A 288,358-nucleotide genomic window follows, 5' to 3' on the forward strand; every position below is an offset into this window, starting at 1 on the left:
CTCAGTCTCCTCTTCTCCAAGCTAAAGAGACTCAGGTCCCTCAGCCTTTCCTCATAAGGGAGATGAAATTACTTTGTTGTTACATTTTCTAGAGAAGAATACCATGATCCCCCTTTCCTCCTCACCGTACATTACACCACTGACAAGGGCCACTTGCCGTATCTTGCCCACTGGCCCTAGTAGCACCATCATCTCTGTAACGTGGGTGCGTGCCTGGTCTGTGCTGGGACAGCGGAATGGGGTGCTGGGTGTCAGTACACATGAACAGGGTCCCTACTCTGTCCTTCCCTTTAAATACTGTGGGAAATCCTAGAAACAGCGAGGAGGAATATTAAATTATGGTGTGATTGGGTTTTGCCTTTTTTTTTGGTGGTGGGTTTGGTTTTGTGTTTGTTTCAGTTACGTCAATCTCTATCTGTACACAAGCTGATACAGGTGGTAACAATTAATAAGCTTCAGACAAATATGTTTGTTTGTTTGTTTTTAAGTTCCAGACCAGCTGTTCATCTGCCGGCTGAATTGTATCCTAAAACACAGTTAACTTGTTGCTTAGGGGAGAATCACGGTTTGGCCCGCACAGCGCCCATAGAGAAGGGAAAGAAAACCTCTGAGGACATGAGAACGCTGGGTCCAGCACACCCTGAGAAAAGGGCTCTGCGGGTCATCCCGCACCCTCACACCAGCTTCGCTCTGTTTCCCCAGCTCTCTGGAGCTGCACGGAGACAGACCCTGGAACTGCGCTGGGACCCAGGGAGCGCTGCCTTCTCCCCTCCGCGGCCGCAGCCCCGCGGGCACCCGGGGCTCCGGACGCCCCGTATTCCGCAGCGCAGCCGAAGCGCCGCCGGGCCCGGCCCGCAGCGACTGCCCCCCCTACCCCGGCACTGCCCAGGCCCGGCGGGCCGCCCCGCGGGGCGGGGAGCGGGCGGCGGCTGCCTCGGGGAGCGGGCGGGGGCCGCGCAGGCCCGGAGGAGGCCCCGGCCCCCCGCTCCGAGCGGGCGCGGCCAGCGGGGCCCGGCGGCGGGGCCATGGGGAGCCGCGGGCTGCTGCCGCTGCTGCTGGGCGCCGCGTTGCCGCTGCTGCGGCCGGCGGAGGCGGCGGAGCCCGTCAGCGCCGAGCGGAGCCTGGTGTGGGGCCCCGGGCTGGACGCGGGGCTCACGCTGCCCGTGCGGTACTTCTACATCCAGGCGGTCAGCCCGGACGGACGGAACTTCTCCCGCTCCCCGCCAGGTACGTGCGTGTGCCCGCGGGATGGAGACTGCCCGCGGCTGCCGCTTCCCCGGAGGTGCTGGTCGGAGCTGCCCAGCCCTTCCCCGCCCTTCCCTTTTCCCTCTTCCCTTTCCATCTTCCTTTCTCCTTCCTTCTTCCCCTTCCTCTCTTCCTCTTTCCCTCTTCCTCTCCTTCACCCGTCCCGAGCGCTTCCCTGTGCCGCTTCGGCCACTGGCTGCCCCCCGGCCCCGCTCAGCATCCCGCCCGCTCCCGCATGGCCCGGGACACGCAGGTCCGGCGGTGAGCGGCGCACATGGTCAGACCCGCCTGCGCCGGGAGCCTCCTTCCGTACAGCTCTGCCCCTCACCCACCGCCTCCTCTAAACACTGTGTGCTTTACAGCAACAACCAACAAGCTCAAAACAAGCCAGTGCTGGCCAGAGCTAGTGGATGGAAATAAATCCCAGCACCCTGCTCACAAGCGCTAACATGGTTATCTTTAATGTTGCACACACACCGGTTGCTTTATGTTTTTGTCTCGGTAAGCACGGCACTCTGGGCTCCGTTATCCTACTGTTGCTCCGCTAGGAAGGAGTGATTTTCATCTCTGGTTTGCCCAGCACAAGCACAAAATCTCCCATGACACTTCTGAGGGGGGAGCTGGGGTTTGGTCCTGCAGTCCAGCAGTTATGTGCCAGTCGGCTGTTTTTAACTGCAAGTTAATTCCACATGTTCTCTCTATATTAATGGTTTTAATTTAGACTAAAAAGAACTTTTGCATCGTGGATTCCATAATGAAGATAACCCTGACGTCAATGCCCAGTGGAAATCCGGTGTTGCTAGTTTATACAGGGTAGAGTTGGGTATTTTGCTCTGGATTATTTACTATTCACATAGATGGTGCTGAGAAGATATCTACCAAGTATGCACAGCTTCTGTGTGCTGTGATGAGAAGACTGCTGCTTGTGAAATGAAAGAATAGACATGTATTACACAGGTTCTATCTTCAGGTCTGAACTTTCTGCAGCTGCCGTTGCAACTTGGTGCTGGGCTGCAGCGCAGCTTTGTCATTGCACTGGAGAATGCGACTACATGCTCACTGATTTCAGCCGTGCAGGGAGAGCCTTGCGTTCAAACAGCAGGTTGCTGAAGATAGAAAGGTGTGAAACTCAATTCAGTCCTGACACTAGTTTAAGTCTTACAAGCTACACTGATAGGATGCAGGTACTGAGAACCTAGTTCTGACCTCAGTGTGTTTATATATGTCTGTATTTATATTAATAAATTCAATGTCTTTGGGAGTGTTTCCAGGTCCTCCTGCCTTCTGGCACAGAGCAGTCTCCATTCATACCGTGATGTTCTGTAGCCTCCAAACCGAGGCCTTTCATAGGTGCTGCTGACAGGGAAGAGCTGTTGGCTTGGCCCGTGTCAGCTGCTGAGCCGTGCCCAGAGTTATTCAGGAGAGTGCCAAAGGTGCTTTAAGAATTTAGCAGTACAGTTGATCATATTCCAGTGTATGAGCCCGTTTAATGTACTCATAGAGACACGGGCTATAGATGTCAGTTTTCAAATTATTCTAAATGTTCAAATTCTGTTGGTAAAATGTCAGTAAGAATTACTGTTAATAATATTTATTAAGGCACTACTTTTGATATAAGCTAAATACATCTCAGAATATCCCTGCTGGGATAGCTAAATAAATCCACCTTGTCACCTCCATTGCACAAACAAGAATACTACGATCAGAGCAGTTAAGGCTTCCCATTTGTAAAACTTGTCCTAATCTATTAATAAATTCTGGTGTGTGTGGATTAGAATTTCAGCCAAGTAGGACAGTACTTATTGATATCCAGCATGAAACTTATATAGGATAGTTGGTAGATTTTCAATACAGATGAGTTTTCTGAGTGTCAAGTCTAATCACCAGAATTAATGTACACCATTGTATACCACTCTACACTTCAGACCTCCAGGCTGTAACTCTTTGACTCATCTTTTTAGGAAGAAGTCAAATGATGTAGAGTTCAGTCTCACTAGAATAAGTATTCCAAAGGTTAAAAAAATCACTGCTGAAAATGCAGAACTTACTTTTAATATAAAACTTCATGATGTTTTCTTTGGATGCTTGCATCCCTTTATCCTTCATTTCTGATAAGTTTTCCCCCATGTTTAACCACTGCCCACCATGTCTCTATGTACAATTGACCATGACAATGTCATCTGTTAAGTGTTTTTCAGATCATCTACATACTTTGCTGACAAATATTTTCAAGGCCTCCCAGGTATTCCAGCAGGCTTTACCAGATACTTCCCAGGAGAAGTGTCACACTCCTCCCAGCACTCCGTTCAGTGTAGCTAAGCCGAGCGTATCTCAGCCATGCTCACCTTGCTGCCAGCAGCACTGCAGGACCTCCTTTTAGGTCTTCTCTGGACCATGATGCCTGGGCTTTTCTGATGGTTACAGACAACATCCCACCACAACCCTGTCCCTTTGTCCCCTCACGTCTGACTCTGTTACAGCAGATGCTGCTCAAAGGAGCCCGTTTTGCTGAGTAAATCTCTTTTGTTCAACTGCCTCTTTAGTGACTATCACACCAGTTTCTGTCTGCAAAAGGAACCAGCAATGATTTCGAGAAACAGTTGAGGAAAAAAACTTGTTTTCTGATCTTTTCGTTTCTCTTTGCAATGTTAGAAATGGGGTGACCAGGTGTTTTGTTCTTCTCTAGCAGTTTGCATGAATCAATACCTTGTTGCCTTTTCTCCCTTTCCATCCCTGCATTTCTTCACTTTTTCGTCCATGCATGGAATACCTCTTTTGCAAACCATACAAGAGAAAAAAAATCCCTGCATAAAGCAAGTTTCATCATCTCGGTTTCTTAAAATTATCCTCTTTTGACTGTGTCTGTATTTTAGTCTCTCTTCAGGATTGGAATATTATTTTTTACTTAAAATGCTGTCCCAGAGAGGTTTTCAGGTAGAACAAAAGTACTAGTGGTGACAGTTCAACAAGGACACATTTTTCTTTTACAATTTCTTTGGATTGAGAGAAACAGAAAAACATGAGTGAAAGTACCATGCTCACCTTCCTCCAATTTGAAAAAAAGAAGTCAGCAAAGAGCTGTTAAATACTGCGGTAGTACTTAGAGACCTTGGCCCCATTATGCAATGAACGTTGAAAATCATAAACAAAAATCCTGTTGCCTCCAGTGAATGATTTGTACTTGCAGTAAATATTCGGTCTCCCTTTTCTTCCCTTCCCTTTCAGTGGAGTTTACTTTTTCTCAGAAAGTTTTGTTACCAGGTCACTCTTCCCTCATCAGATGCTTCCTGCATCCAAACTGCCACCAACTAAAACATCTTTGAGTAAATCTGGAGCTCCTCATGTCTCTAGAGGGGTAACTACACAACCAGCGTGGAACAGAGACCCACTTAGTTATTTCCTGCAGCTGAGGACAAGGAGAACAAATTCAGTAGTATTTAACTTGTGGTTTCTCAGTATTCACTCATTTTTATGATAACTGAAAAAATTTTTCTCTGGTAGGAAAGCTCTAGAGCCAGTTACATTGTTTTGTAAAATGGATAGAAAGAGACAAATACATAATATCAACAGGAAACTATTTTCTCTGCGGTCCTACCTCATGACATGCTCTGGATTCCAAGGCTGCTTCATCCAAATACTGCTCTGTGATAGTCATAGGGAGAGGACAGTTGGCTTTGTCGGCTGCTTTTAAGCCAATTGGAAGAGTTGGTTGTGACCGGCAGTAACATTTTGAGACAGAGATGTTCATTCCTCCGGGAGAGTCATTCATGGAATCCATTGCCAAATTCAAAAGGAGGGGTCTCACTCCCGCATTAAGACATCTGGCAGGATTTAGCTGAATGAGGAACAGAAATTGTTACTCACCTTTGGAGAAATGTGTCTTTCCTCATATTTGGACTACAGCTCCACACTGTGTTCATGCAAAAGACCATTTATGAGGAAACCAACTGCCTGACATTTTCTTCTCAAGCCTTTCCAAAGACTTACCACAGTCTTAGTGTTTGTGCTGGTACTAGATTCAGACTCTCTGAAGTCTCTTCCCTCTGGTAGAGTGAAAAGCAGATACTTTGGCCATAAAAGTATGGATCATAAAACCAAAAATTAATAAAATGCTGTCCCAACGGTCTTAGACCTGAGTATGTTGTCCTTCTCATTTAATAGAAGTGTTCCCAAATCTTAACCACAGGGCTGAAGCTTTTGCAGTGCCATCCTAGTTGTCATTTGCTCATTTTCTCTGTAATCCAAATCCAGGAGAAGTCTAATTCCATCAGAGTCATTGTGAAGAATGAAAATCTCAATAGTCTTTTTCTTCTGAAGAAGTTCTTTCCCATTGCTTTCCTAGCTTCCTGGATAGTCAAGGCTCGCCTCTCCTTGCTCAAGAATGGTCCACCCCTACCAGCAGGAAATCAAATAAAGATGTCAGGAGGCCTGTAGGGATGAAGAAGGGTCTTCTGACTAAATGGAGGGAGAAGGAAGTGCACAAGAGGTAGAAGCAGGGGAAGGTGACTAAGGAGAAATACAGAGATGCTGTCTGATCAGGCAGGGGTGAGGTTAGGATAGCCAAAGCTCTGCTGGAGTTCAATCTGGTGAGGGCTGTGAAAGGCAACAAGAAAGGATTCTACAAGTACATCAACAGCAAAAGAGATCTAGAGAAAATGTGAGCTTGCTGCTGAATCGGCCAGGGCACCTAGTGACAAATGACACAGAAAAAGGTACTGAAATACCTTCCTTGCCTGAGTTGTTACTGGTAAGACCAGCCTTCAGGAATCCCAGGCCCTTGTGACCAGAGGGGAAGTCTGGCACAAGAAAGACCTACCCTTGGTGGAGGAGAATCAGGTTAGGGAACACTTAAAAATCTGGACATACTTAAGTCTGTGAGGCCTGATGGCATGCACCCACGAGTGCCCAGGGAGCTGCTTAATGTTACTGCGAGATCACTTCTGATTATTTTGGGAAGATTACAATGAATGAGAGAGGTTCCTAAAGACTGGAAGAAGTAATGTGAAATTCAATCTGAGAGTGGTCAAACACTGGAGCAGATTACCCAGAGAGATTGTGGAGTCTCCATTTGTGGAGATACTCAAAACTCAACAGGGCACGGTCCTGGAGATCCTGCTTAGGCTGACTCTTTTGAGTAGGGGCATTGGACTAGATGATCTCAAGAGGTCCCTTCCAAACTCAAAAGTACTACGATTCTCATTACTCTGTGTTTTTCCATCATGTTTCCGTTATCAAGTGTTGCATGGTACAACATGATCTTGCACAGGGTGAAGAAGAGCTGAAGGATATATTTAGAAATAACCCGACTACTCTGAATAGTTCTGGATATCTGACTCATGGACAGTTTTAAAATGGGCTACAGGATTCAGGATGATTCCAGGAGGAGAAAACAAATGGGGAACTATAATTCCTTGTTTCCCATAACTTCCTTTGATGCCTATAATTCTTGTGTTATCAGACAGAAGTTTTCAAACAAGTATCTTCTCTGTAATACATAATAACATATTGGAAAAATAACTTAGGATGTTTTTGATACAAGTACCAGAATGTGCAAATGGGGGATTAAGCAGTCATGGAACACTGAATGCCATTAAAATTATGTGTACACAAATTGTGATTTTTCAAGTCCTTTGCTTGCAGATTTCTAGAAGGGCGAGGCAGTAAGTTCAAAAGTATTCCTCTGTCTTTTCTTTGTTCTTACTATCTTGCAGTTCTCTGCTAGTGACAGTGTGATGCAAGATACCGATTTGGTTTAAAGGTCAATTTATTGTCTGTGATCATACGGCCATTCCTACATTATCAATGTAGTTCTACTTTATGTCATCTTGAAACGTCATCAGTATCTACATGGAAAAAAATATATGAAGGGGGCAAAGCCGTACTTTTCTGCCTCTTCTCTGATAATGACTGCTTGCAGATATACAAAAACAAGTCAAAGAGCTCCCAAATAGGGAGCCAGTCTGAGTCAGTTCTACTCACATAGACCCAAGCTGTAGAGATCCAAAGATGTGATGGTCTTAGATCTAAACCAATATACCCCTCACAGAAATTCTTCTGGAGTTTAAGTCTATTAGCAGTCCTTGAGCTGTCCTTGGACTTGCCCAAGGAAATGTTACACTACATAACAACTGCTATTGTGTCTTCAGCCCACCCCCTAGGCAAGCAGGGAGGTGTCCACTCATCACTCCTCTGAAAAGGAAGTACCGAGTCTCTGGAGCAACCTTAACATTCCTTTACCTCTTGGAAGTCAGAAGTGCACTTTTGGAAACCATTCTAGATGGATACTTAGTCAAACTAGGGCTTCTCATGATAGGTCTGCTGGCTGCCAAAGACAATTTTCTGCATCCCTTAGTCGGTGTGAGTGCTGCTTGCCACACTGGCACTCCAAGAAAGAATGAATGCTTATTTTATTTCCTCAGTATGTTGTCAAACGAGCATATTGTGACTGGCTTCTTGGTATCTTTAGCTGGCATGGCCTTAGAATAGTAAGAAAATGGAGGGCTGATTACAAATAATCTACATTTTATAGTCTTACATTGGAAAACAAAGCAGAAGAGAGGGTGTGTTCAGCCTTGAGAGATTCGTCTGCTCACAACCATTGACCATGTGTTCATTTATAGAGGGATCCACTCTGACAACAGTATCTGGAAGAATCTGATTTACTCAGGGTGACAGTTCTGTCTTTGAATAGATATGACATCTGTTGTCAGGAAATACGCTTCTGAAATCATATGGATTCTGCCTAGTTTAGTCTGGAGACTCATGCACAGTAGTTCACTTGAATCCAATTTCAAGATGCAGTGCTCTAAGAATGACATGATTGATCATTAAATGACTCTTGTAATTATATACCACACTGGTGGCTTATCACTGTCCTATTCATGGATGTAAAGTATGTTAAGATATGGACTGTATAGAGATAACTGTAATATCTCAGTCTTTTAGTGCTGCTGGAACACATCCAGACTGGATTTTTTCAGTTTCATTTCTTTCTGAATATTATAATATCTAGTGGTAACATTAGTTACATTTGTTTGGTTTGCAGTGGTTGGACTATAACATTTTGTGAATAATCTGTCCCCCTCCTTTTTGAAGAATAAAGTTGATGATCACCATTTGTGACAGGAATAAGGGAATATAGCAGATTTATGTTCATGCATATTCATGTTGTCCACAAAATTTTCCATGGCCAGTTAAAAAGTCAGAGTGCATTAACAATGAAATGCTGGTGATCTCTTTAAGCACAGGTCAGACGGATGTCCAGGAAACATTTCTATTACCATTCTCTTATCCCTGCTTTTCCGTAGCTGGGGCTTTAAATGTGCAAGACAGTCAGCTGCAGCCCAAAGGTGAACAGTTTGTATCTGACCCCTGCATGCCTTTCCACCAGCTGGCAAGTATTCTTTTCTCCTGTTATTTTAACTCTACTTTCCTCCCTCTTACTCTAGAGGAAACGATTGTTCCTCAGAGCGGTGACTTGAAAACTTAATATTAAACTAATCTTTGCTTCAAAATACTGTTAGCCTTATCATTTATCATATTTATCACTGATCATACTTAACTTTTAATCTCCATCTACAGGTTTTCCATTTATTAGGTATGTGATGATCAAGAAAATTTGGTAGGATGATCTTCCATCACTGGAAATCAATTTTACCAACTTGGTGTAATAAAAAAATTTCCAGTGCAAAGTTAAATTCAATCCCATGGACATAATCCAATAGAGTTTGCTGTCACCTTTGTTTCATATATGTGATTCTAATAGACTAAAGTGCTTTTATCTGTTTTTATTTTCCTCTTGTCAGGAAAAGCGCAGTTTAAAGTGGCAATTAAAGCACTTTCTCCAAAAGAAGGCACCAGAATTTACACTCCTCGCCCTTTGGATAGAAATGATGGCACATTTCTTATGCGGTATCGGATGTATGGGAGTGTCAGAAAAGGGTTAAAAATTGAGATACTTTATGGTGATCAGCATGTAGCTCAGTCTCCTTATATTCTGAAAGGTAAGGGAAGTTTTTGATTTAATGTAATGTATGATGGTGGCTACAGAAATGCTATGGACTGATTTACAGTTAGAGGAAGAGGTGGGAGATTAGAGGTTGGTTTGCCCTTGTTCATGTGGTCTCCTCACAAACATTCTCCTCATACAGAGAAGTAAGCAGAGACAGTCTCTATACATTGCTAAGCTACAGGACCTAGATGTGTAAGCATGTAGACTATGGCCTCTGACGTTAAGGTGACGTGTCTGGACATCTCTTCCCTCTTGCATAAGCATCTGTATCTCTTCAGATTTGGTAGGAAATAAGAGAGCAAGGGTTGTATTTTTATTGTTTTCAAGCAAGTTTTCACTTTAACATTGTGTTATTTTTATCTAAAGTAGAAAATACTACCTGCAAAAGCAAGGAGTTTGTGCTGTTCCCAACACTTTATGACTCAAGTGTCTGTGATTTCTAAAAATTGTGATCCTTCATAACAACAAATACAGTATTTCTTTATCCAGGCAATATTTAGCTTTCTTTCCATTAGCAAGGTTTAATTCAGTGCAAGTCTATAGTATGGAAGAACTATATAAAAGCAGGGAACACAAGGCAGATTATTCTCTCATTCCAGATCTGCTGCTTTAGGTTCCTTCTCTTGCTCTCAAATGGACAACTCTGTAGCAAGGCAGAAGAAAATATAAATTACTTCTTTGGAGAGTCTTATTTCAGCTCACCACTACTCCTTCTAACCAGAATCTGGTCATGTTGTTGGTGGTGGTTTTCTTGTTGTTGTTGTTTGTTTGTTTTAGTAAAATTTCCTAAACACAAACTTAGAAATGTCTTCAAACTGAAATAAAACTACCCTGAGCCCTCAAGGTAGTGATATGCTTTCTTGTTGCTGGGGCACATTTACCAGCAGCCATGATACTATGACATGACGGAACCTGTTTTGATTAGAAGTCCATGAAGTAAGGGCTTTTTTTTACGCTCTCTAAGACTCTTGTTTATACCTAAGCTCTCTGCATCAAAAGGATAGAAAGAATAGTTGTTTATACGTTAAAGAAAATACCTTATGCAAGAGGTAACGACTACTTTATCCAAGTTCTGGATTAGGCTAAAATTGGAACTCTAATACCAGAGATTTGGTAGCTGTGGGCAATTAGAACAATTCTGAATATTCTGTGTGGTTGACAGGTAGCACAATGATGTAGCTTCATTTTGCAGATTAATTTTACCCTGATAACAAAACCCCTATTATACTGATTTCTGAAAAGAGAATAATGTTGCTGTTTTCTCAATGACACTGCTAAATCCCAGAAATGTTACATGGAGGATGATTTCTGAGGAAAACGGTAGAAAACTGGGAATAAAAAATGCTAGGCCACAGTAAAGTCTACATTTATTTGCCCATGTGCTTGGGGGATTATGATTGATGTAGAATCACAAATATGAACTCTCAATGCCTTGTTTTCTGTAGGACCAGTTTATCATGAATATTGTGACTGTCCTGAAGAAGACCCTGAGATCTGGCAGAACTTTATGTCTTGTCCATCCCAAGAACCTCAGATTACAAAGGACTTCATTTCTTTTCCCACCATTGACCTTCAGCGAATGCTTAAGGAAATCCCAGCAAAGTTCAGTCAAAACAGAGGTGCTATCGTTCATTACACTATTCTCAATAATCATATATACCGTCGTTCCTTAGGGAAGTATACAGACTTCAAAATGTTCTCTGATGAAATGCTCCTGTCACTGGCAAGAAAGGTATTGGTTTTGATCACTTAAGACTGGCAATACTGCATTTGTTGTTGTATCTTCAGATTCATAATTCCTGAAGTAAGATTTGACTTGTTTTTTCATGAAGGTGACAGTGTATCTTTAAGGATGAGGCGATACCCAACGTGTGGGGCTTGAACAGCAATGAAATTGCTAAGAAGGCTGCGCTCCTTTCCCTGCCCTTTGTGAATGTCCCTTTCATATCTGCTTGCAGGGCAGAAACTTGAAATTCGTTCATACCTTAAGCTCAGCTTATATTGTCTTGTAGGTTTATTGATTCTACATGACATAAGAGAACTGAGGAATATAAGTAGGAGTGACAAACAGCTTTTGTCTTTGTCTTATTATCTTCCTTGGGTATACATTTAGGTTCGTCTTCCTGATATGGAGTTTTATCTTAATGTTGGAGATTGGCCAGTTGAGTATCGGAAAGCTAATGATACACCTGGTCCCATACCTGTCATTTCATGGTGTGGCTCGGTGGATTCAAGAGATATCATCCTTCCAACGTATGATGTAACCCACTCAACTCTTGAGACCCTACGTGGTGTTACAAATGATCTCCTTTCTATTCAAGGAAATACAGGTAAATTGGTGATCGTGGATTTCAAAAGAGAATTTGTAAATTCCATCAAAGCAAGTTGCATTCAAATAATGTGTTAAAGTCTCCAGTTCACAACTGCCTTAGGAGGTCTCTTAATACAAGCAGGTTAGTCTTTATGGATTGTGAACACTTCCAACTCTGCTACTAAGCAGGTGTTTAATATGGATTTAGAGCCAAAATTTAAGAAGTTCGGTTTACAATAATGGTGAATTTTAACTTGGAGGTATCCAGAAGATAGCTACTGTGACCTGTCCAAAGAAACGTAAATGTAACTAAAAGGCCTTTCTCCTCAGTGAGGGACTTTAATATGTTTCTTCTAATCAAACAGGAATTGTTTGATTAGAAGTGATTGATGGTGTGATCCAGTGTTCTGTTTACATAAGTATGACGTTGAATCCTGAAAGCAGTAAACTAGTACTACGCTGCAGCCTCTTTCAAACAAGAAAATATTGTCTGTATGAAAAAGTAGCCCAGAGTGGGATCTTCTGAATTGTTTTTCCAGCTTTGAAGGAAGAGTCAGCTTTACCGACAGGTGTCTTCCCCCCACACTAGCATACTCATGAATACTTAGGGATCAGATAAATGGCGTGACCAATACCTAAGGAGTAAAACTTGAGTGAGGAGGTATTGTTATTTGATTAGTTCACAGTTTCTCTTTTCTTTATTAGTATTTAATTAAATTATCAGTTTGAAGCAAGGCATGTTTACTGATTTAGTACAGCTGCTTTTCCCATTAGGACACGATAAGAGCTTACTCCACTTTAGTGGGTCCTTTAATAAAATTTCCAGCAGAAGGTTAAAGAAGGACATATTTGATGCTTTTAAAAGCAGGCAGTAAGCAGAGATGAATACTTTCAGGCTCTTGCTGCGTATCTTCAGGACACATTAGCCATAGCCACTTTTTCCTTTTTAAGTCACCATTAAGTGATTCCTCAAAGACCTACCCAAATTGCTGGGTAACAGAAGTGAATTTTACTAAAGAAATGTTGGTTATTGTGGTAGGCTTTATAGATGGAGCTCTACTTTAATTATTAGTATTTTACTTACATAATTTGATTATAATCCCTTATGTAGCTTTCAAGAGAGTTCAGGTTATTTAAATATAAAATTGTTGAGTGGAAAGGCAATTCTTTGCTTTTCCTTTAATAAGTGACTCAGTTTCTCATCCCAAAATTCAAGCCAGAACTGGGAATTAAACGCCTATGACTAATAAGTGATTATGGACTCAGGTAAAATCATGCCTGTTTTACCATGTCTCTGAGTGTAATGCCACTGTCAAAGCAAGTTCCTTATTTGCACTAAACATATCATGAACATTTCATTACTGTTTGCCTTTATCTTATTACTCAATGCTCATAGGCCCACCGTGGGAAAACAAAACTGAGCAAGCCTTATTTAGAGGTCGAGACAGCCGAGAAGAACGTCTCCATCTTGTCAAGTTATCCAAGGAAAATCCAGAACTACTAGATGCTGGAATAACAGGATATTTCTTCTTCAGAGAAAAAGAAAAAGAGCTGGGAAAGGTTCCACTGATGGGCTTCTTTGACTTCTTTAAGGTAGCAAGCAAATTACAATCTTGGATTAATTTTGCTGTCATGTTCTTACCAACTGAAAATACAAGGCTTAGTTTTGCTCATTCCATTCAACAAACAAAACAATTATGCTACACTGGGAACACTGGTCCATGCGGGGTGGATAGAGCACCTGTCATCAAAGTCATTGTGTGACACAGTTCTGAAGAAAGTCACTGTACTTTTTTCATGGAGTCACTTAGACAGAATTCTTGTTGTATTTTGCTTTGTGTTTTGTTGTTGTTGTGTTTGTTTGGTTTTGTTTGTTTGTATTTTTGGTTGGTTGGTTGGTTTTAATAGATTGAGAAATTCCATTTCTCACCATCTAGTTTTCTTTTATTTGGGGTAAATATAAGATCAATGGACACAGCTTGTGTCTATTGCAAGTACCTTATGGATGTCACAAAGCTGTTGCAGTAACAAGTTAGGAAAATAGACAGGTGTTTTTGTTGCACTTTAACATTCAAATTCCACTGCAACAGAGGTATAAAAAGTAAAGGGGACAGAATCCTGTGAAAAGCAATTATAATTTACAGCAATGCAAATCCTGTTCCAGAGGTTAATATATGAGAAACACTCTTAACAGCCAAGAGCATCTGCCAGAGTGCTACATTCATGGTTACTTCGAGTATAATGTCTCAGATTATTTTATATTTATTTTATATGTTTCAGATTATTCTACATAATAATACAACTTCAAGTTAGAGTAAATGTGCTCTTTTTGAATTTAAGTATAGGTTAGTTTTATTTCCTTCCCAGCTCTACCCCTTGCTCTATCCCAGGGCACTTTAATGGAATACCCACTAGGCAGTTAATGGGATGCGCAGGTTCCCGATTGTCAGTCTTGCCTTGAAAACAGATCCTTTTGCCATTTTGTTAGCCAGAACACCATGAAGCTACACCCGCTTAACACTAAAACAGGTTTGAAGATGAGAATTAATAAACACAGTTATGTCTTGTCTGTGAAAATAATATTTTATACAGTCAGTGTTCTGATTCCAAGTGTTTCACCTTTTTTTTCCTCTATTTTCATATTGTAGTACAAATACCAAGTGAATGTAGACGGGACTGTAGCAGCTTACAGGTTTCCTTACCTCTTGCTGGGGGACAGCCTAGTATTGAAGCAAGATTCCCAGTACTATGAACACTTTTATATTGGATTAAAACCATGGAAACATTATGTTCCAGTTAAGAGAAACTTAGAGGACTTGCTAGAGAAAATAAAATGGGCTAAGGTATGTTCCATTACTAATTCAAGTTCAAAGTGATAAAAGAACATGTAGACAACTTAATACTCTCTTGTCTTTGTATTTCCACACATATATTTTGCATGAGCTCTATGGAGATCCTGGGATAAAGGAAGTACATTTTGTTGTTAGTATAAGACGGGAAGGCCTTCATTCAAGTAACCATCTCTGTTCAGGGAAATACTTAAGAATTCATTTTAGGTGTGTGCAGAAGTGTTCCATGAGTCAGAGCCTTAGCATACTGCCTAATGAAGGTAATTTTCAAAGAAACACCCAGAATCCTAAATGCTACTTAAATTAATTCTACCGCTTTTTTTTAGGTCCTGACTACAACAGAAGTCATTGCATGTTCTGTTTGAATGTACAAAAAATCGCTGCTCTCTTAACATGCTCAGAATAAGAGGCTGGAATTCTGTAGCCAAACAAACTGATACAATTGTGTGATTGAAAACACCATTTGTGCTTTGAGTTTAGCTATTCGGTGAAAAAACATAGAAGTTTCTGTTCTGAGAGTACTGTAGTTCTTTATAAAGAATCAGATGAGAATATGAAAAGCTTTGAAATGTAGACCTAAACCACTTGAAACTAAGTACATGAATTCAAGCAGAGTTGTTTTTAAAAGGAAGACATTTAATTGTGTTGCATAGGAGAGGACAATAGCTGCAGCTTTGTCTTCTGTAAAACTAAGTATGTGTGGGAGATGTCAGACATTATTTTGAAGAGGCTTGTGGACTGGACAAAACACTAGAGCAGTAATAAACTGAGTTTTCAAAATTGTACGATTATCCCTGAAAGTTGTTACTGATAGCCCTAAGGTACCAGTTGTGACCATAAAAGCAATCCAGTATTTTTAAAAAATTTGCAATTTAAAGTGTGCCATTGCAGTCTACCAGTAATTGCACATAAAGTTGCAGATTTGAATGGCTCCTTTAATAAAACTTCTAATGCCAGCCAGGCTTTGAGTAACTTGCCGATTACTCTATTGGTCATTTGTTTTGTCTCAATTTTCCAGGAAAATAATGAAGAAGCAAGAAAAATTGCTAAAGAAGGACAACTAGTGGCAAGAGAATTACTTCAGCCTCACAGGCTTTACTGCTACTATTATAAAGTGCTCCAGGTTAGTACAATAGATCACTTTATTTCTTTACCTCGGTTGCTACCAATGCTACAAATTTCATATTCAGTCCTTACTTAACAGCAATAGCAGACAGGGTTCGTATTATTCACAGGACATCAGTGTGAGGAGCTTTGCTAAAACTTGCTTCATTGTTGAAGAGGCAACCTCACAAAATAGTTGTTTTACAGATCAGATATAATTTTTTTTGCCCCCATCACCATGGTCAGACCTGTTTTCAGTGTCACTTGGTGTGTGGTTTCTAATAGATAATCTGTCCACAACCTTATTCCTTTTTCCTTTCGTACTTATCCCCTCATGTGCCACTCTGCTGCATTACAAAACAATGAATACATGGTAAAGAAATTCCAGAAATATGGCCGGTAGGGTGGTAAGGGATGAAGCACGCTAGATAGTCATTGCTTCCCTAGGAGATGCAAATCTCTAGTGAAAGAAGTTTCTGTTCTCTGAAAGTACTAGATTATTTTTCCTGGTTTGCTGTGCAGAGTTAGACCTCGGCTTCAGCAGCTTGATATGACATTTGGTACCAAAATGACAGCATTATCTGCATGAAGTGGTTAGGGGCACAAATAATGACAACATTCAAATCACCATTAGTAGTAGGGCAGGGGAAGACATTAAAGGAGGTTTTCAGAGGCAGTGTAGCCTATTAGCTGGTTTGTTACAAAGACACCTTGTAAACAGGTTGTAAACAATGACATAAGGAGCCTGGATAAAGGCAAGTTTGTGAGTGGAAGGGAGGAGGAAAATTCTGTTTCATGAATTACACGTTGGTGCTTATAGCTTTCTTAAATGTTGTTTACATATTTCAGAAATATGCCAAACGCCAAGCCAGCAAACCTGAAATACGGGATGGAATGGAACTCGTACCTCAGCCTGATGACAGAGACTCAGTCTGCAGTTGCCACAGGAAAAAGCCTTTAAGGGAAGATCTATAACTGTACCAGATGGAGAAAATCACCCACTTGCAATGCAAGAATTTAAATAGGAATTAAGCTGTGAAATCTAAGACATTTATGCACTAGCAAACATTTTTAGTTATGTATTCTTCTTGTATTTACATAGCCTTTTTCACACTGACTCTGAGCTACAACGTTGGTTCCCACAATGTTGTCTCCATGACCACCACCAGACAGATCCCGAGCCCGCACTGGGGAGCATCCGGGGGATCTGTTTGATGATCTGCGCCAGCAGCAAGAACAGCACGGTGCTGCTCGTGTTCCAGCTGGGACCTGCTTACCAACGTTTTATGAGGAACGAGTCATCCACAGAAGATCTTCCATGAGTCAGTGCAAGTTATTCTAAAGGAGCATTTGCAACGTACTAAAACAGTGTTACAATTTCTTCATAAAGTTTACCTCAGTGTTAATTGTTTCTTGTATACAAAACAATTTTATAACTAGACAAAGAAAATGAATATTTGAGATTTATAGATATAAAATCTGGTGTTACTTTGAAATTATTTTGTGGTCTGTGACAGATAAATATTATATCATGTTCTTTATTCTGTTATCAATTTCAGAGGAAAATGGAGAGAAGGGGAAGAGATCAGAATAATATTTTTATAAGCACCATGGCTGTGAATCACCAAAATTAAATGCTGCTTTAAAGCAGACTGTGTAGCTATCACAGTCACACTGCTTTGAGTGCCAAGACACCACCCTGAAGACCTGTTCCCTGCCACTGGCTGTGTCTGTAAATGTAGGCCCAGATCCACAGAAGGGCTTAGGAACATCACGTGAGGCCAGGTGACACACCTGGTGTCTTGGTTCAGCAACACAGTCTACAATATTCTGGGCTACTTGAGTATTCACATATCTGAGATTTGTTAGTAGATTTTTAAACCACTTAGAACTCCCATGTAGAGCTAAGCATGGCACCATCTTTTTCACTTGGGTTCATGAACTACTTTTTCCTGTGCCTAAGTCCCCAGAGGGATCTTATCCATTTTCTGGATTTAGATCACACCTTACTCTATACTGAAGTCAGAGAGCAGATCAGACTTCATTGTTTTGGTTCAAACATATGACAGAAAAACCTCTGCTGTGCTTTCTGTTTAACAATCTCAGGATTAGTAGACCGCATTAAGCACTTGGGAAACCAGTTGTCCTCCTTGGTTTGATTCAAAGCTGTATTTCCAGAGAGTGCCTAAGCTCCAAACTGGAGAGGACATCTTCAGGTCTTCCACTAAAGGTGTGCAGCCATGAAGGTGACAATACAAAATCCACAGGACCAGAAGGAGGAGGTCATACCACTGCAATAAAATGTGCCTTTGGTTGGGACGGAGTAAAAATCCCATTCCTGGATGTGGCTCCCAATACCTCTGCTGATTTTTACCCAAGTTTGTCCACTTTGAAGTGCATAACCAGCCCTGGAAGGAAACACCAATGCCAATACTAAGACCAATGCCCATAAGCACCGTTTTCTGTCCTCTGCATTTTCGTCCTGGTTAATGTTGCCTGCTCAAGCAGCTTCCTGCTCAGCTACACTCAGACAATGTCTTCATGGATACCAAATTCTCCTTGTGCAAAAAGGAATGGAAATGTCTGAAGATTGTGGACTTGTCTGATTGCTTAGGTGCTCGAAGTTTAGTGCTCTACACTTTGTGCAGTCTTCATTCTTTGTTCTGCAGTGCAAGTTACTCTCATAAAAAACATAACCCAAAATTTTTGCACTAGAACGGGAAGAAAGACTAGATTTTTTCATTATGCTAAATGTGGAAAGAACTTCAGGTTTCTAAAGAGGGTAATGCAACTGTCCATTAGTCATTTATTACATTATGCCAGTTGAGAAGAAACCTGCAGCATGTTGCTCTACCCATCATCTTCTTTATTCTGGTTTGAACATTAATATATGCAGTGGTTGTATATTTATTTAGCATGACAATCAGTCCTAGGGCTTCAGGCTACAAATACATGTTCAGCTTCTCCAACATAAAATTTTCTACATCAAAATTCAGGAACAGGGCTCCATTGCAGAAGCTGACACTTAAAACTGAGTATGTGCTCCTCTCTCCTTTTCTGCATACAGTCATTTTTACTGTATGATATGGTCTTATTTGGTGATATTTTCCATTAGACCATATGCGTTTTATATTCACTAGTATTTATGGAAATGGTGTGCTCAGTAAAGACAATTAGCATTACCAGATGGTTGAAGCAATGAAGTTTTCCACCTCTCACACATATATTTCAAACCAAAAGTCCAAAAATTATGTGTTTATATTTAAAAAAATAGGAGGGAATGAGGAGTCATGACGCACACGTTAGGTTTCTTTGGAAATACCTGTGTAGGAAAACTTGCCTGGCTTGAAACAGAAGTCTTTCAAACTGGAAGAAGAATCAGATAAAATGCAAATGGTCATGAATAGAAATAAATGTCATCCCTCCTTTCTTCCCTCATAAAAAGGAAAAAAAAAAATGCCTCGTCTCAGTTCTCTGCAAAAAAAAACCCCTTCTTGGTTTTGTAATAAGCGTCCCTTCAAAGTGAAGAATAGTTTGTCACAGAATGCCTTACAGATGCTTTTATAGCTTAGAGGCAAGGAATATCCTGAAAAATATGAATACGTTCATCTTCCTGCCAAAATTTAAAAAAGCTAGACACAGTAGAACTTTCATTAAAAGCGCTTAGTCATTTCAGAAAATCTGGTTCAATTTATAACTACAGATCTTCCAAAGATAAAACAAGGTAAGGCAAAGCCTCTCTTCTTTCCCTTGGTGGTACTATATGCAATTTAGACTGTAATGAAGAGCAATCGTAACAGTTGCCCCTGCAGGGCAGAAAACATGTCAGATCTATTTTAATTTGATGACAGGATGATACTCATTGGTCTGGTGTGTTACAGGAATTGCTAAATATTTGGTAAAACCTGTTTGTACAAGTAAAGTGTAATACACACATTGCACAGTATTTTAAAGCAACATACATAAACCTGAGTTTCTATTATTCTAGAGGAGTTCTTGAACAGCAACTGAATAAATCTCTTCTACACCTAATAGTTGGTGGTAATAGTTACCATACCACAGTACTGAATTTTGCTACAGTAATTTCAACTTTTAATGTGCAACATAGGATTTAATATAGAGAGTAAAAGCTGTCCTGTTTTCATCACTGGTAGTCATTTTTAATACACTGTAGAACTTATCACTGATGGCTGAGACAGGTTTATTTGTTTGAAATAAGATGCCTTAAAGTCCAGTGCCAGTGTTTTCAAGCATAGTCATAAGTGGTCTGACTTTGAAAAATGTTGGTTGTGCATACCCTCTATTTGAGATTCCTTATTTTCAGATCTCTTTAACCTTAACGACAGTTTCATACAGTGAACACTCCAGAAAATGAGTCATTTAATGTCATATATATGTCCTAACGTATTTGGGCACCCACATTTGAAAATGCTCACCCAACCTCAAGTTCATCTTGAAATGAGAGACTAGTAAATCATGAGCTGTTGAACATAAAGGAGATATAAATTTAGTGCCTTTTTAGACTATATTTTTTTGAGATTTACCTCAAGATAACTAGCATACTAATTTCATGACAGTATTGTGCCAGGTCCGCCTTGTAGATTCATAATTAAAAAAACCCTATAATCAAAGCTTACCTGATGGAATGTTAGATTCAAGCATCCATCCTGGGAAGCATACGCCCGACATTTATTACATTAGAAATTAAATTATTTAGTTAAAGAGCTGACAGGGAAAACATACATCACCTGTTTGAGCACGTTTGAGAAGCTTGCAAAGAAATGATAATAAGGAAAAGACGCATTACATAAACCTAGGATACTATCAGCTCCTTTACCACTTCGGTTTTTCAAAAGCGTTCTCTGTAAGAGCAGTGATGAATGCAAGATTGTTCACAGGATTTAACCACCAGAATCTTCTTGTCTGTGAATACTTTTATAGCATTTTAATGAGGCTATATGAGTACTAATGCTTGGCTTTTGAGTTGTTAATAATGTAAGAAAATCTATACCACAGAGAGTTATGGCACTAATTTTGTATTTTACTGTAAGAATAAGGGAAAAAGGATTATTTTGCATGTCTGTTTGAAGACATTTGAGACACCTGTAGCACATATCTTAATCGAGTCCCATCAGGTGAGTGGTGATAAGCAAGAGGTGTATTAGCAAGAGTGTGGCCAGCAGGTCAAGGGAGATGTTTCTTCACTTCTTTTTGGCAGTTGTGAGAGTGCAATGGGAGAACTGTATTCAATTTTGGACTCCCCCATACAAGCAATACATTGACATAGTGGAAAAGATCCAGCCAAGGAACACTGAGGTGATAAAGGGCTTGGGGCACGTGAAGTATGAGAAGCTGAGTGAGCAGGGTTACGTCAGCCTTGAAAGGGTGTAGAAAAGATGAAGCCGGACTTCTCCAAGGTACACAGCAGAAGGCCTACAAACCATAGACACAAGCTGCAGAATGGGAAATTCCAATTAGATAGGGGAAAAAAAAATCTTCACACTGATATCCCCAAGGAGATGAAGTTTGGCCTACATGACCTCCAAATGTTTATTATTCTATGAACTACATTTCAGTCACACAATCAGCATTTATCTAGTCACACAGCAGGAGGGTAAAAACAGCCAGCTCTTGAGTGTCTCCAAGAGACAATGTAGCCTTTCTAGGCTGATGCTTTTGACACTATTTATGTTTATGTTTCCCTTGATAATATTGACTAAGGTTTGCAGGTATTTTAATGTTGGCTTACAAGGCCATAAAATTATATATGATATATTATTACTATGTATTATCATAATATACCATAGTCATGCAGTGCACAGAGGATTTGACAAAAACAGATACATTGATTTAGTATTATGTGCTTGGACTGACTGAAAGTGCAAGACCTGCTCTTTCAAGAAACTGAATATATGCTTTACATGTGTGAGACAATTACAAAATATTTTGAGTTATAAACAGTGAAAATAATTAATTTTAAGCAGCCAGTGAGAATATTAATGTATTTTATAAGTTATATTTCAACACCAGCATACTCTGTAGGCCACTAGTGAGTGAGCACGACTTATTCCCACCCCACTCCCAACACTAAAAGAATCAGTTGGGATCTATCTGTATCACAGATTTGCAGTGTAGCATTGAGACACCCAAGACAGCTCAGCAGAACACTAGAGGAGCCCACCTGAAATAGGACAGAGCTTCACATGGTTACCTTCTTGCTGAGAACCCATGCAATACATTACTCTGGATGGAACCCATCTAAAAGCCTATCAATTCAAACTATAGCTTACGTGACACAGAGAAGTTGTTTAGGAGTAGCAGATGTTGTTGTTTACTTTTGGATCAACAGAAACCACACATCAGCTACTCTTCTTCTTCCAAAATATCCAGCCAAGCTGTTACAGCACTCCAACTGCAGATACGCCACCTTCTGCCTGACAGCCAGCTTAAACCAAAATGGTTGCTCCCAAGGTCGCATCCTACAGCTCCAACACCTGATTTCATCTTGTGTGTTACTCTTACCAAACTTTTCACTGTCTCAAAAGAAAGGGATTTTAGTATTTTATTAGTTGTAACGTGGAAATCTGCAGAGTGAAAATGGTTTAGAGTGAAAATATGTTTCGCCTCCAAGTGATTATACTTTTGCTCCAATGCTCAAAACCATCAGCTGTTACCTCAGAAGAAATTAATTTTGTCAGTACAGTTCATTTCATTTAATTGATTTTTTACAGGTGCAAAAAATAATATCCCAAACTAAACAAAAAACCACTCTGCTTGTAAAAAATGTTACTCTTTAAAGGAAAGACGGCTGTTACAGACACTTTGGTATATCCTTTGTAGTGAAGGCAAAGCATGAAGTGGACTTTATAAGCAAAATAAGTTTAAAGGGATAGTTTAGGAATAATCTATGTGGTATTACTATACACTAACAGTGAAGTCCGAGATCAGATCATTCACAACAGTGAAATTAAGAGTCAGGGTTATACAATAAGATTTTATACAATAAGATTTTATCCAATAAGATACAGAAAAATCAGGGAAACATCAAATCTCTGACCTACCCACTGAAGCAGAATCCTATACAGAGATTGAACTCACTCTGACAGATGTCCTTAAGATAGTTTACTTCACTGTTTGGAAAGGTGAGTTATGTAGAAAATGTCAGGAACGTATGTTGCTGACAGAAGCTGCACCTCTGCCAACAATCTCTGCTTTCTTCTGCCCTATGAACAAAGCTACTTCAATGTGGACTAATCCCCGCTGACCAACCTCATTCCATCTTATTGATAGACTTTGGCATTTCCGCTACTCCCTGAAAGATTCACTTGTGTCTGTAACGTAATCACCAGTCACACTGATCCAAAACTTCCTGTAACTGACCTGACAAGTAGGTGTAAATTTGAAATACCTGATTAATGATAATTATATTTTCACTCTTAAAAAAAAAAAAGGGCATTTAAAGGTGATACAGATCATATAGATAAGACTTCATATCATAAGTATTTGGCAATACTTAAATGCAAGTAGTACATATATAAGATGCAGAATAATTCTGAGCACTTCTTGTGAAATAGTTCCTAAATTCTGATTACTTGCAGGAAAATACATTTTCTTGTGATAAAGTGTTGTGTCAAATACAAAATACAACTTTTTCCTGACTATTAATAATACTATTTGTGTAGTGAATCATTCACTGGAATTAAGACCATGGCTGTTGCTATTTACTCTTTTGCAAGACAATATGTTTCACTCATCACAGTTCCATTCCAGCCACAGAAACACATGCTAGCAATTGGATCTTTTATTTCAAAAGGAACAGAGAGACAGGAAAATGGGCTTTTCCCTGTAAAACTCAAAACAGGCCACCTGTGCGCTGGAATGTGAATGAGGTCTCCTCTAGGGACAGTTACTGTCATACACCTGCTCACAAACCAAATGAAATGAAATCTTGAGGAATTCCTTCATGAACACACAGCGCTAAGTACCATTAGCAAATAAATCCAAGCATTTACTTCAATCTGATGACTGAACTGCCCTCATAAGCAATAGCTAATTTCTCCATTCCAGTTGCAAGACAGGATCACTCCAAAGCGAAAAAATTCCTCTGCTCCTAAGTTATCACTTTCAACCTTCTCAAGCAACCATGGTCCACTATCAAATGTGTTTGCTATATTAATTTAAGTTACACCCTGCTTTGATGACACGCACTAATGTGTAATAGTTGTCAAACTGGATCTGCTAAGTAGGTTACTAGGTGCAGTTGTCATCAGTTCCTTGATGCATTATCTTGTTAAGGAACCCATCTTAAAATCACTTCTGATGAGGAATACAAATGATATTCACATAGAAAGGCCAAATTCTGGTCCCATTAGAGTAAATAGCACAGGATTTTTGCTGAGTGCATTTATGTTTGTAACAAAAAAACAAGGTCTAGAAGGTTACCTGCAATGAAAAAAATAAGTGAAGGAAAAACACCTACTGTTCATAGGCAAATGAAAAATCAGCTTGAATATCTTTGGGCTTGAGACACAGGACAACTTTTAAGACTACCAAAGCAATTTGATATTTCTAGGGACTTGATAAATTGACAAGTTGTCCTCTAAATAATTTTCCTTGAGTCACTCCACCATTGGTCAAGACTAGGCAAAAACCTACAGCAAGTAAGGAATGATATGCAAAATTGGCAGAGTTATGGAGAACAAACCTTTATTGCTTGCCGGTTATGTTTATTTCTTATTTTTATGCCATCAAGTGCAACTTTAACAATCTATGCCCAAATACAAAGAGCCCAATGAACCTGGCTGATAAACAATGTCATTTTCAGGGCAACAGGAGCAACATAAACTCTCACTGAGCTCATAAAATTGGCGCTTGAAAATTACACTACATAAGATTGTAGTCTCCTATACGTTTCCAAGAAAAAATGGTCTATTCCTAAGGAATTCTCAATTCTATAGAAAAAAAGGAAACATGTAATGATACTCATCACTTAAGTAACTCAACATAGCTCCGTGGGCCCGTGATGCTTCAGGTCATCAAGGAAGAGATGCAACATATAAATGGGCTTGTGATCAAGGGGTGGACTTGAGTGTGGACATTATTGCGCAGGTTGTTGGTCAATTCTGGTCATCTGTTCTGTCCACCCTTCCCTGCAGCACATCCCTCTCACTTATGGAACGTACAAAATGGATCAGCAACGTTGGATGCCACAGCAGTAAGTTTAAACCTGGGCCTGAGTACCATTGCTGCCATTATCAGCTTCAGCAAACAGCGTCTGGAAAACATGCAGCCAACTTCAGAAAAGTGCAGTTACTTAGAAGAACTTAGTTGAAAGGAAAATTCACTACAAGAGAATTTGTCTTGTTTTAACAAAAACCAGGACATTAAGTGGATAAATACAGATGTTTTTCTGGGTCTTCTCACTTGAAATGGTTTGGCTTTTACTGCAAAACTCTGTTACTTAGCCATTTTATTATTGGCGAGGGTTTAGATTGCGGGGTGACAATAAAACCCTGGCAGATGTATTGTTAACCTCCTCTCCCCCCCCATTTCCCCCTTTTGCCCCTCCCTCTCCCCCCTTCCCACTCAGGAGAGGCGATCGGGAGGGAAAGGAGGACAGAGAGAAGAGAGTTGGAAAAATTCAAAATGTTTTACTAATGCTACTAATAAGAATAGAGAAAATAATACAAAATATACAAAACCAATCTTGAAAGTCTCAGCAACTGCAGAGCCGGCACCCGAAGTCCTGGACTGGACTCTGCAGCCAACCGGAGCTGGATTCAGTCTGTCACTAGGCCTCAGTTCGCAGGGACGACTAGCAAGGTCCTCTCCTAATGTCGGCCATAAGCAGAAGGGAAAAGGCAAAAAAAGGGAAAAAGGGATGAGATCCTCATGATCTCCCACTTTTATATGACGTATTCACGTGAATGCAATGTTATACACAGTTGGTCAGTTTCTTGGTCACCGGTTTCTCGTTGCCCCTCTCGCGAGATGTCCATCCATGCTTATCAATAAGTTTGCATTCCATTGCTATGTTTACCAAAATGTGTGTCTGGTTCTCCAGGAAAATGCAGCCAGTATGAAGCTTTAGCTGACAGGCAAATTCACCAAAAGAGAAACTTGTTTTTAATAAAACCAGGACAATAAATTTTCTGCTTTTTGAAGTGGATTGATATGCTATGTTATCCCAAGTTAATAAATGGTTAAAATATCTTTCCTGTAGCTCAGCAAATTAATGGGAAATAAATATTTTCTGAATAAATAAATATATTCTGATACTGCCCAAAGATTCAAAGTGGGTTGCCTGCAAAACAGGAAGAACTAAGCTAAGGCTCTCTTCTACACAAGAAATATTGTATATTGGATTGAATCAAAACCCATAAAATTTCTCTGTTTTCCCTTTCTGAAAACCCATAAATTCATGACGAATCAATTGTTCATTGACTGCTGAGACAGACTTTTCTTTGGGAAAGGTAACAAGCAAAGAGAACAAATCTCGAGTGGCAAAATTAGTGCTCCAAGTCCACAGGAACACTCGCTGCTGGCAGGGAGCTGGCAGATGCTCCTCAGTGAGCGTCTTGGGGTCGGAGCCCCACGACACCTCTCCTGGTCTCCCTGTGACCAAGCAGAATTCGCTCACAGGGCAGAAACCAGCCCCTCTGTTTTCAGTTAGCTTAGCACTTACTGTAGGGTCCTCTCCGTTCTTCCAATGAGCAATGTCATGTATAGCTACCTATTTGTATAATAATGTATTTGTATTCTTCCTATATTGTCAAACTAATACTTGTCTGGATTTAGCTTTTTATTTTAATTTAATATGAAATTACATGCCATTACTTTCTGTAATAAAGTTTAATTCAGAGTACTGATGAAGACTAAGGCCTCTGGCTCTTAAAACTGGCCTAAGCACTCTTCTAAAGCTGTCCTGTGAGTTGGCACAGTTGGGCGTACTTTCTGACAGAATTCATGTTACTTACACAGCTTTCTGGTCACTGTTTAAAAGTCTTTTCGAAACCAAGTTGGAATGGCATCAGTAAATCTAGAGTGGGGTTCTTCTCGTGCTTTATGTCCTGTGCTTCATTCAAAGATTTTGAATCTCGTTGTTACATAAAAGGCAAAAGCTTTGGTGGAATAGTATCTCCTGGCTTAATCAGTACACACATTCTTTCCTTCTCTTTTATCTATCTGATTTTATCTATCTGGCTGATAGTATTAACCATATTTTAAATATTTATTTTAACATGTTCTGGGAGGTTTTTTGCTCTTGATAAAATAAATGATACAGGATTTTAACAATTTTTAACACTTTCAAAATAATGATAAGGAGCCTTTTTGATGACATTTCAATATCAGAATACGTGGAGGGTGACAGGCAATGCCTTTAGCCAGGAGGCAACAAGAAATACTGACTCAGTATGCAGGCCATCTCATTAGCATTTTGGATGATTTTCTGCATTTAATTTTCTGATGGTTTGTTGTGGAGGTGTTTACACATAGGAAAAAATCTTGTGTCTTTCCTCACGTAAACTCTTTTTCTGCCTCTGATATGAGGTTTGTATAGGTATCATCACTGACAGGGCTGTTCTCCGCTGGCTGAAAATCTGTAATCTCATTAGCAATAACAGAAATTGAGTTTATGTAACAAAAGGAGAAAAGATCATTAGTAATTTAATCACTGCCTGTGATAAATCCTGCTGAAGTAGAAACATTGGTAGCTTTTTCTTTTAACCAGAGGGTGTATCTTTTATGGTGCTTCAGAGATAATAGACAGTATGTTCTGTTTTATGAGGCTCAGAATCATAGTAATTAGACATCTGAAAGTCCCTTATGCACTTTGTGCCTCTGATAATTTTTTATTACTAGATAGTCTTCCCAGTATAGTGCTTAAGTCTTCCAGGAACTGTTATTGATTTTCAATTTAAGCATATTTTTTCTTGCTTCTTAGCTTTATTGCTGGTTTTAGCAATAGTTTTTATTTGACTTGAGCAGTTCTTTTCCCTCCTCCACTAAGAAATGTATACCCCATTTGTCTTCTCAAGAAATCAAGATTTTATTCTGCAGATCTTTCTATCAATTGGAATCCTTAAAACACTTAAAAGCCCAAGTTATATGCACAGCCCAACTAGTTTAATTGTACATGTAGCCATGGTGAGTGACTGTGGGAACGACCTGCTTGCAGTTACAAATAACCTTTAAAAATGAGGTCTTTTACCTCACCTTCTATCACCTGCTAACAGTTACAAGTATAGGAGGCATTAGAACAACATAGATATATTTATACTTTTATAGATGGCAAAGGATTTCACATGGAAATTAAAACAAAGGGTTGTAATATGGAATTGAAGACCATGTCATTATATACAGGATAAAATAGGTTGAATTAACACTGAGTAAGACATCATGTGTATCCCAGTCTTAAGGATGATCACAGAATGATTCCCAACTCTTGCTGGTATATTCTTCAGCCTCAGGTCCACCACTCATCTCCTTTCTGCTGTCTAGTGATGCCTGAGTCTATTTTCTGGGTCAGCTTTAGTGAAAGGCTGCTCACAGACCTGCTCCCTCCCACTTTGTCTTCTGTTATCCCTGCTTGTTTCCTTCCATGCACTTCTGTTTATAAACTTTTTTTGTTTGGTTGGTTTTTTTTTTCCTTCAGAGTCATGTACTTACAGAGGTCATTCTTCTACAAATAAGGACCTGTCCCACCTGCTTGCTCATCCAACAGATAACTGTAATGCATCAATTATACAAGCATCCTCTGTTATTACTCAGAAATTTGCATTCTTTGCTTGCAGTGTCAGCCTAACCTCACTGTCTTTGGATTATTGGTCATCGTGAGACAGAATACATGGAGCAAATGTCTTATTGAAAACTGCCTAGAATCACCTATTCTACCTTTTACTTAGTATCTTTGAGTTTAACGTCAGTTTTTAAGCTACTTTCGCTCCCATGGCAGATCTCAAGGTCCTTGCAGAATTACAAACTACCATTGGTTTTGGCATTATCCATTGCTAAAACCTCATTGACAAGCATTAAGGAGGAGACGAAAATAACCTGGAAGCTCAGGTCAGGTACCTTAATGTGCTGCACTGCAGTGTTTCAGAATATTGCTGCTCTTCTACCAGTAGACACAGATCAGCCCATGGAGCAGTGGGGTTTATGGTGTTACATACCCTCCTTTTTGTCACAGCGCATAGTGTGTGGTGAAGGACCCAACACAGGGACTTCAGGTCCAGAGGGACAGCCCTCATCAGGAGGACAGCGCTGCATGGCTGGAAGAAAGGGTTCTTCAAGAGTCATAAGAAGTTACTGATGGCTAGAAAATAGTTCAAGGAAGGAACTGGATATGAAAATCTGATTTTATTAAAAAAAAAAAAAGGGGTGGGATTAAAACATTATTTTTAGGAGTAGCTCTGTAAATCTGAAGTGGAGAAGAAGAGCTGAGTTTTACTCAGGACAAATAAACCAAGGGATATAGATGCTCTATTGCAACATCCTTTCTAAGTAATGAATGTGGGACTGAACTTTCTACCAATATGTATTTCTCTCTTGAAGCTCATTCACTATTAGCTTATTCTAATATTGAAATAAAATATTTCTTCTAACAATGTGTTCAGTTTCTCGTATATGAATATAATTTATTAGACGATTTCAAAGACTTTGATTCTTAAATTCTCTAAGACTGGACATGGGAAAATCTGTTTGCAGGATTTTTCCAAAACTGTAAAATACTACAGCTTTTTGGTGTATTTGTACTTCTCTACAGGATGTGCATCAGCTTCAATACAACATGGAACAGACAAGTTTGAGAGGACCAGACCCTCCTCTTCTGGTGAAATGTGTTTACCCTCAGGAGATCAGGACTGTGCAAGTAACACAGTACAGTGCAAAGTCAGATACTTACGTTCTACTAGTGGTTTGTCTCGCTGTTTCGTATTTGTGGCATGGTGGTGTAAAACAAGGCTCTTTACAGTAACACAAATCAAACAGTATTCTTGATTGCCCCCAGTCTTTGCTGGGTCCCACAGTTAAGGATGTGCTGTGAACTTGAAAACAACTGAAACTATGATCCAAGAGAAAACAAAGCTGAACATCAAAGAAGAGACAAACAAAACAGTGAAGAAAGAAAGGAAGAGACCAAGCACACTGAAGTCAGCTTTCAGAAGTAATTATAATGGACTGGAACTCACTTCTTATAAGCCACTTGAAAGCTGTTTGCTAATTATAAAACTATTTACAGGCCAGGTTGACTTCCTTTGCTTATTCCTGGGAGAATACAGATGGTTTATTCTTTAAGTAGCTGTGTCTGTTTGCTAGAAACCTCATTATGGTTTGCATGTTTTCTCCTTTCTCTGGTAAAGGATTTTAAACTTATCAAGAGCCTGTTTCTGCAAGTACTACCAAGTGAGCGAAACAGAGTATTCATGGTAATATACTATTTCTGACTTGATTTCTCAGTAGAATGGGAGTATTTTAGATTGTTATATTTCTACTTGCAGGCAGAGTTGCCCGGTGTTGCAGCAAGTGCTTGCATCAAATTCAGACTAGGTGCTGGAACTATTATTTTATAGTACTGATCCTCACGGTGATATTCCTCCTGGATGCACAAAATTGCCACTGCATGAAAGCATGGGGTACATTTGCATACATTAAGTGTATTCAGCTAAGCAAGTCAAGGTGGATAAAACTAGATTCCTAAATGCACGATCTCTGCAGTTCTAAGCACTTGTCAGTCTTACTGACTCGGAGATTTGTGGGTGGTTTGCTCTTACTAAGAGCACAACTGTTTTAATCATCTTAATCTTGATCTTAATCTTATTTTTCCTTCTGTTGTTTCAGTGGAACCTGTTCTTTATGGCAGAATTTTACTGGCCAGATGTATTCCACCTGTCTTTGGTGACTTAACAGAGACACATCAACAAGGAGCTTAGTTGTTGCAGGTCCCTGTGTAGCGAACAGGAAGAAGTGGTTATCTCTGTCTGCCAATTAATATTCTAGGTGTTGTAACATTGCTCTGGGGAAGTATCTTTCTAGCTCTGGCAGCTCCAGAGCGAGCCCGTGGTGCGTAGGCTTCTGACTTAGATACTACAGTGAGATTTGAAAAGTGGTATGGAATGCTTATACATTCTTTTGCTTGAAATGTCTTGGCCCATGTGCCTGCTTAGATTTAGGCATAAAATACTTGCCTCGTGATATCTGATATTTTAATAACTTGAAATAACATAGTGCCTATGTAAAGGTATTTAAAGAAGAATTAAGAATTATGGCTACAACACCTATAATTCCTGGAAGGAAGATATTTGGTTGCCAAAATTATTGTCCATCTGTCTTGCATTTTTACTAAATTTCTGCTTCTGTAATTATTTGGTTTCTGTTCCAGAACTTATCCTCCTTATTTAATATTGTGTTATGAACAAGGCATCATTAGCATACCTCACATCAATTATACATGAGGCTAAGGAAGCATTAGACACTGCTTAGACTTCTGTTCAAGTTGTACTGTAGATGCCAGGGTGAAAAGTTATTATTTACAAGATGATCCCCTTTAGTAGGAGTTAGCATGAAGTAAGGAAAGAGCATGTAGGTAGGAATTACAGAACCATTTTGTAATGTTCTAGATAAAATACTCATGTACCATCTGTGCCATGGGTTAGAACTCCAGATGAAAGTAGATATGTGAAAGGCAAATAGATGTGTTGGACTCCTCATTGTCGATCATGACTCACATGTCGTTCATCTTTGAGAAAAAAAGCCAATACTTGTCATTCGTATCATGCAGGTTGACACTATCTAAGGAAACCTTCTTTCCACAGTGAAGTATTGCATCAAATGCAATTACTGCTGTGAACCCTTCTCTGCCGCAATATGCTGGCAACCAGTCAACTGAATCCCAAAGCCGTCACAGCCCATTACAGCACGCTCCAAAATAGGCGGCTGCTGCAGTCGTCAGGGTTTCTCTGTACTTAATCTATACTTCTGAATTACTCCAAGGAAACTAGTTTTAAGCTATAACATTTTATCAGCTCTTGGGATGATGTAATGAGGTTTTAGTTTATTGTTGTCCCTTACTGTTGGTGTGTGGTTTTGTTAAGCAAAGCTGAAACACAACTGCATGTTTATTTAATGTATCTTAGAGTTAAGTTTATTTTATTTTTTGACTGTACTTTTTGGAAGAACCAGAGACAAACTCATAAAGGCAAGTGTGACTCTTTGCAGCACTTCTGTCTGTATTTAGTACTTCCAGTATTAGGAAATGTCTGTCTTCTTGCACAGAGCAAAAAAAAATAGTCATAAAGGCCAGAGATCAGTATGTAGGAGTAAGCTCACGAACCTTTCAGAAAAGTGCCTGGTTCACATTCATATTCATCCACAAGGATGAATCTCCCTCAGATCCTAAAAAAACAGAGCACCCTACAAAAGGAAGCCCTGATTTTCTTCCTAGTGGACGAAGAAGTGTTTTTACACTAAATTCAAATTAGTTCATAGAGAGACTTGGAATATTAATATCAAAATAATGAGTTATTAATAAATGGGAAGTGTTAAATGCACTGTGGCAGCCAGCATTTTAAGTAAACGACTTATTTTACATATAGAACATGTTGTAAGAGCCTCCTTCTGTAGCTAAGGAATCCATTAAGTTCCTCAGTGTACACTCAATTGAACCACTTGCTTACTGACACATATTTCTAATGAAGAATAATTGGACAATATAATAGGATAAAGATGTAAAAATCATTTTTTCTTTTTATATCCTCAATTTATAACAAATATTTTACAGACAAGTAATTACCTAGAGGATTATTTAACTTTAAAAGCATCAAACATGCCTATAATTAAGTGATGAGTTGTTCTTTCACAGTAGCAAACTATAAGAAGCCCCCTCAGCCACATCTGTAATGCAGATGCTGTGATGAAAACAGGAAACGATGGGCGAAGTACTGAAGACCCGGGCTCAAAGCCGCATCCAGAAGGGCTTTTGAAATTAAAAAAAGGATACATCAAAGTCCTTAGAACTAAGACTCAAAAAATACTGTAGGAGTGAGAAAGAAAGTGGTTGAGAAGGCCAGTGGGAACCATGCACATGGGGAGCCCACAAGCTTTCTCTGTGTTTTACATAAAGATGGTAATTTGGAACTGAATGATGATCGAACACTTTTGCTTTGTGTAATCGCCGTATATCCCAAGGAGAACCACAGTCACAAAGGTCTGTGATTATCTTTCTGTAAGTAACGTCTACCTTAAAACAATAACTCTCGTATCGTCGCTGCTTTAAACGACCTTGAGTGCAAATGACAGAAATAAGATAAACAGATGAGAGGCAGTTATCAACAGATCTGTGTCACATGGCAGTTTGCATTCACAGTGGTTTTCACAGACCTCAATAAATTGATTTAGAACTGGTTTTAATTACGCCAGTAGGACTGCTGTGCGCTGACAAGGCATCAGTTAGGCCTCAGTTTCTGTGTTTTGACATAGCCAAGGGGCTTTTAGTGTGTATGATCTCCCTGCGTATTATGCAATGTATAGGTGTGTTAACATACATTAGCAACTGATTAAGGTAGTGAGGCAAGTAAAAAAAAAAAAGCCTTATATACTGAGCCAGATTCTCTTCTCATTTATACTTACACAACTGAAATGGTTTGGTGTAATTGAGGAGTTACCCTGCCATCTGGAAAAAAAATGGCCAACAAACTGATTTTGTGAGAAATTGTATTTTTTTAACAATAGAGCAATATTAAGTAGAAATTTTTAAGAAAAAAAAACCCCAGGGCATTGATTTCAGATAATGTTTCATGATTACAGAAACGAGCTTGTTAGATGTGCAGTCTTAGGGAAAGTTAATCGTCTTTTGTCTCCCTTTCTGTAACACAAGTAGAACTGTCTCTAGCTCTTAATTTTTTTTAAGTTTTAAATTAGTGTCACATAGATCTGTGGCAGGTATAGGCAAAGAGCGTGTAATTTTAAAGATCTAAGTTGTATCTCTAATTGCATTTCCACTGCGTTGTTTAGACTTCTAAAGTCACAGCACGATCCATATGAATGAATGGTCTCAGATTCCACACCGTAACTTAGGAGCAGAAAACTCTACTCGCTTCCATGTGAGAGAAGCAGACTCCACATCAGGCCGAGATGTGGCACCAGCGAGGTCACCTTTCCTCTGAGGGAGACACTTTTTGAATGGGTACAAATCCTAGATGGTAATTTTGCTAGTATTTATTTAGATTTTACTCTACTCCATTGTGGAGTTGTAATTTCAGCAACAGAAGCTGACTGAAAAGGCCAACATGCGCTGCTTTATGGTAGACTCTGCTGTTTACAAATACAAATGGCAATGGAATCCAGTTCTCTTAAAGCACATTTGCAATAATTTCCCTTTTCAGAATGCACAGCATGAGTCGTCTGGACAGTAGATTGCTGAATTAATGCACAAGCTTTATACTGAAAGCTGAAAAAGTTATTACAAAGTGATGCTTATTTTTAGCACTTATCACCAGGCATTTTTATCTTTAACCTGTTTTGAAAACATTTACTTCGATACCTTTTGCAGCTCATGTGTAAACTGTGATTATTCCATCTTAGTTTGAGGCAATTTGCTTCACTTCTGGCAGCTGACTGAACACAGCAGCACTAGCTCTAAGCCCTAAAAACCCATATAATTCATCTTGGATTTTGCTTAACTGAAGTCTCTGTCTATCCTGCTAAATAAGAAAGGGGGCAGAGAGCATGTTCCAGGGCATGGGTCAAACAAGAACAATAACTCTTCCCCATCACACTAGATCACAGGCTCACTTTTCTTAGAAATTGTATTTTCTAAATGTGAATGTTTTACTAAGATGCATTCCAAGAAAAAAAAAACTAAAGAGGCAACTTGACTTGCCTTCACATATTTTTAGCTTACTAATATAGTAAATATATATGAGGCTCTCAAATAGTAATCCAACCTTACCATCGGTAGTAGCATCTGTGACAAAACCATTTTTCAGAATTAAACAGCATTTCCACGCAGATTTTCTTTTCCTATTCTTACACAAGGGAAGTGTGTATCTGTAGATGTTACATTTTTGCAAACTGCTCACTTCCCAATTTTGACTTCTAAAATTTAAAGCATTAATGGAACAAAAAGCAATCACGGGCTCTGACAGTTACTACTTGGATACATGAGGCTTTGAATAGATGAGAATTATCTCAAGAATGTTAGATTAAATCTCACGGTAACAGGATTGTGTCACCTTGGTTTTGACAGTGTTTTGGAGACTTTAAGGTTTGTCAACAATTCAAACTGTTTTCATATGTTTGTCAGCTAAATGGAGCTTTCAAATAATGTAAGCAGGTTCCAATTACATCTACAATATTTACGTGCAATTTCATTTCCATTTCATTCAGCTGGAACAATGAAAATGTGTGGACATTCACAATATAGGTATGAGACACCAAGTTACCAGCATTGCAGAGGAATAATTAAATTCTTTCCTCTGAAGTCAGACTTCCCTGAGACAATGGTATTAATATTAATGGTATCACTGCTTGCTGTAAGTAAAAACCAATCTAAATTGCAGCCCAGCAAGATGAAAGTATTCTAGTGGAGCATCAGGAACTCATCAACGAAGGCCAGATCTGCCAAGCTTCTATGCAATATTCGTTTATAGGATTAGGTAGAGTTCTAGTATTCAATAACCCAAAAAATGCCTAAAGAATTTCCTCTGTAGGAAGCACGAGAAAAAATCCAGAAATACTACTCGATTTTTTCAATCAGTGCTTAAAAATAACAACTTGTAAGTGCTTCTTGTTTAGTTCTTTCCCACCTGACATTCTGTAATTGTTTGGTAGGACTTTTCTCCCTTTCTTAAGTGTCATTCACAACCCACATCCCCAGTGCGCGCTCTGTCAGGTAAGTTTCCTTTTCAGAGAACAAATCACTGTGTTCTTGGATTAAGTTCTTCCCCACAGAAAAAACAGGATGCGTTTTTGGTTCCAACATTCAACAGAAATTTATGTCAGCTTCATGAAAACATAATACAAAAGACCCATCTTGCTATGTTGACATTACCTTATAAAACAAAGATACAGCATAAAAATTATGAGAACATTGTACAAATAAAGATCAGTGAAATGCTAATTAGAACAGAAATGTTTCATTTATATTGCTGTAAAAATGCATAAAGTGTAATCTACAACAATGTGAGGATATGCCAAATTTTATTCGTATTTTAAATATACAGATGATTCGCGAAGATTTATTAAATACAGCAGTGAGACTGTTATTTGAGTGGATTCTCCTATTATCCGTATTCATTGACTACCCAATTACAGTAGGTCTTTTTATTTCAGAAGGAGCAATGACTTCTGTAAAACTGTGTGCAACCTGAATGAGAGATTTGTGCTCAAAATACAACTTCAATGTTTCTGACGGGTGTTTAGTCCAGATACAGAATGACTGCTTGCTTTAGAGGTGTCTCTTGTATGCTAAGTTTCATGGTATAGTCAAGTCTATTTTATCAAAGAAGTCTGAGCTACAAAAGCTAAATATTTTTTATTGCTTTATACTATTAAAGTAATGTTATAAAAATAAAATACCAACATAATTTTCTTTACAAGAGGAAAAAAGCAGCTATATTATACTTTCCTCAAAGTCCACATCTATATAAAGTGTCCATTTAACTGAGGTAAAAAAACCCACTTCAAGAACCCTCATGTTCATGAAACATGAGGTCCTCTTGTTTTCTTTTACATTCACTGTAGCATTATCTTGAACGTATAACCCTCCTTTTGAAATGCACTTTAGCTACTTACTTGATGACTCCTGGTTTTTAGATCATCCATTCTACACGGTCATGTTACCATATGAATTATTCTATACAAGACACCAGCTATGTATCATACAAACAAAAGCGATGAATCTCAAGCTTTAGGAATACAATGCACCCAGTCTGCATAAGCACAGCCCTTGCAGGGCACAAGGAATACCTAAGCACTGGTTGGTGTTTTATACTCTGTGATCATAAGCAGATAAGAAATGTTTTCTCAGTAACAAGTTATGGAAAAAAAAACCCCAAACATCCACCACATACATATAAGCCTTCACAGTTGCTCCTGGTACAAGTTTTAGTTGTGAAATGCCCATGTGAAATGTTAAGACACTTCCTGCATAAAAAGAGGTTTCTTGTAAAACCATCCTGGATCCTTCCAAGTCACACCCAGGGTTTCCATCCATAAAAGAGTCGGCACAGGTTTTTCGGGTCCATGGCCTGCTGAATGAGGAGGTTCACCTGCCCCCCCACACTGAGCACTGTTCCCTCCTCAACACCCTTCAGCTTCTCCTGGAGTCTCATCAGAACACGCTCAGCCACTTTGTTAAAACTCTGGTCGTCACTGCTGGCAGAATAAGAGAAGAAAAACAAGAGCATCAGGACAGGGATCCTGAGCAATGGTCAGGAAGCAAGAGTATGGCAAGGCAACAGTGGAGTGGGCAGACGCCAAGACAAAAATCTCGCACCTAGCTTTTCTTTTACATTCTTGTGGATCAGTACTGAGCGTAGAGCTCATGTCAGCCTCATCCTCCGGTCTCTGCTGCAAATACAAGGCTTTCAGTGGGTTCATGGTCCAGTCGAAAAGAGGATCGTAGAGCAGCACCTACACAGTAAATAAACCACTGCTTAACTTAAACTGCTCATCACAGCTAGTCCAGTGCCCTAGCAGGAGAAGAAACAGCCGGCAACGCTCAAACTAACCACAGTATTAGGAGGTTGCTTGTGGGTTTTGTTATTGTTCTTTTTTTTTGTTTTAAATCAAATAGAATTGGACTAAAGTTGCCTCTTAGACAAGCGAACGATAAAACTGCATCTGATCATTTGCAGGTGTTTGTGTTGTTCATGCTTGACTCACTTTTGCACCCAGTCCCATCTCAGCAATGAAGACGCCATTTTTTTATACACTTCCAGGCACTAAATATCATCAGCTTTAATGCATAGTATAAGCTGCTTTTAAAAATTATTAATTACCCTCTTTGTGACTTATGCAAAGAAGATTTAATTCAATCAGCACTACTCACGCTAGGATTGTTGCACCATGGCTAGAAACATTTAGATACTGAAGAGGGAAAACTGCATATGCCTGAAATGGCCAGTGCCCACAGAAAATACAAATTGATCTTGATTTTATTGAAGACTACATCAGTTAACAAACCCGGCCAACACTTCTACACTCAAATTGAACAAAACCCCCCTACATGAACATTCAATATAGTAATGCATACAAAGACAAGAAACCGAAGATTTTCTGGCAGGTTACTATCAGAAGGAATGAAAAAATGCTCACCTCTACTATAGTCAGCAAAGCTTCTTGAGAATTTCTCATAACAGCCATTGTTTTCTCACAGCATCTAGAAAATATTTTACTGTATATTTAGGTTCTTTTTGGAAAAATTGAATGATTTTTCATCATTTAAATAATGGATATTTTCATGCTTCTTAGAGGTTAATTTTTAACATATGACTAACCTCTCTGCTATTTCAATTTTGGAAAAAAAAAGAACTGAGAAATTTAGAAATGTAAGACCAGAGGGAGACTGGATAGTTCATTGGTGGGAAAGAGATGACCTGTTTCACTGTCTGAAACAGTTCTATACAGAGTTACCCACCAGGTTAACACTGATGGTTGAGGTACACCCACGATGGCAGAACTGCTTGGCAGGATGGAACCGTGTGTGCCAGAGGTGCTGTGCAACACACCGGGGAATCCTGGCAGCATCCCTTAGCGTGAAGGGAGCAGATCCGGTACCAGACATGAAGCGATTCCTGAAGTCTCTCCCATGACTTCAGATATAGAAGCGGTTACCTACATTTGCTCCCAAGTAAACTAAGCTCGTGGAAGGAATACGGAGCTTTCCTTATGGGGCAGGTACTCCAGCGGAGGAGGGATGAGGCTCCTGTCTGCTTCAGGATGAGAACACATATGGCAACGTTAACTGACTGTGTTCACATCCAGTCCTGAGAGGGCTTACTTATGCACTTACTGTTCACTACAATTCAGTCTGGCTGAGGCAGAAATGGCATCTGCACCAGAGCCTTTTATACTGTATTTGCTTCAGCTGGAGCCAAACAATTAATGTATGGGATAAAATTTTCAGAAGCAACACAAAAGTGTGAATTTGACAACATCATGTTTAGAGCAGAAGTGGCAGTGACTGTTCATTCACAGGACAAAGGTATATTAGGAACAACTTGTTAATTGCTGCCTTACTAAGACAACACACTAGGTACTTTTCTAAAGACATGAAATTTGGGCTTTGCAAGCACCATGGTCATGAACATCACTAACGTCTTGAATGGCAGAAAAGTCCTGCATTTTAGGGCTCTCGGGTCATTCACAGGAGATATGACGAAAGTTGACAGAAACTCAGTCACAGTATCACAGTATCACAGTATGTTTGGGATTGGAAGTGACCTCAAAAGATCATCTAGTCCAATCCCCCTGCTGGAGCAGGAACGCCTAGGTGAGGTCGCACAGGAACATGTCCAGGTGGGTTTTGAATGTCTCCAGAGGCAGCCTGTTCCAGTGTCTGTCACCCTCACTGAGAAGAAGTTTCTTCTCAAATTTAAGTGGAACCTCTTGTGTTCCAGCTTGATCCCATTACCCCTTGTCCTATCATTGTTTGCCACCGAGAAGAGCCTGGCTCCATCCTCATGGCACTCACCCTTTATATAATTATAAACATTAATAAGGTCACCCCTCAGTCTACTCTTCTCCAAACTAAAGAGCCCCAGCTCCCTCAGCCTTTCCTCATAAGGGAGATGCTCCACTCCCTTAATCATCTTTGTTGCCCTATGCTGGACCCTCTCCAGCAGTTCCCTGTCCTTCTTGAACTGAGGGGCCCAGAACTGGACACAATATTCCAGGTGTGGTCTCACCAGGGCGGAGTAGAGGGGAAGGAGAACCTCTCTCAATCTACTAACCACCCTCCTTCTAATACACCCCAGGATGCCATTGGCCTTCCTGGCCACAAAGGCACAGTGCTGGCTCATGGTCATCCTGTTGTTCACCAGGACCCCCAGGTCTCTTTCCCCTACACTGCTCTCTAATATGTAATTTCCCAACCTATACTGGAACCTGGGGTTGTTCCTGCCCAGATGCAGGACTCTACACTTTCCCTTGTTACATTTCATTAGGGATCCTTTTGGGATTTTTCTGGTTTGCAGCTCAAATATACTGTGCGATTTATATTTTGCACTTTCAAAGTGATATAAAATATAAGATTCAAAAGAGGAAAAAGACTGCAAATTACTTACATAAAACTAAAAAGAAATAAGAGACAGAACAAAATGGTTCAAAGAAACTCCATCGCTCTGAATATATAGTACAACTCTGAAAGAAACACATAGTTCTGAAGGAAAAAAAATCAGCAGTCTTATCAAAGGATGGAATTCAGCCGTGGAGCCTTTGCAAGCACTGAGCCATTCCTGAATTCCACAAGAGGGTGACAATAACCCATTGGTTAGTGGAAAGCAGAACAATAATTAACTTGTAATTGGTCATATAATAAGCAACAGCATATGAGTTAGAGGACAGCACTTATGTTTGGATATTATCGGCAGAAATCTGAGTGTCCTCTCAAGCATCAGAACAATTAACATGTAAAAATCAGAATGCCTCAAGTAAAATTACTTCGCTGCCTCCTTACCCTACGCAATTTAGGACCACTCACCTTCTAAAGACTCCTTCCACGCCAGTAATACCCATTCCATCCACAATGTCCCTGGTTAATCTAAATGGAACCGTCTCTGGTGTGGGAAGGATTTTACCTTGCTCAAAAGCAACCCCTAAATAAAAAGATAAATGTTTAAAAAAATGTTGAAGTAGAGAAAATATAAGATTCTCTTGCCTGTCCCACTTACCCAGATCTATATGCACTAGTTCTGCCGTTTGTTCATCTATCAAGATATTCTGCACATGTCTGTCTCCAAGTCCAAGAATGTAGCCAACTAAAATAAAAAGGTATATTTACATGCCATAAAAAACATGGAAAATTTAACAAAGAGAAGATTACTAGAATCAGTGTAAGACGTGCAAACAAATTAAAAATGAGAATACTTCTTCCCATATGTATTCATCTTACTCCTGTAAAGAGTAAATGCCATTCTACAAATCCAAACAGAAAATGTTTAACAAATGCAACTGCAAAAAGGTTGTTCTCATATAGATGTGTATTGTTTCACAGCATTCTTGCCCCTTTCTCTCTGTAGATGGGTTAACCAAACAATTTCACAGCTTTAAAAAAAAATATATATAAAAAGCTAGTGCACAATAAAATTAGGTTTGTTACTAGATTAAGGTTTTCAACTCTGTTAAAACATTTGAGGCTACGGGTGAAATGAATACATGTTAAATCAGAACAACAGAAATAGTCCGGTAGAAACTAAAAAACACCTACCAGAACCTAAAAATACCAACCACTACAAGAAACAAAGCAATACAGAATTTCATTCTGGTTTTCTGTCACGGAAAGGGCAGGGGGATTAATCAGGAATCTTAATTATAAGAATAAATGTTAGTGTTCTTGCTGGCATTTTTTGCCCCCTACTCCCCCTTTTCTGACGTGTGACAAAAGCAGAACAGCCATTACCTCTGAAATGGTGGGAACTCTTTGTTTACAAAAATCTAAAAAGCCAATGTTCATAATCCAATACAATACCTATAGAAGAAGTAGCCACACTGCGAGTGTACGCCAAGCGTTTTTCAAACCACACAGCTGGATCCAGGAATTTTTCCATGCAGAAATAACGAAACACAGGCTGAAAGTTCTCACAGACTTCCATGAAGATGTTGTATTTCTCTTCAGAATGTTTCCTTTGTGCATCCTTTAAACAAATAAGAAATGTTTTCCCCAGGACTGCCTACTTTGAAAGGAAATTACCTCTTCATTTGAAAGAAACACATTCTTGCTTTCTACCCCTCTCCCCTCCATGAAATGCTGTTCTCACTCTTTCCCTCTCTCAGCTAGGAATTAGTGTCTCTTTTACAGCAATCATTAATGCACCTACCTGTTTTACTATAGAATTATGTTTTCATACACAACTCATGGGCTACATGTAAAAAACACACTCCCGTTTCTCTGGCTCAGCAAGTGTATCTATTCTGTATGTCTGTACAGATAAATGCATCTCGCTGGGAGATGGTTCCGCTGCACTTTCTACCTTTGCTTATCCGACGGCTCCTGTCACTGTGAGAAAGTCATTCTCACTCATTCACATGCAAAAGCTGCTCAAAGCCTAAAATAAATATACTTCCGTCGTGGTAGTACTACAGAGATTTAAAAGGAAATACCTTGCACAATCATGGTGACACAAAGTACAAGTAATTATTTTCTAAACGTATGGTGAGGTGGTTTGTGGAACTGAACTAAATCAGCTGAATCCACCCAGCAGCCACCTGTTATCAGAAGAAGGAACCCTCCCCTGCTTGCATCTACTGATACAGATATTTTTCCACCAGTTTAATGTAAAATTACTCTTATTTTGGCTGAGCTCTGTGAACTGACTCACTGTGGGGGGCAGAGGGTTCACAGCTGTCCCAGTGGAGAAGCCAGACTCCTTCCCCCTGCCTGATGGCAATTAAGACATTACAATAATCTCAGCTGCCTTCTAAAACCAAATTCTTATTTTTAACAACTAGTATTCAGAATTTTGGTTTAGTCATGAAAATAAAATGATTTTTCAATGCAATGAGAAGCATGACCAATATAAAGTAAATCTGTAAGATAACTTCATACTGAACTCTGTTGGGTCTCTGTAATGATAATTTTGGAATTCCAATAGATTTATATTCTAGAAAACAGTTCATGGATTCTTGGAGATTCAGCTGTTTTCAAATCCTTTCTGCATTTAGCAATTTTTGATTTTGTAAAAACTCTTCTCAGGCTGCATTTAGATTAGTCTGAAGGTCTATTAATTCCATGCCACTAGTCATATTCATTATTATACACTAAAAGCATACTACATAATTCTCTGTTAATACATTAAAAAAAAACCCCTAACCCTCTGTGTAAGAGAATATGAGCCAGATATTTTTCTTAATTTAATTATTTTGACTCACCATCATTATTTTCTGACACTGATAACTGGAGTAATCTTTTGGCCTATATCTCTTGTGAGCTCCCTCTTCCATGTTCACCAGAAACTCGCCGATGGGGGTTGTTCCTGAGCACCACTCCAGAACCCCACTTCTCTGAGAGAGGGGAACCACCTGCAAAACAAAACCGCTGCTGCATGGGGGAGAGGGATACACATACGGCTATGAATACACACACTGCAAAGCGTTGTTTAAAAAGGACCAAGCCATACAGCTGACCACAATATACGTTCTAAAGACACATGTATGCATTTATAAAATACGCTCAATGTTTTTCTATCAAATACTTGCAAATTTCTTCCCATCCCAGAGAATCTTCCTCTAAGGACTTCAGTACAAGTTATGATTATACTCAGTTTGCATGTTTGTGCCAGTATTCTGGGTGACCTGTGATTGCCAACAGCTTCTTCTGCCGGAATGGGAATTTATGTGCAAACCGCACATAAAAAGTAAAACCAAGAACAAACACGTGGTAGCTGCACGAATGTATTTGGCTTGTTTCAGTCTGCTTCCCACCCAAGGGAACAGCTTCTCACTTCTTAACTGGCTGCATTAGTCACCTCTGTTGCTCTAGCAGATGGAACTGGCTGGAATGAACAATCTCCTGCCCTCAGAAAAACAGCTACTGCCTGTTTTCTTCCATGTTCTTTTCTTATGAAAGTCTCTTCATCCCATAGTGCAACCCTCATTCACTTTTATCCTGCCCTCATTCATTTTCACACACATAAAAATCTGAGTCTTCACTGAAAATGGTTCAAAAAGTGTAAGTCTAACTCCACCTGTGAACTCTTAGAACTACGCTGGCAGGTGAGACAACCTCCTTTAGAGATTCTGGAGTGCACACTCCTCATTTGGCAAAGACAAGAACTTTTACTTAGGGAGCACTTATTCAGATGTCACCTTCATAGCTATTAGTATAAAGTCAAGCACATAAAATGGAAGGAGGAAGGGAAAGTTCCTGTTCAAATACATTTTCTGCATTCACAATACGAATTTATTCCTATATCCCCAATTCCAACAAAAACAGTTCTGCAATTCAAATTCTGCATGAACAAACCCTAGACGGGACTTCTGGGTTCAACTGTAAGGAATACTGAAAGATTAAAATTAATTATTAATTAACTAAGGAATATCAAAAGGCTTTAAAAAAAAGAGATTTAATAAAGAAACTTGTATGCTCAAGTTTAATGACTAGCAACTTAGAGTTCAAGGGCAGTGTATGACTTAATTTATTTTCAATTATAAGTTCATCCTTTTTTTAAGGATTTGGAAAAAATCCGATTGTAATAATTGTAATTATGACATTGCATTAATTGTTTATTCCATATCTTAAGGAGCAGTCACTATTTCAATAAAACATAAATAAACACACTTTTATATTGTCTTTAGGTTAAAAAGAGGAGAATGGGGAAATAGGCTTTATCTGTAGCATTTATTGCTCTGCTGCAGCAGCTGTTCAGGATTACCTTGTATCTTCGGATTGTTAATTTTCTCTTTCGTGTTTCAGTGTTTTGCTGGAGCAATGTATTGCACATCTGGAAAACCTGCTGCATAACAGCATCTTGTCTCAGGTCATCACGCCCCTTTAGCATAAACAGGAAAAGCAGTTAAAAAACACTTTTCAGCATCCAACTTTTTATTCAGCATCTTAAAAAAATTACTTTAAAAAACTGTGGAAAACACAAGTTACTTTTCCACAATAATCATAACAAAATGTAATTCACAATTGTTTTTTCTCTATGCTTGGTTTTCTAATAGTGCTCAGCTGATTAAGCAGAACCACCATTAACTTAAAACATCACCTTTTTCTTCCTTTTTTTGACAAATGCTACTTGACTGAGGTTTCAATCAACCTAAATGTCTTATGGTACCCTTTATAAAAATTCACCACATTTAGCAATGCAGCACTCAGCTGAAGCAGCATCAGTTGGTGCTGCAGTTCTGACTACTGGATGCAGATCTAGTGACCCACGTTTCTCTTTAAAACTTTCAAACCTGCCCCATACTTAACAGCAAAACAGAGCTCTTCCCGCAGCTGCTGAATGTTACATTCAAAGACAGACAGAATGAAATCAACTGAGTTTAAAAAGAAATACATGGTTTTTACATGTTTGTGTTTCTATGTGCATGTTTTTAATTGTCTCTGAATAGTAACTTTTTATAAAGGAAAGAAAGGAAGAAAAAAGGAGGTATTTAACACAAAATGTTTATGGCTTTTATGAGCCGTACACTCCAGGTCACTAGTTGAGACATGACCATGCAAGGTGCAGGCCTGGTACTTGTCAGGTAAGCTACCATATATTACATGCATCATTGAAAAATAATTTAAAAATATTTAATATGATGACTTATTATTGTATTTACATACTATTATTTATTACTTATTATTACTTTGTAATTTCCTTTATTAAAGCATTCCTGAACTGAGAAAACTGGCACTGAACTGTGAAAAGCATGCTTATGGTACAGAAGTGATACATGATATATGATACATGAGAACTTAAAAAACTCCAGCATGCCAAATCTGAGATGTCATTACAACTGACAGAACCTACCTTAACCAGCTGCCTCCTTTCTTTACCATCTGATCCTACACAATCGATTATTTTAGGCAGATTCATGCCTCCTGCTAACCGAAATTCTGGCTTAAAAGACATAATTGTCACCAAATTCTCATATCGTCCTGTAGGATCCACCTGAAAATATAAATTAGTTTAAAACTAACACAAATATTACCTCAATTTGACTCAGAAAAAGTAGTAACAAGTTGTTTGCAAACCTCATTAGCAGACTATAGGCTAAATATTAATATGAGCATTCTATCATCTACAAGGATAACACTCAGAAAGGGTACAGAAACATGCTGAACAAAGGAGTGAGTTGGATTCCTCTGTGTTCCCCTCCCTGGGAGAGGGGACCGGGTGCTGCAGGCTTCACCAAACAAGCTCTGACACAATTCCAGCCCATCCCAACCAGCATTCTCTCAAGAAAATGTTCATGTATAGTTGGGGGACACTAGGTTTACATTAGGCTGCAAAAGGACCCAATCTACAATCTTAAAACTGTTGCAAGCTACAGGATCTGTATCCTCAGCCATCCTCCAGATGCTCAGGCCACAAAGCAGCCCTGCTCAGGCAGCTGTAAGGAAATACCACTCAGGTATTCACACCACACACCTCCAACTATTTCAGATAGTTTGCATTGGAGAAGAAAAGCAAAGCAAAGGACAGTCGCGTCGTACAAAACGGCAACACGTGGGGCCAACGGGAGCCCTGCAAACAACTGCTCTTTAGCATGAGTGGCAATTTCTGGCCTCTGAAGTCAAATAGTGCGATGTCCCTTAGCTTGTTTTATTTAGCTTTACAGACATAGCCTGAGGCACTTCAACATAGGGAAGTCTGGCTTCGTAACACGTACATTTTAGGTGGCTGGTGCAAAAGGCAACCCTATGCTACTGAAATGGATATGTTTGCTAGGAAGAGCATGTGGCATCCAAGTGCCCATGCACCCATCGAATCCACCGCTTATGCTAATGGGAACGGATTATTCCCCATTACTGAATGGTAAAAAAATATGAGGTGGCTGTTCAGGAACAGCAAGAGGTGTATCTTAATTCTCACAACTTTCTGGATGTAAGCGCCTCCCTGAAGCTCTGAGCTAGCACCTACAAAACAAGATCCTCCCTGTGATTCAGGTAGCTGATAATGAAAGACTGGTCAGCGGTAAGAGCGGCAAAACCACCTTTATACGATAAGCCACTATCCAGCAAATTTAAGATTTGGGGTCAAGGTCTTCCAAAGCCTAAGGAAAGCATCTCACACTGCATCTCCCTCCTGACAGGAAAGTAGCCCTGGCAGGCTGTCCTGTAAAGAACGTGGGTATCTGATCAAGAGATAAATGCCCTGACTGCCCTTATAAAAGTTTGAAGTTGATTCTAAGACGCGATATTATAAAGTATATTTGTTTCAACGTCAGTCACCTTAATTTCCATGGTAGGAACAACAACATCCTTCAAGTTCTTCAGTTTAGTAATTGGCTGGTCAGTTGGAATCCTTATTCCTTCTGTAATTAAAAGGAATTCATATTTTAAAATTCAGAACTATAAACATACATCGAAGATCACAAAAAGCACCTTCAATTGCTTTTGCAATCCCAAACCTCACTGCATGCTTCTGTTGAGCTGATGAAGATGACTGCAGGACAACCGGAGTTTTCTGGTGTTTCATACTCAGAAAGTCTGAACCTTACAATGCAAGTAATTCCTATGACTTTAAATCTAGACTAAGTTCTACATTTATCAAAAACTGGGCACAGTGCTAGCACAGTATCTCCTTTGACTAAATATCTAGAAATCTGCATTTTAATCCAAGAAAACAAAATATATCTTCACTATTAAATAGAGAAATAATTTTCCCAAGACTTACTTCTTTGAGTTTTCCACGGGGTAGCATCCAGATTCGCTAAAGTGATGTAAGCATCACAAAGTGCTTCAACGTCTCGAACCATATGAGCTCTCTTTTTTCTTACGATACTGATTATATTGCGAGCAGCCTCCATTCTGTCCTAAAAAATGCCAATGGAACACAAATATCAGATCTTGCAAACGAATGATGTATCATAACATGCAGTCAGATAAGTACAAAAGAGATACATCCTACGAAAACAGAGAAAATGGTAATAATGGACAGCCCTTTGTGATATGAACAGAAGTAATGTGAAGAAAAGTTCTGTGTTGTCCAATCTGAGATAATGAATACAGTAAAATATTACTGGGGATGGAGAGGGAGCAAATCTGTCCAGGCAATGTGCAAAAAACCTGCAAAAATTCTCCAGAAAACCGGTCAGGCAGTTCTGGATGTTCTTCCACCACCTTCCTGCTTCCATCATTTCCTCCCAAATGAAGAAAATGCCTGTGTGCAAAAGGCAAATCTCTGACCATGCGGCCCGTCTGTGCCTAACTCTGAGACTTAGCTGAGTCCAGCATAATCCTATTCCTACGAGTGGGACCACAAAAGAACTACGAATCTCAGAAAAAGGCGAAAAAAAGCCAAATAAAAAACAAAAATGTGGTGAAAAACACATCGGGGGCAGAGAATGGAGGGTGGGAAAGAGGGTAATGAGAAACAACCGTGTCAGGCCTATAGTGATGGGGGAAAGAGGAGGCATTAATCTAGATATGAGATGATTCCAAAACAGATGGTATCATTCAAAGCAGAAAAAATAATTCGGTATGTACTTTTAACAATGAACCCACTCAAGTCTTTGTTGCATCTAAAATGCCTTTTACAGAACCACATGTCAAGGACACCTATCACAAAACTCTTTGCAATAGCTGAGACTATTTGTTGCAGGAAACAATCATGTTTTGTTCAACCTCATAATTACTTCTTCCAGTAATAATTACCAAAGTGTGCACAAAAGGAAGCGTTTTTTTATATTAAAAGTACTTTTTTACTCCAACTCTTTCTTAACAAAAATCAGCTGATGACCTGTACACTAAAATACGCTTATATATATATACACATATATATATATTTATAACAAAATGAAATTAATGAAGACTGAATGTGATTAATAAAATAGAAATTTTTGTAGTCACCACATCAAGCTGTGAGATTTCTTTCGGGGCATTTTTAATTAAATTATTTCTTCTTTTTGCATCTGGTTTTGTGAGGAGTTCATCTTTGTTAGCATTTGCCAAAGCTAATATTATAAACAAAGCATGATGCGGATGATCCAGTGAAATTCTAGACATTAGCTGTCAAGGAAAATGAAAAGATCCCATTATTAAAATCTGTACAGAAGAAAATAAATATTTAATTAACATTATTAATTCTCTTGAACTTCTAAGGTTTCAAATAAGAAATAAAAAGTAATACTTAGATGGTATTTCCACAACTAAAATATGCTCAAAGTATATTCCTATACCTGCATACGACTATTCTGATACAACAAGAAAATCAACTAAGTAAAAAGGTAAAAAGTCCCAAATCCTTTCCCATCACTACACTTATTTTGCATAATTCATTTTTAATACGCCTTTATCACCTACATAACTCTTTTAACTATAACTGCACAATGAAAGATAGATATCGTTTAGAAGCATGTACTACTAAGCAAAAAAAATGCTATCTTTAGATACAAAAAGCATACATTACTTTATTCAGAACTTCGTGAAATCCGAAACCACCCATCATCTTGGTTCCCATCCGAGCAGCCAGCTGGTACATCAGAGGCAAAAACTTGTATGAAGGGATCTTCTCTGCATTTTCCTGTAATAGGGAAAATTCAGTTAGAAAGCTGTCCTAAACGCCAAAATAAAACTGTAATCATAAAATACCAGGTAAGGGCTAGAATTTTGGTTTTGTATGTTTTTTTTAAACTGAGAGTAATCGTTGCGGTGTGATCAAATGACAAGCCAGCGAGTGTCACATCATCTGGCTCCATGTCTCCTGAATGCTACAAGTCCATCACAAGAAAACCACTATTTTCTATTCTAATATAACTGAGCTTAGATATATTGATTTAGAATCCATTTCTAGACTCTGTGTTGAGAGACAATTCTAATAACAAAGAAATACAATCTAGTTTCAGACAAGAAACAATTGTGTGTTAAAAGTATAAGTAAAGGAGCACTTAGTGTTTTTCAAAGTTAATTATAACACAAATAATTAAACTAAACAGATCTCCATTATAAAAAGATCATTTAGGTAACAATCAACAGATTTCCTGCATGATCCCAGAAATGACAGAACCAGCCTGAGAATGAGAACTCTGCTGGTGCTTGGTTACTATGTTATAGAGACAATCTAAAACCATATCCTGTCACTTAAGTAAATATAATATAAACTAGAACAATGCACTAAAGGATGTTGAAGATGGGTACTATCCAAGGCACATAAAGAACAAGGTGACAACAGTGAAAGATCATGAGACATGCTTAATCATACAGACCTGTCAAATTAAAATGCTAAATTCAATTAAGTTAAATTAAAATGCATTGAGAATGACAACTCTCACTGATGAAAGCTAACAGATGATCAATGACGACTGAAAAAAGCAAGTTTTGATGGAAAAGTTAAGGAGATACATAGGAAAACATACTGCACAGCACTGTAACACATCTTCTAGAAACACAGGAAGAGAAAGAGAAGATGGATATTTTAATGTCAAAACATAATAAGGAAAAGCCACAGCAGATATTTACCTTCATCATTTCATTGACTCTATCAACTCCAGAATTTTCAAGCCACAGCGAACAGAGTCGGAAGATCCACATATTATGTTCTTCTCCACTCAGTAAACAGCTGATGTAGTTCTCCACAGCTTTACACAAGAAACGTTTACGATCCTCAGTGAGGGCTTGGATGGCACACTCATCCAGTTCAAGTTCTCGCTGGACCTTCACTGTATATCTGTGTGAACAGACATTTTTAACCAATTGTCTCTTAATGAACTTACAACCCTCCCTACGTCTCTTGCTTACTAATCTAACTTTTTGTTAAACTTTCTTTGTATGTACAAGTACATAAAATAAACAACTGAGAAACCAAACTGTGGGAGCTACCACTCTACATTCCCTGTGGGACCCACCACTCCAAGTAAATTTTCAGTCAATGTCTTCTTTCTTTTTTTCATTATTTGATCTCAATACTGGTCTAAATGCGAATATCCAGTACAGATCATTGTGTAAAGACTTCAACTTCCAACTTTGGTGAAGTTCAATTTTTTTCTGCTCACTGCTCTTCTGAAATCTTTAAGAGTTCTGTATTAAGATGAATTCTACACTTTCACCAAATGCGTAAGGGAGAAAAATCTCAAATATTTATTTTTTACCTTGTAACATTATCTCTGTCAAATAAACGAATCAGATAAAGGGAATAAATGTGAATTTGGCCCGTGACCATGCATGCTGTTTAACTGTTGTAACACTCTGGCTTAGTTTTGGCCCACACTACCTTGCGCTCTCCTAGACCATGTTCAGGCACAGTTCAGAAACTATTCGAAACAAGCACTAGAATTTTGGCCACTATTTTGTGAAAAGAAGGGAAAATGCAGCTGAAGAGATGTAAGCCATGCTGTACCACTTGCCCAGAGGGACAGAGGGACAGAGAACTAGTAAAGATGGAGCCTTGGATGGCTCCATAGCAACCACGTCTTCATGGGAAGTCCCACCTATTCGTCTGAACTCTGCGCTCCCTTATGAGGCCGATCTCCTCCTTGGCCTTCTTCAGTAACGCTTGCTTATTTTCAAACTCCGAGGATTTCATGTAATTTTCAATTCGCTGGTACTGATTATCCGAGAAACGAGCCAAAGACAGGAAAGCCTTCATCTTTCCTTTCTTCAGCTCGTCGCTGCTGTCTCCACTGTGGCTTGTGGCAATTTCCACAGCCTAAAAGGGAAGTTACAATAATGGTAAGATGGATAATTGGATTAATAGTGCTGCAAAATAATTGATTAAACTCTGTTAAAATGGAAACACAGAATGTTTGAGGTTGGAAGAGATCTCTGGAGGTCATCTCGTCCAACTCCCCTGCTCAAGCAGGTCCATCTGCTCAAACAGGTTATTTAACGTTGCCTATGATGGGATATATATGCATACAAAATAAAATCTACCAGGCTGAATATTTTTCTCCTAAGTGAATGTAATCTTTGAGGAGTGTTTCAGTGCAAACAGTCAAAAAGATCATCCTGTTTGAAAGAGCAGTAATAACCAGACAGGAGTCTCCTACAGCTAACTATCTTTTAGAGTAACCAAGCATGAATTTTTACAATAGTTTTACACCCTTAAGAGATAGTGAGAAAAAAATAAAAGCTAAACCAAAAAGTGACAAAAAGAGAAGAAATTAGAGGTGAAAGTTTAATCATCAGTGTGACGAAACCATGAAGAGAGTAATAGAGAAGAGTAACTTTGTAGAGTTTCAGAAATTAGCATGAAATAAACAAACACAGGCAAATACTAATAAAAATGTTCCTATTACTAAGAGTTAAAAAAAAAATACAGTACTTGGAAATGCAAGTACAAGACTTTCCAGTTCCTGGAAAGAGACTGTTGCAAACACAACTCCCATACTGAAAAAACGTTAAGTGAATGATCTGTTCCCAAGAAGGAGAGAATGTGGATGGGATGGAATGGGAAAGGGAAACAGGACTAGCAGTCATTACTTCTGTCCTTTTAAGCCAATATTACACAAAATTTCACTGTGAACTATGTAAAGCCATATTCTAAATATTTTGAATATTCTGAAGATAACAATGTTATACAAGACTAGGTGAAACTATAATATTTTTATAAGAAACCATATTTTCAATACAGAAAAATAAAGAAAATTGTAAGAAGAAAAAAAAAAAGTAAAATTTACTCGACATTTTAAGGACATATTTTAGCACAGCATTATGTCAAAGACTGCATATTTCAAAGACTGGATGCACCTTTTCTAAGTATTTCTGCATGATGACTGTAGGGTTTTCCAAGCATGTTTCTGCCAACCAGGTTCCACATAGCCTCAGACACTCTGTATACATCAATTTCAGATGAGGATCATTCTCGACCTTTACGAAAGCAAGTTTTAAGACAACAAAAAAAAAAAAAAGAAAAAGAGGAAAGTATCAAATTAAAATACTTTTTACATATGAAGTAGGCAATTTATACATCTTTTAAACCTTGAATATAATTCAACCATTCAGGACTATTACACTTAATGTATCTACAGAGTCATTTACCATCCATATCTACAGTAGTCAATAACCTTAAATGACATTGATATTATATGCTAGACTAAAGGAGAGCACATATTTTTAAATGCCTGACAGTTTGAACAATGAAAAGCAGAAAAAACCAGCAACATGTAATAAAAATCAAATAAATTCACAGCATGTTTTCAGAATCGTATTTTCTCATATTCCCATGTAGTCTGCTGTACCATAGCATACTCTGTGGGAAACATTCAGGAATTGCGATAACTATGTGTGACCATTAAATTTTTCGGACCTCTACATGGAAACCCGCTTAAAAGTGTTCTGAGAAGATAATGGAACGGGTTTCCAAAGGACTTGTCTCCAGATTGGAAGCTCAGCTTTAACTGTATAGCAGGACAAGTTTCCAAAATACTTTTAGTATAGGGTACATATTAAAGACATCTGATCAAGATGCCAACACTGACTGTGAAATACTGAAGGATGTCATAGGCTGTGAAAACACAAAACCTCTTTATGTGGACAGGGTGAACATAACACTGGAAGGTGAGAGAAGAACTAAATTTTTGGATGCCCTCAACAATTGATTCATGGAACAATCATGGAAATCAGAAGAGGAACAACAACAACAGACTCGCTTTCAAAACCCCTGGAAAGATTTGCTAATACAGATTTTTTTGCTTTCAGACATTTTGAGAGTACCAAATAGATTTCAGGCTTTTAATTTTCTTCCAAGAGTAAACTTCAGAAAGTGGAAACAGGATCTTAAATAATTTAATTCCCATAGGTTTATACATGATATAACACATACCTGAAACAAATCTGCATCTAATGTTTTTATCATTCTTTTAAGAATATTCAGTGCAAGACTCTCTTCCTTTTTAGCCCAGAAAACCTGAGCTTCTTCTAGTTGCCACTCAGAAACTCCATATGCTGTTGGATTGTATTGTTTAATCTGAAACATAGCTCTTTCTGGAATCTGAGATTGAAAAAAATTATAAACAATTCTTTAAGTCACATACATGTATCTCACAGTAAGTTTTGTTTTTAAAGTCCATCTTCATTACCTCTAGCCGTGCAGCATATTTTGCCTACTCAATGCTAAGAATTTATTTGCAGCAAAGAGACGAAGTTATTTTTCTATATACTTGCAGAAAATCCTGATTTGCAACAAAAATATCATGGAATTAAACCTCACAAATCTGAAAATAAAGTATCAATGTTTACTATTTCAAATTACTTGAAGGTATAAGGTATAGAAATTCTACAATCAGTATCTACTGAAAGAATGGATTTATAATTTAACTTAGTGATTATTATTACATCCTAAGAGATTGCAGAAAAATAGTGAGAAAAACAGCACCACCATACACTAATTCTGCTGCGTGCCTACCTCGTCACTTGTATCACCAGTGAAGTAACATCCTCATTATTTAGTAATCCAATATCACTATGATAGTAGAAAGAGCAAACTATCTTTTTAACAATGTCAAAGATCGAGACTAAAGTGTATTTTCAAAACTTATCTAACCAATAACCGAATCAATAAAACTTTTAAATAGGGAAGGTAAACAATTAAAATATAAGAATGCTTGTAAATGACAATGTAAGTTTGGGTACTTCCATCAGTGGTCAGCGTGATGATTCTGTACATCCCTCTCTTCCTTCTCCTGATAGATGGTAGTGGCACCAAAGAGGAAGAAAAGCTATTAGCTGCAAAGAGTGTTGCCTCAAAAACTTTCCTACATGCAGACATGCAGTATTGTCAATTACTAGTGTGCCAAAAGCAAAGGGTTATGATCCCATGGTTTGAAAGCCTGATAAAGCCCAGAAGAACAGTCCAGAGGTTTCACATGACCTACAACACTGAAGAGGCTGAAACAACTGTGTTTTCAGGAACACACTGGGCTCAATCTTTCAGAACCTTCTAATCCTCCTCAAAGGTAGTGGCCCACTTTTAATCTTCTGTAACTAAAAACCAAAGTGAAACAAATTAACTTCTGTTGAGGCTCTTAGACACTCATCACCAGTGTTAGTGGCTGGGCAGGTATAAGATAAAAAAAATCTGAAGAATTTTCCCAAACAGTTCTAGAGGCACTGAGTAAACTCTACAAATTTATGAAATCAAAGATAGCTGTTCAACTGATTTCATCATTACTCACAAAGGGAATTAGAATCTCCCTGAAATCCAAATTTAATGTAGTTTCACATATGTGAAGTGTCAAACATCTTTGAAGGTTACACATTTAGCTAGAACTATCATCTGCAGTGGTTCCTGGAGGATACTCCATAAATTCTGGTTGTTACTCCTCCAGATGCACTACCCAGAACAGGCCAAGGCTGACTCTGGACCTTAAAAGGCATTAACAGCTGCAGAAAGCACTGATGCTGCAAATCCCATTAAGTCATTCAGAGAGGGAGATTTACCACAGGGCAATGGTGCCTTGAGGGTATAAAAACCTTGAAGACAACGGTAAATATACAGATGCAAGGGAGTTCTTTTGGCAGCTTTACTCTGGAACACTGCAACAGTGTGATGTGAGTGACGGCTGGATACATAAAACTGCACCAAAATAAAGTAATAGAACTATAAGGGCATTCTTCACTGAAAATTTCATTTTCATGCTACCTCATAGAGTAGCTTAATTATGAAAAAACATCAGAAAACATGCCCATAAGTACAATTTATGAATAAGTTCTACATAGTTTAAGTCTCAAACTAATTGATTAATTGAATAAACATAGAACACAGCTTATCTTTAGTACTGTTAAAAAATGAAGTTATTTTATAAACTTAGAAAACTAAACATCTGTCACTGATCTTCACTGATCTTCTCTGGAATTTGTTACCTGTGTATTTTTAGCAGTTCTTGCAAGCCTAGAGAGCTCCACTAGATGTTTGGTCAGGATGTCTTTAATACACTCTCTTTTGGTGTTTTCGTTCTCCTTTTCAAGCAAGATCTCCAAAATTACAGTGCGCAAGGCCATTACAGGTTCCTGGAAACAGAAGTCACTGTCCTTGAGAAGCTGGGACTGTCTCTGCCATTTCAAATAAATATCATTCAGCTGTTGAGGAGTAACAGATCTGCAGTTGTTATTAAAAAAAAAAAGACGACCTGTTAGTAATTCTCACTAAATATTAGTGAAATGCAAGATGAGTAACAAAAGTAAACTACTGAGGAAGTTCACAATCTACAGGTGAAAACCAAGAAACAGTCCATAGAACCCTACAATGATTAATATGCAGAATAAACCAGCAGGCTTCCAGTTTTAACACAGATGAAGATCAAGGGATCAGCATTAGTAAGGTGAACAACTCTGCTGCAAACATTCCTGATTACGCACCAGAAACTGTTGTGTTAAGGTCAGCAAAGGAAATTGCATTCAAAATAGGGCTACTTAAAAGATTAGAGACCAAAATTCCTATTTTATTATATAAGAATAATAGTACTACAGGATATAAAGGATTATGGATTAATATAAGGATAAATACCAAACTGCAACATTGCAGCTGTGTAGGTTGGCATTATTTGTATTATTTTCTTAGGTGATTCATTAACTACAACTAGCAACAGTCCATAAGGTCCTGGACATGCTAAATGACTGTAGGATGACTCTAAGCTACCAAACCAATACAAATACAGCAGAAAAAATTCAATGTTAATAGCACTACAGAGAGAAATATCTTCCTGTGATTAAAACCCAATGTTAAGAATTCAGGTAGAATACTGATGGTAATAGTGGTCCATGAAGAAAGTGATTCAAACTGAATCAACCTTCAACAGATCTATGGGTACGATTCAATTGAAAACATTTTTAGAAAGGAAACTAGGAGAGGATTAATCAGTTACTTTAGTAAATCAAAGGCTAGGACATATGACTGCTACCTCGGAGATGTCAAGGATCGCAAAACAAAGCAAAGAAAACAGTTATTTAAAACACAATTTTAGCATAATATCAAATAATTAAAATGAGACCATGAATAAATCCAGTCTGGATATAAAGAGAATCTAGATATGTCTTCACATAGTAAAGCTAAAATCCATATAATTTTCAAGATTAAGTTTGAGATGTTAATGAATAACATTTGTTGAGGTAATTTTATTTTTGTGCTAGATTGATTACCAAAAATCCTGAAAGCTGAGAAAGGATATGAAACAAGCTTAAACGAATACCTGGAGAACAGCTGACCTATATTTTCCAGCTCTCCAATTAGCTGTAGTCTGCAAAGAGTTGGATATAATGAATAAACAGACTCAAGACTGCCTTTGCAGAGCTCTTCTACTTCATTCACTCTGTGGATTTAACAGAGAAATAGTAAATTATTTTTTTTAATATCCAGAAGCAATTCCAAACATCCATAACATAATTTCTATACAGTGAAAAGAATTTAAACTGCAAAACTATTCATTTCAGAATTATTTTGTATTGCCATTGAAGTTCAAAAAATTAAGTTTGTCAAGAAACAAAACCATGGTAAGCATATATAAACTCCAAAGCCTTTGCGATAGCTCAGCAAAAGGAGAGCAGTCAGCATTCAAATCCACTGAAAAGGACAGTAAAGCAAGGGGTGTATACCACAGAGAATGTACATTAAATTAGCACACAAATTGTATATGTGCAAAAGAAAAATTCAAGTTAAAAAACTTGGAAATTAAGTTGCAGTCCAGAATAATTAATTTTACTATATGCAAGAGTCTATATTTAAGCACATAGAACCCCATAACAGTCTTTTATACATAACCTGCTACTACAAACACCCAGAATATTTGCACACAGTTACCTGGCATCTTTCAGACTGTCATAAAAAGTAGAGAATTCCTTATCTCGTAAAGACTGAAGAGCATCATACAATGATTCATGGTACCCTGGTCTTCCTGTCTCATCTCTTAAAAATAAAGCAAAAGTAACATAAAATAAAAGGAAAATTATATTTCTCTACAAGGAAGTCAATGTTATCTTTTTAACAAATATTTTTAGTAGTACATTTTCTGCAGTTGGATGGGCTGCTGTTTTGCATGATAAAAAATAATAATGCAACACTTTAAATTTTAAGTTAAATTAGTATTTTATAAATTCAAGCTGTTCTTTGAAAACAAAGAAAAAACAGTAACTGTCAAAATGTTTGGAATGCAAAGAATATGTTCATGGTTGTTAATGCAGAAGGAGTTACTGAAGACCTCACCATGTAACTTCTGCTTTTGCCAAAATGTAATGAATCTTTTCTGTCTTCCTCCTAAGATGTGTGATGATGCAGCTGTATTAGGAAGGGGCAGAGTTCATACTGTATCCTGGCCAGCCGTATGAAATAACCACTGCCAGGCACCCAACATGACACAAATGAGGAGATTACTCCTTACGAGGCACCAGCAAGACTGGTGTTTGCTTATCCCGGTCTTCATAACCTCTTGTTGTGTACTGAGTAATATTTCCCCCATTTGGTTATAAATTAAACATTAAAAACTATATATTCCTCATATATACTTAGGACATATCCATTATCTGAGTCAAAAATGGAAAAATTTAAGTTTGTAGTTACGAACAATCAAAAGAAGAATCGACTACATACAGTTTCCCAGGAAAATGAAAAGTCATGTGCCCACAAAACACACAGGTATAAGTGTAAACGACTGCTTTTCAATGCAGTGATTAAGATCAATCAGGTGACCTGCTTCATAGAAATGATATTCTAATGTAATATTTTTTTGCCTGGAACTGAAATCACTGTCTTTCAGTTAAAGAACTAGCAAGAAAGTATGTCACTTCACTTGACAGAAGAGAGGTGGCCCCACTGCATATTCCTCCACGCTGCCTGGTAGCGCATTTCTTGTAGTTCCGCACACCATTCCGTGTTTTCATGTTCCAGTCCTTTCAAATACATGGAAAGAGTGTGGCAAAGCCCAAAATTCTGCAAGGCCTGGAACAAACAAAATTACTGAAAGTTTGTTTTCTTCCTTTAATAAACCAAACTGGGGTTTTTTTGTTTGGTTGGTTTGGTTTGTTTTGTTTTTTAAAGGCTTTTATATTTGGAAACAAAGAAGCCTCTGCAGCAAGGCACAACCCTAAGTATTTATAAACTCAGCACTATATAAGATGAAGACTTTTTCATAAGACTGCTAATCATGCTATTGATACCTGTAACCCCGGAAAAATGGTTTTACTTCTTATTGAACTGTTTTTCCTGGAGGAGATTTGACAAACTCCTATCTGTTTGAAGACCATAATGACTTTATAATTGTGACCACTTATCTCATGTTACGTGTGCAGCCATTATGAATGAGAAACACAATGAAATTTTAACAATGATACTAAAGAATTTGGGGTAGGAAAAATATCACAGGAAAATGAAATGAGAGCAAACAGAGATATACCTGTGCTATGTTATTACAGAACTAGTGCAAACATTTTTAGACTAAAAACACAACACAATTTTAAGGGATCAAAATAAGACAACATCAATCCTATTTATTTTATCAGGAATACAACAGTTTCAGTAAGATAGCTGCCAAAATTGAGAGGTTTAAAGAAGGAGATGGCAAAGATAACCAATCACATTCCTTTTACAATCTGTCATTTTAGGAGCCAGCCAAATTTTGTATAAAATTAAATATATTTATTTTGAAATATTTCAGAAAATTCATTACCCAAGATAGGGATTACAGGTGAGTAACAAGAGGACTAGAAGCCTTGATGTTTTCATTATACAGTCTGGACGCTTATGAGTGTGGGCTGGACTTGATGACCAAAGAGATTTCTTATAGTCCTAAAACAATTTTGTATTTACTACAAATGACTCTCAGTACAATAGATATAAATTCCTACATTCGTTTCTTCTTATAAAAAAACCTTACCTCTATTATTCCTGCCTGGCGTGTAGATGGAGAGAGGCTTGCCTCAAGATCATACGTTACAAGGGCTTTCTCCCATACTGCTTCATGCTCATATGTTCTTATCCTGTTGTAAGTTAACAAGTTTTCAATTGAAGTTCCTTACTACCAAATGAAAGCAATGACTTTAAAGAACATAAGAACATTAATAAATTATACCGTGCTAATGGCTGTAACATTCTTCCTCCACCACAGCCATAGAGACTGTCAGGTTCTCCAATGCTTCTGTATATGTCCATGAGAAGGTCCTAGAACATGTGCCATAAAACAAAGAATTATCTCTTTTGGAATCAGTTCAAGTGAGTTTTATACATATCATTTAAGTTCATAAACACAAGTCCTTCCATGTGACATTGTTTCCTTTATGCAGTATCTGAGCCTACTATCATCACAGGAACAAAAGGTTTGTAGTCTAGCAAAAGTCTTCAGGACTACCTAACTTTACTGCTAAGTTATAAAAACCAGTGCTGGGCCTTATGTGGACTGGTTGAAAAGCAAAATGAAGTAGTACTCAATGAGCATCAGACATACCAGCTAAGCAATGCATTTTAAAGATATGCAGGTGCAGTTCTGGAATAAAGAACTATGGAAAGAAGTAACTTAGACAAGGCTACTGAATCAGATTCTATGTTTCAAATAAGCTTGTAGGAGATAATACTACTTTGGTTTTGATTATTATAACTTGCTACACCACTTGCTGATTTTTAATGAACATATATCTCCGACAGACACTGAAAAATACTTGGCTTGTCATCACCATGAGGTCAGTTATTTGGGGAACAAAGTCTGCTTTGTTATAATTTAAAATTTGCCAGTTAATTAGTGTTTCAGGTGAATGAATACTCATTTAACTTGTCCGGCAAAGCCACTGAGTTCACTTTGAAGCAGAGCATGAGGAGAACCTTCAAATACAGTTTTTGAAGTTCAACTAGATCTGCCTTCAGCTCAGATGAAACCTACTGTTAATTGTAATTATACAAGAAGGTTTGCTTTCAGATTTAAACACACACATGTACCTGTAGACTTATGCCAGTTTCTTCTTTACTTTTTTCATTCAAAATAGTAATAGTTGTTCTTTGACTTTCTTCTTCAAATGTCAAACACTTAGCTGCTTTGAAAGATGACCTAAGTGAAAAGTTTCAACCAGTATAGCTAAATGAAATTTCACACAAAGAACTAACAAAATTCTGAAACAACACTTAAGAAGTAAGAGGCAAAGCTCCAAATGCAGGATCAGGCTTATCATATCCCCAGGTTATTCAAAATGTCACCAGAATGACAAAGTGATCAGCTGAACTGATAATATCAACATAAAGGGATTTCAACATCAAGTTGATTTTTCAGAGGAAAAAAACAAAAAAGCTTTGTACTGTCTAATCTGTTATTAAATCAAATTGTTTTTGTGAATGCCTGAAGCACAAATGCTCTCTTCTAGGAAAGAATAAAAGCAACTACATAATATATATGCTTACGACCATACTTTTGTTACACATTGACTGCTTTAAGAGTTATTTGTTGCCAAAAGGAAGCTAGGAAACTAGTTCCACATCTTGATCTTGCTAGACCAGAAGACTAAGATAATTGTCCATTATAGAAGACTTCTACAAGGATCATTCAGCTCTACTCACACAGTTCTTGTCATTATTCTGCAACTTCTTTCTCCCCTTGGTTAACTTCTGGCTGTAATTTAACCACTAGCACGCTATTAATTTTGAGAAATAGAATCTGAAAATTGTTAAATTCGGAAAGTGAGACTCAATATATTTTAGTATTCAGAAGCATTAGCTTTAGTGAAGCTTCTCCAGAACACACACTACTAAGAAAACTTTCTAGTTAGATGTCAAAATGACACTATTTTAAGTGTGTCACACCTCGCAAACCAGCAAGGTTGGGATCACATTCACGGACTGGCAGAAATACTTTCCAGGTCAATACACACACCTAAGGATTTTTTTTGAAGTCTCCTTGACTTTGCACGTAACAAAACACTATTGGCACACACAAAACATCACCCCTTTTACCAGAAATGGCAAGAAACGGCATTCCTCAAGCTTGTACCTTTTTTGCTGCTTGTCTCTATTTATCTTGTCTGCGTAGATTTCTGTGTAGAGCAAGGCCGTGAAGTGAGCAGCACAAGACTGTGCTGCTATCGCAACCTCCAGGTAATTCAGATCCAGCCAGAAGCTGTCATCAAAAACTGTACCTGAGACAGATCTGATTAAATAAAGAGTTTAATATTGCTCTAACAGACTTTCTAACATTAAACAAAATAAATCCCATCTAACTATAAAGTCTTCCAAATACTAATTTTATCTTAGCCCCCTCAAAACCATACCACAAAAAGTTTATCAGACAAAAAGTTTTTAAAAGACTCCTTCAGCATTGTTAGAACTCTTTAAGGCTAGCCATAGCACTTCTGCAGCAAATGCAAGGTCGCTACAGCATCTTCATTCTTTTAACTGACATGTTCTCTACCACATTCTTCTTCCTTAATCTACAGCATCAAGAGGTCTTAGTGCAGTCATAATTAAATTAAAGCAACATTTTGGAAAGCTGTAATTCACCTCTTTTGTCTTCTTAAGTAATCAACAACAGCAAGCATGGCTCGTCGAGATACTTTATCCAAACTTCTAAAATTATGTGTTTCTTGCTCTGAAACGTATATTTCAAACCAAAGAATATAATGAACTTTTGTCATAACATATTCATTTACAAAATAATAAGGTGTATTTTTCTATTCAAGAGAATAACTAAAACCTTCCTTGCACGGCATTTCCAAAATTAAATTAATAGTTTATAACAAAATGTATCACCCCTCCTTATATGATATTGGTGAGATGACAGTAGTTTATACTACGATTTTCTTTATCAAATTATCTTTGTATTAATAATTTGGGATTCTGTTTCTTCTCACTGAATTCAGAGATGATCCAACATCATTACCCAGAGCTCCATAACAGACCTCTTCCCTTAGGCCTGGGTCATATGGAGTTATTCCATTAGTAGCTTTATTGTAGGTTTTACAGAGTGTCTATGCTTATACAAAAAACACAATCTCCCACACACAGACATATGATTCTATGACTCTTGTCAAGCAGTTGGCAATTTACGATTAGGTTTTGTTTCTCAGCTAGAGCAGTGATTGGTATGATGTTTACACTATTTATGCTTTAAATTGCCGAGATTTACAGACAATTCCTAGAACTTGCATGTCAAAATGGATCAACAGGAAGACTCTTGTTCAGAAGCACTTTACTCTCTCACGTTTAACTGCTTAGTCTGTGCCACAGTTTGGATTCTGATGGAGTGGAATGAAATTCATCCAGGTTTTCTAGGAAGATTTTTCTCCTTGTTTTGATAGAGTTATTGAAGAAACTGGTACTCACCAGATGTTTAAAATTTTTGCTTTGAATACTGCTGCTGTTCTATCATTCCAACTTTGGAGTTAACAGATCTTTGCTCTGTTGGCCAGCACACCTTCATTTTATCTGTAAACACCTAAACAATGAGCTGTGTGCTACTTCATGTAGGGTTTTCTGGTACCAAGACAGTTTTCCATCTGAAGAACTCCATTTAAAGCTTTTGAATGTCCTCAATTTGCTCTTATTGCCTCAGTAAGATCCCCTGCATAGAATCACGTTTGAAGAGGCCTCTATCATTTGCTCATTGGAGTCACTGAACTAACTGCAAGATTATAAAATTTAGAAAAATCCCTTCATATTTTTCACATTTTGGGTTAATTTGTACATTTGAGCATAAATTCGTGCAGTAGTTTCCCTGGTTGCTTACAGGAAGGAAACAAGAAATTGTTAAACATTTTGTATCTTACCAAGTGGGACAATAAAAAGTCTGGATTGTGGGAACAGCTTGTCACCTGACTTAAAAATGTGAAAGAATACTGCTCTAGTCTTTCTGGCCAGGCTCTTCAGCATCTATAAAAAGTACCTTACAACACACCTAGTATCATTGGGCATATTTACAGCACTCTTAGTACAAACTGCAGTACTAAGGGTTCCTTGACCTCTCTGCCAACATCAAGCTTGCATGACTTGCCTGTAAAGAGACTGCAAGACATTGTACAGACTCATTCCTTTGTGATTTGTCACTGAAGAAGAGAGCTAGAAGATATAGCAGAGTAGCTACTGCACAAAAAAAAACGAACCTGAAGTTACTGTATTTGTGTTAAGTAAGGGACATGCACAAATAAAATAAATTATTTCAGCTCCTGAAAATACGTGCATGTTCTGTTCCCATAGTCTAATAACAAAGATCTAACCACAGTCTAATTAGAAAGGACACCAGCCAGCTTGATTAGAAGGTGTTTTGTTTGCATTGCTCATACTCAGCTGCAGTTCTTTTGTTCCCTTCATTCTGCTGGAATGTAACAGGTCTTCTGAATGTATGGGGAGACCATTATCAACATTAGGCAGAAGCTATAGCAAAGGTTAGTCTTTATTCCAAGAGGAAAATCCAGGGGAAAACTGCCTTTAATCGCTCTTGAGCAAGAGAGAAATTTAATTGACGGTTAGTAATTTTAAGAGACAGTCCAAGACTCACTCTTGCAGCACACAACAATGGATCACATCTAAATTCAGCAAGTAATAAACATTATCCAGTTGTAAATAAGGAAAGAAGCTCTACAGAAGAAACTACTTGGGTGCTGCCAATGAACAGCTTCAAAATTACTGGTATCTCCACTGAAAAAGATCAAATAATTGAACAGAAGCTTCTAAAATTCTGTATGACTACAGGAGTGCATCATGTGTTTGATGTCAGAAGATAATTTTTTCACAACAGAATTGTTTTTCAGTTGAAACAAAAATATTATGACATTACCTGAATCAGAATTTGGAGGTGTAGATGATCTACTAGATGAGGCAAATTTGCAACAGGCTGTAAAAAACTTCTGAATATGAACTGACAAAAGATTTCTCCAAGATTCATCTGAGTCATGAAGAAGGATGTCATGAATCAGGTATGGAAGCAAAGTTTGACACAAGTCAGTTTTCACCTACAAAACAACGATGCAGAGCAGCTGCTAAGAAAAACAATCCAAAGCCTTCTTTCTTAGGTTATAACCAAACTGACAACTGCTAAAACAAACATGTAATGCTTGAGAAAGAACATGTAATATTTAAAATGTAAACCATTGTACAGGGCTATGCAGGCATTCAGTTAAAGTAGTCATATAAAGTTCATCTATGTTTACAATTATCTCTCAAATCTTGTATTTCAAGAGTGTATTTTATGGGTGTCTGAAATATATCTGACTACGAAGGATCTAAATTACTGTTCGGAAAAAGTAGTAACTTACTAGCAGAAATTACTGTTTGCTAGGAAGATGAATAATAATATCTTTTTGTGCATCACCACACAAATATATATACATATGTATAATTTAGCTCACCTCACATAGTGGCTTCATTAACTGGAGAACTTCACTTTGCACACCTCCACTGTCCAATACTGAACTAGTCAGGCGCTTGATCCAGGTCTCATGACTTTCCCCCAGAGGAATCCACAGGTTTGTGTCATTCAACGTTTCTAAAGGAGCCTCCACATCATTAGCAGGTACTACTAAAAACTAGAAGAAAAAATATATATATACCAAATATAAACATTAAAAAAAAACCCCATACTGCAATCAGCACAGATTAAAACATTAAATATTAACTGTGCTTTAAATGATTGACAGTATCCATTTTTTTCATGTAAGTTTTCCAAGGAAATCTGAAAGTAATTAAAAAAATACCGATAACATCAACAAGGCCACATTACATATAGCTTAAAAATAAAAAATTTTAAAGTTAGGAAAAAATCTGATCTTGGTCAATTATGCACCATTTTTTTCTGCCCTATTTTCTACTAGGCTTTTGCATCAAATGAGACTGGAATCCTAAGAATATATTAGATTAGTGAGTAGGTAATAATAATGAAAGTACATTGCATTCTAATATCAAATTGGTTATTTCCTATGTGAAGAAGCTGCAAATGCTGAAACAGAAAGGAGAAACAGATGCACAACAGCAATTGTATTCACAATCAGACTGATGAAAAGCCCAAATTTTGCATTCATCCAGGTCTATCCCAAAAATATTTTCAAATTTACTCTTTTAAAAAAAACAGTATTTTTTAATGTGTTCTCTACCCCGTATGCCATATAAAGAAGGTATAGCAGAAGAAATACCTTTTTCCTTGACATCCTGAAAGGCTGGAGATAGATTAACATGGGATCAGTTTTAGTTTTATAAACTTCCCAAAATTCACTGCCAGATTTGGTAGCTAGTATGTTTTTCAAACAGGAAACAGCAGCAGCCCTAACATCAATGCTGAAAGAATGCCAAACACAACATTGTTATTATTATTATTAGTTTAATTCACATATTCTATTTTCAAAATCACCTTTACAAACATACAAGACAATTCCACAGTCTAACAACACGTGCATCAAATCTGAATATTTTGGACTAGGCTATGCCATTGCATATTTTGTTATAAAGCAAAGCCTCAGTATGTACTCCACACCACAGCTATCCTCTACAGCACACAAGAGACTTTACGGCTCAAGTCCAACTACAGAATTTCTAGGGAATATGTAAGCTTAACTGGGTAAGTATATGAGCCTTGAAGAAGCACATGGTCAGACATTAACAGGTGTTAATAACACTTTCAGAGCATTACTCTGAGGTGATTTGAACAATGTACAACTTAATGGTGCCTATTAAGCTTTGAATTAAATAAGTTAAGTAAATAAGCACACTCACCAATTATCTGTTAGAGCAATATTTATTTGTGTTAACATTATGAAGACCCACTGAAGTTTTCTGTCTTCAAGCAAGTCTGCTGCTTTAGAATCCAGCGCATTCTCAGCATGCTGAAGAGCTATGGTGGAGAAATCCATGGGACCGATTTCTCCCAAGCAACTTCCAACTGCCTCTGCAAACACAAGTAATTTTATAGTCTTATGCACACTAAAACAAGGTCTTATCCTAAGAAGTTGCATAAACTACTTTCAGAATTGAGATTATTATAGGGTTAAAAACTGGAAACATTTATAAATAATCACTCAAGGGGCTTTATGGTTAAAATTACATGTATACACATTTTGCAACCTAAGACTCATAGATACAGTTATGCTTTCTAAGCCAATTTTCTAGGTGTGCCTATGGCTTTGGATTTTGCAGTTTAAATTAGCCTGTAAACTCATTAACCTACATTTTATGTAAAAGCATGTATCAATGTGTTCCTAATTTGCTTTCAGACAAAATATTTTATAAGGACACATGACTACATAGAAGAAAAAAACCAAAATTGATCTTGAAAATAGTTCGGAAAAAAAGGGATGTTCATGTCCATCAGAAGGACATCAAAATCTACTTCCCTGCTCTTTCCTTCATACTGAGTATGTATCTTGAAAACGTTTCTGTTGTGTACAACATTGTTTTGTTTTAATCACCAGAGCAAAGAAAGAACAGGCTGAAGATATGCAGATTGTGTTTTGAACTAAATAAATCATGTAAGGAAACAAAATGCAGCAGAGGCTGAGACTCACAGCTTGCAGAGATCCTGGAGAATGTATCATACTGAAGCCAATGTGAGCTTCAGTTGCTCAGCATTTATAAGTTATTAGTCCTTTAGACAAAAGTATATTAAGGCAAATGTTCTCATTACTTGTGTTTCTGTCCAGTTTAGATATCTAATTTCAGTAAACATCTTCTACAGAGAAGTACTCCCCACTTGGAGAAGAGGGGATTTTGTTCTTAGCTGTGGATTGAACATTAATTAGGTGCTCAACGTAAACAGTGAGAATAATTTTAATAATACAGGAGACGCATTACAATGGAGAACAACTATTTTAATTTCAATCAAGACATGTCCTTCAAATTTCAGTTAAGTTCTCTTATATTTTTCTTACTGTTTTTGAACCTAATAAAGTGACCCATATTACAACAGACGACTCTTTACTGAGTATAGAAGAGAACAGAGTCTAAACTGATGACAAATATTAGTCAAATTATTAGTCAAAGCTGTAAAATACAGTGACTGAAAAGAAGACATAACACCCATTTTAACACTCCTGATGGCCACCTCTGGCCGAAAATGCAAAACAGCAGTGGGAAGAACATTGAGAATGGCCACAGCTTCAACCTGGCGTTTGCAATGAGGATGGTTGTGGGACTCAGTAACTCACCGAGCACCGCTGTCCCACCGGGATGGTTAACAGCCGCCTTGGAGAGCTGCAGCAAACTCACCACCAGCTTCACTACTACGGAATCTTCTGGCTTTTCTATTGATCAGAAAGAAAAATAAAGCCGCCCAAAGTAATTGCATATTTGTAATGTGAACTTGTTAGAAGAAAACGCTACTTTAGTATTGTTTATCTACAAGTATCAAAATGTATTATTAATGTTCAAGCAAGCTGGTGTTAAATAGCACATGAAAAAATTACTCATGTTTCTTGTTCATCATGTCTTGAAAAACTTTCTACATATTTCACTGTGTTAAAGAATCCCCAAAACTAGAATATAAAAATGCTATTATTTTCAGTGCTTTGATGTAGAAATGAAAACTAAATATAAGAAATATTAGCATAAGTCAGTGCAAGAATACTGTTTGAAAGAGTGAAGTCATACTATGTGACTCCACTGAGAGCACTTAAGCTAATATTATAATTCTGTTCTAAATATGAATCCAAGGAATATCCCCCAATAAGGTTTTCTGCAAGGAATTTCACAGAATTTGACTAGCTTTCAGTTGTCTAATTAACTTTGCCAAATCCTAAACTCTCGAGATGGATATTTCCTTACATAATTTTAGCATAAGGCAAAATCAAGGCAACAGGCGCATCAACCCTGCTAAGTCTCCCTCCAATAGAGCAAGAGTATTTTTTCTCAGGTTTTGCCAGCCAGCAGATTGGGCATTTCTGAGCAGATCTTTGTACCTAATAATCTCAGTTATATACATCTAACTCCTTTTAACTTCCATGATGCTTCTGATCTCTGCAATAAGTGGCAGTGAGTTCCACACTGTATATATTTTGTTAGGAAACAATGTATGGCTTCTTTTGTATAACTGCTGTAGATAATTTAATTTGTTCTTGTACTGTGATAGAAGAGAGAACTGCTCTCCACTCAGCTTCATCATACCATTCACTGGTTCATATACCTCTCTGTATTCCTATTCCATCTCTTTTCCAAGCTCACAAGGCTCTCCTCTGATGGAAGCTGTTCCACACAAGCTTGCTACCCTTTTACTAAATCTCTTTTCAAGCAGTATTTCAAGAATAAAATTGTAAATTATATTAAAGATGTGGGGACATAATTCAGCCACACCATGGCCTTGTGACAGATGACTATTCTTCCCCAAATTTTACTTATTTACAATTCATTACATCAGCTCTTTCTATCTCCCTGTCACGCACACAAGCTGATGAAGATGAGATGCAGAGGACAAAAGTGGAATCGTCTGGTCTGAGCATCTGAAAACAAAAATAGGAAGGAACTGGGCCTGAGGGCTGAAACAGAATGCTGGGATGTGGCAAGGTTAAACTAAACTAAATCTCACAATCTTAAAACTTCCGTAAGCTTTACTTTCTAACATACTATGCCTTTAATAAAATCTAGCTTCCTTACATTTAAAAAAGTAGGGAGATTCACACAAGAAAACTAATTAAGCAGCCATAAAGCAATATACTCATATTATACATTATCCTGGTCATTCACCATCACAAGTGCCCCACACCAAGAGCTAGAAGGGCATTTTATCCTCTCTGTCATATAACACCTCACATAATGTTTGTGATACACTCTGCTAAAGATACTACTTCAGATTTTACATGAATAATAAATGGCATTCTACTCTGCATGTGAAATTATAATAAGGTTACACTGTTAAACATATAAAAACCAAGACACAAAATAAAACATTCAATGTCAAATTAGAATAGGGTTACATCTCCACACACTTAAAACCAGATACAGAAGAAATAAAATACATAATCAAATGTCAGTACCCTGGAAATTTTTCAGGAGCTCCTTCATCTGATCTTTATATTGTTCTAACTGTTTGCGTAAATCATACAGTCCTTCAAGTCGCGTTAAGGGTAGTGAATCACAAACACCAACTGACAGAAAGTGATCAATCTCCTGGAAAACAACATTTTGTATTAAGCACCTTACAGCATACAAATAAAGGCTGAAGTTAAGAAGTGGCTCTCACCAGTCCATAATGTGGATATTAATAGATGCAAATAAGAATGGAGACCTACAAATATCTCAGAGTCTGAAACTGGCAATAAAAGGAATCCACATGTCTCATTTACATATTTCTCAACTGTACCTATAGTCAGAGAGTTGTTTGTCTTTTGAAAGTTTGCATGACAAAACACACTATGTCATGAGATATTTTTAAATGTAATTACCTCCAAAAGAGAATATGGTCCTTTACTGTATTTTATTTTCTGTTGAGTTGCTCGCAACTCTTTAAAAGCAGGATATTCAGGAAAAGGATCTAAGCATTTGATTGCTTGGTACAGATTTTCATTATCCTTATTATCTATCACCAGGTACTTCAACAAGCCTAGGACCTGAACAGGAAAAGTAAATGAAAACCAAAAAAAGATAGAGAAACATTTTTGAGCCATATTTCTTATTCACATTATAAAGTTTATACTTCTCCAAGTTCCACTAAACTGAGAACTCTATTAAAAAAATAGTTACACACTGTTAAAAAGTTACACTGTTAAAAATAATAAAATGCTTAAAGACTTGGGAAATCACAAATGTATTCTAAAACGGTGAGGTGTTTTTGCTACTTACCCTGACAAATAGACATCAAAGCTTTTATTTCCACAGCCTGAAGTTTTATCCCGTCTTTTCATAAAGCTGATTTCAAATACTGAGCAATACAATCATTACACTATTGGCAATGATTTAGCAATGAACTGCACCCAAGTAGACCTTCTGATGTAATTAGGACTTTATTATTCTTACTAACTGAAGTGCCGGTAATTTGAAATCCTGACAAATGCCTGAATATCATAATTTACTGCCTGAATCACTGAACTCTGGTAGAATTCATTCTACAACAGATCTACAAGTTGAATAAAAACTGGCCAAAAGGGCACCATATTTTCTTTGCAAAAACGCTGCTTGTATGCTTTACTTACTAATTAATGCAATTGGATATTCAATCCAGAACTGGACTCTCTACAATCTAGACAATGAGGCTCTTATTTGGAAACCTGTATTTAACTGAAGATGATTAACTAGCCTCCACTCGATACTAGAAGAAAAACAACGAGAAGAAACTAAAAAGCGATCACTAGGGGAAGGACTTCCCTGCAGGAGTGTGAGGTGAGAAGGTTTTATATTTGCTATCACTTCCAATTCAGAGAAACATCTGTCCAGGGGTGCCCCGGCATGTTGCCTTTGCAGTTGTGCATGTACAACTGTTTGCACAGACATATGATAAATCTGATCATTAAGCTGGGAAAAAGATTGCCAGGTTATTTTCAGCTGGAGCAGCACAGCACTCCAGCTGAACTGGAAGTAGAAGGAGGAGGACAATGTAAAGCTACACTGCAACCACAAAGGTGCATATGGGACCATGGGATCAGACTAAGCCAGAAGGCAACCATGAGGCAACAGGCCCCCTCTTCTCACCTTCAGCTACTGATTATAAGTCTCTGAATCTATGAAGGGCTAGAAAGATGATCAGGAACCTAGAGCACCTTTCTTATGAGGAAAGGCTGAGAGAGCTGGGTCTGTTCAGCCTGGATAAGAGAAGGTTGAGAGGGGATCTCATCAATGTTTATAAATATCTCAAGGGTGGATGTCAAGAGGATGGACCAGACTCCTTTCAGTGGTGCCCAATGATAAGAAGAGGGGTGACAGGCGCCGACTGAAGCACAGGAGGTTCCACCTGAATGTGAGGAGAAACGTCTTTACCTTGAGGGTATTAGAGCACTGGAACAGACTGCCCAGAGAGGTTGTGGAGTCTCCTTCTCTGGAGACATTCAAACCCACCTGGACACATTCCTGTGTGATCTGCTCTGGTGAACCTGCTTCAGCAGGTGGGTTGGACTAGATGATCTCCAGAGGTCCCTTCCAACCCCAACCATTCTGTGATTCTGTGTGATTTTAAGTACATTTCCAGCCCCAGCAGAATGCACATACAAATCATCACCAGATGGAAAACAAGGCTTGTCACACAACAGAACCTGCTTCATTTCCCTTTCAAGGTCTAAGTGCTACATTTATTTTTAATGATAATTTGTTAAATAAATAAGTGAACTACTGAAATCTGTTCTTTGCACATATTTCCTCTTTGTCGTGTAGACACCCTTCCCTTCCAAAGGTCTTCATTGTATTTCCTGTGCAATCATCCATCTTTGGTAGGCAACTGCTTGGCTACTTGATGTCCCTATACTGATCAGTTTGCCATCAGCGGGAGTTCAGCACTGCCTGTGTCCTATCTCTCTTATCCTTAGTGGTATCACTGATTTGCTGTCTCTGCTCAACTAGGGTAACAATTTTCTGAAACCTATCCTGATGGTTTTAAACCTCAGAATTAGAAAGCAAGTGATACAGTAATCTCAGCAATGATGATACAGACATCTCAATCACCGTTCAAAGCTGTAGGAATTAAATATAGGACACAGTATTTGTTAAAAAAAAAGGTACCAAATGTAACGACACCTTTTAATTTGAAAAATTAAAGGTATAGTGTTACACTCCAAATATTTTTTAAATCGAAATCTACAAAGCATAGAAAAAGGGAATTAAAAATGAACATGAGCTTTAAGGACAGTGAACATGAAGTAAAAAGTCAACAGATAAGGAATAAGCAGCAACTCGAAACTACCTGTTCCTGAATCTCTGGTTGGTCCATGGCAAGAGGTATCAGGGTTCCCACAATAACACGAAGGTGGCTCTCTAGAGCATCATTGCAACACGTAACCGCTGTGTGGCAAACATCATGAAGGAGATCACAACAGACTGAAAAGCTGCACATGGATACATCTCTGATAATAACAGGTCTGTCACAAGAAACAATAAAGTGAAATTAAAGAACTACAAATTGTCATTATCTCAAGTATCAACCTACAACAGGGAAGAATAGGGGAAAAAGGGAAATATAAATAAATTTTACAGATGGGAACCAATTCTAAACTTTAAAGTTTATTTACTCAAACAGCTCTAAGGATTTAGCTCAGGAGACATGGGAGAAATAAAACACACAGAATTTGACTGATCACTTTAAAAAATGGAGTAAAAAACTTAAAAATATATTCCAAAAGGCAAAACAAACAGACAAAGAAAACACATATACACAAACAAACAACAAAAATCCAAAAACAAACCCCAACAAATAAAACAACAATCCCCCCCCGCAACCCTAGAAGGCTTTCAGATTAATATTTGCCAGAACAACATTGACAGAAACAGAACAAAGTGGAAAATAATGCCCTCTGAACCCTCCTGTGTCTCCCATAACCATCAGGTTGTTGGTTTTTTAAAAAACATTTTAGTAAGAATTATAAATTTGAATTCCAAAATTATCAAAGAGGCAATTTTTTTATCAGCAAATCTGAATTATTTCTACAAGTGAATTAACATCTATTAGAAGTAGTGAAATCCAATGTTACAAGAACAAGGGAGCATAGACCAGAAGGACAAGATATAATTACTGTATTTACCTGCTATTGATGTGGTGAATCAGGGTGTAAATCACATCTCGGAGGACAAAAGCCCATGCTCCTCCTAAACCATCTTTTATCTCTTTAAGTAACAGACTAACAAACAAGTGATAAATCACAAGAACTCTGTGTTTCTTGTAAATATTGTTTGTATCAGATGCGTGCTTACAAAGGGCTAGAAGGATTTTCTGGAATGAATCCTAAAAATGAACAAATTAAGAGTAAAAAAATAATTTATAATGCCAATACAGATACACTTTATATCAAGAAAAAAATGTAAGTGATAGAGATTTGTTTGTTTTGTTTTGAAGGACATGGACAAAAAGGCTTTATTATTTTAACTGCTTTAAACAAACAAAAGACCTACATAGATATCAATTCTCCAAGCAGGGTGACAAGCTCCATACCTCCTCCTCATTTTCTCTTTTTTGTTTTCCCCACCTGAGAAAGGTTATGCATATTTTTCCAGAAGCCAAGCAGTTACGGCAGCTTTCAACAACAGGAGAAACATCAAATAAAATGCTTTAAAACAATGGGTAGTGTTTCAATGTGTATTATTTAAAAAATAATATTTGTACGTACAAAATGCATTATTTCATAGAACATATAAATTCAGATTGCAAATGTTAAAACTGTATACTTTAAAAAAAGTACCTAGGCAGGTTTTTTATTCCACTGGCTGGCAATATTAACTTTTCCATTCAAAAGATTTAAACAAACATGGTCCAGAAGGAGGTCTTTTTCTTAATTTTAGACTGTTTATGGATAGGCAAAGTAAGTTGTTGACAATATATGCAATAAAATAGCATAAACTTTGAAAAGATATGTTTCTAAGGCATAATGTCACAAGACAGTAATACGTTTATGATTTATTGCAAGGGATGCATAATTTTTATGCCTTTGTATTTGCCTTTAACAACCGAAAAACAAATGTCTAAGAATATCACAGACTATAAAATTTCATATGGTCAGTAAGGGAAGCAAACTTTAATATCTTAATTGTAGATAGTATTTAGATAAAATTGTCTAAATGTAATTATTTTGGAATGTTTCTTCAGACATATGCCAAATAAATAAATTGGATCTAAATTGTGTCTGGTACACACAGATTTCCACAACTTGAAAATAACCTTCTCTATTTATGCATGATTATTTATGTATTATGTAATGCATATAACAGTTCAGGCATTTAAGTTCTATAAGGTTCCTGTGTTTCTGAACTTAGGTCTTCTTCCATTGTAAAAGGAAAAGAAAAGAACAGGAAAGTTTCTAAGGTTGTATTTTTTCCTCATATATATATGACAAAAATGTCTAACTAAACAAAAACATATCTGTAAAAGAAATTTTATATTCTACAGAAAAATAAAATCATTATTACATACTTACCGGGCTCTTAGAAAGAACTGCTACAAGACTTGTTAATTTGCTTTTATGACATTTGTTAATATAATCCAAGGTTGTCTGAATCACATAAGATGAAAAATGAGGTGGATTAGGAGCAGGATCCAGTTCCCTAAATGAATGAAAATGAGATGTTTTTTCTTCTCAAAATCAAAACGCATGTATTAAATAAAATAAGTCTAATTGAATAAACATGTGAGTCCTAGGAAATCTTTTCTGCTTTCAGTCAGAAGGACCAAAAGCATCCATCAGTGACACACACCTTATTTTCAGCTGTCTGTTGTCCCTCTATAGCAGCTAAGTTGGACTTTCTCGACATTATTTTACTATTTTTTGAAAGATCATGTTGCTAAAAACCCATATGTTCGTGCAATCTAAGGTACTTTGTCGGAAAATCTAATTGCAAGTCATGGATAAAGCTTCTGTATTTTGTAATTACGGGAACAATTTGGGTGAGAAAAAAGTAATAATCATGACTACATTACAAAAATAGGGCAGTCAGGTTTTCATGAACCTCAGGAATAAAAGAAATGTATCATGATAGTAAGAAACCAGCAACATCTAAGTTTCATCACTCTTATTCTTGCCTTTTCCTTTTTAGAAAGAAAAACTTTGGTTACTAGTGGACAACACGGTCTGTTAATAAACTCACTGAAACAAATTTATTTTATAAAGTTGTGAAATCCTCAGGCTTTTAACTTCTGGCAGATTTTCCCAGAAATGCTTTAGTCTCTTTCAGGTTTATGTTTCTAAAATAAAAATATCTTCTTCAATAACTTCAGAAAGCGTAATGCTTTTCCAAATAGTTTGTACCTAAACACAAAAATCTGGAAAACTATTTCCAGGCATAATTATGCAAATAGTGATATTTTTAGGACAATAAAGACTGAAAAGCTCATAAAAATGAAGATAATTTTGGCACTAGAATATCTATTATTATTAGGAATTTGTTTATTTTGCATTGTTTAAGCAATCTCCTTACCAAAGGCAAGCACTGCTACTAGAAGAACTGTTAAAAACAGGTCACTTTTCAAAGACTTCTTATTATTTAAAGACCTTTAAAAGAATTGCTTTAATTTAGACATTAAAACCTGATCAATTTTACAGAAAGGGCAGTCCATCCAAATTTGAGCTAATTTAACGTGGCAATGCCATAGTCCAGCTTACCAACTCACAATGGCATCGTCCTGCCCACCATTCATTCTTTCCATTAACTGAGTATTCCTGAGGTTCTCCTTAGTGAGACTGGGGAATAACTGTGTGAGGAAGCACATCTATGGTACATCATTACTAATTACAATAAAAACCTTTAATTCTCAGCTTCAAGGCTACCTCTTCTTATGCTTGAAGAGCACATTTTAATGTACAATGTTATACAAATACAGTCAGCATTTCAAAAATCTACGAACATGTACCTTACGTATTTACTTAGAGGAGCTCCTTCGCCTACCGTGGTATCAGGTGGTTCATGTAAGGTCATCAACAGTTCAACCACAATCTCTGGTAAGTTATTATGAGATAAATTGTCAATTTGCTAGAAGAAGAAAAATAGTTTAGCTAAAGTAATTTCACATTTCTTTTCCTTCTGAGAAAACTCATTTTTTTCTGTCTGGATTCACTATTTGTTCAATTAACTATGACATAAAATTCATTCAGAAATTAAGCCTGGTTAAGACTATCTATGGCAGTCACAGGTAAAACAATTTACTTTCCTACAGTATCTGGAGAAACCTTCAACTTTAATTTTCCTACCAGTTCTGAATACAGACTCTGCCTCTGGGGACAATGGCTCCTCATAAAGCATTAACAAAATATTTTAAGAGGAAAACATGACTTACTTAAACACATATATGGCAGGGAAATTCAGGGGTTTACAATTAATGGTATTTTTTTTTTTAATTACATTCTCAAAAAAGTAATATTTCAAGTCAACTGTCTGCCTGAAAGTTTCTATTGAATAGCTACTTGAAAACCTTGGGATAAAAATATGGCTAGTTCGGCTTTATAAAAATTATAACAATTTTGTATCTATAATCTTGAACTATTTCCATTTTTACAGAAGCTGCTTTCAGGTCTTTTCAATGCCACAGAACTCAATCTACACATTTAAAAGAAATACCTGTTTTCCTAAGCAGTTTTCATCCTGAAGCATGTCGTAGACTTTAGAAGCTGTATCTCTCTGCTCTGCTACTTCACTCTTCTCAAGGCTTTCACAGGCAAAATACGGGAGGATATACACAAGTATCCTTGGAAAACAGTCTGCTAGAACCTGCCTCCAGTCTTTTTCAATTTGGTCGGCAAGTGATTTTATGTCTTCAAATTGACTCCTAATCACCAGGTGTGGAACCAAAACTTTGTAACAAGACCTAGATGTAGTAGATACATTTGCAGAACATCATTGAATTGCATTTTTTAAAAAATCTCAAGCATAATATAGCAAATATCATTCCTCTACTGTATAAGCTTGTAATTATTGTTTAGCTACTGCTGTACAAATCTTACCAGCATAAATATAATGCACAAAATACTTGGAATAAATTTTAAAAGCTCTCAATGTTATTTCACAACAAAATCCTGATGCACTTAGAAATTTGAAACCCTGTGTCATAATTGTAAATAACTCTAAATAAACTGCTTTCATATAACAAACTTACCTATAGAATTCCTCAAGGCTAGTATAGTTCAGAAGAACATAAGGAAAAGCAGACAGGCTATATCCACTGTCATTTATTTTCAGCCACTCCATCACCAAATAGTCTAAATGTGATGTCATGAAGTCTTCTACACTTTTATAGCCAAAAATGTCGGATATTTTTTTCAAAACCTGTGCATGAAGCAAGAGTGCAGAAATAGCATGCAGAGTACATGATACTATGGCAAACTGACAGACCTACACCTCCATGTCCCACTGCTCAGCCTCTTAATGAATATTTGTATGACTCAGCTCTTATTTAGCATAAACAATTTTAAAAATGATTTGTACTGCCGTATCTCAAGAGTGCAATCAAGGAACTACAACTACCCCATATGAGGTGGCAGGCAAATAAATGACAGCCAGCACACATTTTGTGAGGTATAGACTGTGTGTAAAAATAAGAGGCAACAAACACAAAGACAGGATAAAAAGGACAGAACAAACACACTAAAAAAATGACTCGCATGAAAGGCTGCATTAGAAACAGTAATTATTTCACTATGCCCTTGTGAACTTCACAATTCAAGTCCACAAGACACATACCATCTTCCAATACTTAGCATTTATTTTACATGTTTTCCACATTAGGAAACTCGCTTTACTTCCACTGTGTACAAAGATTTTTTAAATGAGATCTGCAATCTTCAATGTATACTTTTATATAAGTAATATACTTTTATACTAATAACACACTTTTATATTAATAATATACTTGCATATAAATAATAAATGTATTTATATAAATAATAAATGCATAGTTTTTGTATTTTTTTATTTGAGATCTGTGCTTTTAATAGACAATATTTGCCATTAAAATTGCCTTTTATGATGTCATTATTTCTATGTAGATCATTAAATATAATTACACATTCAGGTATTTATGCCCCACATTAGTCACACTTTTATAAAATTTAATAACTTTCAAAACTGACAAAAGCATTTTGTCCTGTTCCAGTTTTAAACTAAACTTAATTCACAGCCTAAATATAAAATGGAATTTTATACTTGCCTTTTTCACAAGGTGAGTTTCTAATTCATTCTCTTTCACAGACTGGCACACAGCAAACAAAGCTTGCTTTTCACAGACTGGACTGCAGCACAAAATCATGGCTACGAGCATCAGCAAAACCGCTTTTCCATTACACTGTTTGTCCAAAAGATCTTCAGGACTTGCATCACCCCTGACCTTCAATAAGAAATAATGCAGAACTTTTTGTACAAATAGCCTGTTGAAGCAATCTCCTCATTAATAAATTAGTATAAATAATTTAAAATTGAGCGCACTGACATAAATACTGCTGGAAATCTTGCTTCAGTTGCTTAACAATTTCTTCCCCCAGCTGCCTGCTCCACTCCTCAACCAGAAGTTCCTAGCCCCCACATGCCAGTAGCTCACACACTCCAGTTCATGTTGAAATATGAGCAGTTTAAACAAAGGCAGTGCACTTAACAGAGAAATTATGGAGGCACTGAGAAGACAAATCTCCGTTTTGCTCTTCCCTGATGCATACAGGAAAGAACTGCCTTGTGATTCAAATGTAGTTGTTCCTCTATTAAGGCACGTTGTTGACAAGTGGTGAATACTGAATAAAAGTTATACAAGAAACCCCAGTGGAAGGGCAGAAGCTAATAGACAACAGCAAGCTGAGGTGACAGAACAGCGAGAGAAGGCAACAAAGAAATGAGATGACTAAGAGCTGGAGCTGAAAGTACAGAGAGAGGAAATAAGATGACAGAGATGAAGCCTCTGCAGTGAGGCTATGACACAGCAGGCAAGGGGAACAGAGAAAATGCAGCAGAAGTGACTTGCAGATAGATGATAGCATCACAGAAAAAAACAGGAAATGTAGATGATGAAGATGACTTAGCATGGTAGTAAGGAAGGAGGAAAAGTGAAAGATACTAATAGAAAAATGAATAAAGAAATTCCACAGTAATATAAACCATTGCAAGGAAAACTTTTTCTTCACTTGAAGTTTCTTCTGAACAGTTGAATTTGTAAAGCAAATTTTGGTTTTTTGAAAAGCACTGCTCTAATACGACTGGAAACATGATCTTACTGAATCTCACAGATCTGTTTTTACACTACGTAAACACATAACTTGAATTTACATTGCCTCTTATTCACTATTTATATGTTGTCTGGATTACTGAGGCTCCATTTTTCTTTGATTCTTAAGTGTTACAGTACTGAAACCCGCAACAACAAATAGTATGATACAGAAAACCAATCTGGAACATCCAGTGAAAAGTTTTACAAACTTCTAATGTGGGTGAAAAAGTGACTGACTGGATATGTAAGGAATTTCCTGAACACAACCTTGTTTGACCACCTCAGATTAACAGAAGTCCAGAAGAATTAATATTCTAGGAAATTAAATGTGATCATTTAAATAAATCATCTTATTCATAAAATGAAATCTAGACAAAATTAATTACTAGATGTTGGTACCAGATTTCTCATTCCTTCCTGAACTCTGAGATAGGCGTTCTCAAAAGCCTTCTGCTGGAGCTTTGAGGGAAGGGGTTTTGACATTCCAGAAGAATCTCTCTGTTTCATATCTTGAAATAAACTTCAAAAGAAGAACAATAATTATTAGCATAACATTTAGTCTAAAGAATTACTGCATATTGTGTGTATTTATCTGATTTTATGAATGTTATTCTTTTCTTCTTAACTTTTTGTACAGCAGTCTTTCCTTCTTCTCCCTCAAACATTATCAAGAACACTACAAATATCTGTTGGGGATAAATGGTGGAGAATGGCCTGAAAACACACACAAGTTTCCCAATCTTTGCCAGTGCCGGAAGCCAAACTTCAGTTGTCCACCACAATGGAACACTTCATGTCATAAAGTTCTTTGGGAATATATTTATTGAACAGATGTACATGTAAAAAAAGTTTCTCAAATCATTTATTTTTGGTAGGTAAAAGCCCAACCCACTCTTTGTAACAAAAATGGGAACATCACAGTGGATTGAAGCAAATGTTACTCTAGCTATTTCTGAGTGATTATTAGCAGATATTTCAGAAAGATCACCACATTTGGTTTGTATGCATAATAGTTCTTTGAATATAACATTTGATCACAGATGACCTAGATAGATTATGAGTTAGAAGCAGCGATCGTATTTAGTATCCTTTAATGATTTCCTCTTCCGTGAATTTGTTGCTTTCTGAACCCCTGTAAACATCCAGACACTTGAAGGTAGTAGCATAACACTCAAGATATGTTGTACAAAGAAGTAAACCATATTTTCTTATAATTTTGAACTTGTTAGCTTCACTTAATGTCCCCATGTCTTTAAACTGGAAAGGGCTGTCAATCTTCACTTTGTTCTGCTCCAGTTTTTGCAGAGTTATGCTATACTGCCTGCGATTCAACTCCTTTTGTGCTGAAGGGCTCCATCTTATGCCATCAACACCTCTGCATAAAGTGTTTCATACTTTTGAATGCCCCTCCTCTACTCTTATTCCAGGTCAATTAAACACTTTCTGATGTGTAGAGAAAGAACTATATAGCTTATTCATAACACAAGACTATTTGAAAAGTTTTCATGCTACATAATGTACGTCAACTATTTCTAGACAACAAACCACTATTTCCTATTCAAGTCTTGCATAATAAATTTAGTGCAAAATTTGCTATCATATATAGCTTTATATGTATATAATATTTATACCTCTTTGTATTTATGTCTCTCACACCACAGAATACTTGAAATGCAGACAAAGTTTGAACACCTTAACCAAAGTAACTTGGTAGGCTTTTATATTCCATCAACATTAAAGCCTCAGAAGTACTGAAAAGAGGAGCTATACAGTAGCAGAAGTAACATCCAGTTAAGTGAAATTAAGTGTTATTCTCATAAACAGAAAAAAGATCTACATTATCACCTGGAAATCGACTTTGCAGCAAGAATGCGAACTTGATGGTGACTATCTGCGAGAAAATGTGGGAAAGCATCACTCACGGGCAGATCTTCACTTCCCACATTAAGCATCACCCACTTGCAATGAGGATCAGCCTGAAGAAAAATGAATGTTGTTATTTAAAATACAGAAGAATATACACTGATGTATGCAAAAGATCTTTGGATACTGGTTTTAAGTACACCTTAGGTATATACATAACGTGCTAATGAACATGAGAAAATCTGGGATTACCTCAAGCACGGCTTTCATGCAGTTTAAAAGGGCCACTCTCACTGATGCTGTGCATTTCCCTTCTTGAGCTAAATACCTAAAATAAGGAAGATCTGAATAAAGGAAAAAGTTGCCAACCATTTTGAGAAAAAGTCTAACAGGTTAGTTTCTGCTGCTCATACTTCATTATTTGTGCTCAACAGGCATGTTTGGGAGAATTTTAATTAGTAATCTACAATTGTAAATGATATTCATTTTTGTTTGCTGAAGTTATCACTTGTTATAATTACTGATGCAATTCAGAGAACAATTATTAATACACAAGAGTAGCATTTATTTTTCTAATATTATCTTAAGGACGACATAATTCTTTGCTACAAATATAACACAACACAGAAAATCTGGAAAGTTAAATGATATCATAGGATACCAATGTCAAGACACAAAACAGCACTACAGTCTTCACACTGACAGCAGAGTTAAAAATTTCAAGCCGAACGGACTTCTGCATTAAATAGATAAAACCTACCAAAAGGCTCTAACAACTGTCAAAAATTGTCCTTGGGCATCCCCTGTCTCTTCAGCATGTGCGTGGGTCTGGGCCAACCCTACTGCTACAGGGAGCAAATTACTTAGAATTACTTTACAAACTTCTTGATCTCGACGGTACAAAGAACACACAGCTCTGTGAAAGAAAGAAAAAAATATCTTGAAACACGAAACAGCCCCCAAATCCTCTAGCTGTTGAATTAAAATAGCTATAATATATGCTGAATAGTTCCTATCTTACGAAAGAGGCCTAAGAAGCATAAGAACTTCGTCTTCAGGCAAGATGTGTTCTTCACTAGGGAGCTCCTTCAAAAGGACCAAGTACTGAGGAATGAAAAAGAAAAAAAAAAGGAACCAAAATGGAAAATAATACTTAAGAAAACATGTAGACAAAAAGAAAAAATATAAAACACTTTCAGTAACTCTTACATGAAATCACACAGCAAGGATACCTATTGTCAGCTCTTACATGTTCGACTCTGACCAACTTTTCACGCAAAGACTGTCACACAGAAACACGGTTCATGAAATTTTCAGTATTGGCAGTCGAAATTATTTATTTTGTAAATTAAAACAGAAATCCTAATCTACTACAGAGAACATTTCTAGCTATTCAACAAAAAATGATAAAGGTAAGATGTTTATACTCCTCAATTCTTTATTTTCTGGCTTACAAATTCTAAACTGCTCATTCCTCAGCCACCATACATTTCAAAACACTAAAGTAACCATTTGAATGTCTTCTCAGGAAACTGACAAGAATTTACCAATTTAAAACCAGCACAAATATAGAGGTGGGTCTGCTGTAAAAAAAGCTCACACTCACCATGTGCAGATGCAAGGGCTTAGTAATATCAAAGATGCTGCCATCAGTAAGTGTCAACAGTTTCCTGCGTATATCAGAGGCTCGGAAGCTCACGGGCTGAATTTGGACTGTAGTTACACAAATACACAAGCACCTCAGAATTTCAAGGAGAAGTAAATCCTGCTTTGTCAACTGTTCTTCAGCTAATGGGCTCAAAGGACCTGAAAACAAGACTTTCATGTAAGAAATGCTTCTTCAAGGACAATAAAAAAATGGGTAACATCTCAGGTCTTTACAAAAATTATTTAAGTTCTCAGAACAGATAGAGCACTATCAGTCTTCAAGTTTATTTGTTACTGAGCAGTTCTGCATCAGTAACAGCTTCTGGAGTGTTTCCTACTTCTACAAAGACCTTCTCTAAACCAGAAGCTTTAATTTTTATGTGCCCATACATATGGCTGATTTCTCCATCAAGGTTAAAATGAACTCAGTGGAACCATCTGCAGCTGTGCTCTTTTGGGTTGTTAACTATAATTTAGGATACATGGATTCAAAGCTGAATTTGAAATAATGACAAAATCACTACTATGATAATATCCTCATTGAAACGTCAATTATAACCTAAGCAAAATAATTACAAATGCAATTTTCCTGTCACATTTAGAACTCTTGTAACTTTCTGTAATCATAGACTTTATTTATTAGAATTATTTATCGGATGGTTGGAGAACATTCTTCTAAGACACTTATTCAACACGATGGGGAAAACAGACCAGCTGCTCTTTGTAGAATTAATATAACACACTGATTTCCTTCTCATTCAATAAGAAACAGAAGACATAGTCCTGATTAAAAGCTAAGATACACACTATTTTTATAAAGAATCTAAACTGAAAGAGAACATCAGCACTTGTAGCTCCTAACAGGAATAAACCGACAGATTCATGCTCCTGTCCCTCTGCAGGCCCAGAGATATAAGAAAGCTGACCTTTTCCAGAATTAGCGATCAGGAAAAGGACAAAAGTTAAATAGGACTACTTTTAAGAAAATGAATCACAGTCTAATGACAGAGACAGAATTCCTACAGACACGTTTTCTAGTTTCTTATTTCTGCCTGACTTTGAACAAGTCAGCTAGCTGCTCTGCTTGCATTTTACCATTTATAAAATAAAAAGTAAACTTATCTTTTCCAAGTGAGCAAGAACACTTCATTAACATATTTAAAACACTAATGAAGCACAAAAGAATTATTGTTTATAAAGTACCTGGTTCTACCGTTAGCGAAGCAGCACAATTTTAGATCTCACTCATCCAAGCAAAGAGCAATCTGTAAAAACAAGCTTTTGCAAATAGTGTTGAACACAGACAAGACTTACCTGTTACATTTTGCATCTCACCATATTCATTTGTATCACTGACGTCAGTCACTGTATGATCATCAAACAGATCATCAGATAGCTGGTTATCTACTTCTATTATACTCTCTTCAGGATCATTCCCCGTTAGATCCACTTCTCCCAGTTCACTTGGTTTACCAGTAAACACCATCTGACAAAAACACCACATTCTTTTAAAGTTGGCTTTTAAGGACATAGGAAACATCACAGGTGTAAGGCAAGGAAAGACACTGGCAGCTTCCCAGTGAACTAGAATGGGTGAAGACAATAAGAGCTACACTGAACTGATGAATTTAATCCTTTGTGATAAACCTGTCTTCTACACACGAGTTGTCTGATTTGAACTATTCTCTTTAGGACACAAGCTTCCTAAGACAGATATTAGCCTCTGTGTTTTACATGGTGCCAAGGACATTGTCAGCATTTGAAATACAATTATCTCTACAAGGCTCACAGACTTCTCACTTCAGAAGTACAAAGAATTGAAAGGAAGGCATATGACCTTTCTGAGGGCACAGTAACCACTACTTTCCCTACCAGATGACAAATTGACAGACGGTAACACTCTCAGCTTCTTCTCACCTGAAAAAAACAAAGGATTTTGCCCACCTAGGCCTGACTACAGGACAATCTGCCAAAAAGAGAAGTTTTAGGAGCTGTGCTAAACAGTCATCTACATCGATTACTTCTTCCCAGTGAAAAAGGAGAGTAATTTACAGTTAGAAGATTTAATATCTATGTAATAAACATCTTTAAACTGTTTCAAGTCAGGTAAGTCCATCAAACTACAAAAAAAAAGAAGCTTTTAAAACTTTACAAGTGCACTATAGCTCAATATAATGTGTTATGGACATTCTTGCTATGGCAGAAAACCTGTGTATACTTTTACTCTAATACAGTATTAAAAATTTTCCCAAAATAACATATTTTATTTTAATGTGAGCTGGCCTGCTGACTTTGGTCAAGTGTTATCCATCTGCTTTCATTTTCCCCCTATGCCTCTGTCCAAATGCTAAACAGAAATGTTTCCAGTTTCGAATTCTCTATAAAACTCAATGTATTTTGATTTTTTTTTTTTTGTAAGAAGTATCTCATTTGCTTTGCCTCCAAATTATTATACTGTAAAAACAATCCTCTCATAGATGAGCACTGCATTTAAAACCAGACAGAAGGTACTTACCAGATTTTTGCAAATATCTACGAGATCATCCATAAATTTTGACGTCAACAAACGCAGGAATATATTAGACTGCATCTTATTAGCACTGTTCTGTAAGAAGGCAAGATGTACAGATAGGTTAATTTTTTTCAGGTACTATATATACAGCATTCAACTTTGTGATCTCTTTAATGAATAAAGAAATATAAATTCGTTTATAAACTTTACCTTGGTACAATTGCATAAACATTTTGTACACTGAGTTATCAAAGTCCTTAATGAGTTGACCTGGGCATCTTCATTTAGTTTGCTTTTAGACTGAGAAATGCTTTCTCCAGCATAATGAAGAAGAGACTAAAAAAAAATACAACACAAAATACCTCTGTTAAATTCCTTTATATATTGGCACATACACAGCATACATACAGAGGCAAAGGGACATGATTCTCATTTATACTCATTCAGACATTCTCATTCATAAAGCTTTGATATTTATAGCGTACATCAATGACTATGGACTTTTTTTTTTCTTTCATTTTTGTTTCACTCATTCTGCTCCAGAAATGATAAAAAAGATGGACTAGACCTGCCTAAAACATTAGTATTTTCATTGCAAAAGGAAAACATAGCATCTCTCCATAATGTGTAAGTTCTGGGCTTCTATATTTAAGAAAGAAATCATCTCAAATAGTAGTAGTGGTAATAACAATAGTAGCTGCCTTCATACTGGTTTAAAACATCAAATGACCTTAACAAATTCCTACATAAAAGATGTATAAATGAAAGGACTTGTTATCCTCTAAGTAGCTGTTTGTCCACCTGTCCATGATTATACTACTTTTGTAGAAGGAGTGACTCAGAAATGAATAAATATTTAGAATATTCTCCACTGCGAAACATGCATTGATGTGCTGACAGAATTTCACAGTGACTCCTCTCTTCCAGCAGCAGCATTAACATACTTAAATCACACTCAACTGCCTTTTTTTAAGCAGAATCCAATGGAAAATTCATGCTCAGAAAATACATCAATATGAACAAATTTTCAGAAATTATTTTAGATTTAATGGTTTATTTCATTTTTAACAGCTCCCAAACACACTGCTGCTTACCTTAGCTTTCTGGAACAACTCTGATTTACAGGCACCCTCTTCTTTGAATATGCCAGTGTAGCAATAGCAACCAAGAACACCAATCAAGAGACTGACACATCGGACAAGATGTTCTGCAGCAACAAGCTTAGACTAAATCAAACACACACTATAAATACCAGTGGTTTATCATTAAACTTTTCCACTACAATATAGAATACAGAACAGAGTCTTTTAAAAACACTTTTATAGACAGATTTCACCAAAATTAGAAAATATTTGCATCCTAGTGTTTTGCATTGCACTTGCCTCACATGTCCTTTTTTGGCTTTCTCTGTTAGAATATTATCTGCATGTCCCATGGCCCTTATGCTTCCTTCCTTTACAAGACTTCAAATTCTCCCTCTCCTTACATTCCATCGCAGCAATAGTTCCAGCTCTTCCCAAGTGCTCTGTTTTATCTATTTTACCCCATGCCAAGACAAGAGACAGCATGAGCAGGTCAGGAACTACATCACATTCCTACTGCTGTCTCTTCTGATCTTAGTAAATTTGTAAGTTGCTTCTCAGTAGCAACTGTGTCAACAAACAAACAGCACACATGGTTGTTAATGTGTGCAAACTTAGTGCAGGAGCACTCTAGAGATCCCTTTTCATGTCTAAATTATTTGGATCAAAGGAGGCAAAAGAGCAGACAATTGTTTCTTATTTTCCCAGAGACACCAAAAAGGATTGCTATCACATTCTTGAAAAGCAGTTGTCTATAAAAACAATGGGAAAACTTATGCATACGTGTCATTGTCACACACGCAAAAACAGGGTTAAGTTTTACAGCTCCCAGTCGCCAGCACCTTGTTACTTTTGGCTCCCCAAATATTACAGGACCTCAGCAGTGAATTGCAAGGAAGGCACACCACTACATTAACACCAAAGCTTGCCTCTCAAAGGAACTGGAAGTTTGAAAAGCCTGCTGCTGTTGTTTTCACAAACTTCTAACCATTGTGTGGTGTCTCTTCCTCTACAAGTCAAGATCTCTACAAGGAGAGATTCTGTGGTGTTCCAACAAGTGGAAGATACAAATGGGATCACAGGATGATTCAGGCTGGAAGGGACCTCAGCGAGTCTCTGGTCCAACCTGCTCACAGCAGGTCAGCTCTGAGGTCAGACCAGGTTACTCAGGTCTTGAAAACCTCCAAGTGTGAAGACTGTACAACCTCTCAGGCAGGGCAACCTGTGCCGCTGCCGCACTGTCCCCACGGAGATGAAATTCTCCTTGGATCTAGTGTGAACTTCTCTTGACTCTGCCTCTTGTCTCTCATCTTCCTGCAATGCACCCCTGTGAACAGTCTGGCTCTGTCTTGTAGGCAATCTCACAGGCACTGGTAGGCTCCCCAAATCCTGTCAGGGCACCCAAAGCCACCTCTGCTGCAGACTGAACAAGCCCCTGCAACCCCAGGCGCCTCCACCAGATGCACTGAACGTCTGTCCCATACTGGGAGGCCCAGAACCGGATGCAGCATTTCATGTGTCTCTGAGTAGAGGGGGATAATCGGTTCCTTTGAGCATGGGCTGTGCTCTTTTTAAATATAGTCTGTATATGCAGCTTATTTTACCATTGCTCCTTTACACAGCTGTCTCTGTTTACAAAACCTAACAATCTGAGACTTCTATGACTTAGGCTAACTTGGCTGAAAACTGGCAAGAGCTTAAGGCATTATAGGTCCAGAGAAATTGAAACCAATATAACAAAAAGCAGCATAACAGCAATTTATGTGGCAACTTGGCACACACTTCCACTTCTATACAGCCTCTACATATTCCCACATAATTATGAAAACTGGATATTTTGCTAATAATGTAAATAGAGACTTCTCTATTTCATATTATTGGATATAGTTTTTCAACTGCTTGCAGCTCATTTTTATCAGCAAATGGAATGAAAAATCTGTATACTTTGCCCTGACAATATATGGTTGGGAGCATAAATATAAGGATGTAACAGTAATTTCTAACTTACCTTGGGAGCATAGCTGCTTAAAAGCTTTTCTGACATTGCTAAAAGACAGTGCTCCAAAGTTTCTCTAAGATTTTGGTTGATGGCAAGTCTTGAACGAGTCACATTTTTATCTGTAACATTTACTGCAAATTTAGTGAAAACATCCATTTCATCAAACGTAGTCTGCAGATACAGCTCTTCAATATCAGAAAAATGGTTGTCTTCTTTCCCTTGCAAGTGTTGCACGCTTGAAGAAGAGACATCGTTTTTACTTTAGCAGTCAGTATATGACTTACAAGTCTTTAAAACTATTATTTAAATGCAAGAAATAAACAAAAGCACAATAAACATTTTATCCTTTCGTGCTTCTAAACTCTGTTTGATCTTTAATTTCTAAGGTGAATTTCGCTGTGAAATGGATACTCTTACTTTAGCTCTGAAGAAACTGCAAAGAAGAACGAAGCCTGCACACACTTAGAATCATAGAAGCATTCACTTGCAAGAGACCTTCTGGATCATTGAGTCCAACCATAACCTAACCTAACTCTAACGCTAATTCATGTTCCTAAGAACCTCATCTAAACACCTTTTAAACACCTCCAGGGATGGTCACTCCACTACTTCCCTGGGCAGCCTGTTCCATTGCTTGACAACTTCATACATTCTACTGTAGCTCATATAGAAGCATCTGTTTTGTGTTAAGATGGCTGAGTTCAACTTACTTTACACAACTGGAGTAGAAATTCACAAAACCCCTGAAACTAGTACTTTTAACTTCTAAAGTCTTATCTTCCATCAGAACAAGTTATACATGTTTTAGTTTCAGTAAGAGAAAAATGGATATAGTACAAGAGCTTGAACACATGCATCAGTGAAAGAATGAACAGCATTCAGAGAGTGACTCCTACAGACTCAAGCAACATACGGCTGGGGTCACAAATGTAGATGGAGTGGCATGAGGACACATGGACAGCAAGGATCTAGCCAACTTTCTACTTACTATCTGTCTTCAAGAAAATTCTTAAGATATATGCTTCCCTTAGAATGGAAGGTAATGTTAAAAGGCATGAATAAATATTTGTATAAAATTACAACTTATTTGAAAACTTTAATGACTTAATAATATCTAACCTACTTATGGATAAAAAGCCAAATATTTAGCTGTTTTGCTGAGGTGAGATGATACACATATGACTCATAAGGTATTTTGTTCAGTACCTGAAGCTGTGACTCTGTCAGCAAGACTATTTTAACATCTGCTTAAAGCACCTTAACAAATTGCAGAAGTGCTGTTATTTTATGGGTTCTGAAAGATGTTCCACAAGAGGATGTGAAAGAGCTTGAGGAATTAAGCATTTCATTATCTCTGCTCGCTAAAATGACAAATACAAGAAGCTTAAGTATCTATAATGATTAATGTAAAAACATACCATTTAGCATCATTTTGGAAAAAAATCATGGCAGCTCTACAGTTCTTCATTGTAAGGCTCACAAGTATTTTTTGTAACATAAGATGAGGAAAATCACTGTAAAAAAAGAAAATTGTTTTGTATTTTCTTGCAATCAGACAAGCTATAGGGATTCCTGAAGCACACCCAAAAATTAAACAGATAACGGTTTATCTTCAAAGAAGCCTAAGTTTTCACTTTAGGTTTCTAACGCATAGTTCACGTATCTGCTGTGCTATGGACAGATAACTAAATTACATCCCCACAATGACATTCTACAGTAAGCTTAAAAACTCTATAAACTCTACCAAAGCATTAACATAATACAATTCTGCAAATGCACTTTTCCCTGTGCAATTATTCTGTGTTATATAGGGTGAGCTTACATACAAAGTTATGCCACAAAGACTTTACCTGCAGAGCACAGGAGGCAACTCTGCACATTCTTCCATTTCTTCCTCCAAATAGCAGGACAGTACCCATTTCATTATCGCCTCCTTTAACATAGAACCTAGATTTCTTTCACCATTATTCTGTTCCATCCCTACATCCAAAGTTTCTGGCACTGAGTAGGTAGACATCACATATGACAAACAACGTATAGCAGAACTGTAACAAAAATGGAACACAGGGCATTTTTGAGAAACAACGTGATGTTTGTTGATCAGCACTCTAAAGCAAAGTCAGTATTTCTGCATGCTCAGGGAGCATCAAGTTCATAAGCAAGTTAATAAGCACACATACTGGAAAACTCCTTTATTAGGATCTTTGCATTTCCAAAAGCTACACTTTGGCTATTACAGACATTTCCTGTCTGTTTTAAAGACTGTTTCCGAATCAGAATATATTTATAGAGGAAAACATACTTTTTAACTTCACAAAATCAACGTCTCTTTCACACAGATCTTAAAATTTTAGCCCATTTTACATTTTTAGTCAATTTTAAATTTGACGATGCCTGCCTCTCCTCTTCTGCCTCTGCTTTCAGACTTATGTATGTATTTATGCCCATTTCAAATGCTTAAAACGCACATGTAGGCCATTCTTAATTAGAAACACAGCCACAACAACCATATTATTTTGAATAATACAGTGGTTCTGGTTGCACAGTTAAGAGCAATGTAAATCAGACACAAAGTATTCTTGCTTCCCATTTTACCTTGAAGGCTTGCATGCAGGTCCTGAAAATATCTTCCAGAGTTCTTTATCCGTCACAACAAGGTTTCCTTGAACCATAGCTTCAAGTAGCCCAAAGCTTTCCACTTCAATCTGCTGGAAACTTACGCTACGAATGGTAAGAGACCAAATCTTTGCCCAGGTTCTCTGGAGCTCCAACCTGTGGGTGCTTTTCAAATCATTTTTCTGGTTTTGACACAAAGCCACCTCTGTAAGACACTTCAGCACGTATGGGGTTCTTTCTCCTCGGCGCTGATGAGGCAGTAACTGGTGAAGTACATTGAGTAAGGGAGGTAGCTCACTGTTAGGAAGACTCACGGGATACTTCGATATTAATTGAGCTGTAATCTGTAACCTTGAAAACACAAAGTGAAGCAATTAATATCAAACATACCTGAATCTGCATCTTCAAAAGAAAACGAACAAAGAATTCTCTGATTGTCATTTCACATTTATGCTTTCCAGTATTGAGCTCATCTGTTTACTACCAAAGGTTAAAGATTCAGTATTTCTACTGTTTTACTTGTAAGTCTGCTTGTCTAGTCTCACTACCACTAATAATTCCTTACAGGCTGACTTCACCGATTTCTAATTCCTTATAAGCTGACTTCACTGATTCCTGACCACAAAGGAAGAAAATTTCATGCAAAAAACCAATTTCTGTCCTTCTTCTGGACTAGTCTGCTACACACTCGGACCCAGGGAGTGACCTCAAGGGTGAACTTATATAAACAGGAAACATTACAAGAACATCTCTACAGATAAGAAAAATAAAATCTATCAAATGAACAAAATGTTAAGCTGGAGATGGTAAGTTGTAAGGGTTTTGCTCATAGCAATGGTCACAACTCTACTCTAATTAGTAAATTACAGTACTCGCAGGATTTCTTGGAGATTGCTATCTCCACACAGAACGGCAAGTTAACTTCTCAACTGGATCCTAAATAGCCACTTTGCCTCAATACTGTGAACAAGAAACACACACACACAAACCTGCCACCCCAGCTCAGGACCCAGTTTTCAAGCAGCTACACTGTTTTGGTGTCTTGTACAGGAGTTTCCAAGAAAAGGACAAAAGAGAGGAAGAGTAACAATAGCCTGTGTAATTTATTTTAGCTAAAAAATGAACATTTTGGGGCTTAGGACTACAGCTGGTAAGTTCTGGAAAAGTCTTCCTGTGGTCTTTCAACAACAACTTGACTCCCTGCTACGCAGTCCTTCTCTGGCAGTCAGTTGAAGACATGTAGCTACATCTCCAGTTCAGAAGTCCCTTATGTCAAACAAAATGCCTCTCAATCAAGGTCCTGCCTAAGGTGCCAGGCCTTGCACTTGAACAGTTTTCAGGCTAGGTATTACAGCACTGTGTGAACTAGTCCAAAACGGCCAAACTGTTAATGGATGCTTGTCCTGTGACCCACCCAGCTTAAGAAAGCAGTAAATCTCACATTAATTACCTAATACTCATAAGTTGGATCAGACTCACAATACTGACATAAAGACTGGTAATATCTAGCACGAAAGACAGGTAGAAAATCGGAGGCAGTAATATCTTACACACCACAACACAGTTTACCAGACCTCGTTATTTCTTCAGAAAATAAATATATAAAGTTTTTAAAGCAAGAGTGCCAAGAACACTACCCACTACTTTCCAAATGCTGTGAGAATCTACGTTTAGTGCTTAGATAATATAATTACAGCCTGCGTAGACACCTAATTCCAAAGCACAACATACTCAGGAGAACATTTAACTGTAAAAATATGTCTGTAGTGATATTTGTTTCATGTAAAGATGTTATTACCAAGGTATGACATCAAAATCCTCCTGGGATCTTTGCAGGTTGCCTCGAATTACCTCCCAGCCCAGTTCAATCCTCCTGCGTTTGCTTGGTGCTGTTTCACCACTGGACTCTCTTTGTGTAACCACATACGACTGGGTGATTTCCAGAACTCTGGTATCCTCTGTAAAAACCTTTTATAAAGAGAAATTTAAAAGTATACAAATAAAAAAGTAGTATTTACAGGAAAACTGAAATATCATACTAAGCTGGTCCATTTTTTACTGCGTATAAAGCCCACTAAGAGGCAAGCAGAATTGTTATTTGTTATTCTTTATTATAACAGAACCTCCACTTATAGTCTCGTAAGTAACACCAGTGAAACCCAGTATTCTTTCAGAATCCACACATCTCTAAACTGCAAAAAAAATATGAGCTAAACACATCAGATCACAGATACAAGATACTAACACTTCAGTAAATGATTTTGAGGAAAGGCTAAAGCCATATTACCTTAAAAAGCAAAGCAAACAACACAGTAAGTATATAGTTGACTTTATATTTAAATAAAAGAGTTACCTGATGACAAATATCAGCCATTAACTCAATCAAATTTTCCTTTATAGCAATATTACGTGAGACTGAAGAATACTTTCCTCTACTACTGATGAGATTTATTTCGTTCACCAGCAGATCATATAGGTTTTGTAAGATACTTTGCCATTTTGGTGAGTCATATACACCTGTACATGCAAAAACAATTAAAAGATAACATGTACTACCCCCTTGATACAATATGTAAACCTACCCACACAACACAATATACAACCAAAATCAGAGTAAAGCATACAAAGCTTAACAAATGCAGGCCTGCAAAACAAGTCTTAAAATGAAGAAAATGAAGTATAAAAGTAAAAAAAGTTAAAAGAGAATTCAATCAGCATATATAAGTGATCAGGGTAGGAAAGAAATTTCTAATAAACAATTATTTATGTAATTGGAAAAACTACAATGAAATGCAATGGATAAATTTGGACTAATTATAAACTCTCTGCCATTTGTTGACAAAGAGAAAAAAAAAAAAAGATGGTAGAACTGAAATAGGCCACGACAGACAAACACAATTAATGAGTGATGTTCTCTGACCAGTTTTATACAGTAAGTCAGACTTAGACCATAGCAGTAACTTCTGGGCTTAAATAAACTTGGTAAGATATGAATACATGTGGCAATCTAAACTATTATTTCCCTCCCCCAAGTGTTTTGATTTAGTAATTAAAAGTCACCTTTTGATAAAAAGCAATCAAACTTTACAGGACTTAATACAATTAATATTCTCTTAGTGCATTAGTGCATACCATTTGAAAACTTATTTCCACTTTCACTCAATATTAATATTAATAGTATCATGAAACTATTGACAAGTAATCACCACTCCCATTAATTTTTCTAAGACTCAGTATCAAAATTGAGAAAGTTGGCACAATAATTCAAACAATCATATACTGTGACCAAAAAAAAAAAAAAAAAGAAAAAAACAAAAAACAACAGGGAGGCTTTTTATTATACCTTTTCCTTGAGTTTTTGCACCCTTTGGATGATGAATATGAACTTGGAGACGAAATAACTCAATTATTGATTCCTTCAGGGAATCCTTTGGTCTATACTGAGTCCACATATAAAGCACTGCAGGCAAAATTTCTTCCCCTACTTTACAAATCCGTATGCGACAATCAACAGCAAACTTATTGAAGAAGATATTCATTGCTCCAACAATATGTTCCAGCCCAGCAGTATTCTTCTCCTTCCTGCAACATAAACCAAACAATCAAAATTCCAGAAGAAATAATCTTATTTCACATGAATTGTTTAAATGTGGATACTAGCAAGTAAATATATTCAGAATATTATTTGCCTAACAAATGCAGAAGTTATTAATACTTTAAAGAATTTATTAAACTGGTGTTCAAAGACAGAACAAAATTATGTCTACAGAAGCATACCTGCTATTACTAAAGTCTAATCCAAAATAATTAAAATGAGTTATTCTCTAAAAGTAGGTATTAGCATACAAAAGGAGCACTTGCAACATACCTCGCACACTGCATTGCTTTTGAAAAGAAGATGAACATATCAGAACTCAATCCATCAGTCTGGAAGCAGTACCCCCTCATAAGTGTGTGAATTATCCTGGCCACCAAGACTCTATTAATCTTTCCAGAAGGTCTGAGGTATAATTGGCCATACAGTATCAGCAACTCTGCAAATGTATTGAAAAAAAAAGTATATATGATATAGTGTTTATATATGTTGTAAATAAACAAATATATGTATATAAACATACATAACACAGAGGATCACATTAAAATGCTTGAAGCAAAACGTTGCATCAAATATACAGAAACCATCATTCTTAATTCAGCTGCAAGTCATTATTCACAAAAGCTAAGTGGGAAAAAAAAAAAGAAATAAAACAAGTGGTCTTGTCTACACTGGAAGTAAAGTTATGTTCATTCTGAGCTGGTATACAATCTGCCTTGTGTTACACTGAGCAAAGTAGCTACAGCCACACAATCAACTTTCACAACTACTTCCACACTCAACTTCTGCTCTACATTAACTGCTCAGCACAGTGGGCTCCATTTGTTGCAGAATACACAATAAAAGTACTCAGAAACAATTTACAGCCACACATGCGTTAACAAAGAACTTGGTGCAGCAGGAACAAATAAAGAGATCAGAACAGTTGATACTGAGACTCTCTATATTTCTACCACCTGCAGTTGAGTTAGTTCACTCCAGTCCAGAGACCAACACATCCACGCTTCATGCTCATTTACAAATGCTCTGAAGAAAAGGCCACTTCCTCAGATTTCTACTTTCTTATCTCATCATGCTGTCTCTTCATCAGCCTCACACAAATCACAGTAGCAAGGGACTGATCCAATCATCAACATCAGTTTAACACAACACAAACAGAAGCTTTGCGGATGTTTCATCTAAGCCACCTATGAGTGACATGATACTGTCCCTCAATTCCTCCAACAGACAACACCCACTGCAAAGAATGGCAGCGGGAAGAAATACTGATTCAGTCCTAGGACCTCAGCAGCTACTCTGCGACAACACTTTGAAGGAACGGACATCCACCCCTCAGGCCTCCTTTTTTCTAAGGGAAAATATAGGTAGAATGACCTTTGGGAATCCCAGCCACTGTAACTACTTTGTTCAGGCAACCAGCCATGAGCTCAGAGCAGCTGTATCATATACTTCTCCGGATGCAGAATGATCAGTTACTGTACTTCTGCTCTGTAGTGACTAGGACCTAGAAGAGCCTGACAACCCTCAACTCTGTTGGTCAGTAGGTCTTCATCAATTTGGGGTGAGCTCTCCACAGACTGCTTGGATTAAGGTCTCCGAAGCACTCTCAGAGTCTTTTCCTTTGATACTCTGCATGAGTGACACTGATGGCATTACACAGGGCCTTGAGTTCTACACTCCTGCATTGTGGAAGAGCCAGGTTGGGACAACTATAAATAAATCAAGCAATCACAACGCTGCTGCTTCATTGTTGTGCAGGCCTTCACAGATTTATGGACATCTTGGACTCCAGCAAGACTCATAATGCCACCTTCACCAAGCCTTTCATAACTCTGGCCTCAGATTCTGGAGCATGAGGTAATACCTTGGGTGACACCCAAAAGTCACAATTTTTGGATCAGTCTGTCACCTCCTTTGGTAGGCTGGAGCATCCCTGTTTCCTCCTACGAGTCCATTTATTCCCGGTCATGTTTGTCATGTGGAAAGTCAAAGGCATTTCTCCTTTCAGCAAACAGTGAATTATCATCATGTGAGGAGCAACCAGCATTTCTGATTCCATTGCCACTACAGCTCCATGACTGCTGTCCTGCTCCAACCTGCACGCTGACAGCGTTTGGTCTTCTACTGCCCTTACGTGGCTCCTGGTCTCAGGCAGCTTTCCCATAAAGTTCCAGCTTCACCTTCAATCTTCAACTCACAGTTCCACCTCAATGGCCAAATGGTACCAAGTTCTTCAACTTCTGAGATCTCACCCGCAGGCTCTCTAATGACCCAACCACATCTCCCATCCTGAATGGTTCCATTTTAGTTGCTCTGCTTTGCCAGCCTTCAGCAGATTTTTCTGCCTCCTCTTTCACTCCCAGTATCATCAGATGCCTCTTCTGAGTCTCTGTAGGTTTATTTCCATTGTGTAGTTAAACAACGATCTTCAGGCTACAGAGAAAGAGTATTTTCTCATAAAATGCTTTTCAGAAATGCAAGCTTTGACTTCAAAGCTCTACACCATGCTAATAAAGATAGTATTTCCACACTTTCTCCAGAATTGCGCATTCAGCAAACTAGACTGTAAAACTTCTATTACTTTTTCCAAATCACTCTCCTATTGTATCAACAAATGAAAACAGATGAGTTGAGAGCTTAGTACAGTGGGTTGCAGTGACCACGAGATGGTGGAGTTCAGCATCTTGTGTGGCAGGAATAGAATAGCAAGTAGAATTGCAACCCTGGACTTTAGCAGGGCTAACTTTGGCCTTTTCAAGCAATTGCTGGGGGAAATCCCATGGGCAAGACTGCTTGAAGGAAAAGGGGCCCAAGATAGCTGGATTGCATTCAGAGATTGCTTCTTCCACGCTCGAGATCAGAGCATCCCCACACGTAGGAAGTCAAGGAAGGGAGCCAGGAGGCCTGCGTGGTTGAATAGGAATCTGTTGGGTATGCTCAAGCAGAAGAGGAGAGTTTGCCAGTCATGGAAGCAGAGGCTGGCCACTTGGGAGGAATATAAGGCTGCTGTTAGAGGATGTAGGAAGGCAGCTAGGATAGCCAAGGCCTCCTTAGAATTACAGCTGGCGAGAGGGGTCAAGGACAGCAAAAAGAACTTTTTCAAATACATAGCGGATAAAACGAATACCAGAGGCAATGTAGGCCCACTGATGAATGGGGTGGGTGCCCTGGTGGCAGAAGATACAGAGAAGGCAGAATTACTGAATGCCGCCTTTGTCTCTGTGTACTCTGCCGGAGGCTGTCCTGGGGAGCCCTGTACCCCTGAGACCCCAGATGAAGCCAGGTCAATGGAGGAGTTTGCTTTAGTCAATGAGGACTGGGTTAGGGAGCAATTAAATAGTCTGGACATCCATAAATCCATGGGTCCAGATGGGATGCATCCACGGGTGCTGAGGGAGCTGGCTGAAGTCATTGCTGGACCGCTCTCCATCATCTTTGCCAAGTCTTGGGAAATGGGAGAGGTGCCCGAGGATTGGAGGAAAGCAAATGTCACTCCAGTCTTCAAAAAGGGCAAGAAGGAGGACCTGGGTAATTATAGACCGGTCAGCCTCACCTCTGTCCCTGGGAAAGTAATGGAACAGCTTATCCTTGGTGCCATCTCAAGGCACATCAAGGATAAGAGGGTTATTAGGGGCGGTCAGCATGGTTTTACCAAGAGTAAGTCATGCTTGACCAACCTCATAGCCTTTTATGAGAATGTTACAAGGTGGATGGATGATGGCAGAGCGGTGGATGTGGTCTACCTTGACTTCAGTAAAGCCTTTGACACAGTCTCCCACAGCATCCTCACAGCTAAGTTGAGGAGGTGTGGTCTTGACAATAGAGTAGTGAGGTGGGTTGCAAACTGGCTTAAGGAGAGAAGCCAGAGAGTGGTAGTCAATGGTGCGGAGTCTAGTTGGAGGCCATTATCTAGTGGAGTGCCTCAGGGGTCAGTACTGGGGCCAGTATTATTCAATATATTCATTAATGATTTAGACGAGGGAATAGAGTGTACTATCAGCAAGTTTGCTGATGACACTAAGCTCGGAGGAGTGGCTGACACGCCAGAAGGCTGTGCTGCCATTCAGCGGGACCTGGACAGACTGAAGAGGTGGGCGGGGAATAACCTAATGAAATTTAACAAGGAAAAGTGTAGAGTCCTGCATCTGGGCAGGAACAACCCCAGGTTCCAGTATAGGTTGGGAAATTATATATTAGAGAGCAGTGTAGGGGAAAGGGACCTGGGGGTCCTGGTGGACAACAGGATGACCATGAGCCAGCACTGTGCCCTTGTGGTCAGGAAGGCAAATGGCATCCTGGGGTGTATTACAAGGGGGGTGGTTAGTAGATCGAGAGAGGTTCTCCTTCCCCTCTACTCTGCCCTGATGAGACCACATCTGGAATATTGTGTCCAGTTCTGGGCCCCTCAGTTCCAGAAGGACAGGGAACTGCTGGAGAGGGTCCAGCGTAGGGCAACAAAGATGATTAAGGGAGTGGAGCACCTCCCTTATGAGGAAAGGCTGAGGGAGCTGGGTCTTTTTAGTTTGGAGAAGAGGAGACTGAAGGGTGACCTTATTAATGCTTATAAATATATAAAGGGTGAGTGCCACAAGGATGGAGCCAGGCTCTTCTCGGTGGCAAACAATGATAGGACAAGGGGTAATGGGATCAAGCTGGAACACAAGAGGTTCCACTTAAATGTGAGAAAAAACTTCTTCTCAGTAAGGGTGACAGACACTGGAACAGGCTGCCCAGGGGGGTTGTGGAGTCTCCTTCTCTGGAGGCATTCAAAAGCCGCCTGGACATGTTCCTGTGTGACCTCACCTAGGCGTTCCTGCTCCAGCAGGGGGATAGGACTAGATGATCTTTTGAGGTCCCTTCCAATCCCAAACATACTGTGATACTGTGATACATGTCAGATGATTCAAAATACATAAGCATTCTTCTCCATGCTAAGTTAGTTAACTGTCTTGGAGTCAAATCCAATCCTTTGAAAAGTGAAAAATTATGTTTGTATCTCCACTCAGTTCAGGTTGCATGCTGTATCACTACACAATTTTTTAATCTATTCTTCTCTATTTAAATCTTAAGCTTTCTAGTTTTTTCTTTATATGCAATACGAGAACATAACAATGACTCAGTGTTTTTAGGATCTTCGTAAGCCAATAAAACCCAGATAATAAAATTTAATAGTAATACATAAACTATATAAAAATTATACCAGCCAATACCTAATAACTTGCCAACACCTGCACACCAACACCAGTTCTACTGAGGCTATTTCCAGCACTCTCATTCCACAGACCTATTACACATGTTAAGACCTGGGGAGACCTGGCATACATACAAGTACACGTTTCAGCAAGCAATAGACAAACTGTCTGTAGAAAGAAAAAGCAACTCCTTATCTTTGCTGCTTTGTTTATTTCAACTGTAAGCCTTCAAGGCTGACACTATTTTATTCCACGTTTTGCGTAGTACCTCACACAAAAGGGCAACAAACAAATTAAAATGCACCTAAACATGCTTCTATAATAGGAAAATACATTTGTAAGTACACTGAAAAATATTACCTGACCACTGCTGCTGGGATATTTCACACCAATATTTCCTTACTGAGAGGATATCTTTTAGGAGCATATTACTACAGTCAGATCCATAAGCAGCACAACTTGTTGGATCTCTTATAATTTCCATGACGTAAATCAGAAGTTCCTGACATTTCAGTCTGGGTCCTCCTACATGAAGAAACAACATGAGACTGTAATTAACCCAAAGTGTGGCAAATAAATCTGGAATTCATTGTTTGTAAAATATTTACTTAAAAATATTTTTTAAAACCCACTACAGTTCAGAAACAGTTCTGTTAGTAATCATCACCTTTAACAAACTCTTTCTAAGAAAGAAGTTACTTATGAGAGAATACATCAGTTATATAAACATTGAATAATTAGAAAAAGGCACTGTGAACATTAACAGGGTCAGAGAATAAGCACAAAGGATTCACTCACATGAAGATATTTAAATTTTAAACACCTGGAAGCGAGCAAGATGAATTCTACTCTGCCAGCTTCAGAATAGAAAATTCAAGTTGAAAGCAAAGCAACAAAACAAAAAAGTAATTCTATATGAAGATATATTACTGACTTTTGTTAGCACATCTGATGAAATATTTTAACAAACTTCCAACTTCTTGCATCTTTTTTTGTCTGGTAGTTTGGGTTGAAGCAGATGCATTTGGTTTTGTCAGTAGTAGGTTTTTCATCTCTTTATGGAAATATTTCTGCAAGAGACTTCAAAAAGAGAAGAGATATTAATCAAGGATCTGCACATTTATGATTAAAGTAAAACAGGTAAATGTTTTAGCCTAGAATGTTAGTTCTTGTTCTTTTTACAATTCTGCTTATAAAAGACCAAAACCAAATGAAATATTTCACAGTCTAAGCATGACAAAAAACAATCTATAAAAGGAGCTGTAAGTTTTAAAGATAATCCAGAATTAACTTTAATAGGAACCAAACTTTCCTTTAAACTTTGCATAATGCTACATACGAAATTTATAGTCAGGAAAAAAAGCAATGCTAAGTCTTTTTCTTCTTCAGCAACATTATACAACAAAATAAGTACTCTTCATTGTTTTTATTGGGGAAAACATCAAGTCCTATTTCTCAATCACTTAAAATTAACATATGGATCAAATTTTATATCTAAGAGTAGATTGCACTGTCTTTGTCACTGGCAATTAATGCAGATTTTCTAGCCTACTATTTGTATTCAGCTTAACATCTCTATTTTTGTATTCCTCCTATGTATTTCTAATACGTTATTGACCATGTTTTTGTATTCCTCTTACATATTTCTAATACATTACTGACCATCTCAAAAGCAACATGTAAAATTTATCAAGCTGACCACACACCAGCCTATGAAAACTAATTCCTCAGATGCCCTTTCAACATGAATTTTAACACTGGTCCCTACTGCTCTCAGAACTTATCACAGTCCAATCTTGTAGGACACCTAAAGCAGATTATATCAAAGATGAGCCTCTACAAACCTCAGCACATCTTCTTTAATTCACAAGTCACAGTCATTCTATTGTGTCTTGAAGAACCCAGTAACTCAAAAAATTCAAATGAGCTATCTATAATCTACATAAAAAGGATGCAGAAGATAATTTTCAATAAAAGAAAATAACTATTATTTTCAGAAGGAAAAACAACCACCCAATTAATGATCAGCTTCCTAGCAGTTTTCTGTATGTGACACGTGTTGCACTTTTGCTATTCTAAATTTACATTTCCATTTAGACTTCTCATCAGCTTGTAAACAAGACACTAACTTATTTCTTGTTTACAAGCTGATGAGAAGTCTAAATGGATCTGCTGAAAGATAAGCATTAAAATAAGCCTGATAAACAAAATAATCATGTTCCATGTAAGAAAAATGCAACTATTCACAAATGAAAAAAAAACAACGACAAACCCACCTAAATACAGCATCCCAGTTAAGCTGCTTTCCTTGTTTAGAATCCGAATTCCGGTCCAGCTGGAGAACTGTTTCAGAATCACGGAGAAGTCGCTTGAAATTGTCAATTTCCTTCTGAAAATGTATTTCAAGAAAAAGTATTATCAATTATTCCCTTCATTGCTAACTGAGGCACACACACCAAAAGAAAACTTGTTACCCTTCGCTCCACAGCTTTCTCATTTTCGAGGCGACGACAACAAACAAGCAGCTCATTTAATGCAAGACTCATGGTTCAGTTTAACAGAAGAGTTATTCGTATCTGCAAATAGAAGAAAAGGGTAAAACAGTTCTTATTTTATTTAACATAGAGCCAAGTCAATCAGTAAAAAAACTGGGAATGCAATATATTGAAAACCCAATATCAAACACAACCACGGCGTTATTTCACTGAAAAGCTCATTTGTGTCTGGGTTAGTCTTTTTGGTCACAAAACTGAAGCAAAGTTTCACATCAAGAATACAATCAATTCCTACAGGCAACAGTCATCAAGAATAACAGGAGAGAACCCCCTTCACATGACTCTGACTTCCTCCCTTTTTATGAGTGATAACACAGTATAGTTGGTAAAGCAATATGAAACAAAATTGTAGTAAGATTAAAATGACACCAAGCTGAATACACTCAGGCAAACTGCACTACAGCATTTTCAGTAGCTGTCTGTTATCAGTAGCTAGCTGTTGTCAGTAGCTGTCTTAGCCTGATGCTGTCAGGTGAAGGTACCACTTTGAAAACTCTCTTTCTCTCTCACATCCTACGTTTTCATAGGCATGCACTATCATATCAGCAAATCCCTCTGGACTCAACATGTCAAAGGATGCTCACATATCAATTGTAACAGAAAACAACTTTTTCTTTCTGTGGCCACTTAAAATTATGCCTCATCTCCTTCAACAGAGGTTGGCATTAGCTAGACCTTGCATTTCTAATTTACATGAGGTTATGCTGATGCAGATCACAATGACATTGCATACAACTTCCATTATTCTCTTTTTACACCTTCAAATCAGACCCAAGAGAAGCTCTGTCTGTAAGACAAGCTGGAAGTAACTCCAAGCATCTGCCACTGAGACTGCAATAAGCAACTGAGAACAGGCATTGATGATGGATAACACTGCATCTTGAGCACAAGTGAGGATATAAAAATATCCATTCAGACAAGTAAAGCTTTTAAATATCTACTGTCTTAGAGTATATTTCTTTTCTTTGTCTTGAATCAAGATCATGCAGGGACTAAGTGTGATAGGAGAGATGGTGACTGACAGGTGTGTATGAGAACGCTGTAAGCGCAGAGGCTGGCTCTAGCGTACCACCAGGTGTTCCTTTAGTGACCTCCTGCTTTTGCTGGAAACGAAGAGAAAGCAATGAGCAATTTTTGTTCACTAATGGCGTGTAAAATGCTGATGGGCTCAAAAACGGCTAATGGAGAACTGTGGCAACACGGGTTGTATATGGTAGGGCCTGGGTATCCAGGGGGAAGTGTCAGTCCTGTCTGTGATTAAGGGCATTTCAGTAACAGTGAAAAACTCCCAAGACTGAATTGATCTGTTTTCCTTACAATTTACATAGTTCTCCAACTACGATATTATGACCACGTTCATCCCCCATAAAAAATACACAGGGCAAGGAAGGAACACATAAAAAGCAGCCCGGGAGCGGCCAACCTGTAGGGTGCTCGGGCACGGGTGCACCGGGCAATCCTAACTAACGGTGCCATCCCAGACACGACGAGGTCCGGCGCTCCGACACCCTCGAGGCCGCCCCGCCCCACAGCCGCCTGGAGCCCTTCGGGGGCCGCTGTCCCCCGCCCGCCCCGCCGAGACCGGGTCCCTCACCTCAGCCGCCCCGGCAAGGGACAGGAAGGGACGGGCCACGGAGGCTCGGGCGGGGGGCCGGCAGGGGCGGGCGCGGCAGCGGCCGCAGCACCGAGACGGCGCCCGTCCCGCCTCCCTCCTCCTGGCGGAGCGGAGACGCGCGCACGTGCAGCCGCGGGCGGCCCTGGAAGCGGATGCGCGGGCGCGGCGGGTTCCGGCGGAAGGGGCGGGCGCGGCGCTGGCCGGAGGAGTTTCCGCGCCTTCGCCTGGGTGGCGGGGCTGCCGCGCTGCGCCGCCCGGAGCCGCGTCCCGCCGCCCCCCGCCCCCCGCTCCGCTCGGGCCATGCTGCTGCCGTCCGACGTGGCCCGGCTGGTGCTGGGTGAGTGAGCCCGTGAAGGCGCGGCGGGGTCTCCGGGAAGGGGTGGCGGCAGCCGCGCCCGAGGGGCTCTGCCGGGGATTGTCAGCCGCCGGCAGCGCCCTGGGCGCCGCGGGAGAGCCGGGCGGCTGCGCCCTTGACCCTCGACCGCGTCGCGCCCGTTCCCCCAGGCCGGGTTGTCACCGCCGAGGCGAATCCCGGGCCCCGTGGGCTCCGGGCCGTCTGCTCGCCTCCTGCGGGCCTGTCTCTAGCGGGGAGCGAACGCAGCTCGATCTTGAGGGACTCTGGGGCCTCTGAAGCCGCCGCGGGCGCAGTGGAGCCCGGCGGGCCGGGCTGTGCCGCTCCCCGGCCGGTCTGGAACACGAGTTCTCCGGGAGCTCACGGGAGCGCGGCGGTGTCCGCTGTGCACCTGCGGACAGGCCTGGTGAAGGGGCTTCATAAAGTGCTTGATCGCAGGCGGGATAGACTGAGGGGTGACCTCACTCATGTTTATAAATATATAAAGGGTGAGTGTCATGAGGATGGAGCCAGGCTCTTCTCGGTGACAGCCAATGACAGGACAAAGGGCAATGGGTACAAACTGGAACACAGGAGGTTCCATTTAAATTTGAGAAGAAACTTCTTCTCAGTGAGGGTGACAGACACTGGAGGGGGGTTGTTGAGTCTCCTTCTCTGGAGACATTCAGAACCCGCCTGGACACATTTCTGTGTAACCTCATCCAGGTGTTCTTCCTCCAGCGGGGGGTTTGGACTAGATGATCTTTTGAGGTCCCTTCCAATCCCTGACATTCTGTGATTCTGTGATTCCGTTAATACAAGGGTGATCCACAACACCAGAGGCAGCTGGGTTGAGGTTCAGCTGATCTTTCTTTTCCTCCTGGTTTCTGTCACCTGTGAGTCTGGGTTTGCTCAGTGTCTGTGGAAGGCACAGAGTGAGTGTGTTCAGGACATCGACAGCAGGCAGTGATTTTTATTTTTTTTTACTTACTTCATTCTTTGGATTATTTGGATACTGCCAAAGATAAGAACAAATGGATGGTAATCAAAAATATGACCCATATATTCATGTCCCACACATAAGCGTCTGTTGGCACAGGTGCCAGGATTCTCTGGGAGGCTGCATGGTGAGATTCTGTTTGCAGTTTTCCACAAGTTTTTTAATCCAAAGCCTTTAAGTTTGAATCTTTTCTTCAGTGTTCCTTCAGCACAATTTATTTTTAAATGGTACCTGCAATGTTTCTTGCTACTGTCTTGAGTAACACGCCTAGTAAGAGATGAATGTTTTTATTGTTGTGAAGTAATAGAGGATTTTTAGGAACTTCATGCATTATAAAAGATTTAAAATCATTCAAGGGAGATCTCTCACTGTACTTTTCTATAAAAAAATGAATTAAGTTACAAGTTGATGGGTAGAAAGCTTATCTCACATGCTTACCAGTGACTTGCAGATGTTCTATACAATCTTGGTAATACTAAGCGTGATCCGTTCTGTCTCGTGTCTGTTGTGGCCCAATGTGTGCAGCGTGTCTAGAAGACTTCTCAGCAACCTAAGGTTGCAGAACCGGATATTCCTTGTTGCTATTTCTGCCTATAATAGGGATTCCTCTTCCATGAGGCATCTCTGAATTTGAGTGGATAAACAGGCTTCCCAGTGCTGCTCCTCTTCCATCTCTCTGTTTGGTTGTTGTTTTGGTTTTATTTTTGTGTGTGTGTGCGTATGTTTGGGGTTTTTTTGTTTTGGTTTTGTTTTGTTTTGTTTTCTTCTCTAGATAAGTCTTTCTGGTGCTGTGAAGGTTTATGTTTATTGGTTCAAGAAACAAAACTGAAATTATAAGATGAGCTCACCTATAGAAAAGTACATAAGAAGAAAGTTTATCTTTTTTTAATTAATGTAAGAGTGATTGTGTACTATGAGTTGGACTTGTATCTCTACATTTCTTAAGACAGAACAAAATAGGAAAACATTCCTATTTCAGAAGGTCCTGTGCCTTTAAGTTGTTTTTGACGATGTTAAAGATTGTGTCATTATACAGTATGTGCACAAGCAGTTCAGTTCAGTTGCATGGATTATCTTAATTCAGGCATTTTAGAACTTTGGAATGCCTTATTTTGCAGGAAATTGGTGTATGTGCCAAATGTGCCAGTAGGCAAGCATTTGTTCATCCCTTGCAATACTGTAGTAGTAGGTTCAAGAAAGAAAAGTTGAAATTTTTTTACATAAATGTCCGGATGAGTTTGATTGTAAGAACAGCCATAGCAGCACAGATGAAAGCTCCACCTGCCCTAGTACCCCATCTCCCATCCTGGCCAACAGTGGATGGTACAGCAGATAGGAATAAGACTGGTGTATAATTGCATTTCCCCAAAATACACTTTCAGCTTTCAGCAATTTGTGGCTTGAGAGTTTTCTAGCAAAACGTATTGGAAAAAATAACTAGGATAGCCCTTTCCTTTCTAAGGTGCCACTAATGTTTTCTGTCGGATAGGCCAGCTCGTACATCATGATTAAACTCATGGTGGTTATTCCAACTTTGCTTATTTTTCAAGACCTGAACGAGGACTTATATGTCTGAAGTATTATCTGTTTTTTCCAGTTATACTCAGATCTGCTGAAGTGCATTTGTCTTCATGCAAACTCAAAGGCTCTGTTTTTCTATAGGTATTCCTGAACTGAGGTGGACCATTTTGGGGGTCCGTTGAAACAGACATGCTAATGTGTGTGTGTATATCTATATATCTATATATCTATATATCTATATATCTCCTGCATTGCATACTTGGGTGTGTTTTATCCTTTCTTTGAAATACTGTATGTACAGTTCTGCTACAGTCAAGAAAGACATTTTCTTTTGTGGTTCTTTGTTCTAGAATCCTTCATTCAGATTGGTCTAATTCTGTCTTTTAATGTTTAGAGTATTTGAAGATTAAAGCAGGGCTTAAAATATTTGCTGGGAAACGGAATTTTAGAAAACGAATAGAATTTTAGAAAAGTGAACTTTTTCAGTATATTTCCTGTTAAGGAAAGGTCAGTCCTGAGGGGGTGTGCAGAGTACAAGTTGCAGCCTGTACATCTATTAGAAATAGAAATTACAGTGAGTGGGCGGGAGCCTTTTTCTGTTACTGATTTTTACTAAAAAAATTGGTATTGTACAATTTTATACACATAGTAACAGCTGCACAGGTTTTACCTGGTTTGAAATGGGAGGATGTGTGGAGAGTTATTGTTACATAGCCGTGCATTTTGTTAAGGAAGTGTTGTAGAATTCCATTTAATTATCAAACTAGGCTGTTCAGCCCATGTGAGAGTTAGTTTACCTCCTGAGCCAAGACTTTTGTGTTCTTGTCTGTACAATACTGTCTGTACTGAAGATCTATCAGGAGTTTTTCATATTGCCTCACTTTCAGCCTTGAATAGTTTGTAAATACAATGTAATATCAATAATATTTCATGCTCTTTCTGGTTTTAACTATTAAATATTTTGCAAAATACGTGTTCTTTCAAAATAACTTTGCTTTCTTTGTCTAACATACGAATCTTTACGTGATTATTTCAATACTATATGCAGCTAGTTATGTTAATGCTTTGATAACTATTGAGCAGAAGTAATGAATGAAATAGTAAAATTTTCCATCTGATGTATTGCAGGGTATTTACAACAGGAAAAGCTCCTAGCTACCTGCCGTGAATTTATTTTGGAAAGCTCAGATTTGAAAGAATATGCAGAGCACTGTACAGAGGATGGGTTTATTCCAGCCTGCTTGCTGGTGAGTTTATATTTGCAAAACAGAAAGTTAAATTGTCTTTCAATCATGGAAAAGCAAATTGAAATTTCTCGGTGTAACAGTTACTTCTCAGATGCTGCTTAAAATGTTTAGTTAGATCGTCCGCTCTGGTTTGGGCTTGTTTTTCTTTGTTTTGGTTTGGCTTTTTTTGCATCCTGTTGTATTAGCAGTTATTTGGTTTCTAGTATTTAATTTTAGTAAGAAACATTTAAGTGTAAAATATGCAAATTTGTTTCAACATATTAGGTTTAGTCTTTTTAGCTTTGAGGTTGATTTGTAGAAGGGTGTTGCAAGGGTTTTAATCATTTTAGGGCTGCTCTTGTAATATATTGGAGATTGCTTTCCTATCCTAGGCATGACAGCAGTTAGTAGTGTTCCATTTTGAGTACATATTAAATATTTAGGTAAGGCACCTCAGCTTTATCTAAGGCTACTAAATTTTGTTGACAAAAACTGTTTCAGTTCAGCTTCCTCTTTGATCGGTGACATCTGCTTTGTCCCAGGTGAAATGTAGAACTTTTGGTGTGCAGTGTGTAGCTACATATGTAGACACTTGCACGTAGCTACCAGGTAATTAGATGCTTTTAATTTTTAACATATACAAAATGGAATTTTTAAAGTAGTATACAAATTACAGAGTTTAGATATTGCTGTGTATCAACATTTTAATATTGATATGTGCATCTTCTTCCTTTTTTTCCATTTCATTCTTCCCATCTGTACTTTGGGGGTAAGGAATTTAGAACCAAGCTGTGGCCAGCAAAAGTTAGAAAAGCCAAATGTACATAGATTATTCAGATTCTTAAAGCTATTAATTATCGTCCTTTTCTCAGTAGAAGAGTTTTTCCATTTTTATGGAAAAATTGTGATACAATAGTGTCTTCAGAAAAAATTCACACTGCGGCTCAAAATACTTGCAATAAAGGGCTGTATTTGTCATACCTTGTAGAGTTTCCACTAGCAAACCAGACAAGAAGGTAAAACAAATGGTAGTGGTCACCTTAAAATCTTGATTCTCTTCATTTCACCTAAAATACGGAACAAGTAAATATGGTGTGAAAGTTAATTCTGTGTGACTGTTAAGAATTTTACTTTAGACAGAAGTTCTCTTCATATTTGCATCTTACAGCACGATGCCTTCCATGATGATACATACTCATTACTGTTACAGATATTCATCTTTTTTTTAATGTTTTTATTCCATAATAACAAAGGCGAGTGAAGGTCATGCAGCTCTAACAGCTACACGAGTGTTGTGCAGTGAGATCAAGCATTTCAGATCTTGTGTTCATAATGACATTTTGTTCCATAGATTGCTCTCTACCTAGTTTGGGACAACTCAGCACCAGCAGCATAAAGTCCAGTTCCTGTTGAGGGTCAGCATGGTGTAGTCTTCTAAAGAACTGTTTAAATATAATATGGTATAGCAGACAAAGTGTAACTTATTAGTGAAGATGCTAAGATCATTATTTTTTTTTCCAGTCTCTATGTGGAAAAAACTTGACAACTATCCTTAATGAATATGTAGCCATGAAAACAAAAGGTAAGCCTTCAGAATGAGATTTTCTTTTATTTTTCTTATTTATTTGTTGTGAGCTCCTTGAGGAAGAGGTAATATATCCATGTGTATATAGACTTAGAACAATCTACAATCTGTGCTAGGAGTTGAAGGTTTCCATACTATGCAGACAACAGTCAATTAGATCAGTCTCTTGTGAGCAAAATTAATTGATGATCTTAGTTTGGATTTGCCAGCATATATTTTCACTTAAAATTTGGGCAGAACCCCTAATGTAGTAAAACACAAAGATATGATAAAGTGTGCAAAATGTCTGGGTTTATGCTTGTAAAATTACACTGTTTATGGTTTACACTATAAATAGGAGGGAGTGGTGCTGATCTCTGCTCTCTGGTGAGGAGCGATAAGACACATGGAAATGGAATGAAGCTGCATCAGGGGGAGTTCAGATTGGACATCAGGAAAAAGTTCTTCACAACAAGGGTGGTTGGTCACTGGAACAGGCTCTCCAGGTCCCGGCACCAACCCTGTCTGAGTACAAGGAGCGTCTGGACGACGCTCTGTCGTGTGGTTTAGTTTTAGGTAGTCCTGTGAGCAGTAGGGAGTTCGACTCGATAATCCTTATGAATCCCTTCCAACTTGAGATATTCTGCGATTCTATGAAGTAACCAGGAAGAATCCTATCGTGTGAAATGTTTTTTGTCTTTTTTAAAAAAACTAATTACAATCATTTCAGAATAACTTTTCTTTTTTGTATGAGTATTAGAGACAGGGAGCATTTCCTGGGTTTAACAACAGTTACTGATTTTAGCAGTGCTTGGTTCTAAGATTTGCAATTTAAGACATATCATGTTTGGAACACTTCTGAATGTTTTATTCCTTTCACACTAGGTTTAATGGAAATGGTAAATAAGATGCAAACACAGTTTCTTCAAAATACTTCGTACTCGACACCTTGAAAAACTTCAAAACTTCAAAAACAAATGTTTCCATTTGTACTTTAATGTCCTGTGCTTCAAAAATACCAGGTGTTCTCACCTGTTTGGGTGACATATTAAGGCCCGTCTGCCAGGTTATGATTTTCAAAAGCACACAAGTGACTTGGCAATATGAATACCGCTTCCAGAGAGGTTAGCATGTATTTGACCACGAGTCAAGACAATGTGCAGATTCCACTAAGAATTATCATCGTGAATGTCTTTGCCTCAATTTCATTTAGGTTTCTAAAACTGAGAACTGCATCCATGATGAGTGTGTGTTCATATCAGTCAAAATTCTTAAATTAGGAGTTAGGGCTCTCTAATTAACAGAATACTAAGAAGGTGACTGCACACTTAAAGTTATATGATGTCTGAAACACCCCATAATAATTATTTTTGCTTGTGATTTTACTTTTTCTCATCATATACCTGTTTTGGGCATCTAAAATGTTGGTTTGTTTGTTTTTAATGATTTATTTTAGAAACAACAAATGAAGTTCCAGCAATGATGTCATCTCTGTGGAAAAAACTAGACTATACGCTTTCTCAGATCAGGTAATATAGTTTTGAAATCAATAAAGTAAAATTTCACTCTTAAGAGTTGGTCTCTATGTTGAGCAACTCCCCTTATCATTGTGTGAGAATGGTTTTGCACTCTCTTGCCTCTGAGAGATGGTGAAAAAGAGGTATGTGGGAGTTGATAGATGAGTAAACATTTCAAGATTTTAAAGCAGGACTAGGCGATAAGGAGGGCATCAGTGTATGTGGCCTTCGTGTAATAAAACAATATAGTATGACTCATTTAGAATCTGATACCATTGTGGTTACTTGGTCAAAAATGTAACAAGCATCATTTGGAGGATCTGTGACTGTTGTTTGAAAAAATAACAATCAGTAGGTGGAAGCTTTCTGAAGTCATGTGTGGTTGGGACCACACCAACATTAACCACATAACAGATACTGTCACACTGTGTAGCTGAGTGTTTCCCTTATGCTCCTTTTATTTATGTCGCCTGCTTTATTTTTTAGGAGCATGCAGAATTCCACAGGATTTTCTGCTAATCAAAGGAGTAAGTAACTGAGCCAATTCCATGGGCTTTATGTTCAAATTACCTGTTTTGGCAAAAAATGGGGGGATGCTGCAGCGATCAGTAAAGCATCCTTTACTCTCAAAGTGTTGTCAAGTCTCTTGTGCAGTGTTTTTTTTCAGCATGTCTGTTGTCTTCAGTGGGGTCTGTGGATTACTGTAATGATCAGGAAAGGAAAATAAGAAAAGCTGAGCTTATTGCAAGGGGCTTAAATTCTCTATATAGTACTTTCTTCTCTATTGAAAACTTTTTAGAAGTTTACACAGTTAAAATATTTAAAAGCTGGTGCTTCAGTCCTGAAGCTATTGATTTAATATAAAAATTTATCACCATCTCGGAACAATTATTTTGTATGCATACAAACATATATTTAAGCCAAATATGAAAGGATACTTGTTCTATCTAGAATTGTTTCTTTCATTACAGAAACTGCCAAATGAACTCTCAAAAAAGAAAACTTATTTTACTTAAAAATAAATTTTTCTCTCTGTAGGACTTCCAAGTAAAGTGTGTGAGAAGAGAGAATGTGAAATATAGGTAGTGATTGTTCTTGGAACTGAGATTCACTGTATCGGGTGGTGGTCTGTTATTTAAATTTCAGATTTAGTCTGATAAATAAATTTGTATTCTTACATTGGCTTAGCTATTTCAGTTAAAGTCAATTATATGAGGGGTATATTACATAATTAAATATATTTATTATTATTATTTATTCCTTTAAATATTGATGCAGTGATACAGGCATGGTTACAATGTCCATCTAAGTTGTCTATACATCTTGAATTATTTTGGCTCAAACCTGTAACACAGAAGACTTAACTTTTTGAGTTTCACTAATTAGTTCTTGAAGAACAAAAAAGTTTCAATGGCGCATCTTTAATTAGATCTTGGAAAACCAGCAACCTTTTAACATTCCTTTATCATATATTTTCATTGTGTCTTTATTATCTCCAGCACGTACAAGGAGTGGAATTGTAGAAATGAAAAGACAGAGAATGCTTCAGCAGTCAGCTCCTGCAAACTCGGGGTTGTTGTCAGTAGCCCATCAGTCAGGGCCACAGAATTCCTCTCCTGTTGTTTCCTCTCAAGTTATTCACAGACCAGCGGTAAATCCAAGCGTGTCACAGACAAGACTGAATACGTTGTTTGTGCACCCATCACAAACCCAAGAAAGCAAGATCACCAGTAAGTTGCGCACATTTTAAACCTTTTTTAAGACAAAAAAAGCTATGGATATAGATGGAAGTTTTCTAAGAACAAGGCTAATCATCTTCCACCAAAAAAGTTCCAGAAAATTCATGCTCTGCTGCCATAGCTCTCCAGAAATGGCTCTTCCATACTTGCTTGCTAATGTGAGTTCAGAGATCAGAAGTGCATTATTTTGTCATTGTTCTGTCCTGGGTTCTCACCTAAAACACTTGTTTTAGCAAATAGGGATGATCCACATCAAGTGGATGTTTTTCTCAGGGTGTATTTAAAAGGAATGGTTCTCATTTTCATGATAATACCAAAGTATTTTGTATGAATTTCCAGGAATTGATTGGAACATTATAAGTGGTATATAGATTTCTGTAGTGCTTTAACGATGTCACTGGAAAAGCTACTGGCATCATGATCTGTTTTTTCTTTATAAAGCAGGAGATTTCATACACATTCAAGTTCCAGCATCACAAGAACGAAAGCTTCATTCAAACTTGCTTTCTCCAGGAAGACGAAAAAGGTAAACAGTTTTCTGTTTGGTTTTGGTTGGTTTGGTTTTGGTTGTTTTTAAGATTGTTTAGCGGTTGTGCAGTGTTCTAACCTCTAGTGTAAATTTTCTTAGATGGCAGAGTGTTTCAACACATTTAAGATCCACTGAGAGTGGCCGGTGCGTGATGTTTCACAAAGAAAGGGAAAGTCAGAGAACATCACATTAGACTGATAAAGTCTAGTTGTGCTTCTTTATTCCATGTAGCTGGTCTTCACATTATTCCAGTGTTAGACATAATTTTAGAGCCTGAGATTTAGTATTCCTGCTAAAATATCCTTATCAATTATGAAAATTCTCGATATTGATTAGTGTGTCTTGCCTGTTTTTAACTTAGAAAAAACTATTGGCTTCAGTCAATTTTATCAGCAAAAAATTTCATATTGTACTAAAAGTGGTGTGAAAAACTCTTCTTTTACTAGTTTTGCATTTTTTATTCTTCTTTTCTAACATCCTTTTGTTTTCAGTGAGTTGACTGGTCTCTGTGTTCCGTTTGTTGTCTTTATCCCTGAACTAAATCCCAGTCAGTGGTTTTGTTTATCATTTTTCCAGATCCTTACTCATTCACACCTTTCCCAAGTCCTCTACTCCTGCATGACTTTTTTGTATATAACTGATTTTATTGCCACTACTGACTGATGGTTTCAGAAGAGCCTACACTGTGATATCATATAAAAACTTTCCATTTTCTATGCAGCATCTAAGTTCTTATGCAACCCAATGTTTGTTTGCTTCTTTGGCAACAGCTGCTCCTTGCGAGATATTTATTTTCAGTGGGGATGCTCAAATCTTTTTCTTGAGTGGCAGTTAATGCGAACCTGTACCACCAGTTAAAGTAACATGTACTGGGCAGGGGAAAATATTGAATAGTCAGCATGGAATTCAGTTTACCATTGTGCTGTTTACCCACAGTCTGTACATTTGTTTGTAACCTCTATGAATTGAGACACAATATATGCATATGACATAATGTAACAGGTATTAATATCAGATTTTATTGTATTTCCAGTATGTAGTTAATTTTCTGTTGATTAAAATCTTTCATTTGTTAAGAAGGAAGAGAAACACTTGATTTACTGACCATTAAGTGCATTGTTTGCTATGTTCTCACAAAATACATCATAAATTTCCTGCAATGTTTCAGTGAATCTCAGAAGAGGAAAAGCATCGCAACCTCTGGACCTCTTTCAGCAACTAGAAGTTCTCAAGACCCTGAGGAAGTAATAATAGAAAAAGAAAGTGAGCCGCTTGAAGAATTCATAGATGGTAACTTCCCAGTGAGTATATATTTATGCATGGTATTTACATTGAAGAAACACATTCAGACTATGGAGAACTAGTCGTTTATGTCTTGTTTGTCTTGGGTATTACAGAAATTGACTTTAGAAGATAAATGTATTGTTTTGTATTTGAAGTAGCTCTTGTGTGTACTGAACTAGTTAGGATGGCATGGCTATGTAGAGGGTTTTTTTCCTTGATTTATTGGCTTTGCTAAGATGCCTGAAAACTGTCAGAATACAGTAATTTTTTAGATAATAGAAATCAGAAAGCACAATAAACCTTGCAATATTTTAGGAGGAGTACAGGACTGTTTTGGGATGATTTTCTTAGGAGTGTCATCCAGTCACAAATCAGCTGTCTCTCTTTTATAAAGCGTGTTCTCTGTGTTTAATTGACTTTTTTTTTTTTAGCAGTAAGTTGGAAATTCATGCTTTTTTTCTAGTGATGATGAAGATAGAAACCTGACCACTTTAATACTGTGTTTTGCAGCAATTGGTTATTGAAAATGCCAGAGAAAAAATCTTGAGCAACAAATCTCTTCAGGAGAAGCTTGCTGAGAACATTAACAAAATCCTGGGCAGGTAATAAAAGGAACCTCTAAACTTGATACGTATTCTTATTTCATTTATTTTTGAGTTCTGAACTAATGACTAATGTGTTCCAGTGATGGCAATGTCACTCAGGCCCCTAAACAGACAGACAGTGGTCCCACGGAACAGGAGACTTCGATTGATGAAATCCTTGGACTTCAGGTAGGTGTGGGTTGTCCTGTTTGTGTTTTTGGAAGACCAGGCATGTGAGAATGATGATATTTTTGAGATTACTCTCTTCTTTGTCTTCTTTCTTTTTATTTGTTTGTTTTACCATACAGCTAAGTCTGTCTAACAGTAGCTGCTGCCCAGAGGTGGTTCCACAGCTTCCCTTGCACAGGCATTAACTCTGATCTTGTGTGGTGCTGGGCAGGCTGGAGAAGATCAATTGACAGGATATTGGTATTTTGCTGGGGTTAATTTTGAGCCAGCTTGGCACTCTGAATTCATTTCCTCTGCCTGTACAAGATGGCATAAGCATGTGGCAGGGTCAGAAGCCAAGGGACTAGGATGGTCTCTAGCAGTGCTCAGCTGTTACCCACAGTCACCAGCTGCCTGCTTATTGCTGCATCTTCAGTACCAGTGATCAGGTACCATCTTCTGACTGGGGAGCTGATCGTTAGCCTTGTAAAAGAAAAAGGAATTTAAAATACTTTGTGGTCTCCAAACATGTTTAGTCTGATCTGATTTTCTGATTTGCTGTAAGATAAACTTGGATTGTCTAGTATAGCTAGAGAAATTGTCTTTGGAGCCTAAATAAGGATGCTTTTTCTTAAAATTTAATATTGTCTTGTGCGGGGAGGAAATGTATATTCTGCTTCTACAACCCAAACTTTGAGTGTACTCCCTTCATTCTCATACAACTCTTGAGCTGGCAATCACAGAGTTATAAAGGGGACTTAATGAGGGAATGATAATCTTCATGGCCCTTATAAAAAGGGTAGGAGAGTAGAGGCAGTTACCTGTTTATGAAGTGGAGGTGTCTATTTCTTAAAAGCTGTTATTCTGTCATTTGGTAATTTTTTTTTTGAGTCAGTTTTTGTCAAAATACAGGGTGAAAAAGCTGTGTTCTACATTTCTGAGCAGAACAAAATCAAAGCACTTTCTTGGTTTAGTCAGAGTAGCTGAGACAAAATAATCAAGCATCTCAGGTGTGATATCCACCCTTACAACCACGGTATCAAAAGTCATAGAGTGCTTAGGGGATCTCCAGGAAGTCAGGAGAAACTTTACATTTGAACACTTGAATATGTTCTGAATGTCCTCCTAATTTTCTTCCTGGGCTGCTACCAAACAAGTCAGCTTGAATAAGGAACCTTAGAGCAGTGTCCTCTGTAGCTGTGCCTTCCAACTTCCTTCCACAGAAAAGTAGTTGGAAGTTATATTATAGAACATGTAATGGATAAATGAAATAAACTTCCCTTGGCTTATCATTGTCTTCTGGATATATGCAAAACCAGGAAATAAGGGTTAATTTGTGGATTTTTTTTGCCAGTGGTTGGCTAGTGGAGGCTCACAGCATTTATACCATCTGCATGAGCCACGAGTGTAGCCTGAGATTTAGACCTTCTAAACAAGGCTGGTTGTCGTGTAGAGAATAGTCCAATATGCATGTGCAGGGTGTAATGTCTGACAAAGATGTTTGGGGTTTGGGGGACTTTATTTCATAAATTGCAATCACTCATATTTTTTTAACAGCCATTAAATTTGTGGCAGAAATGTTTCCAGCATTAGTCTTTATGTTTCTATGCTGAGCAGAAGTAATAGAACTAAAACCAATCTGAAGATAAAACTACTCATGTCTTTGTTTGAAGTTGTCGAAGTAACTGTCTAACAGTTCTGTATGTCTTGTCTTTTCTCAGGGTGAAATTCATATGTCAGAAGAGGCCATACAGGACATTCTACAACAGACAGAATCGGATCCAGCTTTTCAGGCACTCTTCGACTTGTTTGATTATGGTAGGGTGTATTATTCTCAGTTGTGCCATTACTGTAAAGCATCAGTTTTCTTAAGTATTGCTTGAAGAGGCAAAGGTAGTTCAGCTGGCCTCTTTCGCAAGAGACATGGACTGTATGGCATCTGTGTCCCTCCGTTCAGAACGAGATTTTTATATACAATTATACATGACTATAAAGCACGAGATTTTCTTGTGGCTGAAATTCGGGTTTTGTGCTGCATCAGCGATCGTTTTATTGCTGTCATTTTAGACTCTTCTGGTCTAAAGGATGATAGTCCATGCTTGTTTTTTTTTACTGTTGTAAAATTTTTCTCTTTATCTGATCAGGGATATCCTCACATAAAATATAAGGACATTTTTATGCTATTTTTGGATTTGAAATGAATATAGAAAAACAGTTATTTTAGTTTAGGATGGCATTTGTTGAATTTGAAATCTCCATGCTTCATTTAAAATGTAATAATGGCTTTTGTGTGTAAAATAACATATCTAATCATTCTTTATTTTGAAAATAGGAAAGAGCAAGGTAAACAAGAACTTACCTGCTGGTATTTCTGGTCAGAATGGAGTAGAAAATGCAATCCTGGTGGAGGAGGATAACCTAGAAACTCTTGGAAGTTCTTTAGGAACAGAAGAAACTAGTAGGTGTATGTATTGCTTTTTGTGTTTGTTTTCTTTACGACCTCTTCTCCTCTCTTCACTTTTCCGTATGAAAATATTTTCAGACAATTTGTACATTTCAAAATCTTTCTATTTTCAATGGTAAAATCGAATCTGACACTTACATTGCATGAATATGTGGATACACCTAGTCTTTTAGAAAGTTTCGGTCTATAAATTTAACAGTAGCCCGTCAGCGTACTTACAAGGTATACCTTATAAGCTCCTAAATGAAACCAGGATATCTGCAAAACTGTTTTCTCTTTCAAAACAGAGATGCTTTGCAGTATTCATTGTGGAACACATCAAGAAAGATAATATCTTGTATCTAACAGTTAAATCTTTTCTCTCTGTTGTGTAATGTATTGGTTAATTAATACATAAAGAGTCTTATGCTGGACAAAAGGTACGTTTAGTCTGTCTACCCTGTACTTGACAGTAGTGAAAGTATACGAGAAATAGAGCCAAGAGGTCTTTATCCTGAGATGTTTTTTGTGCTTCTGGAAGTCTGGTGTAGTGACTTGAGCCACTATCATATTAACACTTATTATTTATGTACAACTGATTTGCCAGATTGCCTAATGTATATAATCTAGCCATGTGTTTCATATACTTTCCACTCAGCTTGAAAGTAAGGCTGAGTAGCATTATCCCCACTTAGTTTCATGTGAAACAGTTTTCCACTGAACTGATAAGTCACTTCCAAAATGCTGTGTCTGTTCTAATAATTATGGAGCCAATTCTCTGATTTACAGGTGATAATTCTAGAGAATCGCTGTCCTGTAAGGGTTTCCTGTTAGGAGAAGCATCGGGTGCCTTGAAGACCAGCATTACTGATGACATGGCTAAGAAAAATGCAACCAGCGAACAGTTGGATGGACATAGTAGACCAAGGAAGCAGACTGAAGTACTTGAAACCGTTACCCCTGAACAGATGGGAGAGCTTGAAATCGCTTTTGACTCTGTGCCTGGTTTGACGGCACCGAACCAGAGACAGAGCCCTGGTGGTGAATGTAACGAGCGCTGCGGAGATTCTTACAATAAAAAAGAGGCGTCTGTGTTAGTGGCTGACACAGAAAGAGCTGTGGAAATTGCACAAGACTCACTAAATCAGAGTGCTCAAAGTACTCCTAATCTAGAATATGTTCCTTCTGGTAGTCAGCAGATTTCTTTGATTCCATTGGCAGAAGGTTCTAAAGCCAGTGAAAACAAAACGCATTCTGGAAATAAATGCCAGTTATCACCGAATACATCATTATCTGAAAACACACTCACTAAAAGCCCTTCTCATGGGAGCCCTGGCCACAGTGTACTGCTGAGAAAAAACAATTCTTCGCTTTCTAGCCCATCAGCAGATGCAGGAAAAGAACAGGCTGTAACAACTGGTACAGCTGCCGTAGCTCGTGTTTTACCAGGGAGCTGCAGCCCCCGCTCTCCCCATCAGGAACAGGGAGCACAATCGGACTGTGCTGCCAGGCCTGCAGGGAAGGTTTCAGATCTGGTCAAAACAGAGCTGCAGCTTCAAGTTGTTGATACTTCTAACAAACCTTATTCAAATGATCAGCATACACTTGATAAGCCTTCTAAGAAAGATTTTAACCTCCCTTCAGCATTGTCAAACTCAGAGGGAACACAAGGGGAAATGCAAGAGCCTTCATCTTCTACAAAAGTCGATGCTGATAATATGTATTTCTCTTCTGGTGATGGTGCGTGTACAGAAATTTCTGTAGTATCCACTGAAAATAATCTTACTACATCTGAAATATGCCACTCTCCTCCCCCACAAACTGCATCCCCAACAGAGGAGTCAGGTCCTGAGGCCAAGAGCATCAGCGGTGTATCTTCTAGTAGTCAACCGATGGATGTTGATCCTTCCAATATAATGTCCCTCAAGATCATCATCAGCGATGATCCATTCATTTCATCAGACACAGAGTTAAATAATGCTGTTTCCAGTATCACAGGAGAAAATTTGCCAACTATAATATTGTCTTCTCCAGCCAAATCCCCAGCCAAAAGTGCAGGCCTGTCCAAATGCCTGATGTCAGAAGACGTGGAAAAAAATGTGGATGCGGCTTTGGCGGAGCAGAATCTTCTTGTGCTTAGACCTAAGGATCCTGTGGTCGCCACAGTTACCGCTCAGAATGAAGACTGTGCTGCTTTTGCAGTTGCTGATAAAACTAATCTCTCCAAGGAAGGGGGATTTATACAGTTGATGCCAGCCACCAGCACAGCTTTTGGCAGTTCCAACAACCTTTATATAGCCACATGTGTGACTGACCCAGCCGCCTTGGGCACAGCTGTGACACCGTCAAATGTGGTTGTATTGCCTGGCAATTCTATGCCGCTTGCTGCCCAGGCTCCAGCTGTGCAGCAGTTACGGACTCCTCCTAGATCCAGCAATGCATTTGCAGCAAACCAGACTGTCTCCCCGAATTTCCCACAAGGTAATCTCATTATTTGAAAATGTGTTGTTTATATAGCTGCTTTTTTTATTTTTTGGTAAGTACATTAAAAGTAAACTGATTTTTTTAAACACTGCCCTATCTGCCCCTTGAAACCAGCCAGAAGTTTTGTATTTTTTGAGTATGTTAGTTGCTACTGAAAATGGAATAAAAATCATCAAGAGTCATTGAGCAGACTGCTTTGGAAAACATAGTCTCGTATGTCAGAAGCCTAAATATATGGTTTTAGCAGTGCTAAATTCAGGAAGCATATTTTGGCTTATAATACAAAAGATCTGTTGTTTCAGCTAAATTAAGCAATTAGTTTGTTTTAATAATATTCCTGTTATAAATAGAATGCTTTGTGTTATAGGAACCTATATGTAGTTTAAATAACTGGCTGGATGTAGATAGCCCTTCCAAAATTACTTCCTTGGTTTGTTTTGGTACTAGTCTACGCTAGAAGTACATTTAGACAAATACAAAAGTGTAGCATTATTTCTTTTCCATGATACAGAATCTCTGCTGGTGCAAGCATTTTTATTACTACAGTGATAAAATTTTAAGTGCTTTTTGAAATGTTAAGCCTGACTATAAGCTGGTTATAATCAACACTTTTGGGTTTCTTTCCAAAACTAAAAACTTGTCACAGTTATCCTTGAATTTGTGCGTGTAGTCGTTTCACCGTGGTCAGACACAGGTTGGCACAGCAGAACATGCGGGATCTTGGTGTCCTGGCCTTTTCTGTCCGGGTGATTTCTTTATGCAACTGTTGTCTTGGGCTTTTTTCACAGGGAAAAAAACAGAAGTTTGCCCGTTCTTCTGCATTTGATATATTTTCTGGTGGTGCTCATGTAACTGAAGAACTGCCTGCAATCAGTTTTTCTTTCACTTTTTGATATTTTTTTTCACTTTTCAATTAATGTTCTATAGTAGTTTCCTTTCTTTGCTATTTCTGTATATCTCGCAGCCACTCTTACACCCCGTTAGCATAACTAATGTAAAACAACTATTTTAACAATGATTTAGATAGTTAAGTAGGAAACTGGCTTAAATTAGTCTCTTTATGTTTTGTTTTAACAGCTGATCTCAAAACCACGAATTAACTAAAGTCTTTGTGTTCTACATGTAAACCTCCTACAAGCCAGGAATGTACATTAGATACCTACACACAGACAAAACCAACCTTTCCCGATTTGTTGTGTGCTTATAAGGGGAAAGGGCTATGGGTGCAATGGAAGAAAAAAATTCCACTAACAGCTTTTGAGTGTGCTAATTGTAGGGAATAGGATGCAAATAGTAGTTAATACTTGTTAAGCAGCAAAGTGAGCTATTTAATGTTACTTTTTCTGGGTTTTTTATAAATTAATTTAAAGTTCAAGCCTTAACATAGGTATGTTATACTTCAAGCTTAATTGTGAACCATTTCTTAACAAGGAAAACAGACTTTAACTAAAGAATCCAAGTTAAACTAAAAATAATAGCTACTTACCCAGTTTTCTAGTAGTGACATATAGTTAGGATGATGTTTTTTATAAAAAAAAAAAAACAACAGAGCTTTTCTTGCCATAGGTTTAACCAGCCATAATTTTAAGAAATCCTGACTTCAAGCTTTTCTTTCACTGCAGTGTTTTGGTTTCAACACTTTGTTTTTTAGGTTCTGCCATTATAATCGCATCTCCAGTGCAACCAGTTTTGCAAGGAATGGTGGGAATGATCCCTCTCTCGGTAGTAGGACAAAATGGAAATACTTTCTCAGCACCTGCCCGCCAGGTAGCGCATCCGAATAAACCTTATCAAAATTAAAGCTGAAGCGATAAGGGGTCTTTTGGTAAATTGTAACGGAATATTGCAATTCTTCCAAGGTTCTCCATATGCCGGTGGCTAATCCAGTGTGCAACAGAAGTGTCCCGAAGCTTCCCATCCCTCCCAAATCACAAAAGATTCCTGGAGCAAGAAACAAGACTAATACAGGTACCCACCTGGCATTCTGGAGAAGGGCAGAAGGAAAGTGAGGGTTCTAAATGCATGTTGGTTCTGAGTGATAAAGTCTTATAGATACTAGTGCTCCTCTGCAGGTAGCTGCTGGGACGGCTTTGAGAGAGGCCTGTAGCCAATTAGTAACTATATTTGCTCAATTTACAAAGAAGACTCCCAGCGTATTAAATAATTCCAGATTTGGGGTCAAGCTTATTTTGGAAATTTAATGTTTCAAGGCTCTAATGCAGTTAAGGTACCTTTCTTTTTATTTCTTGTTATTTGTTATCTTATTGGTTGTAACTACAGTTTACTGCTGCCGTCAAATGAAGCCACATGGAAATACAGAAGTTATTAGAAGAGTCAGCATTTCTAAAAATTTATCAAGGAAAATATAGAATAGAAGTATTGCATGTTTATACAAAGAATGCTCTCTTTCTGTTTCTTATTTCAGGTATATACTTCTGTATGTTTATTTTAGACTTTGCTTCTTTAAATAGTAAATTGAAACAAGACTGGAATTACATTAATTTCTCAGTATTGGGAGGGAGTAAAGAAAAAATAATTGAACATATCAATTGAGTTATAAGGGTAATTTGTGCATTAGTCTGTCTAGCTCTTTTAAAAAAGAGTAGTCTAACACATAAAAATGAAAGCAGAATGAAGTTGCAAATTAAGAAAAAAGCTGGGATGGTGTAGGTAGTCTGCATGCTGCTTTGCTGACTGATAACTTGAGAGTTCCCTGTGGTTATTTTGCTTCTATTAATACTTGGAAATCCCTGCGTGCGTTTGCAAGTCCAGCTTAATTGGTTTTGTCTTGCCAGGCCTATGTATTATCTAAGTGTAGACAGCAAAAAAGCTTCAGTTGTACTTCGTTGGTGACCTTTGCTAATCTATTAATCTGTAAATCTGAAAATTATGGCAAAGTTTTGTTGCTGGGTTTTTCTGTGATTCTCTGTCAGGTGAAATGTCGTAGAATCATTTAGGTTGGAAAAAAGCCTTAAGATCATCAAGTCCAACCATAAACTTAGTGCTGCCAAGTCCACCTCTAAACCATCTCCCGAAGTGCCACACCTACAGATAACATCGTACTAACGGTGAGATGATTTACTCGGAATGCATTTGTTTATTAATGCTTCATCTGTTGTTTCAGGAAAACTGGTACCAAGTGTAGCTGAGCCTTTGAACCACACAAATTCTCGAACACAAAGGTCAGTAGTGCTCAGTATCCAAACTTATTCCTGCCGTGCATTTCTTCGTCCTGTGTTGACTGGGAGTGGGACAGATTTTTTTGAATGGTGACATAAGCAATACATGTTTTTTTGCGCCCCCCCCGACTGTCTGCTCGGAGGATTGATGCAGATGTGCGTTAGTGCTGGTACCACGACGTTATTAACGACAAGCCTGTGCTAGAATTCTGCTGTTACTGCTCCTCTGTGAATTTGGTGTGGCTTTGTGTTTATTTACACCCATCTCAATCATCAAATAAATATTGTGTGAGTGGAGTCCAAGCTACCGGAGATTACGTGTTACATTTAGTGAAAGATTTTGATGACTAGCCCCTTTTGGATATCATTTAATTTCTAATCAGGACAGGTAGTAGTCTTCTGTTAGGCAAGGGAGAGAGAAGGAAGCAGGGCTTCGGTGGTAACTCTTTATCATTCATGGACTTGGGAAACAAAAGGATGTTGGAATGAGCAAGAGCGTAGAAAGAGATAAGATGTTCTGTTTAAATATTAGAGGTGAAACATTCTTTTATTGTAAAAGTACACTTTAAAAAAAACCTACCTATCCAGAACTCAGGTAGAATATTGGAAAAGTGGAGGAAAACAGGAACAATAAAGTCAACTTATTAAAAAAATAACCCAATGTATACCAAGGTATACAGCATACATGCATGTAAAAATGTGTGATTCTTAAAAAGCCACAGAAGCAAGATTTGGGATAATGTCATCTTGAAAATTCAGCTTTGTGTTAATTTTAGTCAATCTCTAGGCATATGTTTTGAATAGCAAAGAGAGCAAAATGTAATTTCTCATTCCTACCCTCTGTCTCATCTCAAACTGCTACAGCCCACACCAGCTTTACCACCCAGAATGTTCTGGCATCTGTGTAGCCAATTCAGCTCCCAGGGCTGCCAGAGCCAGAACCAGATTTCAGGATGGACTGTGCTGTCATGAACGTGCTCAGTTCTTTTTGAACTCAGACAAACTACCAGCGTCCACAAATATCCCAGGGTAAAAAGTTCCCAAGCTCAATTACATGCGGTGTCCAAACCTCCTGGTTTTGTTTTGAACCTGGTAATAGTTTACTTGATGCCCCTAGATACAGGGAATAGTTTCCTTTTGGTTGTTGTTTATTTGTTTGGTTTTGGTTTGTTTTTCCCCAGAGCTCTGTTGCATTTCCCTCAGTCATCTCTCTTGCCAGGCTGAAAAGCCCCAGTCTGCCTCATTGTTCTTTGTACAGACCCTGTTTCATACCTTTTTGTCATTCTTTTTGGCCATCTCTGAAGCTTTCTGCAGTTGTCATCCCTTGCTCTTGATCTTTGCGCATTGATAACATACTTACATATAGAGAATGGAGAGAGCCTTAAAGGGGTGTTTTGAGGGGTGGGTGAGGACTTCGAGCCAGCCAAAATAAACTTGTGCAATAAGAACAAGTATTTTGCTGAAGTATTTTCATCTCATTTTCAGGACTGGAAATTCGGACAAGCTTATCACTGCAGAAGCAGCAAGGAAGGTAGAGGAGAACTTACCTGTAGCACCAGTAGAGAGCACCAGCTCAAATTCAAGACAAAGTGAAAGTCACAGGAGAGTCCTATGCTTTGATAACGTCCTACCTGCTGCAGGGGGAAACGCCCAAATTCAAACGACTAAGAGTTCATCCCAAAAAGAAAGAAATGAAAATGCTTCATTTGCTGCTGACTCTGCATCATCCTCTAAGGCTCAGTCAGCAAAGAGAGAGAAGGATAAAACGTTGCCCAGAATTCTGTGTAAGCCAGAAGTTGGCAGCAACAGAAGCGCATCTGCAAAGGAGCTGCAGCCCGAGCGGAAGGTGGCGGCTGCGGGGCTTCCCCCGGATCCCTTCCACAAGACCACCGCAAATAAAGAAAATGAGTTACGGAGAGATAGTGAGGAAAAGCAGAAGAGCCAGGACACGGCCAAACTCTCAAATGGCCAGCAAAGCGTTAGCTTGTGGAATGAGAAGACAGTTGCTTCGGTGCCAGAGCTGAACAAAAAGCAAGGGGCGCTGTCAAACGGGACTAGCAAATCTTCCGTGTCCGCTGCTTTGTCTTCAAAGGAGCCAAAGCGAGAACCAGCTAAAGGTTCCAACCAAGGCCTTTGCCTGTCAAGTCCGTTCACTAAACAGTGTGTGGAAATGCTGCAAGACATTCAGTGGCACAGCCCGACTAGTAAAACAGTTGAAAACGGAGAATTGCCAGTACCCCGTACGCCATCCGGAGTCGGGGACAGGCACACGGATGATACTGCAGACAGCGTACGGACACCGACCTGTCGGCGCTTCAGCGAGGACAGCGCGACCCCCAGAGTGATGGTGCCCCCTGCCACGCCAGACCTGCCCGCCTGCAGCCCGGCCAGCGAGACGGGCAGCGAGAACAGCGTCAGCATGGCTGCGCACACCCTCATGATCCTGTCACGAGCGGCCATCGCCAGGACTAGCGCCGCAACTCCCCTCAAGGACAACATGCAACAGCTCAGATCTTTACGGAGCACGGTAAAGAAAAGGAAACTGGAGGACTTGAATGAGAGCGAGAGAAATTCTCGTTCTGCAAATAGGAAAGACCTTCAAAGCTCTCCAACACAATCAAAAAAGAAGAAAATAAAGGCAAGTCAAGCATTAACTTTTAATTTAAAATTCTAAATATGTATCACATGTGTATATGTTATTTATAAGGGGATAGTTCAGAGCTGCTAATCCAAATTCCTGACATCCTGTTCATATTTGTCAGTTTTACTAACCTTGCCTCTTGAGCCTACTGTGAGCTGTTGGTGGTGTTAAGATTAGCACAGTCTTCGGACACACACAAGTAACTCCTGCTGACTCTGCACATATCTATGAAAACCAAATTACTTCTCGAAACATGAATAAGTTTCTAAATGCGAACTTCAGTATACATTTCTAGATTGAATGTAAGAATTAGGCCAAACTCAAACTAGGTCTTAGTAAAATTCAGCCTGTTCTTGCCTCCTCATTTCCCAGCGGACAAGGAATTCACATTTTGTGCATTCCCAGTCTCTCATACAGCACCAGGCCTTTGAGGTGGGAATTTGATTTAATGGCAAATAGCGAAGGTGTGAGATGTGGAAAGGTGATGTATGTAAATAATCAAAAAGGAGACACAGTGCAACTGTCATTCAGCACACCTAGGGGTTTTTGTAACTAAAAGTAATTTATGAGTGAAATATCATAGCTGAAGAATGCTCAGTTACTCGTACTGCACACGTGAGAAGGGCTGCGGGGGCTGAACTCCGGCTGTGACGCTGCTATGGGTGAGCGCTCAGCTGCTCCTGTCCCCCAGCCCCACTGTTCATACCCTGGGGGTACATGCAGCACCTCGGTGTCTGGTTTTTGGGTGAGCTTTGTGCAGTTTGTCTGTAAGGGAGATGGGAGGATGAGGACAAAAGGAATGTGTACAGACTCTGCGGTACTTAACACAGCTCTTCTTTTCCTCTCCCACAGAAAAAGAAGCTGCCAAATTCTTTTCCAGCAGGAATGGATGTGGACAAGTTCCTGTTGTCTTTGCATTATGATGAATGAAAAAGTTGTTGAACGGTGACTGTCTGAAGCTGAGTACTGTTGTGCTGAGGTTTTGCATGGGAAGAGAAGTTAATTCTGAGGAGTGAGTTGCACTTTCAGTGCACTGAATTTTCACTTTATAGCAAAATCATGCTGTTTCTGAAGCAGGTTGCTAAGTGTAAATATCATTAAGTTGGTATATGTTTATTTTTTAAAAAGCACTTGCGTAATATAGAGCCTTTTAATTTGCAAAATTGTAAATTTGTATAAATGTAATGTAAGAAAAGTTGTATGTTTCCTGTTAGACCACGTTGTCTGTGTTCTGCTGCGTTCTCTACTTCCCCCCAAACCGCTGTAGCCGATCGCTGCCACGGGCTGAGTCTGACGGCGTTTGAAGTTCAGTGCTGTGAGACGGGGCAGCCAGCCCAGCCGCTTGCCTTGTCTTGTTGAATCCCAGAGGGACTCAGTCTTTGGCTGTAATGGGCTCATACTAACGCGCTCTCCTCTCATTGCCGTCAAACCCACGATGTGAGGCTTTGAAAGAGGTAACTACGCGTGAGGCCAGTAAAACCTCCAGTGGTATTTCTCATCCGATGAAGCTTTTCCCAACCAGTCATGCAGATAAGAACTTGAACTTGTCTCCATCTCATCTCTTTACTGGATTTGCTACAGAGGATGTAATTTATGTCATTTGAATGCAAAAGCTGCTTTCAAGCCATGTACTTGGCTGCGGGTTCCCCCCCTGTCCATACCCTGGTACGAATACTGACACTGTAGCAAAAGCCAGACCAGAATTTCAGCATGTTCTGTTGCAAGCATCAGGTCTTTCACTGTCATTTGTACTGTTGAGAAAGCATTTGTTAATGTCACTCACGCTTTTAGTCAGACATGGAAAAATTTGCATCTCATCTTTCTGTTTAATGTTGAATTTTCATAGCTGCTGTGGAAAATCTCTTCAAAACAGATACAGGAAAAGTTCAGCCTCTATCTGCGTAAAAATGAGCATGGGTGAAAATTACCACAGCAAGCCTTGCTCCAGTGCTGCAGAACCTTCTCTACTGGTCTTTCCTCTGTTTTCAAATTGTTGAGGTCTTAAAAATGCAAGGGTTTTTTAAGAGATCTGTACAGCAACAGGGCAATGTTTCAGATAGTTTATGAGGATTCCTAAGGAACAAATATTATGCAGTAGATGTTTATATTAAACCCATCCAATAACTAAATACTGCATAGCATTTACAGCTTGAATAAATATTTTTGGTTTAATAAGAAGTTGTGTGTCTTGCTTAATATTTTGTAAGTCCACTAAGCAGCCTTGCGGACATTGTATATTAAAGTCATGTTGATCAGTCATTTTTTGATGAAAGTTCAGTATCAAACACTGTTCCAATAGCAGCAATTGTCAGAATGGCAAAAACAATTGTTTCTGCTACATGGTGGTATTTCATGCTTAACAGCATTCTGTCTGTTGATACATGGTATTTTTATATGTGCTATTGTTAAATAGATGATTTGCTATTTATTTGAGACACGGTGTAGCTCTTCCATGGGACAGCCGAAATCCACCATTGTCTTTCAGTTCAGGTGATGTGGTACTACTAAAGATGCAAATTATCAGTTCACTTACTTAGGCTTTCAAAGGAAAAAGCATCTTCAGTTCCAGGCTGCTGGCACATGGTAAATAATTTTTAGAAGAACAGGTATGAGAGTATGAGGGGAGGGTTTTCATAGTGTTTTCCCCCACTGTTCCTTTGCTACCTCTACAAGTACGGTCCTGCCCAGGAGAAGCTGATCCCACCACATCCCAGTCAAAAGTATTTATGCCCCTTACTTTATGGAGGAAAATGGAAGGACAACAACTCGTGGGGAAAGATGACTTTCTGTTGAAATTCACATCAAAGTAAGAAAGCAGTTGTCTTAAGTCCCAGCTAAGAAATTTAAAAGTGTTTGATGTTTTTCCCTTGTGAACAGGGTGAGATTGGGAATAGGTTTTTTTTTACTGGTGAAATAGCCAATTTTTGCCTGCTGAAGAAACTGCATTAACTTCTCCTGGAATGAATCTTGTTCGAGGCTTTGGTGAGAGTATTTTCCTGCCTCCCCTCTTCTAGTTTACTTGGGTACTACACCCCAAGGCAGGGGCTCCTTTCTGCATCTGACCAGGCTTAGAGGTGCACAACAGCAGAAAAAACAGCCTCTGAGTCAAGTTATTTTTTCTGTGAAAATCACTTCGTAATTAGGAAAATTAAGCCACAAAACTACCTCCTTCTACTAGCAAGTGAGTTACCAAAATAATTAATTTCATCATCAGTGACAGAGGAAGCACAGTTGACAAACATTCTTTATTGTCAGGTATCAAGACCTTACCATAATTTGACATTTTTTATTTGTACTGTACAAAAATTCGCACCAAGTCAACCTATTGTCTGTAGTAATAATCAATGATGTGTTGAGAAATTTTAGAATACAGTTAAGGAATTCATCCACTTATTTGATAAATAAGATGTAACAGGTACCACTCCCTTTGGATCAGAGGGTGTTTAAGGCTGTTTCCAACACCCTTTGGACCTACAACTTCTCTATCAATATTGCGGAAGCACCTCCTCCTCCATTGCAAATTCCTGCAAGACCATATTGTCCTTGTTTCAATGCATGAGCCATGTGAGCAACGATTCTTGCTCCAGACATTCTAAATAAAAGAAAAAAAAATGGATATAGTTTAGTTTAAGGAAATTCATAATTTGACCCACACAGGATAGTTGGCAGAATATTGTACTGATTCACTGGAGGGGGAAAAAACACCAACAAACAAAAAGACCAAACCCATCCTTTAATCTACATTTAATTTTTAGTGTTTATTCTGTGATTTGGTTTTAATATTTCATAAATCCATATTGCTATGGTAGCAAGCAAGCTCTTTATAAAAATAGGTGGTAACTGTGAAGAAAAAAAATGGGATCATGCTCTTTTCAAGGTACCCAAAATTTAACACCTGAATTAAGTCGCTATGTACTTGATAGCAAGTTTCTATTACCCTTCCTACTTCCAGTTAATTTGAGAATACAGGTAAATGTGTCAGCAGTATGTCTGGAAAGCAACACCTCTGTGCAGAATGAAAACCAGGGCTGATATTACTCACCCTATGGGATGTCCAAGAGAGACGGCGCCTCCGTGAATGTTCACCTTTTGTGGGTCGATACCCAGCATTTTAATATTGGCCAGCACCACAACGCTGAACGCTTCGTTGATCTCCCACATTGCAATATCTTCTTTTTTAATGCCTGCCTCACTTAGAATCTAGAAACAATAGTAAAAATACTACCATGTAAAATCAGGTCTAGTTTGAAGTCGGTGACTCAGGCTGCCCGTAGTCTGACTCAAGTTCACATTTCGGAACCTTTTTGTCAGATGGAAAAAAGCCAAACTGAGGGACTGAAGCACAAACTTGAATTTTCACGAACGAAGAACTGGACAGAACCCTATGGCAGGAACACATTTCCATCACACTTACTTATACTAAGGTCGCTGCTACAGTCAGTACATTTGAATTGATACAGCACTGACCTACGCCATGCGCTTGTGTTCAATTCCTTCCTGAACTAGTCTATAGGTGTATAACCGTAGTTATCTTGCCTTTTAGCCATACTGGCTGCAAAGTTTCAAAAGTGTAAACAAGCCTAAATTTGGCGAAAGCAGGATAAAACAATATTCTCCTTCAAAATAGGTGAGAAAAATTTGCTACTCTGAAAAATCTGCATTCTAGTCTTGATCATCTGAAAAACGTTTCTTTGTATTTATGATGTAATTGCAATTTTCATCCTAATTACAGGAAGATCAGCTGAGGGATGAACCAAGAATCCAGTCCTAGTCAAAAAAGTTTAATTCCTACCTTGGGAACAGCATGTGCAGGTGCAATTGGGAAGTCAATGGGATCAACAGCAGCATCTGCAAAAGCTGCAAGAATCACAAAAGCTCTTTAAAGACCTTTTGTTTTTACATGATTTTTTTTTTGTGCAAGCAGCAAACCCAGCCAAGATAGAAAAACTCTGAATATAATGGTCCATGAGATACATACATCTAAAGTTTAGTGCCTTAAGTGAGGCACATAATAACATTTTTTGATTTTTAATGTTACTCCATATAGAAAACCCTTTATGATGAAAAGCCAGCTGGAACAACACTTGAACTTTCAAGGACTGTGTTGAGAAGATGCAGCCACCGTTTCTGTCCCACAAATGTCAGGTAACCAGCCCAACAGGATCCCAGTCTGAGAGCACCCAGCAGGAGTATATGCCAGGACCGCGCTCAAACATAAGAAAATAAAACTCTTACCTACTATCCGTGCCAATGGTTTGACTTTCAGCCTCTTGGCGGCCTCTGTCGTCATCAGCACCAAAGCAGCTGCTCCATCGTTCAGAGTACTGGCATTAGCAGCTGTCACTGTTCCTAGAAAAAGCAAAGCCTTGTGTAAACAGAGGGGAAAGTGCGATACAGCTCCAGTATAGGCCAGTTATAATTTATTTTTGTTTACCTTAGGCCCGTGTCTCAACAACACGGTGATACCTGTTGCACTGACTTAACTACACATCAGTCTTTTGCTTTGCTTTTTTTTTAATCTGCTTGATCAAACAAGTGCAATCACATGAACTCGTAACTTTATCTAAGTGGCCGTTTAGATCACACTTTCCACACCAGCCGCGTTGTTGGCATCAACACAGAATTCCCACTCAAATGCTGCAAATGAGCAGCAACTTCCATTTAGCCAGAAAGATTCATCAATTACAGACTCATTTCACTCCGGCTCCCACTGAAACAAGAGCGTATGCTTACTGGAGACCAAGGCAATAGCTAAACTGAAACCAACCCATTTCAGTCTGTTTAAAGTAAAGATCCACAACAGAGGTTTCCACTGGTTGAAGTTCTTGGCCCACCTTTTAATCCCAGCCTGTTCACACTGTGCTGAAGCATGTTTCTTTATCTTGGCAGACACCTAAACCTCAATGGGCGGCTGTTGGGAATTCAGGCTCTTGTGAACAGTATAACAAAGGAACCCTGCGCTTGGTAGGAAATTAAGCAGATCATTTAACAGTACTTACCATTTTCTTTCTGGAAGACAGTTTTCAGCTTTGGAACTTTACTAAAATCAACACGTTTGTATTCTTCATCTTCTTTCACTTCTACATCTGGCTTTCCTGAAATTCAGATTTCATTTAGTATTTTATAGAACAGTACGTCCTTAAGACATTCTAACACAGTCCTTAGACTAAATGCTGCCTTATTTAAACAACTTAATTCAGTAAAAAATGTAAACATTGAAAAACGCATGTCAAGAAACGTGCTTATGAAAACGTAAAAAAATTAGTTCTTCATCCAATTTATTCACAACAAATCCATTTATACTTCGTGGTGGCTGAAGGGACAAAGAACATTTCTGTACGGTAATTAATAGGAAAAGTAAAATACCAACATCTTTGAGAGACACTAGCTAAATTCAACGGTCTTTCACTTACATAAAAAGAAGAGATGGTGTGTATCATTAAATAAAAATAAAAATTAATTAAAAATAAACACCCACACAGACCACAGGTCAGTGCCTATAGCAGAAAATTCTTAGCTAATCTAAAATGAGTGTCCCTGAGATTTGCATGTTTCAACAAAACTGCACTAACCACAGACAACGTTACAGCTGTCAATGAGAAGCACAACTCATTTTATCCCACCTTTCCGTAATACCTTTTTTTGAAATAGTGACAGGAACTATTTCATTTGTCAATATTCCTGCCTCCCAGGCTGTTTTGCTCTTCGTGTAAGAGCCTATGGCGTAAGTGTCTTGTTCCTCTCGTGAAATAGTGAACTTCTTCGCAGTATTCTCAGCACAGTTGCCCTTGGAGAAAACCAGGCACGTTAGGTTTGGTATCTCTGGAAATGTGAACTAGAAATGTAACTGAAAAAACTCATCCAGCAGATTTCCAGAATTGCATGTGAATAATATTTGGTGTCCATTTCTAACTTACACAGCGATGATCAAACAGTAACTTACAGTTTTGGAATATGAACTTCAGATTTAGCAAATGTTTTCTGGATCTAGATTATTAAAGCCAAGAAGGAGCTTCTCCTTACAAGGCTTTTCTTTTCAATTAAAAACTGCACACAAAAGTCAGTTTTAAAGTGCTTAGGGCTGAAGTCTCCAGAGACTGGAGATTATTGTTCAGCCCCAGAACAGCCTGTTCACATCATCTTACTAGTGTTTTCCTTCCACTACTAGCTTGTCTGTTCCAAAGGTTACAAGAACAGGTCAACGCACGGGGTTTTCTCAGCCTTCAGGATCTGATACTCTAAAACTGTACAAGTATGTCTACCTTTTTTCTGGAATTAAATAAGTAGAATAAAACAAATCATTTTATATATAGGTCAATCATAATTATACAATCACAGTTCATTACCAACACTGTCTAAATATCTAGTAGCAAAAAAAGAAAAAAAAGATAGTCTTTTAGTCAACCTGAAAGACATGTTCTCAAACAGCTTTTGTTACACCTCTCATTTCTTCAGAAAACTCAATGAATCAACACAAAACCCCTCAGTACTGTGTTCTTCCAGCTCTTCAAACAGAAAGTTTTCTTCTATGCAGTTCAAGAATTTAATCAGATGGACCTTCCTGTATATTCCCATACAGACCATTAAGTTTTTCCGAGCAACAACCTACAGCTGCTACAGTGAAGACAAAAGGCTCTGACATATTGCCCCAGAATATTAAAACTGTGGGTATGATAACCAGCTCCTGGAGTTTTCCCCCCACATACAGGAACTAGAAAAGCCACTATTCACATTTTAATAAAAATCCTCACAATCAAAATCTATTTTAGCTGAAATGTGGGAGTGGATTTCAACCACCAGCCTAAGCAGAAGTAATAAATCACACAGAGAAGCAGTGAGGTCTGTACCAATACACAGATGGCAGAAGAATACTCTTCATGATCTGTTTTCCTGCACAGCAGCAAGAGCACTAACTGACCAATCGATAATACCCTACAGTTGTGAATTACCACAGGTGAAGGTCAGAAACACTGGTAAACTGAAAGTAGCAATTTTCTTTTCAAGCTGTTCTTCCCTGAGGCTTGTTCTCCACTATCTTCATACCAGTTGTTTTCCAAACCCATCTTAAGTTTGCAATTTTTAGTTCAATAAGTTTGCAGTAGTTTGTTCCGATTAAGTTACCATGCTGATGAAAAAGCATATCAGCTGACACAATCCTTCCAAAAGATATGAGGTATGTACATTGGGGGAGGGAGAATAAACACGACAGCCTGCTGAACCGTACAGAGCAAGGACCCTCAGACACGCCAAGTGACTTGATTGCTCTGTCCCACAGAGACAGCAACAGTCATCTATCAATGGTAGATTTTGATTTTTTTAAAAATCCCTGTTCTAGGTTAGTCAGACTTTATCTATCAGAGACAGATAAATATTACCGCATTATTCGCTGCTCTGTTTTGTTTTCTGTCTAGCTCCTCCATTACAGTTACTACAGGAAGTCTGGAAATGGAAGACTTTTTCCTCCTCCATTAATGTTATTCTTCATTTCTAGGTTTTCTTGATGAAGCAGTTTCATAATAATTGTAAGCAAGCTCCTCAAAGCTGCACCTGATCTATGGTTGATATTTTAGTACTGTGCAGGAATATTTACCATATGGATGTGGTTATAAGCATCCGTGAGCCCATCTTTTACTATCAGGTCTTCTAGCTTTACTCCTCCATAAGGTGTTGATCCTCTGCTCATTGTGTAGGGTACATTAGACATGCTCTCCATTCCTCCTGCAACCATTACATCCTGCTCAAAGGGAACAAGTTAAAATTATAAATAATGCAGTGTGCTAAGACTTCTTGTAGGAACAAATATTAGCAAAAGCTTAAGTGTGGACGCCTTCTATTTCTGAGGAGTCTTAGAGGAAAAAAAAAAAACCCAAACAACTTAATGAATTTAAAAAGCAAGCAGCAGGAACAACAGCTGAAGAATCCACCCCAACAGAACAACTGGACTTTTCTCTCACATGTAATTTTAGAAAGCTGCAAGAGCCATGTCAGTCTCTTGCACTTCTACTTCAAAAACTTCCTAGATCAAATCATAAATTTTACTTCAAATAGTCTTTTTCTGTAAATTTCTCATTTTTGTTCTTCATTAGCAGCTCCATATTCCTATGGAACAAGCAACAGTCAGAATGTAAGAGACCAATACGAGACAGAGGTTTACAAGTACCTGCAATTTTACATATTATTGTTTCATCTCACTATGTAAAGAGAGATGACTTATAGTATGGTTTTATCATCTGAAAAGGCCAGCTAAAAAAAAGGAGGTGTTAATGATTAGTGAACCTGAACTAAGCTGAATCATTACAGGTACTTTGTAAACTGAGACAAAACAAACAGAAAACCTACAAACAGGAAAGCTATAAGGACCATATGTATATCTGCTGTTCATCAGACTATACCCCCCAAAGTCCCTAGGATGTCAGGATGTGAAAAACGGCCATATCTGTGTTTAACGGCACATTTGAAATACAGATAAATGTAAGAAAAATACAAACACAGCAGTGTGAGTCTTGAAGAGTTCAATAGTGCTGTTAATATAAACACAAAAATATTTTATATCAAAACAGCAATAAGACAAAAATGAAAGCTTTTTTTGGTTTCTTTAAATCAAGACGCAGAGAAATAATGTTTTGGTTCAGAATAGATTATGAGCTAGATCTACAAACAGTGACATGAAATAATAAAGAAAGAAGGCTGGAAACAAACAGGAAAGGCAGATAAATGAGAAAGGCAGCTGACATATGGAAGCAGCAAGAGATCAGAGGAACAAGAGTCCCTGGCATTTCAATTCCATAAAGTGAAAGACTTGGAGACAGAGTTAATAAAATTGTTTATATGATGATGTACACTGACTCAAGCCACTGGGAACCATCACTGACTTTCATATCACAGATACTTCACAGCCTGCAGCCAGGAAAAACAAATACCAAAAATCCCCATCATGTATAGCTCTAAAGGACCAGTAACTGGCTGAGTCACTGCTTTTGCTGAGACTGGCAGCACAGCACGTATGATAGCTCAGCTGAAACCTCCCGTTCTCTTCAGAGCTCGTGGCCTGCACCTGCCAAACCAACCACACACACAACCACCCTCACAAAGGCACTGGATGTGTATTACTAAATCCAAATGTAGCTGTTTACACAGACACGCTGGGCCTGGTTGAAAGTCCAGCAACAAAACTTCCACCAACTTCAGTAAGTGCTGGACAAAGTACTGCGCTCTGCACAGCAAGGCCAAAGTAGTAAGTGGTTGCTTAACTCAGCTACACTGCTATTTTCAGAGAAGGGACAGAAAAAACTTAAATATTTTACCTTTGTTCAGATAAAAAACAAGATAGTAAGTACTTTTCTCACTAATGAGCCACTTACATATTGAACCGACGATATTTTCACTTCAGAGAAGGGGAGATGTTGCCAAAATACTCAGAGTATGGAATTAAAAACAAAATTGAAATGCCTTTCTTCACATTCACACTTCGCCCAGCTGCACAGCATTTAACGGCTTGCTGAACAGTGTATTCTCCCATCTTCCCATCAAGTGATACTATTTTTCCTTATCACATAATCTCAGAACACAGTTGACAGAGACTAGCAATTCCCGTCCATCAAGTTCTTAAATGAAAATGCTTATTCAGCAGTATATATTCTGAAACAAAAAAAAAGCCTGAAACAACATTAGTGTACTTGGAAACAATATTGCTTTAATCCATTCAAGTGTCTGAAGGTCAAAATTAAATTTGTTTCATCAAAAACGGAGTCTATAAACATTTCTTCATTTTTTTCAAACCAGAAAGCTTGAAAATCCCCTTAATTATTTTTGGGGGGTGAGAGAAGAGCAGTAGGGAGAGGGTGTAAATACAGAAGAAAAAAATCCACCTTTAAAAATACATCTGACAATTTCTTAACTTACTTTTTTTTTTCTGTTTTAAACCAAAACACACTTAAGTGACTATAACATTAAGGCTGCATAAGCAAAAGTAAACTTCCCTAATTAGCTTATTATCTCAAGTCATAACACAGTCCCAAATCAGAGAGCAAGCCATTAGTAGGACAAGATCTACAACATTAGTTGTGTGTGGGGTTTTTTTCCATAAAACAGCAATAAAATTCACATACCTGACTCCCACACATCAGGCTTTGTGCTGCCATCAAGATCGATTTCATTCCTGAAGCACAGACCTTATTGACAGTTGTACAAGGAGTGCGGATCGGCAGACCTGAGTCAAAGAAGTTGTACAAAATTGTATTATTTAAAGGGCAGACTCAAACTTTAGGTGTCTCAGCAATATTTAGTAGAGGACCAATTTTTACCTAAGCCAGGGCGTCCACTTTGCACTAGTTAGCCTGCCAGGATAATTTATCTGCCCTCAACCCCATTTACTGTCCTTGTTGTTTTCTCCTCTTCCAACAAGAGACTCATGATAAGGAAACAAGCAAGTGAAAATCAGAGAGAGCAGATCAGGGAAGCGACTCCAGAACTATTCCAGCTCCTGACACCCCAGTCCCTGCCTCTAAGAAGCACTCGAGACTGCAAAAGCATAAATGAGCTGTAGAACTTAGCGACTGGCAGCAAGACAGACTCAAGAAGTACAGGGACTCCAAACACACACAATACTGTACAAGAACAAAAGTGCTGACTGTCAGTGCCGTTCACAGGGTTATTATTGAGTTACTGCTGTTACTGAGCGTTCACGGGAACAGCTTTGGGCTCTGCTGTGAGCAGGCTGGCTGAAGCCCGCTGCAGCACTGCCTCTGCCACAGGCTTTTGTGTTAGGGCTCTGCTGCCAGCACATCACCTCCACACCAGCAGTGAGATGGGGAAACCAGCCAGGAGAAAGAAAAGAGCCATATTCATCCCTTTGCCTCACATGGAAGCAGGTCCTTCTCTTTCAGATAAGTACAGGGACAGAGCCAAGAAAGTATCAGTTCTTCCCCGACCCACAGATTTTCCTAGAGTCATGCTAAGGTACGGAATCCCACCCCCACAGCAAAAGAGAGAGGAAACTAATTCTTGCACATTTGTGCTGCTGTTAACATTATAGAGCAAATCCTTCCGGTGACAGCTCCAGACTTCGCAGGAAGATGAGTGCACTGACATACTCTTATCTGCAGTTCAAGGAGACCCACTGACCCCTTATCCCATAAGGTTTAAGAGTAACGATACACTGAAGAAAAACATCTGTTTCAAGAAAGATTCGAAGAACAGCATCCATCATTAGCACTAAGTGCTCTGGAAGTAACAGCCTGGTCTCCAATATTGTCTTCTCCAGGCTCTGCAAACACCGTAGGCAGTAACATTCATTGTGCATACGATAATTGATTCCTGAAGACACACAGTTAGGCCCACTTAGGTGAGTACAACACACAACTTCACCCATCACAGAGAAGAAGCATACACAGAATATCTTGACAAAAGGCCAGGTATCACTCTGCTTTAACTCATAGCACAATCTACACTGTCTACATGAAGACAGAAAACCTTTAGCCCCCGTATCAAGAGAATGAATACCTGCACCCAGGACTGCTTGTCTTGCTGGAGCTTGTCCTTGTCCAGCCTGCAAGACATTACCCATATACGCTTCTTTCACTTCTTCTGCAGGGATACCTATAAAACAAACTTGTTTTGATTCGGGATTCTTTGCAGAGAAGATGTAACTCCCCTGTACAAACTTTCCCATTGAAGTTTTCTATCAAAGGCTGCTGAAAGACATGCCCAACCTGTGTGCTAAAAGCAGCGCACAGGTTGCTGCTCGGTGCATCCTAGATCTCTATCCTCATATTCATGGAACATGGTGAGCTGGTAAGCCCCCCGTCACCCTGCAGAACAAGTTACAGTTAACTAACTAAAGCAAACATTTCTAAGCCTCACTAGTCACCTGAGCAGCTTAATTTATATGGATGCTTAAATGCTCAAAATTTTCTACCTGCCAGAAGTATGTCCAAAGAAAGTGTTTTGTTTGTTTGTTGAACAGGGCTGAGCCAAGGCCACAGCCAGCAGCCACCAAACAGAACAGGCCTGCTCTCCCACTGTATCTCCTGCAACAAATATGGTGTTCAAGTTCTTCTAATATATTGTTTCAAGAAGCCAAATTTGGAGAAAACTAACCCTTCTCTCCCTCCAAAAGGTCTTTTTTGCTGATTTGGATCCACGAATAAACTCACAAGGTTGCCCTACAAGCTTAAGTGCTCATGTAAAACATGGGCAGGGAAAGGATGGGCCACTGGTATCAGCAGCAAGTAGCCTTTGCATCAGCTTAGGTGTGTTGTAAAACTCCACCTCAGACAAATAATTAGCACACTCAGTTGGATTTGGATTAGCATAGATATCCTTAAGTAATTATCTGCTCCTAGAAGCACCACTTAATTCAGATTGAAACAAAGCCCAGCAGTCAACTTTAAATAAATATCATTTGTGGATAAAGACTTCAGAGTGCCACAGAAGGAAAAAAAATCCAGAACCTTTTGTTTACCAAACAACTTAAAAAGAGAATGCACAGATTGATACTGTTCTGAGCCACTTGAGGCTTTCTTTGCCACAGAAAAAGCATTTCCATATACCTGCTCTGTCAATTGCTCCCTTAATTGCAATGGAACCAAGTTTAGTGGCTGGCAATGACGAAAGAGATCCTTGGAAAGATCCAATCGGTGTCCTCACAGCACTTGCTATCACCACCTCCTAAGATGAGAAGCATGGAGTAAAAGTCACAGTCTCTCTCATATATGCGCAGATATACCAGTATTTTTAAAATCCACTTTCACTCTTTCATTCATGTCCCAGCTTCCCTTTTATCCTGCAAGTGTTTCAGAGCACTAAAATAATCTTTAATGTATACAGCATGGGGAATAAACATAGATAATTAGAGATTGGTGTGTGGTTGCAGGACTACAATCTTGGGATCACAGAGCTGTAGCGGGATGGCTCCCGTGGCTGGAGTGCTGCCATGGAGGGATACAGGCTCTTTGGGGAAGACAGGCCAAGAAGACAAGGAGCAGGGGGGTTGCCCTTTGTGTGGCGTAACAGCTGGAGTGCACTGAGCTCAGCCTTGGCAAGGATGATGCTTGCAAGAGTCTCGAAGGTCCGTGAGTAAAGGGCGAGTCAAAGAAAGGTGGTTAATGTTCAAGGATTACCCCTTCTAAGCTCAAGAGCAACCCATTCCTACAAGCAATAAGTCAAGCAAAAATGCCAGGAGGTCTGCACAGATGACACAAACTCATACACTAAAAGGAAGCATCCAGAAGCTTGTGGCAGGGAACCTGTGAGACTGCTCAAGCATGCAAGGACAAGGTTTTGAAAGCCCAAATCCAATTGGAATGGAATCTAGCGAGGGATGTCAAAGGCAACAGGAAGGGTTTCCATAAGCACCTAGAAGGCAAAGGGAAGTCAAGAAAAAATGTGGGCCTGATGCTGAATGAGGCAGAGGACCTGGTGACACAGGACATGGAAAAGGCTGAGGTACTGAATGCCTTCTCAGCCTCAGTCTTCACTAAGACAACTGGCCTTCTGGAATCCCAGGCCCCAAAGAGCAGGGGGAACGCTGAAGCAAGGAAGATGTACCCTAGGGAAAGAAGATGAGTTCAGGGAACACTTCAGCAAACTGGACATCCATAAATCCATGGGCTCTGCTTGGATGCACCCACAAGTGCTAAGGGAGCAGGCTGATGTCTTTTAAGGTCACTCTCAATAATCTTGGAATGGTCATGGTAACTGTGAGAGGTGCCTGAAGACTGCAGGAAAGCAAGTGTCATTCCTGTCTTCAAGAAGGGCAAGAAGGAGGATCCAGGGAACCACAGGCCAGTAAGCCTCACCTTGATCCCTGGCAAAGTGATGAAACAACTAATCCTGAAAACCATTTCTAGGAACATGAACAAGAAAATTATCAGAAGTCATCAGCATAGACTCGTTAATGGGAAGTTATGCTCAAATAACCTTCTACTGTGAAATGACTGGTTTGATAGGCGAGGAGACAGCAGTGGACATTGTCTACTGTAAGATCCTCATCCAGAAGCTGATGAACTACAGGCTGGAGAAGGAAGCAGTGAGGTGCAGTGAAAACTGGCTGAATGGCCAGGCCCAGAAGGAGGTGATCCGTGACACAACGTCTGGTTGGAGGCCAGGGGTCAAGACTGGGTCCACTCCTGTTCAACATCATTAATGATCTGGATGATGGTGCAGCATACCCTCAGCAGGTTTGCAGGTGACACCAAACTGGGAGGAGTGGCTGATACACCAGGGGGTTGTGCTGCCAACCAGAGGGACCTCAACAGGCTGGAGAAATGGGCTGACAGGAACCTCATGAAGTTCAACAAGGAAAAGTACAAAGTCCCACACCTCAGGAAGAATAAGCCCAGGACATGCTGGGGAAAAGCCAGCTGGAAATCCACTTGGCAGAAAAGGACCTGGGGATCCTGGCAGACAACAGGTTGACCATGAGCCAGCAATGGGCTCCTGCAGCAAAGGTGGCTGATGGTGTCCTGGGCTGCATTAGGCAGAGCACTGCCAGCAGGTCGAGGGAGAGGATCCTTCCCCTCTGCTCAGCACCAGTATGGTGTGTCCTGTGCGGGGGTTCCCAGTACAAGAGAGACACGGGGTTACTGGAGACAGTCCAGCAAAGAGTCATGAAGATGGTGAAGGGACTGGAACATCTGACATATGAGAAAAGGCTGAGAGAGCTGGGACTGTTCAACCCGGAGAAGACAAGGCTCACAGGGATCTCCTCAATGTATATTAATACCTGAAGGGAGGGTGCAAAAAGGACAAAGCCAGATCCTTTTCTGTGGGGGTGACAGTGACAGGAGCAGAGTTGCATACAGGCACAAACTGACACACAGGAGGTTCCCTCTGAACATGGGGAAACACTGTTCACTGTGAGCGTGACAGAGCATTGGAGAGGCTGTGGAGGCTCCATCCCTGGAGATAGTTTGAAGCCTGGGTCCCAGTGTAACACGTAAGCAGTAGCTTTAAGCCACGGTGTGACATTCAGCAATATACTTAGTAGCCCCTCAAACCAGATTTACCCTTATTTTGCTTCAACTTTAGTGTGACTTCAACATATCCACTTGCTAACCCTGCGAGAGTAGCATGAGGACTTGGCACCAAAAAGATGCACATTTCAGACCTTGGGCTGCCCCTGCCAGCTACTGAAAAGCAGCAAGGAATACCTCCAACTGTGCTGTTTCAGTGGAAGTCACATGCAAAAGCTTACGGGGTCTCACCATGAGTTCTTTATTTAGAGAGACAAGCAAAGAAAGAAAACACTAGGAAAAAATAAAGACAAATTATACTTGTTTAACAGTAAGAAGGTGTGTGTGTGTTTCTGTAACTCTTTCTTCATCATGATTGACTTCAATAACAATAACATACTTGTCCTCATCTCTTATGTTGTAACAAGTTGCAGCATAACATACAAATAACCTCAAAGAGATTAGTTGGCATCAGCTGTATTTTTCCAAAAATGGGTAGATAGTTGCATTGAGCTTAAGTTAGCTGACACAATTCTAACGGATTTTGTCCCACACTACTGAAACAATTAGCAAAGCAATGGAAAAAAGGAAATTTGACTTTTATTCCAGATTTTGCAGTAAGGTGTGATTTGAGCACAAGTAACACTGTCTTCAATGCAGATTTTTTGTGATAACTTTTTAAAAAGCTCCAGTGATTAAGGAAACAAATTTTAAATGGTGATTTACTGCAGTCAGATGGTGCTTTATACTTACATTTAGAGTACGTTGTGAGGCATAGCCACGGCTTGTACACTTCAAAGCCTGAAAATAAGAAAGTCCTCAAAATTCCATATCAAGAAAGCCAATGACACAACATTTCAGTAATGCACCATTTTCATATTAGCCAGTACTTAAAAAAAAAAATAATAATCTAAGAAACACTGGAAAAGTATTAAATTAAAAATCATAAAATGCCTTGTAATAAAGTGTAGTCTAGTACACAGCCTCACCATAACATTTGTGACAAAGTATTTTCTGAAAAATAAACAGGTGCTCCTTTAGAAACAAAAACCAATTCCTTTTGGCCAGGTCTGTTACATACACATATAAGCTATGTCTAAACCAGGCAGTGAGTTGTGCTAACTTGAAAAAGTTTACCAGTCCCTCTGTCTGCTTCTCTGGACTTTGGTTCGTTCATTCCTACCATTAACTTCACTGCTTTTTAAACTGTGGCAATTTGCCTCTACAGCTTCATTTCATTGGCATTTCATGAAGAAAAATGGGAATAATGAATTCAGAATGCTACAACAAAAGATTATAATAAAACAAAACCAAGAAAAGTAAAAGGTAGCACCTGAGGAGGCTAATTCACCAACTACTAGCTTCATCTAATTAAGCAGTGTAAAGAAACAAAAATACACCTGTAGGGATTGTTTCAAACACTAACAGAATGATTTTTCAATTAGTGGTTTAAGCCACTTCCTTAAACAACATTTCAGCACACTGGAGACTTCTGGTTGCTATTGAATGACAGCTAAATAAATACTAATTACAAGTAACTACTTAAGGATGCCACAAAACCACCATCAGTTTTATAAATCAAATAATGCCTTCTAGTATTATGTCTACAATATGAAAATTTAGTCTGTTTCTTTCTTCATTTTACAACCTTCAACTAACAAAATGCATGGGTTGTTTTTTTTTAATTTGTCTTTTTTTTTTTTTTTTTTCCCCAGCCTGATTTGTAATAGCCAGCAGAGAGTTTTAAATTAAACTTCTCCCTGCAGGGCTCTAGTAGTAGGGTTTTCAAGGGTTAGTGTCAAAATCAACCAAACCCCTAGCAAAGTAACATGTCCTTACTGGACAACACCTGAAGTTCAATTTTGCAGTAAATTGGACAAACCAGACAACTTTCTAAGTGTAACAGGCATCTGCTAGTAGTGTTCTTGCTCTATGTCAATTACAGACTAAATAAATAAATAAATAAATAAATCCACGCTTCTGTAGCTGGTGAAAAACAACCTGCACCTTTGCTATGGCAATACAGACACAGTCCAGTGCAGTGCAGATGCTTTACCTGCCCTTCTCTCCCCGGGACAGCTCTCTATACAGTGACGGGACCTGCCCTTCTCTCCCCGGGACAGCTCTCTATACAGTGACGGGATCCCCAGCGCTCCAGGCTCCCCAGTAAAGCCAGCGGTGCCGCCCCGCACAGCGGCGCTTTAGGCAGAAGCCCTCCCCGAGTCCCTCACCTCCCCGCCGCCCTCCCGACGAGCGCGCCGAGCGCACCCGGGCTGCACACCCACCACCCGCCCCCCCAGCCCCGCCAGCGGAGCCTTCGGAGCTGCTGCTCGCCCTGACAGCCGAGGCGGGTACCGGCCAGACACGGGGGCTCTGCAGGGCAGCGAACTGCGAAGGAAGGAGCGGAGAAGCCGGGCGAGGGCCCTGGGCAGCCCGCTGTGCGGCTCTGGGAAAGGCCGCTCTCAAGATCGCGGCTGAAGGGATAGAAGTCCCGCCGGGCCCAGCGCGGGGCGGCCGCTTCACCCACTGGGCGGCTCCGGAGCGGCGCGGCCTGCGCGGGCCTGCAGGCCGCGGCGGACACCGGCCCCCGCTGCCCCCGCCACAGGAGCCGGCCCGGGACGCGCTCCCTCCCCTCAGTTCCATCCCGGGACCCGCTCCCTCCCCTCAGTTCCATCCCGGGACCCGCTCCCTTCACTCCGCTCCATCCCGGGGTCACTCCCGTCGCGCCGCCGGGGTGAGGTGGGTGAGGGGGACGCCGCCTTCCCCGGCGCAGACGCGGGTGTGACCTTGGCGAAGTCTTTCCGGGCCCCGCGGCGGGGCGGCGGCTGCCCCGAGAGGGAGAGGGGAAGGGCTGGGGCCGCCCCGCGCCGCCCGCCTCACCCGCAGCAGCTCCGGGCGCCGCCAGCCCAGCCTCATCGTCGCCGCCGCCATGCTCCCGCCGGCCGACCCCGTCACCTTCACCGCCGCCCCCACCTCGGCCTATAGACGGCGACACGCCGACCTCTCCCATCTCCCATTGGTCCTGAGGACGAAGGCGGTGCCAACTCCGATCCTGCCATTGGCTGGGCTGGAAGGCGGGCCGTAGCGTCAGCGGGCGGTGCCCGTACTGCGGCGGTGAGGCCGCTGGTCCGCGGCCGCTCGCAGTCTCACGGTGTGGCGCTGAAATAAACCCACTAAAGCTACACAGGAATTTATCCGCGTGTGGAACTCGTGTCAAAAAAATTCCCTGCGCGGTTGCCAGCGCTGCGAGGAGGCAGGTGCTGGAATGTTTCTGAGCTGGGGCTCTTGGCGGCTGGCGAGCCCTTGTGCTGCCGCTCCGTCCTGTTCTCACACCGGCCGGCAGCTGCGTTCCCCTTGAACTCCCTCCTGTCCAGCCTTGGGCATGAGTATCTGAAAGCGCTACCTCAGACTTCAAACCTGTCTGAGAAGCGGCTCGGCCGCCCCTTCACAGGACGGGTGGTGCCGCCCCCAGCCCAGCCCCGGCGCCGCTGCTCCCACCGCCCGCCCTGCGCCTCGCGTCCCCCGCCGTGCTCTCCGGCCCTGGGTGTGCGAGTGGGGGCCGTCGCTAAATCTCCACAGCTGCCTGCCTGGCACCGCCTCTCTCCACTCTGTCGAACACAGCCAGAAAACGCCTGGAGCTTTACACCGCAACAGAGCAGGCTCGGAAGACAAGGTGACGTTCTGTGTGAGTCGTGCTGCTGCACACTCTCTAGGACGGGCAATTATCTGTTTCTGGTCAGCCATGCTTACCTACTCCTCAGCCACTCTTTTAATTCCTGTTAGTCACCCACGACTGTGTTCCCTCGAGTCGATGTCTACAAGCTAGGTAAGGTGCCATTGACTTGCACCTTTCTTTCCATTCCCTATACCACAAACTGGAACAAATGCCAAGAAGCACACTTTGGATATAGCATCTGGAAAGGAAGAGTATCTCAGCAACTTGTTACCATCCACTCGCTATCTTGACTGATTTTCTTACTGTTTTATCTTCACATTGTTATACTAACGTTCATCAAATCTGCTTCAGTTCATTTTCTGTTCTATACCACATTCATTTCCCTTTCAGAGAAGATATCACTTTGCTCTCAAAAGCAAAATACTTATTGCTTTCTATATATGTCTAAAGATTCTTCAGACACGTGGCACGAGGCTGATTGGGACTGACACAGACGTGGGAAGCATTTGTACTCTTTTGCTTGCTTGACTGTCAGTAGCTGATGTTTTTAGAGTTTGACCAATCTAGTCTAGACCTTTGATTTAGAGCCAGAGTTTTCAAGTACAAACTAGAGATAACACAGGAACTGACAAATATTGACTTGGGAAGAACCAAAAATTTCACCCTGAAAATATGTACCATATAGGAAAGACATCCAGGTTGGTTGGATGAGGATATTTTTCAGAAATGCATAATGCCAAAAACATATAGAACAAAAAAGGGAAAGCTCTTATTCAACTGAGCTTTTACTTTCAGCATAATTTCTCACCAAGAACAGCTATAATGTACTAACTTCCAAGTGACTAATTTTCAGTTTTTAGTCTTTCAGACCATTAAAAATAATCACACTGTGTTGCTCTTCCTTAGCTTGGGAAGTAAGGACCTTTTTCCTGGGATACTGCATGCCAATGCACCAGGACTAGTGTGTTCATATCATGGCAGCCAGAAAGGCACTTGGACTCCCAAACATACTGACTAATAGGCCCTTTATTGGAGCTCAGGTGAGAAGGAAGAAGACAGTGCAGAAGATCTTACCTCCCTTCCGACGCTGGGAACCTCGAGCTGTGCAGCAGCAGGCACACCTCCAGCTAGGGCATGGCTGTGGTGCAGATCCCTTCCGTGGAGAGGTTCCCCAGCATTCTGGTCTTTAGAGATCTTGTAGGATCTTCTGAGAAAACAACTCTGGCCATCATTCCTACTGTCAAACAAAAGGATGTTCACAGGAGAACATACTGCTTCACTTTGAAATAAAGACAACATACAGGGGGTATAATTGCTAGTGCCAGAAGAGAGCTCCTATAGGTTCCTTCATTACGGTTAGCTGGCCAAGTATTTTCTGTGCTCAGGGATACCTGCAGCCCAGGACAGGCCAGAAAGCCAAGCTGCACCCAGGCCATAGCACAGCATGGCCTGTGCTGCAGCATAACCTGCATCTTCTCCGCTTAACTATATGTAGGTCATTAACTCCTTGATGTATGATGGTCTTCTGGCTAGGACATTGCTGAATTATGACTATTGTAACACACACAGCGTCTCATCCCAGGCCTAAAGGGTAAGCAAGAATATCGGGTAATTTACCAGTTTTCAACAACGTAAGCATTAACTGTATGCAAATTTGGAAGATACAACATAGGACTGTAGTAAAATTATTTGTTTTGAAACAAGATGACATATTCTTGAAATAACACTAGTTTAAAAGTTAGTCTGGAGCTGCGTAAGAACTCCAGTGCAAAGAGAAGCTAAGGGAGGAAAAGAGAAACATCCCGTCCCATGAGTTAATCATTGTATTTCAGGATACAAACCTCTAATGCAGGATCAAAAATACAGAATGACCTCCTTTAGCAGGTAAACCAAAAGTCCCTCACAGCCAGCATTCCCTTGTGCACGAGTTCCTCTCCATCAGTTTGGGCTGCACTTTCCCCCACACCTGTGTATTTACCCCTCCTGGCCAAGGGGCCATTCCCACCACTGGCAGGAGGGAACTGGAGCAGGCAGGATGAGACCCTTTCGCATGAGGATCCCTGTCCTTCTCGGGGTGGCAGCGGCCAGGGGCTGCTCAGGCACCTCCAGGAGATGGTGGGCACTGACAAGGGGGCTCTGCTGGATGCTCCCCCATGTTTTAAATCTTTGGTCTTGGTCCAGTGATCTTCATACATCTTCCTTCTGCCCCTACTACAGTTGTTGCTGCCTCTAGTCAATTAGTAGCTCATCCACTGCCTCCCTTTACTCTCTCTCATTTTCTCTTTTCCTCTAGGAGCGCTTTAGGATTTTCCAGGATAATTCCTGTTTGGGAGAATTCAGGAGCTCAATAAGGACCGTGGGAGAGCAGCACCCCCTGCATTCGCTGCTTGAGGCTGAGCAGAAGAGCCAGGGCATTTTCTCCAGACTTCCCCAGCATCCACCTTCACTGCTTAGTGATGCTGGAGGGGACATGCTTTCCTTTATTACCTGTCCCCTTGAATTTGTCTAACCCTCTTTGAAGCTGCTGATACCTGTGATCTGCATCCCCAGGAAAACAGTCCTCTTTTCGCATTTTAAACCAATCTTCTGCTGGTTTTATCAAGTGGCCCTATTGCTAATGTTACAGGATTCCATGAAAACAGTTCTGCCTTGCTCTCTGCCTTTCTGCTTTTGTAAAGCTCAGTGACATCCCCGTTTGAATTCTTCTCTCCCAGCTTATGCTGTAGCTTCCCCAGCAATGTGGCAATTTGGATTCCTTCATACCCTTTGGTATGGAACCTGGTCAGAAGCTGCTGGCAGCCCCTGGCCCCGTGGCTGGTTGCAGCACTAGGTGACACAGCAGGGCCAGCAGATGTTTCACAACTCCGTTCATCCAGAAGCAATGGCCAAATGTCACCCAGGCCAGAGAGCTCACTGACATCTCAAGTACCGGTTTGGGGCAATAAATCCTCCATATTTATCTCAGCTTGGGCTAAGTTCCAACTGCCTCCTGCAAAAAATGCAGGAGGCGTGGTAATTTCCTTAGCGCCTTCACTAGCAGAAATAATTGACTGCAATAGATGGCAAATCCTGACTTGTACATACATATTAAGACTGTGGTCTTAGAAAAGCATTCAGAAAGAAAACCACGGTGCATTTCCTTCTTTAATTCTTTCAGCATAATTTCTCACCAAGAACAGCTATAATGTACTAACTTCCAAGTGACTAATTTTCAGTTTTCAGTCTTTCAGACCATTAAAAATAATCACACTGTGTTGCTCTTCCTTAGCTTGGGAAGTAAGACTTGCTTTGCCCGTGCCCCGGATCAGCAGGTCAGAGCAGCAGCCCACATGTTCCCCAAGCACTCCCTCCTACAGGTGTTTCAGGTCACCTGCAGGACTCAGAGCACAACATCCAACAGAAGTTACAGAGTTAATCTCCATCACCACAATAAATGAGGATGAGATGCAGGAGCCATGCCTACACACAACGCAAAGCAGGAAAGCAATCCAAGTTCTTAGTTTATCAGAAGAAGCAGGTTTAGAGCCTTTCATCTTTAGGTCACTGATTCTACCTAAACTGCGATTTATGCTGGTAGGAGTAGATGCGGCCAAGCAACTCCTGTGGTACCTGGTTTATTTCTAGAGAACAGCTCCACCTGGAAAACCATTGTTGTGAAAGACTACACTTTGCCCTAAAAGGAAAAAAAAGTATGGCAATAATGGCAAGCTGCTATCAAAGTTCTGCCTGCAAGAGCTGCCAGTTTGAAAATTGCCGTACACACTGAACGGTCACTCAAAAATATTTACTTATTCCACAGAAATAGCTGTAACCTTTGCATGCACTAGAAAGCACAGAACACTGACATTAGCTGGTGCACTTCAAGAACAAATGAGCCAAAATGTAAAAAGAGATTAACATTTAAAGGCAAGGACAATCAGAGAAGAAACACCATCACGTTAAAATCATCCTCTCAGGCAATCCACCATTCCCACACCACTGTGTGATTAGTGCAGGATCAGGTACCTGAAGTTCCCAACAATCTGATGACACCACCAGTAATTTTCAGTGACACTTAAAAATTACAAGTCATTTCAGAGACAACTCAGCCAAAACATTCAGCAATCCCAGTACATCCCAGTAAGGTACAGAGACATAACCCTTTTGAAAAATGCCATGAAGTCAGGCACCCCAGCCATGTTTGGCATGGCAGACTTTGGTAAATTTAAATTGAAAGACTAAAGCTCATCTTTAAATAGAATTTGGAAGACTAAATAGCTCTACAAATTACCTCAAGTACTTGAAAAATCATAACAAGAGAAGGACTGGAAATCTTTACCCTTGGGTTTTTGTCTTCTTGTGAGTACTCGGATTGTAACAGACTTTGGGCCTCAGAATCAGGCAAACTTTATACAGTGGTATTTTTTCAGGAGCAGCACCTGAATTCAACTTAAAAATTTAGCAGGGGAAGACACCAAAGTACCTTGGCTAAATGAGTAGTCTTTTATATTACATTTTTATTTTGCAAGAAAATAAATTATACAACTTAAAAAATAAAATTCAAAAATTAAGCAGTACATCAAAATAGTTCAGCTGGACTGCCATACAGAAACTACCACCATTCAAAATTGTACAGCATTATTATCTTGGTAGTGGCACACATTCAAAATTGTAAATACCATACGTAGATAGATATTACAACTCAGGAACTCAAGTTTGCTCAACACTCCAGACTACATATAGTGTATATGACAGGAAAGCTTTCATGTATTGTTTATTTCACAAATATGACCTCAAAGAATTACAAAGATAGCATCCCGGTCATTTAGATGAAAATAGAAAACAGTTTGAGTTTAAGATAGCAAATCTTTCTGTAAAACTATCAAATCTTTTTGCCAATTGTATTTTTAAAATTTGCACTTTACAGGACAATGGCATCCCAATGCAAATAAATGCAACATGTGAATGTTCAGAACATTAAGTTTAAAAAGGTGAAAACGAGAAAGTCACATTGTCTTTTGGAAATGTAATTGCATTACAGTCATAACAAACGAAAGATAGATGAGTAAGACTAGAAGCTAGGGACACCAACTGTGGGAAGAGGAACATGGAAGACTTCAGAATTGAAACTGAGATCCTCATCAAGTTGCTGGGACAGAGAAAGATTTAACAGTATTTCTAAATTAAACCCAATAAGAGTGATTTCCCCCCCCTTTTACACCAGATTTCATTCCATAGCTATTCACCGTGGCAGTGTGTGTGGCAACGTGTTTTTCAGATGCAGCACCTCTTTAAGGTAGGTCTTTGGACATATATATTCATAGCTAAAAACTGCAGCCTTAAAAGTGCGTTGTTGCCATATTGCAAGTGAAGACTAGTTCATTTTCATTTAGATCTGAACTCTACCCTCCCCAAAAGAAGTTTACCCCAGGTATCTCTTTGTGCCCCAGGTGATACTAGTTTTAAGTGCATATTGGTGAAAGTGACCTGATGAAGGATGCTAAAAGTGATTCTGCATCTTGAACAAATTTGCTGGTGTGAGTCTCAGATTTAATAAAAAACCCAACATCCATTTCCGATACATATTTAAAGAAAAATGACCATGTCATAGGCACATTACCACATTACAAATTATATTTCTGCATCCTGGATGTTGAGAAATAGCTAAACATTGAGGTTGTGTTATTTTATATTTATTAGCGGAGGGAATGTGCGGTTCCTTAGCTTTCAGCAACCCGTTGCTTTCCACATACACTCGAGCTTTCTAAGTAGTTGTATCTGAGATGCAGTTTCTTAAACATCTCTCTCAATTCTAAATCAATGGCTTCAAAATCAGCATTACTCCCCTTAGCAGCTCTTTCTGCACGACAATTTCACACCTGTTCTTCTCTGGTTAAGGGCTGGAATTTTTAATGTTGAAAAGAGTGTGCTCAGACTGTCGTGTTTTCCCTCAGTTATCCCAAGTGAGCATTTATTACTTTTAAGTTACAAAGACTGAAAGTCTTGCAGCACAAAGTTTTTTATTAGAACTTTGTTTTCTACTGTCCAAATAGTTTTACTGGTTAACTACACAGAGCACCACTTGCTTTTGATTCTGAATTGCAACACCACAGGCCCAACATAAAAGATGCAATATTTTAAACAGCATCTGCTTTTGAGTATCAATAAAAGCATGTAACATAAGCTGTGGGATTTCAATCAATTGTAATTGGCCAGGTCGCAATTTCTCTCCATCTCTTGCTCATGAAACTCTCACTACCAAAAATTTCTTACTCAAATAAATGTCCAAGTACACACCGTTCTCAGACAGTCACATCGGCATTTCCGTTAGTAACAGAGCATGCAGCCTGTTCGAGGGTGCAAACAGCCGTTCTGGCAGAGTTTGCTTTTAAACCACTCTTCCTTTATACTGTACTGCAACCATATGAAAGCAAAACTCCTCTAACTTACTGGAAGGTTCTCCTTTTCGACTAGGTTAATTGTATCTTCTTCCCCTTTCAACCATCAAAGAAGATGAGACCTTTAGATGTCATACTTGAACTGGTTAATTACAAAAAAAAAATCGCACACTTGCCATTTCTAGAAGAGTATTCATACAGAACTGGGTAAAGCACAACTTACCTTTCATCCCAAGACAGGCACTGCTCCAGTGATTCGTGTTATCAGTCCAGTACATGATGGGACATTTCAGAGCAGCAGAGAGACAGGCAGTGCCAAACAACTACTTAAGATGATTGAAAACAGAAGAGGTAACATGAAAAAGTTGAAATTCCTGATGCGTATTTGGCACTCTCTCTGCATACACTAAACAAAGTATTTTTCCTTGGCTTTTTACCATTTTCGTTAGAATAGTATTTCCTACCCCGCCAGTTTCAAAATAAAAAACAGAGGGTTTGTTTTTCATATAGAGATATTGACTTCTACGCAACAAACCAGTCCAGTTGGGTTAACCTTGCACGTATATATAAAGTTACCAATGAAGAATTAGTACAGAGATCTTCAAGTGTTATTTTCTTTCTGGGGGAGTTGTGCATCAATTACTCTTTAATGCATTCAGATATATATGGTCAACTATTCAGAATACAAATATTAAATGTACAAGGAAATACACTTAATATTTCTGTTTGGTATAAGAGACCCACCCATGAAAACTGCATTTAGAATGAAGCATTATTCAAGAAAACTTTACCTTCTCAAAAAGGATTTTAGCAAATCACCCATCCAAATAAGGTAACAAACAACGTATATCCACTTGTTTAGAGCAAACAATCTAAAAACAATGATCTCCTGCTTAAGGAAAAATATCACCCATGACTTGGAATTACTTTTATGTCACTTATGTGTCAATTATTAAAATCCAGTTACTAGATTGAAGCACTGCTCTAGTCAACAGGTTTTAACTGTAACAAATACATAAGAGTTGTGATGCATGTGTTTGTGTCTCTCAAATGTTATTACCTAAAAAGGATCAAAGGCGGACAGTACATTACTCTGTTGATCCAAAACACAAAAGTGAAAGTGCTACTTCTAGTCCTAATTGCATTTAAAAAAACCAAAACAAAACAACCAAACCCAAAACAAAACTAATAGCAGTTCCTCAGTGCATGAATATTTGAATATTTTTTCCTTGTGCAAGTACTGGTCATCTAAAAACCCAAACCTGTATTCCTCCTGGTGGGTATAAATCAAATCTACTTTAAAAAGTTCACAATGGGCTCTTCATGAATGCAAGTTTCCCACAAAATAGCATGCTGTTAAAAGTGTGCAACATGAAGGGAATGCCATCATGCTAGCTGAATGAGATTGGCAAAATATAGTCCTCTGTACGGTAAGGCAGGGATTTTAATATGTAACGAAAGTCAAAACAAGTTCTTCTGCAGCACAAACTGGTGTAGCTGTCTGTCCAAGCACCCTTCCATTGATGTTCTCAGCATCCCGCAGAGTCCTCGAACTACGCCATGTATATGAAGGTGTTGATATCCGACTCATCTCTTCTGATATATTTGTGCTCTATAAGCCATTCAATTTGCTCTTTTATCATTTTCTTTTGTGGCAAGAACATGTTTTTCAATATTTCTACTAGTTCAGTCTGAAGTTGGGCATTAGTAATTTTCTTCCGCATTTTCATTATTTGGATGATAGCCTCCTGGGGGGGAAAAGAAAGAAACAGAAACATTTTTTTGAAATGTCTGGGTGAGGTGACAAAGTGAACACAGCATTAATAGGGGGCTCCTGGTAAGGCAAGACAACAAGGAAATCTATTTTTTTTTCCTCAAAAATCAGATATATGTTTCATTTCTTAGCCTAAGTAGATATTGAATTGCTTTTATGAAGAAGCTGACAAAGGAAAAGAACGGAACACTGACTGGATGCAAGAGATGTAAGACAAGTCCGGTCAAAGGAGCATCTGCAGTTAAATCTTGTATCTTCAGTGTGAATTATGCACTAAAACCTAAAGTTCATTCACTCTCTGAACCGAAGTCACCATTTCTAGGGTGACTTGTGATATACCTTGTGAATATCTCATGAAATGCAAGCTTAATGTCAAACTGGAACTCACAAGGAGTTCTCATTTCATAAATACAACCAGGCACTAATCCTTTTGCTGCAAGTATGGCCAAGATGTCAAGCCAGATGGTAAAATTCACAATGTGCGTGGCCTGGAATCTAATCTGATTGATAGAAGAGACCCGAAGGTAAAATGGGATTTCTGAGATTCCATTGTAGGTAATGATCTCTGATGCCCCCCCATTTTTATTTTTTATTTTTTTAGAACTGTCAGCTGAAAAGATCTGACTGAAGGACAACCAACCGCAAAGCCAGAAGCTGCAGTTTGTACATCCAAGATGTACTCAAAAACTTCCCCTCTAAAGAGAAGGCCTCTTAACAGGTCATACTGCTATTACTAAAGCGTGATCCACCTCTGAGATTACTCTCTTCATACAGCATAGCTGGAGCGATCTGAAGATCAACAATACTGTTTGTTCATGTTGGTGGCTCAAGTCAGTCAACTTTACTGTCTGCTGCCACCACACTGTCATGTCTTCACCACATGCTTATGAACTGCTTTGTCCTCTTTAAAACCAGTGACGTGGTACTTCAGAACAGGAGGCTGATAACTACAAGCACACATACACACACACGCAAAACCCGGTATTCATAAAAAATCCAAGCCAAATAGCAAAATTAAGTTCCAATGGGATTCAAAAGAGTTCATTCCATACATCAACACCCAAATGTGGGCAGCAAGCAGCAGTGATTAATACAACAGAAGAAATAGAGTGATTGTATATTCCTCTGGCAGTTTACTTGCCTGGGTTCGTAATATTCTTAGCTGGACTATTCCTTCATTTTCCTCTTCCCGCATTCTCTCTGTAGTAAGTTGCAATCGACCAATCAAATTTATCTTGCCCCTTTTTTGAACTTTAGCGTTTTTTCTGAAAAAGTTGTATTGTATGAAAATAAGCACAAAATGCATTTTCAATTAAGGAATTCCTATTAAACTCAAGTGACAGCAGCAAGGAGTACCATCACATATCGGATATTTACAGGCTATTAGCATGGCAGTAGTGAGACAGCATCATAGAATCGGATAGCTGGCTGACAAATCAAACGTCAACGTCAATGTCTCCGCACAATAAACCTGAATATACTAGCATCATTAAAAAAAAAAATCCATCAGATGAAACTGACAGTGTCCAAAGTTGAAAAATCACCAGTACTATTTTAAAGAATAAAGTTCCAGAGAAATATATTTCAGTTTAACGATATAAGCCTAGGGTTCTTTAGAGGAAGTTTTTACAACAAAGTTCAGGAAACACGACTAGCTTGTTTTTCATCAGAACTGTCTGTCTAGCAGAAAAAAAAGACAAATAACAGCTGTTGTAACAAAGACAGCAAAAAGCTGATGGCATTCTTCAGTGGCTACCCACAAACTTTCTGTACAGCCTGTCTCTTCTGCCATGCCCTCTCGCTTCCCAAAGCTCATGATCCTGATGACAGGAACAACCATCATGGCCCTGGGCAAGAAATGAAGCCCCAAGAGAGCAGATTCATCGCCTCTCGCTCTTCGCAAATCCAGATATGCAGCTGCTCCTGAGAATGAGGCCCTGAATCTGAGGTTGCCAGCAAGCAGCAAGTTCTAATCATAATCATTGATAACAGAGGGAGGCAAAACCCAAAGTAAAACATGCTGAATGTAGTATATATGATTTAGATATTATCTCTTTATAGTATCTTATGCTCTGATGGTTTTCAAAGCACCAGTAAAAGAGTGCTGCAGTTCTCACTTCAATACAGACACTCTGGTGAAAGCCATGCCAAAAACCCCAGCTTTTGACAGCATACTGTATATTATTAAGCATTTTCACTTCCTTTTTTTAACTTATCACACTATTTTTGAAACTCTGTGTAATAATCAATACAGCACCAGTGCTCTGCTTACATACTGTTCCCTCCCATGTAAAATTTCATAGGCTTATTAGCAACAGGAAGACAGCGAAGCCTCCAATTTTGCACCTCACGCCTATGTTTAAGAAATTTAATTTCACAGAAATCAGAATCATAGAAACATTTGTCTGAAGGGGCTGCTGGAGGTCATCTAGCCCAACCACCTACTTGAAGCACCACTATTGCCAAAATTAAGCGAGGAGAGGGCAGCAAAGCATGTGTCTAGCTGAACCTTGAAAACTTTGAAGGATGAAGGTTAACTTAAAGTGAATTCCTTTAATTATAAAATAGAACATTGTTATTTTACTTTTCAAACATCATCTTACATTAAACTGAACTCCTGGTTCACCGAGAAGAGGGTTCCTTCTGTAAAGTCTTTGGGTGAATTGACTTGAGGTTCATACAATAAAACCTGACGTTTCAGCTTTGGAAATGCTACAAGAGACTACAGAGAAAAGGGGAGGGGAAAGAATGAAAATAAAACACCAGACTTTCTAAATGGAAACAATTACTTTTTAAGAACATAGTTCATTGCTGTGCAGACTGTAGTGAGGGAACCACATAGCCTTGTTTGGAGCTGCTAGAGGCAACACAAAGATACTAGTAAAAACAAAGAGGGGGCACAGTTTACCAAATCTCCTTCTGAAACGGGGCAGCACAAGTAAAATCATACAAAGAAGTAAACCGCACAAACTCATGGCTATGGAAGCAGTGTTAAGTCTGATTTACACGATTTCTGTCTTTATTCTTGAGCTAAATAATTAAAAGTCTGCTGGAGCAAACTGAAGTTATTTTTAAGCAACATATATTTATCGGGTGCCACTGATTGCCTAGAGTTAGACCAGTCCCACTCCACAAACCACAATCATAACTGTGTGTTTAGGCAGCGTATGGTCAAAAAGGTCTTGCTGTTTCCAAAAGCTTAAGTTACACAATACTGGGCAGAGAGAACATGTTAATGCAAAGGTTGTGTGTGCTCAAGAGTAGTGCAAAGAGCCAGCATTACAACTGATTAATTAGCAAGAAAGCCATTCACATTTCAAAGTGTTATCTGACAGTGCTGTAAGAATACTAATCCAGTATTTTGAAGTACAAAAATCAAGAAGAAATCTCTTTCAAGAGAAAGGGAAATACCCATAAAGTCCTCCTAAGTTCTGCATCAGGGAGTTCAGTTGCCAGTTTAAGATTTTCAAAGCTAATCTTCTCTCTGGGTCTTTGGTTCCACGCAAACAGCACAGCGAGCTGAAATGTTGTTACCTCCAAGTCATACTGGCCAACCTCATTCTTAAATGTTATCTGTGAACAGAATGACAATTTTGCTTACAAGCCTTTCTGAATCACAAACTTTCTTACTATTATAAATATACAGAAAGTACAGTCGTTGAGACTGATACACTGAAAACTATACGCTTACAATTCCATTGGACATGAGGTGGTGCCAGTGCAGTTTTCTACCACTGTGATTCTTTTTATAGAACTCTTCAACTTCTGGGATGAGATCTTCTAGTTCCGTGGGCAGCGAGACAAACACTTTTTCAGAACTTCGTGACCAGGCGCCAGCATTTAAAATTTTAATATTCACAGAGTCAGCTGTAAGACAATATTGGATTCTATGAATCTCCAGGTATAACAGACAGATAAACAAAATGCAATCTTTTTTTCCTCCTCTGAATACATTTACGAAGGACTGAATTTTCAGAAAGTAGCAGGGTATCTACCTACTTAAACATCACGGTACTCTACACCACTGGCTTTCTGCCAGCAACACTGATTGAAATCTCTGGTTTTTTTAGCTTGCCTCTGCAGAGCTCCTTAAGCCCTCGTGCAGCTTTAGAGCTGATTCTTGTAAGCACTACTCGAGGGTTTTCAGCAGTAGCAGGTCCAAAACTGGATGTTTCTCAGCCTCTCTCATCAATAAAATCTAATTTCAGAAATGGGATTTAAGCTCTTCATAGTATGCATGAGGCTCTCCTGCTGGCAGACAGAGGAGCACAGCAGGAGGCACTCATGAAGAATGATGAGGGCATAAAAGAAACAGGTAGTTCAGGCATTCACCTGGTTGATACCGATTCAAGCCCCTGCTTGGAATTTAACTACAAGAGCAGGGAGTCTGTATGTACAGCATTGCTCATAATGAAAACCCACAATAACTTAAAGAATGACATAGCTCTGGTGTCAGCTGTAAGAGAAAGCAGAGGCTACAGACACTTCCAGTGTAGTAGCAACAATGCCCTGAAGATTATGTTCAACCTGCAGTCCATACAACTTTCAACTCAAGATTCAACAGAACTATTTTTCACTAAGAGAAATGAAAAACAGCAAATCATTTGAAAACAATACCTGGTAAAGCAAGTTTATTATTTTTGTGCATTTCTTTGAAGGCCTGGTTCAAGTCTTCAGACACTTTGATATCCTGGAACATTCTAGCCAGCTTGTTTACATAGTCTGCTGGCATTCCTACTTCCTGCATAAACAAACAGAATGCTAAACTATGACACATACAGCTACGAACACAAAACTTTTTTGTTTTTTAAATTGGAAACTCAAAATATGAAGACCATTAAAGTACACAGGTACACACCTCACAATAACAGTTAATCTGCAATGCAATATACAGTTTTTTGCAAAGATCCTCAGTAGTTATCCCTTAAAGGCATATGAATGTTCTTTTAAAGAAATCCAAGTGCTGAAGAAGGTACGCATGCACTACGGAATCAATGAATTCTGAGATTTGAAGGAATGTTTAAGGCATGCAAATAATATTCTTCTCTACATAACATTTCACAATTAGAACACATCTCACATTATTTACATACCTAAACAACAAGTACACTGCATTTTGCTCATTTGCATATGGAATATATGAAGCCTTCAGACAATCATATGTAAAAGATATAAAATCTATCACTACCACTATTAGGATCAACATTTCTCTTAGAAAAGAGCTAAACTGTTTTACTTGCACAAAATATTGCAATAAAACAGAAGTGTAAGATGTCCAGAGTGGCCTGCAATTTAAGACAGGACTCACCTAAGCAAGAATATCTAAGTTCAAGAGTGGGAATTAATACCACAAGCAAGAGGCACAACCAAAGAAAGAAAGATGTCAGGCTACTTACTCTGAGCCATTCCACCATATTCTCCTCAATTTCACTATCAGCTGATATATCTAGTATCAGGCGTCTTGTTAAGTGAGCTTTGTGATATCGCATGAAAACATCTTTATTCTGTACATATTTAAGTACCAAAAGCTGTCAAAAAAGTAGATTTTAATACATTTATTTGCACTGTCAGTCAGACAAGTGTTTGAATGCTGATCTAATGCCACAGCAGACTACGAAGGAGGAAAAGGCTACTTGATATTGCATTAAAGCAACTGTGTTAATACTATCACAGCCATCAGCTATGAATCTTTGATAATACCACACCTCCAACTGCTTCATTTGTCAACCATCGAGAACTTTCTCTTAAATCAGAAAAGGCATTGACACCATATGTAAAAGTCTCCTGCATTATTTTCTAGACTTACATCAGTTACTGTAATACATTACAGTCTGATACAGGCACTAATGTAACATACTGATTTTGTGAACTGAAACAGAGACATGAAACGCCCCATGGTTTACAAGATTTAAACACACACGCTTGGTGGCATAATAAACTCTTTTCCCTATTATTACACGTTACATAAGTTTTTGAAGATCAAAGCCTCATCCCACATAAGTAAATAAATTCATTTGTCAGAATAATCAGGAAGTAGAAAGCAAAAACGTACCACTTCTTTAAGCTTTGCTTCAATTTCTTCAGAGGTTAGTTTTTTGCTTAGTGGTGTTTTTCTTAGCAACATGTCACAGTAATTAGCAAGAAGCTCAGGGCATTTGGATTCAGGCTGTGTTTTCAATCCAACACTAAATAAAAGAAGAACAACGTATCTTCAAGTTGTATAGAATCCTGCTATTCTGGAGTAGTCACACTGTTAACAAGACAGAGCACTCTTTCCTGACCCCCTTGGCAAGGATCCCAGTACTGAATTTATATCCTTGTTAAACTAATAAAAAATTAAGGATAAGTCCCTTTTCTTCTTGAAAGAATAAATACTAGCAAACATTTTGAGACAGCTTCTACAGCTTGATCATTCCAACTCCTCCAACAATGAAGGATTATGTTGAAACTACAGTTTGAAACAACTAAATATTGCATGGCAAGAAGTGTTCCAGTAAAGAAGTAACAAATGCTACAGTGAAATGCTTCATTCATCTTGTCAGTATGCTCAAATCAAAGTCTCAAGAACAGTCTCCTACACTACATTTTACAGACTGCAAAACCCAACAGGATAAGATTATTTTTAACAGATATAAACAGTGGACTAACAGTCCAGGGATTAAAAGCAGATTAAAGTTGAACAAGTTGCTACAGTAGACAGACTGTGGCTTTTCACAAGGCACGCATGCACAAGGTCATATTCTGAACCTGTGTCTAGACTAGTGAATAAAACAGTGCCAAGGACCAATCCCTATTTCTCCAGGCAGACGGCACCACCTTGGTTGCTAGTCTCTAGGGCCCAAATCAAAGGCAGCGAGTCAGACAGCAGGTAAGAAGCTGTGGGGATGCTCAGGAACCCAGCGTTCTTGCTCATTCTCTCACCCTCTCATTAACTAGTGCAGACAGTGCTAAAACTCTTTAGACAACCTTTTAAATTCATGTAGCAGCTTGCAGTCTAGTGTCTTCTGCCCTCCTAAAGACCGTTTGGAATAAAAGCAAATGTCTAGTATTTTGGTATTAATCAATGTGCTCCCAGGTATTTCTGAAGAGGAGTCTTCAGGATCCTGACAGCAATGACAAATTACCAAATTCCATTCTTATGTTGAATTTAATAACACAAGTTAAGCAGAATGAAGTTCCATTTTACTTAAACCAGGCTGCATTTGTAGACGCCTTGAAAGACCTTAGAAGAAGAATTCTGAAGAGAAGACCATTGCCATCATGGTGGTTTCTAAGAAATCACTAGGCAGGTTTAGCTTTAGGAGTGAAACAGTGTGAATGAAGTATTGATTTGGATGCTCCCAGGGAAAAGGAAAACATTACCTAAAAAACACCTCTACCTTGCCTACATCTATACAAAGCACATATCCAGTCTTTCGTGAACATGTCCCCCCAGTAATAAAAAACAGCAAGGCTAATCCATGTCCAGGCTGACAATTAGTCCAAAACCAAACACAGTAAGAACCAGAATGCTGAGCAGGTATTTATACCCATCCATCCCTAAGGAGAAGTAACTGGAAAGAGAAGCTGGCTGCCTGGCTACATAAACTTTGTTTCCATAGTAAATCAGGCTACACACTACATGTAACTAATCCAAATCACCTAAATACATACAGATTCCTATTCAAGTGGCACATCACATATTAAATGTTATCAATTAATGCTATCAATTAATTGACTGGTACCTTCTCTTGGCTGAGTTAGCAGAGTGGCTACTGTAAGTACGGTTTTTCTTCTTGAGTCACACAGGTCTGCTTAATCTACTAGAAAGTGTTAAACTAACTTGGTTAATCCTGCACTGAAACAAAAATGTAACAGCCAGACAGGTCACAGCCACAGCTGGCACAAGATGTGGGTGGTTCCACCTTCACCAGCCGCAGTTATTCCCATAAAGATTGCTGCTGTTTCCCCCAGGACTTCTGCTGAAGTTGTGGCAGAGTTATACAACTCAGGTTTTGGAATTAACAACCCAGGAAAGTATTATTTAATTCAGCTAACAAATTGACTCCTTACTATAAAAGAACAGATCCCAAGTTACTACAAATAAACCTGAGTTTAAACCAGCTGCTTTTCAGTAATCACTGCCATGTGAAGAGCATCTTACCAGAGGTTGATAAACAACCTGAAATTCCATCAAGTGAAGAACACAAAGCACTTTTAAACATAGCGTTACATTTTGAAGAGATATGTTAAAAGAGAAGCTCAGTCTTTAACAATTTTAAAAGCTTGATTCACATGAAGTTTATGTGGCTTACCCCTTTTGCTTCAATGGCAATTCAAGTTTAAATATTGTAGCATCATTCACAACTGCTTTGTACGCCTGAAAAATAATTAGAGATTATTAATTTACTTCTTTAACATACAAATCACAAAGATTTTGTCTGTCTTTTTAGATTACCGTAACATTAATTTAATCTGATTTTTTACATTAGTCCAAAGTTTGTGGATTTTATGTTCAATTTGAGAGTTCAAACCCTATGACTCAATTTCCCATTAACTGATCTTTTGCATTTTCCTCTTTTTCATTAACATACTACTTTCCTTTAAGCAACAACTTGGGAAGGGACTGCATGGAGCAGGTTGTGTATCTGAAGTAATGAGACTACGCCCAAATATGCAGTAAATTCTAAACAGGGTGTTTCAAAAAATGGCTCCAATATATTACAACTACACAAAAATTTACAAATGGTTTAATGAGCTATCAAGTTTTAATAACCTTTTAATAAATGCTCTACGTTCCCTCCACCTGCTGTACAGACAGCATCGAGATGACAGTTGATAGTTCATGGTTGCAGAGATACAGAAATACATTTCAAACCGGGTTCATCTTTTTGAAACACCCTGTGTACTACTGCATCAGATACTAAGGTGCTCAATACAAAAATCATCTTCAGACGTACTCTACAACATTACAAACCTGAACATCAATGCAACTTTATGCATGACTACAATACAAATTAAAAGTTAATCAGTTGGTAGTAAGTTTCATCAATATTTCAGTCTGTCTATTTACTTGAGTTAGAGCAGCTTCTAGATTTAATAGTGAATGGGCACAAGGATTTCAGAGACATCATAATATGAATTACAACAATTCTTAAACCACAAACGAATGATTGGCAGAAATACACACCTTATCTCTTGCAGTGAGAAATCTTGGATCATCTTGAAAAGCTTCTTTAACCAACTTACTAAATCGATTAAATAGTGTGAGCAATTGTTCTACATATTTCTCAGAATCCTAAAGAGGCAAAAATCAAATAAAAAAATGAGGCTCCACAGAATTCAGTGTGAGCTTACATGTAATTCCCTAATCTGTAATAATGTAGTATCCTCAAGCCACTACAAATGAGCATTTTATCTTTATTCTCTGTACTGAAGAGCTCTACAGCATCGAAGCCTTAACAGAGACTTTCAGGACAGTATTTCCAACATACAAATATACATGTGTATATATAAAAACTTTCAAATACTGTATAATTTATAACCTTTTATTTACTGCAAATGAGATTCACGTTTTAAAGCTACAACTGAAAATGTAAGGAATAAAAAACAAATTCTAAAGATATTTAAAACTTTCAGTGGATCAAAATTTGATGTTTACACATAAAATCTTCAAAAATTATTTCTATTCAAATTTATGTCCCACAATTAAAGAATATTTAACTTCCACAAAGTTGCTTTTACATTGTTATTAAAAGCCAATACACTTACAGTAGTAATAGTTTCAGCAGCTGCTACCATATCTGCAAGTCCAGCACTAACAATATGTTCCTCCAAGTCTTTTAGCATAGGCTCTATCCCATTTGGAACTTTATCCATCAGTGAAAACATTAAATGCAACTCTGCAAGATACAAATACTGTTAAAACCACCAGTTAAAGACCTGTATAAAAACAAATACAACATTTCTGCCAGGGATAACTCAAGTGGAACACGGAGTATGTAAAGACCAGATAATCTCTTAAAAGCAAAAATGTTTTGAATACTGTCCTAATTCTGGTCCCACAAAGAGATCCTTCTGTAGGCAAAAAAGAGATATTTATTGCTATGTAATATTTGCTTACACATATAATATCACAAGCAGAACAAACTGATCATGGACTCCGACTCTTTTTCTGATAGGCAAAAAAACCACATTGATAGGTTTGCTTTGTTCCTCAATATTATATCTAGAGTGAAAGACGACAAAAGCCAGAGGCCCTGTCTTTGTTTTCTCCACAACACTTTTGTCAGCAACACCTGCAAGACCCAGTCACCACAGAGGGTGAAAAAGATGTTATCAACTTCTGTATCACAACAACTGTTGTAGAACCAAATTGAAAAACAATGCACAGAAGGAGAAAAATCCTTTTAGAATGTAACAATGCCAGTTAAAGAATGGAAACAAGATCTTGCAAGGCTGCTAGAGAACTCATAATGGGCTCAAAAATGGGATTTCAGGAACAAGAAAAAGAGTTAGAGGTATTCTCAGTGCAATTTCCATGTACTGTAAGTGATGGCAGCATACATTACATGGGGTAAATCCAAAAAGCTCGCTCGACTTTTACTAGATCTTTTCATCTGTACTTTAAAGAAGGGTGAAAGGGAGGAAGAGATGGTGCAAAAAAGGAAACAAAATGACATTAAAAGGTTCTACAGCTGTTTCTGTAAACCAGTGACGGCATGAATAATTCAAGAAAAAAAAAATCAGTGATTTCTCCTAATAAATAATGACAAAGGAAGAGTTCAGGTGCATCCCTAAAACTGTAGGAACAAAAACCACCCAGATTCTTCAAAGACAGAGATCAAAGTAACAAAACCAAAAGGAGTATTCCACTGGAATCTCTCTCAGAACACATTATGGACACTGAAAGCAAAAGAAATGCATATGTAGTTGTTGGGGCACTTAAACAAGTTCTGTTTTCATTTTGTATTCATAAAAGTCAAGTTTACTTTTTATTTCTGTTATGAAATACTTCAAGAATAAAATTTAGGTGTCCCACCCTCAATACTATAAGCAAATAAAAACGCACTAAGCCAATTCTGAAGCCTGTTTGCAAGTTACAACATCCTTGATGGAAAACACTGTGCCTGCCTTCCTTTGCATGGTATGTAAATATTAAGTGCTTAATGTAACAGAGTATTTTACAGTAGTGCGCTGCTCACAGCCAAAAACTCAGCCCTTTTTTGTCACATGCTGTTTAATAAAGGAAACATCATGAAATACTTTGGGGCGAATAATACCAGAAAGCCACATGCATAAGCAAAGTACAGCAGAGTATACTATTGGATTTATCTATTACTATGTATAGCTCCAGACTAAGTATATTTTAAACCATCTGCATCCTTCATTAAAACATTTTAAACAGCACTGGTAGGTATAGGAGGAGAGGAAAAAAAAATATTTGAAAGAGATGCTTGAGTTCTTATGTACTGAGCAGAAGTATTTTGCAACCAGGCAGTATCATGGGGCAGAGATGTAGCCATAAGGAAAGAGAGAACTGTGTGAATATTTCAACAAGTTTCTAAAGAAACATGCTTCGGATGCTACAGATGAACCCTTCTGAAGCTCTGCATTTAAATATGCCTGCTGTATTCTCCCAAAGGCTGTAACATATACTCATAAGAAGTTTGGTGGCTTTCTATATTTAGCTCTGGACTACTGCCAGAAATCACACTGCTAAATGAACAGATGAGTATGACATAGTTTTGAGGTCAAATATTTTCTGAAATGCTAGCTTTAGAAGTGAGCATTTTCTACACCATTCTAAGTCATTAAAAAGTTTCCACATTTGCATAGAAATTAAAATTTCATACAGACATTAGTAAATATTCCCTGGCCGCAGGATACTGAGACTTCAAAAAAAATTAACCTGTGATTTCAGCTTTTATTTTTTTCAATTTCTGTACTTGAATTATTGCATTTTAATGACTTGTTTAATTTATCATACAGGGCCAACACAAGACTTTTGAATCACACCAACCTCTCAAATTATGGCAGCAGAGTTTTAAAAAATCTTTTGAAAACTGTAAAAAGGCGTGCAGAGCTAACTTGCAATACTCACAGTGACATACTGGCTATAAAAACAGATTAAAAACTTGCAGAGATTTTGTTCATTGACCTATTGGTCCTGCACCAATAATCAGAATAAGTAAAATGTCTCCTTGCTTTTCAGAAAGATAGCTTTGTAAAGAAATGCTTCACTTTCTTTTTCCAGGGGACAGGGGGTAGTGGAGGTGGAATGCAGGGGGAGTGTTTGGATCTGAACTATCAAAATAGAAAATAACACACACTCAACATAAACGAGAGTTGGTCAACATGAGGAAAATAGGCTGTAGGAAAAATAAAGAAAACAGAGCACAAAATAATATTTTCTTTCAAGTAAAATGAAAGCTATCCAGTCATTCAAATTAGGGTATTGTACATACAGATTTCAGAAGCGATATAAAAACCAGTAACCAATGATGGTAATTTTTTGTGGGTTAGAATTGCCCACATGCAGTAATATTTTATCTATGGAACACTGCCACCATCTATTAAAAACAGTAATTTGATATATCTACAAACAAATCTATTTTTGTGCAGCCGATGCTGAGTTCATCCTGCACTGTTCTTTAAGCTTCACTTACTTTCTGTTTCATTTCGTTTGATCATGCCTTGGCATTCAGCTAAAATAGTCTCTTTAAAAGATGTCACCAGGGCATTGACGCAGCACTCCATTAGCTGAAATATATTAAATACAGAATTAGTTTGTTTAGCCATCTGAATACTAAACTCTGCTCTGTCTAAAGTTTGCCACGACACAAAATCTAGCCTGTTCTCAAAAACTATGCTCTATAAAATTATTAATTCATTCACTAATTCATAAAAATACATGTAGTTTGAATAAAATCTATACAGGGAACGTATTTCTTCAAAAAGTAGAAGTGGTAAACTCTCTTCCAAACCAGTAATGATCTTAATATTTCTGTCGCCTCTTTTCTCTCAAAGAAGCCATCACTTTTGGAACACCAATTACCCTACTTAGTTTCCAAGTGTACATCCAAGAGCTCAGAGCAGTTCTCATTCCAGCACACCCTATTTGGACAAGGCTGGTTGGCTTGAACAAGACACTGTGGCTGGATCTAGAGCAGAAACTGTTTGTACATGTCACAACCACCTCTCTTTTGTCAGCCTCTTTACATAAGTTACAATTTATATCTGTGCAAAATTTACAGCTTAACAGAAGACATAAAATACATTTTGATCCACTGCAGAAAATTCAGATTTAAAAGGTATTTATTTAAAATAAGTTGTTTCCTGAACCAATTTGAACACAGACAATCATGAACTATTCACTGCAGTTAAACCTTACTCAAGAATCCGAACTATGTAAAATATCGCTCAAGGGGTAGAAGGGGCAGGAACAAAAGAAAAAGTATCCTTTATATTAAATGGCCATATTTCAGTCTAGAAGGAAATCTAGAACAGCGTTAATGAAATTTCTACTGCTCCTCTTGATTGCAAGGAGCAATAACTCCTTCACGTATTCTGAATGAGCACTAGGACACCCTTTACCTACTATTTTGGCCAGCTATTTTCAAACATCATTCTCATCCACTGTTAAGCACCTCACTCAAAATGAAAGTATAAAACTCAAATCAAATAAAAACCTGCCCTTCAATCTGAACTTTTGATCTACATTTACTATTAAAACATCTCTAGAAATTGTAAATTTTCAGATTGGAAAGTAACACAGATTTTTGCAAGAAAAATATATAACGGATAGTTATAAAATCAACAGTTTTGTATCAATCTACTGCTAACAAATAATACTGTAACACACACATACAAATCAAAACTGCAATGTAATAATACTATATAAATATAATACATCAACTTTTCTACACATTATACTTACTGCTTCTACAGAGTTACATTCACGCCTTGTTTCTAAATATCGTAGTGCTCTTTTCTCTTCTTCTTTTAATTTAGCATCTGCCTGTGCAAAAGTAGAAAAGCAATCATTTTAAGTACTAGGACTTTCAGCACAACCTTACAACAGAATTTTTACTTACATATTTCATATAATTCTGTACACCGTTTTGTTGTAAATAAGAAGGAGCCTGTGTTCTATAAAATCTCTCTGTTGAATCCAAATATGCCTTTTCAAAGTTATCCCGATATATCTGAAGTTTATCTTCAGGATTAGAACAAAGGTTAACTGCAAAGAGAAAGTTCAAACTTACTCTAAAGTCTTAAAAACGTACGTGGCTAAGAATAAGAAAACCTCTTCCATTAAAGTGAGTTTTGTATTAAAAGGCTGCACTGAACAATTTGTAGTATCCTATAAATGCACTCTGATCCCTAAGGATAACCAAAATCGTCCAGTTTTTGTTCCAAAAACATTTAGGTTAACTATAGGGAACTGGAAAAAATTACACACTTATCTCCAGCATTTTAGACATTCAAACATGGTAACCAGAAATACATATACAACTGCAAAATTGGAAAGGGGAAAAAATAAAAAAAGAAAAAGCTTGACATAATGCCTAATAAAGTGAAAATTTCTCCACGTGACTGAGCAAATGCTTTTCTTAGACACCGTTCTTAGAATCCCAATGTCTTCATTTTAGACTTTTTTTTGTAAGTTGGTTTTTATTTTTCTGTTTTACAAGAAGGGATGCAGTGTGCTTACTGCAGTGCTTTGCAATATTTGGAAAAAAGTCTCCACCTTCCTCTCACCTGCTACAAACAAATTAATAAATAAAGTCCTTAAATGGAATCCACTTAAAAAAAATGAATTGGATATCTGTAAAGCCATCTGAGAGAGTATTAACCACAAGTTTAATTCAACAGGCTGCAGAGCTTTGAGGCAGCAGCAGGCAATACTGAAACGCCATACGAGTTTCAGATACACAGATCCGTTTTGCAGAGACTGGGAGTCCCGAGATGCAGCCTGGTCAGCATTTCTGTCTAAAGAACCAGAAATAGCACAGAAAGCAGCACAGACAAAGTTATACCTGCAACCCTAAAAAGTCAAAAAGTAGTTTGCTCTTTGAAGACACTGATTTTGTGGTAACTGATACACAGCTAAATCAATTAGATGTTAAAGATTTTAAACAGAATTTAATTGGCATCACATATCAACGACAACCAAAAAAATCAATGCAAAATGCTGAGATAATCATTCCAGCCCTACCACAACTGTCAACTTTGTATGATGAACATTCAGTTATTAAAGCGAGGAGGCAAGAGAGGTCAGTGTGCGCAAGACATACCGTATGATTCTCGAACTCCAATAACGAGCTGAGAGTCGAAAGCTTCTCCTAGTCTTTCAGCATGAACTAGCTTCATTGCACTATCCTGAAGTCTATTTTTTATATTTGAAAATATGGATTCATTCCACGTGTCTAGCATGAGCTGTGTATCGGGAAGAAAAAAAATATCCTGTCAGAAAGGTACACGCAGACCTATGCTTGTCCAAAAGAAATACGAGAGATCACAAACAGAAATCAAGCAATTTATCATGTAATTTTCAGGTTACATATATACAGCAGTTCAGCTACCTTAGAACTTGATCTTGCTCTGAACTTGTTATAGAAGTAATATTCAGCTTACATTCTAACCTTAATTTATGTAACTGGACAGCAAGAGGAAGCAGTATTTGATTCAAATATTAATTCAATAATTATGTATTATTTCTACAGTACTCAGTAATCAGTCAAGTAACTTTTCCAGCAATGCAATGTGTCAGGAGTTGCAGTATCAGGGGGTACTTTTAAGTCAGACATCCAAATACAGTTCACTATTTGGCAGGCTCAGTCTTAAACAAAACCAAAACCTCAATTAACATCATGGTTATGTAAAGAAAAAAAAAATGACGGTTTGAGATTCATGAAAGTTCAATATGCAAGTAAAGCATATACAATTTATAAAAAGCTCCAAACCTCATCTAAGCACTATGAAGTTTTAAACTTAGTTATGGAGGTTCCAAACAAAATCCTTATCAGTCAAGGGTCCCTTCACGTTCCATTGTGTGATTTTTGTGACACTGCTGCAAAGGTATTTGCAGATCACCAGAGCCAGCGTGCTGCCGCTGAGCAACACAAAAAGCTCACTGGCAGGCCAGGACATACTTATGCCCACCTAAGCTCCACCAGCTGTTCAGCAGTAAATACTCAAAGCATGCCATATGTTTGTTATAAAACTTATTTTGCCTTAGAATTCAAGTTACTGTGGTCATTTATTTTGCCCTTAGACAATAGAGCTGGCTCTTTCTATATGTCACTGAATACCTAACCACATTATGCCAAAGCTTAAAAGACAATGTCTTCTATCCAACTCATGCAATTTCACTGCTTTAGAAGAAAGCTCAAACTTACAATATCTTCAAACTTGACAGTAACTGCTATGAATGCAGTTTAAGCATGCCAATTGTGGGCCTGCATTAGCAGGGGAAAGCAGGTTGAAATCAAAATCTGTCAATTCAAACTTTACCTCATGATTGTGAATAAGCTTACAAAAAATCAGCCTTATGGACGACTCAACAGTTGCATGGCAAAGTTAATAGTAAAGATTAGATGGTCTTGGTCCATTCTTCCTTTATAAGTTTTAGATTTTAACACAGCAAGCATCTAATAAATGTCACACAGCCTTTCGAGAGAGTTAAGTTCATAATCCTTTGTTCTTAACTTCTCCATAACTGTTTCTCTATTTCATCTAAATTTCCATTTCTGACACCAAAGTCATATGTGTTGGAAGGGGATTATTGTTTAAAACACTGGAACATTATCAAAAACAAAGATGTGCTTGATTATGCTTCCTCAATTACTTTTTTTCATTCTTTTAACATCACTGATATGCACATTATGGTAGCACTGTACAATTATAGAACTGGTTTACAAGAGCTGAAACAAGTATAAAGTGGAGAAGAAAACAGTGATATAATGTCAAGCAATCTGGCAGGCACATTAACAGCCTTGTCATGGTCAAACTGCTTTTAGACATTATGGATAAGAAACTTTTGTGGAGATATTTAAAGGAAAACATAGATATCATTTTGAATGACTATATGAAGAACTTCTCTAGCATGGGAAAAGTTTTCAGAAGGTCTTTTTTAGAAAACTACAGAGACTGATGCCAGAAACAGGAAGTGACCTTCAGCAGCAAATATGAAATAATAAGGTAGGTTGGAGACTCTTGGCTTTCATGTCCCAGTCATGAAATGGTCCTAACTGGGCTGCAGATGAGACAAGACACATCTCCATCAGGTTCAATCCTGAACAAAATCTGAGTTGTCAAACACCAGTTCTTTCTCCCACTTTCTCCTCACTACCTTCTCCACTCCACCTTTTTTTTTCTTTCATTTTACCTCTCCTGCCTTCTGCATGCAGCAGAGTTAAGAGTTCAAGTCTGCCAGATCTTGGAGAATCTAAGAAGTTCATATCTTCTCCAACAAACAATGGAACTAAAAAAGGTAACAAGGTGGTGATTCCTCTCTTTGTTGTTCTCTATTCCTTTTCTTCAAGGGGTATAGAGGATCAGATGTCAAAATGAGGGTCAGGAAAAAACGCTTGCCCAAATTAATGCAATTGAACTATTTTGTTCTTCCCATCCTGGAGACAGGGGGACAGTTAAAATGATCTTCAGTACCAAGTGAAAGATTTCTAAAGACATTTCATTTCCCTACAGATACTTTCTGCAATGAAAAGGGATAATGAATGACATTAAACTAAAGGACTTAACACTTTACAACTGATATGTTCTGGTTTTTCTTATAATAAAAGACTAATGCAATTTCAAGGACCATTATTTACGTGACTCAGAACACTGAGCACTCTATACCCAAAACCCTGGACTTCCTTTAGTTGTTTGATATGAAATAGTAAAAGGATCACAATCACAAAATTGTACATGTCCAATCTCTTCACTGATATGACAGTTCGGAGGAAAAAAGGGAAACTAGAAGATCAACAGCCATATTTAACTTAAGATGATAATATATAAATGGTCATTTGTAAATGCAGAGATGTGCTCCAGCTAAGATCTTGGCCTAGAGAAATAAGCTAGGAGTACAAAAACTACTCACATATAGACAAGTACTCTTGCTACTCACAAGTATAGAAACAGTAGGTGAATTTAAAACTGCCTCCTGCTCCAGGATTCAAGTCATAATTAAACAAGCATACTAACCCAAACAAACCCAAAGCCCAACAAGGAAGTACCTTAATCACCTGAACAAAACTGTCAGTAGCCAAAGCAAAACTAGAGAAACAGAATGAAACTATTGCAGTGTTGTTCTGACCCTCCCACTGAAATGATAACATCATATTACATGATTAGTACAATTTCATCTTCAGCTACAGAATCCCTTCTGTGCTGTTACTGTAGGCAGAATAGTGTACAGCAAAACTCTTAACATCTATCACTTACCTTTCGAACAATACTGTCTTCTACGTTAGACTTCTTGTTGCTGCCCTGCTTGCCCATTAAAGTGATCTCTAACTGACAAAAGGGCTTGGGCAAAATATCACACTGTGTGAAGAACTTGCGCCACTCCACTATGTAGGCTTTTAGTAGAGCTGTATCATCTTGATGACTCAGCACTCTCTGGAGGAGGCGGGGAGAAGAGCAGGTAATTTATAAACAAATATCTGCACAAAATACAGATTGGCTTTGCTTATACTGAAAATAACTGCTTGTAGAAAATTCAAATATACCAATATATCAAAATAAGAAAGTCTACATATTTAAGTGCCATTTATTTTAGGGAAGTAGTTATCAACTCAAGGCACATGGACCATTTCTAAAAGGTTATGAAAGGTAATAGCAACCAGGTAATCAGTAGGTTTACAATTCCCAAATTAACTTTTTGTTTGTTTGTTTTAAGCCATCTGCAAGTCAAAAAGATTAAAACCTTTGGTCTAAAGGCATGTACTGGTACAACCATACCTAAAAAAACCACAAAAAACCCCAAACTTGTGAGGACTATCTTATATACTAGGCAATAGCATCTTCTTTCATTAGACCCAGGTACCTAGTTAACATGCATATTTTATTAAAGCCTAGAAACTACAACTACATTGAACAATAGCTGTCATAATGCCTAAAAAGATGCTACTCAAACACCAACCAATGCAGACCATATAGAAGGCCTTAGTTCAGCACAGCATTTGTGCATGTACACAAGCAAGCTGATGTAACTTAAAAATCAACATTTATATGCCTGGTTATACAAAGGCCTCCATAATAAACTATTTTCCTTTAAGTAAAGCTTTAGTGGCATACATCTCTTCACTAAGAGATTTTATAGACTTTCATTTTCTCCTTTCCAAACTTCTGTCACAGGATTTTTATTTTATTTTTAATTTCACAACAACCCCCTCTTTTTAAACCCCTTATTACAGGAAACACCTTTTGCTATACATTTTACAAACACAAAAATTTTCTTTGAATCTATTGACAACTTCAATCACTTGGGTAAAAGCCCATAAAACCGGACAGTTAGGCTTGCCAAGTCAATAGCACAGATATTTCTAGTACACCATACATATGGCTTATTTTAAAGCCATCCATGAACACGTCAGCATAGCATTGAAGCTAGACAAACTATTTTTTTTTTCTAGACAGTAATTTCTTATAGAAAATTTTGCCTCAAGAAGTTTTCAAGTGGAAGAAGATTCCATAAGTACTGCTGGATAAACAAAAATAATGCTGGGGAGGTATTTTATTTGTGGTTGTGTTTTTGGTTTTTTATAACACAAAAAAACCTTGCCCACCCCAGTTTCAAGGACTGTGAGAAAACAATGAGCCAAGGCAAATGCTCACGGCTAAGTCTTTTAGTCAACAGAAGTTCGCAGGGTAATTATGATCTCCAGAACATCACAGAATTTCAAACAAAAAAGCAATGCATTTAGATCCAATGAAAGTCAGAACTACTTGGTTATTTTTCTAAAAATAGGAATAGAAGTTATGAAACATTAAGAACTTACTGCTTGTGCCTGTTTAATAAAATCAAGGATGTCTTCCTTCAGAGCCTGATGGATTTTTGCTGGACCTTTATCATCCCACAAGCAAACTGCATGTACATCTCTAAAAAAGAATTTATCCATCTTTTAGTTACAGCTACTCAAAGTTTAATGCTGTAATGTATGAGGCTTAAACAGTCATAATTTAAGTATGCCTAAGAAATAAGTACAGCTTTTATCTATCACTGTCAAACAACACATGGTTAGATCCCAGTGACAAGCAAGAAAACACATTTGGAGAAGAGACTGAAGCTGCAAGAAAGTCTTGGAAGCAAGAAACAGCAACTATCTAGGAAAAGGCTGTGGTCAAGGAGATGCAGAAGCCAATTCTGATTTCAGTATCTCATCAATTATTCTTATTGCATTAAGGACAAATGTTTTCTTTGACAAAGACAGAAATCACTTGCCAGTAGAAGCATTACTACTCAGCCCATATTATTCATTAACATGCAGCCTTCACCCACAGTTTCAGGATCAAAGCACTGTAACATCCTTGTGCTACAAAGGAAACAGACCCTCCTTGTGAGAAATTTGAGCTCAGAGGCATCAGGTAATTTAAAAGATGTTTTACTTAGTTTAATAAGATCACATAAACATTTCATGATGAGTAGCATTCTAAAGTGCAACCCTACTGCAGAAAAGCTACCAAACAGCATCACAAAGCAAAATTCTATTAATGAGTTTTAGTCAACATTCAAATAAATTCCTGTTTTTCCTAGCTGACAACCAGGCTAAAGATTAAATAAAGCAAGTTACAGTCCTAACCATAAGTCACATAAAACGTGGGCTAGCAAGACTTTTTTGACTCCTTACCATCCCCTGGGTCTTCCTCCTATTAATAATAAGGACACATCTTTGCAGGAAAGCAACTATATAATCTAAAGATATGGCCATGTTCCTATTAAATCAATACAGTTGTTTCAATACAAAAGCATCTTTTTTAGTTTAACTGAAAAGGCAAAACTTAGAAGGTAGAGTTCCTTTGACCCAGATCACAGGTGCTGGCCCATGATTTACGGAAGTGTTCCTAACTTGTGAGACTTGTTCACATGCAGAAAAGGTGTTATTGTATTTAGAACACCACCGTTCTCTGACCGTAGTGAAAAAAGCAATACTGGATAATTATACTCAAAGAGCAGATAGAAGACACCTACAGATTTTGAATTTTTATTTAAAAGCTTAACAAGGAGCACTGTCCAAAAATAGCAACCTAAGAGAGTGGGATCCTTTCCTTCAATACCCTTAATTCAGCCATAACATTACTTAAGTCCTGTTCAATAATTTAGCTAGAAGAAAAATAACAAATGGAAAATTTCAATACCAATGCAGAATTATTGAACTAGTTATTAAAAATGAAAGCAATGACTCAGAACCTAATCTGTATCTTAACTATATAATGTTTCTGCCAACTACTATAGCCGAGACATTATAAGATATTAAAACTCATTACATGATAAACTACATTTCCTTTTGCTTGGCAGAGAAGTGTGACAGGTGCAGTAAGATGGGTGTAAAAAGAATCACTGCACCATCCTCACCAAAAAGAGCAATAAAGATACAGACTGCAACAAGACTGCGTTTCAACATAAAACACTTTTGTGACAGAGTTTAAAAAGCAGAAGGAGAGACTGCAGATTTAAGCTACAACTGTACATGAGGGAAAATAACTTTGAGACAAGTATTACTTCAGATACACTTTCAATGTATATGTTGTAACTCACTTCCATACTATGTTGGTAAAGGTCACATGATGTATTTTAAGAAAAAAATAATCACCTAACAGGAAGCAACTACTGGTTTTTTTGGAAGGAGGAAAATGGCAGGGCTTTTAGAAAGTACAATAATGCAAACACTGTCTGAAAAATATTATATATATTTTTTCTTAGGGTATCAAACTGTTCAAATTATACCAGTTAAACTGCATTACCCTGTTACTTCAGTAACATTCTTAAGTTATTTTAGAAGAAAGCTATTCAAATCAAAACAATGTAGCAATCAGCAAACTGCCTTTAAATGAACTTACTGCCAAAGCAGTAAACATTTTCTAATTCTAACAAAAAGTTGTAGGTAGATACAAAAATTATTTACTATGATCAAAAGCTCTCCTGTTCTTTCTCCATCTTATTTGCAAAAATCTGAATCTCAGCAAAACTCTACTTTTGCACATTTACAGTGATGTAGGCACACTTACCACTTAATAAAACTTGAATGAGTAGTTTTGTTCTATGTGTTTCCACAGTCAGTGCCATACATGACTTCTGTATCAGCAGTACTGTAACTGTATTCTAAATATGCAGAAGGATGCTAAGATATTAAAAGATTACTTACGAAAACAAATCAAACCATTGCTGTTTTGTGACAGACTCCTGACGAAGAAGTTTCAGAACGATAGGGCGCATGAAATCCCATTTGTCTTCAAATTGAAGTGAACCTTTGTTCTAAAAGGGAGAAAAAATATTGTTAATAACACAGTTTCTTATTTAAAGTTATCTTTAAGGACAGCAGTTTCTACGGTTAATGTAAAAATACCTTCTTCTCAGAGGTGTCTCTCCTAAGCTGGCATCTGAGCTTTAATGAAGGTGGTGAAACACTGGCCCAGGTTGCCCAGAGAGGTGGCAGATGCCCCATCCCTGGAGACATTCCAGGCCAGGCTGGACGGGGCTCTGAGCAACCTGATCTGGTTTAAGATGTCCCTGCTTATTGCAGGGGGGTTGGATTAGATAAGCTTTAAAGGTCCCTTCCAACCCGAACTATTATATGATTCTACAACACCATAGCCAAACAACACTTCTCACAGTACTATTCTAAAAGTGACAGAGCTATTATTTATTTCTTAAAGAAGCAGATTGACAACTTCTTCTTTTATTCACTGCGTTACCTACAACGCAACAAGTTCCAGCAAGCATTCTTCAGCTATTAACAGAGATATACATGGACAACATGAATGACAGTCAGCTTCACCGCCCCAACCAAGGTACATGCAATGAAAGTCAGAAGGCAGAGCTGCAAACCCACCCTGAATGAATTACCATTACCAAAACTACAGCCTAGAATCAGGAATAGTACCTGTGGATGCTGCCATGTACCTTTTTTCTCCACTGTGCATTTGGCATCAGTAGCAAAGAGAAAGGAAGGAAGCAGAGCAATGTAGGAGCTGTTGTATCACAGACTCCCTTCCTGTGGTTTAACTGGCCATAAGCAGTTTGGCTTATGGTAAGGCTACAATTCATAAAAATAAAAATTATTTACACCATGCTGAAAAAATATAATCTAAGGTGATTTTTTTTCAAACTTATGATGCAAATTAAGAGGAGAGTTAAAGAAATGAAGTGCTCCCGTATCATTCTGATTATTCTGAAAAATCTCACTGTAGTATAAAGGCTAACTTCCATTACTTAAAAAACTAAACGAAACCAAGCAACAATAAACAAAAAAACCACCCATAAAACTAAACAAAAACTTCAAGAGAAAAACAACTGTTTTATTGCTTATGTTGTGATCCTATTTCTTACAGCTCTACATTTTAAAAAGAAAAACCTGCAATTAAAAAAAACGTTGATTGAGAGTTCTGTGGCAGAAAGACTACTGGTTGAATAACTGCAGTATTATGTTCCAATGCACTGTTTACTTTTGAACAGATCATTGTCTTGGCTAGTAATACCATATTTGACACAATTCACTTCAAATACAGCAAATAATACAGTCCAACTACTTAAAATTCTGACAAGTGCACTCTTCTGCCACTAACATCTCTCCAGATAAACAAGAACAAGCAGCATGCCACATTCTCTCAGCCATCTCCTTCTGATTAATTTCTATGTGGAAATTTACAATGAAATCTGCTATTTAATATTTAGAATAAGCACGGTTTGGAAACTATCCCCTGCTGCTCTTAAGTGTAAAGATGTCTCATCTTCAAGTTGCAAAGATGCAAGAGGCATCACAGTAACTATTTTTTACAGCAACAGCACTTGGAAGCCTCACAGCTTTATCAAACCATTGGAGTAGGTACTGAACACAGACTTGACAGAAGCAGTGCCTGAAAAGTTTATAGTTCTTTCAGCATAAAAAAGGAAGTAAAAACGTTTTCCAATTCCGAGTTTTGCCTGTTCTATGCCACTGTAAAGAAAAAAAATAAATATTAATCCGAATTTTGGAAAATCATCATCTACCTGCTCCCCCCACATACAGCTGGCTTTACAGTTATTCCCTAAACTCTGATGAGTTGCTCTAATCTTTCCTGGTCCTGTGAAAATGATTAGTTTCTACTTGCAGATATTTCTGTTCCCAGTCCCTCTTTGCAGGATAATGAATTTGAAAGACCAGCTACTGAACAGCTAGAAGTTTCAGAAAAGGCACTATAAGATAAGTAAAACCATCAAAAGTAAAACCTCAAAAATTCTCCTTTGGAGTGAAACTTCAGAGTAGATCCCATAAGTTTTCTGGAAGAGGTAAGAAGCCTGTTCTGCATTTTTGGAGACATGCAATTCAGCCCTTTGCTGAAAACAGCTGAGCATCAAAAACAAATGCTCTATCTTTGTGGATAAGATTATTTTCACTGTAAAACATGGGGGGAATTGCAAACACTAGTGTTTATCTGATTTAGATTATGACTACCTAGTTCATGCTAAGCAGCACACATAAAACATCATTTCAGTTGTAAAAACTGCATGTCCACTTCTAACGAACACGTACCTCCATAAAATAATTTCCCAAATAAAGCTTGGCAGAAAATGCTATTAGGTAAGTTTAGAACGTTGTTTCCTATATACAGGAGTAAAACTTTTTTTGTTTGCTTTTGTTCTACACCTCATCCTTTATTTCTAAATCAAACAAAAGAGGAAATAAAATTGATTAAAAAATCCCACTCAAATAAACTACTTTTTACGTTCAACAAATAATTCAACATCTTCTAGACAGACTCAGGCTTCCGTGACCTTACGCTTTTGTACTGAAATTACATGAAGAAAGAGTCCACAATACCACCTACTGTGTGCCACTGACATTCATTAATTCTACCCCTATTAGTCCACCAGAAAACCAAATTCTATAGAAGAGGAGGTCAAACAGTGGTAATTCTGAGTTGTTAGCAAAGTCACACATACACCAATGACCCAGACAACATGAGGAACCTATTTCCTACTTTGCTAAGCCACCTGCAAATCTATGCAATTTCTGAGCAGTATGTCCTGGGTAACTTTTCTTTCCCATCTTGTTGTCTCAAACCACAGTTACCAAGGGAAGGAAAGCAGGAAGGTAAGTCACGCCTTTGACAAAACAAAATTACTTCACTTACCAAATCTTCTCTGATAACATGGATTCCAACTGATAGCTGTACCCTGGCTAACTAACCATTATAGGAGTTTAAAATTTAATACTTGGAAAAATAACTCCACTTATGAAATATGTTATGTTTCAAAAGTCACTTCAGTAAATTTGTTCACAGAGATTTAAGTTCTATTTTAACACTAAACTTTACTACTTCACACACTCCACTGAAATATATACTACAACTTCACTCTTTAGACTTACTTTTTCCTTTAAACCAAGGCAAAGGTGAATAACAGCTCTCATTTCATTTAAATCTACAGAAAATCTGCTCCTTCCTCCTAACATCAAACTCAAGCTGCAATTCATTTTGCAAAGATGGGCTCCTGCATTTGCTAGCAGCTCCAGTAAAGCTCTACAGAAATGTCAAGATCAGTCAGCATAGATAAAGCTACAGGTTTTTCTTTTGCCGTCATAAGCTGACATGCTTTCTGTTCCAGAAGCTGCAGAAAAATTCATGTATCTTCATGTCACACGAGTGAATTGGTTTAGACCATCTCGTCACTGCAAAGGGAACAGCTTACAAGTCCAACACACCCCCCCGAAACCAAGTACCCCACTTTAGAAGTGCCACAGCCACAAGTACATTGAGAGAAAAAACTCCAGGGGACTCACCTAGTAGTGGCTCAGTCACCCACAGGAAAGTGACGGCCTCAACGTGGCAGAGCAGTTCTGCTACAAGTAGGGTATGCACTGGCTTACCACGTAACAGCTGGCTCTTACTAAATACCTCAATACCTTCATCACATTGCAATTTGTTGTATCTCACCAGGATTCAGCAATGGTCATTCCAATTTTGCATGTAAAGAAGGCTCTCTGGGAATATGCTTCTCATGAAAAAAATAATTTACCATTAGGAAAATTATGCACCAGTGCAGTTTAAACACTGGCCTTTAAAATCACAACAGTCGGTCAGATTTAGATTCAGCTAGTATCTGTTAGAATAACAAAAGAATATTTCACTCCATTGTCTCAGCTATGTAGAAAGTTGAACGGGGATGAGGGAAAACCAAAGAAAACCCTTAGTTCCTGTTAGCAAAAACCTAGCAAAAACCAGACCTGTCTAAACCTAACTTAGATTTGATTATGCAGGCTTATTTGAAAAGATAGGGAAAAACCTCACAGATTTTTAACACCTCTCCTTTCTTATCTTATCTTTTTCCTGTGCTGAGATGTTGCCTTTTTTTTTTGCTTCCCTAAACATTAAAGCAGAAGTAAGTTTCACAGCCTCAAACAGCATGAGACACTGCCAATCAACACTAACCTGCAATCAACAGTTTGTTTCTCTAAGAGCACTCCAATGAGCACAATTTGGGAAAAAAAAGACCTCATCTAGTTCCAGTTCTTGCATTGGTTTATTGTGTCACTCCAAACAAAGTCAAATCACTATATAATATTTCCTTCTGTAATGCAGGACTCACACTTCATTGTCTTCAGAAAACTTGCTCATTAGTAAGTTATAGTGTTCAAAAACACTCCAAGTCACCTGAAAGGCCTATTTTAGAATAGGTATTTCTGTAGCACTATTCGTAAAACACTGTACATATATATCTTGCTGTCAATATAAAATACTAGTGATTCAATGGCCAGTTGCAAAAACATGACTAGCCAATGCGAACATTTCGGTTCAGCAAGAGTCATCTCACAGAATCAAGGCCTTTGAGTCTGTTTCCACTTACTGTACGCCTATGACTCTTCCAAAAAAGCTGAAGTGGAATGCCGACAAGTTCCGCAGGCCTATGTGTCTTCTCTCTACTACAGGCTATACAACCACATGTCTCACCAAAGCACACATCAGTCTTTCCAGAGATCCTTAAACATATAGCAGAGAGATAGACTAAAAATTAACAAGGAGATAAACTGCCTGAGTCCTGCTGTAAAACCATGCTCTTGCACAAAAAGCACATTTCTTCTCAAGGGATGTTATTATTTTCATCAATGTTCTCGGATTCTTCTATTTTAGATTTTTGTCTAAGGCTTAGGCATAAAAAGTATGGAGAAATGAATTAAATTCATTTCAATTACATTTCGATGTCAAAAATTATTTTTAAATACTTTCTATTTGATACCAGGAAGAAACAAGGCTATCAATTATTTCTCATTTCTTCACAATGAGTGTCTCAGCAATACAACCAGCAGTTTCAGGCCAAATCTATACACCCAAAATAGGTCAGATTGCTGAAATGTAAGCAGCCCTCCTTCAGAATCACATTTAACTGTAACACATGGTACTGAACACATGTATAGTTCTATATTTATATGTGTTTTAAATTGCTAACTGACAAAGTTCAGCAGAGAGCCTTCCCAAGGCCTTTCATCCTAACTGCACCCATATTCTAGAAACACACACTGGAGGCATTAGTAACAGTTGTTTAAAGTAGGCCCGTCTTCCATGTGCTGGCATGGCCTCAAAGGCCACATACAGCCCTGTCCACACACATGCCACAGATGGCAGGACAGGCAGTCCTGAGCGCAGAAACCGGGCTGTCAGGCTGGGAACTCCTGCAGCAGCCCGGGGTGACTGACATCTGTCACCAAACACCGGGAAAGTGCTTGGAAACATCGGACTGCAAAACCAAAGCTGTTGAACACAAGCGAAAGGCCTCCAGGAGTTTTACTCTGCAGAAAATCTGTAGTTAACAAAAAAGCTGGGATACGGCGGCAACACAAATAATGACACCTGCCCAACGCGAAGCCATCATTCAACTCTTTGTTTAACTTAAAACTCATTTTCCATACGCCTAGGTCTTCTTAAATAAACAAAGGGACGACACCGTGCCCCAACGGCACGACGCGGAGCTGTTTCCCAACGACGCGTGTGGGGAGGGCAGCCCGGGGGGAGGGGGTGCTGGCAGCGGCGGCCCCGGGCCGGCCCGGCCGAGGCCGCTGGTCCCGCAGCGACTCGGGCGCGGCGCCAGGGCCGGTCACCTGCGGGAGGGCCGCCCGCCCCCCGCGCCCGGGAACCGCAACTTCGGGCAGCGCCGCCCGCGGCCTGTCCCCGCCGGCCCGGCCGCCCCAGCCACCCGCAGGGCCCAGCCGGCGGCGGGGCAGCCCCGGCCGCCCGGCCCCGCCGCCTCTCTCGGCACGCAGGGCCCGGGCAGGCCCCGTTCTCACCTTTAAGAGATTAGACGTCGCCATGATCCCCCCGCGGGGCCTCCCCAGCCGGCGGCGGCCGCTCCTCTCTCCGGGCTCGGCTCCCCCCGGCCGCTGCCGCTTTACATGGCCCCGGGCCGCCCGCCCGCCCGGCCGGACCCGCGGCGGCGGCACGAGTAGCAGCCGCAGCGCTGGGCTCCCCTGCCCGGGGGCGAGGCAGGCGCCAGGCTCGGGGTGCTCCGCAGCGCGACCGGCTGGGTTCTCCTCACGCAGCCGCCCCTCAGAGCCTCATGGCGGCGTCCGCCCAGGAGGCGCTCGGCAGCAGCCCCGGCTCCATGGAAGGGGCCGGCCCACATGATGCGGCGCTGAGGAGCCGGCCCCGCCGCCGAGCGCGGCCGCTCGGGCTGCGGCCTCCGCCTGCAGCGCCCCCTGCCGGCCCGCCGCCGCGGCGCCGCGCGGGGGAGTCCCCGCCGCCCCGTCCCGCCCCGCCCCGTCCCGTCCCGCCCCGCCCCGTCCCGTCCCGCCCCGTCCCGCCCCGTCCCGTCCCGCCCCGTCCCGCGGTCCCGCTCGCCGCCGCCGTGGCCCAGCCGTGGGAAGGCCTTTGCCATGGCGGGCCAGCGGGGACGGGCCCTGGCAGGCAGCCCCTTCGGCAGGGGGTGGCCGCCGGGCAGCTCCCGGGAAGCCGGCGGCTGGGCGCTGCTGCTCCCTCCGGCGCTCCCGCGGCCATTCCCGCCGCAGACGCGTCCCCCGCAAACCCCCTCACTCTACTTCCTGACTCGCCGCACTTTCTCCCCGGCAAACCCCCGTGAAGCCGAGCCACATAAAAAGAGGGGAAACTTCAGCGTGGCACAGTGATGAGATTTATAAGCAGAGAAATAAATCCATCCCGTACTTGACGGAGGTTGGCCAGCCTGTGGCTCCAGCGCGCGGCTCCAGCGCGGCTCAGCCGCCCCGTCTCGCCGCCCGCGGACCCGACCTGGCAGCGCTGAGGCCAGAGGCACCGCTGCGGTACCGGCACTGGGGGCACCAGCACCGCTCCGGTACCGGCACTGGGGGCACCAGCACCGCTCCGGTACCGGCACTGGGGGAACCAGCACCGCTCCGGTACCGGCACTGGGGGCAGAGGCACCGCTGCGGTACCGGCACTGGGGGAACCAGCACCGCTCCGATACCGGCACTGGGGGCAGAGGCACCGCTGCGGTACCGGCACTGGGGGCAGAGGCACCGCTCCGGTACCAGCACTGACCCCAGCCTGCAGGGCCAGGTCACCTGCCTAGGCCCGACCTCCAGCTCAGCTGTCACTCTTCCTGCCAGTTTTCACAATTTTTCTAGTAATAAATGTTTGGGTTTAGGTACCTTTCAGGAGGGATTTGTAAACTTTCAGGTTTTATTTATAGAACACAGAATTTTCTATTAAAACTTTTAGCCTTCGTCTAAAATGAGTCTCGAAGAAAATTTCAGGTTGGGAAAGCTGCGAACCGGTGCCATCCTGTCAGCCTGGCCACCAGTCGGTGGGGACAACCATAACTCCTTCGCCTTTCCTGGGCCACAGGGTGAGGGATGTGATTTGAAGATAAAGACGTATTATAGAGCACTGGGACCCTGAAGTGCTAGAAAAATTATAGTAACATATTTAGCAAATCGGTACACTGTGGAAGTTTTGATAATGCTGACTAAATATAGCCTGCAGCCTTAATAACTTAATAAATTCAGATATTCATACGAAGGTCTTCTCTTAATTGCGAAGTAAAAAGGAGGTACTGAATAATTTCCTGGTTTGACAGTTTCCAGCTTCTGAATGCTTCATCTATATTTTTTTATTTGCTGTTATTATATATAGTCTATTCTAGACTATAAATATTTAAATATATAGTATTCATTACATGTATAATACATGCATTTATACAGTTGTATATATAGTATATAATTATGCAATATAGATCCAATGGTATTATGTACTATCCATTGCATATATATTCTATAACAGTGCTGAAGTTATGAGGCCTCCAGCAGGGTCAGTAAAATGTGCCCATTGTGTGTTTGTGCACCAGCCACTCCGCTCCACAGTCTGCATATTGCATTATGGATATGTGAGTAACAGAGAAACCGCAATACAGGCAAATATTCTAGCGACCAGGAGTGTCAAACTCATTTTCACCAGGGGCCGCATCAGCCTCGCGGTTGCCTTCAAAAGGCCTAATGTAATTTTAGGACTGTGTGAATGTAACTACTCCTACATTTATAGGACTGATATGGAGGCAGTCATTTCTGGGAGCCACTGCTCCATGAACTGATTTATTAATACCCCCTTTTCCCCAAATCCATGTAAAATGTTATTATTTCCAATTATTTTAGATTTTTTTGTTCAATTTCTATTGCATCTATTATTTTTGCCACAAGAATGTAATAGTACACAGGATGTAGCAGTATCTGAGTACCTGCCATGGCCTTGTCTGCTCTGAGTGTGCTGAGATACCCAGTAGCCATTCCTGTAACATTTATGGGGTTAGCCTGGAAGGAGTAGTAATGAAAGTACTGAGTCCAAGAGTTCTCGCGTTCTGCCCGAACATGCTCTTGTGCAGGAGTTGCGAGTAGTGCTAACCAAGGAATAAAGGGAACTTGAACACCTGAGAAACACTGAGACAAGGAAACGGTGGCATTTTTTTCTGATATTAGAAATAAAGTGCATCTCATTTTGCTTGGCTTACATAATAACTCCCCTTTCTTTCCCCCTAAAGATCTACGCATTAATTTTCTATAAACTTCTACAACATCTATGAACTTCGAGGTTCTGAGGTATTTTAGTACCACTTCAGGGGGCTTTGGAAGTACACAGTGTTACATAATCTAGTTTTATGAGCTTTAATTCTGTTGCAAATTGATTATTACTAAATTCTGATGGTAATGAAGATATTAATTATTGATTAGTATATGGTACTGCATTGCCCTCTAGTTTTATATCCTTTGCATGGATTGTAAAAGACAGAGTGAATGTCACTTAATCCCAGAGCTGTCCATGGGTTCACAGTGATTTGCAAGCAACAGCTCATTAAGATTTGGAATGATTGGTGAAATTAATACTGTGCATAATATCCTAGATGTCTCGGAGTTAATTGATTCCAGGCAAAAATCTGTTGCCTTAGAATGAGTTGCATCAGAGAGAGATATTGTGCTGCTGTATTCTCTTCTAATGCCCCGAAACACCTGCTACAAATCAGACATACATAGTTTCTTCTAATCTTCACTTAGTCCATGATGGAAAAAAGCATTTGATGGTTGATAAGTCAGTTTTAGACTCCTCTCCAATCAAACTAGATCTATTCAGTAGGGATAATAAAACTTAAGCTTCTTCCTTCAGTGGGAAAGCCTTATTTTTAACTGCCAGGGTCAGTCACGATGACCCCACACAGAAACTATGCCACGAGAGTCTCTGAAGACTCCTTTTGAAAGAGCAAGGACACACGGACAGCTACCTGTAGCTGGGAAAAAAAAGCACCATCACTGATCAAACTTTTTACATCAAACACCTTCTTCTATGTTTGTTTCTATTTCAACAAGAAAGCGAACACTTATTTCTGGTGTTTACTATCTGGACTTTGTGTCACCCTTCCAGTTAATAACAATAGTGTTCTGGAGAAATTGCCTGTGTGTGACAGTAAATACTACTGTTGCTTTCACTTGAAGTTGTTTAAGATTTTGGTATCTCAGCATCATCAGAAACAGCTATCCTGTGCATTTCAGGATGGCCTGTTTGTTCTTAAGCCAACATTGTCCTTTAGCTTAAATAACTTTTCTCTCCCTGATGTTTATTCTTCTCTGATGTATTTTTCGACAACAGTGCTATTCACCTCACAGTTTCCTTGGTGGAAAACTCTGCACTTTTTGCCCTGAGTTACACCGAGGATGACATGGGGTGGCGCAGGGCAACTGTTTGCAGGCAGAACCTGCAGGAGGGTTTTGCTGAGGCTGAATTCCTCCTGGGACACGGAGAAGCATGTGGTGTGCATTAGGCAAAATGTGGCCATTGTTCCATGCCCGGGCAGAGCTGCAGAGAACCACTGCAGGGAATTACAGCTGATCGAATTTTTCCTCTCCTAGCTAGAGAGTTACTGTTCCTTTCACTCTGTGTACTCAAGCAGTTAAGAGTTGGTCTGCGAAGCTCGGTGGAGTGAAAGAGGACATAACATGGAAAACTGTAATTTTATTTGTTGCTCTTCTGACAGTTGTTCACACATGTTGCTTTTCTTCAGTGCTCAGTAAGCTTTGTCTCTCTTTTGTTTTAAAAGTTTTTCTGAGAATCAGACTCTTTTCCACAGAGAACTGGGCAAAGAAAAATTCTAAGAAGATGAACAGTGTTGCTGTGAATTTCAGTGGTCAGACTGACCAGAATTGAGACTTGCATCTTCTAAACTTATGTCCTGGAACAGCTTGCTCTTTTTCCTTCATCCCACAAGTCCCATAACAGTGATGGAAATGCATGTAGGCTCTGAAGGGCTCAGGCTGTGGTTAGTTTCGCTGCTCCCCTGGGGCTGTGCAGGGATGGAAGAAATGATCTGTGTCTTCCTCTCCATCCTTCTCTTGTGCATTCATTTCCCTGGCAACTGAGTTTATCGCTACAGGAGGCTCAGTCTGTCCCTCCACAATTTTCATGGAACAGGATTTGCACACAAGGAGATTTGAAGCCCCAGCAATGAGGAATCACAGTCATTGAACTATAACTGAAACTTCAGCTTGGTGACCTAAGCATTGATTTAATTTACAATGCATAGAATTTCTTCTTGTTACTTCTACTCTTACATTTCTGTAGCAGCTCTTTAGCTGCAAGGTGGGCCTTTAGCAGCCTGTGAAAGTAATCAGGGTTCTTCTCAGTCTGAGCTGCCCTTGTGGCCTGTGTGGCTGTGGAAGGTTGGTGTCAGCTGGTTTACACACTGTTCCCACGCAGTAGTAGCCTCTCAGCAGATTATACACCGAGTGTCCATCCCGGAGTAACTCAGGCCTAGCCTAAAACATTATTTTCTCTGAGAAATTAGTGAATGAAATACTTTCAGAGATGGCAATCCATACTAACAGCTCAGCACTGGGATTCTGGATTCCTCCTTTAATGTTTAATGAAGTTTAAATGAAGATTTACCCACCCTTACATGAAGAACTTGCTGTTCCCTGTTCCTGCCTGGCCACAATGGGCAATCATGGGAGGAGACACCGTGCCAAGTGCTGTGGTGGTGTTTGCTGTTTACTTTCCATCACACAATTGCCACACTCCCATTAATTAATTATTATGCAAGACAAACTGTCATCAGGAACCTGTACAACTTCATTGTCTTTATATTAAGCTCAACTGGCGTGTCTTCAGTCGCATTCCTTTCATTAGGTTTGCACAGTCATTGAAACACGATGAACAACTCTGCCATGCTCAAAAGTAAAACTCAGCTTTTCCACAGCTGTAGTTGCTTCGCAGAGGAGGAAATGTAGCTGGGGAAAATGACAGCATATGTAGGTAGTCAGTTTTCAGAGGAGAACCTCATGGAACGTTGCACTAAACCCAGACATCAAATTACTAGTAAGAGAAATGAGCTGGGAAGTAAGTATGCATGCACTCATGAGATAGTCATTTTCTAATTCTGAGGATCAGGCAGATGAATTTTTGGTTGAATTCTTCTAGTGTTAAATAGAGTCAATGATACCATTATGATCCTTAAGAAACTTGGGCATTGCATACTGCATACAGTGAAGTACTAGAGCAAAGGCCCGTTACACAAATCCTTTGCTTTTTTTGTTTATTTTGTTGTGTAGTCCTATCCACTAGGCATTTAAAGAGATTTACGCTTTACAGATTCCTCTTTTAGAATTTTAATTTCATTCACTTATTTAAAAGATTTTCTTTGGACTCCGGGAAATGAGCAACGCAGATGTTTGCAATTGACAATTGTATTTCGCTATTTAATGATTTCTTAAACAGTCCAGCATGTTCGTGGTATGGTTCCACACCCATATAGAGTATAAACCCTCAGCCCTCTTTCTTTTTCTCCAAGGGTGAATGAAGGTTGCTGAGACTGCTGTGCCAGCTCTGGGCAAAGGGCAAGGCAGGAGATTTGGAAGAGCTGTTGTCCTGTGCCAGGGTCCACAGCTGGGGAAGAAGCACCCTCTCTGGGTGCTAATTCTGTACAAAGAGGGCAGTGAAGCATGTATTCTACAACGGAGCTGAAAGGCTGAGACTGAAATGTTTGTGGGCATTGTGCATTCACTTGTCTTTGCTGTGAGTGGGGCAGCTTGGGTACCAGTAGGAATTTGGCTGTGGCAGACGGGGTCTCAGCACAGAGCAACCGCAAAGCACCTGGGCGCTCAGTCAAGCTGGATTATTTTATGTGAGCACAGGACGGTCACCAGCTTTAAGTTAGATTGGTAAATGTAATCCATGGCAGAAGCATGAATAAATAGTATGAGCATATACTACCTCAGTTTTTTTCCTTGGTTTGTTCTCAGGGTGTGTGGCTAGGTTCTGCTTCCTACACGGGACAGATGCAATTATAGGCAAGCCAAAATATCTGAAGAATTCATGTGTAAAACATTTAAATTATAGAAGAAGGTATGTTTTTTCTTATTAAACTTAAAAGCAACAAAAGTATAAACATTTTAGGAGTCCAAAACAATACTTTATATGCATTCTTTTGCCAGGCCTATGAATGCAAATACAAACTGTTTACTATTTCAACAGTTTTTCCCTTTTCCTAACTGGGATTTACTAAACTTTAATTTGCAAAATTGTGGGGTTTTCTTAAATAATTTCTACTTCTTAGTTTGGCTGCCAAATGAGATTTCTCTAATTTCTGTAATTTCTGGAAATTTCATTCTGGTATCAATATTTGCCCTTCCTTGGCGGAAGAAAAGAATATAAATACATTGAACTATAATCCGTTCTGCAGCCTGTTCAAGCTGTTACTTATCTACTGTACTGCAAAGCATCTGAAAACAAAATGATGGATTTCAGCAAACCTTCTATTTATCAGATATTTCTATTAACTGCAAATGTGTAGTGAGAAAGTACAATAGTGGTTTAATATATCACCAAGATAGACACTGTTTGCGTGTACACGTTAATCTACATTTTTAGAAATTACTAATAAGACAGCTATGTGCACAGTACTTGAAAATGCAGTGAACTTCTTTTCCAGTTGCATTGACAACACCAGTTCCTTACACAGTTGAATCTGGTTAAAAGCTCTATTCCCAGTGTGATAAATGTGACGCTACGGGTAGGACAGTGACAGCAGAGATCATTAAGGCTCTGTGCTGATGAGTGTTTCTTTCTCTGTGAACATCTCCCTCCCGCTCCCTTCCTCTCCCAGTCCCTCCCACAACAGCACACGCAATTTTTTTCAGACAGAAGAAAAAGCTCATTGTCTCCAGAGTATTCAGGAAGAAAAGTTTAAGATAAAAGATTTTAACCTGAAAGTAATGAAATATGTAATGAAATGCAGATTCATAGTAGTAGCAATACCTGATACTTATAAAGCTGTTTTAATTTTTTTTTTGGTATGGCAGAAGAAACTAGTATCCACATTCCATGGTGCTAAACACTCTACAACAGGCAGCACACGAAGAAAAGAGTCCAGACTGAAGATCATCCAGTCGTATTGGGTCTCAGCAGTCTTTGTGAATTCGAGGAAGAACCATCATCTCTATTTTTGAGATACAGGTGAGGCACAGAAAACGTAAATGCCTTGCTCAGAAACATACAATGAAGCAGTGGTAGACTTTGGGTCTGTTGACTCTCCAGCCACTGATTTATTTGTTGGCCCATTCTGTCCCCTTAAACAACTAAGAGAAGAACTTCTAAGATAAAGAACAAGGGCCTGGTATTGCAGGGGAATCAGTGTCAAACGCACACGGCCTGATTCTGCACTACCTTTTGGCATCTGCGGTCACTTACATTTACATAAAGAGGGCCTAAAATGCCCTTAAATGAAAATTGATTTGGTGTGAGTGACTAACATATGTAGTTTAACAGAGAATCAGACTCACAGCAATTACTTTGTGGCATGCTGAGACTAGAACTAACTAGCTGTTTTAACTGCTAATGAATTAAGGCTGATTCCTGTTTATATTAAGGCCTCTGTACCTTTCTATGACAGTGTAACTTTGTCTCAGTGCAAGTGAGACTCAGACTATTGAAAAAATTAACCTTTCAGTTCCCTTTGAAGTCAATAATTTTAGTGGCCTTAAATGAATAAAATAACTGGAACTAAACAACCTGTCTCTATACTATGGAATATTTACAAATTGATTGTAAAAGGACATAAATATAACCTGAGGGAAAACCAATTATATGTTTGTTGAAGAAAAAAGTTAGATTAGATAGACTTGTTGTCTGGTCTTGAAGATGGAGAACACAGTAACACACCTTTATATGCAGATAAATGGCTTGATGTTTGGAGGTTATAAGTATGCCCACATAAATTGTAGATGCTTATCAACTCTGGAGATCAAGTCATAGTGTTATACTACTACAATAAAATAGAAGTAGAGTTATTTGGTATTTAAGAGTTAGACATATAGGGCAGTTTGTAGAAAGCTAGAGTGTGTTATGTTCAGAGGAGTAGGAAGATGACCTCAAGCTCAGAAAAATGCAACATGATCACAGATTTCTCCTATTATTATTGTAATGAAAGAGATATTATGTGTTGCTTTCTTAGAATAAGGGTTCTCCAACTTTGCTCTCTGTAGCCGAGCATTATTTTAGAAATTCTCTCCTCTCTCCGAACACTCTATTCATAACAGTTTTGGTTTTAAAACCTTCATTTTTTAGACAACAGATTAACATTTGCTGGCTGAGAATAAAACAAACCTTGCTTTATTCAACTTTAAGGCCTGGGTCCCCATGGGCTGCAGCACTTCTAAACTTATTTTTACTTCTAGTTAGAAGTAGGTTTATTTTTTAAAGCTAATATGGAATTTGTTTGTGTAAATTAAAATAATTCCCTAGGCATCAGTGTGTCTACGATAATCACCCAGCTGAGGATCCAGCCTCCAAAATGTAACTCCAGTGATTAGGAAATCTGTTTTGCATACAAGTCAAATAACAGCTGGATCATGTGATGTTACATTTAGTTTCACTGGCAATTCAGAAAATATTTAGTAATAAATTTCATTGCTTCTATTTCCCATTTTCATATACAAATAAATCATCTTTTCTAAAACATTCTTTAGTAAGGCTTGTATTCATAGTCATATCAAAAGCGTTTGCTACTGGAGCAATCTTTCAGCTTGCTTTCTTTAGAGTTACCTTTACTATGAAACTCTACAGCATTCTAAACTTTACCGGTCATTAGCAACCCTGCACTTGAGTAAAGAATCACATTAAAAAAGTATAAGGTATAATATTTTCTTGTCCAAAACTAAGGCAAGATGAACAAAAGTATTGAGCTCATCTGATCTTCACCTAGCAAGCCTTGATTTTAAACAGTATTCAAAATACAAAGCCCAAGAAAAGATGTTGTCACAATGATTATTGCGCTTTCTCAGTGTTTTGCTACAGGATTGGGTTTTTCCTTTAGCAATATATCATTTCTTTTCCTGAAGACCACACAAAGTTATTGTACTCTGTAAAAGAAGAAAAGCACTTAAAGTTTTATGAAGTTATGACCTAGACAGAAGGATAAAAAAAACAAATTACCGTTCTATGATTCAGCTATGTCATGATCTAGTATTGTTTCAAAATTATTATTCTGTTATTTACGTTGGCATCATCTTCTGAACATCCGATGCACTCTTTGGCATGCTACAAATTCAGCAGACGCACTGTCTTCTGGGCTTTACAGCTTCTTCTGACGAATGTACAACATTTGGAACAAAGCCGCTCTTGACACCTTCCCATCCATCTTGTATTGAGATTTCTCCTTTTTTTACAAGTTCATAGATGTCTCGCGTAAGAATTGTAAAGGACTCTTCAACATTCGTGGCATCTTTTGCTGAAGTTTCTATGTATTTCATACCACAGTCAGATGACAGCTTTTCAGCTTCTTCTCTTGTAACCTCACGCTGTGACACTAAGTCACATTTGTGTCCTACTAACAGGAACACAATCTGAAAGGGCTGCACATGCATTTTTGCTTCCTCTAGCCAGTCTTTCACATGTTCAAAAGATCGTCGATTTGTGATGTCAAATACTAGTAAGCCACCCACAGAATTGCGGTAGTAAGATCGTGTTATTGATCTGCGAAGGAGGAAAAAGATCAATTAAAATACATTTTCACTTTATTTGTAAATAAGTTACATTTCCATGTGGCAATGTGGGCTTAGCTACTATAAGCTTCATGAAATATCTTTGATTTTTAAAAACTAATTAGAATTTATTAATTTACCCTGTACACACAAAAATGTTGCTTTTTCTTTTCTTTTTCTTTTTTTTATTCCCTTTAAAAAGTCACTTTCTAAACATTCTTGAAGCCAACATCTCCACTGTGAATTTTGAATGCTGAAATATTCTACAAACTACTTTTTATTACCAAATTGTGCCACATCTTCACAGAACAGAATGCGTATATTTATTTGTCAAAACCTTGTTAGTGTTGAAGTCTGAGTCCTTCAGCTTTATACAAACATGCACTTCACTTATTTCAAACTGAAATATGTAGGCAGATTTGAGAAATCTGAAGCCTAAGCTTGCCAACGTACAAGTGTTTCCTTTTGTATTCCTTGAAGAAAAATTCTTTGATAGAAAAATGTGTAGAGATAATCATAATTCTTGTCAACAGGTAACAGACTAAGAAAGGAAACTCCCTAAACAAAACCATCCAAAAGTAACTGAGCTGGGCAAACACACATGTTACAGCCTTGGCAAGTAGCACACGTTACAGCCTTGGCAAGTAACACTTCTACTCGCAGCGTCTCTCTCATGCAGAGGTTCCGAAGCTCTTTATAATTGAATTTACTCCTTTTTGGCATGAGACTTCCTGGACTGGAAACAGATACTTTCTACTTTGAGCCCTCTGTGTTCCAGAGCATGCACTGGAAGGAATTTTGGAAGGAAGAAAGTCTTCCTCTGCTTGAAAAGATTATTAATATGCGCTAGAAGAAGAAGAAAAAAAGCTTGTTAGAATGTAGAGAGAGAAAGACAAAGGAACCAAAAAATGATTGCAAGTCTCTAATCATGACCAACAGGGGAGGATGAAGAAGGTGACAAGAGACATTTTAAAGGAACTGACGGCCTACCAAGGAGTGGACACCAGCACTCATTACCAACATAAGTATATAGCTAGTGTATACATAAGTATTCTCCAGCTGAAATGAGATAAACAATCTCTATTAACAGTCAGTATTTGAAATTATAGTTTAGCCAATAATTAGTTCCATGATTATGAAGAGGATGCAGCCTTGAAATTTTGGAATCAGAATGAACTGTACACAGTGAAGTATCTTTCCATAACAGTAGCTCCCTCTGATTTTCAGTTCATTGCATTTCATACAGTGTTTTATAACAATTTGAACATATACGTATAATTAGCAGCAGTAGTCATATTACACATAGGCAAGTGCACAGCTAGATAAGGCTTAGGTCCTTGGCATACCTAAATTCATTTAGCCACGGCAAATGCTATTTGAAATGGTTTTATTTAGATAACAGGGAGGGATTGTTTTCCCTAATGTTTAAATTAAAGAACTTTTCTACGTTCCCAGCAAGAATCCATGCAGTATCTCTCTGCACAGTTTGAATATGAAGACAACTGGATCTTACCCTCAGATTAATTAAAATAGCCTGGATATGAAAAATGACACATGGTATCACAAAATTATTTAAAACCATAAATGAGAGGTGTCACATTTTGTGAAGTATTAAATAAAGATGCTGTAAAGATCTGTTTCACGTTTTCTCAAGCATTTTGTTTTGCCGTAGAGCAGCTGCAAACACAAATGAGTACATTAAAATAATTCAGGTGGTTCTAGACAAAGCAAAAGTGGCTGACAAAATGGGAATCAATTTGGAGAAGTGGAAGCAAATACAACTTATTTTCACTTAAAAAGTGTTGAAAACAATTATGCCAAAGAAGCGCATTAGCCAGGGAAGAAAGTAGGTTAGTATTGAAAATGCAGTGTGTCATTTACCAAGCATTTCTATATACAACAATGTCACATATCTATGAACTGGAGTACTGAAAACAGCCCTTTATATGTTACTGGGCTCTTAACCACAGCAGTCAGTACCCTTATCTGTTGTATAATAACTCACTTCTCCAGAGATATGCTAATTTACACTAGCTGATGTTCTAAGCCATTATATTTAATTATGTGTATGTATGGCCTGTAACGAAGATGATTAAAAAGCATCTGTAACTTGGGGCTGTACATCACAAACACTGGGTCATTTTTCTACAATTTTGGTATATATAATTTGAAATTAGTTTTCTCATTACAAAAAAGGGTTTATATACTAGAAATGCTCTTGAAAACAGTAACAAAAAAAAGCAACACAAACAGTTTTAAAGTTGCATATGATACATATGATGTCATGTAATGTGATTGTCTAACTCTGAGAAAAGGATGATGTTTGTTAAAATATGGTCTACAAATATTTGAATAATTTAACTATTAAGGTGAGTTATTATTTGCAGTTATATTTTAAAATAAGGTATTCCTGACAAATATGACAAAATTTTGAAGCAAAAAGTTTAAACCATCAAATGGGAAAAATGTCTGGGCATGTGAATGTGGTAGGTTGTTCAACAAGGTTTGAAACATCTTACAGATGCAAAATATTTGACTTAAATACAACAATCAGAGTAGATTAAGTATTAGACATATACTTTTAGTAGACAGCTTAGAGTTATTTGGAAAATGAACTGTGTGAAGTGGATGTACTTCTGGTCACTTACGCCCTGCATCACACCTGGAAAGAATGAAAGAGCGTTTACTTAGGTGCTCTGGTAGGTCTCTCTGTTTTGGTTTGTTTTTTGCTTTATAAAACTATATGCAAGGGCATTTTTACCTCTTACTAATATTGTTGCCAAAGATTATAGGACTTTTAAGTGCCTTCAATAAGGTTTAGGCAGAACCGTAACACCAACACCTGAAGCTGTGCTCCACTCGCTGCCTATCTACCCCTGGTTCCTGAAGAAGTTCCCTGGGGACCTGAGTGCTTTGCCCAGGCTGCGAGCTGCTCAGCGGGGACAGCCCGGCCATCCCTCATAGCTCAGGTCCAAGCTGAAAACAAACCATTGCTCCAGGTGAGTGCCCAGAACGGTTCTGCTTGGGATGGTTTCCCAAGAGCACACATGCACCCCCAGGTGGGTTCAAGCTCCTCTGAAAAAGCAGAGGAACTTTCTCTTTTTAGCACGGTGGAGACACCTATCTTTCACACAGGCTCCTCATGCGCTGCTTCACAAGGCACAGGTCAGTGTTCACAGAGCCCATGGTACAGAGGCTGCTGAAGGGGTTTTCCTCAGAAGACGTAAAACTTTATAGACTTTACAGGCCATGTCAATGTACTGCACAACTTCACTGAAAAGCTTGATGATGAGAGTGCATGGCAGCCAACAAAACATAAGGAGGGCTGACAGTAAAAGGCTCTTCATGCAACAGCTGGTAGATTTGTCGATCTCCTTGGGAAAGATGTTCTGAATGCAAAGTGTTCCATGGAACACTGAACAAGTACTGAACAAGAGACTGAGTGAGCTTCAGTCTCCAGAAGTCCTTCAAGTTGAAAGTACAGGCTAGCAGAGCACTCAGGAGAATTCAAAGACTCTATCAGAAACAAGATATCTGACTATAGACCACAGACTTAATCAGACTGGCCTTTCTTGTGTTCTTTCACAAGCAGGGAATCAACTCACATGATTCCAGTACCTAAAGGGGACCTACAAGAAAGCTGCAGAGGGAGCTGCAGAGAGAGCAGCGTAGGGGAAAGGGACCTGGAGGTCCTGGTGGACAGCAGGATAACCATGAGCCAGCCCTGTGCCCTTGTGGCCAGGAAGGCCAATGGCATCCTGGGGTGTATTACAAGGCGGGTGGTTAGTAGATCGAGAGAGGTTCTCCTTCCCCTCTACTCTGCCCTGGTGAGACCACATCTGGAATATTGTGTCCAGTTCTGGGCCCCTCAGTTCCAGAAGGACATGGAACTGCTGGAGAGAGTCCAGTGCAGAGCAACAAGGATGATTAAGGGAGTGGAGCATCTTTCGTGTGAGGAAAGGCTGAGGGAGCTGAGTCTCTTTAGCTTGGAGAAGAGGAGACTGAGGGGTGACCTCATTCATGTTTATAAATATGTAAAGGGTGAGTGTCATGAGGATGGAGCCAGGCTCTTCTCGGTGACAACCAATGATAGGACAAGGGGTAATGGGTTCCAAACTGGAACACAGGAGGTTCCACTTAAATATGAGAAGAAACTTCTCCTCAGTGAGGGTAACAGAGCACTGGGACAGGCTGCCCAGGGGGGTTGTGGAGTCTCCTTCTCTGGAGACATTCAAAACCTGCCTGGACACCTTCCTGTGTAACCTCACCTAGGCGTTCCTGCTCCAGCAGGGGGATTGGACTGGATGATCTTTTGAGGTCCCTTCCAATCCCTGACATTCTGTGATTCTGTGATATTCTAAAAGGGCATGTTGACAGGACAAGGGGTAATGACTTTAAACTGAAGGAGGGTAGAACAGGTTAGCTACAAGGAAGAAATTCTTCCCCATGAGGGTGGTGGGGCACTGGAACAGGCTGCCCAGAGAAGCTGTGGATGCCCCATCCCTGGGAGTGTTCAAGGCCAGGCTGGATGGGGCTTTGGGCAACCTGGTCTAGTGGAAGGTGTCCCTGCCCATGGCAGGGGGGTTGGAACTGGATCATATTTAAGACCTCTTCCAACCCAAACCATTCTATGATTCTATATTTATACACACTTCGGCACTGCAAGATCAGACTCTAAAAGCAAAATTAAGGTTTTAACTCCCTTGTTGTCACTTTTTGAACAGAAAGATAAAAACCCCTAGGGTCCTGCAAGTTTTCCAAGTTAGGATGAGGAACTTGTGACAGGTCATGTTTTATGTAGTCCAACTTATTCATAAAGGATGTTCAAATTTCTGTTTCTCAAATTACCCCCTTACAGATCCTAAATTCTTGTCGAGAAGGTGCCTTTTTGTGTAAACTTTGGTACAGGTCATTAATGACATTAAACTAACATCGTGGAAGGGAATGTGTTACTTGCAGCACCATGATTAATTTTCTTTGGGGAAGGAGGGAGAGAGGAATCCTTTCTTTAGAAGAAACATGGAAAGCCTTAAGATAGGGACAAGGTGGGAGCAGGGTGAAAAAGTAATGGCCTTTTTTCTAAAACAGTGGAGACAGCATTGAAGCCTGGCATCTCCTTCCAGAAAAATGCTCAGAGGAGATGCTGGTTGGAAGTGGGAAGCAGAACTTCTTCCAGATGTAGAATCTGGAAAATCTGCCCATGACTTCTCATGAAAGAGGGACTGAACTCTTAAATCCATCCCTGCAATCTGTCTTCATTCACGTCTTATCTCTCTGCCTAAAACACAGTGTTTTTCTTCTATTCCTTTGTGCCCAGTACTTCCCTGCTGCCTCCTCTCTCAGCTTCTCTTCCACAGAAGACTCTGAACCCGTCTGTAAGCGATAGCTCATGGAAGTGCCCAAACCAACGTGTTTGCCTGGGCCTTTCTTCAAGGTGCAAACTGGTATTTCAGGAGGGTGTTGCCAGCTTCCCATGGCTACACAAAATGAAAGGAAACAACCCTCCTCGTTAATAGAGGTGACAGTAAGACCTTGGTGACCGGAGCATACGTGTCTGTGCAGCTCCTGCTCTTACAGGCTGGAGTCTGTGTGTCATGCCAGCCACTGATGATGGGCGGGCTACAGCCTCCAGTCAGTCCACGCTAAATGTGTGAACTATTAGATCATCTTTACGTGAGAGTAACAAAAATTGACATAAGCATTATTGAAAAGGTAATTCTTATTTTCTCTCCCACTCCGTATACATAAATCTGAGATTACAAAGCTCTTTATCTATGCTGTTGTTGAATACGGACTGTCCTGGCACCCTCAAGACCATCCTAAGTATTTGTTTTCAGCAACAATACTCATATGAATAATATTTCTGCTTGTTTTGTATAAAGATTGGCATTTGTAATAAATGAAATGTAAATACAGATAAAGGGTTGGAGAAAATCAGTTCTTCCCTATTAGAATATGCTAGAAAGGTAAGATTGAGGTAAGTATTAAAAGGGAACCACAACACTTTGATGTTGAATGCTGTAAGGTTCCTCCAGATGGTTCTGTACTTGAAATTGCTGGAGGCGAGACTGCTTCTGGAGAAGTTATACATTGTGATCTACAATAATGATACGTTAGAAAGCTTTTCCAAAGGATAACTTTGAAGTCTTTAGTTTTAATTGGGAATATTTGTTAAATGAAGATCCTAAGTTCTTTTGTAAATTATTACTTCCCACGTAGAGTATATGTTGGTTCCGCTAATTAATTCTGCCTAAACTACCATTATGGAAGGGGAAAATGCTGTTGAGAACAGAAGTCATACTCTTAGCTTAATCTAAATATTAGGTTAAAGATGTAAGACCCAAATTAATACTCTCAAGAAAAGCCTTGGTAAGATGATGGCCACTGAACAATTGTTTCTGAAAATGAATTAGAAGATTTATTAATCACATCAGACTATGGCTTTAGGGTGACTTCAAATCAGTCAGTGTTTCTTTCTCATTATGATCTTACTGATCTTTACCAGATGAACCAAACTTTCACTAAAAGCTTTATCTAATTTTGAAGACTTATTTTTATACTATGACTAAAGACCACATTGTCATGGTATTAAATTTGAAAATACATATTGCTTACTCAAAAAGAATAAGGATAGGGCTTTATTTTCAAGCCCTGTGTTAGAAACAGAATGTATCTAATGTTGTAGTCTACTAAAAAGTGGATTAATATAACTGAGGCATCCCCACAATATTGTGCCCCTATGTTACTGAAATGAACTCTCAATCTTAGTACCACGACCAAGCATTTTATAGCGTTGGAAGTTTCATGATTTAAATATATTGTTGGATTTAAATACAGGAAAATTAAACAAACAAACAAAATCATAGCAAAGCAGACAACGTGAAACATAGCCAAAGCAGCAAATTGCTCTAAATGACGACTAAACTTAAGACAGACAGAAAGCTAGGGTGTACCCCTCTTGAATTTTTCCAAAACAATTTCTCCAAGAAAATAAGTGCTCTCTTTCAAGGGAGTGTGGTGGCAGGTGTGCCACACCTTACTTTTCCCCTGGGAATGTCCCTAATGCCAGGGACCAAAAGAAGGGGGTGGTTATGCAGCCAGAAGTTTGCCCTGTGTGCAGGAAACTCCCCAGGGAGCTTTAAAGCCAGGTTTTACCTCCTCTAAAGTACCAATGCAAGTGAACCACAGCAGAATTGGAAATCAGAACTGCAAACTGCTTGGTGTTCCACAAAATTAGATTACTTCTTGGAATAATTAGTTCTTCCCCAAGACCATCTTTGCTTGTGATCTGTAATCGTCTCCATTAGCAGAGAAGAGAATGTGCAAGATTTAAACCTATGGTGTGTAACTGAGTAAAAAATTTATAATTTACTTGAGTAAGTGTAAAACAGGCTATACAATAAATGCTGCGATATTTGGTACACCAACTGGTAATAAACTCTTAGCGGAAAAACAAACACAGATGTTTAAAGCTACTTCCTTCAGTTTGTATCTTCTGGGTAGTCGAAAAAACACAGATGCATACTAATGGTAAATGTAAAAGCAACTGACTGCATGACTCATCACTGTATATCCCCTGAGCATTCCTGGGTCAAAGGATAGCTATCATTTGATGTAAAATGTATGCAAAACTCTCTTCATTTGCATTCCTTTCAGTCAAGTGCCTTGTCATTGGCTGTTGCAGCTATTTGTCAGCAAATTCAAAATAAAGAGATTATACATTCTTAGTCACTTGTTACTTGTAGTTTACATTCTTTGCTGGAATGTACAAGGAGGGTGAAAAATGCTAAGAGCTTGCCATTATCACTGTTAATTTCCCGTCAGAAGCTTGCCTGCAAAGATATGTATAAAATTGTGACTCATGCAAGCCCAGGAAAGTTTTTTGTTGTTTAACTGTAATGCTTGTAATTGAAAAAAATTAAAAAAAAGTGTTTGTGTCCCCTGCTAAGATAGTGAAATCCCACCTCTTCAGCTGAGTGCGAGAATCTGCACAACTGTTGCAGCAGAAGGCAGGGAGCATAAAGGAATCGATCCTTGCCATTGAAGAGACCCATTCCAACCCTGCTGTGAGCATCACCATAACAAGTGTGTGGGTCAGGTACCATGTATCGCAACAGACAGATGGGCACTTGCCTCCAACCCAAGTTCAAAGCTACTCAAGTCCAAGCTAAAATTCACTCACAACTTGCCTGAAGCGGAAAGCGCTACAGAAAGGGCAGAGGCACAAGAATGAGATAGTACCAGATGTATGCTGGGGAATGACCGTGACTCTTTTGGGGCAGGAAAAGAGGGTAGTTTTTCTACTTATTTGTGACAGAGAGAGGAAAGCAGAAGATTTACTAGTGCAGCATTTGAGCTAGTTGAGCTACGCTATAAATGACAGAGGTATTAGTGAAGGCTCCTGGCAACCATCAGTGCAGAGCAGGTGCAGAGGCAGATAAACACTAACAAGGGACGGTAGCTGGCTGCCCAGCGGCTTCCACATTGCCAAGGCACTGGTGCTTGCGGTGCTGCTGTGCTGAAGAGGATGAGCAGGGAGGTGGCCTGGTCTCTCCAGATTGCATGGGAGGGAGCGTTATGGCCGAGGAAAATACTGCAGGGGAGGGTGAGTTCTGAGGTGATGACAAAGTAAGAAACATAGAGTGGAGCTGGGGCCTCCTGCTGAAAAGTGGGAAATAAAGGCAGAGGAAGGATTGCTACGCTAGGTCCAGGGCTTCAGGGCAACTACCGGAGAGGGAAGGAGAAACACGACAAGGCCACTTGTTACCCCCTGGTGTGAGCTGGGAGGGCAAGGGCAGCTGTTCCCTGGGGGGTGTGAAGGAAAAGGGTGGGGAAAGAGGCAGCTCCTGGGTGTGGACTGGTGGGCAGAGAGGTGAGCAGGCCAGTGGGAAACAGGGGTGCTGGGCACGGGCAGGCAGTGGCGGTGAGGCTGGATGGCATCAGAGTGGGGGGCTGTTTCGGGGCTCAGCAGTGAGCTGGGTGCTTCAGTCAGAGTGAGCCGTGCTGGGGCGAAGGCAAAGCCTTTGGGCCAGGAGATGTGTCGGACGCTGAGGCGCAGGGCGGGCGGCGGGGTGTGCCCGGGGCCGGGGGGCCTGGGGGCGGACGGGAAGGATGAAGGGTGGAGGGGAAGCTCCCGGGTCCCGTACCTGAACCGCTCCTGCCCCGCCGTGTCCCAGAGCTGCAGCTTGACCCTCTTGCCGGGCTCGATCTCCACCAGCCGGGAGAAGAAGTCCACCCCCACGGTGGGGTCGGAGTGTAGCGGCCCCGGGAAGCGGCCCTCGGTGAAGCGGTGCAAGAGGCAGGACTTGCCCACGGTGGAGTCGCCCAGCACGATCAGCCGGAACTGGTAGATCCAAATCGCCGCGTCCATGGCGGCCCCGGCCTGGCCCGGCTCCGCCTTGGGGCTCTTCCTGGGGCTCCTGTGCGGCCGGAGCCTGCACCGCGCTCCGATCGCCCCAACGCCCGGCATGGGCGCAGCGGGCGGGCGGCGGCGGAGGCTGCGCGGGGCCCGGGGAGCCGCTCCCGCGGGTGCAGGACGGGGGCCCCGTGCCGGCCGCTCCAGGCGGGGCGGCGGCGGCGGGCGGGCGAGCCGGGGCCGGGTGCCCCCGCCCCGCTCCCGGGGCGCCGCGTCGGGCTCCCGCTGGCTGCCCGGGCGGGGCGGGGCGGGCGGTGCCCGCGGGCGCTGTCCCTTCAGCACCGCGCCGCCCCGCTCCCGCCTCCGGCCTCCGGCCCTCGGGCCCCGGCTCCGCGCCCCCGCCCGGCTGCCCCCGGCCCTCCCGCCGCCGGCTGCGCGCCGGGGCCGCACCTCCCGCCCGCTCTGCGGTGGCGCGGCCGAGCCGCCCGCCGGGGCCTCCCACCATGCCGTCATGTGCGCCGCCAGACGGGCCCTCCCCCGCGGCGCGGCGGGCGGGGCGGGCAGCGAGCACCGCGGGGGGCTGCGGGGGGACCGCCGGCTGCCCGCCGCAGCGGGGACGCTGCCTTGCGGCTACAGCCCGTGCCCAGTGTCCAGCTCACCCAGCAGAACAAGTGTAGGAGTGGGCCAGGAGAGTGGGTGCTGGGGCCAGGGGGATCCAGGCCGGCCTGGAAAATCAGATGAGAGAGAACCGGGCTGTTAAAGTGTGAGATTTGCAAAGGAAAGCGGGAGCAGAAGGGAAATACCGAGAAAGGAGCAGAGGAACCGGATCCACATGTGAAAGCAGGTGAGGGAGCTGAGAGGAAGCTGTCTGTGGGGTGGCAGCTGGGCAGGGGGTGGCCAGGGACAGACCAACAAGTGCCAAGTGGCGAAAGGGAATATGAGTTACTGAACTAGGTACTCCCAGAGAGAACCATGCAATGCCTTGAGAAAAGGCTTAATACTGGAAATGAGAGGGACATTCACTCTTCATTTCCCAGTGGAACAAACTGCATGTATTGGGCCTTTGTGGAAGTAACTTTACCGATGGTAATAGAACAATTCTGTCAGTAGAGATGCCAGACAGAGCAATTTCTTTGCCCCCCCGGGATCTTTCAGCTAAGTATTGTGCTACCAAAAATCTGCTGAGCAATAAATTCTTCAGATTTCTTTAAAAATCACAGAACCACATGGGATAACAAACACTAACAGGCCTCAGATGGCTGGTAATGGCATTTGAGCCAAATAAGCAGAAATCCTAGGACTTCCCATAAATAGAATTGCAGCAGCTTCTTCTGCAGATTGGGCTGGGGTGTGGGAAACGGGCAGAAAGCCTGCGAGCTGAGCAGAATGGGTTGGGTGAGCCGGGCAGTAGGTTGTTGCTGGCAGAAGGTCAGCAGCAAGTGGATACTCATATGAATGGGCACTTTGATAGTGAAAAGGACAGGGAGAGGAGATGAGCGACTTTTTTCACACAGCCCGCTGTTTGTCAATGTTGGGCACAGATGCAGCTAAAACCATAATTGCCTGCATCTGGTTAGGGGCGTATCTGAAGCCACATTTCTTTGGGAACTCTGTGGGGCAGTTTGTTATGACAAGCATTTTCATTGCCTCAGTCTAGTTTTGTTAGTTCAGTGTGTTACATGGGCACCAGCGTGACTGGTGTGTTTCCCCATGGGCTTGGGTAGACCGTACAGATCCACAGCGTGGATGAGTGAGACCACGGGCACCTTGGCCCTTCACCTGACCAAGGTCATGGTGAAGTCAGAAGAGGGGTTTGCATGCACTGCTCAGGAGATCATGTCCTCCAGCCCCAAAATGAGTCTGGGTGGGATGTGCAAGTGTGGCTGGCCCTCAGAGACTCATCTGGTGACCCCAGAAGCTTCGAGCAGAGAGGTGGCTTGGCAGCCCAGACTCTATAAAAGGCACAGCCAGGAGCTGCCAAAGGGATTTATCTTGCTGCGCATGCTGAGCTGAAGCTGCAGGATGCCGCCAGCTCCAAGAATCTGAGCTCTCCAGGGACCTTTTGTACTGGGCAGTCAGTCTGCAGGACTTAGTGATTGTGTGTCCGCATGTGTCTCCGAGTGTGTTTCCTCTTGAATCCTGCACATTTCTTCCCCTACTTTCACCAGCTACTCTTGTAAAAAAAAAAATAAAACAAAAAATAAAACACACTTAACTAGTTGCTCCTTTGAGTAACAAGTAAAATAAAGCAATGTACACTCAGAGCGTTCAGAAGGACAAAATCAGTCCAGCTCTTACAGTTCTACATGGGACATGATTACAAGTGATGATTTTTATGGATATTTTCTAAGTGTTCTGACAAAAGTGGCACTTAGATACAAGAATTGCCAATACAAGAAGTATTGGCATATGAAACAGAGATGGGAGGTATGTGATATTGGTAGCTCTGATACTTGCCAAATGTGAATAGGGCAAAATTTTAAGTGGACTTTGCTCATTGTATAATACCTAGATTAGTGTGTGGATCACCACCCTGGCTAACACCTACAGGTCTTCTAAGCCTCAAGTATGTGCTCACTAGCTTAGATGCACAGCAGATTGCTGTCCTGTGTACATCTGGGCTGGAAGAACCTCATACTAATGAGTTACACAGCTCATTTCATTCCTAACAGGTGAGCAAAGTCAATTTGCCTGTGGCATTTACAGTTGAGCTGAATATGTTTGCAAATATTTTCTGGCTTCCAGAGCCTGGTCTGTCTAGCTAAGCTTGTGATTGTAGCACAACAGTAGTATACAAATCCACATATAATCCAAGCACAGCTTTATACCTTCATTTGGGAGCTTTTGAGTGTCATGTGTTAAATGCTACCTAGGGAACCTGCATTTGTCATGTCTGCTGTGGAGTGGACAAGGACTCGTGCAGTTTTTGTTAGTCTACCAGCGAGCACAGAGGCCTTGACAGCACGCAGTCCATCACAAATATCTCTGAGCAGCAGTCAGAAGCCATCAAAAACGGGTAGTACACTAAAGCAGGAGCTAGAATGGTTAAAGCATAGATGTTAAAGCAGCAACATGAACCTGACTTTCCCTCAGTTTCCACCACTTGGGCACTGGCAGCTTGAATTTGCTCTTCCCAGGAAAGGTGAATCGAACCTAAATTCTGGGAAATAATAAAAAAAGCCAAACCAACCCAGACCTCCAAATCTACTGCATTATTAGCTAGATGACTGCACTAAGCCATAAATCCAAGACTGTGCAATCTCAAAATTCCTCATTTCTTTTCCCATTTTTGACTTGGCATGGATTTTCTTCAACCTTCAGTAAGTGGGTACTTCACCAGGGATTACATAGATCATAGTGCTCCTGAATAATGTGCGCATGTGATTACAGGGAAGTTTAGAGAATCATGGACAAAAGTAATTGATTCTCAACCTCAGTAAGCCTGAGACTGAGAAACTATGCTTTCTGCTGCCACGCAAGAACCTAAGAGGGACCAGTGTGGAAGCAAGATGCCATCCATGCCAGTTATAATTGGCTATGCTATTGCTCTGGAGGCTGATACTCATTTTATCACAGATAAAGTTTCAATATGATGTAAGCTGTTGGAAGATGCTGCCAGGTATCATGGGTTTTTTTGATAGACTAATACTGGAGATGGGATACTCCCTACTAATGAGCAATGACTCTCCTTCCTTTAAGACGTCATCAAGCCAAGTATGTTTCACCTGATAGAGGAAAGGACATTTCTTAACATTCTGGTAATGCTTCTTCCTCAGACTTCTTTTATGCACCTGTATAAAAATAGTATCCGAGTAGCAGAACAGCACTAAAATCTCATGTCTCCCCAGACACCAAAGGCAGTTGGGTAGGACAGGCAACCTGTAGGACACTGGGCCTGCTAACCCCATGGCCCACAGAAATCCTCACCAGCAGCAACAGGAGCAATGGGATGTTCCAGCTGCCCATGTTCAACTTCTTGATCTTGCAGCCAGGTGCCAGGGTTCACTTCTGAGCTCACTCTCTGGCTACAGCTCCACATCATGTGCCAGTTTTACAATGGTAAGAAGTGACTGGATAGCAAAGAAGTGCAGAGCAAATATTCACCTGGCAAGATGGTGAAAAAAGCCCTGAGAAAAGGGAAATGTGTTGGAAAGATTTGTGTTTATTGCTTAGCATCACCTTACTGCATTTGTTATTTGTTGCTGAAAGTTTATTCTGATCCTGTGTTTGGAACATCTGGAGCTCTTCACTGGTGAAGGAGAAAGGACTGTTCTAGGAAAACATGGTAGGAGTCATAAGCTTCTTTCAGTTTATGGTATTATTAATGATTTTCTATATAGATTTAAACAAATAAATGGTTGGTGAGGGTATTTTTATAGTGTCCTAAGTTTCTATATTGTAACACGGTCATTCATTCAAAAGTACACTCTGACCTCTTGGAAGATGTTCTTGTTTGATGAGGGTGTTCCTTATGTTGTTGAGATAGATATGTGCGTAGTAGAACATCAGTATAAACACTGAGAATAAAAAAAGCTGCACAGCTGAGTCATCAGAATCCATGGATCCTACATTACAGATCCACTTTGTTCATGAGGCATTAAAATGGCTCCATGGAGATGATGCAAGTGAAACTACTCCACAGCAGAATGAAATCACAGAGGCAGTCAGTGAAAAACAGAAACATCCAGCTGGGACAAGGCAAACTTCACTCCTCAGACCTGGTCTACCAGAAGGACCTACAACATAACTTCAAAGACAAGCCTGGGAATGAAAAGTCATAATTTTTCAGAATATTAAAAGTCAATGACTGAGAATTTACTCAATAAACATTTTGTGACCATTAAATATTTTTATACTTTTCCTCACGTCCTATCAACTGTTAAGCCATCCTTGTTCCACACAAGTAAACAACCTTTATCTGATCTACAGGCCCATCATTGTCTCACTCCTCTTTGCCAACAAGCTCCTCCCCCAAAGTGTTAGTAATATTATGTTATACTCAGAGCAACCACTCCCAGCTTGATATTTGCTGTGTCTAGGTCAGATGTACAACAATAATTGTATTTTATTTTCCTCCATGTTTACTCCAAGTGGGGCAGATGGTATGTATCTCTGCAAATCTTGCCATCTTAGACATCCAAGGTGGCATCTTAGATAGCCACAGATACGGAAGCGCATCTAACTCAGTAAAGTGTCAGGAAAACACAAGAACGTGCAACCTGCTCCACTAAAATATGTACTGAACTGAATTAATGCACATTGACATTTCAGAGTTAATGCCTGAACTGTGTAAGAATCTGTCTTTCACCAGGATTAAGGTTGCCTTTAGGTGAGATTAAGAACCAAACCCAAAATGGCAATTTATTCTACTATGTAAAACAAGTGAAGTATTTGTTCTCATGCCTTCCTTTTCGTTGTTCGTCGATCTTTCACCTCACTCTTCCATTTGTCATTTAGAATGAATTCTAGGATTCTCTGCATTCTTTGTTGTGTTGAAGTCCATCTCCTACATCTCTTTTCTGTTTGAGAAATGCTGGTGTGTGAAACAATACAGAGTTCTGCTAACAAAGAACTGTCCTTGAGCTTTGTGCCATGGACCCTTTGGGCATGTTGATCAAAGAGGTACTTTTTTCTGTAAGCATTGCATCTCTGCAGGAACTCTACAATTCTTGCCCACTGTCATGGTCATCTGTTTTTTTCATATTGCCACTCTTGCTCCAAATGCAATCTCTGATAATTTCTTAACAGGGGTATTATTTTGAAGTGCCTTCCCAATGTCTCTGTCCTATCCAGTGCCTGCAACTCTTCTCATGCTTTAAACTATTGCAGGCCTGACAAAGGACATAGCAGACACTGATATGTAAATGCAATTGCTGAGCTAATTCAGGACAGGCAGACAAGCCTCCCTGTACTGTTTGCAAACATTAAATGCAGATCTTCCCTGTATGGTGGATGCCACTGAGTTTAGCCTACGTGGAGGAATTGCCCAGACAAACGAGCTGTGACCACATCAGCCAAGCTTGGACTATGACTAGATGAATCCAGTACGAGCTGGAAACACAGGTAATGTTTCTTTTCTTGTAAATCACTTGAGTGGAAGGCTGGAGGGTTACAGAAACTGCAGTGACAACTCCTGATTGGCCTCAGGTATGGAGGATGTCAAAGAGATTTGGCCTCAGGCTATGTGCTTAGCAGAACCATTGACAGCTTGTATCAGTGATCTAATATAAAAAGTAATAAATAGTTAAGACAATAGCCCTTTGGGGGCAACCACCATATGTAGTCATCCAGTACCATGTAGAAGCTGAAGCCCAAGAACTGTGACACGCAGAAGCTAAGCTGTCATCCATAGACCCAGCATGTCAGTCACTAAGAATGAGTTACCTGTTCCTCTGGGGTTACTGGTATAGAACTGGTCTAAGCTAGACTGGTGGGGCTTAAGGTCTCATCTGTGTGTGATGTGTTTGCAGAACAGGGATCATTATCCACTTACCCATCCTCTCAGGTAAATAAATATCAGACTGCATATCACTGAGCACAGCACCACACCACCCAGTCTCCCTGTGACCACGGGTTGCACAGTGTAGATTACAGACAACTGTCATTCCAAAAAAGCGTCAGCTGCCCTGCACTCCTACTTCTAGTGCAAAGGCTTGTCTTAGGCTTTGTAACTGGAAGTGGGTCCCATGGTCTTTCATCTCACTATGCCTCCAGTTGGAGCTCCAACCCCATTTATGCTGGAAGTAGACTGAGTGCCTTTAGGGCTGGAAGTCTTTCCTCCGCCCATGGGAATTTAAAGCCATTTAAAAGTGAATAAAGTTTCTATAAAATTTGAGAGACTAGGCTCAAGGATCACATACACATGAGGATATTTAGAACAAATAAGAGGTTTGTAAAAGGGTATTAGCAGACAATCATGGATGAAATTTTCATAGTAGATGAAATCCTTAGAAGGCATTAGGTACCATTCCCTTGTACTGCTTAAAAGGCTCCTGTCACAGAGCTATTCAGGGACCTTTTACCCCAAAGAACTTCAAGAAGTGAACCTAAATGAGGACAGGGTTTACAGACTGTTAGGTTATGTGACTGAAGGCTTACCATGGGAAGCTGGTGAGCTTTGGGGTTGTGCGAGATTTACTATGGGATGTCTAAGGGAAGAACCAAAGACAGGGGAAGGGAAAGAACAAATCGGATGGGAGAGGAACAAGTGTGGAGAAATACAGCAGAAAGGGGATAAAAGGAGCTGGAAATATGTAAACAGGTTGCTGGTCAGTACATTTGTGTTGAAGTGCAGTCAGGGCCGGGGCTCCATTCCTGGGGGTAATGGTTTCAGTGTGCTCAAGGATGTAGACAGTCAAGCTGTGCAAATCACCTGTTGATCATCAAAAAGTGCAAAAGCACTGAGAAGTAACAGAAGCAAGCAGATTGTGAGCATCAACAAGCACAACAGCACACCAGAAAACAACTACAAATCAGAAAGCAAATGGAGTTATCATCAACAACGTATTCTCTAAGGAGAAGGCTGAGAGGAGATCTTATAAATGTTTATAAATATCTCAATGGTAGGTGTCAAGAGGATGGACCAGACTCTTTTCAGTGGTGCCCAGTGATAGGATGAGGGACAACAGGCACAGACTGAAGCATAGGAGGTTCCATCTAAACATGAGAAGAAACTTCTTTGAGGGTGCCAGAGCACTCGAACAGGCTTCCCAGAGAACTTGTGGAGTATCCTTCTCTGGAGACATTCAAAACCTGCCTGGACACATTCCTGTGCAATCTGCTCTAGGCGAACCTGCTTTAACAGGTGGATGGGACTAGATGATCTCCAGACGTCTCTTCCAAACCCAACCATTCTGTGAAATTCTGTGAGAAAGGTACTGGGCAGGTCTCTGGGGAGAGAGAAACTATGACCCTGCTCCAGGATGTGGGACCATCTCTGCAACCTCTGGGGAACTCAAAGAGTGGAAAAGAGACCAGAAAAACTGGAAACCTACCCATGACGCTGTGCTAGGATGACACAGCATGGCAGGAACCACCACAGTGACCCACCCAGCCTCCTTCCATCTCTCCTGCAGAACGAGGCACTTGTGAAAGAAACCTCAACACTTGCCTGCCCAGCTTCTCTTCCTCACTGCATCATCTCTCCCATGGCACAGAGAAGTCATGTAATCTGTAAAATTTCATATATGTGTTTTAAGCATAATTGGCAGATTGGGGGAAGGGGCTGTAGGGGTGAGCTCTGTGGGAAGGTCACAGCCATGCTAGACACAGCAGGTTCCAGACAACTCCACCTGACCCATTTCAGGCGACAGCTGAGCACATCAGCCAAGCTGGTGGTGCCACTGAGCCGATCAGATGGGTTTATAGCATCTCGGAAAAAGATGCATTTAAGAAAGGGCAGAAAGCACCAGCACAAAAGAAAAAAATTACCAGGTTGGAAGAGGAGGGAAGAGAAAACCATGCCTGAGCAGGGGCCAGAGCCATGGAGCCACCCAAGCAGGGCCCACGAGCATGACTCTAAAGGGACTGCTGCTGACAGAGGAACCACCATACACTGACCCCAGTCTCCTGCCCATTGACTCACCAAGGGGACGGAGTGTAATGTGTGGTAAGGGGGCAGGAGAACAGAAAGAGAGGGGAGAGGTGTACAGAGGGCAGAAGGGGTATTTTTATGAGGGTTTGTTTGCATTCCATTAAAGAACCAGCTCTCTGAACTCCCTCCCAAGAAGGTTTCACTTCCACTAGCCCTTCTGAGTCATTCTGTCTTACTGTCAGGGATATTGCTGTCCCTCCAAACTACACAGCTCTGGCTCAGAAAGAAATACAGACAAGCCTTCCACCAACGAAGTCCTGCTCCTGATTCTAACTAAAATGTACTTTGAACTGAAACAGAACTCACCAGATCTTCTGACTCCAAGAATGAAAACGAAAACGGTTAACACGTCAAACCCTCACTTTAGTACCTGTCCGAGATATCTCAAACACCATTTGAGTATCTCTGCTCTCACATCTCCAGGTCTTACATCCTAGAATGCGTCTGGGTTCAAAAGAAAAGCTCTTTGGTTTCATAGAATCAGTCAAAGATGTTCAGGGATTCTCAATATTCAAATCCTGGAATGCCACTACTCACATCCTGTGACTGGTTTGAGCCAATATGTTGACACTAACAGGCACATTACTGTCTTTTTATCTGCTGAAGGATATGATGTTGACGGAGAGGAAGCTCCTTAAACCAGCCTGGTGTGTCACAGTAAACAAAGGTGACAAGCAGCACTATCCACCATAGGGCAGAGAGAGGCAGGGGCAATTTGGCCAGTGGAGCAGCTGAGACGAGACTGAAAAGGCCAAGGGTCCAGAGTCAGTTACTGGACAGACTGACTGTCCAAGGCCAGTTACTGGAGGAATCCATATTTTATATATGTACACATTTTACACTAGCAAACCTTTAAGTGCCGAACAGGAGAAGAGGATTAGACTGTTCGTGACACCTATGTTTGTGTGGTCAACTGTCTATGTGTGTGTGAATATACATATACATATACATATACATATACATATACATATACATATACATATACATATACATATACATATACATATACATATACATATACATATACACATACAGTGTAGAGCATCTATGGGCCTATTGGGAATATATGCAATAGGCCACCACTCTACTGACTGCATCTGTGTCATGGTTGAACCCGAGTTAGCAATACAACCACAATAGCTGCTCGCTTACCTCCTTCCCCACCCCCTGCAACAGGGGAGAAACTTGGATTGAGATAAACACAGTTTAATAAAATAACAAACTACTAATACACTACTAGTAAATATATATATAAAATAGAAATAAAAGATACTCAAGGCAATTCCTCATGAACTCTGTCCTCAAATGAGCAGCCAGTCCCAGCAAGCTACACCTGGTCCTAAAGCCAATCCCAAAGCGAGGAAAGAGAGGAAAAAGGCAGAAAAGCCCAGAGGCCTCTGCAAAATGGCAAAAGGCTGGGCTAAATGTCCCGCACCAAAAACTTCCCCGGCTCTGACAAGAAAAACAAAACAACAACCCACAACGCATGCAAGAGAAAGCGCCTGAGAAGCGAGAGAGCGAAAGCAGAAGAGAGAGACTCCTTAAATATGGAGCATGATGCTGATGGGATGGAATACTCTTATTGATTAGCCTGGATGTCACTGAAGCTCTGCCCCATCCATGGCCCCCATCCTCACTGCCTCACACCTGTGGGCAGAGCACTCAGAATGTCCTTGGCTCTCAAACCAGAGCAATCTAAAACATGAGCTCTGTGCTGGGGTGTTATCTGTTTGTTCTCAAACTATGTCCAAATAATGAATATGCTAGCTATGAAAAAGAAAGGTTTCTAACTGCACGAAGAAAATTAACCCATTTTCAGTCAAACCAGCACAATCTGGCAACATGGAGTTGCAGCAGCTTTGCTTCTGTTGGGCTACCAGATTCAGCAAACCTCAAGCCAGTGAGTTTCTCTCACAATATAGAAAGCAGCGTTTGCAGATGAGTGGCTCTGCACTGAGTACACCATTTTCGCCACCCTGTTCCCAGACCTTCTAGGGCCCAGGTCCAGCAGAGGTCCTCAGGGTTTCTCAAGTGGTATGCTGCCCAGTGAGACACGGAAGGCATGACCATTCCTTCCTGAAATTTGACACACCAGTTCCAGAAGGCAGATAAGCAACTCAGTGAGTGGCAGGCAGCAGGAGTGCAGGTCCTCTGTGACAACGGGCCGAACCTATCGACTGCTCCCAGTAATCACAAGTCATCACAGAGCATCCCTCCTTCAAACATGGGCAATCAAAAACTGAAATGGGCAATCAAACAGCAACCACTTTTGGGCAGTGGGCTATCTGTGTTACCACTGGGCCAGTGCAGTAAATGTATTGGATGATAATGCGTTGCCAGTCCAGGACAAGGCCTGGTGAGCTCTTGGCTGAGGTAGAGAAGCTCTGCTGGTAGTGAACAGGCTGTAATGCATTTGAGCTACATCTGTGGGGACAGGAGAGATACAGGGGGCTGTTTACCTTAATGATTCGACACCACAAGGTGGGCAGATGATTCCGGAGTTCACAATAGCAGCCTCAGGTCATTGCTCGGTGACATGACTCTGGTTTCTGGCCTGCTTGGCTGTTGGTGGGATCTTGCTCTAGCAAAGCCTGAGGAAGAACTAGAGTGGAAGAAAAGCACATTTTTGTTTCCCAACCCCAGAGAAGCTGCAGTGGACAACAGCAGCACTATTGCAAAAAATTCTCTGTAAAACCTGTTTCCCTGCCAAATCTAGAGGAGGGCGAGGAGCTGCTTGCCCCTGTGGGGAAACAGTGCACACCATACATAAGCTAGGACTAATTAGGAAGATCTCTGAGTTCCCTTCTCAGCTGTACAAAAAGTACAGTGCAAGTCTGAAGAGATGTATGTAGGGAGGCAGAGAAAGGGATAAAACAGGCAGAACTGGAAGCAAGCCATACATAACTTTCCAGAGGACTAATGCTAGAAGTGGATGCACCCGAGCCTCTATTCAGATGAGTATTTGTCTGTATTGCATGTGCAATAGCCATTTAATCCACCAACAAAAGGTCACTATGAATGCAATGCAGCAGAACACTGCTGAAACCTCAACTTGCGAAATTTATTTATAGCGTGGAAGGGCAGGGACAGAATTTGTATTTTAGTTAACTTGAGAAATTAAAGATGTCTGGAGTATATCCAACATCCTCATAGTTCTTAAAATATACCAACTACATTTAACAAAGATGTAACATCTGCGTATTTGTAATGTCTTCATGTGTGTGCATTACTGATTTGACAGAATTCGCATTCCAACATTTAGAATATGATGATTTTCCGAGATAAGCAAACAGTGAAACTCCTTTTCATTCGTCAAGATGTATACTATGGTCTGGCATGCTGAACAAGTATGATATATGGTGAGGAAATTGCTCTTCACTCTTTAAAAATTGAACATTACCAATGAAATACTTCTTTACTCAGAATATCAGAGAGTATGTTTTAACAGAACAGAATTTGCCTTTTTTTTTTTCCTCTACAGTGATTGTTATAGGAACTTTTGGGCTTTTAACTTCTCAAGTATCACTTAAGTTGTCATGCATATTGTCTTTCTTGCTTGGAAGGAAAGGTGGTGGTTTATTTGAAACTGTGAAGAACCTTTGCACTTTCATAGTTTGGTCAGTGCTTACTTCACCGCTGCCTCAAAGTTGCCTTATTGCCAGAGAAAAAGAATTCAAAACACAAGGAATTAAAATACACGACTAACAATGTTTTTTCTTTCTTCCCTTGAATCCGAGTGGCCCTTTTCTACACAGACTGTAGTCCAATAGAGCTGCTAGTGTAGTCAGAGAAAAGTGGCACTGCTAGAAATTCAATCTTATAAAAGTATAAGATACCAAATTTGCTGGGAGGTGAGAAGATGAAGCACGCTGATTTCAGCATTTCTCCTTAGAGAGCTCTTGAACCTGATTGCTTCCACCCTGGTGACTGAGACCATCCATTATTGTGGTCATCAGTGCTTACAGCACAGTACCAGCTCCATAATATTGTATACTGGTATCTAATTTTGAATATACTGCTGAAGACTCGTTTTACTATTTGGTGTTAATAATGAGTAAGAACTAACCATTAGTGTGGAATGTATGAACCAATATTATTTGAAGTTTAAAACTGACATATAAATTTTCTAAAGTCTTAATAAACCACGACACACATAAATAAGCATATGTCCTGGTTTTGTTAAAAACAAGTTTCTCTTTCAGTGAATTTTGCCTGTCAGCTAAAGCCTTCATATTAACTGCATTTTTCCTGGAGAACCAGATACATGTTTTGGTAAAACCTAGCAATGGAATGCAAACTTATTGATAAGCATGGATGGACATCTCGTGAGAGGGGCGACGAGGAACAACTGACCAACTGTGTATAACATTCCATTCACGTGAATACTTCATATAAAATGGGAGATCACGAGGATCTCGTCCCTTTTTTCCCTATGGCCGACATTAGGAGAGGACCTTGCTAGTCGTCCCTGCGAACTGAGGCCTAGTGACAGACTGAATCCAGCTCTGGTTGGCTGTGGAGTCCAATCCAGGACTTCGGATGCCGGCTCTCCAGTTGCTGAGACTTTCAAGATTGGTTTTGTGTATTTTGTATTATTTTCTCTATTCTTACTAGTAGCATTAGTAAAACATCTTTAATTTTTCCAACTCTCTTCTCTCTGTCCTTCTTTTTTCCTCCCAATCGCCTCTCCTGAGTGGAAGGGGGAAGAGGGAGGGGCAAAAAGGGGGAAGTGGGGGGGAGAGGGGGTTAACAATACATCTGCCAGGGTTTTATTGTCACCCCGCAATCTTAACCCTCGACAGCATATAAATATACAAACACACACACTGAGCCGCAAGCAAGCAATGATGGGTTCATACTTCCAGTATCAGCATTTCACACAGAATCACACAGAATCACACAGAATCACACAGAATGTCAGGGATTGGAAGGGAGCTTGAAAGATCATCTAGTCCAATCCCCCTGCCAGAGCAGGAACACCTACATGAGGTTACAGTCACCATAGGCAGCACTGCCCTCAAAGCAGCCCACCAAGCCTTGCACACATGCACACGTGTAATGACAGACTGGCAAAGGAAGCACCCTGCATCCTGCCAGAGGTGCGCTGGGCACAGCAAACCACTTCACATTGAACAGGCTTGTGTGCATCTCTTGCTCAGGAGTCTGGCTTTGCTCCTAAAGCTGCTTTCATCTCCTCTGTATGCAGCACAGGCCCCTCCCAATCTGCAGGAACCCACACTCCCACAACTTCAGTGCCAAGCTAGTGATGTGTTGGTTCTCGGATTTTGATATAGCTGAATAAATGACTGGAATCAGTTTTGCTACTATATGATTGTCAATGTAATGATTTATTGCCTAGACAAGGGGTGTCAAACTCATTTTCACCGGGGGCCACATCAGCCTCATGGTTGCCTTCAAAGGGCTCTATGTAGGAGTAGTTACATTTATACAGTCCTAAAATTACATTACACTCCTGGCCTAGACTTTAGGATTAGTATTATGCACAGATGCTCACTTGATTGAACTTTCAGTTGAAATTTAACACTCCCCAAAGGATAAAAAGGAAGATAAATGAGAAATTCAAAATTTTGGTGGCCAAAGGATGGAAGATTGCCAAGATCGAAACAAAGGCTGTAGAAAATAAGGGAAAGGTAAAGGCGGCAGGGGGAGATCACAACCCCCACCTCAGAAAACACCCTGTACTCAGAGAAGCCCACTACTCACCAAGCATGTGTAGAAGAATAAAAGCAGACTGTACCTTTAACCCAAAGTGAGCAAAGTTTGGATCGATGACATTTGAGTAGGCATTAATATGTGTAAGATGTCAAGAGTGGCTAAGAGTTCAAGAAGGACAGGGAACTGCTGGAGAGGGTCCAGCGCAGGGCAACAAAGATGATTAAGGGAGTGGAGCACCTCCCTTATGAGGAAAGGCTGAGGGAGCTGGGTCTCTTGAGCTTGGAGAAGAGGAGACTGAGGGGTGACCTCATTCATGTTAATAAATATGTAAAGGGTGAGTGTCAGGAGGATGGAGCCAGGCTCTTCTCGGTGACAACCAATGATAGGACAAGGGGCAATGGGTACAAACTGGAACACAGGAGGTTCCACTTAAATTTGAGAAGAAACTTCTTCTCAGTGAGGGTGACAGACACTGGAACAGGCTGCCCAGGGGGGTTGTGGAGTCTCCTTCTCTGGAGACATTCAAAACACGCCTGGACACCTTCCTGTGTAACCTCATCTGGGTGTTCCTGTTCCAACGGGGAAATTGGACTAGATGATCTTTCAAGGTCCCTTCCAGTCCCTGACCTTCTGTGATTCCATGATTCCACACAGCATGCTTCACGTGTGCTAGCTTCGCAAAGGATCGCGTAGCGCCATTTTCTGCGCAGAACCGTAAATAAGGCAAATACCTCGACTGCATGTGTGACCTGACACCTGCGCACCGGGTATTGATCCCACTTTCCGGGACATCACCAGAGCGCCTGCACCCCCCTGCACCCCCGGCGCCGTGAGGAACCACCGCCCATTGCCCCGCCCCGCCGCGCGCCCATAGGCTGAGCCCGGCGGGCGGGCGGCGAGCGGCGCCGCGAGCCAAGCGGAGGGAGGAGCGCGCATGCGCCCTCGCGCAGCCGCTGGGCGGCCGGTGGAGGCGCCGTTTTGTCGCGAGGGGGCGCCCGCCGCCGCGGGGAGGGGAGCGGGGGGCGGGGAGGGGCTGGAGCCGGAGTTCTGGAAAACCCTGGCAAACTGTAGCTTCTTAAAAACAAACATTTTAACACAGAAGAAAGAAGAACACAGAAGAAGAGCACAGTAGAAGAAGTCAATATTTTACATGCCAAAGTCTACAATCTTAAAACCACGTTGTGTTTAGGCCACTGTGCTTATGTGCTTATGTGGATGCGTTAGCAACCCTTGAACTTGCTGAGAAGTGTCTGTGGCACCTTGTACTAGTAGCGCACTCTGACACAGATGTGACATCCTGTGTGTGACCAACGGCGTTTTAACATGGAAAAAACAGTTTGACCCTGGTGCTGAAGAGATTCTCAGCATTTTTAAGGATCAGACACACAGACGAGTTTATAAACATGAGTTTTATTAAAAACAAATAAAACCCAAACATCCCGCCCCCCCAACACAAAAAACTAAAACAAACCAAAAACAAACAAAACCCAAACAAAAAAAAACCAAACAAAACCAAAAACAAAAAAAAAAAAAACCCAAACAAAAAACCCCACAAACCCAAACTATTTTTCGAGAAATAGATTGCAATAGCTGTGGTTAAGATGGGTTTCCCCCTCATGGAAGTCTCGTCAAATGATGGCCTTATGTTCATTGCTGTAACAGAAACACTGTTATGAAGGTTTTTTAGTACAAGCACTCATCGAGCACTTTGCACGACAATTACCCAGCTGCTTTTAAGCAGGTTGTTTTCTGAACCCAGCCCGGGTCTGGGGGGTGCTCAGCATGCAGAGCTCTGCTCCTGGCACTACAGGTCAGTCACCTTTGAGCCAGGCCTGAAGATAAAAGCCTTACCTTGGTCAACACTTAGTAAGCCTCGTCAGTGTTATCAAACACTCTGGTTTTCATGTTTTACTCACGCAGATGCAATTATATTTGTAGAAACATTTTTTGTCCTATCTAGATGCAGTAGGTACAGCTAGCCCGAGCCATCCAGCAGGCTCAGCTACCCACTCCCTTGGTTTAGCTCAGCTTCTTTGCAAGGCTTTGTGATGATCCTGAAATGTGACTAGATCAAAGTTCAAGTTCAGATGTATAAGCACAGTCTTGGCAGTCACTCTGAATTTATTCCAGCCTGACAAATCAAAACCTGGCTCACGATTTTCAAATAGCAGAAATCTTTATTCTGGTAAGTTCTGGCTTACTTGTAGGGAAATGGGAAAAGGTCTAACAGTTCCAGGTGTAAATAGAAGTAAATACATATGTGACTGCAAATTTAGAAAGTTCTTTTTCTTGAGTATGCGTTGTCTAATATATTGTACTGTTTACAACTCCAGGAAGCAAACCCCACCATTAAGGCACTGCAGGTAACAAGAGAGCATACTGTAGCATGCTGAGAGAATGGAACAACCATTGATTCCTACATACCACTTAGAGGTATGTAGGTGCAGCTTACATCATTTACTCATTAGTGGTCTGTCTTGCCAAGATTATAACAGAGATTGGAATGCTGTTCCACAGGTCTGGTTGTCACCTAACCTCTTTAACTTTTGTTCTACTTTTGCAAAACATTTTCCTCTCTCTCCTCACTTAAAGAAAGTGTTTTGAAACTGTTCAGAATAAAAATATCAAGACCTAAACTCCAACACTGATAAAAGAACAGGCATATTAAAAACCAAAACCAAACCAAAACAAAACCCAAACCACCTTAATGCTGAATTAAATGTTCTTAAGAAAAGGTGATTATTTTTATAAGAAGGCATTGATATAAAACATAAGCACGTTATTTAACTAAAATTTCTTCAAGAAGGGAATATTAGTGCAATGGGTTTTGTATATGCAGGAATTTTATGAAGAAGAATTTAAAGCTGTTTACTTCCACATTATTTGTATAATCTTATAGTATCTGTTTTCTACAATATCTTTTTATATGTAGAGCAGTTTTATTTTAGACCATTCAAATGTCTGGTATTATTAATGTTTTGATTTGATATCAACAAAAACTAAAATGAAGAAGAACTAACGTGATTTTCATTCCATATTAAAGTTCGTTGATACTAAATTTCTGCTTTTTCTTGTTTAATCCCTAATATGCTTCTACAGAATGCTTTTCTTCCTAGTATGGTTTAAAATATCTGAAGGTATATTTTGATTTTAAGAATAACATCTTTCCTAAGAATAGGGAACATTCATTTCCATATAGATAGAAACAGCAAAAAGAATAAAGAAATGATAGATAAGTAAGATAATGTACGACTTCAGAAAGAAACTGGCAGAAACCATACTTCTGTTAGAAAGACTGAAATCACTTTGCATGACCACCCTAACAAGCACTACTATCTTCGGGTTTGGGCGGTCCAGTACGAGAAAGAAAATGGAGTCTGCCCAGTGGAGGTCACCAAAATGGTCAGGGGTCTGGAGCATATGACACCCAAGGAGAAGCTGAGGGAACCTGGAGAAGGGAAGGCAAAGGGGGATCTTCTCGCAGTCTTCACCTTCCTGATGGGAGGATGTAGAGAATACAGATGTTTTCTTTTCTTGGAGGTACACAGCAAAAAGGACAAAGGACAACAATCACAATTTACCACAAGAGAATTTCTGACTAGATATAGGGATTGTTTTGTTTTATTTTAACCGTGAGGGTACTTAAACACTAGAACAGAGACCCAGAGTGTTATGGAATGTCCAGCCTTGGAGATATTAAAGCTTAATGTTGCAGAAAAAGTTTAATCAGATTAACTTTTTAATCATATTCTATTATTTTAAATATGCTATTTTATTTTAAAACCTATTTAGCATGAGTAGCCAAACTTAGCATTAGTAGGTAGGCTTGTTGGAATTCCAGGCTGCATATCATGAACTTATCTTGACCTGGCTGCTTTGTTATGGTTGGCCTTGAAGACTGGTACAGGGAGATAAAGAGGAAACTCTGTCAGCAGAGGCTGCAAACCATCTTGATAGGAACAGTGAAAAAGCTTCCTGGAAAATCCAGTCTGAAACAAAGAAGCCCCCAGATCCAGAATCACCAGTGTTCCAAGAGGCACATGGACAGAGTGTGGAGGATGTGGGAAGAGTGGGTGCACAGATTATGAGGGTTTAAAAGCTCAAGCCTCTTTTGTCTTGGGGTTCCTCACCTTGAGAGACACCCAGTCTGTACCTCTCAATTTATTTTTTTTATTTTATCTTTTAGTTAAACTACTTTTTAAAGCACAGACATCTGAGACTATGCTACGGGAAACCTAGAGTCAATAAAATTTCTTCAACACTTAGCAGGGCATGGCCCTGAACAACCTGTTCTAGCTGGCCCTGCTTTGAGCACAGGGTTGGGCTAGATCACCTCCAAAGTCCTTTCCAACCTAAATTATTCTGTAATTCTATCAATATTTTTTTGATAAATCCTAAAAAACACTTTGAAAGGAACATTCATTAAGGGTGGAACAGTTGGAGAACTACATTCACATGCTTACCTTATAAGAACTAGGAAATTAATTTCCTTTATGGACCATATGCAAAATAAATAAAATTCAGAGCATATTTTAATACTGATAGTAATGATAATATTGATCCTGGAGACTATGAGACCCACAGTATAACTACTGGAAATTTAATGATATAACTGTGTTCTTACAAATTATATGAACTTACAAGTTATATAAATTATATGCACCCCATAAATATTACATAGAGCATTTCACGGTAGGCACACATTCTTTAAAGGTCTTAAGACCTGTATGTATGGTCTACATACAGTGTAGAGGTACTGTATTCATTACTTGAAAACAAAGAGTATTGCAAAAATAGGAGTGAAAGGACTAGCTTTTCTTCACTTCTCTCAGATATGACCATTTATCACAGACTGTACAGCTGCATGATATGCCACCTAACATCAAGTCTTTCACTGATGAGGTAAAATATGCTGGTGCTTACTCTTCCAGAAAACTACTTTCTCAGTTCCCTGTCTTAATAATATAGCGTCGATGCAGCTGAAGTCTGCAACACTGAAATCCAATTGGATGAACTGCTTGTGTGTCAGGCTGAACTGTTGTCAAATTACATTGGTTAATCTCATGAGACAATTTCTTCTGCCTGCAAGCCACATTTTGGTTGTGATGGACCATCACAATGCTGCCTCAGATGTTCTTACCTACAACTCTTCTACCAAGGTGTGAAGGAAAAGCGAGTCAGTAAAGTGCAAAAACAACCTTTGAAAGACTGTCCCAACTCTTCTGCTTGGTTGGGGGTGGAGACAGGGGTCTCATCTGTCTATAAAATACTATCCCTGAAGCCTGTTTTTGGCAGGGCCTGGTTAGTCTCTTCTCAGCCCTAGTCTGCATATGAGTGGTAAGATTTAAAGACAAGCCATACAATGCGAAGTCTGGCATTCACACACAAGCAGGCTGCATCAGTTGTGGATTCATTTATGACAGTGTCCCATCACAGACAAGCAAGTCATCTGGAATGATTACTACAGAAACAATGCATTCCTAGTTGAGAAAATCTCAGAATGGCAAGGTTTGCAACTTAAATATACACTAGTGTTCTTCCTGTAATGTCAAGGCTGAGTGCAGCATCACAGGGTATTCTGACCAAAAAAGAAATAATGGGATTGATGTGGTAAACGGACAACTTTGTTAGTGATTTTTTTTAAAGACTGAAATTCCAAAACTAGTTATATTAAAAATAGGGTGGGAGCACAGCTAAAATGTGCTTCCCCAAGACCAACCCAATCCTGACAAACAAAATGGATCTCTATCAGAGCTGCTCTTGTCACCTCGGCCCCTTGCCCAGTGTGCCTCCACCATTGCGCTGCAACTGCAGGTCCTCCCTTTGGCAGGAATCTGATTCAGTGAGCTGAGCCAGTAAAACACTGATCTTAATTCAAAACAAAACAAAACCACAAAGCCCAAATCCCAAGATGTTTTGTGGTGGCTCAACCAGCGGTGCGGGCTCCCTGCAGCAGTAGATGAGCACCAGTGAAGTGGCAGGACAACCTAGCCAAGCACAACGGCTCAGGGTCATGGTTCATCCTAGAAGAGGAAAGCCAGGCAGTGCCCTGGAGGGCACGGGTCCCGACACCCCGCAGCAGAGCGGGGATGGAGCCCATGCCGAGGGCATGGACTCAACCATGGGCACAGCCCACACCAGGCTGCCACGTTCCAGCCCTACAGTGCTGGCCAGAATTAGTTCCATGTGCTTTGCTCAGTCTGGCAGAAATGCAGCCAAGTGCATCCCCTTGGATCCTCACCAAATTCAGACAGCCAGGATTTTCCCCCTGGAAAACAAAACAAAAAGTCTTCCCGAATGCTGGGAATTTCCATTGGGCTACAATTCCTATATAGTGTGGAAAGCTTTCAGATACAGTTGCACCCTGGTCTGTGTAAAAGGTCTTTTCAAATATTATTTCCATAGTAATCAGAGTGATCAACTAAAAAAATCAAAACTATTCTGTTTAGTCTGAGGAGCAGGAGATGCCTGTTGAAGAGGTCTTACTGATGGTTGTGGCTGCACAGTCAGAGCTGTGAAATGCTGTTCCATGAAACCACCAGGAGAATATGATTCTCAACAGAGAAAGATATCTGTCTGAGGGTTGAGGAGCAGTTTCCTTCGTTTCAAGAACAAGTGTTTGGAAAAAAAAAAGCCCCATGCTATCAACATGTGCTAAGCAGATCCAGATTTTGATGGTCCTTGTACTTTATTATGTCTGCCTTTCTGAGGCATTGTTCATGATTTGAAGCTGTAATCTCCCGTTTTCCCATCAGCTCTTTCAATATCATCTGTGTTGGTGTCAGTGCTGGAAGACTAAAGATTTGAGGGAGCATTGTTTGGACTGGGTGCAAAGCCAATGTCCTTTGAGATTTTACTAGTTTTTACTGAAATGAGCATGAACATCAGTTTACTTAGGCCTCAGGGGTGCTAGGTTAGCAACAAAACCTCCTTTTTTTCCTTTTTCGTGGGTACATTTCCAAGCAGGGGGTACATCTCAGATGAACAAGAAGCGAGGGTGCTGTGTGAGACCAGAATCAGTGTTGCATGAAGACTCATGTGGCCTCCTATTAATCACCCTCTCTCTTACCATTTCTGTTGGCTCTGATCATTTTCAACAACAATCAAGTACCTAAATCCCATTCCTGATCTTTTCTCTTAAATAAAACTCTCCATATGCGGAAATTCACACCCTTCCTTGTTCAGTTGCTCTTGCTTAGTTAATACCTTTTTTGATGTTGGGATATGGAAACACATTCCACTTCGTATTTCCTGTTTGGTAGAGACCGCAGACCCACCACTGCAGTGCAGGATGTGTCGGTGCAGCCACAAGGTGTGGTTTTGCACTGAGTAGCTTACTGTGATGTTTCTCTTATTTTTAATGGCTAATTTTAGAGAATGCAGGAATATTTTAATTTTAAAATTGTGATTTCATTAATCTGCAAATCCTTTTTTTTTTTCCTACAGACACAGAAGAGGAAGGAACCTCCTGGCTGTCAGGGCTGATGTCCTGCTGTCAGGTACTTATCTTCTTGTTTCTGCGACTGCTATGGAAAATCTGTTCCAGGGCCTGATGGTCCTAATAGAGACAGCTGTATTGCAAGTATTAGTAAGGACCTGTCTTCTCATTTTCAGCCTAAACCTAATCATATTTCATGTATACATGTTTGTTCTTGGGCTAACATTGTCTTTTATTTTTAAAAGTTTCTTTCCTTGTCTAGGGTTTGCTCTCGATGCACTTTTTGGCAGCAGTCCTGTCCCATCTCAGTGTCCTTTGCTGGACTAGCAAGCCAAACTCTTGTGGTCTCCTATAGATCCTTTTGCATCTTTCTGCACATTTTTCTTGAACATGAGTAACTAGCACATACAGCATATTTCAGAACAGGTCTCCCCAGGACCTTGTATATCTCTTTGCATATCAAGACATCTTCGTTTTGATTCCATCTGATGCATCCTAGGATTACATTGGCCCTTTTCAGCTCATGGCCATCCTGGGAACAGCAAGTATTTCTTTCCCTTAGTTCCTGATTATTTCCAAATGATGAGCTTATGCTACAAATCTGTTACTAGTTTCTCCACACATGACATTGTGTTCTGTAGTGATAAGTTTAATCTCAGTACTATCATTCAAGTTCCCAAGGCTGCACAGTTCTTCCACATAATTTTCAAACATTTAAACTGTCTTCTAACTAGGAAAAATAAGAAGAAAATAATGAAGCAGTAAACTATCTTACATATCGTTTGATTGTCCTAGTTGTTTATCCTAATTTTGCTTGTTAATTTGACTTTCACTCTGTATTTTTCTAAGGGAAAAGTGGTTATGTTTGAGAGGTAGTATAAGATGATGAAAAATTGGAGAGGTGAAAATGTGCAGTTGTAGAATTGAAAACATAAATAACATTTATTTCATAATAAGACAGGAAGTTTTGTTAAAGAAATTGTGTTCGAAAAATCCCTATATTGATATTTTCTGAGAAAAAGCTTAATCAAGGAAAAAAATCACTCATATTCTATGAATATATTGCATTAAACAAATTAAATTTATTTAGAGACAGTAATTCTTGCATGTATGAAGAAACAGAAAAGAAACCACCACCACTGTGACGGAAAACATAATCTGACCATGAAGGACCTCTAGTGGCATGAATACGTTCAATTTAAAAAAACCCTAAAATTATGCTTGCCTATCATTTTAAAAGAAATCACTTCTGCAGCTTCAGATTTTAATTTCAATTGGTGTAATATTTTTCTTTCCTTTTGTCAATAAGGTAAATGCAGCAAATACAATCTTGTCATAGTAATATACAGCAAAGTGTCTAGGCGTACAATGACATTGCACTCTACGTTCCCTGAAACTTAAAGCAGATATTGTCAACTTAAAAATAATGTTCTGTGTTTTCATTTGTTACCATTGTTATCTACTTTTATCACCTACTCAACTTATGATTTTCTTAGCAGAAGGAACAGGCTGATAGGACACAGTGAAACTGAAGTGTTTAACAAAAAGCACATGAAGATACGAGAACTATGTCTGTGTCTCATTTGTTACGGCTGTGTTAATTCTTTAATTTGTTCTCAGCCTCAAAGTAATTTTTTTTTGAAAAGCAGCAAAAAACCCCTATGCTGTTACTTTTGGGTTATCCTTCAACCATTCTAGAAGGTAACCAACGATGAGAAATATTTAGATTCTTGGCTTCTTTCAATCACACTTGAAAATAATTTAATATTTTTTATTAAAAATGGAATACAAAGACTTAATTTTTAAAGTATTCTAAAATATACTGGTAATAGTTCTTCATCAATAGTTTTTCTAAGTCAAAGAAGTGTATGCCTACTAGTCTAGAGGCCCATTAAGCCTCCAAATGCATCCTGACTGCAGATAAACTATAACAGAAAGGACAGAGTAACCAGTGAAATTAGTTACTTTTGTAGAGCACTGGGAAGAGAGTTTTCATATCTGAAAGAGGATGCACAGCCTTACATGCACACGCTCCAAGTTTCTACTGGTGAGGCAGGCCGGGGGAGCGATAGCCCCAATCCTGTGCTGGACAGAGCGTCTCCGGAGCCGGGCAGCCTGGGCACAGGCTGCAGGCAGCCCTGCCGCCTCGCTGGGGGACCAGGGCACTCGGGGCTGACAGAAATCTAGAAACATACAGCCATGGTCACTCGTGAGGTGAGCCCTGAATCGTAGAAGCAAGAGCCTGGAGCAGGAGCAGCCGAACACAAAGTCATGGTTAGACGTCTCAGATATCTCAGCTTTCATGGCCAGGTTGTCCACAAGCCATAAGGGTTTCCTCAGACAGCAAAGTTTATCATACTCTGAAATTAACTTAGTCCCCAAAGTCTGACACAGGGCACTTAAAAAATTGTTGTTGCTGAATCTTTTTCTTTCTTTTCTTTCTTTCTTTCTTTCTTTCTTTCTTTCTTTCTTTCTTTCTTTCTTTCTTTCTTTCTCTCTCTCTTTCTCTCTCTCTCTCTTTCTCTCTCTCTCTTTCTTTCTCTCTTTCTCTCTCTCTCTTTCTCTCTCTCTCTCTTTCTCTTTCTTTCTTTCCTCTTTCTCTTTCTTTCTTTCTTTCTCTCTCTCTCTCTTTCTCTCTCTCTTTCTCTCTCTCTCCTTCCTTCCTTCCTTCCTTCCTAACTTCCTAACTTCCTAGACTTCAACAAATTTTGGTTAAAGAAATTACCTTAAAAAGAGGTCTCTGCCTGTTTGAACTTATTGCTTTGTTTCATATTTTAGCAGTACACAGATACCCGTCTGGGAGTGCAATCTTTCTGCAGCTGAGCAACTCCAGCCTGGCAGTGGCTCTCTTTTCTGCAACCTCTCTGTAGCAAAGATTTCCAAGAGCTGAGCTTAAATGGAGACAAAAAGCACCAAAGACATGATTCTCCATTTTAGGAGAATTAGGAGCAGATTGTGGGCATAAGATGAAAAAAATTGAAGGTGAAGATAATAGTACCACAGATGGGGAGCTCAGATATGATGAAATGTGCAGGTTCTGATAGCTCTGTTTCTTTTTCTTTAATCTTGTTTTTATTTTAGGTTAGGAAAACTCATGACCAGCATGACTTAACTGATAGCTATCACACACAAAATAACACTGACACTAATCTTGACAGACTGATTTCCTGCAGGAGTCACAGTGGGATTTTTATTTGATTAGGAATTCAAAATTAAAAAAACGCATAAGCTGTTATACAAGTGAAGGAAAATACATAAAATATCAATATATTTACATATAAATATACTTGTATATTTATATAAATATACAAGTACATTTATGAATGCTCTTTTAAGACAAAAAATGTTCTTACACATTTTTCTTGTATTGACCTGCAGATTTAATATTACACAATGGCAGAGTCAAAAGGAGATTTGGGGACCAGCCCTCTCCCATGTAGCCAATGCGCAGTGGATAGCGCCTGGCCCCTGGGAAGTGGCAGCCTGCTGCTCACAGCGTCTTGTGGCAGCGGGGCTGTTGGCACAACCGGGACAGCCACAAACATTTGCACCAACAAGGGCAGGAGGTTGTTCTTGCTGAAGGCACCTCTGGGGTTTGATTCCATCACCTGTGACACATACAGAGCATAATGAAAAGTGTGAGGGCACCAGGGCATGCAAAACGCCCCAAATTCCCCAGGTTAGTTCAGCTGACATGTGGGTGAAGAAAAACAGGACGAGGTAAATCCCTGAAAATGGGAGTTGTCAGCAAAAAGGTGGGAGCTGAAGCCCTAGAGAGGAGCTGAAGGCTGTGCACAGAGCTGGGACAAGGTAAAATTTAAGGGTTTAGAGTAACTTTGACTCATGTAAGTGGCAGAAAGATGAGACCTGAAGTGCCTGCACATGCGGCAGCCGCAGCCAGGCCGCCACCTGTCCCGGGGGTCGAGGCCCACGGTGTGGCCGTGGCCGGAGTGGCGCGGCAGGGACACGCACCGCAGCGCCAGGCTGGGCCGGGCGGCCCCGCAGGCTGGCTGGGCTGGAGAGCAAGAACATGAGCCTGGCGCTGGCTGCGCCTCTGCTCCGCTCTCACCTGCGGGGCCGGCGGAAGCAACTCGAGCGGCACCGCGGGGCAGGCCCCACGTCCCCGCCGCCCGCCCCAGGCCGAGCCGTGCCCCTCCCCGGGGCGGCCCCTCGGTGTGCACAAAGCTCAGCTCCGCGGCCCGGCACGGCCGCTCTTCCCTCCGGGCAGCGCCGCCCTTCCATCCATCCATCTCTCCGTCTCCGCCGGCGGGCGCAGGGCCGGGGCTGTGCGGTGGCATGGAGCCGCCCGCCGAGCCGCCCGCGGACGGGGCGCCGCCGCCCGCTGCTGCCTCCGCGGCGGCCGCTGCGCCCGGGGTCCAGACCGAGACGCCACCGGGGGCCGAGGCGCCGCCCGGGGCCGCCGCCTCCCGCCCGCGCCGGCTGCTGGCGCAGCTCCGGGCCAGGTTCTGCACCCGGTGAGTCCCCGGCCTCCAGGTGGAGCGCCCGCCGCCCTGCCCGCCCGTCCCCGGGGCCGCGGGGACCGTGTCCAGCGCCGGAGTCGCTCCCCTCGGGCCGCAGGAGAGAGGGAGGGATGGAGGGAGGGAGGGAGGAAACCATCTTCGGCGGCGTGGCCGGCAACGCGGCCAGGACGCGGCGGCTCATGGGTGCCGCCCGAGCCAGCGGCGCGGGGGACCCTCGGGGCGTGGGGCCGGTAGAGCTGCCGGGCCGGGGCGGAGCGGGGGCCGGCGCGCAGCGGCCGGGATGCTCTGGCTTCTGCCGCTGCAGCGCGGCGGGGCAGCGAGTGCACAGCCTGGAGCTGCTGCTGTGGGAGCGTGAGGAGGCACTGCAGCCAAGATGAGTGTGGGATTAGCGACCGGTGTGCTTGATTTTGCAAACTAAGAGTGTCATCTCACGTATGCACACATGCACTTGTTTTTTTTTTTTCCTTAGTGATTCTGATTTAAGAATTTTTTTTTTTTTGTACTCTTATCTATTTCCTATTTTTTTTGTACTTTTATCTGCTCTGTACCCTTTTATCAACATTGTTGTGAAGAACGGGTCATGGAGAGCACAGAAGATAACAGAACAAAGTAGCTGAGATGCGGTGTGGAGTCCAGAATGAACAATATCCCTTTCGCCTCTTTCCTTGAATCAGTTTAGGACAGAGGCCCGTTCAAGTAAATCACTTAAAACGTGGGTGCGGGTTAGGCATGGAAAACTTGGGGAAAAAAACCTGCCAAGTTGTGCAGGAGTCGCATGTGTCCCAAAGCTGGTACTTGTGCATTGCTGCCTTCAGTTAGAGCAGAACCACCTCCTCTGACTTGCAGCCTCTAAGAGCTTCCATTCCTTCACACCTTCAGTTTCCATCGCGGAGGGAGGAGGTGTGGAATCTGTTTAAAAGGCATTTTTGGGGCTCTAGGTGTGGCTTCTAATAACTATTACATCAAATATCATCACCCGATGACTGGGAGGCGCTGGCTCTCCTGCTAGCCTCACAGCCTTATTCCAGATGGTAAAGCGTGCCTTGCTCTTCTGGTTATAAGATTTTCGCTTTTCATTCCTGCTGCCTGTCAGGAATGCCCAAAAAGACAAGATAGGAACTTGTTGAGTTGTTCTGTAACTTTGCCTGTGCTCCACTATTGCCAGAATGTTGCCAGACAGCTCTACTAAGTCTATTGATGCTACTTGAAAGAAAATAAAGAGCTCTTACCGAGTTCTGCAAAGTCTTGTCTGAGATACTAAATTGATTTATTTTTTCTTCCCCCCCCCCTCCCCTTTTTTTTTTCCCCCCAGGTGGCTGGAGGCTCAGCTACTTCTGTTTTCTTAGAGGCCTTTCTGAGTCATAAAGAGATTTAATATGTGTATGTAATAAGCTAGATTTTTTTTTTTTAGTAAAACCAATAGAAAGTGTGCTTCCTGGTTCCCGAAACACAAAGAGTATTTCTTTTCCGTTTCGTACCTTTTACAAATGAAATTCACTTCAATTTCAAAGCAGAACACAGAAACACTAACTTCTGAAAATGTTAGTTCTTAAAAATATCTTCTTCCTGTCCCAAGCTATCTGCTAATCATGCTGGAATACGGCTTCAGGCTGAACCTGCATTTTCCTGTAACTACTCGCATGAAAATGTGAAATTATTCAAATGAAATGTTCTCCCCCCAATTCAGGAAGGGTTCACTAGTTAAAGCTGAAATGCAAGTAAACTGTGCGAAGAGTGTTGCCCTTGCCAGGCTTTGCTTGTTAGTGTTTAACTGTTGGCATAAGTAAATTTATTTTTGTAAAAGCTGTGTTTTAATGAAAAAAAAACTATATAGGATTTATTAAACTAATAGACAATAAAATTATTAACTGTGGGCTCATTAGATTTTCTGTAACATCCTCCGATATAGACTTTGATTGTATTTTAATATCTTGGGGTATTTTTCTTATGCGAAAGAAGGCCAGCCTGACTTTCTCATGGTGTCGAGAGCTGCACATTGTTCAGTGTTAGATTTACACCGATTTGTGGCAAACTTTCATGTTCTAAAAGTCCAAAATATTTCTTAGTGTTGCTCATAGCCGTAGATATAGCTAGCTGAGATATAGTGGCTGAAGGATGAGAAGAAACATTTACTTAGTAGCCAATTACCAAGCAGTAAAAAACAACAACAAATCCTAAACTGTAGAACTAAAAGGCTACTTCAGACCACTTACCTTGTATCATCTGAGAGTCCAAAGTGGTTTAGTCCTTACCAATGCATTAAGAAAAAGAGCAGAGAGGATCAAGGTCTGGCACAGAAAAGTTAATAATTAATAAACTGCAAAAAAATGATGATACATTATTGATAAGAAAATCACAGTCATCAATCCTCATGTCAATACTGGAATGAATGGAACTTCATGTATTCGAAGCATTTTTCTTACAAGAAATTGTCTTGCAAAATGAAACCAATAGGATTTAAAGTTTGCTCTCATGTTTTGCAGAGGGTCAAACACTTCTTAAAATTTACTATGGGAATTTAGTGGGCACTGATATAATAATGCTCTTGAGCCTTTAAGGAGGGTCTTCTTGCTGTGTTCCAACTGCCTTGAGCCCAGTGGGTTGCACTGGGAACATGGCATCACCTTTGCAATTTGAATAAATTAATTTTGGCACCTTGGCAAACGGTGAGAAGGGAAAGGATCGGTGCTTCGTGCTGAGGCTTGCACCTGGTGCTGCGGGGAGGTCTGGCAAGGGGCTATTCTTTTACATGCAGCTGAGGAAGTTGCCAGAAATGTAGTGCTTTGGGATTCACAAAGGACATTTTTTGAGGGCAGCCTCCCACTGTCAGTGAACAGTGTCTTTATGTGGCTTTTTTCATCTTAATGTTGTTACAGAATGACAGAATGTTAGGGATTGGAAGGGACCTCGAAAAATCATCTAGTCCAATTTTGAATCTGTTCAATTCAGAGAAGAAAGAAAATCTCTGAAATAGAGAAAAATAAAAGGAATGATGCAGAATGAAGCTGCTTGCCTTGTCAGATGCCTTCGGTAACTGCAGAAGTAAATGCTGTAGGGCTGCTGGGACATACATTAACTAAATAGCAACAGTTGCTGGTGCAGTGACCACTAGGCAAACAGTTGTGTAGGTTCTGGACTTGTGTCTCTTCCATACGCAAAAGCCATAAGGAGATAATTCCTGAGGTACTTTGAACTGGAGACACATAGTTATTAGAAAAGCTGAGCGTCAGCTTAGGGGTGTTATTCCACTGCAAGGGGTCAACCAGGTCTTTCTTGTTTTTAGTGAATGATGATTGAATCTGATCGATCGTTAGCAAATTTGAACAGCGGCAGATTTTCCCCTTTTACCCTCTCGCAGGAACATGGTCACTGCCTGGTCTGCCAGTGCATGGAGAGTCCAGGCCTGTGCTGTAGAGGGGGTGCTGTGATTTGGGAGAAGCAAAGCTACCTCTTGCCTGTCATATCCTGGGGGAAAATGTTTAAAACCTCGCCCCACAGAAGTTCACATTAAACAAGCCAGATGCTTGTGGGATAATGTTGCCTGTGCTTCTGCCCGTCTCTGTGGCACCACCTGCGCGATGGGTGCAGGGGAGTTTACATCCAGGAGAACAGGGCTTCGACCAGCCAAGGCAGCTGTAACCTCTCCTGGTAACGTATTGATGACCAAAATTAGTTTAGTGGACTACGCAAGCTTCCCAGCTTTGCTCCAGTAAAACTGCAGTGGTTTTGCCCAGTGACACCTCTGCACAGGGTCTGATCCCCACTGCTACACCCTTGTCCCTGCGGCTCCAAGCGCAGCCTGAGTTCAGTCCAGTAAATCACTGAAGGCTTTGCTCTGTGCTTCCTGCACTGAGAGTGAAGAAGAAACATTTTTGGCTAGTTGGGAGCAAGAAACTCCTCATTTGAATTATAAAAAATATGTATGTGTTTTTTGTAAGTGCCCCAAACCACATTTTTCTTGTGGTGTTTGCCATGTTATTTCTTCCTTGGAAATTTCAATTGTTCTTCTGTTTTGCTTTCCTGCAAAGGAGCCAAAGTTCGCAGGGCTGGCAAAGAGTGAGCTGGAGCCTTCGTCCATGTCTGCTTGAGCGAAGAGGTAGTCTCATCCTGGAAATTTTAGCTAACCTATGTTACCTTCTTCTTAATGACACCTGAATAAATTAATTATTTAGGTGAACATAAAATGACATTTTGGCATCAGTCAGAATGATTTGCCAGAATGTGTCATGATATTGCTGGTTTGTTCACCAAATCATACAATTGGATCTTTGACCGGAATAAAAAGAAATTCAGTATAACAGATACGAGGTAGCTTCAAAGGTTCTTTTACCATTAAAAAAATATCCAAATATATATATATACATATATATACATATATGTATTTTACAGCACTGTTTACAGTTAATACTGTGGTTCAAAGTAGCCATGATAAATTTCTAGCTGAAACACGGTCTCTGTTGCTTAGTCCAGTGTTCAGAATGCTAGGAATGAGAACGTTTGTTCTTTGATGCACCAGAAAGAGTTATTCATACATGGTCAAATAGGACCTTACAAGATTGACACATGATATATGAATACTTAAAACGTGGATGTGTACCGTTGCTGGGATGTGCAAGGCAAGCTGTAGCAAAACATGGGGCTCGAATCTCTTGGAAGTGCAGCCTGGCTGGACTTTGCAGAGATTTGCTATCTCTGGAGAGCAAAACTTGGAGAGAAAAACGTGCCTAGCAGCATTTTTAAAGTTAGAAGAGCTTTGGTGTCCTGCTGACTTGAAAACAGGATTCATGCAGCTGAATTAGAATCCATGCAAAGATGTTTCCCTTCTGAAATGAGGGATCAACTCTATGATTGTAGTTGGTTTTAGCACCCCTGGACACGCTCTTCTCGTTCACTGACAGCTGGGTTGCACAGCATAGGTGGGTGAGATGGTATTTGCTACCTTAAAGTCATTTTGTAATAGGTGAAGAATTACTACTAAAAGAGTATGAGTTTTTTTCCCCCCCTCCTAGCTGTGGGTTGGACATAAAAGCAGTAGTAAACATTAACATGATCTTTGGCCAAAATGTGCTCTTAACTCCATCCTCTATTACATATTACAGCAGGGTGTGATGGAATACAGCAGAAAAAAAATCCACAAGAAATATTAATGATAACAATTCTTACTACAAGAAAGATTTTTTGTTTGTTTGTTTTTGTTTTGTTTTTTTTTTACAGTAAGAACAATAAGTCACTGGAACAACCTCCCCAGGGATGTGGTGGAGTCCCCATCACTGGAGGTTTTCAGGATGTGACTGGACAGGATGCTGGATAATCTCATCCAGGCATCCCTTTCCCATGAAAGGTTGGACCCGATGATCTTTTGAGGTCCTGACCTGGGCTGTTTTATGATTCTGTGGTCAGTGCTTTTGTATTTCCTTAGCACAGCCCAGCTTAGGGACTCAGCTCACTTTCAAAGACTCGAGTCTCGGAAGATCCCGAAGGCAGTCAGTCCTGCCTTAGCTCCCTGTTGCAGATTTCAATGGACCCAGGCCAGAGCAGGACTCGGTAGAGGATGAAGGATTTAACTCAGCCCATTTGTATCAAAATCCTTGATGAGACTAGATCCTGCTATTGGTTTGAGGCTGCCCAGGTGAGCTGCTTGAAGATCCTTGCAAATTACTGCAGCCTCCATCACTAGTGGTTTGAATGGGCCTCACTTTATTATATGGCTATCATGAGGTCAGACTAGATCTTCTGAGCAGATGAAACCCTGCTTACTGGTAAGTCAGAACAACATTGACACTTTTTAATTCTTGTACTCCCTATCAATCTAAAAAATGGCTTTTTCTGTGTACAACTAGTGAATATATTTTTTTAAATGAGTGTTTAATTCTAAGCTTACTATGTTGTTTTTTATATTCACAGGAATATTTGGAAAACAGTAATGATGAGCCAGCTGCTATCCTTGTTTATCTGTGGGACTGCTGTTACAAGCCAGTACTTAGCAGAAGAATACCACACGGATACTCCAATGCTTCAAAGTTTTATCAGCTATTCTTTGGTTCTTCTAGTTTATACAACAGCACTGGTATTTAGGACTGGTATGTGAAATATGGGATGGGAGATTCTCATTCATAGTGGTTTTTTTTAACTCTTCCTTTCAGATTTTGAAACTGAAGAACGTAATACTTTTCCTAGTTTTTTTAAAGTTCTTGCTGAAATTCCTGTCTTGTAACAACACATGGAATTGAATTTCACAGGTTAAATGTGCATTTAATTGGATTTCATTTCGTATATGTTTTAAACTGTGTGCTTTTTGTTTTCAAGTCCTATGTTACATTAGAGAAAATCAGCTTTGTTGTAACAAGTTTCTTTGCTAGAGGCTATTTAGTATTCCTCCTATTCTTATTAATTTACTCTTTAAACAACTCTAGTCTTGTTGCTTTTTTTTTCCTCACGTGGAAGAATTTCTGTGCTTCTGTGCTTCTGCATTTTGCTGTTATTGTATCTTTCTTAAGCAGGGGAAACCAAAGTCAAACATCTCAGTATTACTTATGCTTCCAAAAAGTAAGATTCCTCTGCAACATTTGGTTGGAAATAAATACCTATTAATTGCTGCTTTTTTCTAAACAGGCCATGACAGTATTTGGCAAATTTTAAAACTGAGGTGGTGGAAGTATATTTTGTTGGGACTGGCTGATGTTGAAGCCAATTACATGATTGTAAAAGCCTACCAATACACGAGCATCACAAGTGTGCAGGTAAGGATCGATCTCTCTTTTTGAACTGTTGCTTTTATTACAGTTTTGGACTGGTTTCTGAAATGCATTTCATAGGACAGACAGAGAAGCTATTTAAGCCTGAAAAAGCTTTCCAATATCTATTTTCTCTCTGCAGTACAGAGAAGAGCATCCTGCATCATGAATAACATTTCCAGGAAGCAGAGAAAATTGGCTGGTATTGCTCAGTGCTAGCTCTTGAGTTGACCTCTAATTATTTTGATAGAAAGCACTTCTAAGAGTTTGCTGAGAGCCACTCAGGTTTTTCTTCTGACACAAAATAAAGATTTAGGACAGGATAACACTCACTCAGCTCATGTTATTGCTGATGAGAACAACATAGATCTCTTGCCTAGTCCCAGAAGCTGAGGGTTAAGTTTTGTGAGACGTGACCCCACACGTGAGGACACACTGATAATTAGCTGGTGTTGCTGATTACGTAGCAAGGGATCATGCCTGTGACTTTTGGATGTGGCACTGCAGTTCAGGCCCCTCTCTGGCAGAGGTGGAAGGGAGGTCAGCATGCCAGGCTCCTGCAGTGACCGTGAACACCCTCTGCAATGCCAGTGCTTGGTGCTGCATCACTGCACTGCCACAAATCTTGTGTTCTGAAATAGTTCTATGAGCAGGAGGGCTAAAGCTGTGGTTTCTTTGTCACCCTGTACAGACATAAGCTGCTGGAAATGTTCCGGCCTCTGACTGCACGCTCCTGAGCTTGCACAGGCAAATCCCTTGAGCAAACTGGCGCAGGGCACTGGGCAAAGTCAGAGTAAACCCTGTGTTTTGCTGGCCTGTTGGCGAGCTGTGTCAGGCCCAAGTCAGCTCACCTTGTAGTTCCACAGGTGCTGCTGGAACAAGGGAGGGGATGGTGCAGAACAAAGGAGGGAGCGTGTCCAGGGCCGTGCCAGCCCACGCCTGCTCCTGCCCATGGTGGATCCGCGGCCCTGCTTACCTGAGTAAAAATATAATGTATCATACAGAATTGGCTGTTAGTTGGAAAGGAGTGATTAGTTGTCAGTGTTATATAGAGTCAAAGTAACAAGGGTTAATATTTAAAAGAATCACTTGTAAAGCAATAAGCTCTTGTTGTCTAGGCTCGCTTTTTGGAGAACTGCAGTAAACTTTTCCTTGCACTGTATAAAGACCAGTAACAAGTGCCTGATAGATTATTATTGTCACATTTCCACTTCATACTTATGTGTTAGGACTCATTAGACCTTTAATTTCCTTACAAATAATGCCTAAGAAATCAAAGCTTTAAGAGTGACACGTTTCAGTCTTAAGATCAAGTTAAGCTGATAATCAAGACACTGTTTGATCATATACTTTACAGCTGAAAATGCCAGGACTTTGATCCAAGTTCTCAGAAGTAGTAAAGCTGTTCCCAGGATTTACTTCATCTATTCTTTCTAAACTTCCTTTGTAGAAGTTAAGAAAGAATAGAATACAGTAGGTTGTCCTGGTCGATTGCCAAACTTGAGCATTTGCTGAACCTTCATCCAGTGTGGTAACTTCAGACAAGCTTCTTCAGTGTCACTTTGGTAGTTGTGAATTTGTTGTAATTGCCTGTTGCAGGAAGATTTCTTGCACATACTCTGAAGTCACCCATTTCTCACCGCTGCCAGAAAGGACAAAACAAGGCTGTGATTTACTCTGGTACAAGGCATTTGCTCTCAGCCAGCAGCAAGCAGTTCTGCAGTGACATCAGACCCTGTGGTTCAGAGCACCCAATGTGGTGGTCTGTCTGCAGTCGTGGCTGTGAGGGGATGCCCAGGGAGCATAACAACAATGCAGGAGCATATGGCACCTTCCTGAATACAGGGCAATCACTGTTAAAATGCTGGCTGCTGGAGCTTCAGTTCAGCCCTATGAAACTTATCTTCAAAGATAAGTTTTCTCAGCTCAGCAAGGAACTTCCATGTATTTTCTCACACATGCACACAAAAGCAAAGCTGATTTTCCTTTAGTTATCAAATACTAACATTGCACGGAAGAGCTTGGGAGATTTTTATAGAGATAACATTGGGATGGCAGCTCTCATTTCTCCATAAATAAAGAAAACGATTTTGGTCCACAACTAAATTCTTTCTGTTTTGCTGTTGCTGAGACAATGCCAGGGACACCTCTTGCTACCAGCATGTTTCTGTCTGTGACCACATATTTCATACCCCAAAACAAGCAGCATAGCTGTGGTTTCATGTTGTTGTCATGTTTTCAGGCACAATTAGCATTTGCTCCATGGATGGTTTGGGTGCAGGAATTTTATAGGCAGCTATTGACCGAACATCAGCTGATGGAAGGGTGTTAACCTCAGCAGGAGAAAATACAGGATGAGCCCCCAGGGGCTGCTCAAAGGTGCTGTGCAGGGAAGCGAGCAGAAGAGCTGTTGAGCTTTCTTGCTCCCAAAGCAGTCTGGAGCTGGCAATTATAAGCAAACCACTGACCTCCAACACTCTATGGTAATTTATTAACCATGTATTAAAATGTCTTTTAATAATTTACTCACCCTACCTTTAAAACCTCCTATAAACAGTGTGGCCAAAGCCTGGCTTGAGTCAAAACATCTGTGAATCAAATCACCAGGTTATCTGTCTTTTCCCTCGTAAAAATACAGGATACAATTAAATAAGATGAGAGTTTGCTGATGCTCTACTGGCAACAGTAATCAGTACCACAATACTGCTGTAAATATCGTAAAACCTGAATAAAGAAGCTTTATTCTTTTAGATGGTTCTGTTAGCATGGTTCATTGTGATATTACATCTGCTTTGTATCTCTTTGATCCTGGTCGTATACAGATGACAGCATTTTCCACCAAAGGGCTCTGTAACATAGCAGATGAAAGGAAGGCAAGATCCTGTAGTAGGAAATCAGATTTCTTCTGTGTGTAACTGAGGGCAGTTGTCCCGTGGAACAGATTACCAGGGTGTGTTCTTCATAATTTGGTGTTGTGCATCCTGGCTGCAAGTCCTCTAACCAGGCCAATGCTGCTCTGCAGTATGTTACTGGTCTGGATGCAGCAATTCCCCATCCCACGTTACTGAAAGAGCTTCTGGCCCATTATCTACTACTCCCTTACATCCTAATTAAGTTTGATTTGTTCGTTTGTTTGTTTTTTTAAAGGGATTTTGTTCTACTCTTTCTATTGGGATTGAAAACCTGTTTGGAGGTTGGAAAGCTATGTGGTAACATCTCAATTAACAGGGGAGTGAAAGCTTACATATTAACAGAAGAGATGTCTGCTACTAGGGGTGTGAAAATGTTGCTTTTAAATATTTGTAAAATTTCTTAGTTTCCATGATTGTAACTTCACACCAGAGAAATCAAGTACAGTTCCATACTCGAGACAGAACTGATTCAGACCAAAGGTGGAAAACCAGTTTTGAGAGCTAAATTGTGTGTTTTGCAGAAACAGATAACTGACAGTTGTTTAATGCTAATCAAAACAGTCAAATTTGGAGGAAACATTAGAAAGTTTTGTTTGTTATTTTTTTAGTCTAGGCAAAAGGGAAGATAGAGAAAACGGCCTGTGACTAGATAGAAACTCACAGCATGATACTTTTGTGTATTGAAATACGTGGTATCACACATTAGGACTTGTGTGGGTCTAATGTCTCCTAACACAGCCTAGGCGAGTGCTTTTGCACAGACTTCTCAAACTGGACAAGCTGGAGGCAATCCAAGGAACGAAGATAAATAGGTGGAAGAATTAGAGTATAATCTGTAATAACTCTCCATAATGCTGTGCTGGTAAGACTTTAATATGTGTAATTATGAACAAGTATTATAAAACGAAACTTTCCGTGAAAGTCTTAGGAGTTTGCTTAAAACCGTCAGGGACGATGGCTGAATTTGGAGAAGCCAGCACAGAAGACGACTGCGTGATTAGGCAGGCAGAAATTGGCAATGAACATTAAGGACTAAGGGCTCATCTTGATTGTAATGATTAATGCTCCAGTCCTATTGACCTGGACCTAATATTTTGTAGTGACTTCAAAAGACTGGGTTTTAAGGGCTCACATTTAAGAGTAATTTGTGAGCAGCCTTTGAAAGGCTGACTATATGCTTTGCTATAGACTGTTCCCTTACATAGTTTAATGGCACTCTAATGAGGCAGGTCATAACATGCACCTTTTTTACCTACAGACAAATTCAGAAACAAAGTGTATTTTATTGAATTAAATATTAAACTAATTATCATTAGCTCAATGTTTTTGGTATTATTTGGTTATTCTAGAACTTTATGCCCATCTTATGCTGCAGCATATTTTTCTGCATTAAGTACACAGCTAATTCTTTTTATTTTCTGTAATAAAGGATGAACAGGTGGAACATGGGTGGCTCTAAGAGCAAGGCAGAGACATGTAGATTTTAGGAACACACAGAGAGGAGATAGTGAAGAAGGGAAAGAGCAGTTGGTGTCACTGCTTCTTATGGAGTACAGACATCCTTGAACCTTAGCTATTAAGTCTGCTTGGGGCAGTGTCTGCAAACTCATCCAAAGTGCTTCAAAACTCCTGCTGCCTTGTGTGTCTCTGCTTCTGGGGCATGGGTGAGTTACAGTGGGTGACCTGCTTCTGACTAATGGAAGGTCAGCTCTAACAGAGTAAGGAAAATGCATAGATGGCTTATACATGCGTTTGTGGGAACCTGGAAGATTGGGAAGGTAACTTTAGGAAGGTTGTTCTTTCTTGCCTCTCTTCTTTCTATGAATTTTACACATGGCTTCCAGCACGTGTGGCTTTTTGGGGCAAATAAATCAAAACCAAATTGCAGAGTCAGATTCTTGCCCTGTTCCCTTCAATGTGAAATCAAATGACTTGTATCCTTTAGTAGTTCCAGATTTTTACTATATGTACATGGAGCCCTGAATTCTAGTTACGGATTTAAGGCGGAGTGGAAAGACGAGCTAGATAAAACCTGCTGGGGAGAGAAGGAGATGTTGGTGAACTGCCTGCTTGTGTTGGTGTCACAGGGAGCAATGCAATTCCAAAGCAACATCCTAGCATTAATTTGTGAAGCTGCAAAGATTGATAAGGTCCATAATTAGAAGAGTTTTTAGATCAGTGCTTTCCTGCCAGGAGAGAACAGACCCCTTGCCCCAGCTCCTCCTTCAGTTGCAAAATGCTTTTCATGGTAAGATGTGGCTCTGACCCCTCTTTTAAACAAATCCACTGGGGTTGCTTTGTGGCTTTCATTAACGTCTGATGGTGGTGGAAAATAAAATCCTGTACATTTGCTTTCAGGATAGTGCAATGCAGATTTGGGGTGGGTTTCTAATCAAACCATTTCTCTGTACACGCAGCTGCTGGACTGTTGCGGGATTCCTGTGCTGATGGCTTTGTCGTGGTTCATTCTCCATGCAAGATACAAACTGATCCATTTTCTTGCTGTTGGCATCTGTGTGGTGGGTGTCGCAACAATGGTGATTGCAGATAGTTTCACAGCGAAGCAGGACAGCATAGGTAAGGAGTCCTTTATCGCGGGGGGGAAGAGCGGAGAGGTGGCTCCTGTGGTGGGCTAATCTGTAAAGGAGAAAGGAGCAAATGCAGGGGCAGTGGAAATAGTTTTGTTTTAAAAGAGAAGAGGAGAAGACATGCTGCTATCTGTTTCTTGTCCAAGGAGATAGTGGAGATGCTGTTTTTATAGGGAGCTCTGGAATTTCTTTGCTTGTAAGTTTGGATTATTTTTTCCACCTTAAAAGAGAAACACTTGTGTTAAGCTTAAATTTTGCTGTTGTCCATCGGACCTGACGAAGGGCCTCATTCTTGAAAGCTTGTTCGCTTTTACTAATTATGTGAGATGATCTAATAAAAGATGCAGCCTCTCCCTGCAAACCTTGTCTTGCTCACACCGGATCAGCCTGCTGGCAGCCAGACTTCTCAGGTGGGCAGTTTTCTGTGAGCACACACAGCAAAGGAGAAGTTACTGAACTGACTTCTCCAGGTTATCCATGGCAGACCCAGCAGAAATGGCCCAGGTGTCCCGAGGCCCACAGGCCGCAGCGTGGAGAGCTGGGGCTTATGGCGGGGAGCAAGAGGAGCCGTGGGCAGATGGGGATTCTTAGGGACCGGGAGGGAGGCTGGGCTCGGGGGACAGGCGAGGGCAGGTGTCCTCTCTGACAGGTGCCTACATCAATCCATATCATAGTGATCTTGTTTTGAATACGAATTTTGAATTTCCAGAGCCAGCGGGTATGAGGCAAGGCACATTTCAGGGGAAGAGGAATGGGGCATTGCCTTCATCGGGCAGCACAGAGATAAGCCTGTTTGGCATTATTTTAGGGCCTTACTGTAGGTAAGACATCAAGACAAACTGAGTTTTAGCTTTAATGCTATGTGGTATGCATGCCTCAGTCCTGAGGGAGAAAAACCTTCTTTCCCTGAGACATGAAGGCAGTTGTACTTTATTTGCTGACCTGGGTATCCTTACTACTGCTTACCCTCATATTTCAGACATGTTTGCTTAGTGATTGCCAAGTGACTTGGGGAAGGAAATTTTAAATCAATTCAAGGATGTAAACAGCCATGATCCTCTTGCTATTTAGCTGATGGATAATGACATTTATTTGATGAGCGATTGTATCACATGGAGTCCTATTTGCACAGTATAAACAAATATGTTTATATTTAGACATGATGCCACCCATCTGCAGTGCCCACTTCAGACCTGTCATGAACCTGAAGCTGAGCCCCCATCCTGCTGAAATCAATTAACTGGCTTTAGCAAGACTTAAATCAGACTCTGCTGAAAAAGTGGGGGCAATATTCAGAAAGGCAAGAGAGCATCTCTAACTGGGAATTTTATTTAGTCCCTACAGTGCCTAAACTCAACAGAAGTAGAGTTGGACCAGACTATACAGCAGCGTCTTGGTCAGGATGAGATTTAAATGGCGGGTTTAGCTCATTTGAGACTGCACAGGGTGAGGTGAGCAGGTAGCAGAGTCCCTGTGCAGACACTGAACACAGCAGATCTTTCCTTTCCCCTTCTCTGCGAGGAAGATAAAGATGTTAGCAATAAATTTGCTTGTCTTTTTAAGGAAAGTTACAAAGTGTTTGTAGCATTATCCTTATTGTGGATTAATATTTCTGTACAGGTAGTGACGCGGTGCTTGGAGATGTCTTAGTACTTCTTGCTGCTTCTTTGTATGCCATTTCTAATGTGTGTGAGGAATACATTGTGAAAAATGTGAGCAGAGTGGAGTTTCTAGGAATGTTGGGCTTGTTTGGGACTATTATCAGCGGTCTACAGCTGTAAGGATCTAATATTTATTTTAAAACTAATTAAGAATATTCTACAGATGATTGCTTGTCTACCATTGAAATGATGTTGTTGTTGTTAAATAAATTCTTTGTTACTTCTGCATTTGGCCTGTGTGGGAGCCCTTCCGCCTGAATTTTATTTTTGTTGCTGATCAGCATCCATTTTATATCCTTTTTATTTGCACTACTCTTCTTACAGAAATTCTAAAGCTGAAACCCTACAATTGAATTCATGTGATATTTGGCTGTGATTTTGATTTTGTTGATCTTCATGAGGACACTCAGTATGCTGAGGACTGTTCACAAGAACATGTTTCTTAATGGATTTTATCTGTGGAAAAGTTGAGGAGATGATTGTTAGCAGGAGGTCCTTCGTATTAAAACTTCAGTTTAAAATGATGCCGTGTATACTCCTACAAATAACCACATTAGAGTACCAGACTACATGCACTTGTGTCTATCTAGTGAATTTTGTGTTCCTTTTTTCTCATAATTATAATTAATAATTTCCTCAAATGGTATATCAAATAAAACTGAATCTCTGAAGGATGAAAAAGCCTGTGAAGAAGGCATAAGAATTAAATAAAAGTGCTCTTGACTTTCAGGCACTTTAATTTAAAAGTCTTTTTCCATACTTGATAGATGTTGGAGTCAGTGTCATTCAATAACATTTCAAACAAAAAAAATAAGGAGTTATTAATCAAAATGTTTCTTATATATTCTGGTAATTAAATTATCTATCTGAATACACTGTGCTTTTTAAAAATCTTTTTAGTATATCATATATTTTCTCTAATTCTAGAGCCATTGTGGAACATAAGGAGATAGTGAAAATTCAGTGGAACTGGAAAATTGGTATGTGTTTGGCAAAATGATGTGCATTTTCACAGAGCACTGGGAAGTGATAATAATTTACTTCAAATGCTGAGGTTTTAGTTTTCTTTCTCTGGATATTAGGCACCATTCATATTATATTGTCACAAACTTATTTTCTTCAAACTTTTCATCTCAGCCAAGGGATAAGATTTGCAGGGTTGAACATTAAAACCGTTTTACATATAATGTGAAATAATTTTTCAAAATAAGTTGAAATGAGTAAAAATTAAACCTGTTTCATCACAGATATGTTTGGTGTTGGAACATCAGAAGAACGTTTTTCTGTTGTCCTTCCTAAATGAAATACTGAGGAAATGTATTTTGTGACACATTTTGACCTTAATAGAACTGTTCATTATTAAGAAATGTGACTCTCAATTTCTTCAGTCAACTCTTTTGTTAACTAGGAAAGAACAAGAACTTTCTTCTATAGATACAGTAATTTTTGCTATAGGAGGTGGTCTTGGAAAGGAAGTATTTCTGCCACATTTTTTCTTAAGTTTACATTCCTGTATATTTTAGGAGACCTTATCCTAAAAGATAAAAATGCATAATTTTAAAGCATCTGAAGAATATTAGTATTCTTTAAAAACACTATCCTCTGCCTTAGGAGTAAATTGTCATCTTGTTTTACAGCATTACTGTTCACAGCCTTTTCCCTGTGTATGTTTGGGCTGTACAGCTTCATGCCAGTGGTGATTAAACTTACTAGCGCAACCTCAGTCAACCTGGGGATTCTGACTGCAGATCTCTATAGTCTGTTCTTCGGGCTTTTCCTGTTTTCCTGTACGGTAAGTATCTCCATTCTTTCACTATAATTTAAGTTTTTACTCCAAAATTGTAGATAACGAATAACGTTCTTAAAAGCCGCTCATCAGTAATTTGCATTTGTACATTTCTACAGCTTGGATCACTAATTGTTGGCAAATATCAATCAGGAGGAGTCATGCTTAGTAATATACATAACATCGCACCGTTAGGTTGACAGTGATTTTCGAACAACTTCAGACTTCATGGACTATGTTAGAGATAGTAAGTGATTTCCCGAGGTGTTCAAGTGGTAGAGTTGTTGCCGTGAGCCCTGTGTGGAGCTGTATTCTACGTTTAGTTCATCTCCAAGTGCCCAAAGAGAAGGTTTCTGAACCTCCCTGTCATGAAAGGCATTTTGGTGTCTGAATTAGGAGCAGTTTGGCTTAATGTCTAGAAATCACTATATTCTTTTAGAAATTTAATCTCTTCATTATCAACATCTTGGGAGAAGAATCAAGCTTTCTGGGTTCTACTGCTGAGGAGAGACTAAAGGAACTGAAAAAAAAGCATATAAATATATTATTCTTTATGCCCTCCCAAAAGGCAGTTACTTTTATTGCTCTCTAAAATATGTTTGGTAGTGTCTATTCAAGCTAAATGACAGCGCTAAAAAGATTTCATCCCACTGTACACTTTTCATCCAGAATCATTTGAGGGAACTGAACTTGTTACAGCAATTGGAGTAATGGAGTCAGTTGCTCAGTGACTGAAAGGGCTTAGTGAGGAGCTTGTGAACTTTGCTTAAGAACTTAATTTGTATTATTCCATGTGGTTGCTTTCTCTTTAGCATTATGGAGAGCCAGAAGCTTTTAGGTCAGATTTGTTTCTGAAAATGAAGGCAAATTTATTTTACAGCACGGAGGTCTGGTAATGGCAGGATCTGACTGTGGCTTCGTTTTCCTTTTCAAGAGTCTCTTAGCTCAGCTTTCTTCCCTGTTCTGAGTTCCAAAATTTGTTTGAAGCTGCAAAGCATCCATTAAAAATGAATGTAGGAAGCGATCCACATTTACATTATAACAATTAAAAAACTCCTTTTTAAGTTACTTCCAAACATGGATTTTGGCACCCAGGTAGCTTAACTCAAGAAGTCATTATAAATTTATATTCGTAATAGTAAAGAGGAAGAAGTAAGCAAGAGTTTTGGAAGGGATATAATAAACTTTCATTCTTCAGGATTTTTAGCTTATTTTGGGGAGAGGTTTTTCTGGAAGGAGATCATCTCTTAATTAACTGTGAGGTATACTGGTAGCAAAAAGGAAAAATTAATTAGAGAAGACTTTGGGGTTGTATTATGAGAGAATTTCAGATATTTCCTGAAGTAGGAACTTGTATCTGTGGTTAGAAACAATGAAATAGCAAAAAGGGGAGCAGTAATAATGCAGCATCTTTACTAATCAATCAGGTGATCTGAGATAGGTTAGGAACTGAGAACGGAGAGAGCCTGATTTTGACACTGCTTTTATCATAACATTTAGCAGTAGAAAATCTTATTGCCAAGTTATCCATATGGTTTCTTTACCTGCGGGGCTAAGAAAGCCGGCAGGACATTTCCTGCGTTAAAAAGCAGCCTGGACACTGGAATCTATGGACAACAATGCAAGGAATCACTCTCTGTTCACCATTACCAGAAGGTATTTTGCAGCACGCTGCTGAAGGCTTGTTGGGGTTCAGAGCGGACTGAGCCCCAGGGAGCTCTGAGCTGCTGTTCTGACACAGGAGCAGCACAGACACAGCGGCTGCCGCAGGGACCGAGCGCAGGACCTCATGAAGCTTTGGCTCAAGCACAGCATTTTGCTAATGCATCAACCTTTTAGCCTCAGTCCAGTCTGTTTAAGGTGTAGTTTGAATTTTGCATATGTCTTGATAAGCCCTTTTAAAAAATTTTACTGCATAATGAATCTTTGCTGTGCTTGTTTCTAATGAGCTCATTATATACAGATACCTGTAATCCCTCAAGAGATACTAAAAAGATCTCCAAATGTTTTTGTTGTGTAAAATCTTATGGAAGGGAGTCTACTGCAAATACAGACACTAGGTGGAGTTACAGTCCTCTGGTAACATTTCAAGTTGTCTTTAGGCTTGATAGTGAGTATGGGGATATAAGCTACACATGTATGACTTAAAATCAGGGTCTAAAGCAATGAGTGGCTGAAATATTTGAATTAAAAACCAATAACAAAAACAAATCCAGGGAAAGACCACTGACCTCTCCCTTCTCAAAAAAAAGAAAAGTAAAAAAATAAGAGTTAAGGTCTGTTGGAGCAGCAGGGTTCACCAGTGACAATAGCTGCAAACACACAGGCAGACCTTGATTACAGCTGCTCTGCAAGGGCTGTGGCACCCTGGCTTGGTGACTGTATCCACTCATGGAGGAATTAATTCTGAGCAGGATCAGAGTCACCTACTGTCTTGTACACACTGGGGGTTATGGTGACCACCCCGTCTCGCCCACCCACCGCATGTCCTTTTGTACCAGTGCGTGCTCACTCATGGCCTCAGGTTGCATGCTGGAGAAACCCTGCAGATGCCTTGATGCAGACCAGGCTCTGCCCATCTGAGGGGAATGGGTCAGTCAGGTGTAGGACCATGAACACTGCTGCTGCCTCCATCTTCAGAGCTTGGTGCTTCCTCCTGTGCAGAGTGAAAGCTTGAGTCCAAACTCTTCCAAGCAACCAGCCAGCAAGGTGAGGAGAGAGGCCATGTATCACAAGGACAGTGTGGTTCAGTCTGCCTCTCCTTTTGCATGGTGCAGTCTAAGGGTTTCTGAGCCAAGTGACTACTAGCTAGGAATTTCAATGCCTTGACTGCAGGTGACTTGGTCTTTTTTGGGTCAGAGTCCACTGTCAAGATCCTACCATTCATTTCATCCAGCTCTGCTGCTTGATAAACTAGAACACGTTTTTCAAGCACGTCTAAGAGAGCTAAGGAGGTTATGGAATACTGACAGTGGGATGTAGGATGTACTGTTCAATCAGTGTGGTTTGGCAGAGGCAATAGGGAGGATTTTAACAAATCTGCTGAAGAAGTATTCCTGGCCATAGATGACTTGAACACTTTGTATTATTGAATCTGATGTTATGAAGTAAGCATTTATTTTTCTGCCAAGGTGGATGGATCTCCGCAATTGTTGGACTTTCAACAAGCAAGTGAATGGTAGTGAATCAAATGCCTTCTGTATCGTGGCATATCATACTCTTACCTCATGCCACTCTATTGGAGCACAAATGCCAATCTTGTAAAAGGAGCCCCAGGCTCACTCTCTTAGAGGACTTGCTGGGTGTAGAGAGCAAACTGGTTCTGGTCCAGTAATAACATTTATCTAGCCTTGCAGATGGTTGAGAGGGTTGTGCAGAGCACCATCTGCTGTGATGACTTGCAGTAGGACGGAGATTCATCTCTTGCCAGGACCATATCTGTCTGTGCTGAAACAAAGTTCTCTTAGGGGTACAGTGTTTCAGCATTCACGTGTGTAAACAACTGTCCTTCAATATCACCGTATTTACAGCCATTTGTTCTCTCTGTTAAGATTCTTGTATGGACACCTAAGGAAACTCCTCGTCCAACAGTATTGAGGATGAGAAGCAGAGAAAACCAGCCAGCAGCTTGAGTCTCAGTGAATGGAGCTGTTGAATTTTGATTTTCAGACCTGAGTACAGACTATGTTGATAATCCTCATTAAAATATCTTTAAAAGGAAGGGTATCTTTTGCATTCTTAAAACAAGGCAGTTTTTATATGTTTTTACATCAGACAAGACTTAATCTGTTTCTTTCCTTTGCCAGTTTTCAAGTCTTTATATCGTGTCCTTCCTCATCATCATGGTGGGCTTCATCATGTATTGCTCCACTCCAACCGAGTATGCAGAACCCACTGCTGTGCCAGAGCCCAGCAGCAGCACTGGCTTGGACAACGCTGCACTAAAACTCGAGGAGAATGACAGTGAAACTCCGACTGTAACCATACAGACCCCAAGAGGAGAAACTGAGGTGGTCAGCACTAATTAAAAAAACGGCAGCATTTCAAAATAGACTCTTTTTTTTAATTATTATTTTTTACTGCCAAATTTCTTTCAAATATTAATCTGGAGAATTGTTCTGCTCCCAAGGCATATGTCATGCTGTGCTGGTTTTAATGCACTGGATGGACTTTTAACTGTATTGATTTATTCTTGCAGAAAATCTGGCCCTTAGAAGAATAGGGAGTAGGATTTACGTGTAGTCTCTGGGAAGTGAGAGACTGTTATTTTTAAATGCATAATTAACTTAACAGCAAATGCTTGGGGGGAAAAAATGAAGTCAAAGCAAGCTCTCAGGTCACTTAACTGGAGCAAATACATTTTATATTGCTTAGGGACCTAAATCTGCAAGGTGCTATCTGGGGCTTCATGATCCCCACACCTCAGTGCCGTGTACCCTCATGTAACATCTTGCAAAAGCCACGTGGCTTCTCACAGCAAACACGCACCTTCCACGTGCTGATGGACTTCATTCCTCTGCTGGGGGATTTGGTTCTTGCATTCCACCCAAATGTTCATCTCTTCATATTGCTGCACGCCTTATTGCAGCTGGGGATGCTGCAAGTGTTTTATTTTGAATTTTGCTGATAAGGGAAGTTTGAATATGTGTTTATGTAATCCCTTCTTTTTCTTTCTCAGTGCCCTGTTGTTTGATGCATTCCCACTAGGTGGAGGAGACAAAGTCAGGCCCTTGCTTGGCTCAGTAAGAGCTGGCTGGGTATTTTTTTTCTGGATGAGACAGCAGAAGGGTTTGATCTGAAGTTCACTTCTCAGTGAATTTCTCTCTGAAATGGGACACATTTCTGCAGAAAGGTGTGTCATTTCCTAATAAAAATATCCTAGTCAATCCTCATTGCAACAATTATGACATAATCTCCAAATGGTTACGTGCTTTCAGTAGATTCATTGACAGTTCTCCTCCCCCTGTTCATATTTACAGTAAAGGATTAAAAAATACTATGCTGCCGTTTTAACATTAGTAAAACCATAGTGATATTTTATTTTTTGTACAAGCCTTTGTAGCTCAGGTGTATGAAGTAACAAATAAAGTTTTAAGCAGTTGAAGAGTTGGCTCTTGATTTGCTTATTTTTTAAGCTAGAATTTATTCATTGCTCAAAATTATATTAATTGATTTTACTGACCAAATGATTATTTTAATGGCTGAGCTTTACCATAAGGAGTAAACATAAAGTTTTCTGAAGACACTGGTGACCAAACAACACAGACTTATTTTGTGTACTTCTGGTGTAGTTTATTCAAGCAAAATGATTCAGCAAAAATCTTACCTGATTTTATTTAGCAACAGCAAAACAAATGTTCACCAGACATTAAGGCAGAGAGCATTGACTTTTCAATGAGTAGTTCATGCACAGAAGAGTGAAGAGATGCTGATGTTTTAGGAGAAGCGTTTGGGCCCATTTATCTTTTGCTTACCACTTGATTTTGATTCAGGTCATGGATTAAGACAACTGGTGCATATATAGGTGTCTATACATTTAAAGCTGAACAAGCAGCTGGGACAGGGTAGGGCAGTCTGATGGTAGTAGATGCCTACGAGAGACCATCTGGATATAGTTCCCCGTACCTAATTTTAGATGCCTACAACCTGGATCTAAGTTCTGTTCACTGCAGGATGAACCACCCCTGGTGCGGGGGTCCCGTAGAACCCGAACCATTCTATGATGCTATGATTCTGTTGGTGCAGGACGGGATTCAGCTCCTAAATGTAGCTATTTATGTATTTTGTGAAAAGGAGTTGCTAGATCCTGTCTCAAGTGCCTCTCCGTGGGGCTTGGTTCAGTTGCCTCAGTGTGAAATGAGACAGCCCATGGGGTCTATAGCATCTCTAGGGACTGGCAGACAGGACCCAGCATCTAGAGGAGACAGACCTGTGATCTGGAACAGCATGTGGAGGCTGGGTGGGATGTCCTGTGATCTCTGAAAAGGCACCACAATGCTTCCCTGATGGTCACACAGGGCCATATGTGCTTATTTTAGGCACTTAACCTCTAGACAGCTAAAACTGGATGAGTCCTAGATGAAGCCCTTGGCCCAACATGCAGCACATCCTTTCTGTGGTCGCTGGGTGGCATTTTAGCATCTGTGGTGTTTGCTAAAACAGCTGTGAGTGTCCAGTTGCTGAGAGTGATTTGGTGTGCCTGCATGTCCCCTTTGCAGTGCAGCATGAAAATTGGTCTCCTTTTATGCTCCTCGGGTAAAGTAGCAGGGCCCTTTGCACAGGCAGCCACTGTGAATTGCTGTGTGAAGCAGAGAGAGCACAAGGCAGCAGCTGGAGTTGTAACAGAAGCACGATGGAAAGTGTGGTCGATCAAAGACTGGTGTCAGTGGGCAAAAGCATTACCTTGGCAAATGGAAAAAGTAAAGATAAGTTAACTCCTAAGTTCACAGCATCCCTTCTGGTAGTTCCCATTGAGAGAAAAACAGGGGAACATTTTTTCCTTTGTGACAAAGCAAGGAATAAAAGGGGACCTTTGGCCCAGCAGCTTAAGGATGTTGTAGTAGCTCCACCAGAGGCTGGTGCTTGGCTGGTGTCCCATGGAGCTGGCATGAACAGGAGGGGTCATGACAGCTCCCCCAGGGATGTCTCTGAAGGTTTTCTATTAGCACAAAGTGATACAAGCTCTTCTAGCACATTTGGAGTGGACCCAGTGTGGTCAGGTGTCTGCATCGGTGAGGACCTGGAGTGACCTGTGCCTGGACAAGGGAAGAGGCGACAGCATGGAAGGTGTTTGGAAGCAGCAGAACAAATGCTAAAAACAGGGACCCAAGTCGGTCAGTAATGGAAACAAATGGCTGAAAAGAGAGGCTATCCCATGGCTTCTACCCCTTTTACAGGCAAGGGGTGGGACATGTGTTGAGGCTATTTTGAAGAGAAAGCAGGAAGCTTTGGAGAAATCTTGTCTATTGATGAAGAAGGCACTGAGTCCTGTTGTTCTGAAAATGGTGGATCCTTTGCCTCCCACCAGGGCCCCTCCAGCTGCCATGGTCTCCCATCAGGTGCCCCCTGCCTGCCCCTGCTCTCCTTCCCACCATGCGGAGTGTGCTCTGCCTCTCCCCGGAGGGACATTAGGGGTGGTTGTGCATCTTCAGAGAGACGACCTAGTGCAGGAACTCTTCTTAATGATGTTTCTACCTGAGAGGTAAAAATAATGTTTGCCTGTTTGGGATGTTTTTGACCCAACTTGCTGGTCTTTTTCTCACCGCTGAGTTGTGATGGGGTTGCTCCGCTCATTTCAAGTGGGCAATATATTAAATGGTAGAGCATGTACTGGAAAATATCAGGAGAACTTTCGAGCTTTTCTGTGCCAAAAAATAAAAGTACAGCTGTTTGAAATGTTAATCTACAATCTTGCTTTGATTGGACAGTAATCTGGCTAAATTGGATAACCAGGAGCTGTTGCCTGTTTGTCTGGGTCAGAAAGTGCTACGGCTTTCCAGACTTGAGGAATGACACTTATTCCGCTTCACAAATCTGAATTAAAGGATTAAATCTTTATTACATGTTAAGAAATAGTGTATCCTTGATAATGTCTTCTGATAATTTGTAGATATATTATTTAGAGGTTACATTTTTGAGGGACTGTGGAAGGAAATGGATCTCCGTTTTGTAGGTGATTATTGCATGAACAATTAACTGAAGGTTTGTTGCTAATTAAACCCATCAGCATCAACATGCTGTGTTTGAAGAATATCAGTTCTCTGTTGCAGCAGAATCAAGGGGGAAACAGCTACATTTGGTTATTAAAGTCTGAATATTACATTAAATTTGTGGTGCTGACACAAAAAAATTTAACTAGGTGGTTATCCTATCCTGTGACCATGACAGGACAAAGATCATGCTTGTGGAAGTGCAGTATGTTATATTTCTAAATATGGTATTATTTCCAGGCTTGTATTAATTTTAATTTTAATTTGAACTCAGTCCCCTCCCATGTAGAATGTTCCCTTTGAAGGGAATGGTATTTTATTTTATTTGCTATAGTTAGTGGTACAATCAGTGGTGACATAATGTAGGTTTTATCTGAAAGTACATAGAAACGTGTATTGACTCAGATTTCCCCATCATTTACACCAGGACAGCTTAGTGATTTGGCTGGCATACATACCGAACTGAAAACTTTAAAACTCTTTTTCACAAACACAGGCTGTGATTTAGCTTCATACAGAAGTTTTTCATGCCACGTTGGTAGCTGACATTAAGATGTACATTAATGGCACAAAAAGGTCTGGAAGGTCTTTCAGGCTTTTGGTGATGACATTTTTTGTCAATCTTCCTGTCAATGACCACATGCCCTTGCTATCACCATGATGCAGGGCTCTTGTTTCCTTGTGACCCCACTGGATGCACTACCCTTCCTCACCTGAAATTCCTACTCCCGTCCCTGTGAAGCAGATACCTGGGTGAAGAGGCAAAGCTGACTGGCAGAAGGGCTCTGCATTACAAATTGGCACCATGGTGCAGTCCAGGCTCTAGACAGAAGAGGTACTGGAAGCCTGGCCTTGCAAAGGCCTGAGCATGGGTCACTAGTCCCCCAGACCTGCTCTGTGTGGGATGGGGGACAGATATACCACAGTCTGTCGTGCGGATCGGAAGGAAGTAGGTGCAGATTCTTTAAGAAAGCAGCATTGCTTCAGAGCACATGACACATGTATTGCTCCCGGGGAAACAAATGTTCAGTTAATGAGCCGCATATGCCAGATCATCTGGTACCTCTGAGAGAAGGTGCATGGATGAATCTTTAACATAGATCTTCTTAACACTGGAATAAGCTGGAGAAAAAATCCAGCTGTCACTTGTATTAAACCCAAGTATCCAAATAAAAATGTGTGACATTCAGCCTCCCTGCAAGGTTTGGTTACATGACATCAAAAATTATCTGGAGTCAGAATGTCATGATGTGCTGGAAAAACAAAAAGTCAGTGTGGCAGTAACTGAGTGGTGACATTATCTGTGAAAGAGTTTGAGGGAGATGATGAACTTTTGGACATCAGCTATTTTAAGATTGTTGACCTTTCCTAAGTTGCACATACTTGGTTCTATATGATGTGATGTCGTATCAGTTCTTGTCAGCACCATTCACTCACACTTTATGTATTGTGGGATATTTCATTGTGTTATACAGCTCTGTCATGTAAATATCTATTTCAATCAAATTAGGAAGTTTGACAGGGAGAAGCTGCATGAGCTACGTGGTCAGTTGTGAGCAGTTTTGAGCAAGCAGATGGAGATTCCTAAAAATGCAAGGCTGGGACTGCCTTGGTCTTTTACCAAAATATAACCTATGATTTCTTGGCAATTAAAGTGTTAGACCTGATGAGAACCTGATGAGCTGTGATGTTACAGCATTTCGATTTTAACCTGAACCTAAACTCATCAGACAAACAGCACCCGAGGTGTTGGAGTCTCGCCCTCCTGAGCTCTCGCTTTGCAATCCTTGGAGGGAGAAATTCAGCTCTCCCTTGGAGATGCCAATATTTGTCTATTAAGATTCCTTGTTTTGGATGCCTAGTTTTAGGTGGAACCAAGCCAAGTCTAGAGAGCATAACCAAGTGCAGTGCCCCATTCTTATGGGCATTGGTGTCTGTAGTAAGGGGCTATCTGAGCTGGAAGTTTTACAATTTATGTGAGAGATGAAAAAGGCACAGAGAGATTCTCTTACCAGCTATGGGAAAACCATGGCTGGTTCAACAAGATTTGTGTGCAGTGCTATCCAAAGAGTGCATCCTGCACTCCTCTCCAGATACAATTTAATTTTTCTCCTGTGTAAGAGCATTCAAGACAGAAAGTTATAGATTTTATAGAAAACAACCTGAAGGAAAAATTTGATTTCTTGTACAACACAGGTCAACACATTGCAACTGGTCATTCAGAATCAAATGTGTAGTTCCGGTTAAGTTGAAGCATTTCTTTGAAAACTTGATATTAAATTCCCAAAGCAATATTGAATTCATCTCTTCTGGAAGTAGGAGAATTGAATTTTTTTAATGAGCTGGCTCTTGGACATATAAAGAGTGAAGAACTTGCAGTTCTCAGAGTTCTCTGAGAGTACACAGCCTCCAAGAGCAGGTTCCCATGCCCTTCAAGACTGGTGTACTTTTGTTAAGCTACCAGCTGGGAACAGTTGTGATATTTTCATCTTAAATCTGTGGCCTGGGGTCAGTATCACTGAACTCAAACCCATGACATCACCGTATTCAAAATAAACTTTATTTTACCAACTCATCTCCAGCCAGTCTCCCTAGCTGTCAATGCCATGAGCAGAGCTAGTGCAGCAAGGCATGCAGATCACTGGGACTATGGCTGAAAGGTGTATTTTGTTCTCATAAATGTGTCCAGTGTCCAGAGTACTTCAAAAGAGCATACTACATATACTGAAACTATGTTATAGACAACTTCTGAAGAAGACGTTAAAGAAGATTGCTAAAACAAATTATGGAGGCGTATTAGAATTGCACAAAATGAAGTTTTTGTGTTTACTTAAGAATGTTAAGATGTTTTTATAGAAATACCAAAGTTTATTACGTACTTACGGCTGGAAACAGTGCAATAGCTCCAGAAGTACAGGTCATTGAAAGTTAAGTAAACAACAGCTAGCAACAGCATTTGCAGTTCTTTAGGAATATTCTTGATGCTACGGCAGTCCAGGGTGATGCTGCTGCTCTCCAGCACCATCTGTTGACACCGTATCTAATTATTTTAATTAGGAACAGCGCTCCGATAAGCAAAAGTGCACCTTCTAAAACACGACAATGTAACTCAGTAATCCATGACCAAGGTGGTTGTTAGAAATAGAAACATTGCAGGAAGAGGACGGCATGAAAACATAGCTCCAGAAAAGATTGGTTTTGCTTTAACTGATTCTTATTAATAAACCAGGTAGCTCATCCAAACACAGACTTTGTAACAAAATGGGGTATGTTTTAGCTTTTAGCCTCAAACTGTTGAATCCTGAAACACCTCATACTTGAAAAATTAACCAAAACCATAACAAAAATTGGAACTAACTGAAAAAGCTTGCTCAGGGTGGAAAGAGGTGACCAACCTCAAGCAAGCCACCGCTTCATGTTCTGATGCTCATGTGTGTGTGTGTGTGCATGACATATGTGCCCTGGAAACATCAATGAGTAGTCAAAAACCCGTTCAGGTAGAGGATACTACTGGTGTTCTTGCTTTGCTGTGCTGTTCACAGCAGGGCTCCTTCAAATCAGTTGTGAAGAGACTGCTATGCTCCTTGAAGCTCAAAAATCTTTGTAATTTGTCTCCCTCTGGCATTAGTGTAAGTGCCTGTTGGACTTCCCTGAAGACATTACTTTCATTTAATAAACTTTATACGTTTCATGTGTTAAAAAAAAGGAATCCTGCTGGGTAATCCTATCTCTTGTCACATCTGTAAATTAATTTGTTTCTTGAGAGCAAGAATGATTTATAACTCACAACAAAGCTAAACTAGCATGACTAAATTAAGAGGAGCATTGAGGCAGCTGGAATGCAATTACAGCATAAATGTACACACCATGTTAATGTGATAGTAAGGTTATGAATTTAGTGAAACAGGAATCAGTGTGCACAAAGATCCGGTTACTTCCTTCCTACAGTCATGCATGAAAAATATCTGTATTAGCTAGATGCGATCTGAGGAGTATCTATGGATTTCATGTGTGCAGATGTGAGATACCATCTTATCTCTGCATTGCAGTAGCTCGTGGACGGTGACACATGCTGTGCTCTGTTGGAAAGGTGTTGCTCATACTCTAGTTGTTTTCCTTAGTCTAAGGGAGGCATTTGGCAGGGGCAGCATGGTTGCTCTGCACAGAAACATGGGGAGGCAGGACAGGGCATCAGGCACCTCTCACCCACCCCTAACCCTTGCAGAAGCTGCTGTGGGATTTCCCCAAGGCAGTGGGAGGACCCACTGGAGACCGGCCCTCGCTGAGATGTGCTGTGGCTGGGGTGGTTTTCTCAGGATCTTGGTTTCCAGCAGAGCAGCCTGCTAAAAGTGGATTCTCTTGGTCTCTGCAAAGGGCATTCACTGTGGCAATGGGACTGTCGTGGGTCCTCCTGCAGCATTGATCTGTGCTCACAAGGATGGGGTGAAGGTACAGGTCCCCAAATCATTCTAACTACAGTGAACTCTGAGTCCAGCCTCACTTTCTGGGACCCGCTTTGAAATACATAGACAATGAGTTTTCCTGGAAGGGATTTGCAGCAGGGGGTGAGGAACACGTGGCAGGATTTGGAGCCACCTCCATCCTGGTGGGGACCTCATACAGACGCAAGGTGCAGGGTTGCTATGTAAGGCTGACAGACTGTGTCTGTCTGGGAGGCACCGACTCAGGATGCAAAACACTGTACGACACATGTTCGCCCAGAGCCAGGTCACTGTCATGGTCTCATGGCTGGTAAATGAAGGGGCTCTTTTCTGGCCAGCCAAGAGCACAGTGGCACAGATGGAGGCTGCAAGTTCCACCACAGCTGAGGTCTTGCTTCTGCAAAGAGGGAGGCATTCCCAGCTTTGCTGCAAGCCATGTGTACAGGGTTCTGACAAACACCAGAAAACTACCAGATTTAACCTCTGCCTTATATTTTCTTTTTTTTTTCTTCCCTCTTCTCTGTTTTGCTTTCTGGGAATATGTTTCTCTGCTTTTCTTGCCCAAATAATATAAATTTCGGCTTCTTTGGCATGTTGGCCTAGCAGGAACAAAAGGAACCCTCCATGGGGCTGCGCTTCCTCACACACAGACTGGCAGTAACTGTTCTTCTGAGAAACTGTGGAACGTCATCTAATTTGGCTGGTGCTCACACTCTGGTCTCCTGACGCTGCACTGTATGGGGATATAGCGGAAGATTTGGCGAGGAGATTAGTTAAATGTAAATATGCTCAAGTGACTTGCACCAGTCTGTAGAAAAAGCACATACATCACACTGTTGTACTGAACTTGTGTGCTTGACAAGTAGAACCTCTGTGTTAGATAACATAGGCCTGTGAGAAACTCTAGGCACCTTATCACTATGTCTGAGATTCCTGCTTTGTTGTGAGAAAGAGCAGGAGGCTGCGCCTGCCTGAAGCCTTGAAATGCAGGCGATCTCAGCAGGTCCAGGGATCTTCCAGCAGGGCTGAACTGACCAGCGCCTGCGTCCCCACCTCTGTCACCTCTGCCTGGGTGCAACTTCAGAGATCCCCCAGTAGAGAGGTAACTACAATAAAACTTGCTCTTTGCAATGCATTCGTGGCCTCTGGCTCTTCTTGCGACGTGCCTCGTATGTGTACACATGCACGGAGGAAAGCTCTGCTGGAGTGGAACTTTCCCAAGGCCGGGTGCTATGGGGGCAGCAGTACGTCCCTGGGCAATCACCAAAGGCTGGGAAAAGCAGCTTTCTGGAGGAGAATTGCAGCAGTTGGAGGAGACTCTGCACTGGGTGAGCCCTTCAGACATTTCAGCGCAGCAGATGGCATCCGTGGCCACAGGGCTGTGGGCTGGCTGTGCCTGCAGCTGGCGGCTGCGTCCCCTTTGCACAGCACTCATCCCTTGTCCTCCTGGGCTCTGTGGGAATCCCTAGTGGCTCTAAGATGTTGGTTCTTATTTTGGGGTTTAAGTTAGTTGCAAAAAACCTGAAAAGGTGTGAAGGATCAGTAGCAGTACACCAGCAGAATGGTTTTATCTCCTGAAGTTGAGGTTGCATCTCACGGGCCCTGGCAGATGGCATGGGGGTCTGTCTGATGGGTGAGGTCCCCCAGGAGGGTGCTGGGTGCCTGATGAACCCTTGTCCCCGCTGCCCACCTGGAGCGGCCCTTGCCATGAACCATGCGCCAGTTCGGTTCCAGCGGAGGCTGATTCACTCCCAAGAGACTACCTGGGAAGGAAATGACCTTTTAGCAATATGGAAACGACCTTTTAGCAGCAGGATTCAGGAGTCTGTGAAGAAACTAAAATATTGAAGACCCACCGATTTGTCCTGCATGCAGATGGTGTCACACAGCTCGTGTTCTTACAGCTACAATCCCTTCCTTAAAGCTGGGGCCTCATGGACCTGCCTTCCAGGATGAGATGCTGATCCATGCTGGTCTTCCCTGAATTTGTCTGGGGAAGTCCAGTCAGCCCAAGCTGCAATCTGCCAGCCTTTATTTTATTTTCTGTGTTTCATCCAGTGAAGGCTGTGGCAGAAGTTAGCTGCACCATCACATAGCTCAGGTGATGTCAGCATGGGAGGACCCAGCAATTCTTCCATGTCCTGAGATCTGGATGGGCAACATGATCTTGCTGTGACACTGTTTCAGGAGACCAAACAGGGCTAAATGTACCAGGACCACCTCACTCGTGCTCCAGGTGCCTTTTAGAATGTCCTTTGCTCTCCTTTCTTTCTGCAACAAATCATTTGGGTGCCAGGAATCTTCATGTACTTCATCCAGGAACAACCAGTGATGAGCTTTAGCGCAAACTTCATTAATGCTGGTGTGATGACAGCCTCTTAAATGTCAAGTCCATGTGCATGCCTGGGCCCTGCTTTCCTTCACGAGGGCAGGCTGTGACTTTACAGAGCACACACTCTTCATCCCCAAATGCTGCTCTGCAAGGTCAGTATTGGCCACCACGATGGGCTGCGGTGTTTGCGATGAGGGAGACAAGTCACCCAGAGGAGTGACCGAGGCACTTCAGAGGCTCCAGTGAGCTGCTGTGACTACTGTTATAATAAAACATAAAATGCTGCATCAAACACCCATCTGTGTTTTCTGTACGTGCTCCCAAAACTCCTTGCAATTTCAAGGTGTCTGTTATCTCCCATCTACAGTCCCTTCACAGACGTTTTGATTGAATTTGAATGACTGCTGGGGAAAAAAGATCCTGCATTGAGGGAAGGGAATGATTTATTCGAGCATGAAAGACATTTCAAAAGACATATGTCCCTACCCAGGCAGTTAACCTTAACACTCCAACATGAGGATCATGGTCTACTGAGAGCTAGCAGCTTTTTTGTAAAGAAAAGGACCTTTCATCTCGGTATTGAATGAGAATTGAAGAACTGTTACCATTTCTTTCTGCAAAAGAGTATAACAATCTTCTGGTAGCATTATGAGGCTGCCAGATGCAGTCAGGTTTGTAACAAACTGAATTAAGATTGTTCTAAAGAAGACCTGCATTTTGCTTTTTAATTTGCTCTCAGTTTTCCATGGGGACTGTCTCAATTTGCCCCAGGACATTTGACCCCCATTCAGTTAGCAGAAGTGATGGATCAGAGAAATTTCATTAAAATGATCCAATAATAAGTTTTTATTATCATTTGGAGTTTCTGTGTGTTGATTTATTCATTGCTGGATCAACCTCTAGCCTCAAGGAAGGTCTTCTCTGAGGACTGTGGCCCACATTCTCCAGACAAAGCTGATGGATTCGTGTCCCTGAGGTATGACCATGTGCTGAAACCAAGAGTGGCTGTGGCTTTGAAGGTCAGTGCAGGACAGATGCAGCTCTGTGATCAAATCTTTCACACTTCTCCCTTCAAAAAAGGAAGAGAGAGCAGATGTCAGCTGCCAATCTAATTTCTCCCAGTAAGGGAGCATCCTATGAATGCCTTTGCTGGTTGAATTTTGGTCACATTCCTGGTTCGATTGACTAATATTGGCTAAAATGAACTTGTATGCATTAGCCTCCCATTTTGGCAATTAGCCATAGCAAGGTTAGTCCTGCCTGACCATGGACATGCCCCTCTGTGGTGGCTCCTTGCAGCATGGTCTGGCAGGTGGGAGGCAGTCCTGAGTGGTCCTGTGAGGCTCAGGAGCAAGGGTCCCAGGCATGATGGCCATCCACGGCCACTCTGCCCCATCTGCTGCTGTAGGCCACATAGGCAAGGATTGTTTGCAAGGATGCTGTGGTACCGTGCGGCAATTTGGAGTCACCTGAGCAGGAGCTACAGCAGCTGGCCCTGGGGATGTCCCCTGCACAGGCAGACCTGAGACTTGCTGACATCCCAGCATAGACGTGATGCTGCTGAACTCCTGACCGCCCTGTTACTGACATATAATCCTGCCTGCTTCAGGGAAGCAGCGCTGATGAAAACCCCTCTTCCTTATGAAGGACAGACAGTCCTGTGCATACTCCAGTGCTTGCAATGAGAGCCCCCCTACCAGTAAAGCCTTGAAACTGCATTTGCACAAGCTCACATGGTTCCAGCTCTGCCCAGCCCATGGCAGCTTTTAATCCAGCACGCTGTTAAGCTGCAGCAGAGCTGTGTCCTCCTGGGACTCCTTCCCATGCAATTAAGCTTCTGTGTGCTCTAATCTCTATCTCAGTAGTAAGGGTTTTCAGCAGGATTTTCAGTCAGAAATTAATTAGTGAGAGCAAAATGTTTTGAATACATACACTGTTATAATTTTTATTCTGATGACCTAGTTAATAATGGCACTTCTTCAAGCAAAGAGGGAAAACAGTGTGAATTCCAACGCTTTGATCAGGTGGTGACATTTTGATGCTAGGTTGCTAAAATAAGAATCTAGACCAATAGTGCTATACAAAAGCAATTTGAAAGTACTTTGGTAGGTTTGAAAGTGCCCTTTTTGGAAGATGGACCAGGCACTCAGAAAGAGGTCTGTGCCCCAACATGACAGCACCGAGGGCTGGTGCTGTATGAGGTGGGAAGCTATGAACGTCCTTCTTTATAGAGGTAAATGGATTGAGCTGTGAAGCACCTAAGACATTGATTATTCTCTGTAGTCTCTGCTGTGAATGGAGGCTGCTGGGAAGCTCAGTGATGCAGGCAGGACCATGACTCAGGGCAGGCTGCAGGAGAACACCCCTTCTGATGGCACCGCTCCTCGCTCCGCTATTCCTGCCTGGCTGAGGCAGAACATGCCCCAGAAAAACACATTTCTGCTCCAAGGTCTAGCAACATTTCAGTTTTATCTGCTTATTCTTTTTATTTGTGTTCCTCAAAAAAACGTATGTAGGCTTTATCTACTTAGTGCAGAGCTTCACCATCTGCCAGTGACATTCAATATTCTCTTTTTATTTTGAAATGGCCTAGTTGACTCGAGGTCATGTTGCAATGAGAGGTCTGCAGGCAGACCTTGCTCTGGGTGTCTGATGCCGCCGCAGGAGTCAACGGAAGCACTTCCTTCTCATTTTGAAATGAAGAGAGTGCATTCCTAGGAGGGAATAGCGAGTTTGACCATTTACACTGGTACTTACGTGAACCCATTTAACAAAAACGCCAGAGCAGGCGAGCTCCAGCATACCAATGCCCTGCAGTTGTGTACAGCACTGGAATCTGTGCTCAGCAGATAATCACACAAACAACAGCTTCCTTCATTCTGTACAACAGATGAGCAATGCTCATCTGCAGGTTTATCACAGTAACAGGAGGTCACTTAATGTTAACATTTTGAAAGTGGTTATTCTACTGTGGTGGCACAAAACCAATGATATTTTTTTTCCACATCAGGACTCAACTTATAAGATAGCAGATGATTTTTTGATCCTGTACTTAATTTTATCTATTTCCTTTAATATAAATCTTCTTTTCTTGACATGAAATCACTAGTGGTCAGTGCGAACCACTGGGACACCTGCCCTTACTGGGCCGTCAGCATCCACAATCAGCACAGAAATGTTGGCGATGGGTCGGCTTGGAGCTGTTTGGAGCAGAGGGCATGTGGGTCACAACAGAAGTTGTTCTTGGCCAGGTAGGATCATTCCTAGAAGAGTGAGCTTAGGCAGGTATTTAACTCATAAAGCTGGTGCCAGAGCTGTGGCATTTGTGCCCTCTGCTTGGTGTGGGGTCCAGACTGGAATACTTCAGGTTCCTCCCTGTGTCTCTTCATCAGCTGACTGGAAAACCTGAATCTTTCTGAACAGAAAAATAATTGGAAAAGCTTTGTCACATTTCTCCAAGTTCAAAAATGCAGTTCTAATTATCTGCAGCATCATGATTGGCTCTAGAAAGTGGGATAGTACTCATTTGTTAGATGCCATCAGCCTTGATACCTATAAGCTCTTCCTAAATGGAGGGGAACTATAATAAGGAAAGTGATGTACTACAGTCTATTATTTGATTTCTTAGTACTGAAGTGCCTTGAATAAACACTTTTGGTATTAGTTAGTTTGGAAATAATGTCAGTTATAGCTTCAGACCACCTCTATTGAGACTAGCATATTTCTGGAAATGGCCTCATGGAGTCAAACTTTTGTCATTTGTAAGTTGTTGACGTTAGTTGGTCAAACACCAAATAGATTTGTTTGCAGTGACTTTACTGAGCTCTGTTTTGATCTTTAGATCCTTCTCTTTAGGAGTGCTGCCTTGCAGACAGCACACTTCAGTTAAAAGTCCCTGTCTGGAGAAGGACTTTCAACTGCAAATGTGTTAGACTATTTTCAAAGCTTTTTTTTTCATCACAGATAAGATCTATACTTGCCTGCAGTCAACACCTTTGAAACACCATAAACAAAATAGAAGCCATCAACAAACTGCATTAATATTTTAAGAGGATATTTAATTATTTATGGTGAAGCTTCAGCATATTCTTGATATAAAACTCGAGTGTAAAGTAGTTGCCTTGAGATACACTTCTCCCTGATCAGTACTGAACCGCTGGGAACAGTTTATAGGGCTTTTATTTATCAGAGAACATCAGCAACATTTAGTTAACTTAGAAGAAGTGTATTAAATGCACTTTACATATTGGGGTTGTGGTGCTGTGTGGTTGCTGTTTGCCTATGTTTGCGCACAGGCTCCTTGGGCTTCTGCCTGCAATACCGGCACAGCGGGGGTGTGGGAGGTACAGGTTACTTAGAAAGCATGGAAATAAGCTATTTTATTACAGCTTCTCAGATAACACAATGAAACTGCCACGGTCTGAGCAGCAGTGCTGATAGCTGGGACCCCAGGAGCTGAGCCAGCAGACTCAGTCTGCCACAGGACTGTTAGGTGGCTGGGGAAAGTAATTCGATCTTCTAAACTCAAGTTTCCCAGGCACCAGAAGGCACCAGCTTCCTTTGTAAATGCCTCTGGAGTTAGAGGTGAGAAGCAGCTTATGAGTGATCTTGTCCTGAACAATCTTAAAGGACTGTGAGTTGGAGATGTGCTTGGAGTGTAGTTATTTTCTAAAAGTTAGTTTATCTACCCAGTCAACAGTGACATTTCCTTCCCGATGCCTGTTAAAGGACACTTCACTCTGCAGCTTCGATTTTATGTTGCAGCACCAATGAATCCAGCATCACAACTTGCCCTACCAGAACAGGCGGTGCTGTGTTGCTGCTCTGCATACCTGGTTCTCCTGGGGGAGCTGGAGGTGGCATTAGAGAGTTGAGTACACAAACCTGAGGTTGATATTCCCTCCTTGGCTTGTCCCAGGTTTAAACTAGAGGGAGAACCAACGTCATTTGCAAAAAGGTAATTGAGGAATAGGGGCTGAAATGGTAATACAGATTTGCAGGAGACAAAAGCAAGCTTCTCAGATACATTCCTCTCACTATCAGCATCTCTTTTGGTGCTTGATCTCAATGCTTACCTTGCCTGCCCAGGTCAATTTTCCCCCTTCTGCAAAAGGATCTTAGCCTTTCCTGCATTCATAGCATTTCATATAAAGGTATAATTCCACAGAATACCAAGGAATTTTCCAAGGATGTCAGATTCACCAAGGCACCAAGGCACTGATGTATCAGAGAATCATTGCTAAATGTGGAAGTTGAAGAACATCTTCCTGAGGTCCAAGCTAGTGCCTGCTCCCACAGCCCTGGGGTGTCCTCCACCTGCTGCAGAGGCATCCAGATTGTCATCTCTTTCTCAATGTAGCATGGGTCACTGCATGAAATGCTTGGTGGTCTATGTCCTCTTCTCAGACAACACATCATGAACAGGAGGATAATTGGGCTGAAAAGGCAGATTCACAGGCATATTTATTGCACATTTATTGACACAGCCAGTGGATAGGAAGAAAAAAGATTAGGAACAGGGAATGGTGTGGTCCTATACAGTAGCAGAACTAGGAGTGAATTTTACAGCTTCTGCTGGGAGTTCATATTTTCTTTGACTACTGATAGCTTATACCTGCTGGGCATCACTTTTATCTTTGACTCAAAGGAGACTTCTGAAGAAATTTCCTTCCCTGGCAATTTTTTAACTTGAAAATATCTCACAATCTAAGGCATTTCAAAGGGGAAACGAGACTCTGGACTTACTTGCAAGGATGTTATCATACTGCTCTCTGAAAAAGCACTGCTTTTTTCCCCTGTATGTGAAAGAAAAAGGCACTGAAGAAAAGAGAAGTCAAACACTTACCCAGGTGCCAACTCAGTGCTCTTGGAAAGCAAAACAGCATTTGAAGACAAGTTTATTTAGCACTGTTCCTGTGATTTTTTTTAGGCACCTTGGGATGTTTTAGACCTGTGGATACTGGAGATCTGAGGTGAGGTGAAGGTCTTGCCTTTTACAAAAAGTTAGTTTCTTGCCCTTGTGCTTGCAGAGAAAATGTGATCCAAAGCAATAATAACGGCTTAAGTCAAGAGAGCTACTTAATTGCTGCTATTTAAAGAAAGTAGTTTGTTTGGATTTGGGAGAATCTGACTCATTTTATCTAAATATTTGAAGCTGACAGTAGTAACCCAATTCTTCACTTAAAACTTTCACAGACTCTTTGCAAAGTAATTGTGGTGCTGACAACAGACAGGAACCTGAATCTTCCCTATTTGTGCAAGAATTCACAATAATGACACACCTTTGACCTTTGGTGTTTTGAAACCAGAGCAAGAGGAAGAATAAAACCAAGTTCCAAATCCAGTTATGCATTGATTTAACTGGCTTGGAGCCCTTCTCCAAGCAAAATTCTGCAAGAGCAGAGAGCTGGCCTTGATGATCTGAAGGTTTTATTCATGTTTCAAATTGAGAAACAGCTCTTCCAGCAATGAATCTACTTTGTAGGTAGAAAATGGGAAGTTTCTCATATTTTTTTTCAGCCCATGAGAGTAGAAGGAAGGAAAATAATTTGTCATTTTGCAGGTATCTGATTTTGATGCTACCAGAAACATGTACCATTGAAATTATTACTGCATAAAAAGTCACTTAAGTACCATATTGAGGCATGGCAAAGTCCAAGATTGTTGAGCAGGCTTTTGTTTCTGACATGGGAAGCTCACATGAAGAAGGAGGTTGTCATGGAAGTCTTTCTTTTAGGTAGAGCATCTAAGATCTTGGACATTTTGTCTCACGTGGCAAATTGACTATCACTGTTCTAGGCAAATAAAATATTCCAGCACAGCACTCTGTGTCATCACTGCATTCCCAAATAAAAATCACCTTTCCCATAGGGACAAGTACAGGGGAAGTCAACTGCCTTTCACCTTGTGCGTATACACAGCAATTCTGCATGTGTGAATTAACTCCAGAGACCCTTACCATCTAGGGGACAAGTTTTTAGACCAGTACTGCTACTGTGAACCCAGCAGATGTCCATACACATCCACCTCAATTCCTGGGCTGCTTACTTGTCATCTTGTTGTGAGGAATAGCCTGGTTAAATTAAAAAGGGTGCAAGAGCATTGGCGCAACCACAATCAGCGAAGCTGCTGCAGAACAGAGTGCAGATTTTGAGGTTGTAAATGGGTTTTAATCTACATTTACAATTGTGTGCATCCCTGCCTTTCCTCTAAACTGCAGAAGCAAGAGCAATTAGTCTGATTAAGAACATGACTGTAGAGCAGGCAATATGGGCTCTAATAAAGCAGGCATGTTTTTCCATTAAAACAATTTGCATAATGTAATTCTGTGAAGCATTTTCTTCATTTTTCAATGTTGTTTTCATTCACTGAGCTCCATATTAATTGCTAATAAAAACCAGAACAAGTATTTTCATTTTAAAGGCTTCCTCTGCCTTTTTGAAGTAAGAAGCTCAAAGCAAAATACAATTTGGTAGCTTACATTCTGATATACCTCCAAGCAGACCTCCTCCTATCGAAGATGTTTGAGAGCTCAGAGGACATTGTCATTGCAGGGTGGATGCAGGGGAGTATGCAACCCCTGAGGCGGTCCTCTGGTTACCATGCTAGTAAGTGCTGCAGATGCCTCTCTAAATCTTGATGGCCAGGTTATCCATTCCCTCACCCTGAGGTTATCCATTCCCTCACCCTGAGGTTATCCATTCCCTTACCTCTCTTTTGTTCTGGGAGCAAAGTAGCCTCCTTCAAGGTCAAAATTGATGTGGCAGAAGTGGTAAAGATAATGTTTAATTATTTTGAGCCCTTAAATATTCTGCTCTGAGGGGCCAGTGTCTTACTCAAGACCTGGACATGTGCCTGTTCTGTGTGTTCTGACTTCACGTGTTTAAAATAGCACCTAACAGAAGGAGAACGAGTGAATCCTTGGTGTGCTGGGTTGAGCAGTCATATCAACATGCAGAAGCTTTTGGCCATGACAGTTGCCTTCCCTTTTGGGAAAACGAGAGAAGACTGAATGGTTAGACGCAGTGGAAAACCACTGCATTTTTGCAAAGTGTGGAGAGTGGTGTGATGCTGGGACAGCTTACCCAGGGAAGTTGTGGATGCCTCATGATTTCAAGTGTTCGAAGTCAGGCTGGATGGAACAACCTGATCTGGTGGAAGGTACCTCTGGCCATGACAGTGGGATTAGATTGGATGATCTCTGAAGGTCCCTTCCAACGCAAACCATCCTATGATTCTATGACAAGGTGCTAAGTTTGGACTCTGGGGTCTGAGGTATTTCCTAATGCTCTGATGGAAAAACCTCTAGAGGAAGGGATGATATGGTAACTGCTGAGTATTTGTGAAACAAGGAGGGAAACCACTAAGGTTCAGCCTTGTAGACAAAAAGAGTGGCACTTTCTGTGAAACCACAAGAAAAAAACAAAGCATGAAACCTTGGGTGGAAGGAATCATGGCCAGATAAAGTGTGTGTTGCTGGTTGTCTCTTATTACTCTCAGGGGAAAAATCACTTTACATACTTGGAAAATGACATATCTCTCAATTTTTCTTGCTTGTAGAAATGGTTTGCAATTTTTTTTAATCCCTTGGGTCAAAAGAAGCAGCTACCCAGCCAGTTCAGACCAGGCTGGCTTCCCTGCTTTATTATGATAGTTCACAGCCTTGGTTTCCTTGTGCATCACTGTGGCAGGGTGGTGAGCACCCCAGTGCTGGTGTGTGAAGTGGTGGGATGAAACAGGGTGTCCTGAAGATGAGGACTGGGTGAATACAGTAACCCAAACTGACATAGTGGATATTGTTATCAGTACATGTCAGGTGAGTCACAATTTTCCAGGTGTTTGAATGTACAGGTTTTCTCTACTGAATAGTTTGAATGAAGAACAATATATTTGATTGTATCAGTGGAAAGCTTTCTTCCCAAGTCCCTCAACCAGTAGCATTGCTGGTTTTCTTGTGCTTCCTCATGAATTTATTTGCATTAATTGCAAATAAAATCTGTATGACAAGCTATCTCTTTTTGTACTCTTGTGCATAGATATGGGAACTTTAAGGTAGGGATGTTATTGTTATTTAACTACTTGGTGCTTTCTGGTGGTGTTCTGATCTTTAGACACTACACTATAGTAGTAAACTATAATGATGATTATAATGTCCTTGGGTGGGCGCGTGCTGAAATTGCTTTCTGGATGTTGTGAAGAACTTTATTTATCAAAAGATTAAGTGATTGTGAATTAGAGGTAGTCATTAGTAATTTGAACTTATCTGCCTGTACTTCTTGAAGAGATAAGGGTAATCCTGTTCATAAAATCTACAATGCTCAGTCAGGAAGATGACAGTCATATGTGAATTGAGTGATCTATGATATAGAAAACCAGAAAATCTATCTGAAAGGGTGTGAGCATATCGATCTTAAATCATTCAAGTTTCAGTATGTCAGGCAGTATCTGTTTTTGGCCATGACTTGTCATGCGAGGGAAAGGGCTTGATGTGCATCTCAGGGGCTGCAGGGGAGAAGATGCCTCAGAACCACACTCCATGGTGAAAAGATGGCCAACAGTGATCAGAACAAGATTTGACTAGCTGGGAGCCCAGACTGGCCCCAGTGGATGTCCTGCTCAGTCCCGTGCTTGAAAGGGGGAAATTAATATCTCACAGCAAATTGGAAGGCAAACTGGGAGGGAGCAGGGCCAGCGAAGTAAGAGGTTCTGCCTGGTCTGTGGAACCAGACATGGAGGTGAGATTTCTTCTCCTCTCCCTCTCCCTCTCCCTCTCCCTCTCCCTCTCCCTCTCCCTCTCCCTCTCCCTCTCCTGCACAAGGCTGCCCAGGAGAGGACAGTCACTGTCCTCTTCACTCAGCTTGGACGTCACTGCTTCACCGTGGCACTGGGATCTGTGGGCTCTGGTCTAACACACCACAAGACATTCTTCTTGGGCCAGGAGCACGGGTACCCATTCAGTGAAGACCCCATGAGGACTCCTCTACAGTTTCCCTTGCATTACTCCCCAGTGCTCTCTAGGGAAAGAGACCATTTGGGTCTTCAATAGCAGCACTGAAGCATGCGTTTTCTCCCCAGGACCTGTCAGCTGCTCTCGCTGGGAAGGAATGTACAATATAGTTAGCACTCAGCATCCAAGAAGCACCCAAGCACCTTGACATTAGCTCTGGTGCTGGGTGGGATGCTGGGACTCTCTGGGGAAATCCTGCCTGCAGCTGGGGAGCTGCTGCCTTCTCATTGCTGCAGCCCTCATGCCCAACCTTGCCCTCGCTGGGGCTGGTAGCCCTGCCGCAAACGGCTGCAGCTTAGCACTCACACACGGGCTGTCTGCACCTGGCAAACCTCGGTGATAAGTCCTCTGGGGGATTAGTCTCCAGCCGCCCTGGCTGCTGCCATTCCTGCTCAGTTCGCAGTGCAGAGCCGGCCCTGTGGTACCTGGGGAGAGCCGAGGTGCCCATGGGCTGGGTGGTGCTGTGGGGAGGGTACACCAGGGCCAGCGGCCCGGCCGGGGTCCAGCCAGCCACACAGCCCCACGGCTGCGGCACGGCAGGAGCTGGAGCTGGGCACAGAGCCAGGGACATGCCGGAGGCTGGTGTGGCCTCCTTCACACCCCTGGGAAATGCACCGAGGGAGCTGTATGGACTTCACCACCCTTCGACCGAGAAGGAATTGAGATTCCTCCTTTGGTTTCTTTAAAATAGGAATTCAAGCCTATTCTCTGCCTTCTCTGCCCTGCCTCCAGCTCCCAATATAAGCAATCAGTTATTTTTCAGTCTCAGTTTTTGTAAAACACAAGTGTTTTACAGGGAGAGAAATCTGACAGCTCTTACCTAGAAGGTGCTATATAATCCCACAGGTGAGTAAAAATCACAGTCAGAAATAAAAGGAAAAAATAATCAAAGACATATGGTTGTCACCAGAAACCCCTGAGTATACTTTATCCCTGGAAAAATACTTTAGAATGAAGTTAAAAACCCAGAAAAGGTGTAAAATTATGGCCTGATGCAGCCTGTGGTGAACCAGCGGGAGATGAATCCTGAGCACCACAGAACGGCGGCTGAAAGCTGCTGAGTGGTGCTGCTGGGAGAGGGAGGGAGGATTTTTGCAAGGCTGTTTTTGGGTCACAATTACTTTTAAATCAGTACTTTTTTTCCCCATCAATAAGTGAAACCTAAAAAGGGCAAAAGGCATCTTGCAGATCTCCTTAAGTGGAAAACATCCTTTAAAATATGTCTGATAGTGATCTCAGAAACAGCTGCGGTCCTGGCAGGCAGCGGCAGCCCCAACATGCTATTCTTAGACCAAGAAAGCGTAAGTAGGTCGAGTTACAATTGGTTCTTGTAAACACCATCCTCACTAAAATCAGAAATCGATCTGAGGTCAGTAATTTGTAGTATGCTGAATCAGAGAGATAAAACGGATGGGGTTGATTTAGTCCCCAAATACCTGTTGTTTTGGTTCATCTCCATTTTTACCAAGTGCGTTTTGCTCCGTATGGTGTCAGTGGTTGACTTCTCTCTGGTGAGTGAGATACCATGAACCCTCCTGAAGGCCTGGCAGAAACAAGACAGCAGTACAGTTCAGGGATGCCTTTTTATTTACTCATCCTGAGGTAAAGCTAAATAGTTAATGAGACTAAAAAGGAAGTTGCAACTTGATAAGTGCTTAGCACTTGCTAATAAAACACACCATACATGTGAGCGGAGTGACTCCAGTCACACTGACACCGTCTTGTTTCCCAGAGCTGAGATAGGTGCACAGGTTGTGCCTGTCCACTCGGGTACCTGGCTTCTGGAAATGTCTATCTTCAGCTCATGCCTGTCCCTGGCCAGTGCCGGCTGCCTATGGGCCCTGAAAGCCGGTCAGAGTGACCGCCTCCAGGCCATGTTGACTGAACACGAATTTCAGGTCGTGCTCTTCACTGGCTGCACCAAGGGCTTCCCAGGGACTGGGGCACCAGCGGTGACCAGAGGCACAACGGGAGGTGGAGGTGCCTGGAGCGGGGCTTCCCTCAGGTGCCTGAGAAGAATGATCATTCCTGCCCTCCTCTGAACTCCTGTGCGAGTTCTGGAGCTGCTCACGTCTGGTTGACACCACACCATGCAGCAGTGGGCTGCTTTTATGGTGCTGCTGGCTGGAAAGGAGGGCAGAGGAGCAGCAGAGGTGGCCTGGCAGGGTGCTGCTCCTCTGAGAGGGCTGTGCAAGGCTCCTGCCTCCTACCCAGGCTGGCTGGGTCTCCATCACTGTCTGTGGTGCTGCAGGACACCTCACCGGGATCCCGGCTTCTCCAACGCCACCGCTCTCTCCTCTGTCTGTGCTCTTGTCTCTCTCCCTTTCCAGAATGGAAATATTTATACATGGAGGGAGTTCATTTTTAGGTTAAAAAGAAGTTTTGAGGTAAAATGTGGGTAGTAAACCAAGTGCAGACTATAATCCTACATTTATTTCTTTTTAACTGCCTAATTTTGTTCCATGTTTTATCTGCTTTTTGGAGCTGGCATTATAAATTTGTTTCTACTCTGGAACAAATCTTGGAGCTAAGGGACCTTTTTTTTTTTTCTTCTTTTTTTTTGTTGTTCTATTTCTTTCTTTAATGTTTCTTTTTCTTGTTGTAACCATCTCCATTTGGCAAGGTTCAAGACATGCAAGGTAAAGTACTTAGTTAAATAAGTTTTGACATTTGAAAAAAAAGATGTGGCTCATGTTTGTTCATTGCAAACACACACTTTTTGTTTAGGAAATTATATGAATATATGACATTTCTAAATAATACAAGACACCTTCTCAAATGAAGATATATTTAAAAATGAGTTATTGAACAGGAAACAGAGTGATAGTGTCCCGTATATTAAGGTGCTGAAAGCAGCAGGTTGTGCCCACAGCAAAATGCCTGGCTGCAGCTAATTCATTGTGCAGAACTGGGCTCCCACTGGACAAATTTAAAAAGCACCAAAAACCCCACCAAATAAATGACAGGACTTTGTGTGCTATCGTTTGAAACAACACAGCTAATATGAAGACCAACCTTTTTATTACATCCTTTCATTTTATAATAAAGCATATATTGCTAGATTACATATTTATACACCAAAATGTCCATTGTAATACAAGGCTTTTCTTTGTAACCACCATACTTATGTGAACTGCATCACAGACCATTCACTGCTTTCATTTGGCTTGTTCTTCCATTAAAACTTGTGCAAGCTGACCTCAGAGGCTCTTCGGGACTTCCGCTACTATGAGTTTTACTGGTTTTGTTGGGTTTGTTTTTTACAGGGCTCAAAGCAAGTTTCTCTTGGGCACTGCCAGGCTGAGGAGCAATGTCGCAATAGCGTTAACATGCATGGATGTATTGTCATTCCAGAATACCTGTCCAGTCAACCCTGGGAGAGCTCTCAGCTGGCCTGTGTGATGTAGCTCCACATACACATTCTTTCTAAGTCAGTAAGATGGACGCAAAGGACCAGCATTTCCATAGCTACCTATGGCCCATCCATATGCTTTATGTTAATGCCGTATGGAGATAATTTCAGTGTTTGCTACCAGTTTTCTCCAACGTGGAGAAAATGACTTCCAATGTCCATTTTAGTGCCTCCATACTTATAGGAAACTCTTGCAGCTCAGTACGTGCCTTTTGCAGCATGTACAGCTGGGTACTAGTAAAAGTGCAGTGACAGGAGCCTTTTGAATGTAGTTTCTGCTCTTGGTAGGGACAGCACAGTGGGGGGTTTGGACTCAGCCAGTTGCAGCTGGCTGACGTTACCTTCTTTCCCCAAATGAGTTCTTCAGGTGTCCTGCATACATGTACTTGCCCTGACCAAAGAGAAGCAATGGGTGCTCCCTTCTTGAATTGAGCAAGTTGGTTCAGCATGGGTCTGCCAAAAATGAGTAGCTGGAAATAAAACCTGGAGGGTTTACAGAATGGAAGACACCATCCAGCATGTCCTCATGTGCCTCCCAGATGCCAGGCACCACCATGTGTAACACACTCCTCATATCCTGAAGTTCCTGTCAGCTCTGCCCTTGGAGAGATGTGCCAGCTGGTGGGCATCTGCTCATGGAGCTGATGGGTGAGCCAGCAAGGCCTCCTGTGAGGGCTGGGATGGGTCTGGGGGCCATGCGGGGCTGCCCTGGTTAGTGGTGCATGAGTGGAATGTGCCGGTCAGAGCAGGAGGGCACGGTGTCTCTCTCCTCGTCTCTGCTGAGGTGGTGCTGGGCCTGCATTGTGCTCCTCAAAGCCCAGGTGTCAGAGCTCATCCAGGAAATCCAAGCAGCAAAACTAAATCAGCACCTACAAGGACAGAGTCAGAAAGAACTGATGAAACAATGAAGGCAAAAAGAGTCATGACTTAGTTGCCTTTTTTTTGGGAAGACCAATGAAAAAGGAGTCACGGACTCCAGTTTTGCTTTGGCCCCTTCTCAACACAGGCCCTTCTCCAGGCACAGCAAGTTCTCGGAGATGTGCAGTGCCCCTTGGCCAGGCAGTGGGGCTCGACAGGGAGCCCCTGGGGTGCTGTGATGTCCTTTCCAAAACCCAAGCAGCAGCATCCCTCAGTGTCCCTTGCTAGAAACCCTGGTGTGAAGGAAAATCACACTGCTTTTTGATTGTTTGGTTGTTTTCCACTTTCTTCAATTACCTCAGGTGAAATATGAGCTTTTTAAGAAGTGCCACTATCTCCATGTCTACAGCTACTTGGAACAACTCCTTGCCATGTCTTTGGGATTCAGACACCAGCCGGCATTGGGATTGCCAGCTGACATGAACAGAAAAGTGGGGCTGTGCATATTTCTGTAGGCAGCGGATCAAAGAGCTCAAACTTGTGAGTCTTGTGACCCTGCTGGAGTGTCTGCTCAGCCTTGCACAAACAGAGCTTCAACAACACGACAACTACCGAAGCTGGAGGGATATATTTCTCCCCAAATACATGTGCCCCCAAGGGCAGGAGTGTGCTGCCTGTCTGAGGCCATCTCTGGGCACCTTGCAAATATTTCCTGTGTTCAGAGCTTTGACATACACTCAGCAGAATCTGCTACACACCTGGGCTCCTTGTTCTTTTCACCTGCTTGGATTTCCTCAGTTGCCCATCTCTCAGTGCTCTGTTGCCAGCTTCCTTCTCTTCCTCTGAGGTTGCCCATCACTCTGCTCTTCACAGGACGGTTTTCTCTTCCTGTCAAATTGTGAAGAGCCTGGCAACCTTTGCATTCAATAGTATGGTTAGAAAGGTAACGCCATGATAAACCTGAATCAGTCCTGCTCTTAATCAAAGCTAGCTCATGTTACCTTCTCTCCTCAGAGGCACTATCCAGGTGTTCACTTTCCAGAGTGACTGGAGGCACCTGCAACGGAAATGTAGAAATGAAGATGTGGCATGGACCTACTTGTCCAATATCTACCTCAGCTCTGAACTTTTGCAGAGCTGCAGGCTGGTGGGTGGAGGACCTTGCTTGTTCCTGTGGCAGCAGTCCCACCCTGGGAAGCGGGGAGGCTTTTTTGTCAAACTGTTTGTGGCCCTGCCATACCTCTGAGGCTTCTGCTTCTGACCCTGGTGCTGGCAACTCCTGGGTGGATGCACTGGTAAGCCCAGCCTCATAATCCTCCTCAAATTGTTCCTCGTGGTGGTCAATGAGGAACTGCACCAGCTGTGTCACCTGCACACAACAGAAAACCACTGGTTTCCAGCCTGGTGGCTGAAAATGGGTGAGACAGCCCTTCCCACTCCTGACCCTCATATAAGTGCGGAAGCTGCAGCTGTGGAGCAGCTCCCCCAGCAGCATTTGCTGAAGAGAGGAGGCAGCCAGGAACCTCTGAGCAGCAAAGCTGGGCTGGGCCCGGCAGGCTGTAGCAGGCCGTCCAACACAGTGTACCTTCCCTGTCACCTGCACCAGGACATCCAGGGGCAGCGAGTCCTCCTCAGGTGGGCTGAGGAGGTTCGGCCCCACGCAGATGGCCAGGTTGGCAGTGGTCATCCTGCTGGTGCAGGTGTTGCTGCTGATGGTGTGCAGCAGGGTGGGCAGCTGCTTGAGGAGGAGCAGCTTGGGCTCAGGCAACTTGCTGGCTGTGCTGAGAGAACAGGAACACAAGGTTAAGAAAGGAGACGATGTCAACACAGATCTAAGGAGGTTGCCTCCAGCCAAGCCCACCCAAGGGAAGGCTCCCTGGCCACGTCTGGTCTACAGCAGAGGGACTGGCTTGGCTGAGATACGGCCACCTCCCTTCCTCCCTGCGCTTTTGGCAAGAGTTCCTTCGTGGAGCAACGCCCAATGTCTGCAAGAATTGCCCCAAGCAGAAAATTGCTTTTCTGGCTCTGGCAGTGCCTGTGCAGCAGCCAGGATGTGGGCCACACTTACTCCTTCAGTCCCGCCAGCCTCTCCTGCCTGCTGGTCTTCTGCAGGGCGCTCATGCAGTCCTGGCAGAGCTCGTTCTGGAGGAGCTTGGAGGGGATCTTGCGCAGGAATTCCTGCAATGGCAAGGGCTGCGGGTCAGGCTGTGCCCACTGCCACCGGGAGAACAGGCAGCATCCCCAGTGCTCGGGCTGAGCAGTAGCTCCCGGGTTTGGGCTCCTGCTGTGGCAGGTGCCCGTCAGCACAGCCAGAGCCGGGAGCTGCCGGGCTCCATGTCAGCACGGTTCACCTTCAGGATGGTGGCCAGGAGGTACACTGGCTGGCTTTCCAGCTGCACCTGGGCTCCGCTGTTCAGGGCCTCCTGCAGCTCCTGGGAGGCGCGCTCGCCGGCCGCCAGCTGGAAGATCCCCTCCGTGGATGGGCCGTGCTCCTGCAGGAGAGCCAGCAGGTCCTGCGAGGACAGAGGAGGACATTGCTGGCCTGGAGACAGGCCCTGGGACAGGTGAACCTTCCTGAGGGGCAGGAGTGACTGTGGAAGGGTCTGCAGGGCCCGCTGGGGCAGAACAAGGATTGGCTGGGGGTGAGTAATGTGGGGAAGGGGCAGCTTTGTCCCCAAGACCCATCTGCGGTACCTTGGACTGGAAGACCACCTTTCCAGAGGAGCCAGTGTCATGTGGATCACCTGTCTAGGGGTGCTTACCTGGATGGGCTGAGGCAGTGTGCCGTCCTGGCTGCAGAGAGCTGCCAGGGGCCAGCTGAACAGAAGCCCCCTGTCGCCAGAGCCTGATGGCTCAGCAGCCTCTGCAGCATCCGAGGTACCTCGCCATACGAAGGACCAGGGCAGCCACCTCCTCCTCCTGTTGGTCCCACCTGGTGCCAAGGAGAAGAGAGCAAAGAGCTGTGGAGAAGAAATGCCAGGCAAGATCTCCTTGGCAATCTCAGTGCTCTGCCCCCACCACCGTGTGCAGGGGAAAAGCATAATTTGGGAGTAAGTGACCCCGGGGCTCAGGTCTTTCCTGCTGCAGGTACAGACGTGCCCTGCAGGAAGGGCAGCAGCAGCCCCAGTGCATCACGTGTGTCCATCTGGGAGAGGAAAAGAGAAGGGCTGTCCTGCCCCTGTCTTCCCCAAACTCACCAGCCAAGTGGCCAACTCCACCTTCACTGCTGGAGGAGACAAGAGGTGGTGGCTGCTGCTCTGCACCAGCCTGCAAGAAATGTGCTGTGCTCACCGAACAGCCCTGCAGCAGAAAGGGCCCCCGGCATTCTGCATCATGGCCTGGTCATGTGTGGAAGAAGGGGATGGCTGAGGTTGCTTCCCAAGTGATCCTGACTTTTGCCTGGCTTTCCATCAGCCTCTCCAGGCTGCTGGTGTGCAGTGTCATGGCCTGGGCAAGGGGAAAAGAGCAGAAGGTGAGAAGCGATGCACCTGGGTTTGGGCTGGAGCAGCCCCTGGGGACAGAGCAGAGACAGTAGGGACACTCACAGCATTGCGGGACCTCAGCTCCTTCAGCAGCAGCTTGAAGGAGGGCAGCTGGGTGACCTGAGCTCCCTCCTCTCCTTCTGGTGGTCTGTGCATGGGGAAGGGGAAAAGAAAAGCTGTGCGAGACCCAAGCCACCTTTTCCCTCCCCAGCCAGCCCAGGAGTACTTCCAAGCTGCCCCATAGCAGTTGGGTACCGTCTGGCAGAGAAGCAGAGAGCAGTGGTGGTGAAGAGAACGGGGCTGGGCAGGTGTTGGCTGGACACAGCTGGGTGAAGCTGCTCCACCAGCTTTGCCCATGCAAGAGCTGCCCACAGCCATGGGTGCAGTTCTCCCCATCTGGGGAGAGGAGTTGCTGCATCATACAGCTACACCTGGAGCATCCCCCCATGGTGTGAGCACAGGCTCCCCAGGCTGCACTGCCAGGGACAGCTTACCCAAGGAGAGTGCTGACCCACAGCTCCTTCACTGCCCGGCAGCTGCAGAAAGAGAGGAGAAACAGCCTGAGTGCCGCTGCTCCCCAGCCTGTGGGTGGATCTGGGTGCCAGCACAGCCCTGCCCCATGGGGATGGTCACAGAGGCAGGATGAAGCCCTGTGGGGCAGCACAGAGGTGCTGCCCAGCCCTGCTGTGGGACGTGGCACCAAGACTCACCGAAAAGTGATGACATAGGAGCTGCAGGGCCAGATGAGATGAGCGAGGTGGTGTGCTTGCTGTCCTCCTCCTCAGCGCCATCGCCGGCTGCCCCCGTCCCGCTGCTCAGCACCTGCAGCTGGCCCAGGGCCAGGCAGAGCTGCGGGTGCAGGGTGCTGCCACATCTGCAGAGAGGAGCGGCAGGGAGTGACCTGGAGGTGGCCGAGCCCCGTGGCTCCCCTCTGGCATCCCCCTGCCACGGGCACGGCCATGGGTGCATCCAGCACCGGGGTGCTGGTGACCTGGGCCTGGTCCATGGGTGTCCCTGCCCTGGTGCCAGAGCCAGGGCTTGGGAGGAAAGGCAGCTAGGCTCTGCCAGTCTTACTGGGGCTTGGCGATGACCAAGGTGTCGCTGAAGAGAAGGAGGTCCGTCCTCCTCGTCACACAGCCCTGGGTCACCCGCACGTGCTGCCGGAGCAGTGGCTTGCGAGATGCCGGGACGGGCACCCACTGCTGCACGGGCTCAGGGTCGACCCTGCAGAGCAGATAGTGTTTGGCATGAGAAAAGTGGCTGCTGTGGGATCTGGATGTGCTGGGGTGTCCCCGATCTGTGGGGGTGACCTACCTGGAGCCGCAGCAGCAGTTTACCTGGCCCATCCCGACAAGGACAGTAGAACTGTCACGCTGGACACAGTGCTGGTCCTTTAGATCCTGCCCAGTAGGCAGCAGAGAGGCTCCCAAAGGGTGCCCATGTGCCGAGGAGTGCTGCTGGGGAAGAGCTCAGCTCTGCCCTGTGCCGCTCTGTGTTGGCACAGAACCATTGCCGGGCCAGCGCTGGGTCAACACAGCATCGTATTCTAACCACCGTGGTGGGAGAGGGGCACTGAAAGTCCCCCCAGGATGCCTACATCTCTCTCCTCCTGGGAAGCCTGGATCTGAGCACAGCACCATAGGCTGTGGGTTTCCACTGAGCCCAATGTCTATCAACTGAATGCTGGAGACATAAAGTCCATCAGTATGTTACAAATGTCCAGGTAGAAGTGGTGTTGGCACCCTCATGGAAAACTGGAGAGGAGTTTGGCTTTACTGGCTGCAATAGCCAGAGCAGCTGCATTGCTGCCTTCTTGAGTGAGCAGCTGTCTGCACAATTCCAGGTTTACAAGGATGTGGAGCAGAGAATGTCTAAAAATCATAAATCCATGATATGCATGTTTCCCATGGTCAAAACACACCAGATCCCCAGTACCCTTCAGCTTCCTTTTCAGACAATAGAATGTGGTCACCTTCAGTGGGAGAGACTCTCCAGACATACTCAGTCTTTGACTACTTGGGAGTCTGACCATACTCTTTAATTTGGGCCAATTGGTGGCCTCAAACGGGACTCCTTTTGTTTTTTCTGGGGGGTACCTCATCCCCTGAGTCCTCATAGGAGTATTTGGTCTTAATCCACGGCTGTAGTGGGACAAGTAACTTGTCCAAATGATCTGGCAAATCTTCTAGCTTGGGCAGGGGATAGGTCCGTGTCTTCTTCCCTGTCCTTTCTAATGGGTTCTTACACCCCCTTTCTGACTGGTCATCCCTTGCTTGCATTAGTCTTTCACACAACTCCTCCCTAAGTAAGTGGGCATTCACCCTTCCTTTTTCTAATTGTGGCTGCAACATTTTAACTAGATCTTGTAGAGATGCAATGGACTGGCTTTCGGTCTTACATTGTCGTTCCTTCTCTTCTGCCGCAGCTATCAAGGCTGCACCTCACACTGCACACACCATAGATTTTACTTTGCCTTTTTTCCTCCCTGAGCCTTGGCCCGCAAGACAGGAATTTGGTCAACAGGTGACTGTCAATTATACCAGTTTTTCTGAGCCCAGTCAAAGCCTGATGGTGAGAACTGCTCCTCCAATAAATAAAGCAGTATCTTAGGATCATTTTCTATCTTTTCAAACTGTGAGAGTGCTCTTCTCAAGGGGTACCTTTAGTCAGCTTCAATGCCCCACTCCCCTCCTTGAGAGGTACCTTGCTTAGTTACGCTTCTTATCTGTGGATATTTAGGGAAAACGTTTCACTTTTGTCTCTCAGAGAAGTAACAGTCCCCAAGGAACAGGATTTCTATGAACGCTGTTGTGTTAAAAGGATTAATTTGGCAGCAACTAAACCCCCTTGCACTCCAGCTTGTCCTCAGTATATTACTGAGAGTTGGGGGTGGCTGAGCTTAACTTCAGAGTGATGCCCAATCTGATTGCGCTCAACAGTAATATTTAAAAGTTTAAGGCTTTGTGGACACTTCCAACTCCAAGTGATCCTGTCTGTGACAGCCATTAAAATATCACAATCTGGAGGACCGCGATTAAAGGTGATTGCTAAGGTTGAAATTAAGGCACAACCGAGGCCAAATGTCAGGAAAGTACCAAAACTTTAATATTACATTTTTTAAGAGAAGGAAAGAGAGAGAGAGAGCGCCACCATTGTGGATCATGCAATGTCTCGCATGACCGTTATCTTCTTCTCCTGGAGACTGGTGGTAGGAGGAGAGTCCCAGGTGGGAAGCACCTGTCATGGGTTTTTAGAGTCTCCACCTCCATGAGGATCTCTGGCTGTTGCAACACCTGCACCGTCCATGAACGCTGTTACACTGCGCACGTGTAACCGCCACTGCCACACTTACTGCTTCAGCCCCACCAGCCTCTCCTGCCTGCTGGTGTTCTGCAGGGCGCTCATTCAGTCCTGATACAGCTCTGCCTGGAGGAACTTGGAGGGGATCGTGTTCCACACATGTATTACATTACAGCTCAGGGACATCCTCCACATCCAGTTGAGCACTGCCTAATTATAGCTTGAGCTGGCCTTTTAAATAGGCATAGCATCTTTTCCAAATAACTTTCATCTCTGTGTTCTTCATTACGAAGGCAAATATGCTACAGTCATTTACAGCCACCTTAATGGAGGAAACGAGACAAAAATGTCCTTAGCAGCACTGAGTTCATTCCGATCATAAGAAAAGCTTGTGTGCTTGATTGCAGAGGATGAGAAGGAAGGAGTACACCAAAAGGAGGCTTCCAAATAAGCCTGGCAGGCAGGGCAATGTGAGGAGACTGATCTGTGAGCTCTCAGCATAAAAGACTGAGGCTTAGCTGAGCCAGAAATGAATGAGAGTTGTCCTAATTGTGAGTCTGAGCCCTTTCCTTGAACCTGCAATTGAGTCAATGGACTGATTTAATTACTTGCCCTTGTTAAAACTGATGAAAGAATTCTGACATGGTTAGAGTCCCATTATCAGTCAAAAGCCAGGTTAAATCTTTAAGAACCTGGGTTTTTAATTGGGATAGACTTGCCAAGTCTTGTGATTTATAATGATTTTCACAGTATCTTTGAATTCCTCCTTGCAGCTCCAGCACCTGGAAGCATCTTAGCAAACAAGAATACTCCACTTTAACTGAAAAGTTAATGTGCATCTAGTGTAGTTAGAAAGGCCTGAAAATAGGACTCCTGAGGGGCAAAACAGTCAGGCAAATGACCTCCTGCCCCAGCAATTTGTGTTTCATCTTGTAAGTGAATGTTCTGGTTTTCAGGTCCTAAATCAAAGGGCAGCAATAATATCACTGTTAAGTTCATAAGTAGCCATTGGCTAAACTGCAGCTCTTGATGTTGGAATGAAATTGTACTTAAATATAGTTGGCACAAGATACAGCTGCAGCTTGGATAGGTCCTGCCTGTGTAACTGAGCATATATTTCCTTTAATCAGCAAGGCTATTAGAGATGGGAGTGTTTAGAAGACTAGCAACTCACAGCCACTCTAAATTCTAAAATGAAATTGTTTGCTAAATTCATTCATTAGCAACACACTTGTTAATGGGTCATTCTTAGACTATATAAAGCATCCTCACTACACAGAGAAAACTCATAGTCCCTAACAACCATACTCAAAGTTAGCTGTGAGTACACAATACCGTGGAGTTAACAGTGTGCACTGCCGGCTGCAGTCCTGGTCATTCATAATCACCAAGGTCAAAGTCATCAGTGAGAGAACTCAGAGTCCAAGAGGTCTTTTTTCTTCTCTGATTTTTCTTGTTTATGCCTAATGTTTTTATGCTACTACCCACCTTTAAAAAGGAACAGAAGGTCTCCTCTGCTCCTGATACTGCTTATTTTCTTTTGTCTTGCTATCAGTCCTCCTTGTCCCAGCTGCTCCTGGGCCCTTGCACTTCTCTTGTCGTCTCTCTGGCAGTTTTTGTTACTTGGGTGCATCTGATGTGCAACTACAGCCATCTTCGCCCCTTTGGCGATCCCTTTGTTTACATACTTTTGAAAAATGGCACCTGGCTATGCCATTGCAGTGTTACAAAATACTTGCATGCTGTTGTTAATTACACTATTTTAGCATCCAGGTTGAAGGCAAGTTGATATTGATGATATCCTGATTAGTGCACTTCTATATATGTCAGGCCCCTCTTTTGGCTACACCATACTGATACGGAAAAACACATCCAATGCACCATCTGGAAGAACATGCAATTCTGTTACTGAGGTGTTAAAGAAGATGGCACAGAAGTAGACATCACAGCAATTGAAAAAAAAAACAGAATCCAAAGAACCAGACTAGCAAAAAACTTAGCAGGGGTTCAATCAATTAGAGATCATGATCAGACTTTTTTGGTAGCAAGTTCAACCTCCTGCTTCTGATAAGGCCAGCCTGGCTGCAGGACTGCTGAGGCTCATTGAGGACTCGTGGGAGCCTTTTCTCTACATGCCTTTCTGGAGCACTTTGCCCTCAGAGGCTGCTCTTTAATTGACTTCTGACATCTTCCTGGAGCATTTCCAACAGGTACCAATGACACAACAGGCAAAGCAGTGGTCCAAATGCAACAGCTTCCTTTACCGACCCACCACTAGAATGAAAGTCTCTGAACAAAGAATTACATTGAAGGCGTGTTGGAAAATGGTCCGTGATCCCCAAAATTAAACCCAACATGCTAGCTGTGGGATCACTGGGATCTGAAGAGGGACTGAAACAGAACTGAGTCACCACAGACCCAAGGTATCCCTCCAAAAGGTCCAAGCTATGCCATAGTAAGTGCCTACGGATTGGCCACAGTTGCCACACACCATCCTTTTTGGCTACAGGTTCTTAACAGGGAGCACCAGTTGGCACCGCATCTCACTTGGAGGTCTCCTGAGGTCCCATCTCGTTCCCTTGGGGCTCATACATTGGTCTCTGCACCTGTGTCCCATACGTCCAGGAGCAGGGTCCTCACTAAATTCAGCAGTAGCAGCAGTGCAGCTATCTGCCTGGAATGTAATGTGAAAAAACTACAGTATTTCCCTGGGAAATGAAAGACCTGCATTCAGGTCCCTCAGCCTACAGAAGACCAGGCTTGCATCTCCCAACATTGCTTGTGGGGGACGTTTTTCATGACATGTAACATGAGGCATACAAAGCTTATGGGATGATAGGGACCAGGAAGAGGTCAGGACAGTAAACAGGTGTTCTTAACCTGACCTGGCTAAATATCTGACAGACAGTGGGACCAGACTGCTGGGACACACGGTCATGTTCCTTCTCTTTGGCTCTGAGGACCATGCTGCACAGTACCACTCTGCTATCCACAGAGCAAGGGTTATGTAGTCATTTTATGTAGCGCCTACACATGCAATTTCTGGCTAATGAAATCAGAAGAGCTTTTAAAATGTTGACACTGGTTACATTTCAGCTGTATTTTCATTTCCCTAATATTTCTTGGACTTCATAGAGCCTCTCTGTTGGTCAGTGGCAAATCTCCAATGGCTAGAGTAAGACTAGATCCATCTTTTAATTAAGAAGGTCACGATTTGAGTATAACATGTTTGCATGACAATTTGTCGGCAGCCTGATTCAGCAAAGTTTCTCAAGTGCGTTCAGCTCTAAGTGAGAGGAGCTATTTGGGAGCCAGGAGCTGACTCATGTACAACTAAACATGCACTTAAACGCTTGATGGGATGCTGCAGCGTGGCTCCTTGCTTCTGCGTAGCTCGGCACCCAGCCAGGCTCTGGGTGCATGGAATGGCCACCTCCCAGAGTTGTACATTGATTTTACTAATAATTATTTACCACTAGTCAGAAAAGAGGTTGGGATCTGAAAGCCACTGCCACTGTTGAGCTTTTCTTCTCTTATCTGAAGTCCTCCAACTTCAGACGGTTGTGCAGCTCTCAGAAGACATTCAAGGGAAAGTGCCCACCTGTGGGGCATTTATATGCAATCCTAAGTGTCTGCAAGCACCCAGCAAGTTGCACATCCATATTCCTTCCACTGAATAATTAAAGTACTTTCAAAATGTCTTAAGACACTCTTGCGTCTATGTGAAGAGATATTTTTTCAGGCCCAGATCACTTGCAGAGTTTTTGTTGTTGTTTAGTCTGATTTCATCAGCTGTGTCCATTTTGGGGTTGCCTCTCAGTAGCCAGACAAGGGCTTTCTCCACCTGAACCTGACAGTGAATTAATTTAACTAGACCCCTCAGTGAAGAGTCATCTAATCCTCCTAATCCTTCTCGACATGTTCTCTTTCTTTCTGTGCCTGGAAGAATAAGGGCACCAAACTTTATCTGAAACATTATACTTCAGGATTCTCACTGTAGAAATAATTCATCCAAACAAGTACTTCTGGGACCAGATAATGCCCAGCCATTCCTTAATGAGATTTTGAAGCAAGAGCTGACAGATATCCTGAGGCAGGGACAGATGCACGTGCCAGGGATGGCTACAGGGGGAACTTCAGAGCCCCAGACCCCACGGCAGTGGTGACACTATGCTGCCCTGGCCACGTTGTTGACAGTGGGATCCGGCTGTATGTTGTATCTCAGTTGTTTGAGACCACACAACAACAGTCTGGGAAACCTGCCAAGCCTCAAGCCTATGTTGGAACAGGGATGGTGTGAATATATATAACTGCAAGCTGTAAAGAATACTTTAAATGCTGCTCTAGCAAGCACTAATAATTGAAAAGCCAAAAAACTATCCCTGGAATTCTGTGTCTATGAAGATTAGCTTTCATCCCTCTATAAATTATCGGAATATATCCTTTACCTCGCCGAAAACACCAAGGGCTTCAGATTATCTACCCATAGTCTGTGACAAGCTCCAAAGCTCTGGTAGGAGACTCAAATCTGCAGACATAAAAGATCCACAGTACTAATATAATAGGGAAATCAAAGTTGCCACCTAGAGCATGGGCAGGGAATTTGCAGGTGGTATGTTTCTTCTCAAAAACATAATTTTGAAATAGACTTTTAAAAGAGGCTTCATTAGATCATTACAGAGATATCTACAGTACTTAAAGTATATGTGCAATACAAGTGTTTTGTTACATATATGTTAAGTGTGATGTATGTGCTTTTTCTACACCCCAGATGCAGCCACTTGAGTGGCTCCCCATCATTCTTGCACAATTCCCATAGAGCTGTGTACTCTTAAGTCTTAATTATATAGACAGGTGAGCAAAGAAAATATCACACTGATTTTTTGTATATGTCTTTCTCATATTTTTTTCTTCCCTCTCCTCTGGAATTTTATAACAATAAAGAAGAATCAATGCAACAGTTTCCTTGTCTATGAACTATTTATTGCAAACTGCTTTCCAGTGTGCCATTTATCAAATGTAATAAGTATAGCTTGGGCTTTACTGATATTTAGAAGCTTTGAAATTCAAAGTAAAGAACTTGCTGTATATAAAGTAAATGAATAACAGCTTTTGAATGAAAAAAAAAAAGAAAAAAAACCCCACCAAACCTTCTTTGCTTGTAGAAATAATTGTTCCAAGCTTTTCTCATTCCCTTTGCAATAAAATACCCAATACCATATTTCAAAGATTTTTTTGTCTAAATGAATAAGTAGACCTGAAAATTGTTTACATTTTTTGTGATGTCTTGGCCTGCAGGTCCATCTAATTTTTACAAGAGATGGACAGCGTAAATATTGCTTGAACTAAAAGGCATGAAAAAGTCTCTCTGGCTTTCCTAGGTTTTAAATAAGGCCCTAGAGGGAGGTTATTTCGCCAGCTGTGTGGTTTCTCCCTGAGTATGTTGAAGTTACAATTTGCAGTAAACATTAACTGCTTCTCTACTGAAATTTTCACATTTGCACGTGAATATATTATAGGAAATCTAAGAAGTACAGTACTTACAGATTAGATGAATTCATCAATTCATCACCTCAGCAAACAGTTCTCATGAAGGTAGTGAGAAACAAACTGTGAACAATTCTTCCCCAGCTCCACCAAGAGGGAGATGGGAGAAGAGACATTTTAAAATTTCATTCAAGTTGTCAGCCATTTTCTCCAGGGCTTTCTTAGCTCAAATGGTTTTCAGCAATGTAGAACAGTGTTAAAAAAAATAGTCTTTACCAAAAGTTTAGAGAAACTATTTCTGATATAAAATGGTGCATCCAAACCCCAGTGCCGCCAATTTAATGCTCCTGACATTTTCTGATAGCAGAGATCATGCAGAATGAGGAAATCTGGGACGTACTATGGCCAGGTGAAAGCCATACAAGCACATGGTCCTGCCACCAAGCTGGTTTTAGGTTGTAATATACTAGCAAGGCTGAATAGCTGGTGGGAACTGGCTTTTTGGTTTTCCAAGTTGGGGTTGTCACTCGCATTAGCTTTCTGTGGCAGAAGCCAGGATATTCCTGTGGTGCTGTATCTCTGTGCCTCCTAGCACAAGTTTCCACCTCTATAACATGCTGCCATTTATGAACACTTGAAATTAGGAGAGGAGCTGTTAATTATTTGCCTCCTCAGATATACATTGATGAGCGTGCCTACCTTGCAAGCAGGAAAATGCTGTAAGATTCCTATAGTTTGGCTCCCTGAACTTGCCTAACTAGTTTTTGACTTTTACATCACCATGAATTCACAGCATAGGCTCCTTGAGTACTGGGCAATTCCCCAGGGTCCCGTTTGCACGCTGCTTCCAAAGGGCACTGCAACCACATTTGGATTACTGAACACCTTCCTCTGGTGAGCTGGCGTGTCAGTAGCATGAGCACTGGCACCGGGATGGTGCTCTGTCTGTGCTCAGCCCAGTGGTGCTGTTTGCTGTGCACCGCAGTGACACAGACCATGAGGATGTGCAGCACAAGTCTTTTGGTGGCTGAGGGAGCTGGGGCTGTTCAGCCTGGAGAAAAGGAGGCTGAGGGGAGACCTTATGGCTCTCTACAACTACCTGAGAGGAAGGTGTAGCACAGAGGAGATTGATCTCTTCTCCCTAGTATCAAGTAGTAGAACGAGAGGAAATGGCCTCAGGTTACACCAGGGGAGGTTTAGTTTGGACATCAGGAAACATTTCTTCAAGGAAAGGATTGTCAGGCATTGAAACAGGCTGCCCAGGGAAGTGGTTGAGTCACCATTCCTGGACCAGATGTGTAGGTGAGGTTCTTAGAGACGTGGTTTAGTGACAGTGTTACGTTAACAGTTGGACTTGGTGATCTTGAGAGTCTCTTCAAGCCAAAAGAATTCTATGATTATATGATTCTATGATGTTGGAGCTGTGATGTGCTCCTCCAGGTGCCCCAGCTGTGATTCTCTTCTCTGCCTGTGCTGCACAGTGGATATTAAACCTGAACATGGCATGGGTGGCTGGACAAATCCACGGTCCAGCTTAGGAAGAAGGAGTGCTCTTATAGCTTGCATGGATGTACTAACGTCAGTAATATTCAAGTTCCTAATGATTTCCCCAGCAAGGACAGACCTCTGTCCTTCTGAGAGAGTGATGAGACCTGGCTGGGTTCAGCACCTATTTCCCCAGGTCTGCACATGTGTCCACGGCTGATCCTGTGTCTGAACAGTGCTTGGCACAACAGGCTTCTTGACTACGTGTCTATGTACTACAAATAGGAGCAGTCAAAGAGAACGGTGGCTTTCCTTCAGAGCCACTCTTTGTGACAGGACTGTGAGACCTTATAGCTCTTCTAGTGCTTCATTAATCCTGGGAGGAGACCTTCTATGAAATGCCCTTAGCACATTCCAGAAGTTTATTTTGTAAATATTTCATGGACTGCAAGAGGAACAGCTGTTCCCCTGCGGCACTGTGGCTAGCACAGTTCCCCTCTGCCGAGAGCCCCATCCTCTGCTGTGCTGCTGTGGCTGCCTCAGCCTGGCCACCTCCTGCATCACCGATGGGCAGAGCTGCTGCTTCTCTCCCAGGCACAGTTCAGTGCTTTGCTATATATCTCAGCCTGAAAGCACCCAAGTAGAGGACCAATGAGGTCTACCAGGGGAGAAGACCTGGGGAGCTGGGCAGGGAAAATTAGCAAGGGCAGGTCAGGCTATGCTGAGGCTGGACAGCCTGGCTTGGTGTCAGTCCTGTGTGGCTGTTTCTGTCCTACTAAATAAAACAGGCTTGGACAGTCCTTTGCTCTGAGAGCAGGAGGCATGGCCCAGCTGCTGTGCACATCGCTGGGCTCCCTTCCCTCTTAAAATGGGGCAATCACATCCAAACTGCCTCTGGCGAAGGGTCCTGGCATCACACTGCCCCAAGCCATGCATGGGCACAGCGTGATACAGCATCCATGGGGCTCAGCCAAATGTGTCCTGGGTGCGGGGTTTTTTTGTTTTTTAACCAATGGGACCTCTGGGACTAGCGGAGAGCACAGAAGCAAGGGGCATCCTGGAGGGGAGAAATCCCTGGGGTCTCAGGGTGAGCAGAGCCCTCCACCCCTCCCTGTGTGCCTGAGGGCTTTGTTGAAAAGAGAAGGACAGAGCAGCAGAGACACGGGCCTGACAAATTTGTGGGTAGGTGAATCCTTTCCCACTTTTTATTTTACAAAAAAAAAAATTGAGCTTAGCTAAAGTTTCATCAAGACAGTAAATGAGGATCTGCACCTAGCCATGTGGGAAGATGAAGGTCAGGTGTGGCAAGCTGTGCTTTGTCCTAAAAATGATGCTAAAACCGAGCTGATGTTACCAACCCATGCTATGGAACTACCTCCTGCCAAAGAAATTGGTGTAACAGCTAGGCCATCACATCAGTCCAAAATGCTTAGATCACAACACAGTCAAAGAGCTTCCCTCCTACAGGAGGCACTTTTGGTTTTATGCTAAGCCTGGTGGGACTGAGACACATTGCATAATACAACACGTCTTTTCCATCGCTCACTGTGTCATGTGCAACCTGCTAACCCGGGGTGGAAATCTGAAATTTCTAAAACATGAAGAGAATAAAAGACATAGAGTAGTGAATCTAGCAGAAGTGCAGAGCTGGTGGGCACTGAGTCTTGAAAAAGGAGTTGTTTATTTCAGAAGGACAAATCTCCTTCCTCCATGGGGACAGGACTCGGTGGGTACCGGGTACTCTACAGGGACACTCAGGGTGTGTGCTGGGGATGCTGCAGACAGATGGTTGCAATTTTCATCTCTGTTGTGCACTCAGAAGGCTGGTCAGAAAACTCCTCGCCTTCTGCATGGCTTCTGTGGCGTGTTTTGGGCAGGACATGCAGTACTGACACCGCAACACAAATCCAAGGTTAGATTTGTAGGTGAAATCAGCAATATTTCTTACTCAGGTTACTGTTATTTTACAGGCATGTGCCTGCTGAAGTGTCAAAGGCATTTATGAAATTCATAGCCTGAACAATTAAGATAACCTGGATCTGGGCTGAGTGTTTGTGGACTGAGAACAGAGGACTGTTGTCAGGGAAGAAAAGTAGCAGAATAACCCTGGTTTTAGAAACAGTTTCTGCAGAGTGAAACTGGGATGGGTTTTTTGTGCTCTTGCCCACTATACTTTTAGATGTGTAACAGTCTGAATTTCTACGGAAGAAG

The 288,358-nt window shown here is 40.7% G+C and overlaps 7 protein-coding genes across 11 annotated transcripts; 3 read left to right on the forward strand and 4 right to left on the reverse strand.

The window, feature by feature from the left end:
- Positions 1–1,025: 1,025 nt before the first annotated feature.
- On the forward strand, positions 1,026–16,495 carry POGLUT3 (protein O-glucosyltransferase 3; the record flags this gene model as incomplete). Its single annotated transcript, XM_080345083.1, has 8 exons — positions 1,026–1,227; positions 9,051–9,248; positions 10,702–10,988; positions 11,370–11,586; positions 12,964–13,160; positions 14,216–14,410; positions 15,435–15,539; positions 16,370–16,495. The coding sequence occupies 8 exons, from the start codon at positions 1,026–1,028 to the stop codon at positions 16,493–16,495; spliced, it is 1,527 nt and encodes a 508-aa protein (XP_080201209.1).
- A 20,213-nt stretch (positions 16,496–36,708) lies between these two features.
- ATM (ATM serine/threonine kinase) lies at positions 36,709–103,779 on the reverse strand (the record flags this gene model as incomplete). The annotated part of the gene is made up of 63 exons (XM_080340536.1): positions 103,560–103,779; positions 102,056–102,157; positions 101,858–101,970; positions 100,516–100,661; positions 99,942–100,106; positions 94,663–94,828; positions 94,138–94,376; positions 93,148–93,311; positions 92,593–92,762; positions 90,774–91,145; positions 90,029–90,223; positions 89,597–89,692; positions 88,188–88,413; positions 86,192–86,323; positions 85,308–85,433; positions 85,101–85,190; positions 83,900–84,071; positions 82,545–82,744; positions 81,960–82,042; positions 81,699–81,854; positions 81,191–81,266; positions 80,921–81,051; positions 79,475–79,595; positions 78,032–78,208; positions 76,982–77,151; positions 76,447–76,693; positions 75,743–75,861; positions 74,313–74,439; positions 72,927–73,126; positions 72,092–72,266; positions 69,648–69,812; positions 69,240–69,372; positions 67,419–67,514; positions 65,992–66,163; positions 65,415–65,556; positions 64,635–64,811; positions 64,064–64,238; positions 61,792–61,879; positions 61,286–61,441; positions 60,244–60,352; positions 59,387–59,475; positions 59,192–59,294; positions 58,109–58,257; positions 57,124–57,228; positions 56,516–56,635; positions 55,191–55,425; positions 53,152–53,319; positions 52,077–52,196; positions 50,819–51,036; positions 49,851–50,058; positions 48,802–48,915; positions 48,243–48,401; positions 47,068–47,206; positions 46,623–46,705; positions 45,199–45,339; positions 44,110–44,226; positions 42,608–42,757; positions 41,208–41,373; positions 40,411–40,497; positions 40,221–40,335; positions 37,835–37,898; positions 37,014–37,150; positions 36,709–36,892 (listed from the first exon to the last, which is right to left on the reverse strand). The coding sequence occupies exons 2-63, from the start codon at positions 102,125–102,127 to the stop codon at positions 36,709–36,711; spliced, it is 9,210 nt and encodes a 3,069-aa protein (XP_080196662.1). The 5' UTR covers positions 102,128–102,157; positions 103,560–103,779.
- A 183-nt stretch (positions 103,780–103,962) lies between these two features.
- On the forward strand, positions 103,963–128,068 carry NPAT (nuclear protein, coactivator of histone transcription). Its single transcript, XM_080352707.1, has 18 exons — positions 103,963–104,088; positions 107,732–107,850; positions 109,351–109,411; positions 110,850–110,922; positions 111,397–111,437; positions 112,410–112,640; positions 113,091–113,175; positions 114,347–114,479; positions 114,973–115,064; positions 115,148–115,235; positions 116,936–117,032; positions 117,547–117,678; positions 118,447–120,138; positions 121,793–121,908; positions 122,001–122,109; positions 123,266–123,323; positions 124,806–125,958; positions 126,814–128,068. Exons 1-18 carry the CDS (start codon positions 104,052–104,054, stop codon positions 126,889–126,891), a joined length of 4,395 nt encoding a protein of 1,464 aa, XP_080208833.1. The 5' UTR covers positions 103,963–104,051; the 3' UTR covers positions 126,892–128,068.
- A 1,132-nt stretch (positions 128,069–129,200) lies between these two features.
- On the reverse strand, positions 129,201–144,877 carry ACAT1 (acetyl-CoA acetyltransferase 1). Of its 2 annotated transcripts, none has more exons than XM_080345738.1 (12): positions 144,795–144,877; positions 142,668–142,715; positions 139,512–139,629; positions 138,463–138,558; positions 137,070–137,170; positions 134,552–134,695; positions 132,598–132,748; positions 131,961–132,056; positions 131,197–131,310; positions 130,754–130,818; positions 130,004–130,161; positions 129,201–129,553 (listed from the first exon to the last, which is right to left on the reverse strand). In XM_080345738.1, exons 1-12 carry the CDS (start codon positions 144,843–144,845, stop codon positions 129,433–129,435), a joined length of 1,263 nt encoding a protein of 420 aa, XP_080201864.1. In that variant the 5' UTR covers positions 144,846–144,877; the 3' UTR covers positions 129,201–129,432. The 2 variants fall into 2 exon arrangements, with proteins under 2 accessions (XP_080201864.1, XP_080201865.1); XM_080345739.1 differs by lacking the exon at positions 144,795–144,877 and adding an exon at positions 144,701–144,784.
- A 5,195-nt stretch (positions 144,878–150,072) lies between these two features.
- CUL5 (cullin 5) lies at positions 150,073–182,595 on the reverse strand. 4 transcript variants are annotated; one of them, XM_080345708.1, is made up of 19 exons: positions 182,211–182,595; positions 176,097–176,206; positions 173,733–173,832; positions 172,174–172,350; positions 169,020–169,161; positions 167,817–167,962; positions 167,660–167,740; positions 166,389–166,482; positions 163,492–163,622; positions 162,911–163,018; positions 162,036–162,100; positions 159,794–159,926; positions 159,138–159,269; positions 158,359–158,482; positions 157,433–157,608; positions 157,153–157,314; positions 156,345–156,463; positions 154,883–155,006; positions 150,073–153,715 (listed from the first exon to the last, which is right to left on the reverse strand). In XM_080345708.1, the coding sequence occupies exons 1-19, from the start codon at positions 182,232–182,234 to the stop codon at positions 153,521–153,523; spliced, it is 2,343 nt and encodes a 780-aa protein (XP_080201834.1). In that variant the 5' UTR covers positions 182,235–182,595; the 3' UTR covers positions 150,073–153,520. The 4 variants fall into 4 exon arrangements, 3 of the variants coding, with proteins under 3 accessions (XP_080201834.1, XP_080201835.1, XP_080201836.1); XM_080345709.1 differs by lacking the exon at positions 167,817–167,962 and having other exon boundaries at positions 167,660–167,736; XM_080345710.1 differs by lacking the exons at positions 176,097–176,206; positions 182,211–182,595 and adding an exon at positions 175,960–176,045.
- Positions 182,596–191,975: 9,380 nt separating this feature from the next.
- On the reverse strand, positions 191,976–201,879 carry RAB39A (RAB39A, member RAS oncogene family; the record flags this gene model as incomplete). The annotated part of the gene is made up of 2 exons (XM_080363929.1): positions 191,976–192,402; positions 201,557–201,879. 2 exons carry the CDS (start codon positions 201,877–201,879, stop codon positions 191,976–191,978), a joined length of 750 nt encoding a protein of 249 aa, XP_080220055.1.
- A 31,458-nt stretch (positions 201,880–233,337) lies between these two features.
- SLC35F2 (solute carrier family 35 member F2) lies at positions 233,338–247,662 on the forward strand (the record flags this gene model as incomplete). The annotated part of the gene is given in 10 exon segments (XM_080338504.1): positions 233,338–233,451; positions 233,453–233,530; positions 233,533–233,582; positions 233,858–234,033; positions 234,566–234,693; positions 240,017–240,176; positions 241,808–241,964; positions 242,776–242,828; positions 243,486–243,640; positions 247,441–247,662. Coding segments are annotated over 10 exon segments (1,293 nt in total).
- Positions 247,663–288,358: the final 40,696 nt, after the last annotated feature.

The sequence above is a fragment of the Nesoenas mayeri genome (genome assembly GCF_963082525.1).
Source record: "Nesoenas mayeri genome assembly, chromosome: 1".
NCBI lineage: Eukaryota > Metazoa > Chordata > Aves > Columbiformes > Columbidae > Nesoenas > Nesoenas mayeri.

Coding starts and splice junctions, on each gene's coding strand:
- NPAT (XM_080352707.1), top strand. CDS start 104,052: ATGCTGCTGCCGTCCGACGTGGCCCGGCTGGTGCTGG. Junction 112,641..113,090: donor CCAAGAAAGCAAGATCACCA/GTAAGTTGCGCA, acceptor TTCTTTATAAAG/CAGGAGATTTCATACACATT. Junction 120,139..121,792: donor CTCCCCGAATTTCCCACAAG/GTAATCTCATTA, acceptor TTTGTTTTTTAG/GTTCTGCCATTATAATCGCA.
- CUL5 (XM_080345708.1), bottom strand. CDS start 182,234: ATGGCGACGTCTAATCTCTTAAAG. Junction 159,270..159,793: donor AAGCAAAGCTTAAAGAAGTG/GTACGTTTTTGC, acceptor CTTTTTTGACAG/CTTTTGGTACTTAAATATGT. Junction 158,483..159,137: donor ATATGGTGGAATGGCTCAGA/GTAAGTAGCCTG, acceptor TTGTTTATGCAG/GAAGTAGGAATGCCAGCAGA.
- ACAT1 (XM_080345738.1), bottom strand. CDS start 144,845: ATGGCGGCGGCGACGATGAGGCTGGGCTGGCGGCGCCCGGAGCTGCTG. Junction 137,171..138,462: donor ACAAGCAGTCCTGGGTGCAG/GTATTCATTCTC, acceptor TCTTTGACTCAG/GTCTGCCGATCCGCACTCCT. Junction 131,311..131,960: donor TGTCTTCCAGAAAGAAAATG/GTAAGTACTGTT, acceptor TGCTTTTTCTAG/GAACAGTGACAGCTGCTAAT.